The sequence below is a fragment of the Tachypleus tridentatus genome, chromosome 13 (assembly GCF_004210375.1).
Source record: "Tachypleus tridentatus isolate NWPU-2018 chromosome 13, ASM421037v1, whole genome shotgun sequence".
Taxonomy (NCBI): domain Eukaryota; kingdom Metazoa; phylum Arthropoda; class Merostomata; order Xiphosura; family Limulidae; genus Tachypleus; species Tachypleus tridentatus.
In genome coordinates this window covers 190,891,399-191,150,109 of record NC_134837.1, presented here as the reverse complement: position 1 = coordinate 191,150,109, position 258,711 = coordinate 190,891,399, and the positions used below count along the sequence as shown (strand labels likewise).

Genomic DNA, 258,711 nt, shown 5'->3' with positions numbered 1-258,711 from the left:
GGCGAAGTCTACAGTCTGCACCATACTGAAAAATAGAGGTCATCAAAGGTGCTGATGTTGCAAAAGGAGTGACAGAGCTTACGAAACAAAGATCACAAACAATGGAAGAGATAGAAAAATTGTTGTTGATTTGGGTAAACAAAATACAGTTAGCTGGTGATAACATTTCTGAGACCATCATTTGTAAGAAAGCAAAGCAGTTGCATGCTGACCTCCTGAAAAACACCCCTAGAACAAGTGATGCATTTAAGGCTAGTAGGGGTGGTTTGAAAAAAAATTTAAGAAGAGAAGTGACATACATAGTGTAGTGAGACATGGGGAGGGTGCCAGGCAGAAACAAACCTCATTAGACAAGTTTTTAGTGAGAAATAGGTCCAGTGAGTCTCAAGCAGGTTGTAGCGGTGCAAAGAGACAGAAAAGAGAAAGAACCCCAGAAGGAGAGTTACCTGAAGTTTTTATGGAAGGTGACTCCTCTTCCAAACAATAATAACCCTCCTACTCTCCACGTTCCTCACCACCTTTCACTTACGCCATCAGCTCTCAGTACAAGTAAAGTGCAGTTAAATTTTCATTTATTGTTTTTTTTTATTGTGTTTATAGTTTTGACTATAAAACTATAAACTATAGGTGGTTGACTTTATGCAGGTATAAATAAGCAATATTTTTACTTAAAATGCTTCATAATGCGTAATTTTTGGAGGTTTGTAACGGATTAATTTAATTTACAGTATTTCTTATGGGAAAAACTGATTCGATTTTCGAACAAATCGGCTTTCGAGCAACCTTCTAGAACGGATTAAGTTCGAGAACCACCGTATATTTCATATAAAATTACTCAAGCATTAAACAAACTAAATTGTGAAACTTTTCATCTTTAGACCGGCATGCCGGGTAAGGCACTCGACTCGTAATATGAGGGTCGCGGGTTTGAATCACTGTCACACCAAACAATCTAGCCATTTCAGTCGTGGGGGCGTTATAATGTGACGATCAATCCCACTATTCGCTGGTAAAAGAGTAGCCCAAGAACAGACGGTGGGTGGTGATGACTAACTGCCTTCCCTTTAGTCTTACACTTCTAAATTAGGGACGGCTAGCACAGATAGCCCTCAAGTAGCTTTACACGAAATTAAAAAACAAACATAATACAAGTAGAAGTAGAGCGCACAATAGTGGGTAACATGTGTTCCTTCGATGGAACAGTGGTAGGACTTCGGACTTACAAAACTAAAATCAGGCGTTCGATTCCGTTTGGTGGAGACATCAAATAGCCCGAAGTGACTTTTCTATATGGGAAAACACAGATAATAAGTGCTTTCATCTATTATCTTTAAAACGAATTAAAACGTATCTTAAAAAGCACAATTAAACCCCTTCCAAATTTAATAATTCAGACAGTTATGTGCACAAATGCTCAAAGTATACGTTTTTAACCATTTGTTGTATTTTAGTCTTTTATAGCTGTTCTTTTTATGATGTTAAACCATTTCATACCTAACTCAAAATCAAATGATAAAGGAAAAACTTCAAAAGAAATACATATATTAAATGAAGAACTTATGCCATGGTACTTTTTCTTCAATCCTGCCAAACCTCAAGCAATCGTGTTCCGTAAAGAAATTTCAAAACCTTAAATTATGCTTTGATAACTTTTGTTAACCTTCACTAACTTTGTCAAATTCCTGGATCTAACAGTTACTCTCAATTTATGCTGACACAAACACTTCGATGAAATTACGAAGAAAATTAGTAGCACAATTAACTGTCTTTGGTTCACTGGAGCTATTAACAGAAGCCGTTCAACAGTTAGAGCAAAACAGAGAAGTGCTAATGAATGTAGATAATGGAGTATATTCTTCTTAAATTCTTACAGATAACAATTAAATAGAATGAATTATTTCATCAGCTGTTACTGTTGACAACATCAGGTCTTAAACCCAGTTACGAGATTCGTTCAGCTTAGAAGTTAGTCCCAAGTTCATGTACTAAACTATCAGTACAAAGTAGCCTTTCAGCCGTGTTGGCGTTATAATGTGACGGTCAATCCCACTATTCGTTGATAAAAGAGTAGCCCAAGAGTTGGCGGTGGGTGGTGATGACTAACTGCCTTTCCTTTAGTCTTACACTGCTAACTTATGGACCGCTAGCGCAGATAGCCCTCGAGTAGCTTTGCGCGAAATTAAAAAACAACAAAGTAGCCTGTAATAAAACTAAACAATAAAATAATAATAAAACTAGATAATTTACATGTTCAAACTAACGCTGTTAATATAAGTAACATGAAATAAATAATAAAGTGCTCTTATGACAAGATTCATTCATGAACCCCGAGTAAACTGTAAATTACAATACTTAACCAACTGTTTAGTTCATTATTCGGAATTAATTATAATCACTTAAGCCTGAAACTGGAAGAGTAGGCGTTCAATATAAACATGTAAAAATTATATGTCTAATAGCTTTATCAGTGTTAAAAAACAAGTATTTGTGATAAACATATCACTAATTTGAACTATAATAAATTGAGTTTTGTTTTGTTTAGTCGATAACTCAATATTTTACTTTTAATTTAGGTGTAACAATAACATGTTGAAGATATTCTATTTGACATTATGATAAAAAAAATTGTGATATTCTTGAATTATCAACTAAATTACTAAATTTCGGGATCCCCCGCTGGTACAGCAATAAGTCTACAGATTTACAACGCTCAAATCAGCGGTTCGATTCCCCTCGCAAATAGCCTACCATCGACTACTATTCGAACCATAGATTATTTTTTAGAAACTAAGTGAGCCGCCCCCCAGTGGCTCAGCGGTATGTCTGCGGACTTACAACGCTAAAATCCGGGTTTCGATACCTGTGGTGAGCAGAGCACAGATAGCCCATTGTGTAACTTTGTGCTTTATTCAAAACAACAACCAAATGAGCTTGTATTGCCATCTATGAAGCAAAATATTAACTGTAATGAAATTAGGTATCAATAATGCAAACAATTATTTTGAAACCAACTAAGTCTTTATTGTCATCTATTAACCTAAAAAATTGTTGTAATAAAGTTAGGTAGCATATATCCCACCTGCTATACAAAAATATAACTATTTTGTATGAGGTTGACTTTTTTAGTATTTCAAAATAAAATAATAGATGGCAGGCATGTGTTTCTTATTGTATTAATTGAATTAAACATTGTGCAAGTTGAAATTAAATTATCATTATTCCACGTTTTAAACTACTTAGAATTTGTAAACAGAAAGAGAGAGTAACATTCACGAGTCTTTACCTCCAGAACTGAAAATATTTAAATTCTACTCAAACCTGGCCTCTAAACGGGAGCCATTTTTACAACGCTAAGCAACGTTTTAAAATTGAAACCAGATCAAAAGGCAAGAACAGAGAAAAGAAAACTTAAAAGAATTACAGATATTTAATGAATAACTTATTCCAAGACAACATCTGTGAAGGAGTGATATCCATAGTATGTGTATGTTTTAATATACTTAAACAGATTTATAAATCTTACATAATGAGAACTATAATATACTGAAATAAGTTTAACTCGCTGAGAAACAATAAACCGGTTAACAGATTGACCTCCCTGTTAATTCAGAGATAGTTGGACAGCTTATCTAGCTAAATAATACACAAGATTGAATTATTATATATATTATCATGTACGCGTATATTTTCTATATACATAATAGCTCAGTGTAGTAGCAAAACACACCGCTGATATAATGTACACTCCAACAGTATATGAAGTCTTCTCTTAACATTTACAAAACGTTGTCAAAATTTACTACTTATAAGTGGAATTATCTGAAATTGGTATAATGTGATAATAAGTGGTAAAACAGAAAATGTATTAGACATAACATCTTGTATAATTGTTATGTCTGCTTATAACATGCTGTTATTTACGACAATAGGGATGATGTAAAGTTAATCGCACTATTCCTTCAGTAGCCTCGAGACTCAGCGATAGTTTGATGGCCAGTTACTAACATGAGCTTTTCACTTCTATCTGTAGTGCGTATGAATGATAGAACTTATATTTTTGTATTAAAATTATTCTGAACAATGTGTATGATCATCTACAAACTTACACCGTCTTTACTTATAAAGATTTCATTGTTATTACAGAGTATATTTTCATGATCCTTTATCGCCAATATTGAAAATTCTTAAATTTTCCAATATTCTAACCTGTAAACATCGGTTCTTTTTACAGCGCTAAAACATTTTAAAACTAACTCAAAATCAATTGATAAAAGTGGTAAAACGAAGTTTATTTTCGTAGAAATATTTAAACTTCAGTACAGTGTGCGACACAGTAGTTTATTAAACAATTGGGGCCCAACATGGCCAGGTGGATTAAAGCGTTCGACTCGTAATCTGAAAGTCGCGGGTTCGAATCCCTTTCAGCCGTGGGAGTGTTATAACGTGACGGTCATTCCCACTATTCGTTGGTAAAAGAATAGCCCAAGAGTTGGCGGTGGGTGGTGATGACTAGCTGCCTTCCCTCTAGTCTTAAATTGCTAAATGAGGGACGGCTAGCGCAGATAGCCCTCGGGTAGCTTTGCGCGAAATTCAAAAAACAAAACAATTAGGCAACTGGAGGCAGCTAATTTGCAGCTAACTGATCTATTTAGTTGTAGAAAAATTAATTCATTTCTTGGGCAATTAAAATAAATATTCACAGGAGCCTATAATCTCTCAAAATTTAAATCAGATGACCTTGGAACAGAAAAACTGCGTATATTTGATGCTTTAAATTCGTTCACCCTATACAGATGGAATGTTAATGAAATGGTAATTCTAATACCCATTTATGGTGGAGTTCTATTTCTGAAATCAACCCAAAAGATTTCCGTATTTTCAGTTTGACAGTAGAATGTCTAAGATGTACAGTGCATTATAATTTTATCTGTTCACATAAACAAATAATAATTAGGAGTTTTTTTTTTATGTTAGTAGGCAGAAAGTGTTATTTCCCAATTGCTTATGCCTAAAGTAAATGGAAAAGATCTATTTTTCTCTTCAAACTTTGCTTTTGTGACCTGGGAACGTATAATGAGACATGATGGGAGACTATATTTGAGGGTTGATACGTGACAGTGATTTACATTACAGTTGCAAATCTCGAAAAACTATTCACTTCTAAACATTTTTGTATAACATTAGTATAAATACATGTAAATATTGATTCATATTTTGTTTTATTCAGACCTTATGTAAATGAAAATGTGCAAATTTGTTCGTTTTTACATAGAAAATAGGTTAATTTCTAAATTTCATTATCCAGGTCACAAAAGCAAAGTTTGAAGGGAATAATGGCTATTTTCTGTACTTTTACAACACAAGCAATTAAAAATAATACTATCCAGGAACAAAATTTGTGTCACATAGTTTACTGTTTGTGTGTGTGAAAAGCTTTATAGCAAAGCCACATAGGCTATCTGTTGTGTCCACCGAGCCCTTGATTTTAGCGTTGTAAATCCCATAGACTTACATCTGTTTCAGTGGGAGACAATGTAAATAAAACATCTACTCTTACTTTGAATGATTAGCTGTCTTCATAATCATCAGCAGTGATTCGTTTATTTAATACGCACATCTTAAACAAAATGATCATTAGTATCAGATAAGCACTGTGCCACAACGAATTATTATGCTTTATAAAACGGATATTGGATACTCCTAAACTTGTTGGTATAAAGTATACTCAAACTGAGCGTCATTCAATACAACGTATGATGTGTATTTTATTTATAGAAATGTTTTATAGGCAAATAAATACCAGAATTTTAATGTTACTGGTTTTATTATTCATATTAGTAAACTAAAATAAACTACCTACAAATATTTATATCACATGGAAACAAAATCTAATATAACAAGAAGTTACACATTTACATTGTAAATATGGTCATAAATATAAAAAAGAAATCCACAAAAATTGCTAAAATAATTGTATCGTTCGTTGTAACAGCATTTATTAACAGTATAATACCTATAAACATGATATAGCTGTAAACAATGTTATGTCTATAATCAGTAATATACCTATAAATAACTACTCATAGGTTACATACTGTCTCATTTTAAATTGTTCAAATGTATAATTATAATAAAATAAGTAATGATTCCAACAACACAGCCAATCAGTGAAGACTAAGACATGATTCCTACTTGAACTATAATATCATGTTAGATTAAACCACAGTTTTCAAGTAACCTCTGCCCTAGGAATTTGATATTAGATAATGTCAAAATAACATGTCTCCTTGTTTTGTTCGAGTTTAATTCGAATGAAGCTCCTATAAAATCTCAAACATGATAACAATTTATAGAAAAGGTCAACTTTATATAATTACGTGCACATGTGAGAATGTGAACAAAAATATCCTGTATCACGTGGATTACCTCAATAAACAGTGATATTAATATGATAAGAGAGACCAGTGAAATACAGTTATATCATCTCAAAATTTGGATATTTTATGTGGGTTGCTAAAGTGTCCTTTGGTGAAAAGGTCACATGATGTATATTAGAAAGATTTCTCACACTAAAAACTACAATAAAATACACGAAATTATTTTAAAGTAAATCAGGACAAAATTGTTCATTGTGTTTCAATACTTATATTATACAAAACCTGTGACTTCACATGATAAACTACAGTTAGTGCTCTAGTTTTCCTGCGCACCATTCGATTTAAAGTATCAATATTACAGCTGTCATTTATTGAGAGTCATTAATGTTTCTTTGTTTTGAATTTCGCGCAAAGCTACACGAGAGCTACCTGCTCTAGCCGTCCATAATTTAACAGCGTAAGACTAGCGGGAAAGTAGCTAGTCATCGCCACCCACAGCCAACTCTTGGGCTACTCTTTTACCAACGAAAAATGGAATTGACCGTCACTTTATAACTCATTCACGACTGAAAAGACGAGCACGTTTGATGTGACGGAGATTCGAGCCCGTGACCCTCAGCTTGCGAGCAGAGCACCTTAACCATCTGCCCGACAGACACGTTTATATCCCTTCCTATAAATTATGTCAGCTTATGCTTTATTATCTTCACATTTTCAAGGTAAATATGTAGCTATACAAAATTTAATTTTGTTATAATATTCATTATTTGTTATACTACTTGAAACATTCGTAGATACTCACAATTTCTGAAATTTTGTTTGCATATATGTTGTTTTGAATTTAGCACAAAGCTACATACAGGACTATCAGTGCTCTGCCCATCACGGGTATCGAAACCCTGTTTATAGCGTTGTAAGTCCGCAGACATACCGCTGAGGTACTGGGGGGCGTTTCCATGGAATGACAAGGGTAAATAATTAAGTTTTCAGTGCCATACCTCTTAGAAATAGTAATTGAAAGAATGTTTTTCAAAGAGCATATATTAGCTTTATAAATATATTACTCTGATATTATCCTGTTTTTTCTATCACATGTACTTTTGTTGGGAAATAATGTAAAGGAAACTATTACTTGACAGTGGGTTCAGTTCAAATACATATGATTTCCGTATTTTCGAGTAGGTCTATTTACGTTCGTTAGATGGCAGCAAAAATGATCGTATTTAACAATGTTTTTGGAGTACTTTGCACTAACCTGATATCTCACAAAACTATTTCGCTAAAAATAAAGAAATAATTATATAAATTAATACGAAGAATATTAAGTAGTTGAAGCCTTTACGTTACTGATAGATATGCATAGATGGTATTAATATATGAATTTTTAACACCAGTTTCTAAATTATTATTCATACATTATATAGAGTTCTTATTTATTTCAAATCAAAGTTCGAGAGGAATCTGGACTGACCAGCTATTTGGATTTTTTTACTGCGTGTTTAATTATTCGTTGTGATGAGTTACTTTGGACGTTATTATTGATTATACTGTTTTTATTGATGTGTATTATTGTATTTGTCAAGTCAGTCTCCTCAGTGTGTTCATTTCAAGAAGTATTTCCGTCCGGCGGAAGATCATCCATGGAAATCTGCGTCGACCTCAGATAGTTCGTCTCCCTATGCTCCACCTCTCACTCCTTCTCCTCCTCAACTGATACATGCGACTATTACTTCATTATTGATTTCTGGTTCTTCTACTACTACTGTGATCCCCTCGCCTTCTGTCTCTGCACCTGCTAGTATTCAACCAGCCATTTCTGAAGATCCGCCTAGTCCTATTGCTGTAGTTTTTCCACTTGAGCTGCTACTCCCTTCTGGAATTTACCCTCAGTTCCTTTTTACCAGAACCTTCTTCATCGAACTCTCTTAATACTCTATCCTCTGACATTCAACAAATAATACCTGCAAGTAATGGCTTGATTATAAAGACTACTAACTCCAATTTATATGATGCTCTACGAACCAAGATGTATCTCCATATTCTCGGTAAATTCATCACTATTACAGTGCTTCACTCTCCCACTCTCAAGCAGCAATCCCTCCTCGTTGTATGCAATTTTTTCATGTTTGATCCGTGATGTTGATCCTGCCATCACTTCACGATTTTCCACTTCTGAATATTTTAATGGATGTTGGATCATAAGACTGAAATGAAATGTTTCTGGAGACCACTCATAAGATGTGTTTGTTGGGCTATACTCTTCATCACTGTTACCATCCTTTGGGTCTGGTCAGGGAATGTGTAGTGTTAACACTCATAGCTGTTTTCCTGTATATTTACATTCTCTCTCCCAAAGCATCTGATAGTCATCATGTACTTTCCTTCAGCATCATTACTTTTTCAATGATCTACGTTTGTCTTGGTGTCTCTTTGTCTATGTACCTTTTCTTCTTTCTGGATAGGTCTTCTCACAGCTTTGTTCTTGTTTTTGATGTTATTTACCACAGTAGGACCATTACCAAACTTGCTCATTTCCAATCTTCCTTATGCTCCCTGTCCAATTCTCTTTTACCTCTTCCTGCCCCTAGTTATCCAGATTCTAAATCGAAGCCAAATTTCATCTCTGCCTCTGCTAACCAGAGTTTTCTCATGTCTCTTCACATGCGTCCTATTGGTATCAGTCATCTTCCCATTGAAATTTGTGTCAGCTGGCTGTCCTCGACTGTTGCACCTTCCTGACGGATTCATTTCAGTTTTTAATTTACCGACTGGGGTTCCTATGCTTGTCACATTACACAGTGAATCTGCCTCTTACTCCTTTTGTAAATGTTAACTCGTTCACCATTTTCCCCACCGCTCTCATCTCCTATGTCAGTACCTTAGGTATACCAGATTCTTCATCTACCCACAAGCTAGCCTTACCCTGGAGAGAGCCATGGAACTGTTAATCACTTTTCCTTCTTATTACATGATTACCATGGTTCTCTATTACTGATGCAGTCCTCTGGTCTCAACGTACTACCATAACTTTGTTTTGACAGTCAAATTTCGTCGTTGGTGTTGGGTTTGTACCAATTTTAGTCATTCATTCTTTTTCTTTAAATTCTGAAATCGCTTTGAGCTACTCACAGGACAAAAGTTTTCTCTTTCCTGTTTTATTCTTATTGATGGTGTTGCGCATTTTACATCTTTAGACAAGGCCGGTCATTTGGAACCTTCCATGAACTGAACTTTCAAGAACCTGAATGTCATCCACTTGATTACAGTGACACTACTGACATTATAAATTCAACTACTGTTTCCATCCTTGAACCCTACTTGACTTATGCGCACATCATCTGGATCTTTGCTTTCTTTGTCTTCTACTCTCGCCCTCAGGTTTTCGAACACCATGCTATCTGGCTTGTTTTCTGCATTAAACTCCCTAGTCACACCCGAGACTCGTATTTCCTTACATAGTGTTACATCTTTGACAGCTACAAACTCGTTATGTTATATGCTTTCATGACCAAAATGTGATTTTTGTCCTATGTTCTCTCCATGACCATTCATGCCCCCATGAGCCTCTATGTTATGCATTTCCCGCCTGACAACATGCCTGAGCATGTTGAGGTAACAATTTCCACTTTTCCTCTTTTTTTCTATTCTGAGACCTAATGCTTTCAGTCTCCACTACCGATTTCCTGAACATACCACATTCCCTGATTTAGTCTGAACTGTGCCAGCCTAAATGTTTCCCAATAGTTTGCACTACCAATCCATTTTGCAATACGTCAGTTACCTATTTTGCGATACGTCAATCACGTATTTCCACCTTCTTTAATGATTTTGCTCTTTTACCTATCTTTTCTTTCTTTTTCTATTTTGTTTTTAATATTTCATTCACTAGGCCGACGAGAAAGTATAACACTCTACTGGCCTGGCAGTCCCTTCAGGGATTAAAATGAAGTTACATGTGTTGTTGTTATCCTATAAATCTTCAACGAGGCCAATCTGGAGCTGTATGTGTGGTATCATGCTTCCTGGCCTGGGATCTATAAGACGTCCTCCCTATTAATTGATCTAACCCTGGCATGTGGTCATCAATTGTATGCATTTACAGTAACCTGGGGTGAAGTTGGTTCTGAAAATGTTCCCTTAACGTTGGTTTAGTGCTCCACGAGAAACCATTCTATCTTCACTGGCCTACCCCCTTAATCTAAAAATAGAATTAAAATATTAGTTTTGATTATTAAAAGTATTTGTTGCATGCACAAAAACCTTAAGATAAGTTTCATTAACTTCATATATTAAGGATTTCTTTTTCTGTTAATATTTGGTGCACCCTTCACAAAGCGTCTGTTATTTTATCTAAATTAAAGTGCATATATGGTTTTATTTTTCCAAAGCCGTTATTATTACGAGCACCTCTTCAGTGCGCTGACAATATATGATAAATATATCGAATAAAGTCCCTTTGAATTGTCAGTCAAAACTTATGCGATGCCAATTTATTGTTTTGGTTATTAATTGATATTGAATCAAGTTTTGTTAATTTCATATTCTATAATTCATTATAACAAATACAACAATTAAAGGAATTGTAAAACACACATCCACGATTAGGTATGAGTAACTTTCTTACTTCAATTTTATATTACGTTTTTTATATTATTTTTCGTTAATTCAATAGAAATAAAATAATAATTTCATTTAGATAAGATGATGTACTCCACGTTTGTTTGTTTTTCTATTTTAATATTATTTTACTGCTGCAATTATAGCTGCATGGAATACTTACCCTATCACGTAATCTTTTCTACGTACTCACAGTGATTAAGTTACACATACTGTTCAAAATCTTTCTATGTTACTACGTACTTACAGTGATTAAGTTACACATACTGTTCAAAATCTTTCTATGTTACTACGTACTTACAGTGATTAAGTTACACATACTGTTCAAAATCTTTCTATGTTACTACGTACTTACAGTGATTAAGTTACACATACTGTTCAAAATCTTTCTATGTTACTACGTACTTACAGTGATTAAGTTACACATACTGTTCAAAATCTTTCTATGTTACTACGTACTTACAGTGATTAAGTTACACATACTGTTCAAAATCTTTCTATGTTATTTCATAATAAAAGGATTCTTTGTTTTAAAAAAATGCACCCCAGCGGTATGTCTGCGGACTTACGACGCTAGAAACCGGGTTCGATACCTGTAGTGGGCAGAGCACAGATAGCCCATTGTTTAGCTTTGTGATTAATTCAAAACAACAACAACCACTTTAAAAAATATAAATTAACACGAAATTAAATTTCTTTTCAGACCCAAATTATATAAATAAAATTTCCTATGATTGTAATGATTTTATGTTTGCCTAAAAAAATGTTTAATATGAAAACTCGTTCTCATGGTTAAAGTACAAACAGATTCAGAAAGCAATTTCTATGAACATTTTTAATATAATTTTTGTCTTCAAGTATCAGTGACGAACTATTTTTACTAACTTTTCAGCATTACCATCCAACAAACAATCAATCTTATGTATGTCTGTTACGTGCTTCAAAATATAAATATTCCTTTAAAATTAAATATTAGCTATACAAAATAACACTTGTTCATCTTTTATTATGAATAGTCACTTTTAACATATTTATATGATTGAGTTTTAAAGAAAACATGTAAAGAACATCGCTTTAACTTGCTCAAGTAACAGTCTCGCTTAATTATTAATAATACACGTTTTCATTAAAATAGGAGAGTCCTAACACAGAATGTTGTACGTACAAATACATTTGTTTATTAATTAATGTCTGCATCTTACGGGGGCTGTTCAAAAAATACTCAGACTGTTTGAATTGCGCGGCTCCAGTTGGTTCTAGGGGAATCCGCTTGGTGTCGCTAGGTTCGCACAGATCAGCTGATTACGACGCCATTTCCCGATTGCAGATATCTTCATTTGTGTATTAGCTACGAGGTTTTAAGTGAAGTGCGATTTTTCGTTTGGCGGATTTCAAAATGAATGACCTGAAGGAGCAACGACTTGCTGTGAAATTTTGTGTTAAACTTGGAAAATCTGCGACTGAATCTTTTGCTATGCTTAACACGGCTTACGGTGATGTTGCTATGAATCGTTCGGCATGTTTCAAGTGGCATGAACGTTTTAAGGATGGTCGACAGTCCATTGAAGATGATGAGCGTCCTGGACGTCCTTCCACGTCAACTGACGACCCACACGTCGACAAAATCAACACCCTGGTGCGGGAAAATCGACGTCTGACTGTCAGGGAGCTTGCTGAAGAGTGTGGGATATCAGTTGGAACTTGTTACGAGATTTTGACCGAAAAATTGAAGATGCACCGCGTTGCTGCGAAATTTGTGCCTTAGAACTCGTGAGTTTTTGGCCAAACACTCGATCACTGTTCTTCCCCACCCCTACTCACCTGACCTTGCTCCTTGCAATTTTTTCTTGTTCCCCAAACTCAAAAGACCCTTGAAAGGAAGAAGATTTGAGACGATTCCCGCGATTAAGGCAAATGCGACGAAGGAGCTGGAGGACATTACAAAAGAAGCGTACCAGGACTGTTTCAACAAGTGGAAACACCGTTGGAATACGTGTGTGCGTTGGGGAGGAGAGTACTTTGAAGGGGTCTCAGACCTGTAACTTCTAAATAAAGTACATTTTGTTTTATGACGTCAGTCCGCGTATTTTTTTAACACACCTCGTATATTTCTTTGCTGTATTAATAATAATGGAAACTTTAAAAAGGGAATGATTGTGCAGCGATTTATAACAATAAACGAATCTATAGATCCAATCGAAAGTTCTGAAACAAGAAGTTTAGAATATTCTCTCGTTAAATAGTCCTAAAACTATGAAACCAAAAGAGTACTTAAGTTACCCTCTAGCAAAAGAGTCTATTTATTATCTTTGCTGCCTCCAAAAAAACCAGTTACCTTGTCCTCAGAGGATACAAAGATCAACAACTACCTAGATGGTCCTTGCATTTCTAAATAAAGTAATCCTCAAAATTATTGGAAGATTTACAGAAAAAAATGAGCTACCTTATCTCTATAAGTTGCCCCCAGTGGCTCAGCGGTATGCCTCCGGACTTACAATGCTAAAAACCGGGTTTCGATACCCGTGGCGGGCAAAACACAGGTAGCCCATTGTGTAGCTTTGTGCTTAATACAATACAACAACATCTCTATAAGTCAAACACTTTCTAAGTATTCCTATTGGGTGTTAGTCTCTCAGTAGGAGAGCGGCGTGTCTCCTAACTTACAACGATGAAATTCGGGTTTCGATACCCATGATGGGCAGAACTTTGTGCTTAACTTCAAACTATATATATATATGTATCAACATGCCTCTTTTCAAGAATACATTACAATAAAATTATTGATTTTTTGCAATTCCTAAAATTTCATATCGATATTAATATTGATTGATTCATCAATCATTTTTATGTGCTGAACGGTCAAACTGAGAAAAAACTGACACTTATTAAGAATAGAAAATATGATTTTGTAAAGGAATTTCAAGAATAAAACAGTCAGTGGAAACTCCCTACGACTACTTCGTGAATAACACATAGAATGATAAAATATGGTAGACGATAATATTGCGGATACAATAGGATGCAATACGGTTGTCTGTAAATATTTCATTTATTTATCACCCGTTTTCGGAAATTTACTGTTTATGTCTTTCAACACTCATCAGCTTGTAAATAAATAACAGTCAATGGCATCATGACACCGGCGACTAGTCTTAACACGAACAGTATCGCCCTCTTCCGAGCCTCAATCACAACAAAGCTTAGCATGCAGAATAAAAAACATAGTACCCTTGTAATCACTCTTCATTATTGTTAAAATATAACATACAACATTCTTGAATCTCTAGTTTTTGCAAGATACATCGATCAAAACCATAGTACCCTTATAAACACTCTTTATTATTGTTAAGATATAATACATAACACTGTAAGTCTTCGTATTTACAACGCTAAAATCAGGGGCTCGATTCCTCTCGGTGGACACAGCAGATAGCCCGCACACACCCAAGAATCTTAATCATAGCCTTTTTAAACTGATTATGACTCTTTGATTAGATAATAATTAATATTCTTTGGAAATATAAGTTACTTTTTATTTTATTATAATTTTTCGGCTATGACACAAAGTCAGAAAATATCTTAAGGTTTTGGTGTTGTACTTTTCGTATAATGTTGTAACAGTTCGAACGTTCTTATAACTTACATTACCTGAAGACGTTAGAATTTACAGGTTAAACTTTAATTTATTTGTGTGGAAAGTTGTTATATGAACGTTTACAGTTGAAAATGCAAAGTAGTTATCAATAGGCTATGTACGCTATGCCCACTATAGTGACCTGAACCATGACCTGAAGCTGAACAAGCCGAGAGGCTTGATTCGAGAGAACGGTGACATACATATGTCTAGATTGTAAATAAATATATTTTGTCTGTTTCAAGACTAGTTAATATTTGTCCATCATGTACCTCGTGTGTTTCTGAATCATTTTTTTCACCTTTCGCAATAATTTTAAAACAGAATTTACTCTTTAAAATTTGTATGCTATCTACAGATAAGAAAATAGTGAGAGATCTATTTACTATTTCAAGTTAATGACAGTGGAAACTCCAAATATTTTGGGCCTTGCATGAAATGGTAGTTAGGGCGCTCTACTTTCAATGTTCTAGTCACGGGTTCGAATCTTCGTCACAGAACGTGCTCGCCCTTTCATCTGTGGGTTTTTTAAAATGTAATGGTTAATCTTAGTAAAAGAATAAGCCAAGAGTTGGCGGTGAGTGAGGTTAAACAGCTACCTCACCTTTAGTTTATCACTGATAAATTAGGGATAGCTAGTGAAGATAGCTCTTTGCACGAAGTTCAAAACAAACTTGTAAAAAATCCTTTTCTTCTGACTCACGCATTAAGCCTACAGAGGATACAGACACTCCACATTGCGAAAATCTTACTATGCATTACGTTAACGAAGTGAATACACATATTGATTCACAATGTAATACCTACAAAGATCCTGGTGAACTGCAGTGTAAGTTTCATTATTATTAAAGCTACTTCTAACTAAGAGGTTACAAGTTCAACATCTCATATTAATACGCTAACTAATAAACAGATCGTTTGCCAGGTGACTATATAATTTTAATTCTAATAATTATAATTCCAATATAATAACTGATATTTTGAGCCATTTTCTCATATTATTAAGGTTTGCTACTTAATGCTTTATGATTGCCGTTAGCATATACTATTTTAACATTTTTTTCTTCTACTGTCAGATTTCTGTTATTTTAACAATATTTTTGATCTCTTGTTAGATTATATAATTTTACCAAGGTCCTATCTTTACTTTCATTTTCCTTTTGTCCCCCTTTTGACACAACGGTTTGTATGCGAACTCACAGCGCTAAAAACCGGGTTTCAATACCCGTGGTGAGCAGAGCATAGATAACCCATTGTACAGCTTTGTGCATAATTGCAAAAAAACAAAGTGATGTATATAATAATTAACAAGTGTTTCAGTTTAGTGGCTCTCTGATGGTGTAGAGAATATGTGATCGTTTCGTCCATTAACAACATACTAAACGTGTTTTACTTTACATTGCTCTTCTATTTATTGTTATACTGTGAAATTGTACATGCATTCACTTTGCCCATGACATGTACATTATATTACACATGATATAGCATTCAGTTCATCGAAATGTAAGTTACAATTTTTTTCGGTTCTGAAAGTATTAACCTAATATGTAGCTCATAAATTAATAAAGGTACTCACACGCGACGTCCATATGATATGTTTGAAGTGAATACTCATCTTCTAGTGATACATGTTAAACAACAACGACTCAAAATTCATATTCTTCTAAATTTAACATTTATATTTTCTTCTTCAAATTTTATAGGCCAGATTATTTGCAATAGATGTCTGTGACTAGTTGGCGATAAATTTTACAATAAAGAAACAGCACACAGTACACTTGTTTTAAAATAATGAATATATATATAAACAAATCTAAGAATGTGGAAATGTTGTAACACTATTCTTAGCTATACAAGACCGTTTAGTTTAAGAGTTATTACCAAGTGATTTAGTATATAATAATAATTACTTTTCATAAGAATAGCGTTAAAAGTTAATTATTGTAAAAGCTATAGTTATGACAAATTTCATTAAGTAATTACGTAGAAATCACACGTTGTGTATGCAGTGTAATTGTTGTACTAGGTTTTTGTCATATTGTTAACGTCATGTTAATGGAATCTTATACATTTTTCTCGTTATGTTTAATATTCTTATTAGAAGAGGTCTAGACATTTCTAGATTTTTCTGTATACGTATTATAAATACGTGCAGATACTGAGAGCAAGAAGTACGTTAATGAAAGTAAAAGTGATGTTTGACTGTGTGGTTGTCAGTTTAGCTATAATGGGCGATTTCTAAGACAAACTTATCACAGCTTGTATTGTAGTAACAGAGAAAAGATTAATGTTTTGTCTTGTCAAAGGGTTTTCTAATGTAGTTAAAGCTGTTTGTATGGACTTTTAAGGAAAAGGAGAATTATTTAAAATTCTAGATTCAACTGAGATAAAAAAATAATGTAACGATTTTGTATACGTACATTTATTTGACTTGTTTTGAATATAATATTATTTTAAAACGAATAGATTGTGTGCTGTCCGTCCATTTTTGAAATCTATCACCAACAAGAAGCCTAATGTAGAGAAGCCGGCCCCTATAAAAAGATTACATTGGTGAACCAACCAAGATTATATAGTAGTAAGTGGTAGTAGAAAAACACGTGAACGATAGTGAAATTAGGTCTATATACGCACTACTGTGGTAATGGTAAGAAATAGTGTAGAGATTATTATTATGCTATATAACTATGTTGGCATGTTTGTTTTATTTGTATGGTTTGAACTTTGCGTAAAGCGACACGAGGACTATCTAATTTAGACTGGAGGGAAGTAACTAGTCATCACCATCCACTGCCAATTCTTGAGCTATTCTTCTACCAACGAGTAGTGGGATTTACTGTACATTATAACACCCCCACGCCTGAAAAGTAGAGCATATTTGGTAAGACAAGAATTCGAGCCCTCGACCCTCAGGTTACAGTGCCTTAACCACCTGGCCATACCAGGCTCCAGGTTGTCTGGTTTTGATAAATGGGTAAAGATGAACAGCTTGAGCTAAAAGAAAGAGATCTACTAGACTTTGTAAAACAATAATAAGAATTAGAGAGCGAAGAGAGGAAAAAATGACTGGAAGAAGAAAAGGAGAGACTGGAAATAGCGAGAATAAAAATACAAATTGAGAGAGAAGAAAAATAAAAGGATAGAGAGGAGGTCTAGAGATAGAGAGAATAAGAACACACAAAAATTAGATTGCTAAACTCACCAAAGAGAAAGAGGAAGGATTTAAAATGATGATGGGTTTAGGGTCAGCTGATCCAAGTTGCCCAAATATGATAAACAAAAAGACGACTTGGATGTTTTCCTGGAGAAATATGAAAAATTCCTTCAAAGTCGGAACTGGGACAAAGGCGAATGGACAGTCTGTCTCACCCAACTTCTCATAGATAAAGGCTTACAAGTGTATCTGGCATGACGTCAGAAGATACCATGAACTATAACAAGTTAAAATTGGCCTTATTTGGTAGTTATGAAATTACTAAAGAAATTCAAAAAAGTCAAACCTGATACTGGAGAAACTATATTTCAGTTTGTTGCACATCTTAAGTGATATTCCACAAGATGGACTGACATGGCCAAGTGTGAAAATAATTGTAAGCAATTCACGATCATGTTCTCAACGGATATGTTACTGTTTCTAAAGGAGAAAACACCACAAGACGTGGATGAGATAATTAAGCAGGCAGAACAATATATGGAAGCCCATGGAGGGAATATACTTGTCAAGTTCAAGTATAACCAGTTAAAGTTGAAACCACGGTTTTGCTGACTAGAAGCAGGATGTCGCCAGAGGTAACAAGAAGCCAACAAGTAGAAGGAAGAAGAGATGATAAAATATCGAACGTTGTAAATGAATGCAGCTCTGTCACTAGCAAGCAACAGCAGAAATACTGGAGTTACCTACAAAGATGGTGACTGTAAGAAACAAGAAAAGAGTAAGATATCATCATGAATGCTATAGCCAGAAGAAACAGTATAGATACAACTCATCAGATTCACCACAAGAAGAAACTGCTATATCCATGATTAAACAATGCACGACTGATGGTCAGGTCAAGTTAATAAGTGGATCAATAATGCCAATAGTGATTGAAACATGTAACAAAGATCGAGAGGTGGCAACAGATTACAACATTCCAGTAGGTGAAGGTTATGCCGCAGACAAGAAGTAATCACAAGAGAAGGACCCGGCAGTGCCCAAAAGAAAGTGGAGCACAAGACCAAACGTAAGAATAACTACATAGTAGAGGATTGAAAACAGAGTGCTGTACCAAATCTATAAGAAGAAGGCCAAGGATCAATATTTCGAGATTGGACTGGGGTTTCTTTCTGCTACCCATAGTCAATAACAACTCACCCTACAATGGAAAGGACCTTTTGAGGTACAGGAAGTAGTAAAGAGAATGGATTATAAGGTGAAGTGGATGGGAAGACAAAATCTGCCACAATGACATGTTAAAGGAGTACTTTAATAGGAAAGAAGACCTAATAGTTGCAGCTACTGAAGTACAGATAGGTATGATTGGTGTGGCTGTCATAGATGCACAATCAGAATAGTGACTGTTATAGGAGGTGAAGATCTACTAGGCCTAAAGCCACTGGGTGGGGCTGAGATGTACAAGAACATCAACATAAATAAAGAACTGAATGGAAAGCTAAAGAAAGAACTACAGGAGCAACTGTGCCAGTTCACAGATGTCTTCACACATGGACGAGGCAAAACATACCTTATACAACACAAGATCAAGACGATGACCAGAGATCCGCTCAGTGTGAAACTTTATATGGTGAGATATAAACAAGTAAACTGCAAATATTTGTGCAGACTATGTCAGGAGACTGTGTGTATGAAATGAAAAGTCTTTTTTATACAGTATAAAAATATTGAAAATATTTTTATTGAAGAGGAGCTTATTGTTGGATATTTAAGACTGTTAAGTTTAAGAGTTGTTATTTAGTGGTTTAATTTTTAATGAGTATTTAGTTTCATAACAAGAATGATATAAGTTAATTACTTTAATTTCCTTACGTACCCTAATATGAGTCGTAAATTGCAGATGCAGTGTAATTGTTGTACTAGGCTTCTAAATTTTCCTCGTTATGTTTAATATTGTTGCTACAGGACGACTAAATATTTCTATATTTTCCATGCTGTAAATACACATTGCTGGAGAAAATTTTAAGTAGGTTAGTGAAAGTAAAAGTGGAAAAATGAAGTTAGACTGTGCGAATATCAGTTTATTCATAATGGGCAGTTCAAAAGTGAAAATGTCATAGATTGTATTGTAACAACAGGATATAGAAGAAGAATATGCCTTGTCAAAGGGTGTTCTAAAGCAGTTGTTTCTACATTTGTGGAATTTAATGAAAATGAGGTAATTATTTAAAACTCTGAACAGAGCTGTGATAATCAACAATCACAGTGGTTATTTTAAAGTGAGTTTCAAAGCTTATATTGTAACAACAGAGTTGGGGAAGGATAATTTATCATGTCATCTGGCTTATAACGCAATTGAACCAGCTTATGTGGACTTTTGATGTAAAAGAGAATTATTTAAAACTCTGGATGCAACTATGATAACTCATTGGGTAGTGTAAATGAATTTATCACTAATTGCATTGTAACAACAAAGGAGAGAATGAATAATTAGTCTCATTATTTAGGTTCAAAAGTAATTGAACTAGTTTGTGTGGAGTTTTGACGAAAAGGAGAGTTGTGCCAAGTCACAATTGAACTACACAACGTACGATTCGCACAGTTTCGTAAACAAAGATGCGATAAGCCATCGCCTCTAAAAATAACTAAAGTTAACACTCACGCTACACTTAAGTTAAAAAGTTTTTCTTACAAATGTACAGGAATTAGCATTTGATGGTGATGTACTTGACAAACCAAGATATGACATTCACCATTCGACCTTTTGTAATCCTGTACTCTGATTGAAATGTGCGTTTCAATGACATCTTAGGTGCACTCATTTTACACCCATTTACCTATCTAAGTTATAGAGTATGGTTTCACTTATTTCTGAAATAGAACCTCGATCATGCAAGTTATTCAAAAACAAAAGAATGACAATTTCGCATGAGATTCTTTATACTGTTTATAGAATTACCAAACTACACCGAAACTAGTTGCGTTATCCATCTCTGATTCTGAAGTGACGAATAGTTTGTCAACAACACTGACTAACAACTAATGATTTACTTTCCTGAGACAGAATAGTAGAATTTAACTGTCACTCGTATAACGCAATTACTGTCTCAAACTGCAGAGCGCGACCTTGTTTTATTTTTTCTTCTGATACTAACGGGACGTGAACAATGAAATCTCAATTCCACGGTCCGGCACAGTTCTAAAATTTCCTTGATATAAAAGTGTATTTATTATCTGGCCATCCGCTGACTGGCTTATTAAACCTCGTACAAAGTTTTATCTTTTATATCGAGTTTGAGTTCCGTGTACCATGAAAAACAGTGTAGTGTGTGATATATATTCCACATTAAACTTGTCTGTACGGTGTTCTGTAATAATAGCAGTGTAGTATTCACTATATTAAGCATTAAATACTTAACGTATCATTTTTTTTTTCACTTAGTTAACTGAAGTATTTTATTATTTGTTTTATTTACCCATTTCCAATGCCAATGAACATCAAAAAAGGCGGTTCTGAGTTTATTTTTAGCTGCGGCTAAGTGGCTTATAAAATGGTTCTGAGTTTGTTTTCATTTTTATTAAATACAAATATATAGTTCATAGCTCCATCATCTCTTGATCTATTTGAGGTTTAATTGTAATTTTGGACTCAGGAGGTCAAACCCTTTTAATTGATATATTTAGTCACACCCAAGGTTATCTGCACTAGCCGTCCCTAATTTAGTAGTGTAAGACTAGAGGGAAGGCAACTAGTCATCACCACACACCGCCAACTCTTGGGCTACACTTTTACCAACGAACTGTGAGATTAATCGTCACGTTATAATGCCCCCGCAGCTGAAAAGACGAGCAGGTTTGGTATGACGGGGATTCAAACTCGCGACCCTTGGATTACGAGTCGAGTGCCTTAACCACCTGGCCATGCCGGGCCAGGCTTTGTGGATTAATGTATTCTAATCTCGCCTAAAATAGTTTCCATTTGAAGGTAAACAAGTAGAATCAGGTGTGCTCGCGCCACACGCTAGTCATTACAGGCGCACAAGGTAACAAAGATTAATTTACATGTAATACATTTCTTCACATTAGTAATGTTGCTCGACATCTTTTTTTTTTACTTTGTTTTTTTAACAAAACTATCTCACTAATCAAAATAACACGATTTTCAGAGCCTGTCTCCCTCTCACTGGTACAGCGATAAGCCTACGGATTTGCAACACTAAGATTAAGGGTTCGACTCCCCTCAGTGGACACAGCGGATAGTCCGATGTGGCTGTGCTATAAGAAAAACACACGCGCGCACATGCTTTTCAGAACCAAATGCTGTGTATGTAAAGCTCGAACAAACAATGTATTCTACTTCATATTACTCAAGTTTCCTCATGCAGATATTGAAATAAACACATAGCGTGCAAACACAAAACTTGATATATTTATTTAGGTGTGGAAACCGGGTTGTTGAAACAGTGGTTTCATTCTTCAGAGGCTCTAACGAACTTCTCGTTTTCGATGTTGGTTGAGGGTGATATATATAAAAATATGTATTATACACAAGCCTAGACAAGCCATACACAGATATAAGTATTAAATAATGTTATCAGAGACTTGATTGGTCGACAAATATACATACATGGTACGTTTGTTACCCTGAAAAAAAAAAACGGGAAAGACAACTTACAGATGGACTACGACATTAATTACCAGATGTTTTTAAAGGATTTAATTAAAATGTTTAATGACTTATTTAATATAAATATATATTTATATCAGTGCGCAATTAAAGGTGATAACAAATGTTTAAAATGTGGCATTTTCACTTGTAGGCGTCCTGATTAGAAATGATAAAAAATAGCAGTGTGTGCACAAAACTTATAAAACGTATTTTTAAAGAGTGACCCGTATTTCAACATTAACACAACTAATGTTGGGTAAGTGTGAATGGATGGCATGTTTTATACAGAAATTTCACACACTAATTGCAACTATCACTTTATCATACACGGCAGACTAACCAGTGAGAAATTTAATGGCATTTAAGTGTCACCAGACAAGTTTTACGGTAAGGTTACAAGAACGAGTTTTCACTGTGTAAGGATACATGTAGACTAACTTAAACGAGATGATTATTTTTAAAATGAAAAAAAAATCCAAACCTCTTGCAATTACCATGGTTTATATTTTGTTATTTTCTTTTTATGATTGCTGGTGCCACATGCCACGTGCATCTAGTACATAAAACTTTCATTGTAAAAACTGCAGTCATTGAATTCCATATAAAACTTTAGGTAATGATGTTTGTTTTTGTATTTCGCGCAAAGCTATCTGAGAGTTGCAGGTTCGCAACACCTTCGCGCCTAACTTGCTCGGCCTTTTAGCCGTGGGGGTGTTATAATGTTTCAATCAATCCCACTATTCGTTGATAAAAAAGTAGCCCAAGAGTTGGCGGTGGGTGGTGATGACTAGCTGCCTTCCCTCTAGTCTTACACTGCTAAATTAGGGACGACTAGCACAGATAGCCCTCGAGTAGCTTTGTGCGAAATTCAAAAAACAAACAAACAATCAAGTTATAAAGATTCAAAGTGGGGCAGTTCAAAATTTGTAGATTTGGGAATCCACCCGTGGGTCAGCTTTGTTTATTTTTGTACAGTTACAAGTGTTTAAAAATGTGTGTAGATTCAGTGATATCCAACTTCATAAAATAAACTTTAGCTCTGTATAGTTTGGTTCTGACATGCGGTGTTTTGTGATCGAAGAATGAAAATAATGTTGCCAAGTTCTAACGTGTGGGACATAGAATCTTGTCGGTCAACAAAAACGTTGGCATATTATAAAATATAGAGAAAGTTGCCATCTGCTTATAGCTTGCGACACTTGGATGGAAGAAGCTCATATAACATCAATAACTTCGTGAAGAGTTCATATAAAAATAATGATGACTCAATAATCCAAACTGAACGCTGCAGAAAACGATTGTACTTACACTTTTTTTGAAATGGACAGGTTTTTTTGTTTCTTTTTAGTTAAGCACATAAAGCTGCACTATGGACTACCTGCGATCTGCCCACTGTAGGTATCGAAACTAGGTTTCTAGCGTTATAAGCCCGCAAACATACCACTGTGGCAGTGTAGATGTTTGACGGATTAAAAACATGAGTATTTCATGCAGCTGTGATACTGTTAAAATTATTTTACACTAAAAACTAACTTAATATCATGACAGTCTCAATCATCAGAATGTATCGTTAGCTAGTTATTGAAACATCAGTGTGGTGGCTCTATTTAAGACCTAATATATCTTTATATATTAAATAATCTACTGTTACGATAATGATGGATTGTATTGTTAAAAACAAGCAAGTTCTCTTAACATCAGATCCCAAGTCTGAATTTCCCGTTCTAATATTTGGAGATAATCAAACCTAAAACTTAAAATTCGCAGCATCACCAACTGTGCTGTTAAGAACAAACGAGTGTATTTAACACCAGATTCCAAGACCGTTCGTCAGACTAAAACGCTTCGAAATAATCTAAACTAAAACCTAGCATTGTCATTAATGTTAGATTGCGCTGTTGAAAACAAACGAATGTATTTTACATCAGATTCAAATTATATTTACCATACTCAAAAATTTTGTAATAATCGAAACTAAAACCTAACAGTTTCAGCCCTGTCTTCTACATCCAATGCTAAACTATCGTGAAAAAAACAAAGAAATAAGTGAGCTTGAATGAGTGAGACAATTATGTGAAGCAGTTCTTCAGGAGTACGTTTGGCTACATTTTTGCATTATAAAACACAATAGAAGAAGGAAAAATTTGTGGTGTCCAAAGCTTTCAGCAACCTTAAACAATCTGTCTAAACATCAAATTGTTGAAGATTTCAAGTGTGGATTACGGCATTACAGTCGCTACTGTCTGAGACCAGGAAGTCTTAAACTACATCTAGAACTAAAGTTTCTTCTTCATTTTGTAATTGAATTGTGGAAACATTTTAAAATGTTTATGAGACTGTGAAATAATTATATATTTTATTAATTTCTTCATTAACTAATCACAAATAACAAAAAAGATGTAGAGATTTAATAAATTATGTTTATGAAAAACAAACTGGTCACACTTCAAAACTTTTATTCAAACCCAATGTTTCGGCTAACGCCTTTCTCGGGAATTACATCACACACAAAATTACAAACAGATATTCTGTACGTTGGTTTCGCACTGGTTAGTCTAGTGGACCCAATAAATCTATGGTTTCTTCAATTTACTGAAAAAAAATAACTAAAAGAGAACCCTCGTCTTCATTATGTCATAACTTTAATTGTAGCTGTCAGTTTCGACAAGACGAGAAGAGTTCATGTACTTGGAGGTGCACGAAGCTTGTTCAGAGTTCAGACTCAAAACTCAGAATGTGCACAAGCTGATATTCTGAGGCTGAACGTATGGATGTTGAGAAGCAATGTTTTGCTTTATAAGATTTTGTTTGTTTTGGAATTTCGTGCAAAGCTACACGAGGGCTATCTGCACTAGCCGTCCCTAATTTAACAGTGTAAGACTAGAGGGAAAGCAGTTAGTCATCGCAACCCATAGCCAACGCTTGGGCTACTCTTTTACCAACGAATAGCGAGATTGGCCCTGACTGTATAACACTCCCACGACTGAAAGGGCGAGCATCTTTTGGTGTGATGGGGATTCAAACCCGCGACCCTCGGTTTATGAGTCGAGTGCCCTAACCACCTGACCACGCCGGGCGTTGACTAAATGACTTTATACTTATAAATAGTGGAAGCGTGTGTCTGTTTTTGAGAACAAAACTACATCGGATTATCTGCTATGCTTGTCGAGGGGAATCGAGCCTTAAAGTATAGTGTTGTAAAACAGTGAAATTCGTTGCTGAACCACAGAGGAATATAAATATTGGATTGCGTCTTTTGTTCTTCAAATGTTGTATGTGCAGTGAAATGGAGTATGCATGTGTTAAAGAAACACGTCATTCAAAAACATCATAACAAACCTGCCCCTCTCCCAGTAGTTTAGGGATAAGTCTGGGGGCTTATAACGTTAAAATTCGGGTATTGATACCTGCGCAGACCATAGATATCTGTAGCTTTTGGCTTAATAAAAACTAAATAAATACTAGAAAATACAATTTCGACACATAGCGGTTAGTATAAGAAGTAATTATAACAGGACTGCATAAGCCATACATGGGCCCGGCATGGCCAAGCGTGTTAAGGCATTCGACTCGTAATCCGAGGGTCGCGGGTTCGAATCCCGGTCCCAACAAACCCTTTCAGCCGTGAGGGCGTTATAATGTGACGATCAACTATTCGTTGGTAAAAGAGTAGCCGAAGAGTTGGCGGTGGGTGGTGATGACTAGTTGCCTTCCCTCTAGTCTTACACTGCTAAATTAGGGACGGCTAGCGCAGATGGCTTTGCGCGAAATACAAAAACAAAACAAACTTTAGGTATACGTACATATACTTAAAAATGGGATACATTGTTCATACATATTTATATTGTTAATTATATATATATCTTAAAAATATTAGTTAAAACTTGGAAACTTTTAACTTAGAATTCCATACATTTATTCGTGTGAACTCTGATAGTATTCCATAACGTTTAGCAATAAATAAGGTACCAACAGCTAAAAGTTGATTGGCGCCAATGATTGTTGACTGTTTTTAACGGTTAGTTAATATTTCATTTTCGGCAGTTTCATACTTATTAATTTGTTTTGGTTACTACTGCAAATATGTGGCATGTCTAAACCTAACTTTCAGTGACTGATAGTTATTTCTTGGTTTACTCGGTATTGATTTCAGTAAAATTAAATATTATTTTTTACCTCTTTCAAATACTATTATTACACACTAACTTAAACTGGACAAGGAGCAATTAACATTAGCATGAACATTACCAGAAGAGATATTAATAAACGTGTGGAAGTTACCGCTTGCATGACGCAACATTATTTGCAAGTAGGCTTCACTTCACAAAATCTGTAATTATTGGAGTGGAATGAATACTATGTTATTTGTCCAAATCTAGGATCAACTCGATTGTATTTCATTAAGACTCGAGGCCACAAATAAACTAGAATATTTTACCAAACATTTGGTCGAAAAAAAAATGAAACATATAATCGATAAAGTGCAATTGTAATTATTAATAAACAGTTTAACCACATTAGTTGAGAAGTGAACAGTTTAACTATATTGGTTGAGCTGATTTCAACAGAACTTTCAGATTTTCAATCTAATATCAGGAAGCTTAAAAACAGTAATAACTGACGGAGTAGGAGATAAACACTGAGAATGAAGGAAAGGAACACGCCATGTTTGTCATCGTTGTGATCTATTACCCTTACCTATTGTGACTACAACATGGTAACTACATGTCACATGTGCCATGTTTGTCCTCTTTTTGATCTATTATCCTTACGTATTATACCTACGATGCATGTTAACTATAACAGAAGGCACAAAAGTACCCATAGTGGCACAGCGGAATGTCTGAGAACTTATAACGCTAGAATTCGGATTTCGATACCCGTGGTGTGCAGAGCGCAGATAAGCCATTGTGTAGCTTTGTGCTTAACTTCAAAGCAACAACTATGCAAAAGTCGTCATTTGTGAAATCAGTAATAAAACACGTGGACATATCAGGGCCGAGTTTTTGCGGCGTCGAGTCTTAAACTATATGGTAACCATCATCAACAATATGGAAATAACCCACACAGGTCACCAGTTTTCCAAAATACATACACCACGTATTATACTAAAATGTCTATTCTGGGAAGTATGTACTTCGGTATCTTGAAAAGTGATTTCAGGCTAACTTCATTGTTACTTCAGGTTTTTTAACTTTAGCTATAAGTGAAAGTATTGTCAAAACTAAATTATTTATTACACTAAAGCAATGATAGATGTCACTACAACAAAGAAAACGGGAAGAAAGGAACTGCAATTAGGGGTTAATTGAGCTACTGAACAGCAATAGCTTTGTCCCGAAGGCACTGTAAAAAAAAGTTTTTGTTTTACGTTAATCAAATCCTAATGATTTACTTTTTCTAACACTAATGATATCAGTTACTGATTTGAAATAAAGACACTGTAAGTACCAGGAATAAATGATTACTACTTGAAGAGAAGTTCATTAAGAAACATCTTAAGTCAACTAAGCTCAGAAAAAAAAAGGATATTTTTTACGATAAGAAAGCCCGATTTATAAGCCAGCTCTATCGCCTGTCAACTTTATTTTAATTTTAGCAAGTACGTGGCGAGAAATGTATTTATTGCTGTTGTTAAACACGAAGCTACATAATGAGCTCTTCCGATTACGTGTACCAAAACCCTATTTTTAGTGTTTTTAGTCCTCAACCTTGAATGCAGTGGACGAATTTCGCGCAAAGCTACACAAGGGATATCTGCGCTGCCCGCCCTTATTTTAGCAGTGTAAAACTAGATGGAAGGAAGCTAGTCATCACCACCGCCAACTCTTGGACCACTCTTTTATCAAAGAATAGCCAGTTCAAATAAAGTGGCTCATTATATATAAATATATATTTATCGACAATATTAGCAAAAATTGTTAATTTAATAAGAGAAAACAGGGATCGTCAAAAAATACAAGAACGAGTTGAAAATCCACTCATTAATTCAGCTAAGTATAAGAAACGATAGAAAGAACCATCACCATCGTTGGAGTATGGGAATCTACTACGGTATCCATCCACTATTAAAAAAAAAACTTCCTGAAATACACTCTCGAAAATCCACGTTGATACAGCAAACTCGTGTAACAATATCTAACAGCAAGATCTTAAACCTTTCACGTGGCACTTGTAAGTTAACGTGCTAGAAAATGTAATAGTTGCAGTTTACAACTTGTTAGTTTCTCAGTTTTCTTAAAATTAACGTGCAAAACATCTCACACTACAGTAAGTATCATTTGAAATGATTTTATAATAGAATCATAATAAGAATTTGTAGCTTAAAGAAAATTCTCATCAATAGATCTCTAGCCTCGTATGCTTACTTTTTTGCGATCTTTATTCGTAGATTTTAAATTCTCAATTCTTATTTATCTTCTATGATAGTTTTGTTAATGTAGAGAAAGTAGTAAATATATGCATAGAGTAAGACACAACCCTCATTTAGCGTCTATAAAATTTTACCAGCAGAAAGACAGCCTTTTTAAATAAAACAAATATGTCTAAAACGTGGACTTAAATAAAGCTTCGTATTTTTTAACATAATTATGCACTGAGTCAAATAACTGTTTACCCGAAGCTTCGCGTAAACACGCGTTTAACAAGCGTCAAGTACAAAAGCAGTGGCTTATTATAACCATCAAACCAACTTTCGATGACAAAATCAACTTGTAAGTAGGTCATGGACATTCGCAGCGCTTCGTATTGCATATCTGTCTGCCTTTGTTACAAAATACTCAGACGATTTTCATGTAAGGTGGTGAAAGAACAAATAGGCGAATTTTAATTTTGTCTCTAATCTTGAAATCACTTGTTTTACTTACTATCAACGTTTGAATGGTTTTAATTATTGAATAGGAAGGTTTTGAGTTCTGTTTTTTAAAATGATTTTTTGCTCGAATGTTCTATTAGAAGTTTGAGCAAATTCCAATGCGATCCTTATTATGAACAACTATCGTAGTTCATGAGGTACTGGTGTTTGGAAGCTTTCCTTTTTAATGTACGGTTTTATCTTTTCTGGCAGTCCTTTTCAGTTTAGTGTGCCAGTACGACGGCTTTTAGGTGTAAAACAAAATCAAACAAAACAATGACATACAGAACACATGAGAACGTACAATAAAAGAGTTTTATTCCCAGTAAGATACGGTATGAGCTGGGAAAGAGAAAACGTTTGGAGCCACTGAATAAAAGCCTCGCTGTAGTCTCGACTGTCACGTGACACATTAGGATCAATATCCACATTAGGGACAACAAAATGCATATAAATTATAGTCAAACTGTTACTAAGTTGGATGGGTAATTATAACAACTATCAAATTAAGTTTTTCCTTACTAGTCTGTGTAACTGCCCCAAGGGAATCCACAGACCACTGAAGATGTACACAATCGTGTACTCTCTGCTAATTATCAGAAGAGATCACTTGAGTTTTACATTTGATGACGAAACATTCCTTCGCTAAACCGGTTGATTGAAAAAAAAATACCCCACTCATTCTCTCTCGTTTATCTTCGATTTGATTTCTATCTCTTGGTTTTCCATGAAACAGTTTTAATCGTCAGGTTATAAAAATAATCATTCTGATATTTTTTATCCGAGTTATTAAAATAAAATGAAAAATTTGGACTATTTTTTTACACCGAAATCATAGAATTATTGAGCATTAAGCCAGACAACAGTCATTAGCACCCAGCAAACAGAAAGATGTCGTGTTAAATAAAACGTGTTTATGTACTTTCACAACAGCTCGGAGAAACTCAAACCATAGTGCCAACCACTTGAGTACGGAAAAGCATTATGGTAATATAATAACAGGTAAGCAAACCACGATTTATAAACATAAAATTCTTCCTTATGCTTAGAAATATTGTTTGCTTACTTATTATTAATGTCAACTAATTAAGTCTTATAGTATAAGCACTTTCACAAGAGCACTGAAAGACTTAAACCACTTACAGTATCAACTGATTAAGGCTGATAAACTTCTCAGGGAGCCTAAAATGTTATAATAATAATAACAAAAACAAAGTATGAGAAACCAGTATGGTTACAATGTTTAAATTTACCACATTGAGTTAATATAAAAAGAATTTAATCTTGTTTAGAGGTAGAGAAGATGAACGAATAAAAAGTATAGCAGATATTTCTCTAATTTGTGAAAAAATTTGACCATATACATATTCAGGTATACATATACAATAATTATAAAATTTCACAATAATTTCTTGCAATGTATCTTAACTTTTAAAATTCACAGACAAACACATGTTTATAACAGTGGCAGTGCACCTTTATATAGATACTTTATTTCATTCAGGTTCTACTAAAGTATTTGTGAAATTTGTGTATTTGAAATCCATCGGGTGCACAACCTCACAACAATAACAACAATAATAGAAAATTGTCAACAATAACATTGTAGGGAATTAACAATCAATATGGTAGAATTGTTAGCATTCTTAGTAAAAAGTGTTTTACAAAGAGATAAAAAAGAAAAAGATATACCTTTTATTATGGTTCACAACAAAACTTTGAAGACGTGATGGTTTACCTTATCCAATTGAATAATGAACAGACTGTATTAGCAACGAACCAATTTATAAAAACGTAACTTAAGAAGTACAGCATAAAAATAAAAAAAATTTCCACACTCTCGCTTCTTTTGTAGTCCTAATCTAAAGTTGACGCCACTACATCAGTAATTTTGTACGCTAATCCTTTGAGAAACAAAAACCTGTTACTCCTAATCACCTTTATTTCCATTTAAAAATTCCAAGAAAGTTAAACAAACAGTAATCGATGGTCAAAACACAGTCCAGTTTTATAATTGTAGCTGAGCAATTCCCATGCCAGTTTTGAAATTACCTGAAATTGCAAAATGTACAAGCCTACAATGTAATGTACAGTACAATACACAATATGCGTCAAAAATGGCTCTAAACAACTCTTACTACAAATTTATTTTGATAAAATAGAGTACATCAAAACTTGCACTAACTTGTACCCATAGAAAACTTGCGTTGCTAGAGTTTTTTTTTCCACTCTTTGGTGTGATTATAACACCTTTTCCAAATTTCTCAAGTATTCTCTGCTTCTACAATGATCAGGAATAAGCTGGTACGGTGACAACCATGTATAACGGAGTGTAAGTAAATAACATTTTAGATAAATCTTGATTATATTTGTAACTAGAAGCAGCTGCTAGTCGTCAAGGGAATGAATTATGTTTGAGAAGTAGTTTTAGATATTTACACTGTACAGGTTTGTGTTCCTGTAATACTTTGACAGCTTCCTGGATAGGAAACCATCTCCTCTTCCGTCCTATGGTGAAAACATAAAAATAAACATATTGTTATAAAAAAAATCTAACCGTTCAGAATACAATATAAATTTCAAAAAACACGCATAAAATATTCAAGTTTCATATCCTTTTTTCAAGTCAACAGAGTTCTCGTCAAAATCACTTATGGTGGGTCCTTTCTAACAGAATATACGATCTTCTGATTTATATAAATGACTGTTTTATACTTTAAAAAAAAAACTTCGGTTTCATAAAATGAAATTAGAGCATGAATAAAATAGCTGAGTATTTCTCTTTTATTATAACCCATTAAAATGGGTAAATACACGCTATTGTTATTTTTTTAAATAAAACCTTTTAAAACAGCTCAAAGACACGTTTAAACCATAACAAAACTACACAGAGTCTTAGGTCAAATAGTACAAGTAAATAGTTACAAAGAATAATACTTAAAAAGAGCAAAGTAATTAGTGCTTTATTAGATGGTTTTAATAACATATATTTTAAATTTTAACACACTGAATGCAAACACTTGTCTCACAATCCATTTCCTTGAATTGGTTTGTGCTGTATAATGATGCCCATAATTGCGTGGTAGTGTAAAGAAAAATAAATTCTGGAATCTCTGTATCTAAATATGAAATTTATCTGATGGTAACGTACTTCTGTCGACATTTTTTCTTTATATTCTTACTTATATGACCTTTCTTGATTGTCTAATGTTGAAGACATTGTTATTGACCTTCTGATATGGTACAAGGCCACTGCTGGTATCTCTACTTTATTTAAATATTCTCCAGTATAGTTGGATTTGCCTCAACAGGGGCTGTCAAAAAGTATATCGTAATCACATCCGCGGCGGTTGCACAGGTTTAATGTCTAACATCTTAGCCTTGCATGTGCAGTTAATCGAAGAAATGATAGTGACTGGTGAAAACATACCAAAAGGTATAAGTTTCATAAACATCGAACAAATCCCGGAAGTTTTGACATAACATAATGTTTAGGGATAACAAGAGACCTGTTGGCCCATCTCGGCTGTCCCAACATCTAAACCAAAGTAAAACTATTAAATAAATAAATAACTTTGGAAAAATTTAAAGCCAGCCTTTATCACTCATATACCTATCCAGCTTTAGTTTAAAAAAATCACTCAGATTTACAGCTTTCACAACATTGGAAGACAATCCATTCAATAGGCCAATCACCCCATCAGAAAAAATAAAACGATTACCTTCTCCGATTCCTGCCGCTGTTGGGCCTGTGGTTAAAGTATAGACCCTGTGTTAGTTTATTTTTCATTATTCGTTTGAATATAGTTAATCTTACAAATGTTAATTTGTTTTTAAAACTTTCTATTTTTGTTTTTGTGAAAACGAGAAAAACTCTGATTGTTTGTTTTTTAAATTTCATTAGAAACATAAGCTTCAAGTCCTGGTAAACGAGGGGCACTCCAAATGGTTTTTATATTCTGCAATAATTTAATTTCGCTTGCACCTGTGGGTTTAACTGGCAAGTTTAAACTGTTCAGTGCCGTAAACGAGATAACTCGTCCAAACCGATCGGTAACACAGTGCCACGGACCTGTTAATTCCTTGTCAATAATACCTAACTTCAAGGGTAGATGTCAGCACCATACATGAATTTGACCTACTAACAAGTTGTTTCACTTTCGATCCAAAATGGCGTCACGAAAAATTTACAAAATGAAGAAGCATTAAAAGGAGCTGCTGTAGCAGCTGATATACTTGGCAGTCAACAGATTAATGGTCGTCAGTCAACATGGGAATGATGTAAGAGATCAGTTGATGGTAAAATAGGAAAAGTGACAAATTGATCATTTTTGAAGTATGGAAATAAATAGAGATTTGTTTGTGCTGTGCTTTATGTCACTTTGTTATTATGTAATCAAAGTAACATATGAGGTTAGAAGCTATACATACGTTATCCAAATGATCATACATTATAAAATATCCAAGTTCCCATGGAAACTCCGAGTGCTTTTTTAATATGCATTGTCGTTTTAGGGATCTTGTAGCATACAGAATTGTTACGTCATTCACATTTTCAACCCGTACTTGGACCTACATTGCTTTTAAGTCACTTCTACCACTAATTGATTGGCCCAGCATAGCCAGGTGGTTAAGACACTCGACTCGTAAACTGAGGGTCGTGGGTTCGAATCCCCAGTCGCACCAAACATACACGTCCTTTCAGCCGTGGGGGCGTTATAATGTTACAGTCAATCTCACTATTCGTTGGTAAAAGAGTAGCCCAAGAGTTGGCGGTGAGTGGTGATGACAAGCTACCTTCCCTCTAGGCTTACACTGCTAAATTAGGGAGGGCTAGCGCAGATAGCCCTACCGTAGCTTTGCGCGAAATTCAAAACAAACCAAATCACTGATTAGTTTTCTCTCAGACACATTCCACTGAGTGTATATTTTGAACAGTCCTGGTTGTCATCACAATGTAGTCCTGATCAGAGGTTACATCAGTTCCTGTACACTAGTGGGAGAAAACTTACCCCTACTTTGGGATTCCTCCCACACTTCAAGTTCTTCAGTCACAAGTAAAACATACACTGAGGTCCGATGTTTTCTCTCCGAGTTCTACAACAAGAAAAGGTATAGTTAAAAATCAGATGATTTCACTGAAATTATTATTAACACAAAGCTATCGACGTCAAAATGTAAAGTCAGCTAGCGTTGAAATAAAAATATCGTTGCAAGAATTTGTGGCAATTAAAATATAGGAACGATTTATTTGTGGATAATGTACTGAACGAATGAGGAATTAAAAACACTACATACTTTCATACTGCTAAATAAGTACGACCGTAAAATTTTAAAGGTTTTATTGGATTTTGGGTACTGAACCTTAAGAAAGACGTAGCAAGTTTCAATATAATAAAGAAAAATATTTACATTACATGAAACGGGCCCGGCATGGACAAGCGTGTTAAGGCGTTCGACTCGTAATCCGAGAGGCGCGGGTTCGAATCCTGCTCGCATCAAACATGCTTGCCCTTTCAGCCGTGGGGGCGTTATAATGTTATGGTCAATCCCACTATTCGTTGTTTAAAAAAAGTAGCCCAAAACAAACAATGCATAAAATTACCAGAGAAGAGCTGACCATCGACAATTTGAAAAACGTATTTTCTTCAGAGTGATGTGACCCAGTGCCAATGTATATTATCTGTGTATTTGTATATGTTTTATACACACGTATTATGCACGTAGAGACATAGATTAAAGCCAAGAACTTAATCGAAGTGACAAATATAGATTGAACTTACTGACGCCTATCTATACAACAAGTTTATTAAAACAAAAAGAAAAACTCCAGTGGTTTCATTAGACATACTAGGTTATCTTCAGTATGAAATGGGTTTCTCTTCCAAAAGAGTTAAGTTAACGGATTTTGTGACTGGATGTGTAGTTCGTTATTCATCCTCTTTTTAAATCCAAAGTGTTTTCTAAATTTCATAAATAGATCTACAAAATTCTTATCTTAAATACTAGTATGACAAATGACATCAACATCAATGAAAGTGTTAATACCCAAATGACATCACTTGTAGCCGATCCAGACAAGGATCTGTTACTCTTAGTAGCATATAAATACACTAGAGATATTAAAAAGAACAAAAAAGATATGGATTTACTTTAATGCCAATTCTAACAACAATATATGCATTACTTGAAAGCCACAGTGCGTTAATAAAATGTGGTAAAAAAAAAAAACTCCCATTGTATTCAATTAACAGAACCACAGATTACCAAACTATTCAGAAAAAGCTGCTTTTGTTTTATTAACTCTACACTTATTGGCAATTTAGCTATTTCTGCTCTGCATAACATTCTAGTCTCAATACCATTTCAGAAAACGTAACTCCATTGTCTCAACCAGTAACTCAAAATTCATTAATCAACAAATAAAGACCACGAAATATAAACTGTGGTCTGTAACTCGTATAGTGTGACAATCGTGCAATTAAAACGAAACGACTTTTTTTCTTCCCTTGAATGTAGTTTTGGCATAATAATTCCAACCGTTTGACAACATAAACATACAAAATAACATATATTATAGCTTTTTCACACCAGAAGGTATTTCTCCATTTCTTATCTTACTATCTTTTCTGCAGTGTTAATATAGAACGAATTGGAAAGAAAAGAAACAAATTCGACAAGATGCAAATTACGACACAAATAACATTACAAGGTACGATCCCCGTTTCTTTGTTTGAAGTTAAGCACAAAGATACACAATGGAATATCTGTGCTCTTCTTTCCATGGGTATCGAAAGACGGTTTATAGCGTTCTAAGTGAGCAGACATACTCCTGAGCCACTGAGGGATTCGATCGTCTTAAACTTTTGTCATTTTATGCCAGTATGACGTACACAGTAATACTTACAGCATTCATGACTGACATGCTATATCGTAAAACGAGTAGAGTAGTATAACATTGGTTTTCGCTAATTAACTTAAAGAAACTTACATGACAGAGGATTTAAAAATAATTTTATAATATTATGCATAATTTAGCTTTTTTCTCCAACACGTGGAACATGAATGTCGGCTCACGTGCAAAATGATTGATGATTAGATCCTGTTTGAACAATGGAGTATTTATATTCTAAGGTCAAAGAGTATAAAACAACTCATGTGTGACGTCACAAAAACTGGCCCTGGCATACCTGCGCTAAACATGCGAATTAACCGCTCAGTTTTCGTACATTATTGAGCATTAATACTAATGTAACTTTACATAAAATCTAAAATTAAATGGAGCTTGTTTTAAAATGTTATTACAAAACAAGTGTTTAATGGTATAAATGTTTGTACAACCTGGAACGACTGATGTAAATGGTAAGAACTGTGTTTCTGCGTCCTCAATAACTTTTACAGTAAAACCACTTATCAGGCGCTTCTAGTAGAGAGAATTGTACAAATTAAGACCTCAAACATGTGATTTTATATCCTGTATTGATTTTTGTTAGACTAGTTTCTGTACGTGACCAAACAGAATGTCTGTTTCAGTGGTGCGTGATCTCTTTTAAAGGCAATCCCCCTTTCTAAACATGCGTTTTTTGCCCTCTACCCCATAGTTACTTTGTATAGCCTAATTGTGTTGTTCTATAGTGTTAATTATTTTAAATATAATTTGCTTAATAGTAGTAACATTTTACGGTAGTTTTCAAAACTTCTTTAATTTTGTATTTGTACTTTCAGATATAATTTATGTGTTATTAGAGTTAGGAGGGTGGAATGCACACCGCACTTTGCGCATCACGGGTTTCTCTGATACACATTGCAAGCGTGTCTAAGCTAACATATCACGAGATATCATTTCGCATTAACACGTTTTACGTACAAGCATCCGTCGCAAAAAGCCTGATCCATCCATTTTGTTATCTACGAATTCACTCACGTCTCCCATGGCGTCAATAATTAGAGCTTTCAATTACTCTTTATAGATATTTTGTACGACCAGTTATTTACAACTATCCAGATTGGAAAATTAATGGTCATATTTAGACAATTCTGTCTTGTTGAAAGGAACGACATGGCCAGGTGGTTAAGGCACTCGACTTGTAATTTGAGGGTCGCGGGTTCGAATCCCCGTCACACCAAACATCCTCGCCCTTTCAGCCGTGGGAACGTTATAATGTGATGGTCAATCCCACTGTTCGTTGATAAAAGAGTAGTCCAAGAGTTGGCGGTGGATGGTGATGACTAGCTGCCTTCCCTCAAGTCTTACACTGCTAAATTAGGGACGTCTAGCACAGATAGCCCTCGTGTCGCTTTGCGTGAAATTCAAAACAAACGAAACTCTTCTTACCAAGCTATCATTCCTCACACTAAACATAGTAACCTAGCACCAACCTATCAGGAATAATGAAAATTATTCTAATAACCACAATTATGACTCAAGTTATGATGTAAAATTCACGATATATGACAAAACAAATTTGTAATACGTTGGAAACCAATATCTTATACATATTGTTTATACGACATCTTATACTGATACCTCCCACGCTGCAATGGTTGAGAAAAGTGTAACATTTTCTTATCGTGCGTTTTCCACAGAAATATTCACCATTATCATTTACTAAAATAATTAACAATATGATAAAAATTATTATTAATTATTAATCATGAAAATGTGTTTCTCGTGTAAAACTAGCAACCGTATAATTTATCAACTTAACGATTTTCAAGAAACTATTCCCAAACAGAAATCAGCTAAACATGAGTGAATATTATTATTTTTAATAGAAGAAATTGTAAATTCATGTGGTTGATTTCAACAGACTTATAATGGTAATCATTTGAGAAAAACACGTAAAAAGGCCTAGATCTTGCTATTCTCTTTTAATGTTTTTGTTATAAAATTCTTGAAAAAGTAAAATTTAATTTAAACTTTTCAAAAAAAATGTCAGTTTTTCCTCGGGAAGTTAAACAACTAGTAGAACCAAACGTATAAATAAAAACTAGTTTGTAAGTTATAGGAAACTGTGCTTCTCTTTTTCTTTATCAACATAATAAACATTAAAAAGTACAATGAAAATTCACAAAAAGTACCAATATTGAAAATAAATAATTCTATAATATAAAATGTAGACGGGGTTCCAAGCCCCCTCATGACCATCCTCCTTTCATCCTGTATCACTGTGTAAAATTTGGTGCTAGTTAATCAGGAAACGGAAAGGTTTGTTTGTTTCTGAATTTTATGGAAAGCTACACGAGGGCTATCTGCGCTAGCCATCCCTAATTTAGCAGTGTAAGACTTGAGGGAAGGCAGCTAGTCATCACCATCCACCGCCAACTCTTGAGCTACTCTTTTACCAGCGAATAATGGGATTGACCGTCACATTATAACGCCCCACGGCTGAAAGGGCAAGCATGTTTGGTGCGACAGGGATTCGAACTCGCGACCCTCAGATTACGAGTCGAACGCCTTAACCCATCTGGCCATGCTGGGCCTGGAAACGGAAAGGTATAAGAAACAAATACACACACATATTGACGTTTATTTATATAGAAGATGGGGGTCCACCCCATACCCTTCATGATCTTTCCCATGTCATCCGATATCGTTATGTCAAGTTTGGTGCTGATTGAAAGAATGGAAATGAAATGACAGACATGCAACCGCATATCTTTTTTCTCGAAAAAACACACTTTGATTTATGTGGTAGATTCTTAGTTAGCTCTCCAGGTAAGTCACTGTAGTGACCTAGTCCTCACTAAGTCGTCGCATTAAGTATGGGTTAATAAATATGTTGCAGTAACAAAACTTTTTCTACTTTTCTAAACCTATTTAGCATCGAAAAAATAAATATGTTTTAGTACGAACTATAGAACCAGTTATCTGCACTCCGTCCACCACGAGGAATCGAAACACGTATTTTAGCATTTTAAACTGTAAATTTACCACTGATCTATCCAGGGACTGTATAAATAAAGAAAAAAAAACTTGTATCGTTTCTGTAAAAGTGTTTCGTTTTTATGTTGCAGTCTAATTAATATCACTGTATCTCAGAACGGCTGGTAAGGGTGTTAACACTTATCGATAAGCAGAGAACAATATTTCAACCTTCCTAGGCCATCTTTTGGTTAACAAAGACAGTTTGCAACTGATCATTGCTGGACACGTCTTAAGGACGAGAGTATAAAGGGGTACGGGATTGTAGAGGGCGTTGCAGTTGGATGTTAGGTTATTAATTAGTATAGGCATAAAGGTGTTCCTTTACATTGGTTTAATTTTGGTTTTAGTTGCATGTCATCAAGAATCAATATCACTGCTCTATTCGGCAAATTGCTTGTATAGTTGTTTACACGTATAACATATTTTTTGTCAGATTTTGACTTACCACATCTAGACATTAGAGAACTTTGATTTCTTCATAAATAACGATGTAAAAAATACGCAAAATAAAATGGAGAAACTTTTTTTCAAGGTTGATTCTTCTAGCCCAGGCCTGGCATGGCCTGGTGGTGATGACTAGCTGCCTTCGATCTAGTCTTATACTACTAAATTAGGGACGGCTAGCATAGCTAGCCCTCGTATAGCTTTGGGTGAAATTCAAAACAAACCAGACCAAACTTTTTCTTCCGTTGATTTTGTGTATAATTGCTGGATTTGCTTTGTGAACACGAAGACTAGCTTGTTGGTTCGCCAGAACGATAGTAAAGTAATTTCAGATAATAATAATATAACAAATATCTAGTGTTGAAAATATAATAAATAAGGGTGCTATTAATACTTAACCTAAAATCTGACTTGTAAGTGACATAAATACAAAAAAGTTAAATAACTACATTCACTTAATCTAGTTCACACCAGAACGATTGCTGTTCACGAAAATTGATGTTATAAATAGAGTTAAACCACAACTATATGTGTGATATCCCAGCCGTCGTGATGGTATTGGCTGAAAGACCTAGTCGCTACTGAACACAGCAGATGTAGTGTAGTTGATACACCGTAACAATTTTTTCTTTGCTTCCACACGCAAGCTCTTAAAATGTATATTCAGGGTGATATAAGGGTTACATACCAAACCAATATTTCAACGTTTCGTTGCTAATCTGTAATTAATGAGTGATTTTTATGTCTGTCTAACTCTTTCTCTCTTATTGATTTTACAGTATTTCCTTTTAGAATGTAAAAGAACGTGTAGAAGTGATTCTAAAGCTACAATTTGTCGTGAAATCAACCGTGCACATTTTGAGTGGTTATACCACGACTTTACCCTCAAACTATTTATGAAATTTCTCAAACTCATACATACCCAAAAAAGAGGAAATATATGGCGAACTTATCAAAAATCAACTCCAACTTGCGAGTTTTAAGCTTTGTTTTTTTTAAACATATTTTGGGACTACCTTTGAAAATGTCTTTCAACAAAGAAAAATGGTCTTTACGTGAAGAAAAGAAAAATCTATAATTAGTTAGTTTTGCTAATAGCGTTCAGTGATTTAATTAAGTAGCTTGCACGTTTAGAAAGGACCCGGCACGGCCAGGTGGTTAAGGCGTTCGACTCGTAATCTGACGGTCGCGGGTTCGAATGACCGTCACACCAAACATGCTCGCCCTTTCAGCCGTGGGGGCGTTATAATGTGACGGTCAATCCCACTCTTCGTTGGTAAAAGAGTAGTCCTAGAGTTGGCGGTGGGTGGTAATGACTAGTTGTCTTCCCTCTAGTCTTACACTGCTAAATTAGGGACGGCTAGCGCAGATAGCCCTCGAATAGCTTTGCGCGAAATTGTCATACTTGATCCACATCTTGCAAAGTGGAAACAAACAGTTCGGTCTATTTCTCAAAGGGTTACTTAATATATATATATTACCATTTTCAGATTAGGGATTCGAGGTTATATATATTCGCGCTACTTTGAAAGCTTTGATGAGTTAGAATAATGTTAATCAGATAGCACTATTCGAGATGGCTAGCGCTAATATTCGAAAGTGTATATATATATATAGTTAGATTCATTTATATTTTTGATCATCAATCTCAGGTAACCCTTTGCTCCTTCAGTACTGACACAACCATGCGCACATAGCTACAAAAAATCTGGGACTTAAATGTTATCAAATACATTAAACATTTGCGTATTAAGTAACGATTTACGTTGACATATGATTGGAAAAAAAAAGTTTTTTAATTTGCCATTGCAAAGATGTGTATCATCAGCATGTTCTTTTGTAAGCAAATCTTTCATTTATCGATATAACCTTACGTACCAAAGCCAGATAATTACTGGTTTGTTATACATTTTCAAATTTTAGTGAATGTTTAATATAATAGAGGGCACTCAAGTGTAAATCAATGAACCTTTAACAACGAAAGCGTGATCAATAAAAAAAATTCAACTTCTGACGCACTTTAAGTGTAGCAAATTGTGTATATCTCAAACAGGAGCTTTGATCAAACAAGATAAAGATTCATGGAAGTGAAATTTTATCTATAGCCTGTTCGTTTATTACTTTTAAGAGTCTAGACTTGGATAAAAAGGAATCAAAGCATGACCAGTGACTGATAAGACTCAAAATATGTATAATGTACGAACACTGTTGAGCCTTTTCTGCAAGTCTGATATACTTTCCTGATCACTTCAACAAAGTAGTCAATGTTACATCAACAAGAGATATGTACAAATAACCATAAATAATCGTTATTAAGCCAACCGCAGCACTGCAAATTGAAAATTATATATATACATATATCTCACAAATTCTTTAAATAAAATGTATGTAAATGTCTAATTTTTTGTGCTATTAATTCAAAGAACGTCTTAAAACTTTAGTAAGGGATTCTCTAAAGTATCGAAAACCACTACCTCTCCATCAAAGGGACCCAGGGTCGAATCCATGGCACTAACTTTACAAAAACATTCCTCCTCGGACTTCCCTATATATAACAACACATTTGGAGCAGAAACTATATATATATATATTAGTAATTGTTTGATAATTCGACTTAGGCACAAACTATTAATTGTGACCAGGAATAGCATCCGAACATGAACACCTTACCGTAATTACTGAAGGCAACCGTACTGTTTTACATAATAAAAATTGGCTTTTCTTGTCTTCACAAATGTTAGAACATTTGTTAAAAGCGTTTAATCGTTCTTCTGAACATCAGTATTAAAATAAACCTAATCCGAAGAAAGAGATTGTAAAAGCCTATAGAAAATTCACCAAATAGTCTGGTTTCTCTATATCTCTTTCTTCTATGTGTAACAAACAAATATCTATTATGTTTGTTCTCTAATGTTGTCATTGTTGTTTCTCTATCAAAGAAAACATTTTAGGCACATACGTTATCATATTATGTGTTAACTCTGTGAACGCAAAGCGTCAAGAAGCATGTTTTAAAAGGTCAGAGTGCTTGCTCTTTAACGAACACCGTAGTTAACTTAGAACGATGCGAGTTTTTGTTAAAAGTTTCTACAATATGTTCCTCTGATCATTTCATCTTTTTATATGATAATAAGTGGGCCTTGAAAATCGAAAGCGCGCCAACAAAGAGAAACAATATTACTTTGTGGTGTGCTATTTGTACCTTGCTCCAAATAGATTTCTTCGAGAATAACTCAACGGTTCAGTTGTGTCCCAGTTAAAAATAAACTTTACACAGACACTTATTCAAACTTCCTCCTATGCAGTAGTAAAAAACACTTTACCATCTCTTGTGAACAAGAGGTCTATGCAACATATCAAATAGTTTGTGACGTCAATATGATATTAAGCGTTATTATCCGTAGAGGGTTGAAAATTTAACACAAAGCAAAGCACAAAACTTTTAGCGATATAAACACTGCCAAATATTTGGCTTAATATAAAGAGGCTTGTTTATTCGTTGTTAAGGTAAAAACCGTACAATAGGCTATGTATACTCTATATCCACTACAGGTGTCAAAACAAGAATTTTGGTGTTTGTTTGTTTGTTTTGAGTTTCTGCGCTAGCCGTCCCTAATTTAGCAGTGTAAGACTAGAGGGAAGGCAGCTAGTCATCACCACCCACCGCCAACTCTTGGGCTTCTCTTTTATCAACGAATAGTGGGATTGACCGTAACATTATAATGCCCCCACGGCTAATAGGGCGAGCATTTTTCATGTGACCGGGATTCGAATCCACGACCGCCGGATTACGAGTCCAACGCCTTAACACGCTTGGCCATAGGGGGCCAAAATTTTAGTGTTATAGGCCTTTATTAGCAAGACTTTTGCTTTGTATAAAAAGGCAATCATTATTTTAGTAATAATAAAACAAGTAAGAAATACGTTATATTTTGAAATAACAAGATATTTTTACAGCAGAGCCACATCGAGCCATCTGCTGAGTCCACCGAGTAGAATCAAACCCTTGATTTTAGCGTAGTAAAGCCGCAGACTTACCACTGTACCAGAGGGCACAGATATTTAATAAAACGTGAGCGATATTATTCACTGATATACTATTATCAAGGCTATACAAGTGTAGAATGTTTCAGATTATTGGCTCGAAATGGACAGGTGGTTAGGGCGATCGATTCGCAAGCCGAGGGTCCCCGTCCCACCAAACATGCTCACACTTTCAGCGTGGAAGCATTATGATGTGACAGTCAATTTCACTATTCGTTGGTAAAAAGTAGCCTATGAGTTGGCGTCGGTGGCGATTGTTAGCTGCCTTCAACCTAGTATTGCCTTGCTAAATTAGGGACGATTAGCGAAGATATCCCTCGTATAGCTTTGCGCGAAATTCAAAGCAAATATATAATTTATATTTCTTTATTTATACTGGATGAATATATTCATTACAAAATGGATTCCTTTACCTGCATTGGATGTGTAGGTTCATTTAACCTTGAACCTCTTCATGACCTTTCAATCTAGATTAGTTTGTTTGTTTTTTTACTCCCAGTAGGTTTATAGGGTCATTGTATATTTGTATATTCTGAAATCTTTGTCTCAAGTTTAGATGCCATTAAACTGAGACAAAATAGTTTGACCTTCGCTTAAGCACATAAAAGCACTTCCTAGAGTAATGAAACTATATTTTCTAGTGCGATGAAATATTTCTTTGTAAATCAATCTTTTGAACTCTTTTATTATTAATATTATTTAAGTAGCAAAAATAGTTATTTTTGTGTAGAGCGATTACATCAGTCTTAAAGATACATAGACTTGTACTTATTTGATACTGTTTTCAATATATACAATGAACTAATTGTCTGTTGTTGTTTTATACGGGCCTGGCATGGCCAAGCGCGTAAGGCGTGTGACTCGTAATCCGAGGGTCGCGGGTTCGCGCCCGCGTCGCGCTAAACATGCTCACCCTTTCAGCCTATATGTGACAGTCAATCCCACTATTAAAAAGTAGCCCAAGAGTTGGCGGTGGGTGGTGATGACTAGCTACCTTCCCTCTAGTCTTACACTGCTAAATTAGGGACGGCTAGCACAGATAGCCCTCGAGTAGCTTTGTGCGAAATTCCAAAACAAATGTTTTATACGACGACGTTGAACACAAAAATTGTTACAACTTCCTTTCTGGCGAACGTGTAAGCAAACAGGGCCTGTGACATCATGGTCTACTGGTCATTTTGTGAGTGGCCAAATCTTATCTTACTTTTAAAAGGATGTAGAAAACAATAAAAAAAGGTAACAACTACCTTTTTGGTGAATGTGCAACCGACCAGGACTTGTGACATCATGATCTATTGGTCATTTTGTGAGTAATCAAACACTATCTTAGTTTTAAAGGGATATATAACACACCAGAAGATGTAACATCTTCCTTTCTGATGAATGTCTAACCGACCAGGGCCCGTGACATCAAAATCTACTGGTCACTGTGCGTGGTTGGATATAAGACTTACTATAAAAAACATAATACAGTAAAACTTGTCTGAGGCGGAATCGCATGGGACCGAGTAAAATTTCCGGCTTAAGCAGGTTTTCTGGTTTAGACATAGTGAACATGCCCTTCCTTAATTATATATATAATTTTTTGAGCGGAACATTATACTTGCTTGACTCAAAGGAAGTAAGACATTTGTGAATAAACTTATTATACTGTTTATGCTATATTTATTAGAATAAGAACAAAAATAGACATTCAAAATATATGTAAGTACATAAAATCGTAATCAAATTTATTTGAAGAAAGTATTCAATTTCAACTGTTTCGTTTTTTTTAATGGGCTTTCTCATGCGGTTAAAAGGAAACGCCAATTCCACGGCCTTTTCCTGAAGTTAATTTTCCTTCATTTTTGCATACAAGTTGGTAGTGTAAATATAACTTAACACTTGCGATGAAGTAGAATTTTCTATTTCCTCACTGTCTTTTCCATTTTGTTTATCTTCTGAATCTCTCACACTGTTACCATCTTGTGATTCTATTATATATTTTAATCAATTTCATCAGTTTCTGTTAAAACATTCTTGTTAACGTTCACAAAACTTTCCGCGTTCACAGAATTATCTGCATCAATCTTCTCAGTCAGAGTTTGGATTTCACTAGAATCGTCATAACAAACAACTGTTTAAAAAATGAGGGTAATTAGTAGCTCTTTTTTTAAATGAGGGTATTAAGTAAATTTTACCTAAATTTTAAAAATAGGGAAAATAGGAATTTATTTTTGTCGTGAGGATTATTTAAAGAGTAGAATTTTGCACATAAAAGACACATGTTTCCACAAATCATGAATCTAATGTAACTGTTAGAATAATGAGGGCAGAAAAAAAGAACAGAATATATTTAACCAATACCTACTGTAACAAAATGTCCGAAAATTTATTAATATTTAAACAAATTATTAATTAAATAAAAAATTAATATTCAATCAAAAACATTTTTTTCTGCCTTATTCAGGTTCTAATCCTACTTGTTGATAGATGAGGTAGGTGAAAGTTTTCCGTCCGCGTTACGCGGGTTCCTACATATAGAGGGTCTTTTATAAGAAAAATCTTAAAATAATGATACTTCCGGCTTGTACAGGTTTCACTACATCTTGTTTCAGATGTAGAAGTCGTAACGTCATATCATACTGCTCTATATCTTCAGCAGTTGTATATTAATATGATACTGGTCGAAAAGTAAACTGGTATATTCATTAATAAGGAAAACTTCATTAAAATGTCCACCAATTACTTACTTTTAACAGAATTTTCTATACTTTTTTCTGAAGTATTCTAGTACTTCTTTAACAAGATGGAGGCTTAAGTATTCCGATCACTTGATCAGACGTGAATATAATCTCTTGATTTAACTTAGTCAAACTTTACCTTTCGTGGTTATGTTCCTTTCTCACATAACCATCTGTAAATTAACCACACATTGGTGTATTTATTGTAACTTTTGTAGTTTTATGGTTCACACAGTTTCATAAATATTACACTGAAGGTAAGTTTACCCCTTAATTCTAAAAGGACAGTCTTTTGATATATCAAACAACATGTAAGAATTCAAAAAAAGAGTACGTTGGTTTGTAACTAAAGATTATCAAATGGTTGGAAAATTACGACACATTTTTATCTCTTGCATAATTACCTTAACAACATTAACGACCTCTCGTGTCATCTGTGTTTCCTCCTATTTTCTAATCACACTTTTCTGTACAAATTTAAAAATTACTTGCATCTTAAGCCTCTTTTAAGTACAAAATAAACAAGTTTCACTGAAATAAATGTTGAATTAAAATGTGCTTATTTTTTCTATCTTCTATAGTATAAGTAGGCATAATGTTGAAAAACGATGAAGCTAATGTGGTCTTTACCTAATAAACAAAAAGGAAATAAACGAGTCTTATATGTGTTTTAATAAACTCTTTTTCTTAAATGGCGCCTCTTAGTAAAGTGTATTACATTGCAGTGAAGAAAAACTGGATGAAACGAACTTGCAACAAACAGAATACCGTCAAATAATCATTGAGCTCAGTGTGAACCCAGACAAGTACTCTACAGAATAGTTTAAAATAAACGAAGAACGTAATGAACGTGGTTTATAGGTTTGAAGAGAGCCTAACGAGGGGTATAAACCAGCGTACAGAATCCGCACGCGACTATCATCACCGCCTACTAATATTTAGATATCATTTTTCGTTCCATCTATCTTATTTGTTATTGGAAATGTTCAGAAAATGAATTTGTTGAGAAACCTGCAATAAGCTTCAGAAAGGTCACCTCAACTACATTCTTGAAGTGCACTGTGCAGAACGGAACGCAATGTTCTACTTCAAAAGAAATGATTCAATCGGTGGTGTTATTTGTTGTCAAGTGCACAGTTTACACAATGTTCTGTCTATCTCGGGCATAGAAATCCGAAGTTTAAAGTTGGAAGCCCTGAAACTTCCTGTAGAGCCTAGAGGCTCAAGGGACCGGTATGGCCAGATGGGTTAAGGAGTGCGACTAGTAATCTGAGGGTCGCGGGTTCGCATCCCCATCGCGCCAACAATGCTCGCCCTTTTAGCCGTGGGGACGTTATAATGTAACGATAAATCCCACTATTCGTTGGTAAAAGAGTAGCCCAAGAGTTGGCGGTGGGTGGTGATGACTAGCTGCCTTCCCTCTAGTCTTACACTGCTAAATTAGGGACAGCTAGCGCAGATAGCCCTCGAGTAGCTTTGCGCGAAATTCAAAAACAAACAAAACAAAAACAAACTAGAGGCTCAAACAGTGATAAAATAAAACAAGATACGAAATAGTCCTTTCAATGAATGAAAAAAAAATACTTGATTTAATAATATATATGTGTATAAAACAAGGCATAAAAGGTATCCATATTTCTAAAGAAAATTAACTGTCATAATATCCATGATACTTTGCAATGATCGTCACGTTTCTGGTCCGTCAACTTCCCAGTCAAATTTTAACTGTTCACAGTTCTCGTTATCCTTAAACTAGTACAACATTATGTTACCACGAAAATGTGCCCGAGGTAGCTGAAATAGGTAATTGGTTTATTCTTATTTTCTAAGTTATTATCATACTGATTTTATATGTACTTTAACCCTATTCTATCGACAAATACTGAGTTCCAATGTGACTTTCCAATACATATCAGTAGCAACTTGGAGCGTATCTATGTGTAAGTTTATCATTATTGAAATAGTTTACAAGTGACTCTGCGCTATACCGTAGATTTAAGCCTGGTACATTTGCTTACAGAGGTGGTGAGAGAGAAGGTTGCTTATACACGCATGCTTTTCAACGATAACATTCAACATACGTGCGTTCCAGATCAAAGTCTTGCTCATACTCGCGGAACCAGGAGCGCTGCATTTGGAAAATATCTTAAAATATGTTGGGTAAAAATCGTGACAAATTATTTCACTGAAAGTATCGCTTTATGTTTCTTTCTATTTTTTGTCTAACCTTAATCTGAACAAAACTACAAGAAAATGGAAAGTTACATCCTGATACATTTTAGAGTAAGTTGTTTCCTTTTTCCGTATTGTAACAGGCTTACTGTTATACTTTTATTTTAACATCTACATTAGTTTCAGTTTAATGCATGTGACAATTATTGTTTGATGTATATTGCTCAAGTCCAGCCTGCTCTCTAAATACGTAGAAGATTCTCGAGCATGAAAATCAACAATGAATGTGAAATATTAGTGAATACCAGAATTGTTGCCAACTGAAATTTCGAGAACCTTGCCTTAAAGTTTATAAGTCGCAACACACGGAGAGACAGTGATATATTGTTGGTTAGCTGCAGTTAGTATACCATAAACCTAGGAAGCTACAATTGTCATAAACGCTTATTAATGGGAGAACTGTAGAAACTTGACCAGGAATGTTTATAGATTTTGAACATTACAAATCGTTTAACTTGAGAGAATTAACTTCGGACGTTGCTATTTCTACGAGAGAATTAGATATTTTCGTAGGTAAGAAACTTACATATGTTCAGTGAAGCAGCTGGCTAACTTCCCCATCAAATGTAATTGTATCTGTGTATCAACATAGAATTAATTCGTTCCTCGTGAACCGTCGATAAAATATTCAGTTCCATTCCAGATAAAAGACTCAGTATTGTTTGTAAGTTTGTAAAACTTATATATGTAACTCATTATTTGCAATAATAGTTATTATAAATTGTATTGTTTTTTGTATGTTAAAATATATTTGTGTTAAGAAAGAAAATTGTGTGGATCAGTCTTGTTGGCAAATGTAATAATTTTGATACATATTAACATTTAATTAACTTCTGAGTTACAATTAAAATTTACGGCTATTTGAAATCGTGATGCGTAACGTACGTAACATAATAATCGTTCAATATAAGTTATACCTTACAAAATAGACTGAAGGCTCGTGTCAAAATTCGAAATAAATTCAAATTAAATTTATATTTATTAGCGCCAACAAGACTTGATCATGTCTGATAATCAAGGTTTTCTTGATTCACCCTCCATTGGACAACTAGAAAAATATAACAAAAGTGAATTGTTTGAAATTGTCAAAATTTTAGAATTAGAGGTTTAAAAAATCAGTGGGAAGAAATTAAGTATATGATAATTTGTTGTATAAGGAAACACTAGGGAATATTTTAGTGTTTCCAACAACCTACCAAAGAAAGATGAGAAAGATAAGTTAGAAATCTAATTAAAACTCAAACAAATCGAGCTTAAACAAGTCCACGTCGAAGCTAAGAAAAAACAAGCCCGTATTGAAGCTCAAAGAGAACCTAAACGTCTTGAAATCGAACAAGCTCGTATCAAAGTGGAAAGACAAAGTGAACGTCTCGAGATCGAAGCAGCCCGTATCAAAGCCGAGAAAGAAATTATGCTGAAAAAAATTAGACTCAACTCTGATTGACTTAGGCAAAGTGACAACTTTGAACTCAATTTATATATTAAAGTAATGTAATGTAATGTAATGAAGTTAAAAAAATACTTCCAATATTTTGAAAAGTTACCCAAACCGTGGAATGGTCCACCAAAAAAAAAATGGTCATTATTATTAGAGAATTCTGTACTCTCTCTAGAAGACTGTACCAATTGTGATAAGGTTAAGGCAACTATTTTCAAACCATACTAATTAGTTATCGCCAAAAATTTCGATGTTATCGCAAGCAAGACAGTCAAACTTTGATAAAGTTTGACCACGAAAGAGGTTTATATTGACCAATGGTGTAATTTTATGCATATTGGCAACAGTTTTGACAAACTAGGACAATTATGTCTAATTAAGGAATTTAAACGCTGGAAAGTTACAACCTCAAACTTTGCTGGGATAAAAAGAAAACTGAAACACTAAAGGGAGCATCTTCTCTTTTCGATGATTATATTTTAACAGGTAAAACAACTATTCAAAAAAGAAATTCCTGTCATCTCAGCAAACACCTGTACCTGTTTAATCCAGCTCCTCTAGTTTAAAATCTTCTGACAGTCAAGATAAAACTTCATCACAATCATCAAGACCTGTCTGCCATTTTTGTAAAACACCTGGTCATGCTATGTCCAACTGCTAGAAAGGTAGGCAAATCCCAATGCGTTAGTGTCCAGATATTAGACGTAGTTTCGTTAGATCGCCCAATGTTGTTGATTTGGCCACTGATAAAAAGGCTGATGTGGTTAGGGAAGAATTTAGATCTTTTGTATCTGTTGGTTCTTTGTCTTTGACAAATGGCATTGATAATCTCATACCTATACGTATTTTACGTAAAACTTGGGCGACTCAATCATTGCTGTTAGAAGATATATTAGAAGATTCGAGTTCTGTCACTGGTGAGTTTGGTGTTGCTTAGGATATTGAGGGTGGATTTGTTAATGTTCCTTTTCATAACATTTATTTAACATCAGACCTAGTTTATATATCTATGTTCCTTTTCATAACATTTATTTAACATCAGACCTAGTTTATATATCGGAGCAATTGTGATTGGTGTCAGACCTATTATGCCAATTAAGGGTGTATCATTATCGTTATAAAACGATATGTCGGAAGGAAAAATTTTTTGCTGAATCCAAAATATTTAGCAAGCCGATAAGTTTCATCTCAGGATGATATTGTTGTTAAAGAGAATTCATAAGTGTTTTTCTTGTGTGCTGTGACTTAAGCTCAGGTGAAGAAATAAAGCCAAAACCAAATGATAGAGACATTTATATAATATCGAGACAAATATATAATATCGTCCTCTGAAGTTTTTGGACCCGATGGATATCTTGTGAATAACTATCTTACTGTTATAATGAACGCGAGGGATCTGATTCAGCTGGAGAAGTTCTGTTTGCTGGAAATAAACTGATTGATAAGCAAGAAAAAACCACAGATCTCCTCACTGTTTCAATATGCACTTTCAAAAGATGAACTGGAGCAAGTTCCAAGTGGTTAATTTTTCAAAAATGGTGTGCTCATAAGAAAATGGAGACCACCAAAATTGCCAGATTTAGAAGACTATGCTGCAGTTTATCAAATCATTGTTCCAAAAGCATATCATTCTGAAGTATTGAAAGTTGCCATAAACTTCCCATGGGAAGTCACCTAAGAGCCAACAGGACATGAGAAAATTATGAGAAATTTCTTTTTGGGAAAAATTAGGCAAGATATTTCTCAGGTTCGTAAAACTTGTCAACTGGTTGGAAAAAAATAACCAACAAATTCCTGTTACTCCTTTGAAACCTATTCCAGGTTTCGAAGAACACCTCAGCCATGTAATTATTGACTGTGTTGACCAAAAAAAAGAATAATCATGTGATTATTGATTATGTTAACCAAAAAACAACAACATATACTCTTCAAAAAAAAGAAACGCAAAAGGGATATTGTTTTTATTTTATATGATATATATGTAATAATGTTACAAGCTCAGAGTATGTGATGTTACACGTGTTAAGACACTGATTGTCAGACCAAAATGACAATAAAAGTTGTGCACTTTGAAAACGGAGGAAAACAACAGATTTTTCGCCAAAACGCATTCGTGTCCAATAAATTTGTTTGAGAGATCTGCATGTTCTGCAAGTGCAACATGTGCAAAATCCCTATAAAAGTGAAGGATTCTCGGTTTCCGTAGCTCAGTGTTAAGCCACCGACACTCAATACAGTTACGCCAAGACTGACTGAAGCACAACGCACCATGCCATTGGTCGCTTGGAAGCAGGCGAATCTCGATCAGATGTTGCCAGAGCTGTAAATGTCCACCCAAGCACCATCACAAGGCTATGGAATCGTCACCAACAACATGGATCAACTTGTGACTGTCCACGATCTGGCAGACCTCGTGTGACCACGCCCGCACAAGATCGAGCATCCGGTTACGTTACCTTCGGGATAAGACCACAACTGCGACGTCTACTGCCTCAACCATACCAGGGCTGCGTAGGATTTCCGATCAGACTGTACGCAACCGTCGACGAGATTCTTAGGCCCCATGTGCAACCCATCATGGTGAACGTCAACGACGTTTTTCAACATGACAACGCCCGTCCTCACACAGCCCGACTCACCACTGTCTTTTTGAGACACCACAACATCAACGTTCTTCCCTGGCCCTCCAGATCACCAGATTTAAACCCCATCGAACATCTTTGGGACGAGTTGGACCGACGTCTGCGAAGGCGACAACCTCAACCGCAGACTCTACCTCAGCTTGCAGCAGCTTTGCAGGCTGAGTGGACAGCCATTCCACAGGATGTGATTCGTCATCTCATCGCTTCCATGGGCAGGAGATGCCAAGCAGTTATTGATGCTCACGGGGGGCATACTCGTTATTGACGTTGAGTGACGTTAAACTTCAACTAGTGAGCGTGGACTTCGCCTTTGCAGACTTTGGATGTTCAGCAGTGAATGTGCAAAGTTTCACACATGTCATAGAGAACTACCCGGAATAAACTTGTTAACAATTTGTCTCAAATTTTGCCTTTTGCGTTTCTTTTTTTGAAGAGTATATTTGTTTAAGCATTTTCACGTCCTAAGTAACTTTACGAGCATTAGGATATTTATTTTGACTGGGTTACGTACTGTCATGATCTTTGAAACTGTATAATTCTTTGACAATGATATATATGTATTATTTTAGTTACAAATTGTCTAACGCCAATTTTTACTTCTGTAAGGAGAGAGGTCTAACACATTTACTATTATATATTTATTTTAATATCAACGTTTGACTCAGTTTGATGCATGTAATGCACATTGTTGGATGTATATTGCGTAAGGCCCGCCTGTTCTCTAAATTTGTGGAAAATTGTCAAGGGTAAGAATCAATAACATATGTTTTACGAAAATACAAGTCTATCTTCAAATATTGTTGAACTTTCGAGAAACTCGGCTAATAAATATGTATAAGCTAGCTATCGCAAGATGCCGAGACAGTAATAGAATATTGTTGGTCAACTACAGTCAGTAAACTATGAGATTAACGCTTATTAATTGGAAAACTAGATATTTCACCAGGAACGTTTATAGATTTTGAACATTTCGAATCACTCAACTTCAAATAATTAACTTCAGACGTTAGTATTTCTTCGAAGCCATCGCATAACTTTAGCAGAAAAAACTCACGCGTGAAGAATAAAGTTAGCTAGCATTCCCGTCAAGTAAAGTGTATCTGTGTGTCCCCATAAAAGTAACTTGCACCGCGTAGACCTGGACCGTTGATAAAATATCCAGTTCCAGACCAGATTGAATATTGTTTGCGAATTTGTATATAAATAATTATTTGTAATAACCGTTATTATAAATTATATTATTGTGGTTTTTGTATATTAAAATACATTTGTGTTAAGAAATACAATTCTGTGTATGTTGGCAAATCAGTCTTGTTGGCAAATATCATTAATTTGATACATGTTAACATTTAATTAACTTCTAAATTAAAATTTAAATTTCGGCTGTTTGAAATCGTAATACGTAACATACGGAACATAATAATTTGAAGACTCGTTTGAGATAAATTATGATACGTAATAGTATTTTGTTGAATGCAATCAATAAATATTTAAATCACCACAGTATTTTGTATTTATGGTTAATTTAATAAGGCTATCTGTTGCCTTCCTCAATTTTTAACAACTGAACAGAGGAGAGGCAACAGGTCAACAGAACCCATACCATCCACACTAAGAGACTGACTGCCACATATAATGCGCCCACAGTTTAACATGCGGAAATATCTTGTGTTATCAAACGAAATTGAATCAAACTCGTCAACTGGGAAATCAGAAACTCTTACACAAGATCAACTCTGCTAATAAATTTATTATAATTACGTAATGAAATCTATATTTATTTTTTGAAATATTGATACATTTTAATACGTTTGTTGAGAGTGGTTCGGCCCGGCATGACCAGGTGTTTTAGGTGGTCGACTCGTGGGTCGAATCCCTGTCACACCAAATATGCTCGCCCTTTCAGCCGTGTAATCGTTATTATGTTACGGTCAATCCCACTATTCGTTGGTAAAAGAGTAGCCCAAGAGTTGGCGGTGGGTGGTGATGACTAGTCGCTTTCCTTCTAGTCTTACACTTCTAAATTAGAGACGCCTAGCGCAGATAGCCCTTAAGTAGCTTTGTGCGAAATTCAAAAATAAACAAACAAATTAGAGTAATCCAAGAATTGGCGGTGAACGGTTTTTACTAGCCACCTTCTCTCTAATCCATCACTGTTAAATTATGAATGGATACTGCACATAACCCTCGTATAGTTTTGCATGAAATACAAAACAAACCACCTTTAACGTCTTCTAATGCATTTGTAGTTCTGTAAAATTACAGAACTTCGCATTTTCATTGTTTTCTACCGAACCATCAGACTACAAGGAAATTGTCACCAAAGCAAACTTCACATTATAATGAATTATTTGTGAGCAAAAATTAGTATGTATATTTTTACCAGAAAATACGGTTAAAAGCAGAATTTAGAATCTAAGGAAATATTTTTGTTCGTATTCCCTGATATTACAATGTAAAAATAAATATATCACAGCTACGATAGACGTGTACATTATTCAAATAAAATTTAATACGGAAGTGAAAAATGTTGATCCTTTTTCTAAATATTAGAATTCTATCTGAAAGAATTCTCGTGGAAAGTTTGTTGACTGTGAGAAACATCACATAACGGAAGACATGAAAAGTTCACGATGATAAAAACACCTTGGTAGAAAAACATGAACAAATTAAATGCATTGTGGATTTAGAAATATCCGTCAGAAAATATTGCAGATGTTTCTTATTTTGTGTATGTTATTACAAGGTTTGAGTGAAAGCTTTACGTGGTATTAGCTTCGAGTTAATTATTGGTACTGACTTCCGCCACAAAAAGACTAGTATTGAAACCACTCGTGTAGGGTTGGCAGAAAATTGCAAGAGAGTAATATATTAAAAATGTGAAATTGATTTAAATTTTTTTAATAAAATGGTCATTAAAACAAATCAAATTAAATGTAATATTTTATAGGAGATACAAAACAAGTTTTATTATAAATAATATATGATCAATGTTTTTAGATTTTTCATTATTTTTTCAATTATTATTATCATTCAACTCAAATGATTTGTTTCGGATTCAGGATAATTTTGCTAACTAATTTTATTTTTAGATGATTGCAAAATATCCATACCAACAATACAGCCAGATTTATTTTCTAATTGTAGATATCTTTTGTTATACCGTCTCTCTACATACACACACACAGAGATATGTGTGTAGTGTGTATAAAAGTATTAAAAATTCCATTTTACTATATTGTCGTTTTCTTTGAGAAATAATGCCGTTTAACGCTGACGTCACCAAACTAATTGGAGTATTTCTTCAGAAGAGAAATACATGTAAGATGACAGTACTATTAATAATACACCAGGAGAAAAATATATAAGTAAAAAATAAAATAAGATTTCAAATCACCACCTCAAACGTTCCTAGAAACCTTCCCAGAGTTCCCCGTACACCCGCTTCTTCCATGACTTCCCTTATGGCTGCAATACTTGGCTCCTCATCCGGCTCTAGTCCGCCACCTGGGACTATCCACTGGCCAGGCACTCGACTACTGGTCACTAGCAATACCTAGAATAAAGAGAGAGTTTGTTCATTTCTTTAAGCGTAAAGCTACATAATTTTTGAGCTCAAATTACCACAGGGAATCAAATCTCGGATTTTAGAGTTTTAACGCCGAAAAGAAGAGAAAGTCTCAACAAATGTATTAATTTGAAGACTAATACAAAAGACTCAAAATGATTATCGTAAATGGCCGAGTGTGGCCATGTGGTTACCGTACCGGGCACCTAAACAGCGAATCCAAGGTTTGAGCCGCAACATATAGCTTAACGCGCTATAGAGGTGTTATAACTGAAACAACCAATCCGGATAAGAGTAACAATTTGAGAGGCACGTATTGCTGACTAGTTGATCTCCCTACTGTCACCATTTAACAATTAAGGATTATTCTGGTGACCTTTGGAACTTGTATCTTGGCCGTGTAGCCCACGTATCGCCCAAGGTACTTTTAAGGTTGAAAATTCCAGATACAATGACACAATTAAATATATATCACTTCGTAAAGTACCAACTGACTCACCTTAAGCTGTCTTAAATACACGCGAACGATTATGTGTGATTCTTCAAAACACGTTGCCCACATGTCGATTACAGAGATTAAACCTATTTTATAGATAGTACAGCAAATAAACACTTTACACTTGTCATGATCCAGAGTTAAGCTAACGGATTATTTCAGCGACTTAGATTCTTTAAACAGAACTTTATTAGTTACTCCAGACAATATCTATCAAATTTAAAAGGCCTGACATGGCCAGGTGGTTTTGGCGCTCGAGTCGTAATCTGAGGGTCGCGGGTTCGAATCCCCATCGCACCAAACATGTTCGCTCTTTCCGCCGTGGGAGCGTTGTAATGTGACGGTCAATCCCACTTTTCGTTGGTAAAAGAGTAGCCCAAGAGTTGGTGGTGGGTAGTAATGACTAGCTGCCGGTCTTACACTGATAAATTAGGGACGACTAGCGCAGATAGCTTTGTGCAACATTAAAACAACAAGAATCAAATTAATATTTTAGCATTTTCTGTTTGATTTTAGACACCGTAACTGTATCATACCATATAGTAACAGACAAGCCTTTCAGGCTCGTCAGGTGAAGGATGATCAGGCTACAATTTTTCTTTAGTACACAAGGTTAACATGCATTCAGTAGACTCATTTAAAAGCAGAGGAATATCTTAGTTGTAAAAATACTAAACATATAAGCTGTTTTACAAGTCGTCGAAACTTATTTTTTTTTATGGATTCACTTTATTTTGTGTCAGTTTACGAAATTTAAATGCGAACAGATTAGAGGGCAATTGATAGATTTTACAAAATATGCCACAAATTAAAGACATAAATATGGAAAGACATTTTATTTTTAGATATATATGTCATCTTTCTGGTGATATCCAATACAGTGGCTTATTTTATTAAATTCGAATTTCTATTCAACAAATGTCCACAAACGCGTGTTGTAGCTGGTGTGTAAGTGTGTGTGTGTGTGTGTGTGTGTGTGTGTGTGTGTGTGTGTGTGTGTGTGTGTGTGCTTTCGAATTGCAAAAGCCACATCGAGGAGCCCACCGAGGAAAATCGAACCCCTGGTTTTAGTGTTGTAAATCCGTAGACTCACCGCTGTACTAGCGGGGGGCAGGTGTGTAAGTAAAAAAAAAACAAAACAATAACGTGTCAACTATTAGGAAATTAAGTTAATAGCAGAAAATAATTCATAGCGCATTCTAATGCCAGACAGATTACTTTGACTTATTTGTTTAAAAGGATGAAAATATAGTCTATTTAATAACAACGATAACGTTTTATTTGTTATACTACACATTTTACAAATTGTATAATTTACAAATAAGAGTAGCTACAAACAAAGGAATTCCTAGCAATTTCATCTTAACGGACTTGTGTCGTTATACCAATAAAAAATGCTCCTTGGAGTCATGTGCTTAATTATAACAGTTTTGGCAATAATTGTATTATGTGCCTTGGCAAAAACAAAGCAGTTCAAAACCAGTATTCAATTCCTATTTGTCTGTTGTCTCACGTGCCACAGCTACCTCCTCCTATGCTTGGTTACTTTTATCTCTGTCTGCTTTTTTTGCTATTATTTTTTGTGATTAAAAGAATTGCCTTTTAAGGTGCTCAAGCTTCAACGAGAGTTGCTTCATGTTTCAAAGATAATGGATTCTGTCAAACGTAGCTTAGTCTTTGAAGAAGGCAATATGAGATGCAAACTTCAAGCAATGTTTTATCGTTTTCAACTTAAACTATTTCTTCTGAGTTGAGGTTGCAAGTTACTACATGCGATGTAAGTCTGTTGCAAAAGTTTCGAAAACTGGGATTCCTTGTCTCATCTTTGGTGACCGTAACAATAGATCTAATTGTCTCGCATGCACAATACTTCTTTCATCTACAACATTTTGTTGAAATTTAACCTCAATGTTCACAATAACAGATAAACCGATTAACACCTAACTGGTTAATTCAGGAATCAATTCAACAAATAACATATTAAATATACAGTCTTGTCTAACTTGCCTTTTATATTCAAATAACTTCCTATAGTTAATAAAGTTCCAGTCATTAAGACAAACAAGAACTCGTCACATGACATCAACACTCCATTGAACGAAACAAAATAAAAACACTACCCACTACAATACAACTTGTCTAGTCAAATTACTTTTAGAGCTATCTTTGTTTTAAAAATCATTTATAAAATGCATGTATACATTCAATCCTAAGACAGTTCACGTACACCTGATCAAAACCGTTGTCGTATCTCCTGGTCTTCGATTTTAACATTTGAATCCAGTCATTTTGTAGTACGTATATATCGTTTCAATCGAACCGACTCGGATTATATGCATCTGTACGACATTCATCAAAGAGGCTACAAGTTTCTACGTATGGATTTGTGAAATGCAAATCTACGATTCTGATATCATTCAACGCATGTCGCTGCTCAAAACGCGATTCTTAGCTTTCAATCAGGAAAGCATATAGAGAAAGCAAATATAATCAATATCAAGGTTCCTTTTACAAGATCACACCATGATGTGAAGTGAAAGTTAAATTAGATTTATAATTTAGAAGAATAGTAGTTATATGTACTTCTATATCCGAATACAACACATGTCATTTACCGAGATACCTCACTTGTGACGTCACCTTCCTAAATACTCTTGTGCAGAAAATTTGTTAGTTATGAAAATGATATGATTTGACGTCAGAACTCTGAATAATTAAGTAGGAAAATAACGAATTTCTTATTTATTAGTTTCAGAATTACACAATATACGTTCGTACACACTCGTTCCCAATAACAAACGGATAAAGTGGAAGAAATGCAGCTAATTAACAATATCTACTGTCAAGTCATGGGATACTCTTATCTGATGGAATCACGGGATTTAGTTGGCCTGATGAGTTCTGGTATAAACGAAAGGCTGCGTCAGCTCTGGTTGTAGCAGATGTAGTACAGTTGTAACACTATAGCATATTATTTCTTACTTTCAACTACATTATATAAAGGCAGAAAAAATATTTAATTGGGTATAGTAAGACATATCACCGTGTTCTGAAACTAAGCCAGTTTAACGTAAGCTCATCACTACACTTCCAAAGGCTGGGGGCCTGGCATGGCCTAGCGCGTTAAGGCGTGCGCTTCGTAATCTGAGGGTCGCGGGTTCGCGCCCGAGTCGCGCCAAAACATCCTCGCCCTCCCAGCCGTGGGGGCGTTATAATGTGACGGTCAATCCCACTATTCGTTGGTAAAAGAGTAGCCCAAGAGTTGGCGGTGGGTGGTGATGACTAGCTGCCTTCCCTCTAGTCTTACACTGCTAAATTAGGGACAGCTAGCACAGATAGCCCTCGAGTAGCTTTGTGCGAAATTCAAAATCAAACAAACAAACAATCCAAAGGCTGTTTTATGATGCAACACGAAGCTTATTAGTGAAAAATCCCTTTGTCTAGAGAAATTAAGTTCTATTATGGAGACGCTATACGTATCTGGAGAAGATCATAATGTGTTGATTAAATTATTTATGTTAATGTGCAAATCCATTAACATAAAATAGATAACTGATATATAGTCACAAACGTATAAATTAATAAGAACTTGTAGAATGACATTATCTTGTGTAAAGTACCATTAGAGTTACATTTCCAATCGAAACTACTCGTGTTAAAATAATTTTCTGTTAACTTTAAGGATTTAATCACTGAGACAGCACAAGGTTTGTGGCACGATACGCTTTTTGTAATTTCTCCTGTTTGTGTTTTTTTTAATTTAAAATAAGAGTTATCAATAATCACGAAACAGTTACCCTAGAAACACCACCAACAAACTGCACATGTTTATACGAGTTTCCCTACTAATAAGGTAAAGGACAGTTTCCTGTTAACAAAGACGTTCTTGTTATTTTAAAGAAAAGCTACACAATGGATTATACTTTATCCACTGCGGAGAATCGAATCCCGAGTCTACTGATTCACTGGGGACTAATAACAAGGCGGCAAGCCTTAATAATAAGAATATTATTATTGCGTTTATTGCGTCACCTATGACACTAAGAAACTTGTTTCGTCTGCGCCAAAATTTCAACGTAAACTTAAAGCTACATGAAAGAATATACATATTAATGCTCTTCGATGCTGGCGCCAGAAGACGTGGAACTCCTCGAAAACAAAAATAACCAGTTGAGTGTCTTACAATTAACAAGTTTTAAAACACGCACAGTTATCAAGTACGATAGTATTTCTGTAGTTGTGGTTAGAGAACTGGGAACTGTTAAATGCATTAAAAACATAACTTTTCAGATACTTTTCAGAAATGCACATAAATTGCACTGATACCAGTTTGAACAATTACTAAAATACCTTTATAAGCACAATGTTTACTATCACTTGAAAAAAAAGACATTACATGTCAGAATCGTTCAATAGTCAATCTTACAGAAACTATTGGAATAAACTTAACTGAACATAACAACAGTTAACGTTTATTATATTTTACATTACTTTGTTTTAAAATGTTGCGGAAAGTTACATACAGGACAACTAGGCAATAACTCGAGTTAACAGAACACAGAGAAGTCTGCAAGAGAACAACTCGAGTTAACAGAACACAGAAAAGGTAGCTAGAAAAAATCGCCTATCGCCAACTCTTGAGTTTTTTTATTTTATTGGATAATAGGATTTTACAGTTACATTTAGTCTTATAGTGCACTGACTAACTCACAGTGTGGAGCGCGTTTTTGAAACAACGGAAGGTAAACGATGAACCTTCGGATTCATGCTCCAAATTTCATAAATATATAATTTTAAAAATGTGTATTAAAATAAGTTATTACACGTGTTTTACGTACTTTTATTTCACATTAAGTATAGATGAAATTGAAAGTGCGAGACTAAAAAAGATAGATATAATCCAACAGAAGTTATCGAAAGTACTTTTATTCATTGCTTTTCTGTGTGTTCTTTTAAGGTCGATAACCGCTACCTAGACAAGCGTATGGCGTAGGAGGCTCAATGAGTCACTTGGCATGAAAGTCTGGGCTCGAAGGTTAAAAAACTTATCATGACTATTCTGTATTCTAGCCTTAAACAAGTTCTGAGTTGTTATAAAGTCATACCATTGGAGGAAACGTTAAAACGTAAGATTATCGAATAATCAAAACACAGTTTGCCTTTCTGCAAGGCCTCGACTCCTTGACCAAAGGCTTGTGCAGGTATATTTTATATAACAATTATTATGTGTGATAAATGAAAGAGGCTTAGTAGTTGTGTGTACAATACTATAATATAGAACAGTCTTTCCAAATTCAAGCTTATGTGTTCACTGTATTATTCCACTGGACAGACTTTCAAAAAAGCATTCGCAAATAACTATTTAAAGAGTGTTGCCGGAACAACTATACATGTAGGTATTGGTTTAGTTTGTTTTGAATTTCTCGCAAAGTTACTCGAGGGCTATCTGCGCTAGCCGTCTCTAATTTAGCAGTGTAAGACTAAAGGGAAGGCAACTATTCATCACCACCCATCGCCAACTCTTGGGCTACTCTTTTACTGACGAATGTTGGTATTGATTGTAATATTATAACGCCCCCACAGTTGAAAGGGCGAGCATGTTTGGCTATACTGGGCCAGATATGTATTAGAGAAGAAATATGTATAGGCGTAGGAATACGTCTTGTTAATATATTTCTGATAAAGGTTTGCTATAGCGACCTAAAATGCACATAAATTAAATAATTTCGTAACACCTGTTCAACGTTACGGCACATTATTAGCTTCTCCGTGCGTAAGCTATAAATAAACAAAATACCTATATTTACCTTTCATGTTTCTGCTCTAATTCTGGTTAGCGAACAGAGCTTTGATATCATAATATAATTTGTTGTAAACTTTTTTTTTTTAGTCTTATGACACAGTAAGTAAATTAATCCTTTGATAAGACTTGAGCTTTTCATATTTCTAGGAAATAATTAAATCACACAACATTTAACCATTTTCAAGGAATTCTAAAACATTCTTAAAATACAAGGTGTCGAGGGATTTTCGTTTGTTCGATGTTAAGCAAAAAGTTACAGAATGGGCTATCTATGCTCTTCCCTCAGCGGGTATCAAAACACGATTTTTACTATTATAAGCCCTCAATCTTATCATTGACCAACTAAGAGGCATATTTCCGGTTGCATTTTTGGGAGGCAGAAGCAAAACAATAAACTATTAACGGGAATCGAGCCCTAGATTTTAGTGTTGTAAGTCTGTAATCTAATTACTAACCCACTAGGGGACAACAATGAGAAGCTCTATCTGTTTATTTATTTTTTTTATTGTTAAGTGCAAAGCTACACAATGTGTAAACCACAGATATCGAAATCCGATTTTTAGCATTATGACCCCTTAAACCTATCGCTAAGTTACTGAGTGGAGTATAGCAGAAAATAAATGTTGACCACAATGGCGCTAAGCGACCTTTATTATGATGTAATATCGGGTGATAAAGACATTGGAACATATTTGTTTTTTCTCCTAAAGCTTTTAATTTCTAGAATTGCACATTTAATCATGTTTCTATTACACATATTTCAAAACTATGTGTCTTTCAATTGTTAAAAGACCACTGTAATAATGGTTGGTGTCCTGTGTCTGTTCAGCGGTTAGCTTGAGAGACCATAATGCAAAAATTAGTGGTTCAATTTCTGCAATAAAAACAGCATAGCCAGCTCATTTTGCGGCTTTGCATTAACAAAAAGACTACTAAACGTAAAAAAGAAAGTAAAAATAAAATAATATTTACAAACCATAAGTATAAAAACTACGAGTTTTTTGCCTTTCAAACTAATTTGTACCTGCAGCTTCGGTTTAGCCACATTATAAAATTAGTGAACATCGTTAATCTTCAGAAATGCCCGGAATGGCCAGGTGGTTAAGTCACTCAACTCGTAATCCGAGGGTTGCGGGTTCGAATCCCTGTCGCACCAAACATGCTCGCTCTTTCAACTGTGGAGGCGTTATATATGACGGTCAAGCCCACTATTCGTAGTTAAAAGAATAGCCCAAGAGTTGGCGGTGGGTCGTGATGACTAGCTCCCTTCCATCTAGTCTTACACTGCTAAATTAGGGACGGCTAGCGCAGATAGCGCTAGTGTAGCTTTGCGCGAAATTCAAAAACAAAACAAACAATTCTTCAGAAACAGAATAACTACTTGAATTAACTACGACCTAATAAGTTTAATTTCTTTCATGTAGAAAGTTTCCTCTCGTAAAAATGGAAGCATTGATGCAAAAACTAACAGGACTGAATGAGAGGTAATTCCCTACAATAAAATATTTGTATATTTTTATCTTAACCTATACATAGAACTGTTACACTAACGTTTACTATTTATTCGTTGATAATTTTAGTTAAAATGAGCTCTGTCGATAACAGTATGTTTAATAAACACTTATAAAAAATTGTTACTATACAAGAATTCAATGGCAAGGCAACTTTTTAATCGCTTTTAACTGGTTTGTTCTGAATTTCGCGCAATGGTATTATAACCACCCACAGCCAATTCTTGGGCTACTCTTTCACTAACGAATAGTTGGATTGACCGTAACATTATAACGCCCCCACGGCTAAAAGGACGAGCATGTTTGGTGCAACGGGGATTCGAACTCGCGACCCTCACGTTACGAGTCGAGCACCGTAACCACCTGGCCATGCTGGGCCTGCTTTTAACTGAAAATGATAATTAGCTTTATAATATGGTATTAACTGTCCCCCTACACATAGAAAACACACCGATTATGCAATTTGCTTAAAGTTTCAAGGAAAGTTCTTTAGTTATTGTAATATAAAAGTATATAATTTATTTCCAAAGGAAAGACTTTTTATAAAATGTAATTTGTGTTCTCAGAAGTCGCGGATGTAAATATATTAATATGGATATAAGTGTATGTTAAAATGACAGATGTATGATAAATTTATTAAGTAAGTTTCCTAGGCTTTTCTTTGTATAATTTGAAGGTCAATTCATAACTTCGAGTGTCCTTTGGGATATAGGCGTAGAGCTTTACTTGTTTAATTTGGTACAATCTATGCAAATTATAGTCCAATTGTGAAGTTCCACGCTGTATTACGACACAAAAGAAATGAAAAACAAAAATAAACAAAGACAGCTGATAACTCTTTTCAGTGCTTCAAAGTTCTCTGGGTTCAGTGAAAACAAACTCCTAATTAAGTATAAGTCATAACACAATAGGTTTTTGCTTGTTTAGGAAGTGTATACTAGTATATATCCGTGTAAGGTGTGTATTTGTTATGGTTATATCACTTTGAGTATTGAACAACTAGTGTACTCATCCAGGGGGACGTTATAATGTCACGCTCAATCCCATCACTATTCGTTGATAAAAGAGTACCCCAAGTGTTGACGGTTGGTGGTGATGACCATCTGTCTTCTCTCTGGTGTTACGCTACTAAGTTAGGAGCGGTTAGCGCAGATAGCTCTCGAGTAGGTTTGCGCAAAATTCAAAACAAACAGGTACTTGGGAAAGCAAGTTCCATGTCTAGCGATGTTCTTGTATAGTCACCTTTTTCAGAACCTCACGCTTCCTTCTAGAAAGTGTACATCATTCCACGTACTTCTAATGTTGAAGAAGTATCTGAAGACGCGGGATTTTTAAAGTACGTCTAATGATGACCAAAATGTTCATGTCACAGACTTTTTGAACCAATTATTTGATATACTTTTCTGCTGAGGGTTTTTTTTAAGGCAGTTATATAATGATGGTAAATCTCGTGCTTCAGACTTCTTATGATGGTGATAACAAATTTCATGTCGTAGTATTTCTACAGCACTTGTGAGGGTTGGGGTGGGAGGGGAGCTGGGACGTGTCTAGTTAGCGCAAAACATTATATATCACCTCGCACTTTAAGGCTGTAAGTGCTTATAAGATGAATGATGCACTTTATGACACGAACGGACTTTTGCAGGTTTATCGTATTAGTTTTTCTTAATATTTGTTGTTTATAACGACTTCTATTTAAGAGTTGGAAGTATGTGGTCACTTTCACTGTTTCATAGATCTACTTAACTTACTCATACACGCTAACTCGATCTGTTAACAACGAAAGCAGATTTTTTTTTTAAAACTGGTGGTCAGTTGCACATTATGATATAATATTTGAAAATATGCAACTACAAAGTAGCTATATTTCATATGTGACTGTAGTATGTCGCTAATATTGAAGTCGGCGTATCTTTATTATATCATATACATATTATATATAACACACGAAGTTCTTATATGGTCTACGAATATTGGTTTTTGTTTTTCTATGGAAAATAGTTGCTGGTGGACAACCATTAAAATTGCAAATTATTCGTCCTCCTGCTAAAAAACAACAAAAGTGTATAAATCCTTCCTTGTCTTTTGTATTACTATTGTAGTTCCTGATAATTTCCGAGTTGATTCGTGCCGCTTTATCTGTTATTACCTCTTGGTCAATGGAGCATATTGGTGAGGAAATGGGACCAAGAAAACATTCTAACTGAGAACTAAAAAACGTATATTAAGTTTGGAGGTTATCTCATACAACTGTTATATAAAAATGTCAAATAAACTTAAACATACAGGAATGCGTTTATACATATTATAGAAGAAAACTACTGTAGGAAGACTGGCTGAACCCACTAAACATTTCCGATAAAGGGCTTATTGAGAGATGATTACCTTCTCGCAGTTGTTTTGTTTTATTTATTCTCGTATTATTTTCTATACATATATATACGCGCGGGTGTGTATATATACACACACATATATTTCTTTACACATGGAAGCGTTTTTTGTTTGTTGTTACTTGGGCAGAAATCACCAGTTTCTTTTTCTGAAATGTTCAATAGATTCTTGTTTGTTTCTTTTATTTCTACGAGAATTCTTTCCTATTTTGTAAGTTTTCGAAATGTATCTATTTATCTATATGTATTTATATATACATACATGTAAGTAAGAAGAAATGTTGACTTCGAGTTAGTTTTAATCTTTCAAAAATTATGGCTTAGTCGAAACATTTTTATTCTCCAAATATATCTGTTCTTTTAGATTTAACAACTACGCCACCTAAATGCGGCTTAATTCGCATAAGAAAGTATATTACTGTATAAAACAAACAAACAAACCATTCTTCTCGGTGCAGTTAGGAGCGTCGAAATAGTTCCTTGGACTTGCGTGATGAAAACAAGATGCTTCATTTACTATTTATTTTCATTACATAAAAGTAGAAATTGTTAGTTGGAGCAAGCAAACGCATACACATGTTTGGATAATAACGTTGATCAAAAGTGAGAATTCGCGTCCGTGTTTACTGAGATTTTAAAACATACGACCTCATGACTAAATCACGTATGTTGAATACGTACAGACCATATTCATAAATTTCACTCAGCTTTAAGGAAATAATTTATAAATATAATAATAAAACTGATTCTGTACTAAGATTAAAAAATGTGGTGTACTTTAAATATAATCCGTTCCACAGAGTCGTTCTGATGTAGTCTGGGATTTTAAAATTATCCTTACATTTTGAATCCCAGTGGCATAAAAGTGCCAATTTGAACAGATGAGATAGTCACACTATGTAACTTGAACTAATAAGTATCCCTGATCAGATTAGAAGTTTAAGAATCAGACAGTATCAGAGCAGTATGAAGAAATTTCATTTTTTATACACTTAGAGCCAATAAACAGACATTTTTAAGGGTAAAAAGGTATTTTCTTTAAATTAATAACATATACCCTTACCCCTTTCTCATACAGCTCTTCTGCCCTTAATCAACTCTTTGATCTCCTTTTACCGAAACGCAAGACTAGAAATTCCGCGAAACTTTCCTGCACCTGCTCAACAATTCTTGTAATTCTATTTAACTAGAAATGCCAAGGAATGAATTCATTAGTTTTGTATAATCATTGATTGGGGCTTTTAAATATAGTCACAAAAATCGTTAATAGAAACGTTGTATGCGTATATAACGTTGATGAACATCTGCTCACATTTCTGTTATGTATCCACTAGAAATTTAATGTAGAAATACTACGCGGTTCTTTCAAGCTTTTTGCTTTTCAACAAAACAATTGCTGAACGCTCCAAGCAGTGCAATATTCATAACGCAGACGAATGTATCTAGATAAAATACCACTACGTACAAGTATTCAAGGTTAATAAATGTCGATAAATACGTTTGTGTTTGTTGAATTTCTCGCAAAACTACTCGAGGGCTATCTTTCTAGTATTCATCAGGAGTGAAGTAACAGACTGGAGAAAAGGTGGCTAGTAAATACCGCCCACCGCCAACTCTTTGGCTACTATTTTGTAACCAATAGTGAGATTGATTACGACATTATACGCCTCCACTGCTGAAAGGGCGAACAAATTTAGCGACAGGTTTCAATCTCGCGTCTTGCATATTGCAAGTCAATCGCCCTGACCATTAGGCCATATCAGCCCGTATTTGATAAACCTTAAAAATAAGGACTGATTGCGGTGTATTCATAAACACTATATTAGTAGCTGCAAAATAACAATAATTAGCTTATGCCTGTTGAAATATTTCAACATAATTATCCTGAAAATAGTGACGAATAAAATCTCCAGGCAATCTAATCCCTTGTATTAGAAAGTATGTGAAATAACCTTGTGTTTCTAAACAATGAAATTGACTGCAATGCATTGTTGTCAAAAATGTTTGAGTTTCAATGCAAGAAATGCATTGAGCCAAGTAGAACATTTAGGTTAAACGCAAGGAATTATTCCGTAGGATGCCGCTGTTCCTTGTCATTTCACTGAGTACAAGAAACAACCGCTACCGAAGTAGCCATTTTTTGACAGTCGTAAGTTTTATAAAAAATGCCAAAGGGAAGATATTCAATTGTATTCAATATATTCGGCGTGAAGAAATAAACCGAACTACAACAAATAGATACTGAAATATATTCCTCTCTTTATGTGTTTTTCCCATTCGTGCTCGGGCTATCAAATTAATTCTTTTGATCAGTCGATAGAGAAAGTGCCTTTTTTCTGTGAAATCTTCTCACAGAAGGACACTTGTTTGTTGTTAATAAGCGTTTTCTCATATTGACCGTTCAGCACATACTAAGACTGAAAGACCGATACGAAATTGTAGGAATTGTAAAAACTGAATAATTTTCCTTTAATGTATTGTTTAAAATAAACATTTAGGTGTATGTTGTTGTTTCCCAACGATTAACTTTCAGACAAACGTTTTTGCCATTACATACAGATAAATTATAATAACTTATATGATCATACCTTTTAATACTGGTCAAAATACTACTGGGTTATATCTAATATATTTGAGAATTTGAGCAAATAAAATGCTTTTATTTAAGTAATCACAACGATTTACTGTCTGAAACAATGTGGGCTGAGATTGAAAAATAGTGAAAAAATTCTCCAAAAACTCAGATCGAAACAAGAGACCTAAACCTTTTCTCTGTTCAAATAACTACTGGCATTGAATTCTAGTTGTATTTCTTTCAAGCAGATAATGAAAATTAAACCTTTACAGTTTGCTTTTTTACATCTGACTGTAGCATCAAAGTAGATAAAATGGTCTCTTCACGATAACGTTTATTGTTTTATACGTACAATTCCAGTGGAAAGACAGTTTATACACGGTTTCCGCTGGTAATTTCTTTCTTTTTTTCTTTTGGAATCGGTCGCTAATTATTTTTTCTAACAAGATATACTTAGCTGCACAGCGATTAGACACTGTGGTTGCGTAACAAAGAAAATGTTCCTAAACTGAAACGTAGTAAAAAAAATCTTGGATTTAAGCCGAGTCCTAATCCAATACAGAGAGAAAATGTTAAGCTTCTTAAGTGTTATTGAATTTTACAGCAAGTTTAAAAACAATATTTTTTTTTACAAACGAATAAACAAAATGTGCAACAAACACACTTACTTTATCAATAAGTATGTGAAATCCCTTCAATCTGATTACAATTCCATAGCCATAAATGAGAAAGACATGGTAAAAAGAGGTAGAAAAAAAAATCATGTGTAACGAATGTCCGACATGCCATCCTCCTGCATAATGAGATTTAATTTAACTTAATACAACATTTTTAATCAGTTGCATCAAGCAAGTTGGCCTGCAACCATCAGAAAATTACAAGTTCTCGTTTTCTATCGTGCTTATGAAGAATTCGTTGGAAATGAAATTGTTAATATTTCAGTAGGAAAAGGAAGAATCGTAACGTGTTCGTTATGAATGAAAAACACGTTTTAGTTATGAAGAACTTTAATATATACAGCATTCCATATTGAGTTTCTGAGTTTGAAACACCCTAAAAATCCCCATTTCTTAATTTTAATAAAAGCTTTTACACTTAGTCTACACATCTAGACGTTAATCTGAATTTACAGAACAAAACTGTTTTCGCACAGTTAACATGTCACATATATATATGCACACACACGTACACACATACATATATGTCGTTTGTTTTTGAGTACAGCTACATTGAAATGTATGCTATGATCACCACGGGGATTCGAAATATTGTAAATATGTATATACACATAGCCCCCTAGTGGCACAGCGGTGTGTCTGTGGATTTAGTGTTAGAAACCGGGTTTTGATACCCGTTATGGACAGAGCACAGACAGCCCAGTGCGTAGCTTTAGGTTTCGCTACAAACAAAGATATATATATATATATATATATATATATACACACACACACACACACACACATACGTACGTAGTATACACAAACACACACATATAAATATAATAATGACACTCACTCGTAGTTAATATAGTGAAGTAACGTCGCCTGGCGTAAGAAAATAAAATCCATTAACTCAAGATGTGGACAGGCTTATTTCATTTCTTCTAACCGACAAAACTACTAAACCTTTTCGTGAATTCAAACTTTCTAGCTTTCTAATTTGACTCACAAATGTAATATATACATTAGATGTAATCTCCGTGATCATAGGGTTGGAAATAACCAAAGAATGCTTCAATCTAATATCTAATCATTAACTTGGAATTTGGTTTTCACTGAATATTTGGTACACACTCGCACACACAAACAAAAAATCACTGATTTCGTGTTCGGTAAAAGAAAAGTATCGTTTGGTGCATTCACCATATTCACATGCACAAAGTCCTATCGTATCCCACCAATCAAAATCAATCCGCTAGGTGTTATCTTAAAATACATAATTTTCAACTTTATTCAATCCAAGCACAGGGCCCGGCGTGCGACTCGTAATCTGAGGGTGGCGGGTTCGCATCCCCCTCGCACCAAACATGGTCGCCTTTTCAGCCGTGGGGGCGTTATAATGTTACGACCAATCCCACTATTCGTTGGTGAAATAGTAGCCCAACAGTTGACGATGGGTGGTGATGACTAGCTGCCTTCCCTCTAGTCTTACACAGCTAAATTAGGGACGACTAGCGCAGGTAGCCCTCGAGTAGCTTTGCGCGAAATTCAAAAAACAAACAAGCTTTGCACAGTGGCTGTTACTGGGTTGATACGTCCACTAGAATTAAGGCACAATTAGTTTTTACTGCACAAGTACCTAAAAATGAATCTAAGGCGTTATTAATCTGCTTTATAAACACTTAATTCGTCGTATATTTTGTCTTTGTTTCCATTTTTTTTTATAAGGATAACTAAAGGATAAAAGTATAGATTACAAGAGTTAGGACTCATAGTGGTTACTTGTCTACTTATATATCTCAAATATTTATTGAACAAAAAATCCGGAATTTTACTCTGTTCTTTGAGAACACACATTTTTTGTTTCTATATTACTTCTGATTTATTATGCGGGTTTATTTTCTGATTAAAATGAGGTACGACAAGACAAGCACTGGCCACTAGTTATAATTAACTAGTTCTGTAATCGATATCTATATTGTACTCTACCTTTCTTCAACAGAAAACGGACAAGAAACCAACGCCACTGTCATCTTTAAGTTGGCGTAACAAACAGAGCGTAGCCTTAGTTGTAAAACTGTTTTAACTTGAACATTTCTTCTTCATTGTAAATGCCATTTTTTTAACCAATCCCTTCAAATTAGTTATTCTAAAGAGGGAATAAATATAGGCACAGAGTGTCTGGATAACAAACTCATACGTGTCCACGATGAAATCAAGTCGTTTTTGTTTGTCTAGTTTTTGCTTTTTTTTTTCAATAGTCAAGAACTGAGAACTGGGTAAAGTCACTTAATGTACGTCGGCAAATTTGGTGTGACAACACTGAGGCCACAAGTATTATTGAATATCAGGTCATTAATATGAGGATAATCAGGTTCAGGTTCCGCACGTCAGGGTCGTGGGTGCGTTATAAGAGTAACGGTCAAGTCCCACTATCTCATTAGGACAGGCCAAATATTGACGGCGGGCGCTGTTCAATAGCTGCCTTCTTTGAGTCTATAAGTTAAAAAATTAACGATGGTCAGCACAGATAGCTCTTGTGTAGTTTTGCGCAAAAAACAAGAAATAAAAACCCTCTAAAACAACAACTTTTAGACATAAATATGATATTGAAATAGATATACGTAAAGCAGGCGAGGTGGAATCATGAAAAAAAAAATAATAGAGACGAAAGAAGTGAAAACATTCCAGAAAAATTCCGTTCTAATAATGATGAAACACTATTGTATAAAAACAAAGTTTAGACAAGCAATATCATGTTCTTTAACACAGACCTGGTAGAACAAACAAATATGTCTTGTGTGTATTTTCATATAGCAAAACCACATCGGGCTATCTTCTGAGTCCATCTAAAAGTTATAATATTAGCACATTGAAATATTCAGGATCTAATAAAGTCAAACAGGATATTGTGGATGTATTCGTTACTACATACACACACACACATATTAATAAATAATGAATTATATTAACTTTACATGTTTATAATACTACATTCTGTATAAACAAATCTGGAGAGATAATAAACTGAATAAAATCTAAAGTTTTTTTTATTTTTCTGATATTATTATATTACTTATCATGGATGTATTCCTATATTATTACACAATTAATTATAGTCAAGTCCAATGTGTGTCGTTTCTCGTTAAAAACCTTCTGTCAGGTCCACGTGACTGCCTCCTCTTAAAACAAGTTAGAACGTGAAACGTTTCCATAAGTATTAACTATCAGAAGTAATTACAGATACAGTGTAATATATTTTATTAAATGCTAGGGAATTATATACTAAGTAACTAAATCAGATACATGGCGGGTTTACACGGCTATGCGTTTGACTTCAAATAATAGTCTTCGAATTAAAATAAAATAACGCTTCAATTAATGCATGCCCACTAACGCTATTACTCAGTGTGGACGGACTATTCAACTTGCACTGTGGAATAAACAAGTACTGGAATGAGAGGTGGAAGGTCAGGAAAGATTTTGGCGAAAGCAGCTCACGTGAGAGATAAAGAAAATAAGTAGTGTGGTTTTTGCACCAGAAATTTTGCGAATAAATAAATAAAACTCTCACTCTGTATTTAGCGTAAACATGTTTCTGGACATCGAAACTTGAACCTTATCCTGAAACGATGAAATTTTTGTAAGGGAAAAACATTTCGTCTGAATAACTACAGATTTCAAAGAACCCTTATGTGTGATTTTTTGTTTCGTTTACAAGCAGCTTTTTATATTGCGTTGGTTTTCATACAGATTTCTTATTATCTTCAGTATAATTTTTTTTTACACTTGAACATATCAAAATACTCCTAATCAAGTATCGTACATGCGAGAAAAAACATTCCTTTTTTCAATTAAAATATTGGTTTTACATAAAGGCCTAAAACATCCAATTTGAACGAACTATTTTTATCATTCAATCATCTATTTATTATATACGTATTTTTCGAAACCAAAATAATGTAACCGTTATCTTGTAAGAATTCGCGGCCACGACGACCAGTTATGATCATTATTCTGTATAGTTTGTTTTGAATTTCGTGCAAAGTTACACGAGGGCTATCTTCGCTAGTCGTCCCTAATTTAGCAGTGTTTTTTCTTATAGCAAAGCCACATCGGGTTATCTGCTGTGTCCACCGAAGGAAATCGAACCCCTTATTTTAGCGTTGTAAATCTAATGACTTACCGTTGTCCCAGCGGGTTACAATTTAGCAGTGTGAGACTACAGAAGAAAGGCAGCTAATTATCACCACCCACTGCCAACTCCTTGGTTACTTTTTTAAAAATGAATAGTGGGATTGACTGTAACTTTATAACGCCCTGCTAGTAAAAGGGTCGAGTATATTTGGTGTATTCTGCACAGTAGTATGACTTGTTTAAGCGTTTCTTTGTTTGGAAGCACAAAAGATACAATATAGGCTATATATGTGCTGCCAATCATAGGTATCGAAACCCATATTTATTTGTTGTAAGCCCATAGACTACTCGCTGAGCCAACGGGAAGCCTGTTAGAGTTTGTTATTATGAAACAGATATAAGCCAACGAAAATTCAATTTGCTTTATGTTATTATTACTATTAACTGGCTAATTTGTGAAAGACAGAACGGTAAATATAATTAGTTCCAAAAGAAAGTAGGACTACTAATTAATATATGTCACATACAAGAAAAATACAATAATGTTTCAAATATTTGATAAACAGAATAGAAATACGAGTTAAGATTTTCGCATTAACACGTCATAAAGAGATAGTTGTTGTTGTTTTGGAACTTTGCACAAAGCTACTCGAGGGCTATCTGTGATAGCCATCCCTAATTTTGCAGTGTAAGACTAGAGGGAAGGCAGCTAGTCATCACCACCCACCGCCAACTCTTGGGCTACTCTTTTACCAACGAATAGTGGGATTGACCGTCACATTATACACCTCCACGGCTGGGAGGGCGAGCATGTTTGGCGCGACGGGGATGCGAACCCGCGACCCTCGGATTACGGGTCGCACGCCTTACGCGCTTGGCCATGCCAGGCCCATAAAGAGATAGCGAAGCAAACTTATTTCAACTGAAAGCGTCCCCTGCTGGTACAGCGGTAAGTCTACGGATTTACAACTCTAGAATCAGGGGTTTGATTCCCCTCAGTGGACACAGCAGACAGCCCTATGTGGCTTTGCTATTAGAAAAAATATACACACCCAACTGAAATACTTTAAATTCTGTGCAAATTTGTTAGTACTTGTTGAAATGTATTTCGTAGCGTCGCAAGTATTTCTTGGTTGTGGATAGTGATAATATAACATATATATCCGGTTAGTTGAGTTAAAGTTTGATTATATTATTAAGAATAGAAAACACAAAAATCGACGTTTTTTGTCGCAATGAAAGGTAAAATCTTTATTATTAGTTTTAACTGATTTCTTTTGGTAACATAGTCACCATCATCAGAGCTAGTTGTTAAAATCTGAATATACGTTAAGCTGACACTAGATTCTAGCCAAAATGATGGTTACTGTAACTAGTCGTCTGTAACTAATATTAAAAGACTCGTTTTTCATTGTGGGAAAATCCGTCGATTTTATGTTTGTTACTCTTCGTATATTATCACAATGTGCCTGGGAAAAATATATATTTTCACCAGTAAAGTAGCTTCAGGACTGTCTGATATTTACGGAGACTGCATTGATTACGTTCAAAACGAAAACCAATTTCGTCCGTTAAATGGACAACAAATGTCCGGATGCGTATCCAATAAATTGAAACAGGGGTCACATACCATATCAGCAGGTAACAGTACAAGGTTTTATCATGTTCTATACAGGTTTCATACGGTAGAACTGTTTCAGTAACACCACAATCTGTCATATAAATTATTTTCGTACCCTTAGTTCACTTTCATTCTGTGAAGAATTTTTGGTCTAAAAATTGTGTCGGGCTTGCCATTAAACTCAACCAAGGTTGTTTTATTCAAGCTCAAGCTAACGACTTATTTACATACCGTCCACTATCATTAGAGTTAATATACGGCATCATATTAAATAATTTTACGTTTCCTATAAATAAGTCATTAAAAGTATTGGTAAAATCATCAGTTTTCTATAAAATACAGTAATTACTAGGATTAATTACACTATGGCGCGGTAATTTTTGTTTGTATTTTTGTATGACTAATTTATAATAAGGGATCCTGTAACCCATAAAAATTTACAGAAACGTGTTTAAAAAAATCTGATAATTCTAACATAACCGACAACATAATAAATACATAGGCTTTTCAAGCTATTTTCCTTTAGTATTTCAGCGGTAAGTCTGAGTAGTTATAATGTTAAAATTGAGTTTGACACCCGCGTTAGGCAGATGCCCGTTGTACAAAGTTAAAGTGGGTCTAAACGGTCTGAAGTGGCGTTTCGCCTCTTAAGGATTCAAACCATTAGTGCTCGTGATTTTCTGAAAGGAATACCACAGAGGACATAAAAAAGGAAGGGGGAAATCCATTGCTTTCGAAATTTCAACTTAACTACTGTCATATTGTGTTTTTTGTACTAACAACAAACAAACACCCTTGGCCTAAAAGTACGAAGTGCGTTTTTGAGCAACAAGTCGCGAAACAGAAACTATTGGACTCGCAATCCAAATAAATAGACCATTAGACCATGCCCAGCACAATATGAAAACAACAAAATAAAGAATTGGTTACAAGAGAAAAATTCATTTCGACATAATGGTTCCTGAAAAAGACAAATGGTAATCACGTTCCTCATTCAAATTCTTTGAAGCAGTATTTTATTTACATGCTTAGAGTGATTCCTAAACTGTCATATTTTTGAGTATTTAGAGAAACATTAAAATGTTTTCTGTAATTACCTGATGACTAGTAAGTCAAAATTAGATTCTTGATAACGTTTTTCAGAGTCCTTGAACATTTCTATAGTATGTAAATACATAATATTGCCTGAAGAAATTTAAAATATTTAGCACAGCAAAAAACATTTATATGTATACAAGTCACCTGGAGGGAAATTGTTAAATCTACGAGTTTACAACGATGAAAATTAGGGGTTCGATTCCCCTTAGTGGGGTTCAGATGGTTAAGGCACTCGACTCATAAACTGAGGGTCGCGGGTTCGAATCCCTTTCACACCAAACATGCTCACCCTTTCAGCCGTGGAGTTGTTATAATATGATAGTCAATCCCACTATTCGTTGGTAAAAGAGAACCCCAAGAGTTAGCGGTGGGTGGCGATGACTAGCTGCCTTCCCTCTAGTTTTACACTGCTAAATTAGGGACAGCTAGCGCAGATAGCCCTCGAGTAGCTTTGCGCGAAATTCAAAATAAATAAACAAACGATCCCTTCAGTGGATACAACAGGTAGCGAGGTGTAGCTCTACTATAAAAAAAAAACAAAAAAAAACAACACGCGCACACAGATTACTCTTTTAACATTTATTTTTCACGTATAGTCCACGGTCCAAACCTATAAATTTGATAACTGTTGTACACTTAGAATGATACACACATTTTAATATAAGTTAAACACAGAAACAAAGAGTGTATTCAAGCCCACCATTCAAAGACTTCATACAAGGTCAACATCGAAATTAAATATCTGGATCTCGCGTAGTTATCCCACAGGGTGGGGAATTTTAGTCATTGTGAAGGGCATTAGAATTTATCCGTCTCTGTCAAGTTTCCTGGTTCGGAGGAGATTCGAAATGTATTTCTTGTCACGATCTTCAAGGCCAGATTAGATAGTAGATAAGTTTTAAGCTGGACACCAGCAAAGGACATGGGAATATTCGAACTGACTTGATAGTTGGTAAGAGTTTCTGTCATAGGATCAGTTTATTTTATTTTCTTTGTTTATATTACGGTAGTACGAAAACCGACCTAAAACAAACACTGATAGAACAAAATGACAAGTTATCGGGACCTTCAGTTGTACATTATTGCACAAATGAATTTTCTCAGTGCCATCATTTCACGAAAATCACCGAGGGAGGGAGGGATACTGACCGACCTTATGTGGGCTCACTACTGTATTTTTCGGAAAGTAAATTACACTAACTTGAGCCGTTCTGCTGTATACTGGATTCCTGAGGGGTCGTAATGTCTTTGAGTGTGTGCATTTTGTATTGATCTTAATAAATCTTGAAGTGCTATAACTCAAACTAGAATACAATCATGATTACCTTGAAGAGAAAAAATATTGTTTTATGTGCTAATCTGGCTAAATGAAAAGCATGTATAATCTACACATGATAGTGACACTGTAACGATCCAGTAATGTTGAGTATACTGGGAAAAGTGACTGTTACCTTTGAAGTTCACGCAAAACTACACAAGGGCTATTTGAGCTAGCCGTCCCTAATTTAGCAGTGTACTATAGGGAAGGCAGCTAGTCATCACCACCCACCGCCAATTCTTGGGCTACATTTTTCCCAACGAATAGTCGGATTGATAGTCACATCATAACGCCCCCATGGTTGTTGCGAGTAGAACGCCCTAACAACCTGGCCATGCTGAACCTTTGGAAAAGGATTGAAGCAATATACCCAATAAACCTGGGAAAAATTATACAACAGAAATATGTATACATAAAAATTTGGAGCCAAACTTTTAAACAAGCAACGAGAATAAAAATAAATAACGACAGAATGAATAATCAATCTACCGCTGTATTCAACCAATCTACCGCTGTATTCGCAAGTGATTAAACTAGTTATGCAGTGGGAAGAAATACCACTTCAAACCGTAGGAAGAGAAATGCAAGTACTAAAGTCTGAGAAAGTTAGCAGGGTCGGTATCACTTTGAAGTTAAGCTCAAATCTACACAATGGGCTACCTGCATCGAAACCCGGTTTCTAGAGATATAAGTCAGCAGACATGCCGCCGTACTACTCATGTTTTCAGTTAAGAAGCTTGACAGTAACCTACGAAGGCTGATCGCAGTCCTGTTGTTAGTGCATCGTACTGTATAACTGGGATTCCATGGTTCGCACTCCAGTAACAGAAAAATTAAAAATTATAAGATCTGAAGTTTGTCTCCTTAGCTGCGTTACAAGAGTGACAATCAAATTTCACAATTCCGTTTAACGAAAGTTCAAATGCTATAATAAAGTATCACTGACTTTCCTTTAGTCTACCACTTATTATTTAGGGGAACCAGCGCAGATAGCCCTTGTGTAACTTTGTGCTGAATCCAACAACCAAACGAAAACTACACAGATGGAGCCGTAGCAGGTGGTCTTTATGAGATTAAATTAGTCTAGCGAATAGTCGTTGAATAATTATAATTCATTACCTACAAGTGTTAGAAAATATGCATGTACCTGCGGCTGCAGTTGGTATACGTATAGATGGGTGAGAGAGGTACTTATGTTAACATTTTGTGTTTAATCAAATCAGTTTGTTTGTTTGTTTGTTTCGAACAAAGCCATATTGAGCTATTTGCTGTGTCTACCGCGAAGAATCGAACCCCGGATATTAATAGACTTACCGCTCTTTAAAGGGGGGACATCAAATAAGTTGTTACTGTCTAATGTATAAAGCTATACAATGAGATATCTGTACGCTGTCTACCGCATAAATCAAACCTCGAATTTATTGTTGGAAGCCCGTAAACTTACCGCTGATACACAGAGAGATAATCAAATAAAAAATATATCTTTATACTAATGGTGCGCAGGTTCGAATCCCCGTCGCACTGAACATGCTCGCCCTTTCAGCCGTGAAGGCGTTATAATGTGACGATCAATCCCATTATTCGTTGGTAAAAGAGTAGCCCAAGAGTTGGCGGTGGGTGGTGATAACTAGCTGCCTTCCCTCTAGTCTTACAATGCTAAATTAGGGACGGCTAGCGCGGATAACCCTTGAGTAGCACGAAATTCAAAAACCAAACAAAATAAATTATATATGACTATTCTTTTACCAACGAATAGTGGGATTGACCGTCACATTTTAACGCTCCCACAGCTGAAAGGGCGAGCATGTTTGGTGGAACAGGGATTCGAACCCGTGACCGTCAGATTAAGAGTCTTAACCACCTGGCCATAATTTATTAAAATAACAAAAAATTATACACACTATAATATAAAAAGGTAAAATAGCCCTCTTAATTTTGTCGTTTTGAAATAAATGTGTATGTGTGTGTGTGTTTATACTGTAAGATGTGTTACAACACGGTATCGCAGCTGAATTTTAATTTTTATTTTTTGTGTGTTGAAAATTATAAAAAAAAATTGTAAAATAATGGTAAAACCCTAAACGTGGTTTTAGTGATCAATCAGAAGGGTTTACAATGTCTTAAACATAAAAAAAAATTCAGTTTCGTAAAATAAAAATAATTCAAGTTCATTTCTTAAACTCCAAATAACTGCCTATATAAAACATTTGCCTCCCGCTAATACAACGGTATGTCTACGGATTTACAACGCTAAAATTAGGGGTTCAATTCCCCTCGGTGGGCTTAGAAGATAGCCCGATGTGGCTTTGCTAGAAGAAAACAAACACAAATAAAACACTTATACTGAACCATTAAGATGAGTTACAATGGCGTTTATATGAACAATGTGCTATCTTATTACGTTCAGTGACGAAACGATGTATGGCACAATTTATTCAGAGCTTCAAGGGGTTTCTCAAAATAGGCATTTGACATTTTTAATTTTGAACCTGAGAGAAAAATACTCTGAAACACGGGAAAAGTTTTAATGAAGAAGGTTGGCCCAAAATTGGTATTTGAAATTTTTAATATTGGAATTGAAAGCAAAATATAAAACAGAAAAAGTTGAAATGGAGGACAGTAAACATAAAAATTACCTCGGGACCCACTGACAACTAGTTGTGCCAATTGAGAAAGTTACACAATTACTTGTGTGTGAAATACGAACTGTTAAAAGTAAGTTACAATTACATTGCATGGAACACGGAATATTAAGTTACGATTACTTTGAACAAAATATAGGTTATTATTTTCATTATTCCAGTGTTTAACCAACTACAATTAATATAAAATCCTGATGAACTGTTTATAACATAATAAAAATAACCGCAAAACGTCTTGTACTAAGTACTCTTTAAAATGGTCTGGAATCAACGCTACGAATTTAATCACAATTAAATGGGTTAAACATTTAAATAAATTGCAGATATGCCTAGCTCCAACAAGTTTAAACGTTAAGAATACCACAACGTACTTGCAAAATGTCCAACTAACTATAATTGGAAGCTTCCTTCTTTCGTTTTCGTGTACAAACTACGTGCAAAAACGAGAGAAGACTGCCATATTGCAACCTTGAGCTCTATTTCCACACTAAACTCTTAACCTCTATACAATTTGTTCATTAGTATTGAACCAATAATTTTAAATGTAGTGCCACACGTACATGCACGCTTTACATACACAGGAGAGAGTCACCATTTCTTGAGGGTTAACTGACCTACATAGTTTGACCTCCGTTTTAAAAGCTAAGCTAAGAAAGTGCAAGTCTTTTTATTGTCATTGACGTGATACTAATTCGAACATATAATCTAAAATTGTGTGTGATAGAGTGTTCACGATTCGTATTCGAGAACTTGCACAAAACTTTTGCTCTTATTTTCTAACTTTCTTAAGTCAGAATCGTCACTATTGAAGAATTGCAAGTTTTATTACTGTTGTCTTCTCTAAAGTGCAGGACTGTAAAGTAAGGTCCTCAGTCAGGAAATCAGTGTGAATATAAAAATAATATTTATAAATTCACACTATATGCATGTATGGTTTTTCGAACTCACATTCAATCATGATGCATTTCAACTTTATTGAGTTGTAAAAAGTGGGCCCGACATGGTCAGGTGGTTAAGGCACTCGACTCATAATTCGAGGGTCGCGGGTTCGTATCACCATCACACCAAACATGTCCGCCCTTTCAGCCGTGGGGCGTTATAACGTGACGGTCAATCCCACTATTCGTTGGCAAAAGAGTAGCCCAAGAGTTGGCGGTGGGTGATGATGACTAGCTGCCTTCCCTCTAGTCTTACACTGATAAATTAGGGACGGCTAGCGCAGATAGCCATCGAGTAGCTTTGCGCGAAATTCAAAACAAACAATAACAAACAAACTATTAAAGAGACTTTTGCAACAAGTCACGCATATTAGGCACGTTCCATAAACCGCCTTAACATTTCATGCTTAATTTAAAACAATGAAGCGAAATGTCTCATTATTTAAACAATAACATCTCTTACCTAATATATATATATATAAAAAAAAAAAGCCTGGATATAGCCGGCTCATTCAGTCCACACGGCTTCTTATAGTCTGTATTTACTTCTAACACAAATACTGTTTTGTGATAGTGGTGACCATAAAATATTTCCAGAGCATTCTTTACTTTTATAGAAATTATGCTATTTGTATAAAATGACAAATATGTGCTTAAGTTTTCCGTGATGACGAGAAAAACCCACTTGTAGAGAAAATTATATATGTAAAAACGGCTGATATGGACAGAGAAAGCACTATGTAGAGGAGCGAACAACGTTTCGACCTTCTTCGGTCAGGGAAAATTAAAAATTTATATTTTCCAGAAACACCTAAAAACAACATATTAAACAATTTTTTTAAATAATTTTCTCACAAAACCATCAACATTATTTCACAAAATAAAAAGCTAAAAAACAATCTTACAAAAAGAGACATTAATTCCATTAAAAACCTAAAACAAGACAAAAATATAAAAATTTCAAAAGCAGATAAAGGTAACGCTATAGTCGTAATGAACACGAATGAATACATCCAAAAAATGAATAACATCCTATCAGACACGAACAAATTTAAACCAATACACACAAATCTAACAAAGACACACGAAACGCAACTGAAGAAAATACTTCTAAAAATGAAAAAAGCCAACAATTTCACAAAAACTTTGTTCCAATCTGCGTGAAACCGACTCACGCACACCACAAATATACGGCATCCCCAAACCTCATAAACCAGATTGTCCACTACGACCAATAATGCCCATATATGAATCGTTTAATTACAATCTTGGTAAATACATAGTATGGGTATTCTCCAAATATGTAACAACAGCCAGCTCATTCACCAAAGACTCCTTTAATTTCAAATCTAACCTTAATCAACTTAATCATAAAGCTTTAATGGCCAGTTTCGATGTCACATCCCTCTTTATAGAAGTCTCTACTACTGAAGCCTGCAAGACAGCCTTAGAACTCTATATCCGAGACCCTAACCCATCTATAGACATTCTCAGCAACCGATTAGCAATATACGGCATCCCCAAACCTCATAAACCAGATTGTCCACTACGACCAATAATGCCCATATATGAATCGTTTAACTACAATCTTGGTAAATACATAGTATGGGTATTCTCCAAATATGTAACAACAGCCAGCTCATTCACCTAAGACTCCTTTAATTTCAAATCTAACCTTAATCAACTTAATCATAAAGCTTTAATGGCCAGTTTCGATGTCACATCCCTCTTTATAGAAGTCTCAACTACTGAAGCCTGCAAGACAGCCTTAGAACTCTATATCCGAGACCCTAACCCATCTATAGACATTCTCAGCAACCGATTAGCAACCCTCATAGAATTCACCACGATGAAGACAAACTTCATGTTCAACAACCACAACTATATACAAACAAATGGCCTAAGCATGGGCAGCCCAGTATCACCAGTTCTAGCTAGTATTTTTATGACACAAGTTGAAACACAAGTAATTAACACAGCATTACATCCACCACTATACTGATACAGATATGCAGACGACACGATTGCAGGATTAAAACCTACAGAACACACACTTAATTTTTTCAATCGCATTAACCCTATACATCCCAACATTAACTTCACATGTGAACAGGAAGAAAGCAATCAAATATCATTTGTTAACCTCAAAATTACAAGAACCGATACACAATTTAAAACAGAAATCCACCGAAAAATCACCTATACTGGACTATACGTTCCTTGGGACTTAGCATATGAAACAAAACAAAAACTCAACATACTAAGAAACCAAATAAACACAGCCACAAAACTATGCTCACCAGATAAAATTAACGACGAATTAGACAAAATGAAACAATACTTCATAAACATCAATAAGTTTCCTCCACAAACCGTAGAAAACATTATACACACACCTAGACAGAAAGCAAAATCAATCAACAAAAGTAAATATATCTCACGAATTAAAAAATCACGAAACCATATACTGCTGTATACCATATATTCCTGACATCAACAAACAAATAACCAACATTTGGCAAAAACTAGTAACAAAATATGACATCCCAGTTAATACCAATTTTATTCACAAACTAGGCACAAAACTGAGGTCTATACTATGTAAAATCTACACTGACAAACACCACACCAACTTTATATACAAAATATAATGTGATAACTGCCACGACTTCTATACTGGAGAAACATGCAGAAAAATGGAAACCAGATTCAAAGAACACAAAATGTCACCTTCACATGTTTTCAAACACTGCAAATCAAATAAACACAACATAACCATAGAAAACATTCAAATACTAAATAAAGAAACAAACATAAACAAACACAAAATTAAAGAAGCCTTACTTATACAACAACTTAAGCCCAATACAAAGGAACACCTTTATAACTATATTAATAAATATATCCAACATCTAAGCACGCCCTCTACATTCCTACACTCAGTGACACAACCGCTTTCAAACATGTGGTCAGCTATCAGTCAGTTACCTCTTTCTTTCTTTGGGAATCTGACGATGACCGAAGAAGGTCGAAACGTTGTTCGCTTCTCTACATAGTGCTCTCTCTCCATACCAGCTATTTTTACATATATAATGCTTAAAATTTATTTGCGTTCAAAACAACACGTTCGATAAAACTACATGCAACTGTCATTGATGAACTGAAAATAATTTTCATAGTACTCTCTAGGTGGCTTCTTTCCATATACATTTATATTCAAAACTAATTAGTTTAGCTACGTTATTTTGTTTTCTTGGTTGTTGTAAAATCCATCGAAGACAGGGTGGTCAAGGCACTCGACTCGTAATTCGAGGGTCACGAGTTCGATTCCCCGTCATATCAAACATGCTCGCCCTTTCAGCCGTAGGGACATTATGATGTTACAATCAATCCCTCTGTTCGTTGGTGAAAAAGTAGCCCAACAGTTGACAATGGGTGGTGATAACTAGCTGCCTTCCCTCTAGTCTTACACTGCTAAATTAGGGACGGCTAGCGCAGATAGCCTTCGAGTAGTTTTGCGCGAAATTCAAACCAAACCGAACTACCACGTTTTTAAGACATTGATTTTAAACAGTATATTAAGATTATTGTTCAGTTATTAACTATTTTGTTCACTTTGCCCGAAAGTAACATACTACATATCTAAAAAAACTGAGAGTATTTTTAGGAGTACTATAAAATAAAATGAAGATTTATTTAAAACAAACATATATTTATAACACCAAGCTGTGATTGGCCATTTATGTTAAAAAAAAGTACCATATTTATCTGTTATTTTATTCTAACCAATAACTACACAGAAATATTTCACCAACAAATAAACACAAAGATGGTTTGTTAAGCAGTATAACATCGCTAAATCATTCTAAGTTTATAATGTTTATAGAATATACGTTGGGTAACTCGTTTATTTGAATTCTAACTAAGTGGGTAGTGTCAGTGCCCGTTATTAATCCAAATATCCACGTACATATTCAAAATTCACTGTTTGCACAATTATCAAAACGACTGAAACATTACACCACTAATATATCAAAATAACTCATTCTTTACTCCCGGTAGTTTTGCAGATTATGGTGTGAATACGGAAGTATAAACGTCTTTATAAATTGTACCATTATCCATTTATTTTGAGTTCGGAGAATTTAAAACATTAACACAGTTAACGTATCAAACTGTAACAGATCTACTGAGAATATTAAAATTCTGAACTTAAAGCAACGCAATTTCTAGTGCGATTAGAAATATTCAAGGTTTACTCCGTTTTAACAGTAATATATTACAGTATACCACTGTTACAGTTAACAGCTGGAGCAGTTTTGGCTCTAAACCATGAAATATGTAATGGTGATTGAGGCTGAGAAATGTAATAAAAAAAATATCGAACACTCCAGTCAGGAGTGAAAAAAAACCAACTAAACATAAAGACATAATGTCTTAGATAAAATAAAAGACCGTAAGTACTAGAAGTAACATTATGGAAACTATTTATTTAATTTAAACGTGTTTTTTCTTTAAGATAATTAATTGACTAGATCTTATCAGTTAGATAAGAATTATTCATATTTGCACTTATCTATTGTGTTTCTACTAGAACACTTTATTTGAATATAACGCTGAAGTGATACTTCAGACAGTGTTGGTTCTTCTAGCCCAAACACGAACGGAGCAATTCTATAATACCCTTGAACATACATACACAGCTAGGTATCTTACATACCATGCTACGTTCACACCTACCTCCTTTTCATCTTCGTTTTTCACGCAGAGGCAAGCCGCTCTTCTAATAAACCCATCCTCATCATATGTCCGTATTGAATTTGGTTTCTCTTTTTCCATGAATGATCAGACAAGTCTGCTTGCTACTCGTACTTCTAATGCTCTACCATATATACTGTGACAAAACCACTAGTACGCTGCATCCATTTTGTGGCAGCCAATATAATCTCGATCTTGTAGGTCCTAGAGCATTTTCTGTTTCTTTTTTTCTCCTACATGTGACAAAAATAAAAGGTAAGTTTAAAAGTTTTTAAGAAACTAGAAATGTACATTTCAAAATAATAGCTTTTATTAGACGTTATTTTTATATTTGTTCTAATAACAATACATTCGTGTTGTGAATGCTTGGATGGCCCTCAGAACGAGAGTATGTCTGGAATTTTATCATATGTGTACGAAATCAGCTGTTTTTCGAGTATCATTTGAAATGTTACGAAGGAGATAAGGCTTACGACAAGTTCAAGGTAATAATTGTTTATAATTTTGATGATTATGCGAGGCGTAATTTTATTTGTAGACTTATATATTAACCGCATATAATTTCCGCTTAGATAGTTGTAAGTAATTAGTTATAAGTGATTTTGAAATTTTTGACATGATTAAGTTCATAAGCCTGTAAGTACGATTACTGGTGGGGTCCACACCGGCTTTTTTATTTTCATAAATGTTAAACAAAGTTTTATGAACTGTGAATGCATCAAATTGTTTGTTAGTTTATGGGTTGCAAGATCAATAACCATATGAGCCATACAAAATTTAAACAAAAATACCAACGTTCCACATCAAACGGTAATTGTAATTAATCTGTTATAAAGTACTGCTGGGACTACCGTGTATTTTATTTAGAAAATAAGTACTTTTATTTTCGCCCTATGTGTTTGGTTTATTGTGATTAGTGTGACGGATAAAAAACAACAACACAGAATTACTCGATATAATGCTATGTGTCGATTCTATCCCACAGTTACTTGTGTACAGTGTAAAAAAAGTTGGTAGTGTAATGATTAATAAAAACGTGTGCAGTGCAAGTATGTAGTGTTAAATGTACCATTTTGTATTTTACTTTTAAAAGTATACATCACCATATATTGTTGGTAGTTAAACAAGGTTCAGTTTGTCAAACTTATGTTTTTTTCTTTCTTATTATGTTGCAATCTCCAATCAATTCATCATAGTGACAGCAAGAAAACATCAAAGAATGAAAATTCCTGTCTATCTTGGCTATAGTATTTTCATATTCAAATCCTCAAAAACAAAAAAGAATAAATATGTATTTATATTATGTTTAGTATGTTTTTTGTTATGCATTTAGACAGAAAATAACTGAAACATTTTTTATTATGATATCCAATTTTAATGTAATTTGTTTTTGTTGCAGCACTGATTGAAAAGATAGCAGTGAACAAACTATGTCATGCAGGCATTGAAGTAGGTATTGACTGGCAGTAAGTATATTTTAATTTGTATATGTTAATTAGTTGTAGTTTACAAATACAAAATTTTACCTGTGTTTTTCTAGTATTGAACTGATTATTTTTTTTTATTAGTACCCAAATGTTTGCTGTTATATTTTTGAGGAAAACACATTATCAACTGTTACAATTTTACTTATAATTTGGCACATTTTATTATTCTGTTGAAGGTATAGGGCCTAATATAGTGCTCAGCAGAGGCACTGTGGGAAGACTGACATTCCTTTACAGTTTCACATACAGTTTTGATATTACTGTATATTATTCAGGTAAGCTTAGATATAGCAGATTTTACTATTAAGATATTTCTTAAATTGTTGACTAGCTAAACTTGTGCTTGTAATATATTTAAGGGGTGGAAAAAAGTATGCATTGTTCAATTCTTTAACACTCATTTTGTAATATTTTACAAGATTGTGCATTGTGGAAATGCCAAAACTAACGTAAAATAGTTATGGACATTGTGTGGTGTAAGCTGATTCATATTTCAGTCACAAAAACACGTATATGCATCTTTATTATGAAAATAAACCATGAAAAATAAATTACAACAAATGAGTAACAAATGCGTTGCAAATATGAATATGTTCTCTGAATAAGAAAACCTATATTTTAAGATAACACCACTAATGTAATTCACAAAATGTGGTCACAGAATCTACTTCTTGATTAAATGTTTGTTTATGCTTCTTCTGTTCTTGATAATTGCTTGACATTGCTGTATCATAAAGTGCATGAGGAATTAAATGTAGACACGGGTGAGTACGTGATGCCACTTGCACGGGTGAGTTCATGATGCCACTTGCAGATTAGGGCTTCCTGCAGTTCCAAGGTGCTTTTCAGTTTCTTTTCTAACACTGTGTTACCTATTACCTTCAAGCACTTTTCATTAAGGTTGAGGTCTCAGCTGTTGCTTTGCTGATGTAGTGTTTTGATCTTCTCCCTTCAAAAAATTGTCCTTTACCTGAAGCAATGAAATAAAAGCCAAGATATCCTAGCAGTGCACATAGAGTAAAAGCTTTTGCCTATTTTGCATTTACCTTGTAGATTGCATTATAAATATTACCAATCTTTTCAGAACTTTGGCATCAAGCAGAGTCATTCTTAAATGTGTACTGGTCAGCTCCACCAAAAGTTATCCTGAAGTGTTGGCTTTAACTAGGACTTGATGATTTCAATCTACTGGTCAGTGTTCAAAGTGCTTTTTACAAAATGCATGCTTTCAACACCCTGGCCAGAAATGCATCCCCATATCTTTTGACCCTGCAGATGCTTCATAGTTGCATTCAAACATTCTAAATAACACTTTTCTCCACATCAGTGTCATATAACATGCTTCCCATCAGACATTTATTGATTGAACTTTGTTTTGTCTGAAAAGGTCACTTTTCTCCACATTATTTCAGTCTGGTTATCATGCTCTTTGACCTAGTTGTGCCTCATTTTTGTCATCTTGTTGGTAAAGAAGGGTTTCTCTCTTGGCCTTCTTGCTGAGAGATTAGCCTAACATAGACAAGATAGGATTGTTCATACAATACCCTCCCCTCAGAAGTTTTCTGCTATGAATTTTTGAGATCATTGGATGACAATTGACAATTCTGTGTGTTCCTGCATTTCAGAACATGATCGTCATTTTGCTATGGAAAATCTCTCGCTATCCTATCCTAGACGTGTCACTAGGTGCTTAAAAGATTTGGGATTCAAGTTCATAGGTGTGGAAATGTTCAGTGTTTTAGTATGATATTGATCATGGCTTTATATTTTGGTTTTTCAAGACATCAACTGGGTATTTGGGACACTGTCAAATTCAATCATGGTGTGGGCCCTTTGTACCAGAGCCTAGTAATGACTCTATCTCTACTCTTCCTTCATTCCACCTGTCTTTCTATATCTCTGCATCCTGTGGCTCACAGGATTTAATTCTTTTAATAATCTGCATTGTTCAAAATCCTTCTTTGCTCAAGAAAACAGTAACTGTTGTTTTTCATGAAATTAACTCACAACTCTTGACCATGATAGCATTACACACACACATTCTAGCAGATAGGCTTTTAAACTGACTATCAGTAAAAAACTGTATTTACTGTCAAAAACATCTGATGTAATACAACGATAGACTATAAAGGTTGTTAATGTAATAGTATTAAATCATCCATGAAACATATTTGCACCAACATGCATTATGGCCTCAAAATAGAAGATGATTCCAAAGAAATGTGTGATAAAGCTGGGTGATGCAATAAAACATTTTAATCGCTGTACTTACTAGCTAGCATACTTGCATTTTGTATTAATTTATACAATATCTACAATGATTAAATGATTATGACATTAATCATAGACATTTACCATGATATATTTTCATGATACTGACAAATATTTTTGATAAAATAAAATAATAATTTGAAGATTTGCAAAACAAAGATAAATATCTAGTTTTTTACAGTTACATTAACATCCGTGAAATATAGTAGTGAATGGGTCATTCTTTGAAAAAGCTTCCCTGTAATTTACACAAAACACAATATATAGAATTGAGCTAGACAAAATAATGAAAAAAATAATCACTATAATTGAGTCAATTAATTTAAAGCTCATACAGAGATCAAAATTTGGTTGATAGATGATATTATAACTTTTAATGAGTTTTTTATTCAAAACATAATATGTGCTAGAAACTTATATTTGGTGTCTTTTTTTTTGAAGAGGAATTATAAAGATATCTTGTTAAATTATTTTGGAAAGCATAAGATAGTATTACTTATTAAAATGAACTTTATCATATAAAATATAAATATCTTGTGAAATTACTTTGGAAAGCATTAGATGGTTTTACTTCCTAAAATAAACCTCATAATTTTTTATTATTAGGTGAAACTTCCAAAATTAAAATCTGAATTACAAAGTTATCAGAAGGTAATGTTCTTCACTAGCTGTGAAAGAAACCAAACCCAAGTAACCACTTACATCACAAAGAATTCTGCTGTTTAGGTGGTATGGTTTGTAAGTAACTGAAGTGTATGCTTTATTGAATAAGGTAACGTTACTAAAAAATTACCACTACAACAGTGGTTAATTTCTAATTTTCTTTTGAGTAAAAATCATCCGAATCAGTGACATTTTTTTCTGATATCACAAATCTTGATTGTGGAGTTTATATTTTCCTGTGGAAGGTAAACTGAAGTTTGAACATTTGTATAGCATGTCTTAATGGGTATTTAGTTTTTGTTTTCCTTTTCTGGCCAGAGGTACTATAATGATTTTCCATCTTGTTGTACAAATTTGATGTAAAATCTTCCAGATTCATCATATTGATTTACAGGTATTCCAGTTGAACTGGGCAATTAGTGGAATTTGCTAATTGATTAACCACCAGATTTATTATTCAGTTTCATTTACCTAATTGATATTCTCATAAGATGGCAAAAACTTAATTTATTATTCTCACATGAGATGATTTAAAAATACAAATAGAATTCTAAAGTTAAAATGAAGATATTAAGAACAAACAGCCCATTTTTTTAGCTTTGTGTTGAACAATTGATGTATATAATGGCAATATTTCTATTAATTGGAAAATTGGAGTAATCAAAAATGTTATTAGTCAGAAACCTTTATTGCAGTTAATTGATTATTTGCATGAGTTGTAGCACTAAATGATTAATGTGAACACTAAGCAGGCCCCACCATGTCAGGTGTTCTTGGAATGAGGGCTGAAAACAATTCAAAATACTGTGATACTTGACTGATGATCTAAAGCAGAATAGTCATAGAGGTTTTTTTCCTCTTTCTTTTCACCCATAATTAAGTCTAATTATTATTAATTATACTTTTTATTGAAAATGTTTAGCAACTCTTCTAATAGAAACTATTGCATAATAGGCATTATGTGCTGCCCTTCATAGTCAGTGCTCACAAACTATGCTCTTATCTTTGTAGAAGCTTTGCTACTCTCTTGCTCTAAAATGAAGGTAAGGGTTAAGCTAAGGAAGACAGTTTTGTAGAATTAAAACATATCTTTTCAGGCTAAAGTCTCCTCCTCACTTAGAAACTTCAAGTTCATTTGTAATCCTTCACTTGTCTTTTTCCTAGCTTGTGAAGTTACACAGAAAGTTCCATTCGTGATTGATTTGATAATTGACAGTTAACTGAGTTCAGAGTGAAAACTAACTGAGGAAAGTGTACTGAAGTACTTTATCTTCTTCAAATGGGATAGGTTTTTCATCAGTTACTGATGACAGAAAAGATTGCAGAAACATAACTTTAGACAATAAGGGACCATGTAGGTTGTCTTTGCACTCCCAGCTTTGAACAAAATAAAATTTAAACCCACTCTTTATTCTTTAGCAATTAACTTATTCCTCTCTTAAGTTCTTTTAAAATATCAGCCTCTATATTCTCAACAGAAACACATTCCTTAATGTAGAAAAAAATAAAACTGTGTTGTAAAAGACTTCAAGAGCACCAGCTGAAAGAAGCTTTTCAAAACTTCTATTGTGAAATTATGATGTTGTAAAAGAAAGCCAATATGGATTTGCCAAAGGGAAATCTTAATGTTTTTTATTCAGGGTGTTATTTGGGTGATAAAATTGGTAAAAATTTGGTGTGTATGCATGTTTAAAAAGCTTTTGATAAGGTTCTATAAGACAGATTAGTAAAGAAAATGACATTGTTATGGGTTAGTGAAAGATTGGTAGTTAACTAGACAAATGGGTTAGTAAGTGAGAAAAAGTGTAGAGTTGTTAATGGAATTCAGTCGATCTGAATCTTTGTTGGTTGAGACGTACCTTGGGTCTTTGGTCTATATTGTTTTTACACAAATGACATTGATAGCAATATTTTTCCATTATACCCCTGCAGTTTTAATAATTTTTAAATATATATATAAATATGCATTTTATTCATATAGTGATTATCCATAATAAATTTCTCAGAATACATTGATAAGCATTGTATTCATATGGTTGAAAACTTACCACTTGTGGGGGTTAATGGGAAAGCACCAGGTATTTAAATACTTAAAATTGGATCAGTTGATAAGTTGGAATAGTTTTAGTTAATTGTCTATAAGTGTGTAATTCAGTAATTTAGTAATGTATTTGGGTTATCATGGTTTGGATCGCATATTTAACATAAAAAGGAAAGTTTTTCTGAAGGAAGCGATCTTGTCATAGTGATAGATAAGTCTTTTAAAAATAGTGTTCTGTACAATTTTAGTCTCTTTATGTAAGAAAGGATGTTGACTTGTTGGAAAGGGTCCACAGGAGGATAATAAAACTAATCTGTGGATGGAAGAATTATGTGGAAAAAAAAAAGTGGTAAAGAGTTGGTTATATTGAGTTTATAGGATTATATGAGAGATGAATGTGATAATAAAAAATATGTTTGTGCATTTTTTTCAAAGACAAACAGATTAAGGAAAACAACTTCAAGGATCCATAGATGGTTTTATTTTTCTAACATGGTGATTGCTCTTTGTTATTAGTGGTGGGTAACATGTTATAAGCGGAATCAATGATTTCCTGAAATGAAAAGTAAGGGTGGATTTCATTTCCACTATTTCTTGAGGTGTGTGTGAGTGAGCACGGACAGAGAGTTGGAACAAATCATATGTTAAATATTAGAAGGGATATTTATGTCACTTTGTATTAGTAGGGATATTTGTCACTTTGTATTGAATCTTGATATGCAGTATAAGAAATTGCAAGTATTTTAGTATTCAATTGTAAGTAAGTTTGCATAACTTTACTTTTTTTTATTATAAAATATGTAATGATTATTAGCTACTATAAAACACTTTAAATAAATGCTTGGTATTTTTACATTATTGAAATGTTTAGCTAAAATTCAAAAAATTTAAGTTGTGTCCATCTAACAGAAAAGTGTTAATCAATTATGTTATTCCTGTGGAACACAATTTTTATTTTTGTTTTGTAGTTTCATGAAACTTAGTGAATAGAATAACAATATGTCCACATGGGTTGCAGATGTTCTCAAATGTAACTTATTTAAAAATAGGTTGAGAAAAATTCATATACTAATAAATTGTATCCAATATTTTTGTAAACAGTTTATGTATCTGTTCTAAGCCTACATACATGTACTGTAGTAATACTTCGACTGAGTTGAATAGCTTTTATGAAATTGTACCTCACTACACTAAAATGCTTCCTATTGTAAATTCTTATAAAATTGTAATATGATAGTTTTCTTCCTAATTTCAGTTACATGAAGAAATAGAGTTGAATTTCTGAAGCTTTAGATTCAGAAGTGTAAAGACTAATTATGTAATGATTGTAACACTAGGGGCATCAAAAGTTGCATTATGTATTAGTCAGTATTAGTAATTCATGTGGGGTTGAGAATTAATATCTGTGAAACATAGACTGAATAATAAATGTTATGAAAACACATTTTTCTCTAAGTAAAGGGGTATATCTCACTTCTTTTAAAGTAAGTAAATTGGTACAGAAAATTCAACACCTGGTTATCGTGATTAAGTGCAAAAAAAGTAATGTAATATTTTACGTAACTGGTTACCTAATAATACAAATAGTAGACATATCAAAATAAAAATCGTTGTTTGAATCAAAATTCATGTAAGATGTAAGTGTACACAAGTTGTTCTGAAGTTTATCACAGGGATGCTCAAACTTTTAAGCCTAATTGACTATTTACATTTTTAGGCTGAAGCTACTAAGCCCAAAAACTTCACTAACTTACTGGTACCTAATATACAGGGGACACTTGACTTACTTTTTGCACAGGAATCCAGGGGGCAGGATAATTAAAATATAGGAACTCAAAAACAATTTAAGTATCTCAAAATCAAACGCACTATTTTACAAAAGCACAGCTTTTATAACTAATTTGTATCATACCTATCTATGGTTCAACTCAAGTATGATTTCGGCCAAGTATATAATTCAAACATACCTATTATTTTTCTGATGCAGCAAGTTAACATTTGTGTGCATGTGTTTCACTTTGCAATGTAATGAACTTATTGAAAGCTTTGGATCTTAAGATGGATATTGTAATGCTTTTATTTGGAATGAATTGCTAAGACACACACATATACTTTTAGTACTTTGATGAAAATTACTGCCTCTGTGTTGAACTAAACCCATATTGATTTTAAGGTTTCTGGTTATCCTTACTCTCTTGATCTGTCTTTTTTGTATCATCTGTCAATGATTTAATGCAAACAAAAAGCACCTAAAAATAAACAGCATCAGGTAACTGTTACCACAAAATATCTCCTTGACACTTATGGTATATAACATCCAAGCTTCCATTTATTTGAACTTTTTAATTTAAAAAAATATAGCACAAATGTAAAGTTTGTAATGGGTTAATCAAAACACTGATATGACCAGGGTCAGATAAAAACAGTTTATTAAATATAGCATCAGAAATCTAAAGAAAAAAACAACTAGCACGCAAGTTTTATCACTTACAAAAAAACAAAGGAAAATCCATGCCAGAGCATTAATAAATCATTAATAAATCATTAATAAATGATACAGCACAAATCTCAGTGTTTTGACAGAAGATGAGCTAGTGCTTTAATGTAAACAAAATTTATAGTTGAACCAAATGTCAGAATGAATAATAAATAAACATTGTAGAAAATTGTAGCAAACTAAAAGTAGAATTTATTATTTCACAAGTTTTACCAGTTTCTATTTCATGATAAGAAAAAGAATGAAAACCAAAGATTTACATCTCAATACACAACATTTTAAAGTATTAAACCCTAGCTTTATAACCTGGAACATGGGTTCAAACTTGGTTTTGTCTCAGTTTCAGGTAACAAAATTAAATTCTTTAGAGTAGTGTATTGAGTTCATGTAGTTCAGGTAGAACTGTATGTTTAGTCTTTCAGTCATTTTATGTAGTTTTTTGTTGTACCTATACAATAAAGGAAAATAAGAAGATAAATGTAGTGATTTATGAGGAAATGGAAATTATTTTCATGAATATTTAAATTATAGCATTTGATGACTAAAGTTTTTAAACCAAACTTTTCCAGAGTGTTTGGTTGGTATGGGAGGACTTATAAAATGGCCTGTTCATTTGCCCAATATAACCCTATTTAGATGTTCATCTCTGGAGCTGTTTGAAAACAGAAGTCTACCATAACAAACCAAAAGACTTGAAAGACTGAAACATCAGATTCATGATACTATCTTAACCATCCATACTGCTGTATTGAAAAATGTTTTCTTAAGACTTGAATGCAGAATTAGAAAAATTATAGCAAATGATGGAAGACATGTAGAAGTCCATTAATTATTAAAACTTACAAGCCTACTACTTCAGTTTTTGATCTCTCCAATAACAAAGTTTTTCAACTTTAATATTGATTTATTCATTTTCAGGCACCCTGTGCAATAATTATTTTACTTCATGTACCAGTAGATTTTATACAAACAATAAAATATGTGTATGGATTTTTCTAATGCACAGTACAAAACTACTGGCACAAGTCTACTCAAGTGATTAATACAGTTTAAAAATGGTCTCAAGCACCTTACACTTATCCAACAATTAATTACCCCCAGAAATATTCATTAAACTGCAAGAAATTATCTCTAGTCATATTCAGTAATGTCTCAAATAAGCAATTTTTTAATTATCATTTCACCAATTCCATTTAATGTAGCTAGTTTATAGGTGGCAGAGCAGTTCTGAGGGGCCTGAGGTATAAAGGCTACAAATAAATATGCTGATGATCTATATATCTAGCATTGGTATTGGGAAGAAGGAGTAAAAGAGCTATTGTGCTTCATGTTAACAGAGTTTTATAGGTATGCTTCCTAGCCTTCCATCTTGCTGTTATTTGAGTCTGACATACATAGCAATGTTGTAGCAGATATGATCTTATTTGTAAACACATACATCACACTAAATATTTACATAATTACCTTGCCACATCACTTAGCTAATTGAAATTCTACCTGTTACTGTGTTTCTTACTTAATCTTTATCCCAAATTTCAGTGTATGCCTAAAGATTAGGGTGGTGGCTTTAACTCTATACCCTTAATCCTTCTGTCTCCCCTACCTGTGTGGGTTACAATTAAAAGTGATAACTAATAAGAAAATACTTGTAATTTGATTCTTTTTCAACTTAGTATTTTTTCATATCATTTTTCATAATTAAAAGTTGCTTTGGAAGGGCTAAGTGTTTTTATGAACTGCTTTTGCATTTATTCCTGGAATGAACAAAGTTTCTTTGGTATTTAATTTGGTGATGTAAAACTGTCAAGGTGATGATATTGATGTGTGTGTGTTTGTTTTTGGCCCATTACTGACTGTTGAGATCTTAGGGCTCTACCAGATCTGTCATCAACATACTGGAAGCAAATGAAGTCTAGGCCATGGTACCAAAGTACTTTCACAGTTATTACATTATTTTGAAATAAGTGTTGAATGACAGTGCTAAAAGTGATGCCATCTTTCACATTCTGAAACCATCTATCTATAAATATGTCACTCGCAGCCTTTATATGTATTATATATATATATATATATATTCGTAATTTATTTGTCTCTAATATTGGAAATCAGCTAAGTTGCCCAGATTTCTGGGTGAATGTAATGTTCAATATTGATCATTTGATATATTGAAAGCAGAGAAGGCTGAATACTGAACATACATGTAATTTTGGGAGTTGCTAATAGCTGTATATAGATCTATACTGTAAATATGAAAATAAAGAAATACTAATTGCAGTTTGTTTTCTTTTATAGAAAATCAAAATAATAGTTATTTTATGACAAAACTTTGATTTTATTTTTAAAAGGTTTACTCAAACCAGATGTTTTCAAAGATATATGAACTTGTTAGGACTGATCTGAGTTGAAAATTCTGAGTAAGTGATTTAGGCACTGCCGAGGGTTTCTAAGTGGTTGTGTAATTATGGTGTATAAATATATTGCCACAGAATCAAAATATTTGCAACTATTTAGATTCAAATATCACACACAGCTTCAGGTTACTGATAAAACAATTCTGTTTTGGAGGGAGAGGAAAAGGCCTCCTCATTGAGGGGCTCCTAAATCTATTCTTGCCTAACAGAATGAATGTACATAGTTATGTGTATGGATGTGTGTGTGCATGTCTAATATATATATATAATGTTGTTGTTTTTTTGAGGAATGAAGATGAAACATAAAAACATTTATATAAAAGAAAGAGAATGTAGGAAAAAGTAACACTCACCACAGCTTCTGTTTGTATACTGTATAAACCAGGGAATGAACTCACCACAGCTTCTGTTTGTATACTGTATAAACTAGGGAATGAACTCACCACAGCTTTGTTTGTATACTGTATAAACCAGGGAATGAACTCACCACAGCTTTGTTTGTATACTGTATAAACCAGGGAATGAACTCACCACAGCTTCTGTTTGTATACTGTATAAACCAGGGAATGAACTCACCACAGCTTTGTTTGTATACTGTATAAACCAGGGAATGAACTCACCACAGCTTCTGTTTGTATACTGTATAAACCAGGGAATGAACTCACCACAGCTTCTGTTTGTATACTGTATAAACCAGGGAATGAACTCACCACAGCTTTGTTTGTATACTGTATAAACCAGGGAATGAACTCACCACAGCTTCTGTTTGTATACTGTATAAACCAGGGAATGAACTCACCACAGCTTCTGTTTGTATACTGTATAAACCAGGGAATGAACTCACCACAGCTTTGTTTGTATACTGTATAAACCAGGGAATGAACTCACCACAGCTTCTGTTTGTATACTGTATAAACCAGGGAATGAACTTAATTTCCATCACATGTTTAGAGGTTTTTATATCAGCAGTACACTTGAGTTGTATGTTTTGTTGTTAACTTTACAACAGATTGTTAGAAGAGGGTAAGTATATGGGTAATTATCTGAACACTAAACACATTAGGTATATATATATGTGTGTGTGTGTGTGTGTATGCATGCAGTTATGTTAAGTAAAAAACCAAAGAACATAACACCAGAAGCATTGATCAGCAATTATAAACCCATATATAATTAATTTGTAAATACTTTTGGAAAAATGTATTAGACTAAAATAAGATATATTCTAAAGCTTATTTTCCATAAAAGGTGACTGTCATGAATATTGTTTTTTACTGCTTTATAGATCCAAACTGCCATGAATATTGTTCTTTTGTACTGCTTTATAGATCCAAACTGCCATGAATATTGTTCTTTTGTACTGCTTTATGGATCCAAACTGCCATGAATATTGTTTTTTTGTATTGCTTTATAGATCCAAACTGACATGAATATTTTATTTTGCTTCTTTGTAGATCCAAACTGCCATGATACTTGTGACAACACAAACTAGACATCTTTGTCTTCTGTATATGAATACCTCTAGTAAAAATTGCCTTGCCCTTGGACCATATTTTGACATGGAGGAAACATAAAAGAAGAATACATGTAAGATAAGCCACAGTAAGATAAACAATATCACTATCAATATTTGCTTTTGTAAATGTAAGATAAGCCACAGTAAGATTAACAATATCACTATCAATATTTGCTTTTGTAAATGTAAGATAAGCCACAGTAAGATAAACAATATCACTATCAATATTTGCTTTTGTAAGCTTCGGTTTATACTTTTATCAAGGGTTACAACTGCTAGTGAGACTAAATTTTAACTGAATGAAGATGTAGGAGATAGAATAAGATATATTTAAATGGTAAAATATTACAGTTAATCAAGTGTGTGTATTATGGAAGATGCAAAGTTTCAAACTGTAGTTTCAGGTATATATGGTTCAAAGATCCATATTGTAGGTTGTTGCCTGTTACTGTGGTGTTCATTGTAAGCACATAAAACATGTCCATCATTGGTCTTTTATTAGTGTTTAGGCTGACCTTTTGAACTTTTTGAACTTTTAATAGATTAACATTTTATTCTAGATTTTCTACTAAATTTTTGTCAATGTTGAGGTGATTCATGCATTTGATAAAAATCCAAGTTTCTCATTTTTCACATAAACCTCTTGCAAGGCATTGGTGGTCACACCTATAACACAATTACAGAGGTTAGTTAACAGTTATGTAAGTTACTGGACCACACACTACCTTTTAAAATATGTCACAAGAAACTATTTACAGAATTTTAATGATACATCAATTCTTAATTGTAAATGCTTATTTAACCTTTCAGCATTATAAAAAGTTTAAAAATGTGTAAAATATAGTAAATACAGGCTTGTATATCCATGTTTACTTGGTTGGTTACCAGATGTATATCCATGTTTTGATTTTTAGGGTTTTGTATAGTTTACCCTGTGTCAAAAAAAAAAACAAAGTAAGTTAACAACCTAATTGGCCTGACATGGTGAGGAGGTTAGAGTGCTTGATTCATAACATGTTGGTTTTAGGTTTGAATTCCTGTCCCACTGACCATACTCACCCTTCCAGCCATAGGAGTGTTATAATGTTGTGTTATTGATAGGTAAAAGGGTAGTTCAAGAGTTGGCCTTCACTCTAGTCTTTCACTACTAAATTAGGGATGGTATGGTGTGCATAAAAATATGCACAGATATTTTTTGTGTAGCTCAACACAATATTCTGAAGTAATAACAGCCTAATAAAAAAAACATTAAATGTTTAACTTATAAATAAATGATCTTGTTTTCTGTGATTTTTTTCTTTGTCTTTTTGGTATGCTTATTGTTATTTATCTATCATTTTTAACAGCGATAAGAATGTGTGATACAACATGTCTGTGTCACTGATAAAATACATTTCAACATCCACATTGAAAATAAGAAGCAGTAACATAGACGAGACAGGCAAATAAACCAAGGAACATACTACAAAGTAAAAATGGTGAAAGCCTTTTCTGATAGAAATGGCATCTTGAGATTCAGAAGATAAGAAAAAATGGTAATACAGATTGTGCTCATGCAGAACTTAGCTATGAATATTAAATAGTTTTTTTATTGATTTGAACATTAAAAATAAGTTTTAATATATTCAGCTGAAATTATTTTACACCATTGAGTGGTTCTTAAGTTTCCATTTCTCAGAGAGCTAGAAAATAGTGTGATAGCCTACAATATTAGATGTGAAAGAAATAACTTCTGCAGAAAAAATTACTCACTTGTACTTTAATCCCAGAATTGAAAACATAATAAAGCAAGTTGCTTAAATAAACTGTAAATGATGGATCTTAGGTGACTAAATTGTATCACATGAATAATTATATATATTTCTAAAACCTGTTGTAACTCTTTAGTCATTTTGCTTAACTAAGTTTCTCCTACACATTACCATTTCTGGAATAAACAAATTACTGACAACCATTATGACTGTGTGAATGCAATTTTTATCAACTGTTTGAAAGATTACATAGATTCAAACTGTATGAGTTATAGAATAACAGCACAATTTTTTCTGTTAGTTTCTGTATCTAGTTAAGTAATTAGTTAAAGTTTTGAACTCATTTATTTTCTTTCTTTGTGCTGACCATTTAGTACATTAGTTAAATACCATCTGTGATTTATTGCAAAAATCTGATTAATAATTAATCAAAAATAATATAGACATAATTTCTCAGTGATGAAGGTAAAACCCACTTGTAGAGAAATATATATGTAAAAACAGCTGGTTTGGGATAAGAATTTTTTTTATGTATAGGAGCGAACAATGTTTCGATCTTCTTTGTTCCTCTACATAAAAAAAAAATTCTCAACCCAAACCAGCCATTTTTACATGTATAGATATAATTTCTACTGTTCAAATTTATGTTAAGCATTTATGTAAAGTTGAAACCAAACTTACTTCAGTTTAACATAAAGATAGCTTAAGTACTGTTTAAATGGATCATGTATAAATACTTGCAACAACACTTGTAGAATATTTGTTTTTGAGGGTATCAGAACAGATGTAGGTTTTAATATGATAAAACTGTCTACTGTTGAATGTTCTGAGATGTTAAATGATTAAATCTAATTCTACACACAACTGTAAAACCAGATAGCTAATATATTTCAAAACATTAATGCTAACAACACAAATGATGTATTTTAATGTGGTAAAACATGTTTTGTTTTACATACATGGATTTTGATAATTCACCAAATGTAATGAGAGAAAATAGCAGTAAGGTTTGGTTTGAACTTTGCACAAAGCTTCATGAGGGGTATCTGTGCTAGCCGTCCCTAATTTAGCAGTGTAAGACTAGAGGGAAGCCAGCTAGTCATCACCACCCACTGCCAACTCTTGGGGTACTCTTTTGCCATTAAATAGTGAGATTGCTTGTCACATTATAATGCCCCCACGGCTGAAAGGGCGAGCATGTTTAGTAGGACAGGGATTCAAACCCAAGACCCTCAGATTATGAGTCGAGTGCCATAACCACCTGGCTATGCTTGGCCAGCAGTAAGGAAAGTGATAGTAGGTAGTTGTTTAAGAAAGTGTTACAGTTTCTACTGAACAATATTTCTAACATCTCTCAAGTAACAGCCATGGCCACATAATAATGTGAACATGCTCTGTAGTTACAGTTGTATTATATAGATAAAATCTCCAGCTTGTATTGCTAAGAGTGGTTGTGTTGTTGTTTTGCAGTAATTAATAGCATAAACCTTTACTTCTAACTTTCAAAAAGCATAGAATGTATAATTCTTCATAGAAGAGTTCTTGATAAGTGGATACCTTTCCAGCTTCTTACTGTCAGAACTTGATTTCAGCTGTTCAGGAGTTCCAAAAATTACATTTGTAAAATAAGTTCTGTCATTACACTTTTACTTTTTTATAGAGTTAAAACATTTTTTAGGCATGTGACCACCTTTATTGTAACTCCAGCTGTCACATAATTAACCTAAATCATAGGTATTGGAATCAGTTGCCTCATTCCCCAGTTGGATAGCAGTAAGTGGTGAAGTCCAGTGTTCTATTCTCTGTAATGGATATGGCAGATAGCCCAATGTGGCTTTTCTATAAAACAAACAAACAACATGGAATCTGTTTAGCTTATTGAAATACATCTACAAAGAAGTACATGTAATGCATTTGGTTTGTCAGTCATGAACATTTTTGTTTACCTGTTTACACACTAGAGGACTTTAGCACCATTCAAATCACAGGCTCTAATTGTGAAGTCCAACCTAACCATGTTTATGAGTGCACTTTCTTTAAGTGTTAATCACTGACATTTGCACAATTAATATTGAATAATTTTCAACTGTATTACATAAAACTTAAAATTTTATAAATATTACAAAAAAAATTCAGTCAACAAATATTTGTTTTTGTTTGTGATATGCAGGCCTATCATATTTTTTCTATCTGCTTTATTGGAAAAAAAATGGTAACATTTTTCTGTTATCTTGGTTACATGCAGCTATAGTTGAAACACATGGTTTGGAAAACCATTGAAATTGTCCTTTTTGTTTTTTATTTGTTCTCTATAGTAGATAATTCCTATTCTGCTTTAGTGGATATCGCAGTAATGTAGCATCCATATTAAAAGAACTAGGAACTATAATACCCAACATCTGACCAGTGATGTAAGAGAACAAAGGTCATAAGTTAATGCTATCGTCTGGACGTAGAAACCGAATCTTATTTTGTTTTAATTGTTACTATTTCAGAAGAGATTCATCTCAAGAGATGAAAAGCTGCTGAGCTATTTACTGATCTAAAAGAAGTCATTATACACTTGTATATACCAGTAAGTTTCTTCTCATTATGTCTAGATAAAGGGTATTTTCACTTTCCTTTAAACAGGTCTAATTTGTTTGTTTCTCATGCACCACAAAACTCAGTCAAGGTATTAAAACCCAAATTATTCTCTTTATTTCTTGATTGAGGCTGATTTTGTTAGTGGGTCTAATTGTCTGATACTTGAAGATAAACTTTCCTCATAATAGTCTCTGAATTGATTTCATGTCACAATGAAAAGCAGATTAATGTAGTATAAATGTTTTACAGGACACAACCTTCCAGATGTCTTTAACTGGAATGTAAATGTTATATATTACCAGAAGATTTCTAACTTCTCAGTTTTTGACAACATCATCATAGGAACTGATGAGATAAGCAAGGTGAGTTAAACCTTGATTAACTTGGTTTTTATTTACCAAATACAACACTCCTTTATTAGAAATCATATGAACATTGGTGATTGTAACCCTCAATTTAGAGAAATGTTTTTAACAACTTACTATCATTATTTTGTTTGTTTGTTTGTTTAGAATTAAGCACAAAGCTACACAATGGACTATATATGCTCACCATGGGTATTGAAACCCTGTTTCTTGCAGTATGAGTTTGCAGACACACCACTATGTCACTAGGGGGCTGCTACTATTAAGGTCTGCATATTGTATCATATACGAAGTACTTTTATGGTTTTTGTGTGTTTCAAAACTCATGGTTATGGTGCTTGACCTGTAACCTAATGGTGACAGGTTCGATTTCCTGTCACACCAAACATGCTTGCCATTTCAACCATACGGACGTTGTAATGTAAAAGTCAATCCCACTATTCGTTGGTAAAACAGTTGACAGTGGGTGTTGATGAGTAGCTGCCTTACATTGCTAAATTAGGAGCAGCCAGCTTTGGATGAAAAATCAAAACAAACGAACCAAAACCCATTGTAATAAAACTGTTTAAGAAAGGAAGAGTGAAAACTTATTTTCTATGTAAAATATGTATGGAACCCAAGCGGTAACTATTGGAACATGTTACACTATTAATTAAATTTTTGTTTACATTTTATTGCATAACATATATATCAATAAAGACCATGTAATCAACAAAATTATAACAATTTTGTGCATGAAAAATTGAGAAAAATATATTTGAAAAGCCAGTGAGGTTAATACCAATTAGTTATTCGAGGGATAGCGAACCAGCTGTTCGTAACTGATATAAAATTTAATGTGGTGTTTGTTTTTCACAGATTCATATATCTTTCCACTAAGCCTTTATGTTTAGATGTTTGTTAATAAGGCCTTAGGAATTGTATTAATGGATTTACTAAGCTATTTTACCGGAAGTGTACATATTTAATAATAACTTTAAATAAATAAAGTAACTATGTACTACGTAAACGACTAATAATTATTGCTCAGGTGTACATTTTATGTAATATACTTTGGTTCTTGTAATACCAAATGACCCGTTTTATTTTAGTAATTATCTTTATTTCCGATAGATGTCACTTTAATATATTACCTCATTTTCAAAACGCTTTAGAATAAATAATTCAAATGAGGTTGAAAAACAGTATTTACATAATTCTGCTAAGGTTTTTTCTCACTTTTTGACATATTATACTCGACAAAAACCATTTTGCTTTTAAAAACAAAACTTTATAACATTACAGTACAAGTACAAAATCCCATGCTCTACGCTATGTTGTTGTTTTCTTTGTGCAAAGCCTCATAATGGGCTGTCTGACCTCTGTACACCGCGGGAAATCAAACCCTGGATTTAGCATTGTAAGTTCGTAAACTCACCCTCAACAAACGTCGTCCAATGTGGAAACAGGCAAGAGGAGTCTATTAAAGTCATATCTCTTCTCATAATGCTTTACTTTGGTATTACTGTGAGTATCATTATGAATGTTTACTCTCACAGCTCAGGAGAGCCCGGCATGGCCTGGTGGTTAAGGCATTCGACGCGTAATCTGAGGGTCGCGGGTTCGAATCCCCATCACACCGAACGTGCTCGCTCCTTCAGCCGTGGGGTCGTTATAAAATTACGACCAATTCCACTATTCGTTGGTGAAAGAGTACCCCAAGAGTTGACGGTGGGTGGTGATGGTTAGTTGCCTTCCCTCTACTCTTACACTGCTAAATTAGGGACGGCTAGCGCAGATAGCCCTCGTGTAGCTTTGCGCAAAATTCAAACTAAACCAAACCACATTGTACAGTACAAAGATTTTGCCATTAAAATGAAATAGTTTTATTTTAAAAAAACTTTAAAATTTTGTTCAATCTGTTGGGTAATTTAATCTCACGTTCATGCCACTTTTATTCGGGAAATATTCCTATAATTCCACATTTAATAACTTCATAATAACTATTGTCTTTACTGCCTAACAATGTAACTTGCTTATAGTAATTTTAAATACCAATTTAATTAATTTATATATTTCGTTTTATACCAAGGTATTAGTTACGAATAGCTGACCGGAGGGAAGGTCAAGTTTGGGCCGCGATGTGATACTTTAGACGCTCCACACATATCAGCTGTGACAATCATTTCAGTTGTGTATGGTCAAGTGGTTACCCTCTCTTTGATCTGCAGTTTTAAATTAAAGATATATTTAAGCCATTAAATTATGTCTCTTCTCTTCTATCAGATTATATAATTGTTTTGTGAAACTGTTTATTTGGAAAATATCTGTAAACAACAGAAAAAAATGTTATTTATGTAATCAATTGGAGATTGAATATTTTGTAGTGACATATGATAGTTCCTCCTGCAGTGACATATGACAGTTCTTCCTGCAGTGACATATGACAGTTCTTCCTGCAGGGACATATGACAGTTCTTCCTTACGATTCGTAATAATTCACTAATAAAGCGTTTATTCACTTTTTAGCTCTTTTTATCCAACGTTCCCGGTTATTACCTAAAGAAATGGCCTTTTTTATGCAGAAATGATAAGAACTTCGCTTTTTATCCAACAATATGTCTAATGGTCATACTTGCTGTAAGATAAATGACTTAAGAACGTAAATAGTAAAGAAAATAAATGAAATCATGAACGTATTGTGTAGTTCACCCCTCTTAAAAGTCTGCGTTGGTACTTGGTCGTTACAGACCTGTGAGGGTCAGGTGCATTTGACATAGTTTTTCCTCCTGCGCAAGTCGTTTATTTCTGAGTTGTTATTTTATTTACTATATGAGGATTAGAGCTAATTAGATGCACTTTCTCTAATCATGACAAGGCTATGTTCATGTAGGTAAGTAAGGTAATATTAGATGCCTCACTTGGTTGGTCTATTTTTTGCTTGTGTTGCGGACATACCACTGTGCCACTGGGGGATAGTTGGTATAAAGTTCTATAATTCACAAACAGTTCAGTGGTATTATACTATTTTACATATATTTAAAATTAGGTTGAGATCATTTATATAAATGTTCTACAATGTTTTTAAAATAACTTAAAATTATGTTAGATTTACATGTCTAGTAATTACGTAAGCTGCATTTATTTCTTGTGTGTGTATATATATATTCACGGAAGAGAGGTGCTTAGTTCGCACAATAAATTATTTTTTTCACCAATTTTTCGCAAAGTAATTTCGTATACTATCTAGGAGTCTGCGTGTTACTGTTTCTATGTTTGAATATTTGTGCATTAAATCGGAGGAAGTTGTCTTTGGAACTTTATAATCGGTTCTAAGTAATGAGTTTTGTACTGTGCTTAGTTTGCGATGTACTAATTTTGGTGTTACGTTTACCCATGCTGGGGCTGTAGAGTGTGTGTGTGTATGTTTTCATATATCAAAGCCACATCAGGCTATCTGCTGAGTCCGCCGAGGGGAATCGATGAGTTGCAGAGTCGGTTACTGGTCGTATACATGTTTTGTATATTTTTAGTATGTTGTGTCGGCTATTACTCCAATGTTTTTACCAGTTAGACTCCTGCCATAGTTTGTTCTTTTTCAGATTTTGGCTGTAATATTAAAGTGGTTTATCCATGTGAGTTTCGAGTCATAAGTCAGTCATAAGAATTGGGCGGCGGTAGCAGTTTGAAGGGATGTTACGTTCTTGTATAGTTTTGATTATTCTTTTTTTTATATTAGGTTAATTTTGTGAAAATCACTAGTTGGTTGTTTTGGTATTTTAATTCTCTATGTTTCACATTATTTACTTATTCTGTTTAATTGGGGCTGTAGTTTTGTAGCTGCTATAGATGGTATGGGTGCACTTTTTCAGATTGCAATGTCCTCATGGAACTGTGAGGAATATCCGTGATTTTGGTCTTTCAGAGGCATATTGTTAACCTATGTGACGAACAGAATAAGATTAAGTAACCCTCCCTGTCTTTGGAGTAAATAATTTGGACAATGTTCCCTCAACATTTATTCTACATTTTCAGTTTTCCAAAGAGATTGAGAGCCAGAGAATAATTCTACGTGGTAGCTCCATATCTGTCATTCGGAATCTGCGACCGTCGCGCAATTTAGTGTCGAATGCCTTCTCTATATCGAAACGTGCAACAATGAATTTTTTTTTATTATTATTGAAATGTCTAACTAAGTGACCAGTTGTTTTTCAGAATTTACTGAACTCATTTTGTACTTTGGTTAATTTTGATGTTATCTCCATGAACGTGGAGGGTCTATTACTAATTATATATTTAAATAATTTTGCCTATACAGCTGGTCAGGCTGATTGGACAGTAACTATTCGGTTTATTGACTGGCTTTCCAACTTTATGAAGTATAAATACATTTAGCTTACAAGAAATTCTGAAATGTATATCATTCCCAATCCCCCTTCTGAAATGTACATCATACCCAATCCCACTTATGAAATAAAGTGAATAAAAACCAATCAATTTGTATAATGTTTTACAGGTTTAACTACTTGTCTGTTCTATAACAAAGTGAATCTTGTTTGTCGGTAGATACGACAACAATTGATGAATGTTTATTGTGACACCACAACGGCAGCATACTTCTTTATGAAATGCACAAACATTTTACTTATGTCGTTTCCACTTAAGTTAAAAGTCCGTTCCGTCTTCTGTCGGGGAAAAACAAACAAACCCTAAATTACAAAGTTTTCATTGACACTGAAAACGTAACTTTACAAGATCACTGAACCTGAGTGCGTTGATTCCGTATCGTTTTAGGCCTACTATCATAGGGACTTGAAGGTGCGAAGAAACAAGACACAAACATTAGCTTTATATGTTAGATTATTTAAGCTCTAGTAAATCATCAAGTTTGTGTTAACAAAGTAGCTAATTAATTAATGTTTCTAAATACGTTAATAAATAATCATGAATATATGTTTTTTCTTCATATATCAGCCGTTGTACTTAACTGTTGTAATTTACATTGTCTTCATTCAACCAGTTTTGTTTTGAAAGAGTCGTTTATAATGTTGTTAATATATGATGTCTTTGATTGTGAAGGTTTTTTATTCACAGTATAAAATGTCTAAACTGGTATTACAAGTATTAAATTTTCTGCACGCTTTGTTAATCTGCTCTGAAACACATTGTCTATACCCTTATGTCACGTTTCCATTAGCAGGACCACTGATCAAATGGACACCAAATATAAGTGTGCGAGCTTCTATTTTTCAATTGACTGTTTCCTCATTACCCTCGCCACAACTAGAAAGTTATCTATCCTAAATAATTAAAATAAATAAATAAAACTATTCTTTTCTGCTCATGTTTGGCGTCTGTATTTAATGTAATATGAAGTGTTAGGTTTTAACTTTCGTTACGTTCTATTTAAAGCTTCTACTAACAACCGAAGCTACACATCAGGCCTCGCCATCTTCAACCAGTTTCTTTTTTGTGAACGTTAAAGGTACAGTGACGATCATATCAGTTTGAGCGTGAAAACATGGAACAAAGAAGCAAATTGTGACAATAAACCATCATAATGAAGTTCATACTATTGCTATAAAGCGTTGAACAATTTTTTTCTGGTTATTGAAATTAGTGCCAAATTATGTTTGAGGACTATCTGCTCTAGCCGTACCTAATTTTGAAATGAAAGACTAGAGAGAGAAAAAAAACCAGTTACTGAGCACCACCCACAACCAAATTTTGAGCTACTCTAATTTAATAATGTCATTTGACGGTAACTCTTTTGAAGAATAAGATTGAAATGTGAACTGAAAGGCAAACGCTCGATGTGTAAAAAAAAAAAAAAACAACAGAAAAAAACATTCGTTCACATTGTACATGAATCCTTTTGTCTCTTTGAACATCATTACAGTCCGTGGAAGAAAATATCGTTTAGGATCTGATTGAGTTATTCTAGCTCTAATTTCTAACTTCACATAAAATGAATCAAAGTTTTAGTGATATTGACAACTAAATTAAGAGTCTGTGTTCATTAACGACTTCCAAGGATTTTAGATTTGGAAACAGGTGTGAGAGTTCCACATATAGCTCATGTTCATGCTCTTCTTTAGGTAAAGATGAGCTGATCCAGAAACGTGTGTCTCTCGGTGGGACAGCAGTAAGTCTATATCGAATTGCAACACTAAGTCCTCTGGTGAGACAGCGGTAAATCTTCAGATTTACAACGTCAAAATCAGGGGTTCGATTCCCCTCAGTGGACACGGCAGATAGCCCAGTGTGGCTTTGCTCTAAGAAAACACACACATGCAACACTAAAATACGGGGTTGTGGCCTGATGTACCTTTTCTCTGACATCAACGATGAAGACTAAATCTTATCTTTCTGTGGTATTACTTACAATTCTTTCAGTAGCTCCCACACCCAGCAGCAGAGCGGTATGTCTGCGGACTTATAATGCTAGAAATCGGGTTTCGATACTCGTGGTGGGCACAGCACAGATAGTCCTTAACGTAGCTTTGCACTTAATGACAATAACCAATAGCGTGAAATGTCTAATCTTCATTTACACAAAGAAGAGATATGACTGCTTGATTCACAGTGTGACCACAAATAACCGTTAGATATTCTTCGTACAATCTTTTAACACATTAGAATATAGGGACACTAGTTAATATTTTTTTATATTCTTTGTCAGATTTGAGACTAATTTCAGCATAAAAAGTTGGATAGTGGAGACTAATTTAACAATTTATGTTTGACTAATATATATATATATATTATAACTTTAGTTAATGCACGGCCGAAGACTTTTGACGGCTGAAGCAAAACGAAAGAAATCCGTTTTATCTCGCGTTTATTATTATTTATTGATTCCCAGCGACTTGGAAACTTGTTTGGGATAATACTGTATGAGGTCATGACGAGAAGTAATAGAAACAAGCCATATGGAAGTAGCTAATATTTGATAACAGTTACTAACAGTAGGAGTGTTATCTGTGTGATAAACGCTAGGAACAAACTCGTGGATAAGAATAAGAACACGTGCTTATGGGTGAGTCAGACGCACGTGCATCACAACAGCTGTTATCGTCAGGATCATTTCCTTTGGATGGACGTTGTACAATTAATTAATTATACTTAAAGTGATATCATAAAAGAATAACAATAAATTCACCAAGCGGGTGTGTATGTGTGCATGCGAATATGTTTTTAGTTTTTAACTTGCTCTTTGTAGTTGTCATACGTTTTTCTCTTATTTGTTTCAACTCATATATTTTGTGGTTGTGTAATTAAATGTTGCTATTGCGAATTTATTCTGCCCAAATATACTTTCACTGTTATTATCAGTGCTTTGAAAATAGCTTTTAAGCTGAATATATATATTTAGCCTTGAATATTACCTTTGTTTCTGAAAAACGAAAATAATTACTATATTATTGTATTTACTTTAACACAAGGTAAATAGTTACTTCGTATTTCACAAAAGTAACAATAGATGGCGAAAGTTTAGCATTTCTGGTTTAAATTAAACGAATCGGACGTAATAAATTTCAGAACTTGTTAAATGCTCAAAAAAAGAAATAATACTCTTAAAACTAAATAAACAATATTGTAAGTATGCTACACATTTGATTTTTCTACAGCTAATATAGTTTGGCACAGATATTTAATAATAACGAATAACAGTTAAACTGTATTGCGACAACACACACACACACACACACACATATATATATAGCACTATGCATAAGCAGTTTAGAAAACTTTTCTTATGCACTCAGTAAAAGGAAATAAAACAGAAAAATTATATTATCTATCAAATTATACAAGTTTAATAAAACCAGGAGAGCTGTATTTTTCAAGATATTAAAAACAGTTTAAAGCTGAACTTAATAGTATCTAGTTATGCAAATAATTTGTTACTACTGAAACCTGGCGTAGTTTGATGGTTAGGGCGCTGGTCTTTCTACCTGTGGGATCAAAACCCGTCGCCGAACATCCTTGCTCTTTCGCACGTGGAACTGTTATAATGTTACGATTAATTCAAATATTTGATTAGTAAAATAGACCAAGAGTTGGCAGTGGGTGATGTTGAATTGTTTTCCTTCTGTCTACTCAAAATTGGGATCAGTTACCTCTCGTATAGCTTTTCGTGAAACAAACAACTTTATTTACAAACATTATAAGGAGATTTTGTCACATTGCTACAAGTAAGTATTCAGATTAAAAATGGTCGGTCGCATTACTACCGGTATGGAAATACTCGAATCTCTACTGCTTTGTTTAAATTTTCAGATTTAACTTTTGCACGGATATTGTATTTATATTTTATGATGTTTAACTACTAAATTGGTGAAGCGTGATGCTATTTAGTAATAAGTTCTAAACAGTGTACCACATTAGCCCTTACTAACCCTTTATAGATTTCCAGTGAAAAGATGGTGTTTCAACTACACATCATTCACACGATTAAATGAATAACAAAATAAAGTAAAATCGGACATTTTTACTCTTCAAACAGTGAACACAGAAACCAAATTTATTCGTAACGTTTCGGTCATAGGAATAAATCAAAATTATTTTCTTCCTTGTACCCCTCTACGATGAAACTTTTTCTGTAATGTCGGCCCGGCATGGCCAAGCGCGTTAAGGCGTGCGACTCGTAATCTGAGAGTCGCGGGTTCGCATCCGCGTCGCGCCAAACATGCTCGCCCTCCCAGCCGTGGGGGCGTTATAATGTAACGGTCAATCCCACTATTCGTTGGTAAAAGAGTAGCCCAAGAGTTGGCGGTGGGTGGTGATGACTAGCTGCCTTCCCTCTAGTCTTACACTGCTAAATAGGGACGGCTAGCACAGATAGCTCTCGAGTAGCTTTGTGCGAAATTCCAAAAACAAACAAACCTGTAATGTCAAGTCAATGTGGTTACAACACATAGTATGGTTGAATATCTATTTATGTTGGACTCGGCATGGCCAGGTGGTTAAGGCGCTCGACTCGTAATCTAAGGGTCGGGCGTTCGAATCCCCGTCACATCAAACATGCTTGCCTTTTCAGCTGTAAGGGCGTTAAAATGTGATGGTCAATCCCACTGTTCGTTGATAAAAGAGTAGCCCAAAAGTTGGCGGTGGGTGGTGATGACTAGCCGCTTTCCCTCTTGTCTTACACTGCTAAATTAGAATAGATAGCTCTCGAGTAGCTATGCGCGAAATTCAAAAACGAACAAGCCAAAGACATTTGTAACTGCGTCAGCGTACGTGAGAATTATTACGCCATCGTTGAAAGGTAGACTGATCTTTGCAGCGTTACAAATCTATGTTTGGAAACGTGCAATTGATTGTTTTAACATTTTGTGGCTGTTAGAAGTGGATCAATGAAACACAATGAAACAAGACACAATGTTTTTATTAAAACCATGTATTTGAAAAAAAAGGTCCCATAAAACTAGTATTGTGTGCATTCCCATGACTTTTAAACACGCTAGCCACAGAAATACCAGTACTGTCTGTACTTTTGTAATATTCAGGTACACTGACATCTGTAAAACGCAGACTCAGGAAATATAATAAATATTCAAATAAACAAAACTTGTACAGGAAATACAAATAAACATGTGTACAAGTGAATAAAACCTTTATTAATGTAAAAGTATATGGAAGTTTTTCATTAACTGAATTTCTCTTCTTTCAAAGTAAGACAATAACTGGGCTGAAGATAATTCTTTCTCATCCACACATGATTAAAATAAGTTTCATTCAGTGAAACGATGTCAGAGTTTTGTTGCGGTATCCTACACTTCTTACATTACATAAGTGAATAACAATTCTAAATAAACATATATAAGGAAGAAAAATCGCAATACACAGTAACTAGTACAGGTCTCTGTATCGTCCATTTAATTGAACTAAATCTACTCTATGGGCAACTACCAACATAGGTTCAAGCCGTTACATACGAGTTTCTGTGGAACAGTCAGTATTATGTGTAACCTATATCTAATTAAAAGAATTGTATGTATTTATGATTTTCTACATCTGTTGTAACAGGTATATGTGATCTACATGCAGGACCTACACGAACATTTGGAAAAAAAAAAAAAGTATCAAAATTAATATATATTTTATATTAGATACTCGTATTTCCCTGATTAAAAAAAATCCTCCTTAGAAATGACGTACTGTCTGTATCCCCCTGAACTGAAAAGTCTTACCTACTCCTGGATTCACTTGAGTTAAACCCTAAAGATTAATGGTGCCTATACGTTTGGACTTTTCGTTAGTCATTTGTTTTCGTTGTTCATAAATACGTTTTCATGTTATTATTATTTCTTATATACTAGTTATTGCATGTATATTATGTACTGAAACCTGATCATAGTTTGTACAGTACGTTTTTGCTTGAAGAAGTGAGAAAGTCGAAAGAAAAGATAAAATGTTATATTTTCTATGTTTTGCTTCGCTCACAGTGAGAGTGATAAAATGTTATTTTCACAGTCTCACTAATTATTAAAAACAACGAATAATAATTCATGTTATTTTGAGATAAGGAATTTATTTTAGAAATATTAGTACGTGTTTATATGAGATAATGCAACAAAAACTATTTGTCAGGGTATGTTTGTGCTTTAGTAACTATGAGCAATATAATCATAAATAGATGGCGCCGTAGTCGTTTGGTCTTAGTCGCATAAAAACATTCGACGTTCCGAAAGTTGACATCTAAAAATAACATTTAATTGTTATGGAGACAGTATAAAAAATAATAATTAAACTTTATTTCTATAAGTTTTGGTATGCATTCGACATTTTTAACTATAACTAGGTGATTAAAATTAAAATATCTCCCACTATTACGTTAGACTAAGTTCATTGACATACATTAACATAAATGTATCTGTATCAATTCACAGTACTAGATTTAAAGAAACATGTTTCCTTACGCATCCCTATAACTTTCCTTATGTGCCCCCCCTCCATTGACACAGCGGCATGTCTGCGGACTTATACTGCTAGAAACCGGGTTTCGATACACGTTTTGAGCAGAGCTCAGATAAATATTTGTGTAGTTTTGTGCAAACAAACAAATAAAACATGCCTCACTTTAGGAGTCGTTTATTATACAGCAGCTGGGTCACAATACGTAGCACTATATATATCAAAAACATTATTTTTATCTAAAAACACGTGTTTTCGATTTTTATCTTTTCAGTCTGTTTAGCATTTTCTCTCGCGATATGATACGTTAATGGGATGAGACAGCATAGGGTAGGATAAATATTATAACCTTCCAAATTTTTGGCAAATCACTGTGAAAAATGTGCCGCATGTGTCTGCCAGTCTTACGTACTCGTGTGTTTAGATTTAGTATGAAACGTCAATTTCATAAAGCGCCGCAAATTACTAGTTAGCTGTAGCTCGCGTGCACGGTCTAGTCAAAGAAAATGAACAGTTTAGAGTATCATTTCTGTTAAAGGAAACTCTTTGTTTCGTTACAATAAAACGACATATGCACCTGGTCTTCATGTTTGTCAGCTGCACTTCTAGTTCTGGCGTTTCTCCACTGGCATTCCTCTTGTACAAGAATAATCACGGGTTGGGGAGAATTTCTATTCAAGCCTTGTCAAATAAAATTTATATATATATATATATGTGTGTGTGTGTGTGTGTGTGTGTGTGTGTGTGGATGGAAGTTAGTCAATTTTACATTATTCTGTTTTACGTGAATTTGTAAATTTCAAGCAAACGTTATTTTAAAACTAAATGTGTAGTAATTTCCCCATGAAGTTTCGTGTGCCTCTGTTCTTGGCTTCTCACTTGAATACTTCTGAGATGATTAAGAGAGATTGTAGCTTGAATGTGTGTGTTTTAGTTTCGTTGGGAGTTCTTCCACAGCATGTTTGATTCTCAAAGTTAAAAGAAGGAAACAAAACAATGTCCGTCTATATGTAAAATCTAAATCATTTTTCATTTAAAAAGTCGTAGCCCAATAATTTAACAAACATATATATTTGCGACTTAAAGCGCCCGTTAGCTTAGCGCAGTCTGTAGGCTTACCAAGCCTAAAATCGAGTTTCGATACTTACAATTGGCACAGCCCAGATAACCCATTATGTAGCTTTAAGCTTAACAGCAAACAAATAAAACCGCTTTATGCGTTAGCTATCATAGACGTAATGTTTAGCCCGTCAGGACATTATAATATTACAGTCAATCTCACTATTCGTTCGAAAAGAGTAGCCTAAGAGTTGGCGGTGGGTGGTGATGACTAGCTCTCTTCCCTCTAGTCTTCCACTGCTAAATTAGGGACGGCTAGTACAGATAGCCCTTGAGCAGCTTTGCGCGAAAATTCAAAACAAGCAAATAAACGTAGTGTTTCCGTTAAACACAAATGAAAATAAATAAAGATTTACACTGCTGGCCAAAATCTTAAGGCCAATGAACGTAAAAAAAAATATATGCATTTTGCGTTGTTAGACTCAACCGCTTTTTTGAGTAGAGCTTCGAAAGATGAAGATAAGAAAAGGGAAAATAAAAATTCTGCCACGTTCAAACTCTGTCAATTTTTTAGCCTTTGCCATATTTTTACTCAATGTATCACAGGAGATATCAGTGGGAGATGTTGACAACGCTAATGCTTGAACACAAATGACTAAATTTCGTTAGGTGTTTATCGATTAACGCTTCGTTTCAGTAAGGTCTTAAAGTTTTGACCAGCTTGTATTTAGGCTAATTTCATAGTGTTCACATTTTCTCTGTTAAATGCTAAAAAAGTTTTTATTTTTATTTTCCCTTTTCGTATTTTTATCTTTCAAAGCTCTACTCAAATAAGTGGATGAGTCTAACAACGCAAAATGCACATTTTCGCTTTATGTTCATTGACCTTAAGATTTTGGCCAGCAGTGTGTCTACCTGTAAGGCAGATCTATATAGTGCTGCACTTACGCTCATTAACAGCAAATCGTTTGACAACTTTATCATCAGTACTTAAGATATTAGGCCCGAGATTTTTATCTCTTACGATATAAGCGTGTTTACCTACTTACAAGTCTAGCAGGGCTGCCAAAAGTAAATATTGATGTTACATACATTCTTCAGTTTCCTCTAATGTTGGCGCAGATAGCCACGTTGCTTTGCGCCAAAAAACGTCAAACAGCTAATCGTGCAATGTTAAAATAAAACATTTACCTGATTTCTCTCTCAATGGTCGTATGTTACTTGGTAAAAATGCATAGACAGGTTAACTGTAAGACAACTATACAAGAGTTTCAAAGGATAAAAATTGTATAACTCCAATTATTCTATCAAGATAACTTCGGAAATAGAAGTTTGCAGCTATTGTATTATTTTCTTTGATCATTACTCTTTTACCGATTGAAATTCGAAGTTTCGGATTTAATTTGTTTTGCCTGATGGATGGAAAAAAATACACTTCGCCAACTGGATTAGTTCACACCGTAACAGTTGTTGTCAAGCGACTCATGATACATCTAGCATCTTAACTGTGTCAATCGTATCCTAGTAGACCTGAAGAGCCCTGGTATTTTACTAAAGGCACTGGATACAGCGATTATAAAGACGTCGTATGATTTTTCTCTATTTCCTGTGTCGGTTGCAGTATCCAGCGTTATGTCATTGAGGTGCCGTTTACGTAGTATTTAGATAAAACTACCAATATTACACATTTACTTGTAACTGGCTCTTTTGTGGCATGAAAATATTTAGTATTTCGTTGACTTTGGCGAAAAACGATTTTCAGTCATTTTCGTCCATTACCGGCTATTTAGCTTTTTTTTTTGACATACTGCAATCTTGTGTAGCCTGAAGGGTAAGAAAGACACTCTAATCCCATTACTGAGCGTGGTCGCCTCTTTAGTCGTGAGAGGCATTATAGTGTGACGGTCAGTTACACTACTTTTCGATAAAGAGTCGCCCAATACTTGTTTATTAATTTTATCTTAGGAACAACTGGCGCAGATAACTCTCAAATATCTTTGCCCAAAATTCAACAAACATACGAACGACAGAGTTGACATACTAATTATTCGCTTTTGATTTTACTGAGTTTGAAATAGGTATTTTTTATTTCGAGAAAAGCAACACGAGGGCTATCTGCTCTAACCGCTCCTAAATTATGAGTGTAAGATTAGAGAGAAGGCAGCGAGTCATCACCACAGCGTGAAAAGAAAGTATAAAAGGTATACTAATCTTTTGAAACTTACAGCAGTGTGTTATTAACAAGTTTTTAACTTAACAATTGAATAACTATGGATAACTCATGCATAAACCATTAAACTACCGAAGCAGCAAAAATCTGTTTGAAAAATAAATATAGTGACGTATCTATGAATATCTCATGTTAACGTGATGATATTAGTGATGTTTATGTGAAGGATCCACATTAATGTAAGTAAACTAATGACTTTTATGTGAAGTTGCTACATTAGTGGAGGTAAACTAATGACTTTTATGTGAAGTTGCTACATTAGTGGAGGTAAACTAATGACTTTTATGTGAAGGTTACACATTAATGTTGGTAAACTAATGACTTTCATGTGAAGATGCTACATTTATGTGGGTACACTAATGGCTTTTATGTGAATGTTCCACATTAATGTAGATAAACTAATGACTTTTATGTGAAGGTGCAACATTACTGTAGGTACACTTATGACTTTTATGTGAAGGTGCAACATTACTGTAGGTACACTTATGACTTTTATGTGAAGGTGCAACATTACTGTAGGTACACTTATGACTTTTATGTGAAGGTGCAACATTACTGTAGGTAAACTAGTTACTTTTATGTGAAGGTTCCACATTAATGTAGGTAAACTAGTGACTTTTATGTGAAGGTTACACATTAATGTAGGGACACTAATGACTTTTATGTGGAAGTTCCACATTAATGTAGGTAAATTAATGACTTTTATGTGGAAGTTCCACATTAATGTAGGTAAATTAATGACTTTTATGTGAAGGTTCCACATGAATGTAGGTAAACTAATGACTTTTATCTCAAGGTTCCACATTAATGTCAGTAAACTTATGACTTTTATATGAAGGTGCTACATTAATGTAGGTAAACTAATGACTTTTATGAGAAGGTTCCACATTAATGTAGGTAAATTTGTGACTTTTATATGAAGGTGGTACATTAGTGTAGGTAAACTAATGACTTTTATATGAAGGTGCACATAAATGTAGGTAAACTAATGACTTTTATATGAAGGTTTTGTATTAATGTTGGTAAACTAGTGACTTTTATGTGAAGGTTCCACATTAATGTAGATAAACTAATGGCTTTTGTATGAACATGCTGCATTAATGTGGGTAAACTAATGGCTTTTATAAAAAGTGCTAAATTTATTTAGGTAAAGCAATGGCTTTTCTATGAAGGTGCTATATTAATGTACGTAACTTAATTACTTTTATGTGAAGATTCTATATTAGTGGAGATAAACTAATGACTTCTATGTGAAGGTTCCACATTAATGTATGTAAACTAATGACTTTTATATTCAGGTGCTACATTAATGTAGGTAAGCTAATGACTTTTATGTGGATGTGCTAAATTAATTTAGGTAAAGTAATGGCTTTTATATGAAGGTGCTATATCAATGTAAGTAAATTAATGGTTTTTATGGGAAGGTGCTACATTAATTTAAGTAAAGCAATGGCTTTCATATGAAGGTGCTACATTAATGTATGTAAACTAATGGCTTTTATATGAAGGTGTTACATTAATGTAGGTAAACTAATGAATTTTATGTGAAGATGCTACATTAATGTAGGTAGTGTTATGGCTTTAATGTGAAGGTTCCACATTAATGTAGATAAACTAATGGCTTTTATATGAAGATGCTGCATTAATGGAGGTAAACTAATGGCTTTTATATGAATGTGCTACATTAATTTAGGTAAAGCAATGGCTTTCATATGAAGATGGTACATTAATGTAGGTAAACTAATGGTTTTCATATGAAGATGCTATATTAATGTAGGTAAACTAATGATTTTTTTGGGAAGGTGCTACATTAATGTAGGTAAATTAATGGCATTTATATGAAAATGCTTCATTAATGTAGGTGCACTAATGGTATTTATATGAAGATGCTATATTGATGTAGATAAACTAATGGTTTTTATATGAAGATGCTTTGTTAATGTAGGTAAATTAATCGTTTTTATGGGAAGGTGCTACATTAATTTAGGTAAAGCAATGGCTTTCATATGAAGATGGTACATTAATGTAGGTAAACTAATGGTTTTCATATTAAGATGCTAAATTAATGTAGGTAAACTAATGTTTTTTTTGGGAAGGTGCTACATTAATGTAGGTAAATTAATGGCTTTTATATGAAAATGCTTCATTAATGTAGGTAAACTAATGGTATTTATATGAAGATGCTATATTAATTTAGGTAAGCTAATGGCTTTTATATGAAGGTGCTACATTAATGTAGGTAAACTAATGATTTTTATGTCAAGATGATACATCAATGTTGGTATTCTAATGGCTTTTATGTGAAGGTTCCACATTAATGTAGATAAACTAATGCTTTTATTAGAAGATGCTGCATTAATGTAGGTAAACTAATGGCTTTTATATGAATGTGATAAATTAATTTATGAAAAAGAATGGCTTTTATATGAAGCTGCTATATTAATGTAGGTAAACTAATGGTTTCTACGGGAAGGTGCTACATTATTGTAGGTAAACTAATGACATTTATGTGAAGGTTACACATAAATGTAGGTACACTAATGACTTTTATGTGAAGGTTCCACATTAATGTAGGTAAACTAATGACCTTTATGTGAAGGTGGTACATTAATGTAGGTAATCTAATGGCTTTTATGTAATGGTTCCACATTATTGTACATAAACTAATGGCTTTTATATGAAGATGCTGCATTAATGGAGGTAAACTAATGGCTTTTATATGAATGTGCTAAATTAATTTAGGTAACGTAATGGCTTTTATGTGAAAATGCTGCATTAATGTAGGTAAACTAATGGTATTTATAAGAAGATGCTATATTAATGTAGGAAAACTAATAGTTTTTATGGGAAGGTGTTACATTAATGTAGGTAATTTAATGACTTTTATTTGAACATGCTACATTAATGTACATAAACTAATGGCTTTTATATGAATATGCTTTATTAATGTTGGTAAATTAATGACTTTTATGTGTAGGTGCTACATTAGTGTAGGTAAACTTATGTCTTTTATATGAAGGTGCTACATTAATGTATGTAAACTAATGGCTTTTATATGAAGGTGTTACATTAATGTAGGTAAACTAATGAATTTTATGTGAAGATGCTACATTAATGTAGGTAGTGTTATGGCTTTAATGTGAAGGTTCCACATTAATGTAGATAAACTAATGGCTTTTATATGAAGATGCTGCATTAATGGAGGTAAACTAATGGCTTTTATATGAATGTGCTAAATTAATTTAGGTAAATCAATGGCTTTTATATGAAAGTGCTATATTAATGTAGGTAACCTAATGGCTTTTATGGGATGTTGCTATATTAATGTCAGTAATTTAATGGCTTTTATATGAAAGTGTTGGATTAATGTAGGTAAACTAATGGTATTTATATGAAGGTGCTATATTACTGAAGGTAAACTAATGGTTTTTATGGGAAAATGCTATATTAATTTAGGTAAAGCAATGGCTTTTATATGAAGATGATATATTAATGTAGATAAACTAATGACGTTTATATGAAGGTGTTACATTAATGTAGGTAAACCAATGAATTTTATGTGAAGATGCTACATTAATGTAGGTACTCTAATGGCTTTTATTATAAAGGTGCTACATTAATGTAGGTATACTGATGGCTTTTATGTTAAGGTTCCACATCAATGTAGATAAATTAATGGCTTTTATGGGATGTTGCTATATTTATTTAGGTAACTTAATGGCTTTTATATGAAAGTGTTGCATTAATGTAGGTAAAGTAATGGTTTTATGTGAAGGTGCTACATTAATGTAGGTAACGTAATGGCTTTTATATGAAAATGCTGCATTAATGTAGGTAAACTAATGGTATTTAAAAGAAGATGCTATATTAATGTAGGAAAACTAATAGTTTTTATGGGAAGGTGTTACATTAATGTAGGTAATTTAATGACTTTTATTTGAACATGCTACATTAATGTACATAAAGTAATGGCTTTTATATAAATATGCTTTATTAGTGTTGGTAAATTAATGACTTTTATGTGTAGGTGCTACATTAGTGTAGGTAAACTTATGTCTTTTATATGAAGGTGCTACATTAATGTATGTAAACTAATGGCTTTTATATGAAGGTGTTACATTAATGTAGGTAAACTAATGAATTTTATGTGAAGATGCTACATTAATGTAGGTAGTGTTATGGCTTTAATGTGAAGGTTCCACATTAATGTAGATAAAGTAATAGCTCTTATATGAAGATGCTGCATTAATGTAGGTAAACTAATGGCTTTTATATGAATGTGCTAAGTTAATTTAGGTAAAGGAATGACTTTTATATGAATGTGCTACAATAATGTAGGTAAATTAATGGCCTTTATATGAAGGTGCTATATTAATTTATATATATTAATGGCTTTTATATGAAGGTGAAGCATTAATGTAGGTAAACTAATGGCTTTTATGTGAAGATGCTAGATTAATGTGGGTAAACTGATGGCTTTTATATGAAGATGCTGCATTAATGTGGGTAAACTAATGGCTTTTATATGAAAGTGCTAAATTAATTTAGGTAAAGCAATGGCTTTGATATGAAGATGTTATATTAATGTAGGTAAACAAATGGTTTTTATAGAAAGGTGTTTCATTAATGCAGGTAAACTAATGACTTTTATTTGAAGATACCACATTAATGTACGTAAATTAATGGTTTTATGTGAAGTTTCTGCATTAATGTAGATAAACTAATGGCTTTTATTTGAATGTGCTATATGAATGTAGGTAAACTAATGGCTTTTATATGAAAGTGCTAAATTGATTTAGGTAAACTAATAACTTTTATGTGATGGTGCCGCGTTAAAATGATGAAATGCTGTGAGGTATAGGTGAAGGTGCAGAGAAACTAGTGAACTTTACGCATGGACGCGGTAACTGAGATGGTTTACACCCTAAAATGTGAGCGGAAAGAGGTGTCACACCTTCAATGTATGAAAGTGATTAACAGTGTGTGTTATTTGAGCAATGATTTTATATGGAGAACTACTCACTGATTCCCTTATTTCTGTACAACTCTGAGTCCATTCCAAGGACGCGGGAAGTTGGATGCGGAAGGTACTTTTCATCCGATATAGTTGAGTGTATAATACATTCAATGAACAAAACCTTCGAGCTTTTCCAGTTTATCAACCTCTTCCCTCCTCTCTTCAAAATCGTTCACGCGCTTACGTGAAGATGTCACGTAACATTCATGTGAAATTGCCATGTTAGAACAGTGAAACTAGTGACATTTATGTTAAAGTGTTAACCTCTGTACTTTTTTATTTAGTTTCGTGCAAAGCTACAAGAGGACCATGTGCGCTAGCTGTCCTTAATTTAGTAGTGTAAGAGTAGAAGGAAGGCGGCTAGTCACCAGCAACCCAACTCTTGTATTACTCTTTTACTAATGAATTAACTGTGACATTATAATGCCCCACTGCGGAAAGGATGAACATGCTTTGTGTGACGGGGATTCGAACCCGCGACCCTCAAATTACGAGTTGAACGCGCTCACCATCTGGCTTTTTTTTGTACCATTTCCGCCAAGCTACTCATACCGAATAACAAATACTGAATTCAAAAATGATTGTTTTTGGTCGTGGAAGACCTATTAAAGACAACAACCTATAATGATCCTAGTTTTAACAGTCTCTGAGTTAACGGGTAAATAAATGTATTACCAGTTATCAATCATGCTGAGCACATAGAAACCTCACTCGAATTTTATTTAATTGAAATGTTCGTTCTCCAAATAATTTTTGTAATATTTAAAAGTTACGTTTTATAAAAACCAGGTTATTTTTAATAGAAATAACAACTGTAAATCAGCTCCACAGTTTACGACAAAAACTATTAAGTGTTGTTTTTTTTCTCGTACATTTTGTTCTTGACAGGTCGTTTACGGTTTTATTACAGTAAAACAAGTTTATATTGGCCATTGACAAGTCATTATGATGAAACAGTTGCACATCTGCCCTTTGCAAATTGTTTGCAAGTTGGGCCCGGCATGGCCAAGCGTGTTAAGGCGTACGACTCGTAATCTGAGGGTCGCGGGTTTGCATCCCCGTCGCGCCAAACATGCTCGCCCTTTCAGCCGTGGGAACGTTATTATGTGACGGTCAATCCCACTATTCGTTGGTAAAAGAGTAGCCCAAAGTTGGCGGTGGGTGGTGATGACTAGCTGCCTTCCCTCTAGTCTTACACTGCTAAATTAGGGACGGCTAGCACAGATAGCCCTCGAGTAGCTTTGTGCGAAATTCAATAACAAACAAATATTGTTTGCAAGTTTATTTACAGTAGAACGGATGCATATCGCATGTTGACAGGTCGTTGTTTACAGGTTCGTTGCAGTAAAACAGGTGTATATCTAACATTTATCGGTCGTTTACGGGTTTACTACAGTAAAACTGGTGTATTGTGGCCGTTGACAGGTGGTTACGGTGAAGCAGGTGTATATTGGTCGTTGACCAATAATAGGTTTATTACTGTAAAAGAGATTTACGAAATAATGATTCCACGACTGAAAGGGCGAGCATGTTTGGTGCGACGGGGATTCGAAACTGTAACCAACAGATTGAGACTCGAACGCCTTAACTACTTAACCATGCTGGGCCGTGATCCATTCTTAGTGTACCTTTCTGGACCTGACATGGCCTGGGGGTCATGGCACTCAACTCACACTGATGATCACAGGATCGAAGACCGTTCCAGAACATGCTCATCCTTTCACCCATGGTGGAGTTATAATTCCACAGTCAATCCCACTTTTTAGAACTGACAGTAGATGACGTTGACTAACAAGCTTCATTTTAGTCACCACTTTAAAATCAGGTGTAGCGCTCGAATAGTTTTGTGTAAAACTCAATGAACAAACTTATTTTACTCATAAGTTTGTGTGTATAATGTTGGGATTACCACAACCCCTAATAACTATCGTTAATTCTCTTTAAAAGTTTATACACTTCCACTGACATTTCACTAACTCACTAACTTTGTCTTTCAGCATTATTAAAATAATTTCCGAATCTAAAATTCAAACTACTTGATGCACAAACACTCACAATGTGCGAAACGAAAGAGCAACAATTACTTTGTTTCTGATATTATCGATTGTACAGTATAATTAATGACAATATTTTCCACCTTATAAACAAAAACTTATTTGAAAATTATATTCTCATAAACGATTATTATATTCGTGTTGGCCAAGTGGTTAAGGCACTCGACTCGTAATTTGAGGGTCGCGGTTTCGAATCCCCGTCGCACCCACCATGCTCGCCCTTTCAGCCGTAGGAGCATTATAATGTGACGGTTAATCCCACTATTTGTTGGTAAAAGAGTACCCAAGAGTTGGCGGTGGGTGGTGATGACTAGCTGCTTTCCGTCTAGTCTTACACTGCAAAATTAAGAACGGCTAGTGCAGATAGTCCTCGTGTAGCTTTGCGCGAAATTCAAAAATCAAGAATAGGTTATTAATAATCATCAGTTTATTGTTAAAAAGAATGTTGCTGATATCATGTTTAATCATTACCATATATTAAAATAACTCAATTGCAATGTATTGAAATATCTCACATTAGATAAATTCAGCTTCATTGGATACAATGAGAACTATATAAGATAAGTAGCTGTGGTTTGAGATGCTAACACCTCCGGTTTGATTATAGTCAGTGGTACATTGGTGGATCAAAAGACCTTCAGGCTATAATTAACCCCCAACCACAATCTTCGAAGTACTAGTCGTAATTTTAATTGGTTATCCAACACATTCTTCTATGCAATGTCATTCAGTCACCCATACATCTGTTTATCGGTGTGGATCCTGTTCTGTTCTATTAAAGTGATTGGATAGTTTGTGGACACTGCATGACCGACTGTTAAACCTGGCAAGTATTTATAAAATATTTCAAACATTTAGGAACAGAATTTTCCAAAACAAGTTCCATAGCGCTTGTATTAATTCTTGAAGCAAGATGAGTTTAAGGGAGAAATTAATACGATTACATTTTTGGATAAAGTGTGGTGCTCAGTAAAGTTGTATTACTAATACAACTTTCGTTTATGAAGCAGCTTAGATCCTGTTTATAACAGAACTGGGCGTCATACTGTAGTGATCCAGATACGATGAAAATATTTCATCTGGACGTATTGTTGCGTTGGTAATTTATGTATTATGTAAGTGTATACTCTAAACTATGTTGTACTTTTATAATCTGAATACTGCGTTGTATTATTTAAAAATTATATACCATGGAATTGTGTACTCTGAACATATATTATTGTATCATTAATTATACACCATGGAAGTGCATGTTTTCTGCACGTATATTATTGTATTATTAATTATACACCATGGAAGTGCATGTGCTCCGCACGTATATTATTGTGTTATTAATTATACACCATTGAAATGCATGTGCTCCGCACGTATAATTGTGTTATTAATTATACACCATTGAAATGCATGTTTTCTGCACGTATATTATTGTATTATTAATTATACACCATTGAAGTGCATGTGTTCTGCACGTATATTATGTATTATTAATGATACACCATGGAATTGCATGTGCTCTGAACGTATAATATTGTATTATTAATTATACAGCGTGTTCTGAACATATATTATTGTATTATTGATTACGTACCATAGAAGTGCACGTGTTTTTAATGTATATTATTGTATTATTAATTACGTACCATGGAAGTATGAACTTTGAATTAAGTGTTGGCCAGATGATCTCCAATTGCAGAGAACTGTATGTTTTTAAACTGATATGTTATGGAACTGTGTATGTTATGAACTACAAGTTATTTGCATTATTTTTATATCTCTTTTTGTTCTTTTGAATTCTTTTAAATTTGAATTTAAGAATTATCGCTCTATAAACGTCGTCTTTTACAAAAATCGTTTTTGTCAACGAACTGGTTGTCTCACCAACGTAATCCAACACAGCTGTTTCCGAACGTGTATTCCGCCATTCAGTGAAACTTTTTTTTCTCTCTTCTGTTGCCTAAGACCTCATGCCAGTACGAAGATATCGAATCTACACAGAGGTTATAATTCAAACCATCCATGACACGTAACAAAATTGTTCTCACCGCACGCACGAAACACACGTGCAAGGGGGCACGTCCATGTTACCCTTATAACTTAACCTAATATCATGAGTTTAGCTTGACCTGTAACATATTGCCACGTCTCACCTGAGTATTGTAGAACGTCATTCTTGCTAATACCAGCTGCACTGTCAACACTATCCACTGATTTACTTTCTTCTTTGTTGCAAGATTTGAGCAAAAGTTTCGTCATAAAACTAGTTCATCACATTAAACGCCATATTTTTGCAGAAAACTTTTCGAAACACATGGCATGTAAAGTTGCATATATAGTTTATAAGTGGCATGTAATTGTAAAGTGGTTTTGTGATTCATTTAAGTATAAACAACAACAATATGTTAAAACTGAATATACATAGCTGTTTCCACCTTAACGTTTCGTTACGCAAAATAAATTTCGTTGTTGCACATGCTGAGCAAGGTTGCACATATTTATGTTTTGTTTATTCAGTTTCAAAGTGTTATTTAATTACCGAAAGCAGGAAACTATTTCGTCAAAACTGGTGAATTAATAATAAATACATCCTGTGCGTTATAAACTGTTGAAAAAAGAACGCGAACCCTGAAACCCTTTGAATTTACCCAGATGTGATGTAACATAACTGCGCGAGGTTATGCACTAGTTCTGTCGTACTGTGTGTAATTTTATTTTATTTTATACACTACAGTTTTTATTCATTAACTTTTCTGTGAAGTCATGTGACTTAAGGCATACCACACTATAGCAATTCATTCACAAGAATGGGACAATTCCCACGCTCAACAAGAGCCGATGGACAACTTCGTGAATGTGGATGTCATGAGAGGAAGGAAAAGGTTAGATTGAGTTTATTACACACCATTATATGCGATCGATGTACAACGAAGACTTACCCCTGTATGCTAACTTATTTGAATAGCATGTAAGCATCCTTTTCCGGACTTAACCAATTACCAATTGTGGTCAGTATAATCAAAAAAGGAAAAGAAATTTGACAGCGTTCAGTCGTTCGAGAGGGGATGTGACGTAGAACATTAGAAAGGCTAGGAATTTCAGAGCAGACACTGCCCCAGCGTGAGAACTAGTAACTTTGTTTTTGTTGTGTATGTGAGTCGTGTTTCCGGCCTTATTCACTTTTTTATCAACTGTCATCGAAAATTATTACCGATCATTTACAACTCGTTGCTTACGTTCGTAAATGAACGTAAAACAAAGTGTTATATAAGTCAATTATGGCTCTTCCTGTAAACTGCAATACCTAGAATACATTTTAATTATAGGAACATAGATCAGCGGACAATTACCTTGCATTACCTACTACTCTAAACTGAAACACAGTGTCGCAAACAGTAATATCCAATAAATGCACAAAACATATATTTTTATTTTAATATTTCATTATTGTGTGTGATTAAGTAACTCCTAAATACTAGTCTATGTGGTTAAGGAACTCCAGTCATTATTTTACTTGGTTAAGGATCTCTAGATATTATTTTACCTGGTTAAGTAACTCAATACTAATCTACCTGATTAAGTAACTCCTAAATACTAGTCTATGTGGTTAAGGAACTCCAGTCATTATTTTACTTGGTTAAGGATTTCTAGATATTATTTTACCTGGTTAAGTAACTCAATACTAATCTACCTGATTAAGTAACTCCAAATACTAATCTACCTGGTTAAGTAACTCCAAATACCAATCAACCTGGTTAAAGAATTCCAGATGTTATTATAATTTGGTCAAGGAACTCCAGTTATTAGTCTACCTGGTTAAGGACTTATCCAATATTGACTTTTGTTTTAAAACGTTCTCTACAATTACACGTTCCTTTTTCCTTCCAATTTTAAATACTTCCAACACATACATTAAACCGATTCCTTAACTTCAAGTTCCATTTGGTTGGATTTCAATAACATGAGATGTACATTTTAAAACATTGCATAAAATTCAATATGTTTGCCGAGAGAAAGGCTTTAATCATTATTATTATTTTAAAGCAACAACTGTATCTTGATTCATTAGACAAGAGCTATCAGACCATCATAGTATTATTAAACAACTGTATCTTGATTCATTAGACTAGAGCTGTCAGACCATCATAGTATTATTAAACAACTGTATCTTGATTCATTAGACTAGAGCTGTCAGACCATCATAGTATTATTAAACAACTGTATCTTGATTCATTAGACTAGAGCTGTCAGACCATCATAGTATTATTAAACAACTGTATCTTGATTCATTAGACTAGAGCTGTCAGACCATCATAGTATTATTAAACAACTGTATCTTGATTCATTAGACTAGAGCTGTCAGACCATCATAGTATTATTAAACAACTGTATCTTGATTCATTAGACTAGAGTCAGACCATCATAGTATTATTAAACAACTGTATCTTGATTCATTAGACTAGAGCTGTCAGACCATCATAGTATTATTAAACAACTGTATCTTGATTCATTAGACTAGAGCTGTCAGACCATCATAGTATTATTAAACAACTGTATCTTGATTCATTAGACTAGAGTTGTCAGACCATCATAGTATTATTAAACAACTGTATCTTGATTCATTAGACTAGAGCTGTCAGACCATCATATTAAACGTCTGTTGATTGTAAATTCTCCTTATCATCATCAACCACCTGTTTCTATATAAGCGCCCCCCCAGTAGATTCTATATAAGCTCCCCCCCCCCAGTAGAATGTCTGCGGGCTTCTCATGCTAGAAACCATGATGGTTATTTGTAGAGCTTTGTACTTAACTATAAACCAATAAACAGTCTTTGCTGTTTATTCTCAAGTGAACTGAAAATACTTTTGAGAACTGTATCGGATAAGTTTGCTGAGAGGGAATTTCTACAAGCTACGGTTATCAATGCAGAGTTAATACTGACTGAGTTCAAGCTTAGTTATAATTAATACGCTGAACACAGTGTGTACTGCACTACACAAAGCTTAAATCAGAGTCAGAATTGTAAAGGTATCGAGATAATCAGAACCATCCTTAAGCTGACTAAATAATGCGAGATTTTATTCCCGTTAGAAAACCACGATTTCAGTGTGACTGCGCGAGGATGCAACTGGACACAATTCTCACCACTTATCTCTAAGATTTGCCTGCTTAGCCTAGAGAGAGCATTGCTTTCAGAACCTGAACCAGGTCAGCAATAACTTTTCAAACTATAGGAGATGACACAGAAACCGAGGTAACTTGAAACCAGATCGCTATAGTGGTATCCTTGACACAAATATGTGAACAAAAACCGGCACATAGTTATAACTAAGAATTAATTTAGAATAAATAATGATGGCATAGAAATAAAAAAAAAACAACATGGTATATCCAAATACCACATTGTTTACTTGAGATACGATAGGCATCCAACGTTCATTTTTATGATTGTTGGAGGTAAGCTAATGTAATGAGCTAACAAGGTTCCTTCAGAACGATGTCACAGATTAAGACATAACGTACTGGTTAAAAAGTTAGTGATAACTCAGAGATGAAGCTTTAACTTTAGCTATGAATCCACGACATTGTTTAACAATAAAAAATAAATAAATAACAGCAAAGAAACTGGATTATCTCAAATTCAGTTCATAACAGTTCATTTCTGTTGGGTTTGCAACAAATTCAGTTTATTTTCCGTTTCTTTATTTCCACACAAAAAATCAATATAATCTCATAGCATCGAGTTTTAACCCCTGTCGTCGTAGCAGTTTATTCGTGATGACGAGAAACCCACTTAAAGTAAAACTGTATTTTAAAGACTGCCAGTTTGGATATTAGCACTTTAATTACAATAAGGTACAGGATAATGTTTCGATTTTCTTAGGCCATCTTCAGGTTAACAAAGAGGGAGTTTGTAACTCTAAGAAGGTCGAAATGTTGTTCTGTAATTTATTTAAATAAAAGTGATAATATCCATACCAGCCATCTTGAGAATACGTTTTTAGTTCATGGCAGGTTAATCCATTCTAAAGCATTAAAACAATAAAATAAATATAATAGTTTTGAATTTTCAGGAACAACCGGCATAATACTGAAGAAAACATCAACATGGTATTATTTTTGCAAAACGGTAAAATGTAAAACTTTATAGAAATACATTTATTACTTAAATCATTACGCGAATTTCACATTGACATCCGTAGAAAATAAACTAAACATAGTGAAATAAATCCTGCTAGTGAAATTGCAGTATTACTGTGCTCGCATTTTTTATGTCCATATATAAGTATTTTTAGTAAACCGAGTTTGTTCAACGAATAAAGGTACTATTAATAGCGTACCAGCAATGCTAGAGGGGGTATCTCTGAAGAATCTTATTAGCGATAAAAATACAACTGTGAACAAAACTTGTTTATACAGTGGCACTATCAATAGGCTTGTGAAAAACGCCAGTTGAAGGAGACCTAAGCTGGCTCACGTGCCTATCTCAATGTGACGATGGCATGCTCAGCTCCTTTCCTTTATCGACTTCCCAGGTTTCCCATATGTCACTTTGCCGAGATATGTATTCATAACGGAAACATAAATACATGCCTGCTGGCTTACTGTCTGTGGGGGTATCGTGGGGAGTGGGCAGCGCTGCATAAGACCAGGAAGAAACAGATGCGGAAGTTAGCTTTGCTGACTTGGAGGCTCTAAAACCACTGCCCTAATCCCGGTCCCACAAATACCATACACGTATGAGAATCCTTTTTTTTTTTTTTTTCAACCAATATCTCTTTGAATAAAATCCCACAATGCATTATAATAACAGAAGGTCCAGCTGGTAACCACTGATTAGCTTCCACCAACGAATGTATGTGAACCAAAACTGTAACCTATCTTTTAACTTGTTTCAGCTTGCGGTCAAAAATGAATGTGGGTGGTAGTACTTTATTACGTACAACGCTAGGGGTGCAAAGCGACAGATGGTTGTATATCGTCACGAATTATGATTGTATAAATCAACTAAAACTAGTGCTACTACGCTAAAAGAAACTGAGTTTCATTTATTGCAGAATTCTGTTTTTTATATACATTACTTAGTAATAAAAACTTTGTGGCTTAAGTTGTAAATCCTGAGTTATAATTTTATTAGTATGAAGTTATTTTGTGAACAAAACTATATATTCGTACAATAATGTTCCCTGCTGGTACAGCGATAAGTTTACGGACTTACAACGCTAGAATCAGGGATTCGATTCTCATCGGGGGCTTCAGCAAATAGCCTGATGTGGCTATTTGCTGTAAGAAAACACACACACTTGTACAATGATAAACAGCTAGTCGATCTTAAGCTCACAGTGGTATGTAGCTGGGATGATTGTAACACTTTTTCCTGAGGAGGAGATATATTGGAGTCTTAGGATGTGTTAATGTTTTAAATATTGCATGAATCTTCTCATTTAATGAAATTAATCAGGAGACGTAGGCGTGAATATATAGCTGTATTTTTCATTACTGAGTAATGGATAACTGGCAGTCAGTCCTCTGCTAAAGCTGTTTTTATCTTTTATTTTATGTAACTTTTCTGAAGCAGCCCCTATTGTCATTATCATGGACGCGGACTCCAATCGACTGGTGAAATTCTATCACTGATTATCATTATATAATGAAACTCTTAGCTTCTGAATCAAAACAGTTAAGCTGCAGTATTGAAACTTTCAACAGTTAGATCTGTTTCAATGGTCAGAGAGCTCGACTCGTTATGTAGGGGTCGCGTGTTCGAATTCCCGTCACGTCAAACATTTTCGCCCTTTCAGCCGTGGGAGTGTTCTTTATTCTAATGTTACGATCAATCCCACTATTCGTTGGGAAAAAAGTCGCCTAAGAGTTGGTTGTGATTGGTGACGAATAGCTGCCTTTACACTAATGGTAAATTATCCCTCGTGTAGCTTTTCGAGAAATTCAAAACAAACAATCTGATGTAAGTCTTAAATAACTTATCGGCCTTGTCTGATTCTTTGAGCGTTCAATTCACAATCTAAAGGTCGCGAACTCGAATCTTGTCCCTAACCATGCCCTTTCAGCTGTGTGGTCGTTATAATGGTACAATCTCTCACATCTATTCAGTGGTAAAAGAGTGAGTAGCCCGGAGTTGACGATGGATGATGTTGCCTAGCTGTGCTCCTTGTTATCTGCAAACTTACACCACCAGAAACCTGGTTTTTATACCGTGGTGGGCAGAGCACAGGATAGCCCATTGTGTTGCTTTGTCCTTAACTTGAAACAAACTAACAAAGTTTATAGTAGCTTTGCGCGAAAGTTAAGTTCAAACAAGTAATTATTAATAAAAATATTTAGTCCTTATCGCTCATTCGTGGCCCGGCATGGCCAAGCGTGTTAGGTCATACGACTCGTTATCTGAGGGTCGCGGGTTCGCATGCACGTCGCGCCAAACATGCTCGCCCTTTCAACCGTGGGAGCGTTATAATATTACGGTAAATCCAACTATTCGTTGGTAAAAGAGTAGCCCAAGCATTGGCGGTGGGTGGTGATGACTAGCTGCCTTCCCTCTAGTCTTACACTCTTAAATTAGGGACGGCTAGCACAGATAGCTTTCGAGTAGCTTTGTGCGAAATTCCAAACAAACAAACAAACGCTCATTCGTTTATTTTTCCAAACTGTTGGTGAAACGTACTCTGAAACAACAAGCAAACACCAACGTGACTAACGTAATGCAGTTAACCACGTTCTTCAAACCAACAACTCAGTGTATGTTACAGACTAAATTGAAACAAGAGATTTACTCAAGGAGAAACCGCACAACTCACTTCGTTACTTTATAATATGTTGTACCTATAACATTTTATTAACTAATATTGATATGTTTTGTATTGGTGGAACGTGTAATGTAACTGACACGGTACAGAATAGTTCGTATCAGTTCTTCGTTGGTAAAAACTATCAATTATAAGGAATCCAGTTTAAAGATACTACTGTAGTTGATACTGAAATGAGAGACATTATAATAGCTCTTAAAGTAATAGGATTTCTTGCCACCTAAATGAAAAAGTCCTTCTTTCGGAATTGATACAAATTATTCTGGATTTTAAAATAGCATTCTAATCGTCAAATTTAAATGTAAATGATCTACAATTAGAGTGACGGTGATATCCTAATGTATTCATTGATTACTGGAATTGAACCAGTTCATAAGTAACTAATAAAACAATTTAATATTAAAATGCCATCTTTGATCTTACATTGGATTCCCAGTTAGCTGAACAATGTTATATTTGTTCGTTGTTTGGTCACCTAGGAGGATTAGGAAAACCTTTCTCCTTCACTATTGATTTGGTTTTTGAAACTGCAGTTGACTGATTTATCTGTCTTGGTTTGAATTTCGCAAAAAGCTACACCAAGACTGTCTGCGCTATTCGTCCCTAATTTAACAGCGATAGATTAGAGGGTTTGTTTTGGAATTAAGCACAAGGGGCTATCTGTGCTCTACCCACCACTGGTATCGAAACCCGGATTCTAGCGGTGTGAGACTAGAGGGAAGGCAGCTAGTGAACACTGCCCACCGTCAGCTTTTGGGGTACTTTAACCAGTGAATAGTGGGATTTACCGTCACATTAGAACATTCGTATGGATGAAATGGTGAGCATGTTTAGAGGAAAGAGGAATGCGTCCTAACCTCGTGGTTATCTCAGGCCACTTGCTTATCTCTCTTTATTAAAAGCTGTAGATCAACGGATAAAACTCAATTACGGATCCTTAATGCATTTATTTATACATAAAATAGCTTGCTCCAATGGCTCAGAAGTATTTCTGAGTGTCGATACATGTAGTGGGCAGAGTACAGATAGCCCCTGGTGTAATTTTGTGCTTAATAGCAACCAAACTAAAATATCGAAATAAAATTCAAATGATATAATCAATATAGTATAAATACTAACCTAGGGATATCAATAAATATGTTTAACTTCATATAACGTACGAGTGAGGAGTTTATTAAATATTATAGTGAAAACGAACTGTTAATTAGTACTTGTTGTTGTTGATTTTTGTTTAAGTCCAAACTACTAAGGCTACTTGTCGTTGTACCTGATTTTGAACTGTCCACAAGAGCTACCATTGGCCACTCTTACGATACTTTTTTATTAACAAAGAGTGAGATTGACCATTACTTTATAGCGCCACCACTGTTGTCGATCCCGCAACCAGTTGATTGCGAGTCCAGCTCGCACTTCACCAAATTATACTCTTGTAATAACTAACCAACATGCAACATGATATTCATTTATCTTGACACGAATTATAATCAAATTAAAAATCAGAGAAACCGTTAACAGTTTTATACAAATAATTATCTATACTACTACATTTGAGAAAGGAACACCAAACCCATTATATTAATTTTTCATTTATTTCTTTTATTATTATTGAAGGATTGCATTTTATTTTATATGTAAAATAGACAAAACACTGCATCCAACTGTCTAGTAATTTCTGTTATGTTATAATTGAAACACAGAGAACAGTGTTTAGTAACTTCGTTCAAAGACATTTTGAAACAAATAGAACTCTGCTGTTTGAGAAAGCTAATGCGTATATACACAACACCAAGTGTGTTGCAAGAAAATAAATCCTGACCCGATATGAAATCGAAGGATTCTACACTCCGACATATTCTTAATTTTCCTAATGTTATGAAGCACATTAGAAATGTGTCACATGATAATTTATAAACATCATTTGCAATTCGGAAGGAAGCAAAATAAGAAACCTAGTATTTTCAATAGATGGCAGCACTTGAAATAAACTGGAAGTTGCAGAAATAAACTATTATACCTTGTTTGTTGTTTGTTATAAGCTACACAAAAGGCTATCTGTGCTTTTCCCACTGCGGTATCGAAACCCGGTTTCTATCAGTATAAGTCTGCAGAGTTATGCCACAGGGGAGAATTATGCCTTTTGATTTATATGTTATATTGAAAATTCTATGACATTCGATAATAACGCTAAAGGATTTTATAGTTTTAATTAGTTTATTGATAAAGTTACGATTATCATTTTGAAAAGTCACTAAGTATGTTTGTTCTTTTTGGGGGCATTATAATATTTTGGTCAATTTCACTATTCGATTACAGCAGTTCAAGAGTTGGGGATGCTGACTAGCTGCCTTTTCTTCAGTCTATTTTCCAAATTCAGAACGATTAGAGTAGTTAGGTTTCGAGTATCTTTGTGCAAAACTCAAGAAATTTTAAATTTCGTAGATTCTAAATGCAGATGGTCCGGCATGGCCTGGTGGTTAAGGCACTCAACTCGCAATCCGAGGATCGCGGGTTCAAATCCCCGTCACACCAAACATGCTCGCCCTTTCAGACGTGGGGGCGTTATAATGTGTAGTCAATCCCACTATTCGTTGATAAAACAAGTAGCCCAAGAGTTGGCGGTGGGTGGTGATGACTAGCTGCCTTCCCTCTTGTCTTACACTGCTAAATTAGGGACGGCTAGCGTAGACAGCCATCGTGTAGCTTTGCGCGAAATTCAAAATCTAACCAACCAATTGCAGGTGTGACAAAAGAACGATGAAATAAAAATATTTTTTTTTATTTTAAAAAACTTGTATTCTATTAAAAAAAAAAGATTTGTTGCTTGTTACGTGTAGGGTTGTACTGCATGCGATTAAGTGTCTCTCACTTCAAAGTTCTCTCTTTATATTTGTGTTTTATTAAATAAAAATAAATTCATCTTAATACCTGTTAATGTTATCTTTCACTTTCGCATATTTGATTACGGGAACTTATTGATTAATGGGTAAACAGGCTTTCGAGTTTATGTGTAAACATATGTTACGTTAAGTCGTAAGATGTTGAAACTAGAAGGGCAAAACTATATTATTGTTTTTGTACTGCTTGATACTAAACTTGATTGATAATGTTATAAAATGCTCACGTACCGCGATGTGGACTTCTTTTTTTAATAGAATTAATATGTAAAACATATCTGAGAACATAGGTGAGTAGTTAGGCTTCGAACTCAACTAGATAAGTGCTCGTCTCAAAGTGTTTCATAAATCATATGTGATATTTTAGATCAATTAGGGCATAAACGGATAATTGAGAGGACGTGCTCCTCTTTTTCTTTGACATACTAAAAATCATACTATTTACGGTTTAATGTAGAAATTGCATAACTATGAATATTTTCAGTTTACATAGGAAGTGAGAGTATCAGTGTAAGACTAGAAGGAAAGCAGCTAGTTAGTCATCATTATCCACCGCCAACTCTTGGGCTACTTTTTCATTAATGAATAGTAGGATTGACTGTCACATTATGATGTCCCCACTGCTGAAAGGGCGAGTATGTTTGGAGAAACGGGGATTCGAACCCGCAACCCTCAAATTACGAGTCGAGTACCTTAACCACCTAGCCAGTTTTAGATATCACAAGTTTAACCTAAAAAGGACACTTCGTTTCGATTTTTTAATAATTTATTATAAACTGCAGGGTTAACTGAGGAAACCTTTTTCTTGCATTACATGGTGCACTTTGGTACTCTCCAGTTTGGGCAACCCTATTACTATTTTATATCTATAGCAGATCAGTCTGTTGGATAAACAGAACTGATATAAACAGTTTCATTATTTATTACACATTATTTTTCAACACCCTAAAACATCTAGACAGAGTTAATCATAATTAGAAAATTTTTCAGACTGTTGTCAAGAAAATAACTAATGTTTTATTTTACTACATATCTGTTAGTACGATTGACAGAAAGAATTAATATTTTTAAGATAGTTATTCAGCGGTTATTTTAATAGAAACAAAGATAAACACAAGATATTTCCATAACTTTTGTAATTTGCTTTAATACGTTATTTTTCTTTCTTCAACTATGTACAAATATCACAACATATACATGTTTTATTGGTGCTCCAATCCCAAGAAACAATAACTGTATCTGTACACGAACTACATTAGTGCACAATAGAATTTGTTTTAAGATATACAAGAGCTTCGAATACAGAATTTACAAACTCTAATATACAATATTTCTACATCAAAATGCAAATCTTAAAAGGGTGTGAATAAACAGGGTTGTAGTACAGTTATTAACTGCACTGCTGACAAGTAATGTATAAATACCAATTTTGTATTTCCATACATATATTCTGAAGGTTTAAGTTTTTCACATCTGACCGATGAATTGTTTTATAATTATAACATTACACCTTTGACGTAAAAAAGAAAATGCCTTTCAATCAATAGAACGCATTTTAGAGAAACTCTCCAACTATATCGGAGTAGGATTTCTGTTAGTGCTTAACTCGGGGAATGATTAATATAACGCCATGAGGACGGTATAATGCAATTTTTCACTGTGAATATGACATTCCACGTGCCTGCGTGCTGTCAAACTGGATGGATGGATGAGTTGTGAAGGTAGAACCGATTATGGTCACGGTGAATCGGGCACCCCGTCTTCTCAACGTAAAGTTCTGGACTAGCACAAAGGTACCTTGAAAGCCCTAGAGTGAACACACCTAACTTATATGTTTCATCCTAGCAAGATGCCGTCCAATTGGTAGCGGCAAGCAATGGTCCAGAATTCTGGAGCTACTCTTCTGGTTCTAGCAGGAGATGGGTCTCGTTGGTAAAATCTGAAGTTCTGGTAGTTGACTGGAAGCGACCTCTGTTGGCATCGCCTATAAAAACAAATAAAAATATACAACCGTTAGTTCTTATACGTACTAGTAGCGCTGCTATTACATAAACCTCACTAATCTTCCATTATTAACTAAATCGGAGTTTTCCCGTCAAATCGAAAACTGTCGTTTTAACACTTGATCTATTTTCGTAATATTTCCAGTTAAGAACTATCAATATCGTATTCACAGAAACAAATTTGCCATATTATATCTATTACATAGTAATAACCCAAGTTATATTTTGGCAGTTTAATATATAAAGAATAAAATTCCTCTTTTGTAACCCTACAAAGACTTGTCTATTTTTACGACCTGACCCCTTCCAAATCCTATAAAGAAAAAAAAAACGCCGTTCGTTTTTGACAATGTTACAAAGCAAATAAGTATTTCATTACTGACAAATAAAAAATATTCAAAAGCGAAAATTATTTGAAAAGGTGACAAAAGAAACAGAAGTATGAAACATCTACCTCTTGAGAAGCACACGTGTTGTTGGTAGCCGGGGATAGCACACCTAGGGGTTGGCGGACAGAGCTAAATGTACTCCCGCAGGATGGAGAATCCCCGCCGCGAGAAACTGAGTCACTTTCCAAAGCTATCTGTAGGTCGAATATATAGTCTATAACGTTCTGGATAATCTCCAATTTACTGAGTTTTTTGTTCTTAGGCATATTAGGCACCAGCTCTTTAAGCTTTCCTAGCAACTGCTGCATTTCTTCTTGGCTAACATCTCGCTCTCTCCTAGCGGACTTACAGATCTTATTTTCCGTACTTCTAACACCAGGTCGGCTAAGAACAGCAATTTCAGCGGAAGCCTTCATCATGTATCCAAAAACGCAGCACTCGGAAAACAAGCAGGTAAACGATATATCCAACACAGGACACGCAGCTAACACACACACACACACACAAACACACGCGTTTGTTTTATCGATAGTTCTACGCACCAACTATCTTCCCGTCTCGGAAAATATGTAACAATGTTGGTTTCGGGAGCTTTTATATACATATCTCGCCAAAGAGGCGGAGCTCAGTTCTACTTGCATCCTGGGTGACCCTTATTCACAGCAGGCGGAAATTTCTGGTTGGTTATTTTTCTGAGGAAAGGCGGGGTTACATTGAAAAACACACCACGTGTAATTGTCAATTAAATGATATCCCGTGAGAATTCTCCTGACACAAACTCCTTGTAAATATATTTTGAATGAAACACAGGCACACCACTACTCACGTTGTGTTTCTCTTGTTAACTGGGGCCGTTATTTACGTGTGATTGCTAGCGAACAACTTCCCTTAATAGTACCAGTAGATTTGGATAACTTTTGAATCAACTATATGAGAGCGAAAAAAATTACGATATTGAGTTGAATTAAGTGTAAAGTTCGCACCTACTCTGCCCTCATTTTAATATTCTGTTTGAAACTTTATGTTTTATTGTACTTTACTTCATTGCTGTGATTTTAAGAACTAAAAAAAATCTGAAATCCAAGACGTGATTGGTATGGGTCAGCTTTTACGTATCTTTAGAATTTTCTAATAAAAAGTTTTTCTGAGAGAAGTTATAATATCTTTCTATCAGATTGAGCTATGTACTTAGAACTAAACTAAAAATAGTTAATTCTAGACAAACAAACAAACTAAAAATATACCTGGTCATTACAGCTTTTGTTACGTATCAACTATTACACAGGGTGGCCCGTAAGTTCCTACCCATCCATATGTTATTATGTTATATTCAATTACGCATGTATTATAAATTTGTTTGTTTGTTTTTTCTGAGAAATATGGCCGATGTAAGCCCATGTTGAGGAAAATGTTTCAGAGAACATGGCGTCGTCGCATAATATTGGGTTGAGGAATAATTCGTGAGCGTTTTTTCAAGTTAATAAAATATATTCATAAATGAAACGCTTTCGCAAAATATTTCATGTCATTTGGTAGATATTTTTTTGCTCTAATAGATGGTGTGTTTGGTTTTCATATGTCTTTAATTTTTGCTTTCATTTTCAGCTCATTAAATGGAATGTCAAGTGGACAAAATCGAGCATTTTCGACACCATCTGCTTTTCGCATTTAATTTCTTGCAATTTCGTTTAAAACAATGCATACTATATACCTAGGTATTACATGAAATAAAGTATCATAATAAATGTTTTGGGTGTAATGTGTTCATGCATTGAAGTATTGTATAGTCTTGCATGTAATGCTTGAATGAAATTATTTAAAAACCTCGCGAATTATTCCTCAACCTAATATTATGCAGCGAGAATGAGGGACAGCACACAGATACATTGGATACATAAGATATATGGATGGGTAGGGACTTACGGGCCGCCCTGTAGTTTAGAACACATTGCTTCACCAGTTGAGCACCTTCACTGTCAACGACATTCACCGCTATAAATACGTTTAAAAGATTGTCCTCTAAATGTTAACAAAGTCAGAATTTCTTCTTAGGTGTTGGACTTCACAAGACAGCGTCACCTCAGTTGACTCCAGTTACGGTTACATGTTTCAACCTGTTTTTTTTTAATATGTTTTTACTGGGTGGATACTAGTAGAACAAGTAATCTTACCCAGACAGATTGTATAGGCTTTGAACGACGCTTTTAATATTTGTTGTTGTTGAGGCGTATCATTTTAAATAGGGTTTACTGTTTAGAAGAAAGCCATGACTCCTACCTTACAAAGAAACTTGACATCTGCAACAGTCTCTATGGCATCAGTTCTGATAGGTCAACAGAAGACGCATAATCAGATATTACTTACTCTACAACACTAGTCATTCAGAGAAATGACGATCCTGGCGCCAGCCAGACGGTGCCTGTGTGTTGGAAGCTGTCACTCAACCCTAGCAACCAAAGTTCCGATAGCTGGTGGCTGAGAAATACCATTACAAGTCTTTACCTCCCGTTGGGTTATGCCTACTCATAGCTGAACACCTGTGTGAACAACACTTGTTAACTTTAGAGCCTTACGCCTTGGGCTTTCATGGCGCCAACTGACTGTGGGAAAGGGGGGCTAGTCAGGAATAGAGAAAAAGAATTGGTCATTGAAACCACGAGGGATTACCTACTCGAGACTGTTCTAAGAAAGAAGCAGTTAAATGCACGTGTTTTACAAAATTGATAGTATATGTGGTATGATTACCATATTAAATCCACTCACAGGATATGCGTCACAGTATCCATAGCAGTCATCAGCACTGGCATATTGTAGTTAATACTCGTGTATATGTTAAAAAAAACCACTCATTCGTACTTTCTTTTTTTTTTCTATGTAAAAACAGAGTAGTTCAGTTTCGACATCCACAGCCCTGAAACTTACTCGTTCAAGTTCATGCATGCATGAAAAGTGTAATATAACTGTTAAATACATGTTACGAAATAATGTTTTAAATTATCAAAAATATTTAAACAAATTGTTACAATGGCTAACTTGTATTATAAACATAACAATTATATATAGATAGATATTGGTAAAACATCAAGAATAGAAAAATTTTTGAACGAAATCAGATTGGCCCGGCATGGTCAGGTCGGTTAAGGCGTTCGACTTGTAATCTGAGGACCGCAGGTTGGAATCCCAGTCACACCAAACATTCTCGCCATTTCAGCCATGGGGGCGTTATAAAGCAACGGTCAATCCCACTATTCGCTGGTAAAAGAGTAGTTCAAGAATTGGCAGTGGGTGATGATGACTGGCGGCCTTCCCTCCAGTCTTCCACTGCTAAATTAGGGACAGCTAGCGCAGATAGCTCTCGTGTAGCTTTGCGCGAAATTCAAAAACAAAACAAATCCTCTCTCTGATAAAATACATTAAATATTATTTTTAAAAAAATGGCCTTTCTTTCAACGTTAGACAAAAATCTCTAAATATTTAAAACGAGGATGAATCTTCAAAACAAACAGTTTCACTTGTTATGACGTGTTGAAATAACCAGTCTATGTGGTTAAAACAAGCAAGACTGGCATGAAAGTATACACTTTATAGTGATAAAACAAAAGTATGCTCGTATATTTAGTCCTTTTCTCAATCACGTTGTTATGTAGAATATATTAAGTCATGCGGTTAAAACAAGCAAGACTGGCATGCCGGAAAGTATACACTTTATAGTGATAAAACAAAAATATGTTCGTGTATTTAGTCCTTTTCTCAATCACGTTGTTATGTAGAATATATTAAGTTTCACGAGGTTATTCTGACTGGTGTCACCATGAATTTCAACATCTGCTAACTTAGGAACAGCTAGCGTAGATAGCCCTTGTGTAGCTTTGCACGAAATTCAAACCAAACGGATCATATTTTTTTAACATCAACTTTAGGTTAATTAAAAAAGACGTTAAAAGACGTAGCATATGGAATGTAAATATGTTAATCAATGTTAATGTTAATGCCCTTGTTGCTGTTAAATAATGTAGAAGTCTTTAGATGTTATTTTATTTTAAGACCAGAGTAATGAATAAAACAGATAATGGTTGGAAAACATGTAACCAATCTGTATGATTTTTTAAAAGGTTTTTTTCATGTTAATGACACAGCTAGGACTGTCTCTAGGACATATTAATACCAAGTATAAACATGATACTAAATAATTTGTAGCACTTTGTATCTTATCTTTACATTTGTTTTCTCGTGATGTAGTTATTGTATAATGCTGTATTTCATTTAATAACAATTATTTGTATTACACGTGAATGTGCGAGCTAAATTCAGAACGCTAGTATAGCATCACAAAGTTGTAATTGTTTTTAAAAGCCTAAATCTTTAACTTAGTTGAGAACAAAGCTAGCAATGTTTGAGGAATATATGGCGTTGACCTTCGATTGTGCCTTGTGCATATATGAATGATGCCAGAGAAAGTGCAAAACGCACGTGATAATATCTAGATACGTGTAAATATATTGCTTTTTTAAACGTGCGTCTTACCACATCTTGTTCATCTACCGAACAGGCATGAAACTAATAACAATGAATAAACACTTGAGCGATAACAATATTTGGTTTTCAATATGGCTAAATACAATCACGTTGCTCTCTAACTTGAAAATCACAACAACAGCAACAACAAACAACCGAGGACAATGTGCAATCGTAGTGACGTTATCACTGTATAATTTAAGCGTCTTTCTGTAGTTTTACTTTCTGTGGAAACAGTTGAGATGTTTTTACAGTTTGGAGTAATACGTTCAGAGAATGGTGAGTGTGCATTTTCAGAGCCAACATATGTGTGTGTAAACATTAACGTTAACTTGAATACTCTTGTTGTGTTATGGTCAGTTCTGGTTTCGCATTTAGCAGTAATGAGGAAACGAGTAAAAACACACACAATAATAGTTAATAATATTAAATATTACCTTCGTTATATTAATCGTGTTAATATAATATAAATTCTATATTGTTTTATTTTATAAGTTTTGTATGCTGATAATACCATTAAAAGGGATTCATTTATAGAATGTCATAAACAAGATGGGAACTGGCATGGCTTGGTAGTTATAGAGCTCAACATGCAATTTGCGGGTTCCAGGATCGAACCTCTTCACCGAAGATGCTCGCCTTTTCAGCTGTAGGAGTGTTATTATGTTACGGTTAATCCTGCTATTTGTTGATGATAAGTAGCCCAAGAGGTGGCAGTAAATAGTGTTTACAAGCTGCCCTCCTTCTAGTCTATCACGTCTTAGAAAGGTTAGCGCAGACAGCTCCCAGTAAGTTTTCGCGAAACTCGACAAACACACAAAAAATTCCAAATGTTCCTTACAACTTACTGTGTGTAAATGAAACAAAAATATTTATTCTTCCAACATTTTAATATAATTTAAAATGTGTAAGGTTCGACAAACAACGAATATGACAGTTGTCAGGAAACTTTTTATGGAAACGGATGTGACAAAGTGTTAAACTGTGTATGTGTGCATGTAACGTCTAAACGATTGTGACAAACTGTTAACCTATGTGCACGAAACGTTTGAACATAAAATGCTTGTGACAAACTGTTAAACTATGTGCACAAAACGTCTGAACTGTAAATGAATGTGACAAACTATTAAACTGTATGCACGAAACAACTGAACTTTAAATGAATGTGACAGAGTGTTAAACTATGTGCACAAAACTTCTGAAATGTAAATGAATGTGACAAACTGTGAAACTGGGTTCATGTAGCATCTATGGAAAGTGACTGGTTGTTAGTCAACGTACACGTTAAATATGACAGATTTTAATATACACGAAACGTCTAAACGAGTGTGACTGTTAAAATTGAGAATTATTATAAAGAGCTAATTAAACCTTGTTCGTCTTCATATCCTGAGAAAAATGGCAAAAAATACGCATTAAGAGGAAAAAATATCAGATAATAAATTCTGAAGTTGAGAAAATCCTGATACTGTAATAAATGATCGTGACATAATTACATCTGGCTGTTTGTAGCTATAACACGTGCGAGTTTTTATGTTGCAATTCGCTAACTCATTAATTTTAATCTCTAATATCTCATAATAATAAATGAATTTGATAATTGTAGTAATGTATTACTTTAGATGATAACAGATATGTATTATGTTATTTTCGGAATGAATTATTTATAGCCTGAGTTAGATAACGCACTTTTCTATGGTGGGTAGAAAAGTTTAATGCGGACCAGGCCTGATATTTTAGGCGGGTGGGTTTTCATTGCTTCACATTACTTCAGTTGGAGATTGTGAAAAATATTTCTTCTTTCACGTTCAAGTATATCATCTGAATCATAGGAAGAATGACTTTGAAATTTTTTTAACTCATAACGATTTTGTTTGTTTGTAGTTAAGCGTAAAGCTACACAATGGGCTATCTATGCTCTGCCAACCATGGTTATCGAAACCAGGTTTCTAGCATTGTAAGTCCACAGAAATACTGCTGTGCTGCTGAGGAGGTATTTATAACGAAGGAATGTTGAAAATTATTTTTGAAATGAATTAAGATTTTGCACTGAGTGTTAGAAAATTCGGATAACGACACTTTAATGCATAACTTTGGGTTGAACAACCAAAATTAAGTTTTTCAGTGTTTAACAGTGAAGATTCACATTTTCGCGATATGCATTACGTTACTGCCTTTCGAATTATATTAGTATTATCTAGATATTCAAGTACTCTGTGACAAATATGAATTATGTAGCTAGTAGAATTGACCGTAATCTTATAACGCTCCCATGGCTGGAAAGGCGAGTATTCTAACCTGCGACCCCAGATTACGAGGGCCAGGTGGTTAAGGGCGCTTGACTCGTAATCTGAGAGTCGAAGGTTCGAATCCCCTTCGCACTAAATATGCTCGTCCTTTCAGCTGTGGGGGCGTTATAAGTGATGGTTAATCTTACTATTCGTTGGTAAAAGGATAATTCAAGAGTTGGCGGTGGGTGGTGATGACTAGTTGCCTTCCCTCTAGTCTTACGCTGCCTAATTAGGTACGACTACCGCAGATAGTCTTCTTGTAGCCTTACGCAAAATAAAAAAAAAACATACAGATTTAGTTAGTAATTAACAGTTTTGGTGTAATAAAAAGAAAACTAATCACATGCCAGGATTCATGTCAACTATATATTAGCTAAACCTGATATATGAAAGATAAAGCAATGTAAACTGTTGATGATTTATGATAAAGAACAAAATCGTGGCTTGCTAGAGCATTCAGAGTATTGACATAGGCAAGTAGTCAATAGATGATGTACTTGGCAATTAACTAGTCTAGCTGAAGAGAGATTCTCCCCAGAGCATGGAGCTTATTAAATTACAGGACAGATGTTGAAATTGATGGTGACACCAGTCAGAATAACCTCGTGAAACTTAATATATTCTACATAACAACGTGATTGAGAAAAGGACTAAATACACGAACATATTTTTGTTGTCTCACTACACACTGTAGACTTTCCGTATGCCAGTCTTGCTTGTCTTAACCGCATAGACTGGTTGTTTCAACACGTTATAACAAGTGAAACTGTTTGTTTTGAAGATTCATCCGGGTTTTAAATATTTAGAAATTTCTGTCTGACGTTGAAAGAAAGGCCATTTTTTAAAAATAATATTTAATGTATTTTATCAGATAGAGGATTTGTTTTGTTTTTGAATTTCGCCCAAAGCTACGCTAGGGCTATCTGTAATAGCCGTCCCTAATTTAGCAGTGTAAGACTAGAGGGAAGGCAACTAGTCATCACCACCCACCGCCAATTCTTGAGCTACTCTTTTACCAACGAATAGTGGGATGGACCATCATATTATAAAGCCCCCATGGCTGAAAGAGCGAGCATGTTTGGTACGACTGGGATTCGAACCCGCGACAGAGAGAGAAAGTCAGCATCCATTACCGAAGTTTGGTCACGTTGTTACCTTACGTGTACGTATTTTCACGTACACAAACGTGGTCTCACACCGCGTGTATATCTAATAAAGTAAATAAATCTGTACTGAAACGTACCGCAAAATACATGTTAAGCTCAGACGTCTTCAGAAACCTAGAAATAACGGGCTGCGCACGTAATTGTAAGTCATGCGGAGCTCGGTATCGAATAAATATGTCATTTATGTAAATAACAAAAATATATACCTATACAAATTTAGTGTATATTCGTCCATTTGCACTTCATAATATAAACAGAAATTATTAGAACTCTAAAGGCAGCTTGTATAAAATGAAACAAACATTTAATATAACACACTTTTGATAAGGTGGGCTCGTATTGATTCTATCATAGACGTACAGTTCACTAAAGGTTTTTACGATGGTAATGCATCCAATGTTTATTTTATTATTTTACTGCTACGAGGTGGTGCTATTATAAGTTATTTATAAAACGGACTATTAATTCAATAAATAAATTGGTTTATTACAGATAACTTCAGAAGCAAATTTATCATTGTGGTTTACTTCATGTTAGTAGAAACATTTTAATACATACATCATCGTAAAAAAAAAAAACTTATTTCAACAAATACGTTAATATTATATATTTTATTTGTATTTAATCATTTTATTAGAAAAAATCGAGTTTATTTGTTTTACAGAGTAATAGTCGGGTTTGATTTCTATCCCAATATCTTAATGTTTTAAAATTAATATTTAAAATTATTAATAGCTTCTTTGGCAATGATTGTTTGAAGTTTTGAAGACTATTTTAATGTGGTTTTCGATTTAAAACTCGGAAGTACTTGTATATCACAATAATTTTTCTATATCCATTTTATAAGTGCTTAGAAAACTTTGAAGTACTTGTGTATTACAAAATTCCTTTTGTATCCATGTTCGTTAATGCTAAGAATATTACATTTAAGGGCGAATAGTTCTTGAAAAATGTTGTTGTTTTTTTTTAATTAGAGCCAAGTGTGATACACTCAAACACTTTCTTATCACCAACTTTCATGTTGCCAGGAAGGAAGTGTGAGGGAAATACGGACTGGCTGATAACTTGTTCATTGTAAAAATGAAAATGTTGTTCGTCAAAAACGAGTGGAACATGGTATGGAAGATTCTTTTACACATTGGAGTTATTATTGGTTAAAAAAGTAGACAAATGATGATAGTTTATGATATTATTATTTATTAAAGAAAATGAAACAAAATGGTGGGTTTCTTTATCACCAAGTGGTATTATTCATCTAACAATAGCAGACACGAGATGGCAGGATTTTTAAAAAAATATTGTTCTGTCAAAACGTTGGGACACAGAGAGCAAGCTTCATTTCAATAGCGTGGCATTATTTACTAACTAATGGGACACATAGTATAGAAGGTTATAGTTATTATCCGCTAACTACTAGAACACAGAACATCGCAGGCTATATTTATTATTATGACTTTCACTAAAGATTGTTTGTTTGTTTTTTATTTCGCGCAAAAGATACACAAGGGTTATCTGCCTTAGTCGTCCATAATTTAGCAGTGTAAAACTAAAGGGAAGGCAGCTAGTCATCACCACCCACCGCCAACTCTTGGGCTACTCTTTTAACGACGAATAGTGAGATTGACCGTTACGTTATTACGTCCCCGTGGTTGAAAGGGCGAACATATTTCGTATGACGGAGAGTCAAATCCGCGACCCTCAAATTATGAATCGAACGCCCTTACCAACTGGCCATGCTGGGCCTTCACTAAAGAGCAGGGGACACTAAATGTCATGTTCCACTATCATTCCGTTATTGGAAAAAAAAACATTTATTACTCTGTTACTTATTTATAAACAGGACACCAGGTATTGGAGAATTAAATGTTCTGTTATTCATTTTACTCTAACTCATCATACGTCTCTACCAATGTATACTTTCGATATTATAGCTGGTTGAACTTAAAGTGTAAGCTTCGTGTTAAACAATAACCATGTCTGTATTGAGTTTTTCATTAATAGTTTATGGAAAAAAAAAGAGTCGAAGTTGAAATCGTTACAATGACACAGAACGTGTGACTAAAGACATAACATTCCATAGAAAGATGGTAAGCGTACGTATAATAAGTGAACTAGTTACTGTAATACAGTAAACAACTGCTAGTGGTTAGAGGACATTTGTGTTTATGAACCCCTGCAAGTCTGATAGTTTTTTGCTGATTTCATTATATAAATTTGACCATATGCAGTGGAACATATATGATTTTATTTTGGGTATCTTACTTTGTAGGTTAACTGTGACTGTTGAATTCAAAACTGAGACGGTGACTTTCCATGATAGTTACATACAAGTCTCTATGTTCCATTGAAAGGGAGCACTTCTCTAGTGCTTATGACATTCAGTTCTTTTATCATACTTGTCCTTAACACGTGACGTGCTGCTGGAGAAGGAGATGTTCTGTTATTCGAATAACAAAACTAAAGTTGTCAATCTATTGGTTTATCGGTCTGTTAAACCAACCTTGTGTAAGAATCACATTAAATCATTGTTTAGTGAAGACTAAATAACACCACTGACTGGAACGAAAATCTCGAAGATTCCTCCTACTGTTGAAAAACTAACATTTAGTGAATTATGCAGTTTGTTTTACAGTCTTGTTTTATATTATATTAGGAAATTAACAATTAACTGAACAAGCAAATAAAAATAATTATAAATCTAAAATGTGCATGATTGAGATGTCTTACTGTGGGTTTATCTTAAAGAGTTGAATAAGATATCATGTTTGTTATAGTATAGACGTTAGCTGAATAAGATATTATGTTCTTTATAGTGTAGACATCAGCTGAACAAGATATTATGTTCTTTATAGTATAGACTTCAGATGAACAATATGTTATTTATAGTATTAATCTCAGTTAAATAAGATAATTGTTCTCTATCAAGTAGATCTTTATTTATAATTACATAAGACAGTGTGGTTTTTATAGTGTATGGTCCTCAGTTGAACAACGTATTATGGTTTTTATAATATGAATCTCAGTTAAACAAAATGGTATATTGTGCTTCATAATATAGACCTAAGTTGAACAACGTATTGTGAGAAGTTATATGTAATGAAAACTTTCAGAATTTGAGAAGTATCTGTATAAGTGTACGGAAAATACAGTACATAGAATTTTTGGAGTCACTTCTCACGTTTCCAAAGGTGTAAAATCGTGTGTTACAACGTGCACGATTAAAGTTTATTATTAAGTATACCATTTTAAAAAAAGATTAATCAGAGTAAAATGGGTATTCGTGATATGATTTAACTTGTTTTCATCTGAACGTGACCAACAGCCAAGTTGAACAGCACCTGTACAACTTGGAACAAAGATATTACACCACGTGTATCCAGAGCAGATGTAGTATTAGAACCGCATGTCCACTACTAATCTCAGACAGATGGCTGGCTGGCCAGCGTTCAATATGCACGTGCGCTGATGATTTCTAGTTCCCCTACAGCTTGTATTAATTAATAATAAGCAACTTTAGCACGTGTGGTTCAAGCTAATGGATTTAATTTAAGAAGTCACACGTACACCATTTTGCTTACAGAATAATATGTAATCTAAGTCTTAAAGAAACAACAACAAACAAAAGAGGATAGATACACGAATACTTCTCATACTTATCGAATATCTCGCGTTTACCCAAATGGTAGGACGTAATGCTCAAAGTACACACGTTTTACTTTGGATCAATAAGTTTACAGTCGCAATCGAATTTTGTGGTCTTTGTGTATTTTGTAATTTTCAAGTCAGCTCAAACGTGAATTTGAATGGCTTATAGGAATGTACTTTTTATAAATTACGATGAATTACCTATAGTGACTTATAAATTATGATTAATTATCTGTACCAACGTGTATCTATTACTACACAAAAGAAAATAAATACATTCAGAATGTTGTCGGTTCAGGAGAACCGTCTCTCCATGAGTTTGATCTCTTTCACAGGTCTCTAAACTGGAGTTTGACTTTTTGGCGGGCCCGGCATGGCTAGGTTGTTAAGGCACTCGATTCGTAATCCGAGGTTCCCGGGTTCGAATCCCCGTCACAAACCTACTCGCCCTTTCAGCCGTGGGGACGTTATAATGTGACAGTCAATTACACTATTCGATAAAAGAGTAGCCCAAGAGTTGGGGGTGGGTGGTGATGACTAGCTGCTTTCTCTCTAGTCTTAAACTGCTAAGTTAGGGACGGCTAGCGCAGATGGTCTTCGTGTAGGTTAGCGCGAAATAAAAACAAAGAAACTTTTTGACAGAGGTAACAAGTTTTAGATTTAGTTTAGTTGTTCATCTGCTCTTAGTTTGACAGTTACTCCTTTATAGTGATTTCTGTAGATTCATCGTTGTATTCCAAAGAATTTTCAACGTAAAAACTGTCTAAACGTTTAAACTAATTTCTAGGAATTAACATGTTCATTAGTATTTTTGTTTGTTAAATTGAAAGATTAATGGAAAAAAAAGTATTTATTCCACTGTTAAACTGCTACAGGTTTTTAACGCATTCCTTTGTCTTGGATGGATGAGCGTTGACTAGTTATTGGCATGCCGGGCTGTGGATTCTAGGTTCGCATCCCGTTATTACCCCAATAAAATCGTGCTCTGCATTTTATGGCTGTGGATGCGCTATAACAGTGACAGCCAAATTCCACTATTCCATCTGACAAAAGTCGCTTCAGAGTTGGCGGTGGTTAGCGTTGATTACCTTTCTTTTCTCAGCAAAGTTAGTGACGGTTAATGTAGCTAACCCTTGTATAGCTTTGGATAAACTTCAATAAACAAACCAACCGTCAGTAAGAGAGGATAGAAATATCTGCCTGAAGAGAAACAAAACATTATAATTGTGGAATGTGTAACTAAATCAGTGCGAATTTCCGCTTTAATTTTGTTATCGTTGTATTTCGCTGGGATGTTTGTTAAAACAGCAGAGACAGCAGTGTAGTTAACCGACAAAAACAGAAATAAAATTTGACCAAAGATGTTACACATGTATTATTCATATAATCAGGTTGTTCCGCTAAACATGATTGAAAACAACTGTCGAAATCATGATTATAGCAGTGACGTAAACGTAAAAATACGACCAAACATCGCGCTCCGAAGTTTTTATTACTCTTATATGTGACGTCGATATTATAGAATAATATATGAGAGATTTAGTAAGCAGGTGACTTGTATCCATAAAGAATTTTTTATTAGATCTAGTTCATCTTCAGGACTGATTCGCACCTGTTTGTCATGCACGCTACGCCGCATAAGATGCAATGAAAATTATCACAAGAAATCTTTTCCCACGATTCGATTGGGTCAATGACTGAAATAGTGGTTATCGAGCACCTGCCGCATGTCTTAGGGGTTGTCTGTTTAGTTATTCCATGAGGAAATCGTTAAAGCATGACTAGATATTACTGAGTTATATTTTCTTTCTTTTTTATCAATGTTAATGATCAAAGAGAAGCATTTGTAGCTGTCTATTTTTGAATGATAAACTTAGATTATTTCACGTAATCAAAAGTGTATTTGAACGTTTTAAATAATCAATTGTTTTATATATATATATATATAAAGATAGTTAAATTACGTTTATTTATATGCACACACTCACGGAAAGAATTCAAAACTCAGTCATGTATATGAACATACAATCAGACGTTTTCCATAACTAGAGAGCCCGGCATGGCCAAGTGGTTAAGGCACTCGACTCGTAATCTAAGGGTAACGGGTTCTAATCCCCGTCACACCAAACATGTTTTCCTTTTCAGCCGTGAGGGCGTTATAATGTGACGGTCAGTCCCACTCTTCGTTGGTAAAAGAGTAGTCCAAGAGCTGGCGGTGGGTGGTGATGACTAGCTGCCTTCCATCTAATCTGACACTGATAAATTAGGGACGACTAGCGCTAATAGCCCTCGAGTAGCTTTGCGCGAAATTAGAAACAAGATGAAAAATAGAAGAATATTTTAAATTAATGACGATATAAATTTATGTTGACATATGTTATACAGAAAAGTCGATATTTGAAACTACGTTAGATACGTTATACCTAACATAGAAGGACAATATAATTGGAAATAAAAAATGAAACTATAGCTGCTCAAGTTGATAATTAAACACCATTGATCTGACTGATCGATAAACACCGTTGATGTTTATAACAGTACGTATCCTAACACTTCGATATTAAGTGCAGGATGAGTGTCTAAAGTTGACTATAGATACTAATCAACATTAATTACAGTATGGATATTCGGTATGAAGTATAGACTGGATTATCGGTCATAAGTATAGGGTGGATATAGCTTTGTCCTTTAATATTTGGCGTTAACTAGCTCAGTTTCAGATGAAAAACATTTACAGATTTTTAGTTAAGCAGCTGATGTAATGTGTAATGCCTTAGACGTTGCAAATTTACATTAAACAGTACGGTAAGATGAACACAGATCTAAATACGTATATTTTACAAGTGAAATATAACTCATTAAAAGACAATTCTTTTTTATGTTTTTAAACTTTCGATACGTAATTTTATCTTAATTTTCAGGTTTGTGTATGTCTTTTCCAACAATGAAATCCGGTAGTGCGTAATGTTATGCACTAAATATGGTGTGAAACTTATTCTTTTAGTTATTGTTTTATGTCATTAGTAGTAATAGGTTCACACTCATTTTAACAACCATCAAAAAATTACCGTTTTATAATTATCTTGTTGTATGTAAAATGACAATATTTTGTTCTTTAATTCACTAATGACACTTTTTCCAATAATTATTTCGAGATTAGGCCAGATAAAAAGAAATTCCCAGTTTCTAGTTAGATATTTTCAGAAATCTAAAATAGGAAATTATTTTATTTAAGAATTTGGCTGATAAGTTGTTTAATCACCTATTTAATACGCACAGTATATGTGTGTATATATATATATACATTTTTCGAAGTCACTTTCAATGTCTATCTCGTCTCTGGATCAGCGGTTCTTAAACTTTAATAACTCGAGGATCCCTTTTGATTTAAATGTTTTCTGCGGACATCAAGCCTATCATTTTTTTAACGATTTCGCTAGCACCTTGGAGTACACTCGTGGACCATTGGAGGTCCGCTGGATTAAGCTTGAGAAAAGCTGCTCCAGGCAACAACAAAAGAAAATTATTGTCAAGTCTTGGTATAGGTAGCTCTTCAATCGTCAAGTCTTGGTATAGGTAGCTCTTCAATCGTCAAGTCTCGGTATAGGTAGCTCTTCAATCGTCAAGTCTCGGTATAGGTAGCTCTTCAATCGTCAAGTCTCGGTATAGGTAGCTCTTCAATCGTCAAGTCTCGGTATAGGTAGCTCTTCAATCGTCAAGTCTCGGTATAGGTAGCTCTTCAATCGTCAAGTCTTGGTATAGGTAGCTCTTCAATCGTCAAGTCTTGGTATAGGTAGCTCTTCAATCGTCAAGTCTTGGTATAGGTAGCTCTTCAATCCTCAGTCAAGACTTGGTATAGGTAGCTCTTCAATCGTCAAGTCTTGGTATAGGTAGCTCTTCAATCGCTCTTCAATCCTCAGTCTTGGTATAGGTAGCTCTTCAATCGTCAAGTCTTGGTATAGGTAGCTCTTCAATCGTCAAGTCTTGGTATAGGTAGCTCTTCAATCGTCAAGTCTTGGTATAGGTAGCTCTTCAATCGTCAAGTCTTGGTATAGGTAGCTCTTCAATCGTCAAGTCTTGGTATAGGTAGCTCTTCAATCGTCAAGTCTTGGTATAGGTAGCTCTTCAATCGTCAAGACTTGGTATAGGTAGCTCTTCAATCGTCAAGTCTTGGTATAGGTAGCTCTTCAATCGTCAAGTCTTGGTATAGGTAGCTCTTCAATCGAACTTGAAAACTGACCATTTTTATATCTCTTACCCTGTGTTCTCATACATAACATACAAAATATTGAAACAATATGCAGATATTAATACATCATTTCAGTTACTGGAACCCATGTGACCTACAGAAAATGCTAAGTTGCTCTATGTTTGCCTATTATAACAATTTCTTTAAACATCCTTGTTGAGGAAAGTTACTTTCCTTTCAACACTAAATTCCTATCCCGAAATTTTCGGCTTTTTCGTGTGTGTGTTATTTTAATTTGCCTATTAATATTATGCCCCCAACCAATTCCATATTACTTGTTCGATTAATTATTTATTACACTATCATTCGTACATAGCAGAATACATTTATATCAGAACAGAATAACAACACGTGTAATAAATCTTAGAGCATTTTTCAAGGTGAACTAGGAAAACGTAATTTGTATTGTGTGTGTGTTTTCTTATTGCAAAGCCACATCGGGCAATCTGCTGAGCCCACTGAGGGTAATCGAACCCCTGATTTTATCGATGTAACTCCGTAGACTTACCGCTGTACAAGCGAGGGGCTAATTTGTATTGTGATAAGTAGGATGAATAATAGATTAGTGAGTCATAAAATAGTTATTGAGCACGTTAGTAACAGTTATTATCAATAATAGTATATTTAATTGTGGTATGTAATATGGTCTAACTGTTGGTATGAGGCTGCGGATAGAAAACTACCAAATTCGAGCCCGCAAAAATGATATGTACATTTAATGGTGTGGGATGCTACTGACTAGGCCTGGCATGGCCAGGTAAGTTAAGGCGTTTGACTCGTAATCTGAAGGTCGAGGGTTCGAATCCCCGTCGCACCGAACATGCTCGCCCTTTCAGCCGTGGGGGCATTATAATGTGACATCAGTCCCACTATTCGTTGGTAAAAGAGTAGCCCAAGCGTTGGCGGTGGGTAATAATGACTAGCTGCCTTCCCTCTGGTCTTACACTGCTAAATTAGGGACGGCTAGCGCAGATAGGCCTTGAGTAACTTTGTGCGAAATTCAAAACAAACGAACAAAGCTACTGACTAGCTACCTCCCTTACATTTGGTTAGCAGTTCTAAGTTAAGAATGGCTGTCCCTGAACCTCTTTATGTCTCTGATTTGACATTCGGAAAATATTAAATTTTAATATACGAGAAATAGGTTGTAATGTCGTTGATGTAATTCACAAACGAAACATTAATATTCTCGGTGTAGTATACACTAAACCAAATAGAGACAAGACTTAATATCATGATGAAAGAGAAGGTTTTGACCTATTGAGAGTAAAATTGGTGAAGCATCACAGTGTTAAATATACTCAGTTTTTATAACTTGTTATCATTAGATTTAAGCGTATATATTAGTTTGCAGCCTTAGTTTAGAGTATGGATTTAGGGTAAAACGAAATTCTCCAAAATGGTCAAAGGAACAGTGGGTTTACGACCGAAAATATCGAAGTTACACAACTGATGAAAAACATTGTATTCCAACGCAATGGCGTAAAGAAAAAAAAACTATGTTTAATTCGTTATATTTATTACTAACTTTAGTTTTAGTTAGGTACATAAGGTAGTTTCTTGTGGTCTGAAGTTAATATTGATTAGCAGACTCAGGGATACTGATCAGTTTTAATCACAGGATGGTAAAGCCATAGGTTAACTTTTTTAAGATGGAATGAACATCAAGTGAAGTTATAATTTAAACATAAGAACAAAATTTACTTCTATTGAATTGTTGTTAGCTACATGCTTATATCTTTGAATGACCTTACGGTCTTGACATGGCATGGTAGTTAGAATGTTCGACTCGCAGTCGGAAGGTCGGGGGTTCGAATTCCTATAATCAAACATGCTCGTCCTTTCACCTGCGTGTGCGTTATAAAGTCACGATCAATCCCACTGTTTATTGGGCCTTTTCTCTAGTTTACCACTGTTAAATTTAGGATGGCTGCTCTTATTGTAGCTTAGCGCAAAATTCTAAACCAAACAAGTCATTTTATTAGCTAGTACCTGATGATGAACTTTCGAACATAAATGTACACGACCCTGATAGGGGTTTTGAATTCACGTCGACGAACATTTGTAAAAGCAGTATCCTGTTTTATGTTGCGTCCACCATCTAACAGTTGCTCCAAACATAAAATATTACTAATAACACCACAAATGCGGGAAGAAGAGGTCAAGATTGTACCTAACTCTCCCAGGTCCATCCAAAGGACCTAAATGCCAATGCCAAACAAGTACTCTTCCAAGTATAACGCTTCGTTGGGCAAGATATATGAGCAAACAACAACAACAATGTAATACTGATGGTATTAAACAAGTGATAAACATAAAAAGCTAAAAGTGTTGAAAAGTGTTCTGGTTTACATGTGCGAATCCGTTCGTTTTTTGTTCATTTTATGAAATAGAACACCTGTATGAACTTAAGTATAATGACTTTGGTCTTTAATCACTGAAGTTGTGAAACTTGATGAAAAAATGTTTTCCTACCACGACGTGAAGGTTATAAAAACATAAATCATTTACAGTGAATTGCGATATTCCTTGAAATCAGTGAACCCAAAGAATTGAAGGCAAAAATAGAAAATAAACTAAACTATTCAGCTTGTTTTTCTTACAGTAAAGAAACTAAAATAATCTAACGATGCGAAAAGATTATACATGTATCCTATCGTTCAAAACGATTTATTGAAAATATTAGACATATCTCCTATTGTTCAAAACGTTTTATTAAAAAGAGTATACATGTTTCCATCGTTCAAAACGTTTCATTGTAAATATTAGACATGTATCCTATTGTTTAAAACGTTTTATTAAAAAGAGTATACATGTTTCCATCGTTCTAAACGTTTCATTGTAAATATTAGACATGTATCCTATTGTTTAAAACGTTTTATTAAAAATATTGTACATGTATCATATCGTCCAAAACGTTTTAGTGAAAAGAGTATGCATGTATCTTATCGTTCAAAACATTTCATTGAAAAAATTATACATGTTCCCTATCGTCCAAAACATTTTATTGAATAGATTATACTCTCAGATTACGACTCGAGCTCCCTAACCACCTGACTATGCTGGGCCTCAGTATTAAGAAATGTTTTTGTCAATATTTTTTGTGTGTGTGTGTGTATGCATATATATATATATATATATATATATATATATATACAAAACTGTAAAATGTACTATATCATAGTATGGAAATTTCTAAAGCCAATAACACGGATGAAAAGGCGAGCATGTTTGGTGTGACGGGGATTCGAACCCACAACCCTCGGAGTACGAGTCGAGCACCTTAAAAACCTGGCACTGCCGGACCCGCTATATGGTAGTTTCATAAATGTGTTGTATTAGCGCAAACCTTCTTTAGTACCATCGCGGACTTCCAGGGGGACGCTGACCTACGTTTGGGAACCTCTTCGTTAAGGGGTATGAATTTTGTGTCAAGAGTCGAACTCTATATACATTTTTGATTCGTTGTTTTATTGTTTGTCTTCTGCTTCATTGCAGTAAGATACGTAGACTTATGAGAGGTTTAGTTCCATGTTGAGAAACTATTTTTGTCGAAATGTTAAAAAAATATAACAAAATATCTCTTAGAAGAGTGGTTAACTTTATAGCAAGGTTTTGAAAATTATGGGTTTGGTGTTATATTCTCAGATTTTAGAGATGACAAAATTAAACACTGTAATAAATTATTTTTGAAAGTTTGTATATAGATACACATGATATTTGGAGTTGTATCTTATGACAGTAAACATACGATGAGAAGAAAATACAATGTTGATGTTACTCATTTATTTTTCTGAATTATTCAGTGAACAGGCTGTTTTAAAATACTAACAATAAATGTGATACCCAATTTATCATCTAATTTACCACATTCCACTGATTTATACCAATTTAAGGATACAACTCAGTGACAAATTCGCCACTTGTCACTGATGTATACAGATTTAAGGATACAACTCGATGACAAATGGTAAACCGAATGGAAGATTGGGTTTCGCGTTTACTTTCAGTATCTTTAAAAGTATTTTATGAAAGATCTAAAAGGTTAAGAGGAAACCGTCAAGATATTTTGTTAAAAAAACACTGAAGTTTGTTCTGGTGTAATGTTTATTTGAAGTTAAGCAAAGAGGTACATGATGGGCTATTGTTGAGTCCGCTGACATACCGCGGGGGAATGATGGGCTATTGTTGAGTCCGCTGACATACCGCGGGGGATGATGGGCTATTGTTGAGTCCGCTGACATACCGCGGGGGGATGATGGGCTATTGTTGAGTCCGCTGACATACCGCGGGGGAATGATGGGCTATTGTTGAGTCCGCTGACATACCGCGGGGGAATGATGGGCTATTGTTGAGTTCGCTGACATACCGCGGGGGAATGATGGGCTATTGTTGAGTCCGCTGACATACCGCGGGGGAATGATGGGCTATTGTTGAGTCCGCTGACATACCGCGGGGGAATGATGGGCTATTGTTGAGTCCGCTGACATACCGCGGGGGGATGATGGGCTATTGTTGAGTCCGCTGACATACCGCGGGGGATGATGGGCTATTGTTGAGTCCGCTGACATACCGCGGGGGAATGATGGGCTATTGTTGAGTCCGCTGACATACCGCGGGGAATGATGGGCTATTGTTGAGTCCGCTGACATACCGCGGGGGGATGATGGGCTATTGTTGAGTCCGCTGACATACCGCGGGGGAATGATGGGCTATTGTTGAGTCCGCTGACATACCGCGGGGGGAGCAGAGCTTTAAGTAAAGTTCTTAAAGGTCCACGAGAACTCGGCGTAATATCCCTCCTGAGATTACTTGTTTCACGTAATGTCTCGCTGTTCAACCTTGTAGATCACAGTGCACGTGGTTAGTAATTATGCAATACAATGAAGGAAAGTGTTTTACAATAATTACGTTTTCTTTTTCACACCATGTTATATTTTGTCTCATGTCTCCTGAGAGTACATTGGTAGAATACAAATCCCTAAAGCCACTTGGAAGAACAGAAGAATTATTATTGTGAGAATTGGGTAGCGAGGATCAATGTGATAAACGTTCCATGTACGGTATAGCTTCAGCCCTTTATTATTGTGAGAATTGGGTAGCGAGGATCAATGTGATGAACGTTCCATGTACGGTATAGCTTCAGCCCTTTATTATTGTGAGAATTGGGTAGCGAGGATCAATGTGATGAACGTTCCATGTACGGTATAGCTTCAGCCCTTTATTATTGTGAGGATTGGGTAGCGAGGATCAATGTGATGAACGTTCCATGTACGGTATAGCTTCAGCCCTTTATTATTGTGAGAATTGGGTAGCGAGGATCAATGTGATGAACGTTCCATGTACGGTATAGCTTCAGCCCTTTATTATTGTGAGAATTGGGTAGCGAGGATCAATGTGATGAACGTTCCATGTACGGTATAGCTTCAGCCCTTTATTATTGTGAGAATTGGGTAGCGAGGATCAATGTGATGAACGTTCCATGTACGGTATAGCTTCAGCCCTTTATTATTGTGAGAATTGGGTAGCGAGGATCAATGTGATGAACGTTCCATGTACGGTATAGCTTCAGCCCTTTATTATTGTGAGAATTGGGTAGCGAGGATCAATGTGATGAACGTTCCATATACGGTATAGCTTCAGCCCTTTATGGGCTTACTTCGTATATGAGCTGACTGTTTAACTGATTAAAAACTCTGGTTGACTAAGAACTGTTTTCCCCATGTAAAGTAAAAGGCTAAGTACTAGACCTATAACACTGAAAGTGTCTCACCCACCCCCCTTTTCTACCAAATCTTAAGACAAACGAAAGAAGAGTTGCCAAGTTGAACTTCTGACCATTTTAACCACTCTTTCTTTTTTATAGAAACTTACACCATCAAACGAGTAGATAGGCAGACAAACAGCTAACATTTTCTAAGCAGGTGTACAGTTTGTTGTATCCAAGTTTTTGTTATATGTGTAAGATTCGATTACTAAAACCTAGACAAACAGATGTTCACACAGCTAAGCCTAGATACTGGATGTTCAAGCAATGGTTTCTGAATTTGCCTAATACTGTACTACATGTCAAACCATTTCTTTCTTTAAATTCTTCTAAACCTCATGTCAAGTGGATCGCTCCTCTATGATAACCCAAAACCAGCAGAGATCTGGTCTCTTGCCAGGAAATAACTTTAGTTTCTCAGTAGCTCCACTTGATGCTCGCAGTTAGGTTGTGATGATGGTATATTACTTTCAAGTGTCATACATTTTGTAAGTATTTTACTTTGATTTTTTTATTAATTTCCTGGTAGAAATTCGGAATCTTTGTGAGGGTATGACGTGTATTTGCGTGTGTGCTTCTTCCAGTAGGTCATGAAACCTTTTGAAGACAATCAGTTGTAGAATCACCTTAGGTTGTGAAAAACTATATTTGACAACATAGTCAATAAGTAACACTACGCTATTAACCCAAACTTTTTTTTGAGGGGGCGAAACAATGCAACTCCTCCTCTGAACCTTCCCTTGTGGCTATATCTCTAACTAATTTGCCTTATAATTCGGGTGGCTCTACACTACGTGACTCGAACGACCCTAAAAAAGTGTTTCCTTACTAGAGACATTCGTAATGCTGATTTCTCATGAATATTTATTAATAAATTTCACGATATTTTCTTTTTAGCAGATCTTTTTTTTATAAACCATTCTTCTGATGTAAAACGATTGTTAAAGAATACGAAACGTTCTTTAATTATATCCTTTTCAGCCGTTTCAGTTTACTTAGTTATGGCACAGTAAACTGATATAAAACATTTTCTTACCCTTTTTTTTTTTTTGTAGTAAAGCCCTTTCAATCCACGAGAACAGCACGTGATTAATAGTGTTGTCATTGTTCACTGCTTGTGTGTAAGTAAGAAGTTTTTTATATTTTTGAAGGCTGCACATTGTCTTAAATTAGAAAGACTCTTTTAGTTTCTGTAAGTCGTAGCTTTTAACGCTGAGCCTAACCGACAACAAAATGGCGCATAATTATTTTCAAACTTGGCACTGACTTTATACTGAATTTGATCCTTAGAACTTAGACGTGTTGCATTAGTGTAGAAAGAACAACCGATGGCTTTTAAGTCAACAGTTAAACAGTCTTATGATTTTATTTGGTATCGGAATTTACTGTTTTAAACACACTTGTTGGAGTTTGGAGTCTTTAGTTTTCAATTCACATCACAATTTATTGTTGGAATGTTTATCGTTGACCTGTAAAAACAAAACAAAAATAAATAAATAAATATAAATATGTTTTGTTTTCTACGCAGATTATTTATTTTTTCTACGATTATAAAATAAATTTGCTTCTCACTAAATAAAAGTTTGTGGTAAGTTTGCAGACTAATAACACTAAATCCTAGGATTCGATTCCTTACCATGGGCAGAGTGTAGATGGCCCATTGTGTACCTCAGCGTTATAAAGGCAACAACACTTAGTGGAATTACGAGTTTCAGACATGTTTTTACAATCTTCATCAGCGCCATCTCTAGTTATTTTCCTTTTCAGCAGATCTCGACAGTTTTGACAAACTCACCAGCTCTCTGCAATGGATTCCAACGTTAAGCTTACGGACATACAATGATAACATTCGGGATTCGATTCCTCGTGGCGGACAGAGTGCAGATAGCCAATTGAGTAGCTTTGTGCTAAAACATAAAACTAACCAACCATTTTGGTTCACCTGATTAGATATATTTTAGGAACACACTATTCTGTTCTAAACTCAGCCATAGGTTTATTATATTATGTCAGTTAATTTCGTTATTCGTTCGTAAAGAGTTGGCGGTGGGTGGTGGCTAGCTGCTTTCCCGATAGTCTATCACTTCAAATTGGGAACAGCCAGCGCAAATTGTCCTCATGTAACTTTGTGTGAAATTCCTCAAAATAGTTTTTGTTTTAATATTAATTTATTCTTTGACTTTTGTGACAATATTTATATTTTGATATTATAGCCATAATTACATTTTAAAATCGATATACCTAACAGTTTTGTAAACTAAGTGAAGTGAGAATTTTTTTTATTTAAATACACTGGGGGACGTTTACATTTTAGTTTTCCAAGTGTTAACTTATTTGTTTTCTTGATTTTTTTCTATCTTGACACATTCCTTATAAGTACTGAGGGGTCGTTAAGACAGGTTTCATTGAGTTAATTTCAATTAAATACTAAAAAGCCAGTTATAACATATAAAAAGTAAAAATAAAACAGTTGCCCCTTCAGAGAACCATCAGCTCCACGACACGTGTCAGACACGACGTTAGGGACCAGCATTCGAGCGGCGTTCCCACCGCAGAGCTCACGAAAAGGACAGGTGATCGTCGGCTCAAGTCGGACCATCTGCTGGTAACCCTGCAGGGAAGGGACAAACACGGTTGTCTTACCTTGTGAACGCAGCTGTCGCGACTTTCCCACACTTTCTATCAAGATCCCACAAACATCCTCGCCATCTCTCGTTTGATAGGCCTTCTTAATTATCTAACGCGACTGACGAGGACTGAATATCATATGCTCTTTTTTTTTAGATCCCATTTTGGCTTCGCAAAATCTTTACATATGCAGTGTTTCCATAAGGTAGTAATGTGTTTGTCGCGTGTCGTTGGTAGTCTAGAGTCTCTAGACTGTTAGCACGTGCCTTACACGATGAATTGTCGACAGGAGGATTCGGCGCCCTCTGTGTTTGTCTCTGAAACATTGTTTAGGGCCATATGTCACGTGCTAAATACGAGAAAAGACTACTGGCATAACGATAAATCAATGAGTCATCAGATTTGTCACTAACCTGGCAGCACCATGTTCATTAAATACCTATTTTGTAAACTATCAGTAATTTTTGATAAACCCGTGTGTAATATGTAATGAAGTGAATCGAACACCGCTGAAAGGCAAGATTTACTAAAGCACGTGAAGTAAATAAGTAATGCACTTCTCAAAAACGCAATTATTAATTCGAAATTTTCAGAAACTAAATACAAATAGGAAAACTTGATTTTTTATTACCGTTTTCTACCGTAAGTAAGGTCAATAGATTTTTTATTACCGTTTTCTACCGTAAGTAAGGTCAATATATCCACAAAAGTCGAAACAAGTATTTATATTCTAGAAGAAAGTACCCACACAATTCAAAATTTAACTGTAGTTCTGCTATCTCGTTTCAGAAAAGCTATCCACTGCGGGGAATCGAACCCTGGGTTTTATCATTGGAAATCCACAAATTTACCACTGACTCATCGGCGGATGATAGAAATAAAGAATATAAAATTGTGAACCAAAGACAGGGATTTGATTTTAAACAAACACAACTTATTTACTAAATACAGACAAAATCTTTTAAAATTAACATCTACTATATATTTTCATAAAGATTAAAAAATTATAGGTAATTTTTCTGCTAGAAGTAAAGTTTTATATGGCTCGGCGATAAGTCTGGTGAGATTGAATGTTAAGAAACCGTAGAGGGCGCAGCACAGATAGACTATCATGTGGTGTTTAATAGCAGGTAAACAAGTAAAAACAAACTGCCCTTTCAAACGGTCTGTCGGTTTATTTAGGCCAATGAATACTATACAGTAAAGACAATGTGTATATAAAGCTTGTTTGTTTGTTTTCTAATTTCGCGCAAAGCTACGTGAGGGCCAACTGCGCTAGCCGTCCCTAATTTAGCAGTGTGAGACTAGAGGGAAGGCAGCTAGTCATCACCACCCACCGCCAACTCTTGGGCTACTCTTTTACTAACGAATAGTGGGATTGACGGTAACATTATAACACCCCCACGGCTGAAAGGGCGAGTATGTTTGGTGTGACGGGTATTCGAACCCGTGACCCTCGGATTACGAGTCGAATACCTTAACCAGCTGGTCATGATGAGCCCTGGATATAAAGCTAACACAGGATAGTATCGTGGCTTCTGTCTGTATTTTTATATCATTCACACATTCTTAATACGGTTACGTTGAACTTAAAATAGTGTTATGTAAGTCCTTTGTTTTAACAAAGATTAAACGGTGTTGAAAGGCGAGGTTCTAAGTATGAAATAGCTGGATTAAATCAGGCGTAAAGAAAAGTGAATTCCATAGTTTTTGGTTTTAATTTTTATTCGGCTTAAAAAAAATAGTGTCGTGACATAAACACGTGCACATAAAAACAGAATACTTCTGTAGTGTATAAGATGGATTATTAATCAACCCTCAAAACTACGCTGAATGATGGCGGCGTTATCAAAAATTTGCATTAAATTACAGGGTGCTATTGTACCTAAGTTGTATCGTTAATCAAGCAAAAAAGTTCCACCTACGTAAACAATAGTCGTAACTCGTTCACTATCCCATCTACTCTGAAACCTCGTGGTAAACAGGATTTTAAAACGACCGTTAGGGGAAACATTACGATAGACTGTACCAAAGATCCCTCCTTTAGTTGACCCCCGCGAGTACAGCGGTAAGTCTACAGATTTACAACGCTAAAATCAGGGGTTTTATTCCCCGTGGTGAGCTCAGCAGATAGCCCGATGAGGCCTTGCAATAAGAAAAACAAACAGACAATCCTTTACGTTTATGACTTATCTAATTACCTTGCACATTAAAGTGTAAATTTTAAAGGGAGTGTATGTGAACCTTTCTTATAGTTACAGATGGAGCGTCATAAAGTTATTGCATGTTTCGTGTGACATGCTGATTTAAATTCACGAAATGTTGACTGGGTTTAACGTTTTACGATATGTAATGAGATAAGTACATTTTTTTTCTCATTATATATTTTACTTGTTTCTGTAATTGCAGCAAGACGCAGTTGTCAGTTTAATTTAAGTGACATATTGACAGTTTCCACTGACTGTTGTTTGTGGTGATAAAACTGGTGAAAGAAATTTTCAGAAATGTTACCAGGTAACCATGTTTATATTTGACCTGTTTTGATGTTTCAAGTTTGTACCCAAACATATTGATCCAACTAAGCTATGAACCTATTTGAATCTCATGGAATTCTTCGCTAAAACGATTATACGTCGCTAAAATCAGGTGTTCGATTCTCCTCTGTGGGCTCAGCACATAGCTCGATGTGGCTGTAAGTAAACACATACACACTCTTCACTAAAACAATACTTAGATGTGGCGAGGTTTGTAAGAACTGGGTTTACTCGTATAGTCTCGGGCAATAAAGTAACCCATTCAGCTTGTAAAGCTACGTCAATATGGGAAGATGACGCACTTCGCTGCTTCTTCAAGCTCACCTGGTTTCTTCTTTACAAAATCTGTTGAGCAGCAACAGGAAGAATAAACCGTTCCCACGCGCTTGTCGTCTGCTGCTTACCAGAAAGGAATGCGCAGGTGAGATACTCCAGCGCTAAGAACTGAATGGGCCCAAGATGAATCGGTAGAAATAAAGCAGGTGTAATACGCAAGAAGGTGATCGGATCTGGCCCTCGACAGCTGGTCGTTGAGTGGGAAAGAACTGTTGTAGGATGACCAGTAAAAATCACGCTTCAGCAGTTTCTAGGATCGTAACTTCAAGAGCCTAAGCCTAATGCTGAAATCACAGCGTGAAGTAAGCTTGTTTAGCTTCGCTAACTCACTTAAATAGGCAATGAATCATTCGAGAGAAAATTATGTGTGTAGTTGTCAAAATTTTTGTGTGTAACTAAAAGTTCAGCGAAAAAAAAATACAAACATCGGTAAAGATGAAGGACATTAGCGAAAGAGTGCGCTGTATGTTTAGTGATAAAAAATTGAACTAAACATTATTCTAACATAGAAATGAAGTTGTAATTCCTGGTTTGCTTTGCTTGTTTGTTGAATCGCACGCAAAGCTACACGAGGGCTATCTGCGTCAGACGTCTTTACCTTTGAAGTGATAGACTAGAGGAAAGGAATCTAATCAGCATCACCCACCGCCAAGCCTTAAGCTACTTTTATGAAGCCTAATCATATAGCTTAACTGTCACTCTTGTAACACATTCATGTTTCTAAAATGCAGTACAGTTGTTGTTGTTTTTTTATAGTTACGGGACACGAACCAGGGGTCCGCATTCGGCCTGATTGTTTATTGAATACTAGCAGAAACGCCGTCCTACGGGCTGCTGTTCGCTCAGGGTCTTGGCAAACTGAACGGTGTACTCCTCTGTCACGAACTTGCTCCTAAACTACATTTTTGGGAGCAATTTAAACTGTATTCGTATTTCGGTTTTATTGCTGGTTTCTTCCCGTTGTATCTTACTTCATAAGTTGGTGAGTAAACATTTCTCTCGCGCGCTATTTCTTTCTCTAACTTATATTTCTACGTTTCGTTTTTTTTTGTTTTTTTTCTCAAAGTTGCAGACTTTTCTCTGTGATAAGTTACTTTTTCTTTTAACAGTTTTTGATGTCATTAGTTTCACTTTTTCGATATAATAATTCTGAAGATAACTTAGAGATAAAGTTGCTACATAATTCCTGCAAATTTGTATCAACGAACCCCTACGAAGGACTTGCGATTCCTTCGGGCACAAAAATATTCAATTCATATCGTACGCTTGGATTCTGCAGGAGACAAAATCGTTTTTCATCTGAAATATACAACATTAAACTTACTTTACTACAATTTTAGAAGTCTTATTTGAAAAATTATAATTTCGTTGAAAATAATAAATGTGTAAAATTAATATAGATATTAAAAAGGAAATAATTTACATTTCTACACCCAGGAAGTGATTCAGGGAAAATTGGAAATAAATAAGATCCCTTTTTTATTTTAGAAAGGATTAAAAATTTTCATATCGGTATGATATATGGCTGTTATTGACTTATTTCTTTAAAATTACAGACCATCTACTAAATAAAGCTTATTTATAAGAGACCCAACTGCAATGAAATTTTGTTGGTAACTTTCCCTTATAATGTTGAAAAATCATGCAAAATTTCTCGTCCAAATTAGACTTAAATTGTGGAAGAAACTTTGCGGACAGACGGTCATTAACCTCTTATATGTGTATGTGTGTGTGTATATATATGTATAATGTTAGAAGAATTTGTTTAACTTTGGTCATTTTGTAGTTTTGGAGCGTGAATATTTTTTAATATCGTAGGGTCCTTTTTATATTGTAGTTTTCCCTATTTTAATATAAAGTTTCTTAAACTTTGAAAGTTAGGCTGCACGTGACATTGTAAGTTAGATATATTTAAGAAATTAAACTATAAAGTTTAACGGAACTCTTTACATGAACTTCAGAACGTCGATACTGTTGTGTACACAGTTTCATTGGCACTAATCATTTAAATATGATAAGTCTGAAAGTTCTCCACTGATATGGCAATCATCTGCTACTGTGTATGATTTTTATCTCGTTTGTTTTAAAATCTCTGAATGTTGTTTACGAAGTTGATACACAGATGAGCTGGTCATCCAAACTATTCGGTAATTTTCTTTAAGTTAATGAAATGTTCTAGTAAAGAAAGGTAACATCATTATAGTTTTTAATATACCTCCAAATGTTATCGGCTTATGTAACTAATATACTATTAGAAATTTAACACTGTTTGTAGGATATAAAAACCTAAATAAACATTAGTCTTACATGCGTAGTTGCTTTCACGATCCATTTTTGAAATATCGACCGTAACTATCGTTATCAACCTAAAACCAAATAAGTCTTAACAGTGTAACAATTCGTTATCATTACCAGAGCAGTCAGATGACGCCATATTAGTAATCATGAACCACGATAATAACCTATCCTGATTCATAATAAGGATTGCAAGGAATTGTACACAAATTAATATAACGTTCGGGCAAAAAACACCTTAAACTATAAAGATTCGGATCAAACAAAACTTTAAAATATTTCATACTGACTGCTAAGGCTCTAACAATATTAAAATGCGCAGAAAAGACATTCATGTTTGACTTAAAAAGAAAATCTGTTCAAAAATTCTTGTTTGTTGTTGTTCTTATTTCTCTGTGTGTTTTCTTATAGCAAAGCCACATCGGGCTATCAGCTGTGTCCACCGAGAGGAATCGAATCCCTGATTTTAGCGTTGTAAATCTGTAGACTTACCCCTGTCCTAGCGGGTGACTAATTTCTTTCTTACAACAAAACACGGCATGGTATGTTGCACTCAAACCTCTTGTATAATACTAAATTAGATACTGAGAAGGTCGTAAGAGTTTATTTGTTTCTTCTATATTTTTTTACAAAAACTAAAAAAGGTTATAATTCTAGTGTAAACGATAATATCATTGCCCCTTGAAGTTAGCTTTCTCACAAATATCTGGTGTCCCTTTAAAAACGTACGTACAGGGTGAAACAGGAATTAGCAACTGATAGTATCACAGATGAGCATTAGATGACAATAACAGTACTTTGTACACTATACAATAGATATCTTTAGCCAACCCTTATATTATGTATGAAGTAAAGGAGTAAATAGAAATCAGTACATATAATATTAAAATTTATTACACACATTCATAGAATATTTACTTTAAGATACAATAAAGTTTATTTAAAACAATGGTTTAGGTGTACATATATGTTTTATTTGAAAGGGTTGCTTTTATACTGGTAAAATTTTGTATGCACATAGGGGGTGTTGTGTCTTAACCTATATTAGGGGGTGTTGTGTCTTAACCTATATTTGCTCATTGCTACTCAATATATATAGATAACTTAGTTACATAGAAACTATAAATGTTCATTGTATTTTCAAACAATTTCCTGTTGCAGTTTAACATTGTTACATCTCACACTAATATGATCAAATAGTCAACAGATATAGCAAATCATCATGAACCGTATCAGCCAGCTAATAGCTATGTTTATTATTATAACGCGTAAGGTTAAATATCGTATAAAGTAATTTTTTAGCTGTATTTGAACATAAAAGAAGCCAGCAAACAATACAGATAAAATAAGGAATTTAAAAACTGCGAACAATAAGCAAACTGGAAATACTGTAGACGTTTTTACTCAAACTACAAAATCTCTGTTTTGAATACCAAATTTAATTCTAGGTAACAGCATGGAGCCAAAATAAGGTTTTGTAGATTTGAATAAATAATGTTTATCGATTTTCAGGTTTCTTAAAAACCTTTGTTTTTATTTATTTATCTTGTATTACGCTTTTTAACTTAGATTGTTACAAACCGAGCAGAATATATATTTTTTAGAAATAAGTAACTTCTGATTATTAAGGGAATAGACTTTTGAACTTAATTAATCCAAGTAAAATCGCCAATATGTTTTTTAAGGGCATTATTTAAAAAATTCTACTTGCAATATAACTTTCCGTTTTTGTGTGTATGTTTTATACCAAAGCTACATAATAGCTGTGTTCGCTAAGTCTGCTGCAGGAATCGAAACCTCGAACTTTAGGGTTATAAGCCTTCGAGTTTATATTTGAAAATGGGTCTGGTATAGGCTACGTAATTCGAGGGTCGTAGATTCAAATTCCCATGGGGACGTTACAATGTGACGGTCATTCTCACTATTTGTTGGTGAAGGAGTAACCAAAGAGTTGGCGGTGGGTGGTGATGAGTAGCTGCCTTCCTTCTAATCTTACACTGCTAACTTAGGGACAGGTAACGCAGATATCTCTCTTGTAGCTTTGCGCGAAATTAAAAAGCAAACAAACAATCCTTTGACAAAAATTATTATATTAGTTGTTTTAAACTAAGAGACTGTATTACAGTTACTTCTCTTTATTCAGTTCAGCAGAAATGTATTCGTGATTATTTTGTTTAAATCTTGAAATATTTTGCAGAACTTTGGAACTATGAAGTAAACGATTGTTTCACAAATATTTCGATGTTACCTTTGACAGGTGTTTGTTAAATGTTAGAAATATACAGTATTATCTCTTTCGCCAAGACAAACCAATCTGTAACGTAATAAATGAACTTATTTAAATGTCCACATTTGTTTGCAAATTTTCAGCAAATTCGAGAGTCTAAAATATGTTACGAAAGAAACACAAAACAAAACAGGAAAGATGGGCATAACAAAAAGTAAACTGTAAATGTTGTTTTTCAAGTATTCGAATTGTACTCCTTTTATGTTTCGGTTTCGGTCAGTAGCTTTCGAAACCTTTTAATGAAATTATATTCATGGCAATAACAAATAGTCTGTGTCTATTTGAAGGAAGAGTTATTCAAATAAAAAAGACCATAGCTCCAGATAAGTCAAAACGGAATGTGATTCCAAGTTGATGGGAATCCTTCTCACAAATAATTAACATTCACAAAACTAATGATTGTTTATTAATTAAGAAAATTATTAGAGACACATAAACATGAAAAAAATTCTGTAATAAATATCTTTCATGCTTGACTGAAACAAACTTTATCAAGGGAGGCTGCAAAATAAGCAATTACGCAGTAAATTGCGCAAATATAATCCATCTGGACTGTTGCCTAACATTTTCTCAGAGCATCTGGAAACATCTGTGTTGGAACATGGCAGATTCTTCGTTGGAAGGAACTACAGAAAGTATTTTCGGGCGCCTTCCTGCCAAAACTGCAAGACAAATTAAGTAACGGCAAAACAACAGGTGTGGAAACAGTTTATGGATTAATGTGCGCCGTGTGTGAGCACGTGAGTCAGGAAATAAGGTCATCTGCCTGTCGTCCACCTGCCCCTTTAAGGCATGCAAGTATAACGGTTAAGATTACGGGATAAGATTCGAGTATTCTAAATTTACTGATGGTGTATGTACCCAACGCTGAACAAGGACCTCGACTAGCAAAAAACATCACTATCATTATATATATGATGTCTTGATGCTATTAGCTTACACAATGAAGCCAACCTTGGTTCCTTAGGTGGTCAAATAAAATCGACTTGACCTTAAATGTTTCCTATCGTAAATAGTTGTACCAGTTTGCGCATAAGAATTTCGTTGAGCAATTCAAACAATAAGATAAATTATTTTGTTGAGTTTATTTCACAAACCTTGCCCGAAGTAATTGTCTTTAAGCTATAGCAATGCTTATAAAGTATGATATCAATATGGCATAGCACTAAATAGCTAGATCAGTCAGTGTTTGTGATATGTAGAGCTTATATCTTCTTGTTCAAGTGATATGTTTTAAGAGACAATTAGGCTTAGCTGTCCCGTTTTGGAGAAGTAAAATAATACATATATTACTAGTAGGATACAGTGCTGTCCCAGCTTGTTGTAGGATACTTAATATACATTGTAGATTTATGAGCTTTCGTAGGCCTTCTTGTACCGTCATTATCTAATACCTTCAACATGAAATCTGTTTATATGTTTTCACGTAGGCGACTTTTTTGAGATGTCATAATTCCTAGTGAACCGGTTTAGTACGATATCAGTCTGGTTGAACCTACAGTGTGTGGTAGAGACACACCAACCGCTACTTGCGACACATAACCTTATATATAATCCACGTAGACAATCATATTGAGACGCCATGGCCTCTGGTGAACCAGTTTTCTACTTTGCTTTATAAGATATATATTTTAAGGTGAAACTCTGAGGGCATATACTGCTTAGAAAACTGTTTGTTTTGTTGTGTTTTTCATTTACAGTAACAAACAAAAATGATCAATTTCAGTTATTTTGCGATGGTTGTTTCTATTTTTCCAATGAAAGATTCCAGCAGGGGGTTGACAGGAATGCAGATGTATCTCTACTGTGTTGAATACGGTCGGATGCTTATTATTATTGCGACAGTCACAACTCCTTATATATTCTCTCATATGATGTCAAATATTTAACCTTTTTTCTGTAAGCCGTTTTACTTTCAGTGTACGCGTGCTATATTTTACGTTCATAATCTAATTAAATGCTTTGCTCCTTTTTTAATTTTGCTCAAATTTACACGAAAGCTATCTGCGCTAGCCATCCCTAATTAGCAGTGTTAGAAGAGGGAGGACAACTAGTAATCACCACCCACCGCTAACTTTTGGGATACTCTTTTACAAACGAACAGTGGAATTCTCAAGACTGCCGGTATGGGTATTAAAACTTTTAATTAAAATAAAGTACAGAACAACGTTTTGACCTTCGTAGGCCGTCTTCAGGTTAACAAAGCAACCATGTTGAGAATACATTTTTACTTCAAGTGGATTTCTCGTCATCACAAATAGTAGGATTGACCGTAACGTAATAACGCACCGACAGCTCAAGGGCGAGCATGTTTGGTGTGACAGAGATCCGAACCCGCGATCCTCTGATTACGAGTCGAGTGCGGGCTTGTTTCTTTGTAATTTAGCACAAAGCTACACAGTTGGCCGTCTATATTCTGTCCACAACTGATCCGATTTCTAGCGTTGGTACTACGCGAACACACCCCTGTGTCACTGAGGAGCTTTAATTAAATGCATTTTACGAAGTTTTGAGCTGCACGTTTAAGTGACCATATTAAAATGTATTGTAAGTGTTTTTTCTTCGTTTTCCTCCTGAGTCTGTAAACCTGAGGATCTGTAGTTTGCTTCCCATTATCGCCAAATCGTGCGCTATAAGGTGCGTTATAAGAACTACTATGATATACTACAATTCGAACAGACAAGAGTTGTCGGGTGCTGTTGACTAGCTGTCTTCACTCTAGTCTGTGAGTTCAAACTTAGGGATGTCTATAAACAGATGACCTTTTGTGCGAAAATTCTGAAACAAAGAAATAATTTTCTTCGTACAACCCGATAGCAAACCGTAATAATGAGATGGTTGTTTTGATGAGTCACGACGTAACGAAGACGTTGCTCAGCAACAGAAGCAGTTTGTGTATTACGACTAACAAGCTTAACCATAGGCTATTACAGCAATCTGAGGCTATCCTAGTGCAATCGCATTTATTAGAGTTAAAAAAAAATTAGGGTAATTCCGTGTTTACACGTTTTGTGTCAGTTATAGCAGGATTGCCAGCCCATGTGGTCAAAGTGCCCAATATATCACAAACTTCAAACATGTGGTGTTTATGGATGTGTTTGCAAGTGCACGTGTTGAATGTGAAAACAAAAAATAATAAATATACAACACACTTGAATTTTATGAACACTAACTATCAGGTTTCGTTACTTCTGTTGTTATTTAGGCAAGAAATGAGAAATGACGGTTTGTGAGATTTGTGGAAGAAACTCATTAAAAGAAGTTAGACAAACCTTCGAATAATTTCACTGGCAAATAAAGACCTAGATAGAAATCCGATAAAGTATGTAAATAGTTTAGTATTAATAAGTAACAATACACATAGGTCCACCAGTAAGTTAGCTAATTTACAACGCTAAAATTCCAGGTTTGATTCCCCGCTATGGTTTGAATTCGGATAGTTCATTGTTTAGTTTTTGCGCTGAAACAACAACCATGTTAAACATATACATTTAACTCTAAGACAGCTAGCGAGTAAGTTTTTTTTTCTATACTGTCCTTAGTATTTCATTAATTTCTGCATTTTCAGTAGTCAAACTACATATTCACTTATTTTTAGAAAAATAAAAATTGACGATTTTACAGATGTTTTATGGTCTCGTGTATCAAATTACAACTCTTCGAATGTTCTACTTCAGCAGATATATGAATTTTCTGTTCAGCTGTGAATGACATTTCATTAAAAGGTTTCTTAAATTTGCTATAATACTTATTGGTACTCACTAAAAGTACACCACGTGAAGCAGTTTAGATCCATGTTTAATCCTTAACTAATCTTTCTTAAAACGTGACGAAGAAAGCGTTATGTAAAAACTGTTTTTGTGATACAAGTAGAATGAAATGTAGTAATTAATGATAATGACGTGCTGTGTTACCATTAAATATCTGTTTTAAAAAATAATCGTACAATTTATTTATGTAATTACGTGTTTAATTATCTGAGAGAGGCTGTGTTACCATTAAATATCTGTTTTAAAAAATAGTCGTACAATTTATTTATGTAATTACGTGTTTAATTATCTGAGAGAGGCCTCTGTATAAAAAAAAAAGTGTTTTCGCAGGTTATATTTGATTTCAAAACTCTTGTTAAATCTTCATCCCTGTGAAAGAAAAACAGAAGGATAGTGTAGGATATTGTCCCTCCTTTGCCTCTAACGACAGGAAAAACTCATCCAAAAACTAAATTATATTAGACTGTAGTAATATATATATTGTTCCTCTTCGAACTGAAATGACTGTGCCTCATCCCGTGACGTCTGTTGCTAGAATCAGTTCATACATCTTGCTTGTGTCAGCAAAGCTGTCACATCCTCAATGCAAGGATGAAAGCCAAGTACAGCTGCAGGGCAGAATGTAGGCCGTGTGGTTAGAAATACTCAAAGCCAATAATGGTAACATATGGTACGAGGTAGGCAAAAAAAACAAACAAACTAACTTCACATTCAAACAGTGTCGCAAAGTAGAAATACTGGATGAATAAAAAGGAATATTTACATGCTCACACTTACTGTTATTCACTGAGGTAAGTTTAGGGTAGTATAATCTTGACGAGATTTACCAATTAAATTATTAAAAGTAAAAATAAATCAGGAGACTTTTGAGTAAATCCAATAATGCCAAACCACTCCTTTTCTTATTTAAAATGAAGTTTAAGAAAAGGTCCCAAGTTAGACATTATGTTTTGTGTGTTTGAAATTAAGCACAAAGTCACGCAATGAGTTATCTGTGCCCTGTTTAGTACGAATATCGAAACTCGATATCTAGCGTGTAAGTACGCAGACATGTCACTAGGGAGTCATGCTTCCAGGCGCTGTATTATGTAATATATATATACATAATATAATGACTATATATATAACCCAATAGTTCTAGTACTATTAAATACATTAATTGCAAACGGTCAAATCTGCACTATACAACAATATTATATGTATGTATACATATACATATATATATAGAAAGAGAGAGAAAACAAACTATAGAAAATTCGAACGGGTAAAACTGTACGCGAGATCTTTTATAGACTCCTACTATAACTACTAAGCACAAAGCAGTAACTAGCACACACTTAAGCAGGATAAAGTTATTAAATGTGATAATTGTCTTCTGAAACCATTATAATTCCTGCTTAAGCATTTAAGTTTGTCAGCATTAATTATTTAGTAGAAACTGTAAAGTTAAGATTACATTTTAATTGACACATTTTGCTCATGGACTTCGTAAATCGACAAACAAAGAGCATTAAACAGTTACTATATACAGTTTTTATCAAGTGATACTTCTTTATGTAAAACTTATATTTGCAGCAGAAGCTAAGTGTTATTACTTCTAAATAACGCACTGAATTAGTATACGAGTTACTAGGAAAGAAACACTTTAATTATTACTGTTTTTAAAAGTTTAAAACAGGTTTTAAACTGGGCGTTAAACTTTCTTTGTCTCATTTTGTGTTTACAGTCGAGCTCAACTAATAAAAAAAACCCAAAAAACGTCTGATTTCACTAGCGCCATTTCTTTCCTTTCAGGTGAAACACAAGGCATGGGGTTACCGTCCGAATAACTGAGGTTGTTATTTTTTACTACATAAAATTATATATAATTATCAGCTGGTCGTGATGCAATATTGATATGTAATCAGATCTTATCTGCAGAGGAAGGTTTTTAATTCACGAGGAGAAACCCCACTTGATGTCAAAATGTATTGTAAAGACGGCTGGTATGTATTGTACGTGTGTGTTTTCTTATAGCAAAGCCATATCGGGCTATCTGCTGAGCCCACCGAAGAGAATCGAACCCCTGATTTTGGTGTTGTAAATCCGAAGACATGCCGCTGTACTAGCGGGAGGACTGTTATATGTATTAAAAACTTCAATTAAAGTAAAGCATAAAACAACGTTTCGACCTTCTTAGGTCATTTTTAGGTTAGCAAAGAGAATTTGTAACCTAACAAGGTCTAGACGTTGTTCTGTACTTTACTTTAATTGAAGTTTTCAATATTCATACTACCAGCCACCTTGAAAATATAACATTTTAATTATGCTCTTCAATCATTCCAATATCATAAACCGGCCCACAGGGATTTTCTATAGGGTATGTTTCTTTTTGAATCCAAATATTATTTAAATGAGCCATAATGACATTTATTTATTTTATTCATTCTCAGCTAAAGCTTCTATTGGACTCTAGCTACACACTTGTAAGCACAAATATCAGCAGTGTGTTAATACAGAGCGAATAAGTATTGAAAAAGACGTATTATGATGTTTCAGTTTTCTTATCCAATACTCAGACACTTTGATGTTATAATCATAGATGACGAGAAAACGCACTTGTAGAGAAAAAATATATGTGTAAAAACGACTGGTTTGGGTTGAGAAACTTTTTATGTAGAGTTCTTGTTTGTCATGAAAATACACGTGTATCTACTGCCCGGCATGGCAGGGTGGTTAAGACACTCGATTTGTAATCCGCGGGTCGCAGGTTCGAATCCCCGTTGCACCAAACATGCCCGCCTTTTCGGCCGTGGGAGCATTATAATGGAACGGTAGGTCTCACTATTCGTTGGTAAAAGAGTAGCCCAAGAGTTGGCGGTAGGTGGTGATAACTATATGTATTCTCTCTAATATTACACTACTAAATTGGGGACGGTTAGCGCAGATAGCCTTCGTGTAGTTTTGCGCGAAATTCAAACCAAATACATGCTCCTTATCATCTGAATATTCATGAGCGTGCACCTCATATCAACGGATGTGAATAAACTTTAATAGACATCTTGAATAACAACGCATTCAAAGCTTCTCAATGTTTTTAAATAGATTTAACGTTAGGTCGTAGAATAACGCTAAAAATTAATTCACTCACGGTATTAAGTACAGTTAAACTTAGCCCTGACTAAACCAAAGCAAAAAAACTAACATAAGTTACCGTGTTAATATCTTTATCAAACATTGCCCTGACTTAACAAAGGCTTCACTAATGTCAGGCGTAAAACAAGTTGACTTATAAATTTCGGTGTCTGCGATTAGAAATTTTATTTTTCTATAAATCTTGTTTCTCAGTAAAGATATTAATTCGACTGCAAATGTTTTGCATGTCTCTGTTACCTTCTTACGCGCAGTAAACGTGTCGAATATTCTAAAGTACAGTGCCTTGCAAAAGTATTCACTACCTACCAATAAGTTCACAGTTTGATGATATTGAAAGAAAATGTATTTTTTTCAGGAACTTCTTTTTTTCCAAAATGATAATGATCATGCGTAACGCCGTTACACATGAAGGAAATTGAATATCAGCAAATCATGCAAAGAAAATAATATAAACTGAATTGTTAAATTGATTGTATAAGTATTCAACCCCTCAAGTCAGTGCTTGGTGGAATCACGTGTGGTAGCAATTACTGCTGTGTCGTTTTGAATTTGTCTTTACCAGTTTTGTACAATGGAATGGTGTTATTCCCCCCGCCATTTTGCCAGGACATTGACATTCTTCTTTTAAAACCACTCCAGTGTGACTTCGGGTCATTGTCCTGCTAAAATGATAATTTTCAACCCAGTTGTAAATTCTTGACTGGCTCAAGCAGGTTTTCCTCGTGGATTATCTTCACTTTGCACCATCTATCTTCCCCTCACATCTGGCAAGCTTTTCAATTTCTCCTGATGAGAAGCATCATCATAACACCATGATGCCGTAACCATATTTTACAATTGGGATGGTGCTAGCTGGGTCATGTGCTGTGTTGGATTTGCACCAGATATAACACTTTAAATTCAGACCCGAAAGCTCAATATTTCTCTCTGAATCGCAAAATATTCTGCCACATGTCTGTAGTATCATTTATAACCTTTGTCACAAACACTATATGAGATTTAAGATTATTCTTTTTCAGTATTGGCTTATTTCTTGCCACTTTATCACATAGGCCAATTTTGTGCAGGGGCCAGGATATGTCGATGTATGAACATAGACTCTCAAGTCAGACATGGAGCTTTGCAAATCTTTCAGAGTTACTGTTGGCTTCTGTTCACCCGGCAGTTACGTTTGGAAGGGCAATCTGATCTGGTTAGTGACTGGGTGGTATGAATCACATTTCACTTTTTAATGATGGACTTCACCACAGTCAAGAGGATAATCAGAGACTTTGTAACCTTCTCCTGATCTGGACTTCTCTACCACTTTATTCCTAACTTGTTTGGAAAACTCTTTGGTCTACATGTCATATCACTATATGACTTGGGCATGAACAGATGCATTTATTCTGAACTCAGGTTAAACTACTTTGATTATACATATACAGAGGCCATTACACTGCTTTTGTGACCTCTCAAACTAATCTTTTGCACCTGAACTGATTTATAGTTGCCATAGCAAAGGGGTTGAATACTTATACAATTGAAAATATAGCTTACTTACATAATATCAGCATTTTAAAAAAATTCAGTTTGGAGTATATCGTATATATTCTAAATATAATGTCCCGTTTGAAAGTTTCCTAATTACAAGCCCAGAGAGCATCAAACTGTGGAATATCGTAACATCATTTTATATGTATTATTACGAACAATAAACGTATGAAATATTCCAATCTGTATGTCAAAGAATAGGACCAGTTTTTTGTCATTATGGACAGCAACATAATAACGTGTGTAAGTTAAAGAATATCATTTTTTTGCAGAACAAAAGGATGTGTGGAATTCAAGTACCAAGATGTTCAAAAAGAAGAAAAAAAATCGGTTAGCTGTAGTATAGCAAATTCCAGATATGTATACATATCATAGAATATAAAAAACAAAGAAAAAACAAGCAAATACAAAATTAAGAACAAAATAAGACAAGAACCAGAATAATGATAATATTACAGTGTTAGATTATATCAGAGTCACAGTGCAGTATCTCATACAGTCCTTATGTTACTTTTTTGTGTATCATGACTTCTTGGATTGAGACATGCTCATTCTAAAGGGTGATACAGGTACTTGTACAAATTAGTATATGTTTAGAGTTTGTCTCTTTTGAATATTTATCATGGAAATTATCACTGAGGTGAGTAATCTAAGAACTGTAATATATTGTATTAGAGCCTTGTTCCGAATTAACAGTACAGTATTTAGCTCTGGTCTTTGTCCAATATAAGCCAAGATACGTAATATGTGGAAGAGTATAGCTTACTCTTCGTTATATGAATAATCACTTTGTTCACTTCATTGTTTATTTCATTACAAAGATACCTACTGACATCGAGAAAAGTAATATCTTTAACGAAAGACAGTATCTAGACTATCAGGAATTATTTAGAGTCTACCTAACATTTATGAAGAAGGACATCTATTGTGACCTGTAGTTTCTGACATTGAAACGTATAATCATGGTTTTTAGTTGAATTTATGAAGAGATTTACCAGCAATGAATACACTTTAAAAGACACATTGTTACAATTGAAGTTTAATAGTAATATGCATGATTCCAGTTTTGATGAAGAACCATGGTATAAAAATAGAACCTTTAGAATAGATCGTATAGCCAAGTGTTGACCTTATTTACGATCATATTTTCATTTCTAAATCACTTTTTTAAATGAACTTTATTAAAGAATCTTACTTTTTTTTCTAAATGGAAAGCTCAGAATCAGATCAGATTGATCGTGTTGCTACAGGTTCAAGACTGGCGCCATCTTTGGCCAACGTCTTTTTGCGTTTTTATGAAAAAAACAATGGTTAGAAAATTGCCCACTACAGTTTAACCCTTCTACTATTAAAGGTATGTTGATGGCATTTTTATTAGATTTGAGAATTCTGATTAAACTTCTCAATTACTTCAATACTTGAAAAGTAGAAGTAACAGTATAAAGATTAATGTGGAAAACCATAAACTTTTATTTTTGGATAATTAGTATTACTAATGGTTACTTCAAATGTGAAATGAACTAGAAAAACATTTAAAGCTTGTACTGTAATTTTTCAAGTTTTATTCCGTTTAAAGAAAATGTAGTAAAAATACTATTTAATTTTGTTTATGAAGTGTCTAACACTTATAAGGTTTTACATAAAAAATATATAATTTTAAGTAATTTTAATATAAAATTACTCCCCTATTCTTGTCATTAATAAACTACTCCGTACTTATGTAAATAAGCAAAGCATTACGTACATTTAAGGTTTTTAAACACCCTGTTGTTATCAGACTCCCATACATGGGCTAATTATTATTTATTTATTAAAAATCAGTAGCTCAGGGGTAAGTATGAAGGTTTATTATCACCTTGCAAAATCGTGATAAGCCCAACACACATGGTCCATTATGTGACTTTGTGGTTAAAATAACTAAACAACTAGTAAAAATCAGTTTAAAATGTCTTCAGAAAGGTGTATCCGCAAGTATAGTTGAAATGCATGTTTAAACTTAACTGTTGTTGTATACGGTTTTCTTTTAACTTTAAGGACCAATTCCTTTTTTTAAGTCAATATTTGTAGCTTATAATGTACTTGTCCTTGCTGTCAGCAAGGCTATGCCGGTTATACTAAAAGAAAATTGTTAACGCGAGTAAAAGAACATGCTAACCTAAGATCTCTTATTAAATCAAATGTAATTAAAATATGCCCTAGGAGAATGTGACGTTGTTATCCATTCTAAATGAACTTAGCAAGGACAAGTGATGAACAAAGCCTTCGAATAAAGAGATCTTAATCATTCATAGCAGAAGCCTGAGATTATTATTGTAAGAACAGCTCGTAAATTGCTTATGTTATTATAAAAACGTAGTCATTTATTGAGGACAGTTAGCATACAATGTGATTGAGCAACGGTTAATTGTTCTATGTCTCCTAATGATTAGTTGAGAAATTTAGTTACCATCGAATTTAATACTTGGCTTTCTGGCCAGTTCAGTTGTACTGTAGTCTCTACATGAATTTGAGCATCATCAAATAGGTAAAGTTTTCATACACGAAAATAGATCTTACGACAAAAGAGTAATGAAACAAATGCTAAATTATTGTAATTGAGTTTGGCTTTAGTTCCTGCCCATAGCACATACGCAATTCCATTCCACTTGGACTGGTCCACAACTAATAGTTCAGTAAGGTAATTTGAGTTAAAGTAATTTCACGATGCATTTAGACACGCTTAATCTGTTGACAAGCTTAACCTACACTTCACTGACAAGTCTCTTGAGGACTGATTACTCCATAAATAAGAGATCGAAGAGCACGTTAGCTTTGATAAGAACACAGTTTCGTTTGATCTTTTCTAAGATGTTGAGAAAGAGACACTAGCACTACATAACTGACTCTTTGTGTGGAGCTGGATAAGTTAACGTCAATAGAGGATTTGTGAGGAGTTGGATAAGTCAACGTCAGTAGAGAGTTTGTGAAAAGTTGAAAAAGTCAACGTCAATAGAGAATTTGTGAGGAGTTGGATAGGTCAACGTCAATAGAGGATTTGTGAGGTGTTGGATTAGTCAACGTCAGTAGAGAATTTGTGAAAAGTTGAAAAAGTCAACGTCAGTAGATGATTTTTGAGGAGTTGGATAAGTCAACGTCAGTAGAGGATTTGTGAGGAGTTGGATAAGTCAACGTCAGTATAGGATTTGTGAGGAGTTGGATAAGTCAACGTCAGTGGAGAATTTGTGAAAAGTTGAAAAAAGTCAACGTCAATAGAGGAGTTGGATAAGTCAACGTCAGTAGAGGATTTGTGAGGAGTTGGATAAGTCAACGTCAGTAGAGGATTTGTGAGGAGTTGGATAAGTCAACGTCAGTAGAGGATTTGTGAGGAGTTGGATAAGTCAACGTCAGTAGAGAATTTGTGAGAAGTTGAAAAAGTCAACGTCAGTTGAGGATTTGTGAGGAGTTGGATAAGTCAACGTCAATAGAGGATTTGTGAGTAGTTGGATAAGTCAACGTCAGTAGAGGATTTGTGAGGAGTTGGATAAGTCAACGTCAGTAGAGGATTTGTGAGGAGTTTGATAAGTCAACGTCAGTAGATGATTTGTGAGGAATTGGATAAGTCAACGTCAATAGAGGATTTGTAGTCTACCTACTCTATCATTGTCGGAAATACAAGCCTTTAAATCGTTATAGCTGGGAATAGCTGACTGATAAGCTGTTAAGACAGTCAGTCGATTTATAAATCAATCACTGAAAGGAAGTTGGATTTCTTGCTTTCTGGGATCTTAAGTGCGGTTTATAAAAAGATCTTCAGGGTGTCATGTGATAATCACTCAATTATTGTAAAATTAAGACTATTAGTTACTTCAAAAATTAAAAGCTGAAAGAAAATACGTGACTCTCACTAAACTATTTTTATTGTTCTTGGTATGATGTCTTTCTTAACTATTGTTTCTTCTTTTTCGTGTGATGTCTTTCTTAACTATTGTTTATTCTTTTTCGTGTGATGTCTTTCTTAACTGTTTTTATTGCTGTTCGTATATCTTTCTGAACTATTTTTATTGTTGCTAGTATGATGTCTTTTTCAACTACTTTTCATTGTTAGTATAATATCTATCTGAGCTATTTCTTATTGTTGTTGGTATAACATCTTTTTTAACTTTTTTTACTGTTGTTGGTATGATGTTTCTCTCAACTATTTTTAGTGTAATTGCTATAATGTCTTTCTGAACTTTTTATTGCTGTTGGTACGATGTCTTTCTGAGCTATTTTTTATTGTTGTTGGTATATCGTCTTTCTGAACTATTTGTGAAAACAGCATCGAAAATTTAGCTTCAATGTTTATGGTTTAAAATGTAGGTTTATTTATCTTCATAGTTAGAGAGTTTAGAGGGTTTTTTATTATGGCGTATTTTAAAAAGTAAAGTATCTAAAACTATGAGAACTAATATAGGTATTTTCAGTTTTCACTTAAAGGTTCGAACCTTTAACTGTAACTAAAAAAGCCTGTTATCTAATCACACCGATTTGACTTGGCACTGTGTCTCTTGGTGTGCTAACAATGGTAAGAGACATGTACTAACTGACTGATAAGGTCGTTGCCAGGGTCTGGCTATCTTAATGCTGTGTGCGTTGTTCCGTAGAGTATACAATACTGCAGTAGATGGATGAGTGTGTTCACCATTTATAGTGTAGGTTAAATCACATTAGCTACATCCAGGCAGATCTTTTTATCAGTTGGTGTTGTGGTCTATTTGGTTATCACGTTGTAACTTTCACCGTTCTTAAAGTTCTGACGCATCACATGTTGAGTTAATTCAGAATTTTCAATCGTGGTTTATGCTACAAAAAGTCATAATTCTTCGATATCGAGCCCTGCATGGCCAGGTGGTTAGGGCGCTCGACTCGTAATCTGAGGGCCGCGGGTTCGATATCCCATCAAATCAAACAGGCTCGCTCTTTCAGCCGTCAGGACATTATAATGTTTCAATCAATTCCACTATTCGTTCGTAAAAGAGTAGCCTAAGAGTTGGCGGTGGGTGGTGGTGACTAACTGCCTACCATCTAGTCTTACACTGCTAAATTAGGGACAGCTAGCGCAGATATTCCTCGTGTAGTTTTTCGCGAAATTCAAATACCAAACAAATCTTCAATATTAGCTTTCTTAGTTCTGTTCCTTTGAATAAATTATTTAAGCCAAATCATGTCACTAAACGCAAAAATGTGGGTCCAACGCTAGTGCTAGCGTTGCCATATATAATCAGTGTAATAGATGGAGGTTTGGATCCTGATTTATTTAAGAAGACAGGCTTTACCCACACAGTAAATAGCTAAAGGGAACTTAAATAATGTGATAGATTATAGGTCATCATGAACAGGAAAAGAATGGAATATGTAAATTAAGGAACAGGATCGGTTGAAGATAATTACAGACAGCAAACGAATGAAAAATATAAGTTAAAGTATAGGGTCGGTTGAGGATAATTACAGGCAGTAAAATAATACAATATGTAACTTAAAGAATAGATAGATCGGCTGTAGGTCATTATGGATAGCAAAAGTAATGAAATATGTAAATTACAGAATAAGACTGTCTAGCTTTTCATTGCTTCACTGATACTTACAACCTTGAAATTATTCTCAAACCTAAACCTTATGACACTTACATTGGTTTAGTAAGACTGGAATAATCTTGTTCACCGTCAATCCACTGTGAATCTCACATGGGAATGATGTGTACAGAGTAGCATCATCAATCTAATGTGAATTTCACATGGTCATGATGTGTACAGAGTGGCAGTATCAATCTACTGTGTGAATTTCACATGGTCATGATGTGTACAGAGTAGCATCATCAATCAACTGTGAATCTCACATGGTCATAATGTGTAAAGAGTAGCACCATCAATCAACTGTAAATCTCATATGGTCATGATGTGTACAGAGTAGCATCATCAATCCATTGTGAATCTCACATGGTCATGTGTGCACCATCAATCAACTGTAAATCTCACATGGTCATGATGTGTACAGAGTAGCAGTATCAATCTACTGTGAATCTCACATGGTCATGATGTGTACAGAGTAGCAGTATCAATCTACTGTGTGAATCTCACATGATCATGGTGTGTACAGAGTAGCAGTATCAATCTACTGTGTGAATTTCACATGGTCATGATGTGTACAGAGTAGCAGTATCAATCTACTGTGTGAATTTCACATGGTCATGATGTGTACAGAGTAGCAGTATCAATCTACTGTGTGAATTTCACATGGTCATGATATGAAAGAAGTAGCATGTGAGTCCTATTGCCCCTTAAAACGCTCCCCGCACTTTGGATCTTTGGGACTGCTATAAGACGACATTAACACAAGATTTGGCGGTGGGTTGTGTTGACTAGTTGTGTTCTATCTACTCTACGAGTTTAAAGATAGTGACGACTGAGCACAGATTACCCCTAGTGTAGCCTTGCGTAAACATTTTAAAACAAGAAACATATTAATATGCGTGTAGTAGATTATCACCGTTACTGAAAAACGTGACAACGACATTTAATGCAACAAGTCACGTGTTTGTTTGTTTTGGATTTTGCGCGAAGCTACATGAGGGCTATCTGCGCTAGCCAACCCGAATTCAGCAGTGTAAGACTAGACGGAAGGCAGCTAGTCATCACTCCCCACAGCCAACTCTTGGGCTTTTTCTTTTATAAACGAATAGTGGGATTGAACGCCTCCACAACTAAAAGGGCAAGTATGTTTAGTGTGACGGGGATTCGAACCCGCGACCCTCAGATTAGGAGTCGAATGCCTTAACCATCTGGCCATATGGGCCATAAGTCACGTGCTATCAATATAGAAGATATTAAGTAGATAAAGTCTACTCAGTAGGTAGTAAGGCTGGTACTTGTGTAATGTTTGTAAAGTTCTCTGTGTTGTAGTTTTGTTAGACTATAACTATCTATCTGTTTACCTCTGCTTTTCTACATCTGGTATTACATATGTTATGTTTCAAGTGTCTATTTAAGACTATCTTAAATTTATAAATACCTATTCAAACTTATATTTCAGTTAAATATGGTTGTAATTTTTGTCAAAAAGGTTTTGAAACATCTAGAAAATTCTATGTGGCACTTATTTGACTCAATATAGTTTAACGTTCACTCCCTCTAATGACGAGTGGTTAAAGACCGTTTTGACGACTTGCCACTTGTTGCATTGTTCACAATGACCTGGGAAGCTTCATCGAGCCCACTGCAGACTAAAGTTGGCATGCGATCAATGAGCCGGCGTCGCCAGTCTGTCTGTAACGCACCTGGGTTCGAACCTTGCGCTGCACGTGCTCAGTTCTGCGAGGTCTCGATTACGTTGCATCACAAAACGGAGGCATAACAAGAAAACTTGGAACTTGTTCTTTATAGGCATCCAGAAGTGTTACTAGTGTCTATAAACCATTCGAGATAATTGTAAATGATGGGAGAACTTGTTGAGTATTATTTATCGAGACCATTAGTTTTAGATAAAGACGAGTCATAAAACTATTTCCCAGCTTCCTTTACTCTTAGTACAGTAAAACTATAATAAATGTTTTATCATCCTTACTAATTCTTCCCCTGTCAAATAAAACATTCATTCCATTGCACGAGTTACACTTTCCCAAAACTCTTTTGTTCTCCCACGAAAAGTAGACTCTAGACCCATTCTATGAACCACAGAAATGAAAGACAAAAATAAAAGACGTTGCTATTTGTTATTAAGCACAAGGCAACACAAAGAGTTACCTCTTATTTGCTTACCAGGGTATCGAAACCCGGTTCCTAGCAGTATTAGTCCGTAGACTTGCCGCTGTGCCACTGGGAGGCAATACACAAATATAAAAACGGCTAAAGATTTATTGCTATATATATATATGTGTGTGTGTGTGTGTGTGTGTGTGTGTGTTTACACAGTCACATACGTAAGAATACAACTTGTGCAGTTCGTGACACTATATAACACAATTGGTATTGAAAAGTGAAAAACATTACAGTAATTACATTGGTTGTTTACCATTAACTGCGCCGTTTCTACGACGTTTCTTATGTTTTACTGCTGGAGATGTTGAATCTGAATACAAACTCTGGTTTGAGGCTAGAGCTACTGTCATATAAAACTCATACTTCCTTCTTAACTTTCATATCCTAGTTAGTAACAGTGTTACACAGTGGCCTCGAGTGAGTTGCAGAACTAAGTCTCAGTTTCGTTACAGTTAAGTGTAAAGCTACATATAATGCTATCTGTGTTCTGCCGCCTTCCACCCATCCAAGAGTAGGAAACCCGAATTTTAGTGTTGTAGAAAGCCTTCAGACTTTCCGCTGAGCCAATGGAAGCGCTCCGTTGTGTAACACCCTCTATCAACAGTTTATCTAGACCAGTGGAATCTATTTGTACATGTGTTTTTATGGGACTTTCAATTAACAAAACCATGAACCCATAAGTATTCTGGTATATAAACAGTCTTTAAAAATTCTTTAAAATGTCTATGTGGCATTTGGACAACATCGATATTATCGGTCACTTATGGAAAAAAAATGTAGAAATATTAAATTAACTTTTACTTAGTGTCATACTCTTAGACTTTTAAATTCGTTTTTAGGTTCGGAATTGCAAAGTCACTCAAAATGAAAATAATATGTAGATAATATCCTATCATTTTACATAGTACCCATAAAACCATTTGTTTTTTTTCTTTTTTTGCATTACCTTACCACATTATTCGAGGCGTGACGATCAAACATAAAATATACGCACGTGCATCTCAGCACAGGTGTCTATTTCGCAGTAAACAACATGCCATTTTCGTGGTGCTTTATCAGCATGAGGTGGTCTCGCATCTTTTGTCCTCAACGATGCATGTTTTTTCACACAGGCACGTTCTGTAGTAACGCTTAGGGCATCAGGTTACAGAGTGTTATACAAATTTCGAGGAGCAAACGCAGGTAATCAATTTCCGCGGCATTTGTAGTCATTCATTTCCGTACATCGAGTTTTTAGTTTGAAGTTGAAATCCAATCCATGTCATATTTGTTCTGTTAAACGTACTTTCACTTCACATGCCCAATGTATGGTGGGGTCAAACCAGTTCGGAACAATCTTAATTTAATGCGTTTACTCTTTGTGTTTTGTGGTGCAACTGGTAATTTAATATTTAGTATTATGGGATGTTTTACGTCAATGCCCTAGTAAACAGAACGTAATTATTTTCTGTAACTAAGAATTATAATTACTAGTTATAATAAGTGTTTTGAAAGATTGGTTGGTTGGTTTGGCCTTTTATGACGCAAAGCAACTAGGCTATTTGCGTTGTTTGTTTGTTTGTTTTTTTAAAACAGAAGAACCATAACTTAGTGTGGGTTGATTTTTGGAAAGGGATCTCTTTTATTCCCACAATAATTGATCATATGAAGAGCATATTAAAAAACAATCCATGTATAGTCAACCATAATTGAGAAATCCATTTTTACTAATAAATATATATATATAATAGATTTATATGAGAAAATTATAAATATTATTTCTTGCAAATCATCCTTTTAGGCTTAAACTTTATTGTGCAACATCGATTTTCGTTTCGCTGATTTAAAATGTGTAAAAACGCACTTTTATTTATGCATTCCAGTCAGTGGAAACTAAACATCAACCTCACTCTCAGTACAGCTTATTAAATATACATTTGTTACCTTTTTACTTATAAAGATTAGAGTTAATTATTTCACCATTTGAGTACCTTTGCTGTTAAGAATCTATTCGGCCATAATTCCAAAAGAATCTCACAAAGTTCGTTTGGTTGGCTTAAGAGATTTATGTTTGTTCTAAATACAAATTATAAACTAACATTTATTGATTATTTGGAATTAAGCACAAAGCTATACATTGAACTATCTGTGTTCTTCCCATCACGGGTATCGAAACCTGGTTTTAGGAGTATGAGTCCGCAGACATAGCAGTATTGGGTAACTAAGCTAACACTGCAAGAAAAATCCGTATATAAAGAGTATAATAATAAATTATAAATTAAAATAAAAAAGTAATTACATAGATCGAACATGTTTTTTTTTCTCTGTTTTCTAGAGGTCCATGTTCTCCAACGTGGTGTTTATAACTTTAAATAAAAACAATGCTATTAATGTGTTTTTAATGGGCGTCTAAACTGTTAATAGGCGCGTTGTTCTGGTCATTAGTTTATATATTTAAATGGCCTCGCATGGCCAGGTGGGTTAAGGCGTTCGACTCGTAATCCGAGGGTCGCGGGTTCGAATCCCCGTCTCACCAAACATGCTCACCCTTTCAGCTGTGGGGGCGTTATAATGTGACATTGGTAAAAGAGTAGCTCAAGAGTTGGCGGTGGGTGGTGATGACTAGCTGCCTTCCCTCTAGTCTTACACTGCTAAATTAGGGACGGCTAGCACAGATAGCCCTCGAGTAGCTTTGTGCGAAATTCCAAAAACAAACAAAAAAACAATATTTACATCACCGTTCTGTTCGCACCTGTTAAGATGAAGTGCATGCGCATTCAGATAATGAGGTGTGCACTCATTTTCAAGGTAGACAAAATAGAGTTAAGCATAATAGAGTCGGTAGACTCTATATATAGGGATAGCCAACTACTCGAGAGGCGCAATGCAGATATGTACGCTAAAACTTCAACAGTGACAGATAGTTATACTTTAAAGAGTTGATTGCCACTCACTTTAATATGTTTCTCTACCCGACCAGCTAAAAAACAAGACAAGAAACCTTCGCTAGGATACCAGACCAGAAAGTGCCCAAAGCGCCAAATTGTTAATCTTTCTTCTTGTAAACTACAACTGCTTTGTCACTAACGTCAGTTTAAACCTAAATCCACTGTTTTGTATAGTGCACGATGTCATCGCTTATTCGCAATAACTAGTATAATTTTTTAAAAAAATTGTGTAAACGATGTTATCATTACCCCTTGAAGTTAGAATTCTTACATGAATGTAGCGTTTCTTTAAAAGGCTTAGTATACAGGATAAAACAGGAATTGCCAGTCAACAATAGATGAAAAGTAGATGATTGTAACATGAAGAATATTCAGTGCCTTGTACACTATACAACTGATGTCTCTAGGAAGCCTATATTATGTTTAAAAGAAGGAGTTTTAAAAAAAATCAATGCACGTACAATTAAATTTTATTATACACATTCATAAAATACGCCCACTTTCAGTTAAGGAAGAAAACATTGCAGACAAGTAATAAAAAAATTGTTAGCGTGAAATGATGACAGTGCCAACAAAAATGCAAGCATAAATATAGAGATGATATGGCTATGCACACATCATTCATACATGCCTTTCAATATTAAAATTTAATGTTATACTGTAAAATGCATACTCAATTTTAATATTATTGCAGTTGGAAATTATGTACCCCCTGCCTTTTCTATGTAATTTGTTTATCATAATACGATGCTCATGTCAATGTAGTGTAACTAAAATTCTAAAACTTATGTACAAAGGAAACCAACTTGTCTTGATTATTACAGACTCTTGCTACGAGGTCGGTCAAATTAACCTTGAGACTATGATTGACTGTTAAATCCCATTATTAAGTTTGAAAAGCGTTGTGCAAGTGTTGACGGTGGCTGATATCAAATAGTGATTTCTTACTATTCACTTCGAAATTAGGAATAGCTAACGCAGATAACCCTCAAGTGGCTTTGTGCGAATGCCAACAAAAACAAAACAAAACTTTTAACACAAATCTTATGAAACCTCTGACTAACATATGAGAACAATGTCATTTTTTGAAGATTAAATTGAAAAATAGGTATTTTAACTAACATGTTCGGAATTTATATCCAATAAATAAATTTATACCAGGAATGCAACAGTTATTAACATAGTCCAAGCATATTCACTCGTACATATATAAGCAAAACAAGACTTTACAATATCTATATTCAGTAACATGGATCATAACAAAGTAATATGCACCAGCAAAATAATGTCAATCCAGTCATTAAGATATTGTAATATCCTGTGAAAACAATAGGTATTTTATCTGCTATGAGGTATGATGTTACAGGACAATAAGAATGATAATGTATTCAATCAAACCTTTCTTTACTTGTCCAGTGCTGGTTTCCCGTGCTTTGTATTCAAAATGTTTACACTTACTCTTTCGTGAAGCGTGTTCGTGCAGTCAAATGTTGGCTGTAACAAGATAAACAACTAACCTAATGAGAATCAACTTCAATCAAGTGCATTGTAGTGCCATAGCCAGACCTTCTGGCTGGTGAGGGAGAGTAATTGATAAATAGATGAGGTTTCGCTTGCTCGTTGAGGCGTGGAGTGTGAACTGGGATAATTTGTCAATTAGATTCCTGAAGGTTCCAGATGTGTCCACTTTAGTTAAAACTGACTGAAGTTGTTTTAATAAATACATCCCTTTCTCACTTCCAAAAACATAAAATGTGTGTTGAAGGCTAAAGGAAGGCTCCACATCCTTCAAACTTCCATGCATAATTTTCTGTCTGGTTGTTATTCATTTACGCGCTGCGTAGAAAATTTTAATTTTCGCGATGTATTTGTCTTTCTTATGTATATATTTGTAAGTGCAATGCTTACGTGTTACATATCCTTGGTGAAGATATCTGATTTATATATATATATTTGTAACGTGTTACATATCCTTGGTGAAGATATCTGATTTATATATATATATTTGTAAGTGCAATGCTTACGTGTTACATATCCTTGGTGAAGATATCTGATTTATATATATATATTTGTAAGTGCAATGCTTACGTGTTACATATCCTTGGTGAAGATATCTGATTTATATATATATATTTGTAAGTGCAATGCTTACGTGTTACATATCCTTGGTGAAGATATCTGATTTATATATATATATTTGTAAGTGCAATGCTTACGTGTTACATATCCTTGGTGAAGATATCTGATTTATATATATATATTTGTAAGTGCAATGCTTACGTGTTACATATCCTTGGTGAAGATATCTGATTTCGGTCATCATCTTTTTACGGGTATTATGAGGAAAAATTGCGAATAAATCTTCAGAAACGAATAGTTACGTACCTACATGTTTGTTTGTTTTTCTTTTTAAATTTCGCGCAAAGCTACTAGAGGGAAGGCACCTAGTCATCGCCACCCACCGCTAACTATTGGGCTACTCTTTTACCAACGAATAGTGGGATCCGTCACCTCATTTAAATTCTAGGTCTGTTTTCATTAAACTTTCATGAGTTTACGATAGACTCAGTTTTCCTTCCTCTGTTATCACATACAGAAGGAAGTGAAACCTTCGAACGTTTCGGTGACAATTGAATATGTTTAATTTTGTCTTCTAACGAAGTGCAACGCTTGGTTTTGTCAGAATTGACACTGCGCAACTACATAAAAAGCGATATCTTACTCATTTAGCAACGAATAGTGGGACTAATTAACCGTCACATTATAACGCTCCCTTGGCTGAGAGGGCGAGCATGTTGGTGTGACGGGGATTCGAACCCGCGACTCTAAGATTACGAGTCGAACGCTTTAACCTACCTGGCCATGCCGGGCCAGGTATTGGTAAAATACGGTTAAACAATGTCTGAAACATATGTATTGCAAAAAAAATACAGCAACCGAAACGATGACATAAAATAAACATTCGTATTTAGCAAAGACGTACCTTCGCACACCACCACTACACTAATAATTAAGTGTATTAACGATTTATAGCACCCCGGGGCAGTAGGTAAAACGCTGACAAGTTAAATTGACTGTATTGTTGTAATGGAAAAGGTTACACCTCTATATGGTTGTTCTATAGTCTAACTAGCAGGTGTCCTTATTGTTATTCGTTGAAGGCGTGGGGGAAAATGTTTTTGGTTGATTGAAGTGTTTACGTGACACATGAATTAATTACAAATAAGAAGGTTATATTAACTTCGGGAAAAAATAAGTTAAATACACTTTCACTAGCTGTTCTGTATAATAAATAATAAATAAATATACATATTAGGTTTTATTCGGAAACTGAGAGGGGTGTGTTTTTCTTATAGCAAAGCCACATCGGGCTATCTGCTGAGCCCACCGAGGGGAATCGAACCCCTGATTTTAGCGTTGTAAATCCGTAGACTTACCGTTGTACTAGCGGGGGTCAAACTGAAGACCTTAAAGCTCGACTCCAGCTATTCTCCACAGGTGGGTTAATAAGATATATAATCAAGTCAAAACAGCTCTACTAAATCTAAAACAAAGCTACGTGCATGCCAGAGAGTGATGACTTAGCAAATGACATTTCAGGGGACCAGGCCCCCTGACTAAGCAGGCGCCCAGAGGAATGTTTGGGATTCATTTGGTATAGTAAGTGAGGCTATTGAATATAAGCTTCGTATTTAGAAGATATCAAAAGACTTGACATGTCACAACTGATGAATCCTGATACCTCGAGTTACTGACTTTTTAACTACTATGGTATTTCACATCAATAAGTTAACTCATCTACTGACAATAATAAAAGAAAGTTTAGCCTGTTTTGTGTTTTCTGTTGATGTTTTTTAAATGTAACTGTTGTGAATAATTATATACGTGTTTGTGTGCAAAATAGTTTACTTCAGCAGAATAACTGAACATGCACGTGTATTGAGAAATGGGATATACATGTGTAAAGATAAGAAGGGGCAGCTAAGTCACTGCGAGAATGATACAGCTATATATCAATACAATAATTATATAGCTATGACCGTACAGCTGTGGTATAAAAAAGACAGAGTATTTAGCATATTAGCTCTCGAACGATATAATTGTTTACATGACAGTGTTATAGCTGCGTCAGCACAGGCATTATACAGTTATGACAATGTGCAAATATTATAGCCAAGTTACTAAAGGTATAACATAGCTATGTTAGCATGAGAAATATACAGGTGTGTCTAGGCCAACTGAGATAGAGGGGTAATCGAGACATTTTCATGGCGGCCTTCGCTATTTCATTACAAAAAAATGATAAAACTATGTCAGTACAAGAGGGATATTTGGATATTGCTTGTACGTCATAGCTCGGCATGGCCAAATGGTCAAGGCGCTCGACTCGCAATCTCAGAGTCGCGGGTTCGAATCCCCGTCACAACCAATTATGGTCGCTTTTTCAGCCGTGAGGATGTTATAATGTTATAACGGTCAATCTCCCTATTCCTTTGTAAAAGAGTAGCTTAAGATTTGGCGGTGGGTGGCGATGACTAGCTGCTTTCCCTCTATTCTAACGCTACTAATTGGAACGGCTAGCGCAAATAGCCATCGTGTAGCTTTGCGCGAAATCCAAAACAAAGAAACATCGTACTTACTTTACATGGTTTCTTATATGCTTTAGTCAGGTGACCGATATAAATGGTCCACCACAAGTACAGCAGTAAATCTACGGTTTACAACGCTAAAATCAGGGGTTCGATTCCCCTCGGTGATGTGGCTTTTCTATAAGAAAACACAAATAAATTTTAAGTTCTTATTCTAATATATTCATTTTACATATAGTAGGAAATTATGCGTAGTGTTTATTAAAAGAGATAAAAGAAAAAAGTTGTGGGTCAAACAATATACATACTATTGTAGATACAATGTTTCAAACAATGCTTTCTATTTTAGAATGTATTCGTTTACGGATTTATTGTTCTATTAATATATTAAAATTTATCTCTCTCTCTAATTAACTACTTAGTGGTTTGACCTGCAACTATTTTTTTTACTACGATCAGTAGTATGCAGCTATGATCAGTGGTTTACAGTCTGATGTCGTCATATGGTAGATACAATTATATGTAAAATCATCAGTTCTTAAACTGTTGCCTACTTTTGTAAATGCAGATACGAATAATTTCTTCAGTTCTCAGTCTCGAATGTTCGCCTGGTTTCTAACCAGTTAGCTAGTTATAAATTTGACCAACTTAGGTTCGATTCCTACTATATTTAGTGTCAAATTTTGAGATAAGCCCATTTTATCAAAGTTATTATGTGCGTGTTAAATATTATCGAAGGTGCAGATACACCTGTTTGAGAGCCGAGAGCATTCTCTACAAGTGGGATAATAAAATAATTTATTCATCATATTAACGATGGATTATCGGGCTCCCGTCTGTCTCGGTCGCACCTGCAACGCACCAGGTCATAACACCGAGCAGGGACAGCGTATCGGAATGATCCGGCTCTGTTTACATATATGTATCGGTACGAAAACTGACGACGCCACGATGTCTGTCACGCACCTGGATGGTCGCGTTCGTGCATGTGTGAGTGAGTTTGTACAGAAAGAGGCGTGGCATAACCGTCTTGAGAAAGAGAAGCCGCGGGTTGCCTTGGTAACGAGTGGGAAATATTCTTGCCCCGATATATAATAATATATATAGTGCAAGGGAATACGAAAATAAGAAGTTAATATTTACAGTTGTAGGCCACGTGCAGACCATGTTGTCGCCCGACTGTCTGTGTTGCACCTGCAAGGCGCTGTTGGGGTGGAGGGGGCTTAGTTTCTCACAATATCTTGTCTCTCGCTTAGAGAAAATTAGAGCTCACTCTGGTGTGCACCTAGCCTTGTTTCCATTACAAAATCAAAGCTAGTCAAACGTTCAACTGGTCTTTGGGGTAGAGACGTAAACAAGGTTATCTGTTACCGAACCGATTATGGTACTTGTAGCACAGTTAGTTTCTTGTATCAACCTAACCTTGCTACCCTTTATCTACAACCTTTTATCCCCTTCCACTCGTATGTTGGTTCCATAAACTGATTTGCCTTGTAAGGCTATCGTTTTCTGGTTAATGTAACGGGTTATTTGTGCTCTCTTCGTGTCGCGTCGGCGATTGTACGATGGCCATATTAGTAGTCGCGCGTCAGACGATAAGTAATAATAAAAACTCTGTATTAAAAAAAAAAAAGACTGGAAAATAATGGTTCTATTCACTTGTACGGCACAACTGTCTTTACACCGAACAAAAAGTGCTTTATTTTAGCCTAGATAAGATACTGTGAAATGTAAGTACCCAAATCTCACTTTCAACAATATCTTTAAACACTTTGATAATTGTTTGAAAATACAAACTGTATCTAACATGACATATAATCCGGTTTTTATAAACTCAGTTATTATTAGGAAATTATGATGCTAAGAAAACTGTATATGTATCCTATTTCTGTATTAGAAGGTGGCATACCTAAAATGGACACATTGAAGTAGGCAAGATTAATTTTGGTTACTTGTTTGTTTGTTTTGAATTTCGCACAAAGCTACTCAAGGGCTATCTGCACTAGCCGTCCCTAATTTAGCAGTGTAAGACTAGAGGGAAGGCAGCTAGTTTTCACCACCCATCGCTAACCTTTGGGCTACTCTTTTACCAACGAATAGTGGGATTGACCGTCACATTATAACGCCCCAACGGCTGAAAGGGCGAGTATGTTTGGTGCGAGCGGGATTCGAACCCCCGACCCTCAGATTACAAGTCGAACGCCTTAACCCACCTGGCCATGCCGGGTCATATTTTGGTTACTATTGCAGGGGAGAATCTATTTCACCAGTCGTTAAAAGTGATAAACCCCGTTTTAAATAATGGAATTTCTATCTCAAATAAATAATAAAGTAAAAAATTATAACAATGAAATTATATTTCATTAAATTCGAATATACTATTATGTAAAACGTTATTATAGGTTTTGTACCCAGGTTAACCCTTTGAGTCAGACAACTCAATAATCAACATTCTTATAAAGACATTTAGGTTTAAACTTCTGTGTGGAAATAACAAGTCATCCAAACTGAGCACTTGGTTACTAACTCAGACAATAATTTGTAAATATTTTTTTATCCCAGTACTTATACATCTATAGTTAAATGATTTTGACACTGCTGAACTTAGCTACCGTATTAATTATACGTATCATTAATTTTCACCAGAGTACGTTAGCCCTAAGACTCCCGTAAATAAAAATAATTTCTATTACTATCCACCATTTTTTTTAATAAGCTAAAATATTCCAAAACAACGTGACCGTGCAAAAAACGCACCGAATACCAAAGAGTCCTTTCACCTACCACCAGGGGGGTATGTATTCGTACCAGTGTATCTTATTAAAATATGTAAATAAACGGTAAACCGCAACTTAATAAAGACAAATGTAACATCGTCAGTACGAGCTAGTTGTGTATTACAGAACATTTCTTTTTTCATAGCTTCAAGGAATAGATACACTAACTTTTATTTATAGACTAGTCATTCCTATTTACCTTTTTCGAATTTATTTTTAAAAGCACGCATCATTTTATCATACAAATTACCTAGAAATTACACATGTTTATCCTTTTCTTTAAATAAAGTTGTTTAAAAAATTAAATTTAAATATACAATGATTGGAATATATTTAGAGAAGGTTGATATAAATATACTCTTTATATATATATAAACAAACACTAATATGTATGTGAAAACATTCAGAGAACTAGATAATCCCCGGCTGGTACAACGATAAATCTAGGGATCTAAAATCAGGGGTTCGATTCCCTTCGGTGGACTCAGCAGATAGCCTGATGTGGCTTTGCTCCAAGAAAACACACACACTCTGAGAACTAGACAGCTGCTTAAAAAATTACGTATTTAAACCTCTATTAACGCTATATTAAATGGAACCTGAAGATAAAAACATGAGTGCTACTAATTCCGTTCAATGTGATATGACGTGAAAGGTAATACAGATATTCATGTTGTGAAGATGAAGATATGCAGGGTACACTACCATGCTAAACAACTTCTATAATGAGTGTAATATTTTATTTTTTTACTGTTAGAAGAAATACTTGTTTGTTGAATATCGTACAAAGCTCGCCGTTCCAAATCTATTAAAGGCAATTTGTCGATACCACCCGTCACCAACTCTTTTGTGTTTTCTATTGGAATGGTACAATTGCCCGTAAAATTATTGTCTCCACGGCTGGAAGGTGACATGTTCGGTGAGACCATTCGAACCCATGACCCCCAAATGTCAAAGCGAGGAACTGGTCACAAGGACATTTCAGTCAAAATTGCTAGCAATAAAAGAAGGGCACCTTGTAAGAGAAAGGACAGCAGACTCCCTAATTAAATCTATGCCCTCAATAAATATCCCGCGGATGAACATTAGCTTCTCGAATTGTGTTCGTAAACATTTGCTAACCGATAAAAATCAAATTGAAAGCAAGCCTGTCATCAGGTAGCTTTTTGTGGGTGTATTTGAGCATTAATGGCTAGCCAACTAGAAAAAAAAATATGGCCCGGGGGGGCTCTATTTATACCAATATTATCATTAAGCGAAAGCAAATAGGGATTCGACCTAAAGAGGGGCCCCGGTCAACTTCAGCTGACCGTTAAATCCGCTCCTGAAACTTTTACACATTTATGTCTCATAATTTATTTCTTAAAACATTTTACTTTGGAAAAAAATTATTGTTTCAGTTTCATCTCACGTGTCTGAAACTTTCTGAATACAGTTGTGAATAATAGCTTCACCCACATAAAGAACATTTATTTGTAAACGTTATGAATTATGCGAGCTAATTATTTTCATGTTATCTGAACATATTAACAGTTTACACATCCTAAAGAAAAAGAGTGAAAAAAGTGAAAAAGAGAACATTCGTACTAAATGTTTACTGAAACTTGAATCGGATGAAGGCAAGTGAACTAGATTACGAACTCACGTGGTGGCCGTGATGAAAACCACATACAAGTAGCGTAATCAAAAATGTACATACTGTAATCTACTAATGAACTGGGAATGTTAAGTTTCCTTAAAAGGACATGAATACTTATTGGCACGTTTATTTATATATTATAGTTGACAAAATGTGAGAACTAGTATCGAAATAATTAATATTGATTTATGTATATATATATACATATATATCGTATGGAAAGTTACGTTTTTGCTTGATTTAATAGTTAGGGTTAGTTAGTTATCACCATTAGATTCCATCAAGGAACATAGGGCCGCAATCCCTTGCGGATTCTTCAACAGGTATTTAAGTGAGTAGGTTGTTAGTCCACTGCACCGGGCCGTCCCTAATTTAGTAGTGTAAGACTAGAGGGAAGGCAGCTAGTCAACGCCACCCACCACCAGCTCTTGGGCTACTCTTTTACCAACGAATAGTGGGATTGATCGTACCATTATAACGCCCCCACAGCTGGGAGGGCGAGCATGTTTGGCGCGACGCGGGCGCAAACCCGCAACCCTCGGATTACGAGTCGCACGCCTTACGCGCTGGGCCATGCCAGGCCTAATAGTTAGGGTAGATTTAATTAATCAAAACAGCTTTTGTTATTTGATATTTTATCATCCCATTTCAGAGTGTTTGTTGTTTTTTGTGTATATAAATTATTAGAAACTTTAATGGTATAGTGTTTAGCGTGTCGGGCTGCGTATCGACAACTTCAAGTTTCAAGCCATGAAATGCTGTTGAGCATGCTCTGAAGTTTCAACTATGGACAAAGTGACAGTTAGTTCTGCTATTCGGTTAGTTAGAAGTTGTCTTATAGGTTGTAGCTGCTACTGACTGTCTACTCCCCTTCTGGTAAGCAGTTCTAAACTAGGGATTGCTACCCCTGAGTCTCAATGTCTTTGAGTTGTCCGTTTATTCTGTGTGTCGCTTAAGGTACTTTTGAGGTTAAAACTAATTCAAATACCTAGAAACTTTTGTCCTCTAATAATGATTCTCCATAAATTATCTGGAAACATTGATTCACATGTTGAATATTCGCTTCGAATACACAAAAACATGAGTGTGTGTTTTTCTTATAGCAAAGCCACATCGGGCTATCTGCTCAGCCCACCGAGGGGAATCGAACCCCTGATTGTAGCGTTGTAAATCCGGAGACATACCGCTGTACTAGCGGGGGGCCTATAAACATGAGCTTACTTATGTAGATATCAACAACTTATAATAATAATTGAGTACAATCAGTAATGAAACAACTCTAAAGCTTTTGCATTTATTCGTTGAAATGGAAATAAAGCATTATTTGTTTAGTTATGTAAATATAAATTGTTATTGTAACATTCTTGTTAACTCTAATTAACTTCAGTCTATTAACGTGAACTGGAATATCGAAATGCCACATAACTTGTAAGATTTGTAGACAGTATACATACTTAATGGTTAGAAAACGGTCAGATAATTTGGAAGCGGATTGTTTACGTCACTGGATATTGCACTAGGGTCTTATTACTTGATTTTAGAACTAGTTTAACCCATCAGCTAATGAAAATATCAGGTCATCCCACAAGTAATGCCCGAAAATTTAATACAGAAAGTGCATCATCATTTCTGACTTTGTAGAAGGCTTTAATGACTAAAATATGTAGTAGGACATGTATAAAAATGTTCAGATAAATAAAAGAAACTAACCCTACTCCATTTTTTCAGATTACCAATCAAATAAACCCTAATGAAGATGGATGTGTCTGAGGAGCACATTAGGTATATAATGCTTCATGAGTTTAAAAAAGGCAACAGTGCAGCAGAAACTACATGAAACATTCAAGATGTTTGTGGGCCGGAGTCTGCCAATGAAAGAAAATGTCAAATGTGATTTCAGAGGCTCAGATCAGGTGACTACAGCTTAAGTGATGCGTCACATTCAGGTCGTTCTGTTGAGTTTATTGGTGACTTACTGCTGGCTGCATTTGATGAAGATTGCGCTGTGACAGTTGAAGAATTAGCACAGAAGTTTAATTCAACCCATTCAACAGTTCACCGTCATGTGCAAAAACGTGGAAAATAGGTCCCCCACGATTTGACAGAATCCAACCTTGGAGCAAGAGTGGACATTTGCACTTCTCTGTACTCTCGTGAACGTAACTCATCTTTTTTGGACAAGTTAGTGACTGGAGAAGAAAAATGGATATTTTATAAAAATGTTAAGCGCGTAAACAATGGCTCAGTGCAAGCAAGTTGGCTAAAGCACAGCCCAAAATGGACTTCTACCCTAGGAAAGTCTTGTTAAGCGTTTGGTGGGATATTGTTGGTATGGTTCACTTTAAGTTGCTAACACTCAATCCAATGATTACATCAAACTTGTATTGTCAACAGTTAGCTTACATGTTGCACTGAAAGAAAAGGGGCCTGCTTTGATCAATTGTAAAGGTGTTGTGTTACACCAGGATAATGAACGGCCCCGTACAGCAAGGATCATGTCTGCAAAGATTGAAGAGTTAGACTGGGAAAAACTTCCCCATCCTCCTGATTCTCCAGACCTTGTACCATCTGATTATCATCTATTCCAAAGTTAGCAGAACTATCTTGATTGAAAAGAGCTTGGAACACATGAAGATGTCAAAACTACCCTCTCTACGTTCTTTTCCTCCAAACTCCAAGAATTTTATAGGAGTGACATTCAGAAGCTTGTGAATTGTTGGCAGGAAGTGACTGATAATAATGGAACTTACATTGTTGATTAAATAACATTAAAAGCGCTTGAAATCCTTTCTCTTTATCTGAACCTAAAATAGGACATTACTTAAGGGATAACCTGATATATTCAGTTTAAAATATATAACGTTAAAAACGAAAAAAAAAACGTATGTTGAATGAGGCGAGAACATTTAATATTGTGTCTCACCAAAAGGAAATGACGTTCGTAATAATGTTGACTTTGAACTGACCAGAATATATTAACTGTTATTTTAACTTATGCTACTTATATGAAAGAGTTCAATTCGTTATCTTGAATTATATGATCTTGAGAAAAAAAAACTTGCACAAGTCTCTCCATAAGTTTCGGACAAGCGACATGAGCTACGCCCAGGGATCTTCAGTTGTCAGAGCCTACAAATGGTTTTAAGTTTGGTTGTTATTCGTAATTTTTAAGAATTGTTATTTCATTTTATTTGATTTAACCCTTTCACCACCAGTGACATAGCGGTATGTCTGTGAACATATATTGCTAGAAACTGAGTTTCGACACCAAAGTTTCATATGGTGGGCAAAGCAGAGGTAGCCCTTCATGTAATTTTGTGTTTAATAAGAAACAACAACTTCATTTGACAACAAATAGTATTTTTGAGCTGAAACGTTTCCCGATGGGAAATAACTCTACGTACTTACTAAAACCCAGGGTTCGAGTCTCCGGGGGAGGGAAGACACAGAAGACAGATCAATATGGTTTAACTCTAGAACAAACAAACAGCAAAATTAATCATTAAAAGTAATAAATCTGTTAATATTGATTCCTCAGTATAAAGTCACACAATGGGTTATTTGCACTCTGCGAATTCCGTAGAATCGAACCCCGGATTTTATTATTGTAATATCGTAAGGTTGCCCTAAATTTACGTGGGGGAAATATAAATATATACGTATAATATTCACAAGTTGGAATTTTCTGTTTCTGGTCATTTCGCTTGACTATAGGTGTTGTTAAGCACAAAGATACACAAAGGGCGATATGTGCTCTGCCCACAAAGAGTTTCGAAACTCGATTTTTACCAGTATAAGTCCGCAGACCTACCGCTCTACCACTGGAGGGGGGCGCTTCAATATGAGAAACTGACAAAGTATACCCTGTGCTATAAAATTTTTTCTCTCTCTCTGTGTGTGTACGTAGAAAGAACAAAGACAGTTTCTGTGTTGTATTATGTAACTTTGTGATTATCAATAAAGAAACAAACAAAACGTATAATTACTGTTTACTAGAGTAACAATAAAAATAACATAATTTCTCATTCTTCCATTACCATTTCTATGAGCTAGATCGAATAATTAATACTTTTTGCTTTCCAAATTGCAGCTTCTATAGATAACAAAATAAAGAATAGAGTTTCAGTGGATAATTGTTCTCCTGTAACAAAATTACTCTTATTTTCATTTAAGTATATAAAAAAATGGTTGCAATTTTTTTAATTGCCAGAGAACTATAAGCTTATAGAAATTACCAAAAATTAATAAAGTTTGTCACAGACACATCAACAGAATTCGTATTAAAAGACTATGAAAATTAAAGAAGCACAGAAACATGGACCAGCTCATTTTAATGTTGAATAATCCGAACCAGTCTAGTTAAATAAAAAAGAAACAAAAACACTTAGCATAAAATACACGATATGGTGGAGAATTTTAGGAAAACGGATTCTGCCATAAGAGCACTTAGGAAAATAGGTGCTGTAACAGGTGAACTGTAGAACACAGGTCAGTGCTGTAACAGGTCACTTAGGAGAACGTGAACTGTTCCAGGTCACTTAGGGGAACGTGTTTTTATAGAGCACTTAGGAGAACAGATGCTCTTACAGAATACTTAGAAGAATAGGTACTGTGACAGGTCACTTACGAGAATATGTATTCATAGAGCACTTAGAAGAATGGATGCTGTAACAGGTCACTTTGGAGAACATGTCATAGAGCACTTAGGAAAATAGGTGTTGTAACAGGTCACTTAGGAGAACGTGTTTTCATAGAGCGCTTAGTAGAACAAGAGTTGTTGCAGAACACTTAGAAAGTGGTAAAGTTGGAGAATTAATTATATCGATTGACAAATATATTCTGTAGATTTATATTGTTTGGGCATAACAGGACGCATATCTGTGGAAACAGTAGAGAAAGATTTGGTTAAAATGTATGTTGAGAGGGAAGTGTTTGAAGGGCCTTTAAAATCACAGTGAGTTGAGTGTGGAAAAACTAGAGATAATAATGTTAAATAATTAATAAAACCTAGAACGGATATGACAAGAACTACAGATTATAATAATATTGTAGGTGTTTACTGTGATTGTAATAACATTGTAGGGGTTTAATGTGATTGTAATAATATCCTGTAGATTGTGATACTAAAGATGTAACAGAAACTAATGAATGTAACAGTAAGGACGTAACATCACCTGTAGATTGTGATACTAAAGATGTAACAGAAACTAATGAACGTAACAGTAAGGACGTAACATCATCTGTAGATTGATACTAAAGATGTAACAGAAACTAATGACGTAATAGCAAGGACGTAACATCACCTGTAGATTGATACTAAAGATGTAACAGAAGCTAATGAACGTAATAGTAAGGACGTAACATCATCTGTAGATTGTGATACTAATGATGTAACAGTAGCTAATGAACGTAACAGTAAGGACGTAACATCACCTGTAGATTGTGATACTAAAGATATAACAGAAACTAATGAACGTAACAGTAAGGACGTAACATCACCTGTAGATTGATACTAAAGATGTAACAGAAGCTAATGAACGTAATAGTAATGACGTAATATCACCTGTAGATTCTGATACTAAAGATGTAACAGAAGCTAATGAATGTAACAGTAAGGACGTAACTTCACCTGAAGATTGTGATACTAAAGATGTAACAGAAACTAATGAACGTAACAGTAAGGACGTAACATCATCTGTAGATTGATACTAAAGATGTAACAGAAGCTAATGAACGTAATAGTAAGGACGTAACATCACCTGTAGGTTGTGATACTAATGATGTAACAGAAGCTAATGAACGTAATAGTAATGACGTAATATCACCTGTAGATTGTGATACTAAAGATGTAACAGAAGCTAATGAATGTAACAGTAAGGATGTAACTTCACCTGAAGATTGTGATACTAAAGATGTAACAGAAGCTAATGAATGTAACAGTAAGGATGTAACTTCACCTGAAGATTGTGATACTAAAGATGTAACAGAAATTAATGAACGTAACAGTAAGGACGTGACATCACCTGTAGATTGTGATACTAAAGATTTAACAGAAACTAAGGAACGTAATAGTAAGGACGTAACATCGCCTATAATTTGTAATACTGTAAATGTAACATAACCTACGGAATATAGTAATAAGGAATTAACCTTACCTATACATTATATTACCTATACATTATATAATAGTCAACAGTAATAAGACAATATTGAGAATGCATAAATATTTACCCATTCCAGAGGCACAGTCGTTAGAAGACGTATCAAACACATATGCGGAGACACAATAAAATCTATATAGTTATATTGACAAGGACATAATGAGAGTTATAGAATCATTAATGGTAAAGAACTACAGAACTCTTGTTATACTGGAAGTGTTACAATAAGATCTGGCAAATTACATTGGGAAACATGTTATAAAAGCTTAGAATTATATTGTTGAGGACTTAATAATTCTGGAATTATGCGAGTGACTACGTAACCATATTTAAACAATTATATTGGTGAGGACCTAAAATAGCTTGTGGTGTTATAGCAGTGAAGACCTATGGAAGTGTAATTTGAAAACGTAACCTTATTTATATAATTATTTTGGTGAGGACCTAGAGAACCTATGGAAGAGTGCTTGTGAAAACACGACCTTATTTATGTAATTACTTTGCTGAAGACCTAATAAGGTTTGTGATGCTATAGCAATGAGGACCTGAAGAAGTGTACTTGTGGAGACTCAACAAAATTTGTGGAACTAAGTTACGAAGAAGAGAAAAAGGGTTTTCAGATTATAGTAGCAAGGAGGTGACAAGAGGTTTAATGCTAAGTAGATGGATTTAATTTAAATGTTATGAGGCACTAGCCCGTAATAACTCACGGTATAAGTAAGATGTTCGCCATTGGTTGCTCGGGTAATCAGGTAACAATACTTCCTGCCCTTGATCAGTTCCTTCTAATTGTTTTATTAGCGTCACGTTTTTGGTCTTAAATCACAGACTAGGATTTTTTCGCTTGTTAGTGTTCTAAAGTTTGCAGATACACAGCATAAGGTAAGCGACCAACTTCACAGAATCTGATAAACATGAAAGTGTGGTGGAAATAGACCAGTCCGTGCACGTGATAGGATACAGGTGTTTTATAGGGATGGTTTTAATTATTATGCAGTTCTCCACTAATTAAGCTTGAATTTTAATAATTGTGTCACAGCATGAAATTTGTAGGAACATTATTATAATACTCGCAGATGGCGCCACTTCCGTGTTGTTAGTCTTTGTTTTTGGGGTAAACGTCACAGGTGAACGCAGTAATCTCCATCGTTCTGTAAACTTCCCTATTGTTATTATAATAAGATAACTTTATTCTAAGGAAACCAGCTTGACTTGCTAGTTATAACGAGTCGTTTATTTTTAATTAGTAGGTAATTCTTACATCCTGTCGTGTTTTTTGTTTGTGTTGTTTTTCTTCGGTGAACTAATACAGTACCGTATAACGTTTTGCATTGAATCATTAACAAAAAACCTACCTCGATGTAACATAAGTATCAATAAAACGGAAACTGAATTAACATGTAGCAACATAGGAAAGTGTAGTGTTTTTCTATTGTTAAGACATCCTGGAGTCCATTTCAATGTAAATCCATTATTAAAACAAACTTTGTGAACATTCTATTTCCATTCACTATACGAAATACTTTTCCACGCACATACTCACCTGTAATCCAAGTTGTTACGTTTTGGACTTTACGAGAACTGTATTACCAGGTGACAAAGTTTTACAGTAATAAGTAGCCCTTTAAGCTTAACTAATGTTACTTGCCAATAATACATAGAGTTGTTGTAATCGATTAGGTGATGAGGGTGGGTGTATGTAACCCTCTGTAAACAGGGTAGACTGGAATACAACAGATGGGACATGTTTCCTTTACAGTAACCCTTAAATAATAGCATATATATGCTAGGAAATGATAAACAGTAATATTGGCTACAACAACTGTATCTTTCAGTTTTTATAAACTGAATCAGCCAGAAGTTCAAGGCTCAAACCTCGATCCTGTTAAAAAAGAGCTTTTTCTAAAACAAACATTTTTGTTAAAGAAAAAGCCCTTTTATTAGTTCCAGTCACGGCAGTAGTAAGATAAATGTAACTGTACGATTTACTTTGTATAATTTCGCTGGGTGGTGATAAAAGTCACCACCTGATCTCAACGTTATGACACAGAACGGTGAATCAGCAATTGTAAATAAAATCGTGTTCTTAACGAACATGTTACTAGAGTCCTGATTAATGAGGTACGTAGTTACAGTCTTTTCTGAACATAGTTAATACAGATACGTAGTTACAGTCTACTCTGAACATAACATAGTTAATACAGATACGTAGTTACACTCCACTCTGAACATAGTTAATACAGATACGTAGTTACAGTCTACTCTGAACATAACATAGTTAATACAGATACGTAGTTACACTCCACTCTGAACGTAGTTAATACAGATACGTAGTTACAGTCTACTCTGAACACAGTTAATACAGATACGTAGTTACAGTCTACTCTGAACATAGTTAATACAGATACGTAGTTACAGTCTACTCTGAACATATTTAATACAGATACGTAGTTACAGTCTACTCTGAACATAGTTAATACAGATACGTAGTTGCAGTCTACTCTGAACATATTTAATACAGATAGGTAGTTACAGTCTACTCTGAACATAGTTAATACAGATACGTAGTTACAGTCTACTCTGAACATAGTTAATACAGATACGTAGTTACAGTCTACTCTGAACATATTTAATACAGATACGTAGTTACAGTCTACTCTGAACATATTTAATACAGATACGTAGTTACAGTCTACTCTGAACATATTTAATACAGATACGTAGTTACAGTCTACTCTGAACATAGTTAATACAGATACGTAGTTACAGTCTACTCTGAACATATTTAATACAGATACGTAGTTACAGTCTACTCTGAACATATTTAATACAGATACGTAGTTGCAGTCTACTCTGAACATATTTAATACAGATAGGTAGTTACAGTCTACTCTGAACATAGTTAATATAGCCAAAGAGCTTTTCTTCTTAATATTAGGATTCCCGTGATAAACGAAGTTCAATCCTGCAGCTAGCCACTCCGTCTCCAAACATAGTTATGTGAAATTAGTATTTGTAACTTTTTCAGTATGTGTATGTGTTTTATCTTATAGGAAAGCCACATCATAATTTTTTCATGTTGCTCTCCATTACAATCCTTGGTTATTAATTGCTCAGTATCACATGATTCGGTGGTCGCGTCATTAGTTATGTATATTAACTATTTATACTATGAAATATGAACAATATGTTTTGTCCCCTGGAGATGGCTGATGACATCATCATAGAATTCCTGTTTATAGCAAGTGAGTCTCTGTACCCCACATTTCTCCCTCTCTCTCTGTATATATAATATATATATTTTCCATAAAAATATTTTTGTCCACTTTCATTGGTTGTTTTCAGTTCTCCTGATGTCCAAACGTCATGGGCCAAACTTTATCCCTAACCCTAGTCTTACAGTCTTGAAACAGTGTACACTCACCTACTACATGTAATAATTTGCAGAATAAGTCGTTGCAACATACTATTTTACCAAAAGAAGGAGGCAATTAGATTATGTATGAAATAAATCTGTGACATCCAACGAAGTTTTATGTTCGTCCCTGAAATATCACTGTCCTTAATGCTGTTATGTATCGTAGTTTAAAATAAAGAAGGTAGAGGGACAACAAAACCGTATGAACATCTACAGAATAATTTACATACTATAAACCTCTGTTACAACAAACCACACTGAGACAAAACTGATCACGTGACATATATTAACTTTAAATAAACTATCTTTATTTAATAAACAACCATTTTCCACCATTGTTTTTTATAAAACTGATTTCCTATGGCTCAGTTTATTTAACCATTTGGTTGGCCTAATTGTACACCGGTTGGCCAGAGGTAAATTTAAAGACTTAAAACGCTAAAATTCCAGATTCGATTTCCCATGATGAACAAAGTGCCAGTTAGTGTATTGCGTAGCTTGCGCTAAGAGGGCCCGGCATGGCCAGGTTGGTTAAGGCGTGCGACTCGTAATCCGAAAGTCACGGGTTCACATCCCCGTCACGCCAAACAGGCTTGCCCTTTTAGCCGTGGAAACGTTATAATGTGACAGTCAATCCCACTATTCGTTGGTAAAAGAGTAGCCCAAGAGTTGGCGGTGGGTGATGATGACTAGCTGCCTTCCCTCTAGTCTTACACTGCTAAATTAGGGACGGCTAGCGCAGATAGCCCTCGAATAGCTTTGCGCGAAATTCAAAACAAACAAACAAACAAGCTTGCGCTAAGAAAACAAGTCAGCTTAATTTTGGTGAATTAATGAGAAGAGAAGCGTTCTCATCAGATCTAGTATGAAACGTTTTGTTAAAATACTCGAAGGTCAATCACGTCGTCAGTTGGCTGAGGAAGTTCAGATACGTGTGTACATTTCTCACAAACACTAAAGAAAACCGGAAGACCAACATTCGATTGTTGATATTCACCAGTTTTGCTCTCGTGGGAGCAGCCATAGATCTTTAGAAAACTTAGTAGGATTTGGTGACGAATGTCAAAAAATCGAGAAATGTCACGATCTGTAAAACAGGTGTTGTAATATGTCTTTGTGAGTAGGTTCGAAAAAAGGATGTTTATTTAGCGCTCTCTTTGATAAGTGGCATTAATCCATCCATTGGTGACTCCACTTTGTGTAGCTTGGAATGCTTCTCCAAAAAAATAAACAAAAGAAACAAATAAACTTGTGGTTTCGTTAAAAGAGTTTTAACCTATTGAAATCTAACACTCTGGTTGACGCGAGAAAATCATTTTATGAAAGGCACGTGCACGCCTCAGACAACATAACATCTTCTACTCAGGTGCTGTTAACAGTTCCGCATAATCTTCCACCTGGTGCAAAAAATATGATATATGAAAAAGGAAGTAACGTAGTTTCACGAGATCAACCAGCAGTCAATGGTTCCTTTTTTTTTTTTTGCTGTTTTTCCATCTGTAATTTAAACACCTGACAAGTTTGTAAGTTATGACGATGACTTTTGTCCTAAAACATGACGAGGAAAGTGTATGCATAAGTAAGTCGGGAACGCTGACTGCTCGAATAATTATTTGTTGACACGAGATCTGCTTCCTCTTAAGTGATCACGTTCCTGTAATAAGTCATTCTTTCGAAGCCTTGAGCTATCAAAAAGAGTCGTGAAAAACACGAAACTATTGATCAAAACAGTTTCAGCTATTTCAAACAGTTTTATTATCTACATTTTTATCAAGTTTGTTACAACAAAGCATTGTTTATTTTAAAGGATAATAGAGCTGTTTTATTGCTGTCCATAAAGGAACTAAAATTATCGACATTGATGTACTTGATGTCTTCTAGTTTCTTTGTTTTAATTCCAATTTTATTGAGGGGGAATTTTTGCAATGTTCAGACAGTGTTTTCTATTATTATGCAACCTGACGTCTTGTTCTAAGTCACTGAAAGAAAGTCTGAGATTTATGATATCAGTTCATGCGTATCAGTGGAATTAGAAAATTTTTTATGACGGGCCGTCTCTCGCTGAGATTACGATATGTTTACATATGTACAACGCTAAAATCCTGAGTTCGATTCCCCGCTATTGAAACTGCATATAGTCCGACGTGGCTTTGCTCTAATGTAAATAAATACATTATACTGAACCGAAACAAGAAAATGTACATACTGAAGAATAGATGTAAAGAAAATAGGGCAGTTTTGTTTTTTTGTTGCTAAGCGCAAAGCTATGGAATGGGCTGTTTATGTTGTTCCCACACGGGTATCGCAACCAAGTGTTTAGAGTTATAAGCCTTGAGACTTACCGATGAGGCACTAAGTGCCTCCGAAAAGACCGAGTTCACGTTGTACACCACAAATGAAATGTAATGATGTAAAATAGTTAATTAATAATTATGAAATAAAAAAAACAAAATTGTCATCTTGAAAGAGAGCTGGTCACGTTGTTAACCTAATTCATTCTCAAGGCTAGCCGTTGAGTTTGTGGTGAAACAAACCATCCATCACGATTACCTCATTCATATACCGTTATCTCTCACTACAAGGTAAACCTAAACTTGCATGAATGAAAACAACTTGCAGAAAACTGTCCCAGTTCTAATTTTTTTTAACTTTACGATTAAAAGTGCAATGCAACAGGTTTGAATAACTGTTATTAGTAAACGCTTTAAAAATTCATAATTCTGGTTATTATGCTCTGAATACGAATAAGAGTGCTCAAGGTTTGGGTCCCATTGCCGTAAAACCGCGCTTCACATCTTGAGGGCAGTGAGTATTAAAATGAAGACCAAATCCCACTATTCGGTCATATATGAGTAGCCCAAATGGTGGCGGTGGGTTCTATTGACTAGCTGCCTTCGCTGTAGCCTGTGAGTTCATACTTAGGAACGGGCATGCGCAGATACCATTTTATATAGCTTTGCGTGACAGTTTTTTAAACAAATTAAATACAGAAAATACTTTGTTAATGCCCAACATTACAGTGTCTATTGGTCATTAGGCTTAACGTTAGTAAGAATACTAGTTACCTCCCAATGTTCCCCTGATCTTCATTTACCTTTTGTTGTTTTTTCTAATATTATAAGTAAATCACGTGACCTTCCTTGCTGTGTTCATTGGTTTAGTGCTAATTTTATAATGCCAAGAATCTTGCCGAAAACTGTCAGATGTGTGACGTCACCGCCAGTGTGAAAATTTTGTGTTCAAAACATAATTTATATTTTTGTTAGTTCATTTCAAATAAAGAAATTATATGTAGCGTTAAGTACTTGAGATTACTTACATTAGTACCATACTGAAAATGCATATATATATTGTTTGTTTTTGTTTTTTGAATTAAGCACAAAGCTACACAATGGGCTATCTGTGCTCTGCCCACCACGGGTATCGAAAGCCGGTTTTTAGCGTTGTAAGTCTGCAGACGTACCGCTGAGCCACTGAGGGAGGTATATATATATATATATATATATTACCGAGAGAAAATATGCAACTCAACGTATTTATATTAAATAACAAATAAAACAAAATAAAATAGAACAAATAGGTATCATATAAAAATAATTAAAAATAATAAAAGTTTTAAAACCGAATATCTTATTAATTTACTATTTTTCTGAGGTCACTACAGAATTAACAGTTTTGACTTTTGTAATGCATCTGATGCCTTACCAACACGAATAACTAAAACAAAAATTATATATTATGTAATCAATAAACTTTTTAAAATGCGTGTTTGTTGGTTGTTTTGGAATTTCGCGCAAAGCTACACGAGGGCTATCTGCGGTAGCCGACCCTACTTAGCAGCGTAAGACTAGAGGGAAAGCAGCTAATCATCACCGCTCACTGCCAACTCTTGGGCTACTTGTTAACCAACGAATAGTGGGATTGACTTCACATTATAACGCCCCCACAGCTGAGAGGACGAGCACGTTTTGTATAACGGGGATTGGAATATGCGACCCTCAGATAACGAGTCGAGTGTTTTGAACGCAAAGTACATATATGTAAAAAAATGTATTTTAGCTGTTTTAGTACCGTTTAAATGTCTCAATAATCACGTGAAATATAGTAACAAACGTTTCACCATTTTAACATTCTGACATCTGCTTTTGAATCAGGTAGGTCGCGCGATGCCTGAAACCAGCTCCTGAGGGAGAGTGACAGAATGAGTGCTAGACGGTTTGTTTTCTGAGACTTTGAGATTTTGGTAATTTCGGGTGTAAACTGAATAACTTATTATTCTTATACTTATAATTTCTCAACTCCATCAACGCTACAACCGTGGCTGTATTCCACTAGAAATATTCGTATTTGTCATTTGAAAACTAGTATCAAACATTGTAAGGCCCAAAACTGACAGTTTATAATTTTTAAATTCACGTTAAATATATTTTGCTTTCGTTCAATTCCAAATGCAAATACAGTTATAGTCACTGTAATTCTGACCCAGTACTTGATCTACGTGAGGGCAGCTGGAGTTAAGCCAGTTGGTCATCTCCACTTTTATTGGTCTGGCGATACAATTGGAGATTGCAGAAAGGCTATATTAAGTAGGAATTCTGAGAACTTACAAAGTAAAAGCAAAGAAGGATATGTTCGAACATGTCAAGCATATTACTTACTCCATAAAGAAGGATATGTTAGAACATGTCAAGCATATTACTTACTCCATAAAGAAGGATATGTTAGAACATGTCAAGCATATTACTTACTCCATAAAGAAGGATATGTTAGAACATGTCAAGCATATTACTTACTCCATATTTGCCACTGATGAGGTTGTTGCCCAATACCATATTTTATCACGCTGGGAAAGTTGTGAAAATAAATTATTAAAACTAAACATGCACCGACCATTAAAGTAGATTCATGTCAGTTTCTTAAAATTAAATATTAATTTTGATATCGTCTTTAATTTCTCTTCCTGTTTAATTTGACCAACGTTTTTACTTTCATTAATATCATTTTTTGACCCAGAAAATAGATAAGTTTCCTTATATAGAGGCCCAGCATGGCCTTTAAGGCTTTGGATTAAGGCTTTCGACTCGTAATCTGAGGGTCGCGGGTTCGAATCTCGGTCGCACCAAACATGCTCGCTCTTTCAGCCGCAGGAGCGTTATAATGTTATGGTCAATTTCACTATTCGTTTGTAAAAGAGTAACCCAAGAGTTGGCGGTGGATGGTGATGACTAGCTGCCTTCCCTCTAGTTTTACACTGCAAAATTAGGGACGGCTAGCGCAGATAGCCCTCGTGTAGCTTTGCGCGAAATTCCAAAACAAACAAACAAAATAATCCTTATATATAACTTCTGTACAACTTATTCCAAGACGGGACACTACGCAAACTAATTTAATGCTTTTTTATGTTCTGTAAGAATGGTACATGTCTGGAGATTGTGTCTCAAAAGGATGGTGTGTGGACGTTGTTATAAAGGATCTTAAGTGACAGGAAAATGTTTAAATCGGCGAGCCTTCTTTTGTTTATCGCATATATTTCTACTTAATTTTAGTTTAAAATAAATAAACAATAGCTTAGTTTGATCAACAGATGGCAGCGCAAACACTGAACAGATGTGTCTGGCCGTAAAAGGTTGATAAAAACTTCGAAATTTTTATAAAACTACTTATAATTAGTGATATCTTAAAACTGAGAGACTAAAATTTTAATAAGAAGGTGAAAGCATATAAAAATGTCAAATAATTAGTTCTTATAGATATGAGAATTTATTTCACATAATTGTCGACTTGTTACCACTGTCACAGACACCGAATACAAACATGTGTGAACTACGTGACGAATATTTAGTTCAGAAGACAGGACGCTGAGAGACCGTGTACTGTGATGGTTCCGAAACTTGTAGAAACTTTATTTGGTAACCATGTTTCTACATTCATAAATCTTCTATTTAAAAAAAAAACGTAATATTGTATCTTCTATGAACCTTTGCTGCAAGAACGATTCTCCGGAGCAGGTGACGGGGAGTTAGTTTGACTTTTCCATTGCTGAATATTTTAAGAAAATCAGTTGACCCTTCATTTTTTTGAGAAGTGTGACATCCCACTCGCCAATTTTGCACGTGTACTGTTTTCGTTGTTGTTTTTGTCGCTCTGTTTTGTGCCCATTTGGAACGAGTATTTAATAGTAAATGACGTGGGAGTCAGGAGCCAGCCTGTCTGCACCCCAGCTGGAAATATGACCTTTGGCTTACGACTTCTTATAACTGACCATCTTTGACTTTAAGTCCTAATGCGGTGTTGATAATTAGTGGATTTCTCTTTAAATACTGTATTATTAAATAAAAGTCAGAAATGATAACAAATCGCTTACGTAAGCACACTCGTAGACAGGAATTTAAACTTGAATTTCAAACGATATATAAACTTCCATCATAAATATTAACCTTTATTCTAGAAGGACAAACATCTTTCAGAAACATTTCTTCTGTTAAGTAAATTCATCTCTAGAATTCAAAACAATCTTATGTTGTCTGAGACATCTTTTAAAACGTTTTAAAGACACATAATAAGACATATCAACAGATGAGTCCGACAGTTTAGAACAAAAGACAACGTTTGCTAAAACAATGTGACTTAAAAGTCTTATAAGAAATTTATTGATTAATAACTTCCTTAATTAATAATTTTTAGGCTCTAATATTTGTGGGAAGGTGAAGTGAAAAGCCAAGAAAAGTTAAGTCAATTTAAAAGATTTGTAAACAACTGTAAACAGTGAATGGCACCCAATTTAAAAGATTTGTAAACAACTGTAAAGAGTGAATGGCACCCAATTTAAAAGATTTGTAAACAACTGTAAACAGTGAATGGCACCCATGTTATAAACTTTGTATTTTTGAATAGCGAGCATTCTCGAATGCGTGAAAAGAACGTGTTAACATAACACACATGTAGAGTTTATTTCTGCAGTAACTGTTTACGTTTTTTAAAAAAATGAACATCCTATGAGATTTATTTCATGGTTTAACTCTTTTTAAATTAAACTTGGAGAAAGCCACTTTTGTACATTCAGTTTTATAGTGGTTAAAAATTACATATTCATTGTATAAGCTGTTAACAACTGTAATCTTGCCTTATATTAATATGTAGACCACATAAATTCACTAACAAAGCAAATATTCGTATAGATTCTTAGACTCGGAAATTCAAGAACATCTTTGATTAACATTTAATTCAGGATACATCATATGTGTTCACAAATGTTCCTTGGTGAGTAGCGTTTCTATTCTGTTCGTACTCCGGGTTCGCATCCCCGTCGCGCCAAACATGGTCACCCTTTCAGCCTTAGGGGCTTTATAATTTTACGGTCAATCCCATTTTTCGTTGGTAAAAGAGTAGCCCAAGAGTTGGCGGTGGGTGGTGATGACTAGCTGCCTTCCCTGTAGTCTTACACTGCTAAATTAGAGACGGCTAGCACAGATAGCCCTCGAGTAGCTTTGCACGAAATTCAAAAACAAACAAACAAACTGTTCGCACTCCTCATGAAGTGACATTTTGTACCATCAAGTAATGCCAGAGTTATTTGGGTTTTTTTTTCAACATGAACTTGGTGTTTATAATTGAAATTGAGTGAGCCTGTTGATTATCTGTATGTTTCAGTTACAATATAGTAAAGTTATGGACACTTAACGTACTAGATATATAAAACGTTTGTTGTTTTTTTGGATAATGCACAATATTTGGTACCATCCATTTATATCTGTTTCTAAACATTTTATTCAAATTCAGTTCTGTTATTGTATTCCCATATTACAATATTGTTTTTATAACCAATCGTTCGTTTTTCTTGTACATGTATCTATTTGTTGAAAAATTACAATTTCATGTACGATAACAAACTTGGATTTTTTCTTTAAATTTGTAATGTAAAGTTTCATCGTAATATAACCAATAAAACAAAACGAATTGAAGCTTTATATGATGTGGTGGTGTTCGGTTGTTAAGAACAAAGTTACACAATGGGCTGTCTGCGCTTTTCCCGTCACGGATATCAAAACTCGGTTTTTAGTGCTATAAGTCTACAGACCAAGTTGTTGTTGTTTTGAATTAAGCACAACGTTATAAACCGGGTTTCGATACCCGTGGTGGGCAGAGCACAGATAGCCCATTGAGTAGCTTTGTGCTTAATTCAGTCAGTGTGCTCAAGGTTAATTATTTTAAAAGAGCCACCCGTTTTAGTGAAACGTTTAACCTTAGATCAAAGTAATGTAGGAAACTATAGGTTTGTGGTAAATATGATCTACGTCTTTAATGGGTTATTGTTTTAGAACCCAATTTTGGAATTAATATTAATTTCTTAATTGCTGTGTGCCCAGGGGTTAAAATATTTATAACAAGTATAACAGATGCTCACGATATCTAACATAGTATACATAAACAAGAATCTAAGGTTATAGGAAACGAGAAAGGGAGGCTCCGCGGTAAGCTACACAATTTATATGCTAAAAAAATACAGGTGATATACATGTGGTAGGCGCAACGAAGATAGCCCGTTTGAAAAAAAAGAGAAAATGGAAACGACAATACTTGATGGTGCTGCCACCTCTAGGTAACTATGTACAATTGTTATTTTACAAGTATTTTTGTTTACACATTTTAGAGAATAAATACTTCAACCATCGATTTTACTACTTAACAGTTTTGGTTGTCTTCACAAAGAATTAATAAACAGTTCATAAGTTAGGCTAAGGTATTCCGGAAAGAAATCACTGTCATTCGAGGATTTTACTATTTAGAGTGATACGTAGCATAACGCTCTTAAAAGACACATCTTCGTTAAAAGTTTAATGTAAAGTCACGAGTGTGTGTATTTCTTCTCTCTTTCGTTCATTTATTTTTCTGAAAACAAAGCACAAATCGTAGTTCACAATAAACATTTACGTGTACTTTATCTATCATCAATGATGATGCTGAATGTGTTGTTTATCTTCATGGCCCGGCATAGCCAGGTGGGTTAAGGCGTTCGACTCGTAATCTGAGGGTCTTGGGTTTGAATCCCCGTTCCACCCAACATAGTTGCCCATTCAGCCGTGGGAGCGTTATAATGTGACGGTCAATCCCACTATTCATTGGTAAAAGAGTAGCCCAAGAGTGGGCGGTGGATGGTGATGAATGACTAGCTGCCTTACCTCTAGTCTTACACTGCAAAATTAGGGATGGCTAGCGTAGATAGCTCTTGTGTAGTTTTACGCGAAATAAAAAATACAAAAAATTAACTTCACGAAACGTTTTAGTCAACATAAGAATGTTTTTTAAAATTTCACATTTTATATTTTCTTTTATATTGATATAAAAATCAACTCGCTTGAATATGAGGGTGAAGTGTGGCTTACTGGATCGGACTGTATATCTACAGGTCCATCAGTCGCATTTATTTAGTGAAAAAACAAAATATAAAACCGTATGTATCTCAGAACGGCTGGTATGAGTATTAATACTTTTATTGACAAGCAGAGAACAACGTTTCGACCTTCCTTGGTCATCTTCAGGTTAAGCTAAATCATTTAATGGCTAATTAGTTGTCTTCCTTTTAGTCTATGACTTTTAAATAAGGTTCGTCTGGTTGAGATAGCTCTTGAGTAGCTTAGTGCAAATATCTGAAAATAAACTGAAGTGTGAATTTCACTACGTGCACTAGGGCTTTGATAAATGTTCAAATTGATGGCGCCAGCTTAATAAATTGAATTATTAAAATCTCAATAATGTATTATTGTATTCTTCCATTACTGGGTAAAGTGTGTTGTTTATATATTTACTTTGTATTCTTCAATTATGGGATTAAATATAGCTCGGTAGTTAGAAGCTGGATTGTGAAGGCTTAGGTTTTTGCGCTGTCATCTGGTCAACGTCAAACAAAGTCATTTTCCGCAATTAGGAGCAAGGAGAAGCGAAAAAAGAAAGACAGTCAAATCCCACTGTTGGTCAAAAGTTGGCGGTGGATGTTGTTGAATAGCTTTTGCTCTTTAGCCTATTTCTACAAAATTATGGACGGCTAGCACACATAGAGACCTCTTGTGGCATTACGTGAAATTCATCAAAGAGAACAAAAATAATTTTATTCCGAAAGAGTAAATGAAATTTTGTTTGAGGGAAAGCTAAACGAAAATCAGGCCAACTGTATTTTTATATCAAATCCTTTATCTGAAACTTTGTAAGAAAAAACAACTGAAGTTGATTGATTGTTTTGGGATTAAGTACAAAGCTACACACAGAGCTATTTATGCTCTACCCACCACAGGTATCGAAACCCGATATTTAACGTAGGAGTGAGTCCACAGGCATGTTTTGATTCAAATTGTTTAAAGATACAATATGTGTTATAGAATATTGCATTTAAACAGTGTTTTACATCTTTGATTATCAGATATATTAATAAGTGTTTATCGTAAGATTATATATCTAACCTTGGAAAACATATCCCAAGAATAAGGGAAATCTTAGTACGTTATGAGGTGTGTTTGACTGAAACTGTTCATTGTGACTTAATTTGCTTGTATCATGTTGTACACTCTTGTGCAAATTAATTGAAACAAGACGGAAAATTACGATTTTTTCAATTTTTTTGCGTTTTATCTCTGAGAATCCAAAAATTACTCACAAATTAATACATGATATGATCGCCTTTATTTTTCAGAAGATAATTAATCCGCTTTGGCATCGAGTCCACGAGTTGACTGGAATTTTTACTAATCTTTGGATCGCTGTACCACACCTCAATTATGGCCTCAATTATCTTATCTTTCGTAGTACAGTTTTTTCTCCAAAGTTTTTCTTTACAAATCGCCCAAATATTTTCAATAGGATTTAAGTCCAGAGAGTTTCCAGGCCAGTCCAGCACCTTTATTCGCGCTGTAGTCATAAAATTCTTCACAAGTTTCGATGTGTGGCACGGAGCCAGATCTTGCTGAAAAATGCCAGATCCATCTGGAAATCTCTTTTTCAATTCTGGAACGACTTTACTCTACAAAACTTCGATGTACTGTGGTCCTCGCATCATACCTTCTACGATATGTAAGCCTCTGACGCCATTGTAGCTGAAAAAGCCCTAAAACATTTTCTTTAAGGGATGTTTTACGAACTGATTGATGTGAGATTCTCGAAGTTTCTCATCTGGATATCTGCGAACATGCAGCCTTCTTTGACCCTGTACGAAGAAATGAATCTCGTCACTCAATAACACCTTCTTCCATTGTTCTTGCGTTCAGTTCTTGTATTTCAGACCCCACTGATACCGTATTTTCTTTATTGAGTTGGTAAGAAGTTGTTTTTTGACTGGTCTTCTTGCCCTTCCAACGCAATTTCGAATGACGTATTATTCCTCAAAATTTCGTAATATATCTCAAAAATAGATCGACCGTACTGCAAAACACAGCTAATGACGCCGTCTGTGTGAAAAAATGACTATTAAAGGAAATCAGCGAGTCCAGCGAGCCTACACCGGCCGCCATGCTGAAAATATTGTAAAATGACCATTTGTTTCAATTAATTTTCATAAGGGTGTAAGTTTGTAGAATAGCAAAGCGATGAACGCGTGTTCTTGTTGTCAGTTTCAAAGCTAGTTTTCATGGTGACCTCGTGCTTGAAGTAGAAAGTGTTTCCGCTACTACTGTGACTAACGTTTATTAAATAAAATATGTAATTACTGAATATTGTGTGATTTGCAGCCTTACTTAAGTTTTTGTTAAATAATTTAATGACATTCGAGTTCTACTTGTTACAATAAACGTGAACTTGCAATGAAAAAACCGAGACGCAAAAATTAAGTAACTTTATTCGTCTGGATCACGTGTTGAGTGTGGCTTCTATTTCCAGCCGAGATAATTTCCGGAAAAAAATGATTAATCTCTAATCTCAAACTGTACTTATGTCTGTAGAAATCTGGTAACTGTCTTACAATCTATAGTGGAGCACACCTCACCAGAATCATAAGAGTTGGTTGTGATGATTTCACGTTCGTAGACTTTCGTATTATTCTGTTCGCCAGACTCCACGAGATTATTCACGAAATTCACGTTCGTAGACTTTCGTATCATTCCGTTCGCCAGTCTCCACAGTTTACTACAGTTACATGTTTTGTGCTTTTAAATTATCCGTACGTTAAAATGTGGTTGGTAATCAGTGATCTGTAATTGTGAAGCACAGGAAATTAGGGAACAATATAAGTATCCAATTTCTTTTAACCGCCTGCAACCGTATTAAACCGATTGAGGACAAAAGAAATCCCTCCAACGAAACCAATCGTACATGAAAAAGCACATTAAGTGGGATACTTGGAAAACAAAGAAACAGAAAAGTTAAACATTTCAGCAAAATCCTTATATATCAAAAGTGAAATATAAGAAATGCAACTGTATAAAACATCATATAAGAAAAAGAAATGTTAAGTTGTTAAATACACGATTTAGACAACAAATGTAATTTGAATTCGACAGTCAGGCTAATATTAAGGTGTAGCGTCGGCCTAGGTATATATTCTTTTGCTGTCCCTACTTCCTCGTGATCGCTCCAGAAATGAAGTCTGTATTAATTATGTAATTATCCGCGTGACCCGTCACGTGATCGCTCAGCACTCTTGATTGGTATGTCGATCTGGAGCTAGCGGATTGTGGCGCCACCGCACTACAAAATTTAACAAAACACAATTCATCAACCTTATGTTGCAGCTTTAGTTAAATATTTCTTAGTTTTGTCGCCCAAAGCAGCCACCTACTCTATCTATACGTTAATACAATCCTGCTGACAATTCTACTAAAATACAAAGTGTATAAATTTGCCTTAACAACGACTGTGTGTGTGTTTTCTTATTAAAAAAACCTCATCAGGCTATCTGCTGTGTCCACGAAGTGGAATCGAACCCCTTAATTTAGCGTTGTAAATCCGTAGACTTACCGCTGTCCTAGCGAGGAACCTTTAACAACGATGCTAAAATATGAAACAGTCAGTTAACACAGCAGCCAACTCCATAATTATACCAAACACACAAAAGGAACAAGTTTTAGTGTTTGTTTGTTTTGTTTTTTGAATTTCGCGCAAAGCTACACGAGGGCTACCTGCGCTAGCTGTCCTTAATTTTGCAGTGTAAGATTAAAGGGAAGGCAGTTAGTCATCACCACCCACCGCCAACTCTTGGGCTACTCTTTTACCAACGAATAGTGGAACTGACCGTCACATTATAACGCCCCCACCGCTGAAAGGGCGAGCATGTTTGGTGCGACGGAGATTCGAACCCGCGACCCTCAGATTACGAGTCTAACGCTTTAACCCAACGGGCCATGCCGAACCTTAGTGTTTGCTAAAGGCAAATATAATTCTTAACAGATTGTTTTCAGATTCCTAGTAATAAATATCACCCCAAAGGAAACCTTTTTAACAGATCTACCAATCCGAAACCAAAGTCCATAGGCAGGTTGATTAACAAGGCATTAAAAGTGAGATACTTAATAATATTAACTGGTTTTTATTAACATTTCTGGCGTGTGCGATAGTTCTAAACAAAACCTGCTAAATGTGCTACATCATGCGATAATTTGTTAATTACCAGTGTCATGAGTTGACCACAACTGTTTAGATAAAAGAATTAAAAAAATTAACAGTAATAAGTTTCGTAGCTGAATAAAGTTTTTTTGAAATTCTTACATTGAATTGAAATATGGAAACGAATAATTAAAACGGTGGTTCACCGATTTTATTATTTCAAATCTACAAACGTACAGGAAAATAACCGATATCAGTCACTGAAAGAATAAAACTTCCTAGATTTATTAAGATACATACAACGCTTTTGAAAAAACAAAATAAAAATCATACGATTATTTTACACGAATGAAATGACGAAAATACTTTAATATATTCATCATAAAACACTTTATAATTTAAGGCTTCCAAAAAACTTGTAAAACTGGATTTCGTATTTCAGGGTAAAAGGTTTTTGTTTTGTTTTTATGTCAAGATCGAGAAGTTAGAATATTCGTTGTTTCAGATAGACAACGCCATTCGACTGATTTAAACCGGGTTTTCCCACATCTGTGCGAAATAGCAGAAACAGTAGTTAAATTACAGCCAAAAATACGTTTATAATTATAAAAGTTTTGTTTATCCTGGTGGAGAACATAGGAATTAAAAATATTGTATTTTATTTACGTCCCGTGGAAGTTCATATAAAGGTCTAACAGGTTTGGTAAAGACTTAACGTCACAAAGTTGGACACACTAAATGTATAACTTATTTATTTAATATCACTCGATGAATCATCGGTACGTTTGAAGGCTTAAAACGATAAAAACTAGGGTTAGATTCCTCTAGGTGTGCAAAGCTCAGATAACCCATGATGTCGTCTTGCACAAAATCCATAACACGTTACATAAGTAAAATTAACTCGACTCACACTCTCAGGATTACTTTTTGAAGGTCAGTGGGCGAGGGGTAGATTGAAGAGACGGTTCAGGTAATTTTGGAGGATTATTATCTTTTGGAGGTTTCGTAGGTTTAGAGCCCGAATCTGGTAGTGGTTTCCTGTCTTTCCTGTTAATTGGAGCTACTGTCCTGGTTGGGTCGACTTTCATGTCAAATGGTTGTTTGGAAGACATGTTTTCTATCGACACACCTTGTTCTATAAATCAAATAAATTTAGTAGTTTAAGGTGTGTTTTTTCAATGTACATTTGTAAATAATCTTCAGAAGTAATATTTTATAGTAACTGCGTAAATGTAAGTTGTTAGGATGTTTTATTTTTAGACATATTCATAGATGGCGTCACGTTATTTTTATATTAACTCGGCATCGTATATTTAATTAGCTTGACATATTTAAAATAAAAAGTATGAACTAAATCAGAACATAAAAAGGCTTTGAGTTTGATGAATAAACTGTTGTGAAACCAAAGATTGTTAGACTTCTATAATAAAACTTATTCATAGCAATTTTGAATATTGAATAGTCTTAGAATATTTATAGGACAGTTTTCTGTATTTGATTTTTTTTAAGGAAACAAAAATATGTTTATCGTCATTGAAAAACAGTTCCGTGTTGTATAAGAAAGCAAATATTAAATTATTTGTAGTAAACTGTACAATGTGCAAGTTACGAGAGGCAAGGAACTTAGTAATTAAGTCAACGTATTATTGTGTAAAAATAGAACGGTAAATTTGTGATCAATTATTGTTGTATTGTATGTTTGAATAAAACATGTTGAGTATGGATGTATAGATAATGTTTTTCTTATATCTCAGTCAGAAAGTTGCTATATAACGCTAAAAACTGCGGAAGATAAATATTTAAAAGTTGTTTTTTTTTCTTTTGTGTGGATGTAAAGAAGTTTTTGAGTTTCAAATACCCGCTTGGCACAATGTTATGTTTGAGGGTTTATACTGCCACAAACCTGGCACAATGTTATGTTTGAGGGTTTATACTGCCACAAACCTGGCACAATGTTATGTTTGAGGGTTTATACTGCCGCAAACCTGGCACAATGTTATGTTTGAGGGTTTATACTGCCACAAACCTGGCACAATGTTATGTTTGAGGGTTTATACTGCCACAAACCTGGCAAAATACAAATGTCCCTCCCTGTAGTTTTGGGCTCAATAACAAACAAGAATGTATTTTTAAACAATCAAATTCCTTGCCACTAACCATCGTAATATAGTATTCTAAGATTCACCGATTTGTATTTAAGGTTGAAGGCACAAGCAATAGGAGGTATATATCACGGAGTTAAAACAAACAAACAAACAAAAAGAGACCGAATACAAACAAAGTAACTATTGATTAGAAATTTATAAAATAAAACATTAAGTGAAACTACAAATGAACAAAACGCTGGACTGCCCGTCTAAGTTGATGGAATTAAACCAAACCATTATATTGTTGACTAACGTTGAGTTGTTGAGGTCTAACATATTAAGACACTAATAAGTGAAGATAGCATAGCTGAATGTGCACCATCTGTTCAAATTAAGTTAATAAAATGCCTATACACTACATTTATAATAGTATTAATGTATTTAAAGTGTTGGTCTGCATGCCATACTGTATCATGTTGAATTCCTGTAATTGTTACTTCTCTCTCTCAATAGATGGCAGTTTCGACTAGCAGTTTGTTTTTGAATTTCGCACAAAGCTACCCGAGGGTTATCTGTGCTAGCCGTCCCTAATTTAGCAGTGTAATACTAGAGGGAAGGCAGCTAGTCATCACCACCCACCGCCAACTCTTGGGCTACTCTTTTACCAACGAATAGTGGGATTGACCGTCACATTATAACGCCCCCACGGCTGAAAGGGCGAGCATGTTTGGCGCGACGGGGATGCGAACCCGCGACCCTCAGATTACGAATTGCACGCCTTAACACGCTTAGCCATGCCGGGCCTTCGACCAGCAATTGGCGATAGTTTAAAAAAATCATAATAAGATGTTTACATTTGATAAATATAGTAACGTAACATGAAATAAAAATTATAGGTTTAACTATATTATGCACTTTTAACAAGAAGATTTATATAAGATGAATACCAGCCCGTTATCTCTCGTTTTGAGACAACCGCGAGTGGATCAGTGGTGAGAGTCTGTACCAGCTAAGCGTATCCTGTCGTATAGCTAACTGTGCTTAGAAATTAAGCTTTGGAAATACTGAAATAAATACATTTTGTATACTTGGAGCATAAAATACTAATACTTTAAAAAAATTGTACACTTGGAGCATAAAATACTAATACTTTAAAAAAATTGCAAATATATTAACTTTTAAAAGTAGAGTACAAATACTTCTTTTTTAATTTGTTCACGTTAGAGAAATGTCAAGACCTGACGGTTGTTGGTTCGAATCCCCGTCGCACTAAACATTCTTACTCTTTCAGCCGCGGGGGCGTTATAATGTGACTATCAATTCCACCATTCGTTGGTAAAAGAGTGGCCCAAGAGTCGGTAGTGGGTGGTGATAACTAGCTGCCTTCCTTCTAGTCTTACACTGCTAAATTGGGGACAGCTAGCGCAGATAGCCCTCCTGTAGCTTTGCGTGAAATTCAAGACAAACGAAAAGGTTAAAAGAAGATAAAAAAACTGGGGATTAAAACCCTGCTATGTGTTTCGGTTTAATCTATAATTTTCCTCAGTAGTTACTGTGTATTGGGAATAATTATGACAGCTAATTAAATACGTTTACGGTAGTAGCACGTGATATTTCTGTAATACAATTGTATTGGTAGCTATTATAAAACTGAGTTTTTTCACCTATGATACCCTGACTCCTGAGAAATGTTTTGTGATTTGTTATTGGGTTTATTTATAACTCTGCTATTTTTGTTCAACCTGGATTGTGATTTTATGTAAGAATAGTATGTGCTAATGTGGTACGTTATGCGTTTTCTTATAGCAAAGCTACATCGGGCTATCTACTGAGCCCATCGAGGGAAATCGAACCCTTGATTTTAGCGTTGTAAATCCGTAGACACACCGCTGTATTAGCGGGGAGCATTATGTGCTAAATCTGAGAAGTCGCTGTGATAGGATTTCATTTTTATGTCCTTTAATGCATCTATGTATTGTTCAATGCGTTTCATTAAATATTTCACAGAGAATTATATATACATTATTAATTCAGTTTTGAGATTGGATGGAATTTATTAGATGGACTAAAATATGGCTTTAAGTGATTAAAATATTAATTATTTTTTGAGATTGAATGGGATTTATTAGATGGACTAAAATATGGCTTTAAGTGATTATAATATTAATTCTTTTAAGTGTTTGTTTAATGTCAGATTATTCATTAATATAGTTCTAGTAGATTTTAAAATGCAATATCTTATATATTTTTCATCATTGAAGACGTTTGTGACACACTAATGTTCTTTGGCACAATCAAATTAATTTAGACAAATATTATGAGGTCTTTCCATTAGCATTATAAAAACCATATCTTTTTGTGAAGCAGAATGGTAGTGATTAAAATCAAGGTATCTGTCAGCTGTTTGAGACTTTCAATAAACAGAAGTAGTCGAAGTTCCTTTTTCTTGTTGTTAGAATAAAAGAAACAGCTTGTGCTGGTGAAGCCCACCACTGATGTCTCTCGTCCTTTGAGTCTCTGTCACGAGTGGTTCCCGATGTTTAACCTCAAGGAGAATTGATAGGATGCGTGCAGTTGGCCTTAATTTCTCAATATCCTGAACTGATGGCTGCGAAAAGATGGTTTCTAGAGAACTTTCCAACAAAGGCAAAAGTCTTAAGTAAAGAGAATGTTTAATCCTGTTTAACTGTTTCCTGCCTCAGTTTGAAGCATTTCTCTACTCAGGTCACACGCCAATTTACAGGTAAGGAATACAATGTTAGATCTGCTAAATCCTGGAACTGAGTTATACAGAAAGAGATAAGACACAGGTTTACATAAAGTATAAGTGTTTACTGACAAGTTTATAGTTTAAAATACAAACAACAGTGCATTACAACGCAGTAAGTGGCTATGCAGTTCACAGCAAAGTAAATACACTTGTGTTTGTGTGTAAATAAAGGTTGCAGGACTAGAAAAATTTCTGACGAGTTTTAACAGTCAAGTGACTTTTTGTTACTACGGGCCTTCCTTCTCTTAACATAGAATATAAAGAGAAATACTGACCGAAGATGTCCCCAGTTTAAAATTTGAAACCTTAAACCTTTAACCTCTGTTAAATCCCGTTTTCTATTTTCACTATAATAATTTCTACTTTAAACATAAACCATTTTTTGACCAACATATTCAAGGTTCGCTCAAAATGACGCAAACAACTTACACCGGCGAACACCTAAGTAGTGCATCGCACATAATAAAAGGCAAATTATCTTAAGTGGCGCGAGAGAAGTTGAAATATACACTAATTTGTTAACAGAAATCAAAAGTGTAAAAGTTATGGAAACTACAACAATACTGTTTAAGTCTTATGTCAAAAACTCTTGTTATTATAAGCAAATATTATGTGGAATATTTTAAAATTTTTGTAATCTTATGGAAAGTTCAACTACATCCTATGTCCAAATCTTCTAAGTTATTAATTTGAAAAATCTATGTAAATCTTGTCCTCCCAAGGTACAGTGATGTCTTAAAATATTTCAATAGTTTCTCAAGTTTCTGAAAAAGAAAACAGTGATTAACAGCTGTGAGATCAGTTTGCCAACAGGCAATTGGGTGAGCTCACTTCGCAAGTGTTATCTGATTCGTCGAGAATAATAACTCAGGTTACTAATTAAAGACAATATTGTTATCCTTCTTGCTATTACAACCCCTTCCCGCTAGTACAGCGATAAGTTCACGGACTTATAACGCTACAATCAGCAGTTCGATCCCTGTTCGTGGGCGCAGCAGATAGCCCGATGTGACTTTACTATATGAAACCACACACACAGTTCTTAATATTGTTTGTTTTTTAAATACAAATAAAAATGTTTAGATTCAATTAATTTTATTATGCTAAACATACAAACATACAATAAAATGGCTTATATAAGTTTTTCAAAGAACAACAACTTTTAGATTTATTAAGATATATACATTGAGTGAGATAAAAAAACACGTAGATATTACAAAGATGAGAAAAATGAAGAAGTTAAATGGAGTACAAAACGTATATTTCTTCATCGAATACTTTTAGTAAATACAAAATAAACAGTGTAAAATTCGATACAAAAATATATATAAAAACTACGTTTAATGTTTTGCAATGGGAACTTTCTTATGCTGAATTCGAGCACTTAGAGGAAGTAGTCTAGTTGTTGTCTCATCTACACGAGGTTTCTCTGCTGGATTCTTTCCGATTTAAACTATTTGTTCCATGCCTATGTGAGTTAATACAAATTAAATCTCAGTATTATATTTTTTTTTACCCTGGCAAAAATCATGTAAACTTATAACGAGGCTAAAAACTGATACGAAATAATGTGAGAATTAATAAAAATTAAGTTTCAATAATATAAGTTTTCTTTTATCCTGGTGGAGAACACCGTAATTAGAATGATATATTTTATAAACGTCACACCAAAACTCGTATATAGTCTTATTTTTGGTTCTGGTGTAACGGGACGACGATTTATGTTATATTAATTGTTGTATTATGTAACTCATGCTACATTAAAAAAAATATATATATATATACTTACATTATTTTAACTTATTTATTCAGAGCTGGTGGGCGAGGGGTAGATTGAGGAGCTGGTTTGGATGATTTGGGAGAACTATTTATTTTTGGAGTTTGTTTAGAGTTAGAACTCTGTAAAGGTATCCTGTTGTTTCTATTAACAGGAGCTGCACGCTTGCTTGAAGAGTTTTCAAGGATCTTAAATAATTGATTAGATGACATGGTTTCTATCAGCACACCGTATTCTACACAAAAATGATAAAATATTGAAAATAATATTAATTTAAGGTTTTTACGCACACTGATAATATCAAATGAATGGTCTAATAACTCCGTAAATGTTACTTGTCAGTCTATTATATTTCTAAATATATCCATAGAGGGCGTCAAGGGTATTACTTAATCTGTCTGGAACATACATAATGTCATAAATTTTTATTTCTCGAAAAGTGCATCAAAAGCTTTTAATTAAATAGCTACATTTCGCTAAAATAACCAAATAATTATTAAACTTCTATCTCAAAATATTAGTAGTTTTTTATGATAATTACGAACAATCATAAAATATTGAGAGGACAGCAAGTTTCGTTTATTTTTATTTTGAGAAACAGAACATTCTTAATTTAAAAAGTTTTATGCCGAATACTAAATCAGATGTTACATTGCATGTAGTTAACAATATGAAGTTTACAAAACAAGCGTTGGAAAACTTGCCAGTTTCTATTGTATGTACGAATTATTTTGATATGTTGGTCAATCTAGTACTTTGAACACTGTATTTTTTTATCATTGTTTCCACTATGTTTCGGAACCTTTCGAGAACATACTAATCACTCAGGGTTTTTGGCAAAGAGCCAAACTACATAGTTGACATCAGCTACAACAGACTGATATGAATTTCGCGCAAAGCTACACGAGGGTTATCTGCGCTAGTCAGCCCTAAGACTAGAGGGAAGGCAGCCAGTCATCACCACCCATTGCCACCCTTAGGGCTATTCTTTTACCAACGAATAGTAGGATTGACTGTAACATCATAATGCCCTCACAGCTGAAAGAGCGAGCATGTTTGGTGTGACGGGGATTAGAACCAACGGGTTACTAATCGAGTGCCTTAACCACCTGGCCCGTAGCGAAGTGTTTTTAAAGTTTTTTTGTTTTGTTTTCACGATATAAACAAACTTTTGAAGTCCAAATAACCAGTTTCTTTCCGGTTACTATAACAGTATACTATCTTTAGGACTTACTTTTAAGATTATAAGTACAACCAATAGGAACGACGCTTCGGATACATGCCATGGAGTTTAAATTGAGCTTGAGAAAAGAGTTACTGAGTACATCGTTAAATATAGTAATAACATAAATGGGAAACATCTAAAAATAACAAACAAACAAATTATTAGCGCCCCCAATAACAACGCTGCGAAAGGCAGGTTTCCTGAATCCGCTTGTGCGTGAACGCTCTGAAAGCGCGTATATTTGAAGCAAAAACACAAAACAACAACAATAAAAAAAACACACCAAAATATAAATAGTTTACCTTATTAACGTAAGAGGGTGAGAAGTGTGATATTATTGAAACACGACATTAATCTATACCCTAAATAACAAAGTCAGTAAACTTACTCTAAATTGTAGATGAATTCCAAGATGTGAATCACACAAGACAACTGTCGTTGCAAGAAACGAGGCGAAACCTTGTAAACTAATACAGGCTAGCGGTATAATAAATATAGTTGCCCACAGTGGAAGTAGTGGTTGAAACAGGATATCCGGACGGTACGTCCAATCCCAGCCACGATTTATGTCCTTGTTTATAGAAGAAACGATTATTATAATTCACATTGTGTTGTTATGATACGTCCTATCTGGACTTCAGTCGTGACGCAGTCATAGTGTGACTCATACTTTTTTATGACATTTCCTACACAGAACAGAAATTCTAGTAGTATTATGAAATTCTGATACAATAGTATTATCAATGAACCACTTTTGTTCAAATTTAATAATTTCTGAAGTCAGAAGCTGGCACGAGATATATTTCATGATGTTTTCATACTGTTGCAAATTTATTTTATGATAAACGTATGTACATTCTTGGACGAATATTTTCTGTTATAATAGTGATCGATATGGTTAGTTGAGAACTAACGTACTGTAATATAAATAAATGAACGTGTCATAGGAAAATGTGCGCAATAATGTAAATTGTAAGTGATTTGGTTGTTTTAGGGCAACCAAAAACACAGTTAAAACACCAGCACAGGTATCGAACCATGGTTTCTAGCGATGTCAGTCCGCAGACATATCGCTGCGCTACTGGGGAGACTTGAAGTAATGAGTTAGTATGTGTTACAAGATGTTTATTAATACCAAGCTTTTCAAAGGGTTATCTCCACTGGATAATCGAACCCCCGATTTTAGTGTTTTAAGTTGAGGGTGTCTAATTTACTAGCAACATATAATATTTTATAACACAAATGACCACAAATCTTACCACAAGGCCAAGCTTTAGTGCCAATTTAATCTGATTAAATTAGTTTTTACACCAAATAATGTTAAATTTATTACTTAACAGTACACGAACCTTTTATTAATTTTCAATGTTTCGGTTTCGTCTTGTTTCAGAATTTTGCTAAAATTGTTCTTGTGTGATTGAACAGTGAGAAAACTATCTATAACTTTTATAGTGAGGTATGAGAAATCAGAAATCCTAGAGTTCAAAGTACGAGCACCTTCTGCACATTTTGGTGTGCAGTTAATTGCCAACTGTTAGGCTAAACTTAAAAATTCTTCCATATTCTATACGTTTGTTATAACAATTTCTAGAACAAAAAAGGAATAGCGGATATTGAATTCGGTTTTGTTACACAGGTAAATTCCGGGATGACTCGTGAAGAAACATCCTCTTTCCACATATACCTTATTGCATTTGTCACAAAAAGTCTTTTAACAAACTCTCTTTTTGGAGCTAGATCATAAAAAAACGATACAAGGAAGTGATATAGGTTTAACACGAGTCCTTTTGGATTTTAATAAGTGGAAAATATCAGGAAAACAAAACAAAAACCAAAAATATTTGGAAAATAACGAGCCAATACTATTTTTAAAATTCAAATGTTGCTTTTTGTATAGGGCGCCGTGGCTTAGTTGGTTAAAGCACCTGTCTAGTAAACAGGAGATCGTGAGTTCGATTCTCGCCGGTGCCTGTAAACGGTTTAACAAAAAAACTTCATTTATAAAAGATATTTTTCGAAGAACGACAAGAAATCTGTTTTTCGACCCGGCATGGCCAAACGTGTTGAGGCGTGCGTCTCGTAATCTGCGGGTTCGCATCCCCGTCGCGTCAAACATGCTCGCTTTTTCAGCCGTGGGGGCATTATAATGTGACGGTTAATCCCACTATTCGTTGGTAAAATAGTAGCCCAAGAGTCGGCGGTGGGTGGTGATGACTAGCTGCCTTCCCTCTAGTCTTACACTGCTAAATTAGGGACGGCTAGCACAGATAGCCCTCGAGTAGCTTTGTGCGAAATTCCAAAAACATACATCCCTCTCGTGCTGTACGTTTCTGCCTTATTTTTAATAAATGTTTTTTGAACCGAGAGAAGGTTTGTTTTTAATTTAATCACTTAAGTTTTTACTATTATAGTTTTATGTTAGTTTTCTTTTCGTTCATTTATCTGTTGTTCTTTTTTCAGTTCTAGTTTTACTATGTAAATAATACGTTTTTAATTAACAATACTACTTTCTCGGCGTGGTATGGCCAGCTGGTTAGGGCCCTCGACAAGTAATCTGAGGGCCGCTGGTTTGAATTCCCGTTACAACAAATATGCTCGTCCTTTCGGCTGTGAGGACGTTATAATGTTACGTTCTATCTAACTATTCGTTGGCAAAAGAGTAGCCCAAGAGTTGACGATGATGACTAGCTGCTTTCTCTCTTGTTTTACACTGCTAAATTAGGAGGACTAGCGCAGATAGCCCTCGTATAGCTCTGTGTGAAATTCAATAACTAAACAAACAGTTATTACTGCAGGTAACTACTTTCTTATACATTTTATTTTTGAGACACACACACTTCAAGTATGAAAAAACTTTGAAATGTGGGACAATTCCCATGATTATCTAACTTATTAAGATTTTTTTGGGGTGGTTAACTGTGCCAATGATGCTGCGGAGTTACAGGAAAATTTAGATCATATGATGCATTGGGCCAATACATGGCAGATGTTGGTTAACTGTCCAGTACATGGCAGATGATGGTTAACTGTCCAACACATAGCAGATGATGGTTAACTGTCCAAAATGTAAGGTTCTGCATGTAGGTTTTCACAAGTCAAATTATTATTACAGTTTAAATGTGAATACATGAAATACTGACTGAATAAAATGATCTTGATACATATATATGTGTATCACTTCTAAGGACTTATTCAGAGTACTGTTTACAAGAAGAACATTTAATTCTTGGAGAATGTTCACAGTAATTGAGATGATACCTTGGATGATGGATTGTCCTATGAGGAGAGAAATAAAATCTGTGAACATGTTTTTCCTAGAGAGGATCAGGGTTAGAGGGGATCTGATTGAGGTGTTTAAGGTTATTGATAATATAGATCAATCAAACTTTTTGTGTTTAGCAGTGAAAACAATAGGACAAGGGACCATAAGTTCAACTTTTGGTAGCGTAGGAGTCGTTTGCAATCTAGGCAGTATTACCTTTCAAATAGGGTGGTTGGCTTTTGGAATGAGGTGCCTTCAAGGGTGGTGGAGGCACAAAATTTAAATAAGTTCAAGAAAAGATTGGATGAACGTATGAATAGCAAAGGATGGTTATAGTTGGGAGCTGGAAAAGACATCCTTCATAGGCTAATAAACTATTTGTTTGTCTCTTTAACTTTCGTGAATTATGAATTTTAGCAAAAGGAAAACTTTTGTTCTGAGAACCGAAAACTTCAAGACTGATTGTTATTAATAATTTTTCCTTAAATTAAAGTTTTATCTTTTAAAATTGTAGAAATATACATATATATATGTGTGTGTGCTTTATTATAGAGCCATTTTTTTACTCTAGTTTTACACCAACATTTATATTTGTTGAAAAACATCGAGTTTACAGTTTGTTTTGCAACAAGACACAATGAACTATTTATGGGTCAATCGCAAGGAATCGAATCTCGCATTTTAGTGTTGTAAGTTCGTAAACTTGCGGCTATCCCGTCAGGAGATGGTCGATCTGTTTGCGTAACCTTATCATTATATAATTAAGATGGAACTTGAGTCATTGTAATTCATTCAATTACAGATTAATTCGGTGTCACCGTAACCTAGAGATGTATACATAAATATTTGATTTATCCGCTGAAGAAAATAAATAATGGTAAACATGTCTTGTTTTGTAATTAGTAATAAATTAGTTGTGATTATAATTTTGGAGATTTTTTATTCGCGTTTTTAATACATAGATTACATAATAAACATAGTATCTAGTGGACAGTTTCTTTCTAGGGAATGGTTTGTTTTGTTTTGAATTTCGCGCAAAGCTACACGAGGGTTAACTGCGGCAGCCGTTTCTAATTTTGCAGTGTGAGACTAGAGGGAAGGCAGCCAGTTATTACCGCCCACTGCCAACTCTTGGGCTACTCTTTTACCAACGAACAGTGGGATTAACTGTCACATTATAACGCCCCCACGGCTGAACGGGCGAGTATGTTTGGTGTGACGAGGATTCGAACCAGCGACCCTCAGATTATGAGTCGCATGCCTTAACTACCTGGCCATGCCTAGGGAATGGGTTGACTCTGTGTTAAAGCTGTACTTCTATCTTTATAGGGTTCTTTTTTGCCCTGTGGTGAAGCTCTGCTTTTGAAGTTGGCCAGTTTACCAGTCATGATTAATCCTTACCACAGCTAGATGCTATATCTTTGTAACCTATTAACTCTTGTTATGTATGTATTCGAAATATTTACTTTAAAGCAAAAGAAAAAAAACAAGTGAAGATTATTTTATTCGTGAATTTCTTTGGATGAAACTGTGTTTCACCTTTTATCAAATTATAATTTGTATAAATGATAAATATATAAAGAAAAGTTGTAAGAAAACTATGCCTTTTGGTACATGTATAGGTGTTTTGTTTTTGATGGAAATGTTTTGAGTAAATTGGAAAAAAACACAATAGTAAGAGTTTTGACAAAACAGGAAATGACATACTTTCAACGAAACTAGTTTTTATTACTTGTTTTAAAAAATGCTTTTACATGATTAGTTACAGGACCTGATGGCCAAAGAAAACTCATCTATTGCTATCACCCCTTGTGTGTTGTCAGTGCTTGTTGACGCTTCCACGAAGAACTGAAAAAAAAAAAGGTTTACACCACAGATGTTTGAAGTTAGAAAAATGAAATAGTCCAACTATTAAAAAAAAGCTCCTACAACGTCGTAGATATCTCTAATAGTTAATTTCGTTATATAATGTTTTACTTAAATTCAAGGTGGTTTGATAGTTTTTATTGGGCTACTCTTATCAGACCGAACAGTAGGATGCACCCAAGGCTCCAAAGTGCAGGGTTTTTATTTTGTATTAGAGGAACTTAAACCCCGGACACTAACGGTTTTTATTTTGTATTAGCAGGATTTAAACCCCGGACACTAACGGTTTTTATTTTGTATTAGCGGGACTTAAACCCCGGGCACTAACCTTTAGAGGAGACACCCTAACTCCATTTTATTCATCTGACTTAGTTGAGCATTTCTTTAGCACCAATATTGAAATTACTCTGAAAGTATTTAAACAATACTTTATATTTACATATAGTCAGTTTGTTCTTTAAAGACTTAGTCTTTACTTCGACTGGATGCCCTCATACACTGTAACTTTGCCTACAACATAACCACTAGACTTCGGTTAACGGGCGTGGTATTGTGGTTATTGTATTCTGTCATACAAGAGTATCCCAATAATTGGCTGCGGATGCTGTCGAATGCCTGCCTTAATTGCTTGTAATATTTCTTTTCAAAATCAGAGACAATTCTTGATGGCGAGAAGCCCACTTGAAATAAAAATATAACTTAAAACGGCTGATATGGGTTTTAACACTTTTATTGATAAGTAGAGAGCTACGTTTCGACCTTCCTAGGTCATCTTTAGGTTAATACAAAGAGGTTAACGACTTTGTTATGATATTTCCTAGAGTTTAGTTTAACTAGAGTACAACAAGTAAGCTAAGGAAATTACTAACTATTATTTTTTAGAGTATAGTTAGAAGACTTCTCCTACCGTGACTTTGATTTGGATGTAAATATTAGTCACAATTGTTTTATCACAAAATATTTTAATTTATTATGCAAAAGACAGAATTGTAGAGTCAGTGAACCTTTATACATAGCAATTTTGAAAAAAAGCTCACATTTTTAAAGTAAAAATCCGGCATAAAAAAGTTCACGTTTTTAAAGCAAAATCCGCTACAAAAGTATCACATGTTTAAAGTAAAATTCGGTATTTTAGAAATATTAAGATGTTAATTGATTACACTAAAAGATGAATATCGATAACCAAATTGAGAAACGTAGGTACGCTTCTCTTAAAGAAAGCATGTGTTCATGCTTTTGGTCATAATGATATCTGAGTATCGAACTACCAGACAGTATTCTTTCTTACACATTAGCCAGTGCCACTAAATATGTTTACCTACCCGTGTGTCTCCATTAAGATTAAGGTTCAAAACTGTTTCCTTCCATCTACCATCAGAGACATTAGTTTTCCAGATTTCCAAAGTGCTTTGACCTTGTTGTGTGACTATCAAGTATCTTGCTGCAGAACCCTCCAAATAATACCTAAACCTAAGACAGCCTTTTTCTCGTCCGTAAACTTTGACGAAAGGTGTGATGAGTCTAGCAAATCCATTACCCCCTTGTGAAGCTCTCACTTCCATGTAGTATCCTAAATTAATAATATTATATATCATATAATAAAAATAGATCTTCATGAAACATGTTAAAACAGTTTATGTTACTGTGAATCACAATAGAATAAACCTGTGTTTAATAACGGGTTAACTATAAATCAAATGAGTGGCATACCAAACATTATTATTAGTGTTACCAAGCGTACGATGAGTAGTTACGTCACGCGGGAGCTCAGTGACAGGACCGCGTCCCACTTATTATTATTCGGTACGTAATAGATAGACTTTGAATAAATTAACAACCTACACGTTGTTTTTTGTTAAGGTGCACAGAAAAGTCTTTACCTTTGCCATATGATCCTAAAATTATATATTTAAAAGAAAACCTAATAAAGTAGCAATATATATATTTTTTGTTTTCATTTATAGGTAACTAATTTGATTGTTCCCTAAATTAAATGAGACAAACTTCAATGACAAGGAGGCCAGCAGCAATATTTCTAGAGTACAATATTTTTGAGGCCATTTGCAAAGAATGTTGTATTTCTAGCAAAACGTAATTGTAAAGCTAACAGCTAGATAGCCAAGCTACTTTGCATCATAAAACGCCAAACCAACCAATTAAAGTTTAACAGTTAAACCTAGTAACCTTCAACCAAACACTGAAGTGTTGTCACAGGCGTGACTGACACGCGAGAAATCTTTTTTTCAACTTATGAGTTCTCTAAAACTAAGATATATATTTCTTATGCCGAAAATATTTTCAAGATGAAATTGAAAGAGTGATTTTTCCGGAAATCCTGAAATTCTAAACTTAATCTAGAAGTTATTGCATAAAACACAATATGTAAAATAAAAAACAAAAACTTCACAGAAATTAATATACAAGTAACAAATAATTGTACAATCGTTAATACTTACCAGATAATTCATATTCATGCAATAGTATATTTAAACCCACTGCATAATTTATATTCGTACAATAGTATATGCATAAATCATATTCATTTATTTGTTTACAAACCGTCAAAGAAACTGTTCCCACACTAGTGATTGTATGAACCAAGTGACCAATGTTAATACCTCAGTTTACACATGCCCACGCCCTCCAGTGGCACAGTGGCATGTCTATGAACTTATAACTGTAGAACCCAGGTTTCGATATCCGTGGTGGACAGAGCATAGATTGCCCAATGTCTAGCTTTGTGCTTAATTACAAACAGACATATACCCACCAAGTAATTTACGTTAGTACACTAGTGTATATATTAACCAAATAGCTAATATATCTTTATATATCATATATATTTATTTTTCTAATCCATATTGAAATTTTAGTTGGTGCCAAGAACCATCCCGATCCAATGACCTTCTTAAAGCCACCACTGTCAACATTTCCAGTTGTCTTCCTATCTCGTTACTGCACCTTGTGTTTGGTCTTCCTGGTTCTCTGTTTTTCTCAACTCTTCCTTCCGTAATATTTATTTCATGGAATGTCCTGTTTCCCAGTATACGGAAGTTCCTTCTTAATAACATATTATACATAGCTTTTGAACATTCAACTTATTCCACCTTCCATTTCTTCGTTTTTCTCTCGATATCGTTAGCGACCCCTGTAGCACCACTTTCATTTTTTCAAACAAACAAAAACTAACTTCCAAATTAATATTTAGTTCTTGATAAAATAACAGATCTAAAGAAACGAACCTTCAATGATAGTGATGACCTGTGGTGTATCCATACGGTCATCATGTTGATCACATTGTTTATCATTGTTATCAGAAACATCATCTTGTTATAGTTGATATTCTCATAACCCATGTTCACACTCTAGTGTGTATACCAAGTAACCCATGTTGACACTTTAGTGTGTATACCAATCAAGTAACCCATGTTCACACTCTAGTGTGTATACCAAGTAACCCATGTTGACACTTTAGTGTATATACCAATCAAGTAACCCATGTTGACACTCTAGTGTGAATACCAATCAAGTAACCCATGTTGACACTCTAGTGTGAATACCAATCAAGTAACCCATGTTCACACTCTAGTGTGTATACCAAATCAAGTAACCCATGTTTACACTTTAGTGTGTATACCAATCAAGTAACCCATGTTGACACTCTAGTGTGAATACCAATCAAGTAACCCATGTTGACACTCTAGTGTGAATACCAATCAAGTAACCCATGTTGACACTCTAGTGTGTATACCAATCAAGTAACCCATGTTGACACTCTAGTGTGTATACCAATCAAGTAACCCATGTTGACACTCTAGTGTGTATACCAATCAAGTAACCCATGTTCACACTCTAGTGTGAATACCAATCAAGTAACCCATGTTGACACTCTAGTGTGAATACCAATCAAGTAACCCATGTTCACACTCTAGTGTGTATACCAAATCAAGTAACCCATGTTTACACTTTAGTGTGTATACCAATCAAGTAACCCATGTTGACACTCTAGTGTGAATACCAATCAAGTAACCCATGTTGACACTCTAGTGTGAATACCAATCAAGTAACCCATGTTGACACTCTAGTGTGTATACCAATCAAGTAACCCATGTTCACACTCTAGTGTGTATACCAATCAAGTAACCCATGTTGACACTCTAGTGTGTATACCAATCAAGTAACCCATGTTCACACTCTAGTGTGTATACCAATCAAGTAACCCATGTTCATACACTATTGTGAATACAAACCAAGTAACCTATGTTCACACACTAGTGTGAACACAAACCAAATAATTCATGTTCAAACACAAGTGTGTATAACAATCAAGTGATCCTTGTTTATAAATTAGTGTGTACATCAACCAGTTAATCCGTATTCATACATTAATGTGTATATTAAACAAGTAACCCATGTTCGTACATTATTGTGTACACCAACCAACTAACCCTTATTCACACAATAGTGTGTATACTAAACAAGTAACCCATATTCATACACTAGTGTGTGTATGTATACAGTGGAGCGCCATTAAGCCTCGGACCAGTAAACCGCGAAATCGCTTAAGCCGCTGTAGCAAGTCTTGTCCTAAACTTTTGATGTATTAAATCTACTACCTGGCTTTTTAAAGTTTCTCACACTTTCCTTGTCTTTATAACTTCAAGGGGATATTTAAAAAGGATTTGTTTTAATTTGGGAAATAAATAAAATATATTACAATAGAAATCGACCATTAATCTACCTTATCGCTCTCTATGTCAGCTTTATGGAGGCCGCCATTGTTACCGAATCACACCTCTCCATACATTAAAGTTAATCCGCGGTAAATCCGTGAAAAAAGTGATCAATAATTAAAGTATTATTTTTAATTCGATAATCCGATATTTTTATGGAATTGTATAAATATTGGCCACAAACCCAATAGAAATCACTTCAGTTTCTGAATTAATAGTGAGCATATCATATTGACATGGCGGCCCGCATGTAACACGGGAACACGAAATTTTACAGGGAAAAGCGAACCATCGCAATGCATTGGTCGTTTGTGTTAAAACGGCACTTGTCAATTGTATCTGAATAGTCTATACATTAATATTATAATGATCACGCAATGGCCCGGATGAGGCTCCTCGGCGGAGCTGTTGGCGACTTCGGCTTTTCAGTCACAAAGGTTTAAGCCGCGGTTAAGCAGGTTGACCCCCCAAATACCGCGGCTTAAGGGCGCTCCACTGTAGTAAGTAACCTGTGTTTAAAGTTTAGTGTCTATACTAACAAAATAATACACATTTCTCTTCTACCATGGTATTCATACTAAACTTTTATACCCACTAGGTCAGTTACGTTAATAACTTAGGGAGTATCCACATATTTGCATTAGGGCTTACTCTCACCTGGAAATCTATGTTTCTGTCAGGGGTTTACATTCACTGGGTATAGGAAGTTTTACCCACCATTCAACTTCTAAGTGTGCATAATATCAAATTAGTTTCATAGCATAATGAAATATAACACACTGGAAGTTTCAAGTACACATACTAGCATCTCTCACGGTATCAAAATATAAGTTGAATTTTATCTGGTTAAACACAATAGTAGATTTAGATAAATAGGTAACGAAATTTTGTTCATAGCAATCTATAAGAATAACTTGGTTTGTGATTAGTTTCATTTTTAATTTAATGTTTTGCTAAAGTTTTTTAAAGCGCTCACAATGTCCAGTTTGCGAGCTTAAATACATTAACGACAGTTTGAAAAATTTAACTAAGTCTTTCGTCAACTGTTGTCAATGGTGTGTTGAATTTACGAGTAAACGTTGGTGAATAAAATCTAATAAGAACATCTCGTCAGTTAATCATATGCGGCTGAAGGCTTGGCTTGAGTTTTATGTACAAAAATCTAATGTTGAGACAGTTATAACATTTTGAATGGTTTATGATTTGTACAATTTTGACTTTATTGATAAATAAAACTCGTATCGAAGTTGAGATAAATTAATTTTAATTAATAATATTTATATCGAATGTAAGATGCCATTTGGCTCTAGTCACTTAAATTTTCTAAGAATAATTTTTGGTAAATAAAACTATTTTATGTTTTAATATTTTATGGACGCACATTTTAATAACTGTAAGTTCTATTTCGATAGGTATTACAAATTTATCCGTGGTAATTTAAAGATCAGTGAAATTTGGCGGAGGACAAAGCGTTACGTTAGATTTCTTTCCGCAGCATAATGGCCCATAGAATAACTCTGTTTTTCAAGTAAAACTTTTAGCGAAGAGTTACGTCATTTATTGACCGATTTGAGTTTTTTTTCGATTGATGTATTTGACCACGCCTGATTTACTCTAATCCAGCCTTAAATAATTTCGTATTGAGGGTATGCTGGTAGAGATCCTGATGAGTAATGAAATATATTTGGATTTACATGAGTCCCGCGCTAGGTATTCCTCGCGCACAAAATATAGCTAATGAAAAGGAAACAAAGTGAGAATCCTTAATAGCCGAACGGTCCATCCTGGCCAGGTGTTTAAGGCACTCGACTCCTAATCTGAGGGTCGCGGGTTCGAATCCTCGTCGCGCTAAACATGCTCGCCCTCCCAGCCGTGGGGGTGTATAATGTGACGGTCAATCCCACTATTCGTTGGTAAAAGAGTAGCCCAAGAGTTTGCGGTGGGTGGTGATGACTAGCTGCCTTCCCTCTAGTCTTACACTGGTAAATTAGGGACGGCTAGCACGGATAGCCCTCGTGTAGCTTTGCGCGAAATTCAAACAACCGAGTTGTAAATGGTTCATAAATCGGTTAGGAGATGGAGCCATGAGTTAAAAATTTGTACTTGGAAAAAAACAACAAGTTCGAGTCATTCTAAGAGACCCTATATTGCGGCTAAGAAAGGTCTCAAAGGTTAATTTAATCTAGTCCTGCCCACAATAATTTCAGTTCCAGGATAGACCGGTAGCGATACTCATGAATAATAAAATCGAGTTGGATGTACGCGCGCCCCACGCATGGTATCGCTGGCGCGCAAAAATGTAGCTAATAAAAAGTTCAAATATTAATTTACTCTAATACTTCAAAAATATTCAAATGTTGAAGATTCACTATTGTTACATATAAAAAAACACGAAAACTGTCATGAAATGATTTGATTACCAACTCACAAACTCACTTCAGATTTAACACATCGTTTTATACGCAGTTAATATAAATCAATATATGATATTTTAGTACCCACAAAAGCGCCTATAATATATATAATATATATGTGTACAAGAGTTATTTAGGGACGATTAATGATAAGAATTTATGATTTATATTGTTTTACGTCATTGTAGTGGAAAAATATACAATGTTAAAAACGCATGTAACATCGTAAATTATGGTTCGTTTTGAATTTTGTGCTACACGAGTGCTATCTGCGCTAGACGTCCCTAATTTAGCAGTCTAAAACTAGAGGGAAGGCAACTAGTCATCACTACCCATCGCCAACTCTTGGGCTACTCTTTTACCAACGAATAGTTGGATTGACTGTAAAATTATAACGCCCTCACGGCTGAAAGGGCGAGGATTTTGATGTGACGGTGATTCGGACCCGCGACCTTCGGATTACGGGATATTAGATCTGTACCAGAATAATAACATGTTTTCTATCTTACATTCACCGCGACTACATTCTTGTCTGGTATTGGATCAGTACCAGAATAATAACATGTTTTCTACCTTACATTCACCGCGACTACATTCTTGTCTGGTATTGGATCAGTACCAGAACAATAACATGCTTTTTACCTTACACTCACCTCTACTACTTTCTAGTCTGTTATTGGACCTGTACCAGAACAATAACATGTTTTCTACCTTACACTCACCTCTACTACTTTCTAGTCTGTTATTGGATCTGTACCAGAACAATAACATGTTTTCTACCTTACACTCACCTCTACTACTTTCTAGTCTGGTATTGGATCTGTACCAGAACAATAACATGTTTTTTACCTTACACTCACCTCTACTACTTTCTTGTCTGTTATTGGACCTGTACCAGAACAATAACATGTTTTCTACCTTACACTCACCTCTACTACTTTCTAGTCTGTTATTGGATCTGTACCAGAACAATAACATGTTTTCTACCTTACACTCACCTCTACTACTTTCTAGTCTGTTATTGGATCTGTACCAGAACAATAACATGTTTTCTACCTTACACTCACCTCTACTACTTTCTAGTCTGTTATTGGATCTGTACCAAAACAATAACATGTTTTCTACCTTACACTCACCTCTACTACTTTCTAGTCTGTTATTGGATCTGTACCAGAACAATAACATGTTTTTTACCTTACATTCACCGCGACTACATTCTTGTCTGGTATTGGATCAGTACCAGAACAATAACATGCTTTTTACCTTACACTCACCTCTACTACTTTCTAGTCTGTTATTGGACCTGTACCAGAACAATAACATGTTTTCTACCTTACACTCACCTCTACTACTTTCTAGTCTGGTATTGGATCTGTACCAGAACAATGACATGTTTTCTACCTTACACTCACCTCTACTACTTTCTAGTCTGTTATTGGATCTGTACCAAAACAATAACATGTTTTCTACCTTACACTCACCTCTACTACTTTCTAGTCTGTTATTGGATCTGTACCAGAACAATAACATGTTTTTTACCTTACATTCACCGCGACTACATTCTTGTCTGGTATTGGATCAGTACCAGAACAATAACATGCTTTTTACCTTACACTCACCTCTACTACTTTCTAGTCTGTTATTGGACCTGTACCAGAACAATAACATGTTTTCTACCTTACACTCACCTCTACTACTTTCTAGTCTGTTATTGGATCTGTACCAGAACAATAACATGTTTTCTACCTTACACTCACTTCTACTACTTTCTAGTCTGTTATTGGATCTGTACCAGAACAATAACATGTTTTCTACCTTACACTCACCTCTACTACTTTCTAGTCTGGTATTGGATCTGTACCAGAACAATAACATGTTTTCTACCTTACACTCACCTCTACTACTTTCTAGTCTGTTATTGGATCTGTACCAGAACAATAACATGTTTTCTACCTTACACTCACCTCTACTACTTTCTAGTCTGGTATTGGATCTGTACCAGAACAATAACATGTTTTCTTGATTCACGATCCCACAGCTGTCTTTTTCAAAATCACAATAAAATCCCGGTGGTTCAGGTCTGGGAGGACGAACTTCTCCTGAAAAGGTAATTAAACAATCATATTATTTTTCTAAAAATAATAACAATAAATAAGTGTTCGTGGCACTTCTTTAAAAAACTAGAGCTTATATATTTTAAACAACTGTATAAACAACTGTACATTCTACCAAAACATTCGTAAAGTCTGTTGATCTTAATGACATCAGTTGTAGAAAATCCACTCTTGGTGTACACGGGGACCAACTTCACACCCGCCTTCTTTGGTCTAATAGTAATGGACTTGTAATCCTTGGAAAAAGCTGTTTCTCCGTATAGCATAATGGATTCGTAGTCGAACTCTACACCTAGTAGGTTGTTTTCGTAGTAATCCAACTTGTCAAAGTTAAACTCCATCCCTGTATACCAAATAATAAAGTTTGAATAGTTTAATCTGACGGAGTTTATTTTAAACAACACGAAATCATTTAAGTAGTTTCTAAATATAAATCTTACATTATTTTAAGATGTATTTTTTAGGTTATTTGTCATCCTTTTTTATTCTTCATGCTTTCATGAATTTATTGAACTTAACCATTCAAGCAACTTCTCTATAAATATTTTAAAATCCAGAATACTCACAACCTTTACTTATAACGGACTTTTTAATCCTAAGTCAAAAGCCTAGAACTCGGGTTGTTCTTGCCTTAAGGTTTAAAAACGTAATAATTACGTAGTAACGGAAGTATTATAGTCAGAAGGTAAAAACATATATTCAAAACGGTAACAGTGGTATTAAAGTGTGAATGTCTGTTATTTTAATTTATACTAAACGATTTAAGAAACTTGAACTATTTTAGTCTTCTAATGAACAGGTATTTTTTCACAAGCTAGGTTGGACAGTCTTCATAACTTCCTGTGTAATTTCAAGACCAACTGATTGAAAATGGAATCAACATTCCTAATCGTGAAAGTAGTCAAAACTGAATTCCAAACTGTATTCACCTCATCGGTCTATACAAATGATATACATGCCAAAACGGAATTCCAAACTCGATTCACTTCATCAGTCTACACAAATGATATACATGCCAAAACTGAATTCTAAACTGGATTCACTTCATCAGTCTATACAAATCATATACATACCAAAACTGAATTCCAAACTGGATTCACCTCATCATTCTATACAAATGATATACATGCCAAAACTGAATTTCAAACTGGATTCACCTCATCATTCTATACAAATGACATACATACTCAAGGATATTTAGGTTTCAAGTAAAACGACACGATTGTGGTCAAAATAGACATCACGAAACGCTGACCAATAGAATAACTGATATCTTCAAAAGGAAACGCTGACCAATAGAACTAAAGAATCTTCAAGAAAAGCACACGCAGAATAATTTTACAAGAAGTTAACCAAGGACATTGTGAAATATCAGTAATATTACACCGCCTTTCAAAATTAGAAATAAGAATGAATTTAATGTAAGCATGAAATATTGAGGAAATAATTGAAACGTCTCTCTAAAAAATGTATTAGACTATCTTCATATTCTTAAAATAATTTTTCCCTTGGTCACAAAAATCAAAAACTAGATTTTTTGGTATTAGATATGAGGACGTAAAGCATTATATTGGAGAAACCGAAAGACTTACTCATATCCAAATATCAAAGAGATGCCATAAATCATTATACTAATACATCAGTAGTGACCAAACGTACTAGGGAAAACAATAACATTCGTAACTCTAAGTCCTAAACAGGGATTGTAACACGTAGAGAAGAAAAATTAAAGAGGCCATTACTGTGCTTGTTACCCCCTGATGGTAGAAATCAAGATAAAAGCCAATCACTGGTCTTACATCATTCAAAGTAACAATGAAATGCTCAAAAGATAATTCACATATATCTTAACAAAAACACGAATAATAATAAGAGTATCTCAACTCTTTAAATTTGGCAAATTCTACTGTTCGAAAAGTATTTAATGTTCTATTTTATATAATATGAATATGGCCCGGCATGGCCAGGTGGGTTAAGGCGTTCGACTCTTAATCCGAGGGTCATAGGTTCGAAACCCGGTCGCACCAAACATGCTCTCCCTTTCAGCCGTGGGGTGTTATAATGTGACGGTCAATCCCACTATTCGTTGGTTAAAGAGTAGCCTAAGAGTTGGCGGTGTGTGGTGATGACTAGCTGCCTTCCCTCTAGTCTTACACTACTAAATTACGGACGGCTAGCGCAGATAGCGGTCGAGTAGCTTTGCGCGAAATTCACAAACAAATAATGTGAATAATTTTTAAAAAATCAAAGATTATAATGGAAATTTTTATTCGACTACATTGCACCTGTTGACATATTTTTAAGTTATTCCTAGCTGGCAAGTTAGTTAAGCCTACGCTAACTAAACTGTTTGGTAATGACTCCAGTACCGGAGTTAACAGCTTCCACCAATAAAAGCATCGTCTGTCCGTTTTATGTTATTCGAGAAACTTCTATTTTGTGCTCTTCTCTCCCAGAATTTGTGATCAGTTTTCTCGTATTGTAAGAAAATGGAGACGTAGTGCGTTACCTTCCATTATATTCTCCCAGATGATCTCCAGATAGTCATCTCTGTCAGATCGGCTCTGCTCGTGCCAAAAACCGATGGCGTGCATCAGTTCGTGTATACTTGTTGGTTTTGAATTACAACCTTGACCCAAAGACACCTTCTGTAGTCCACCCTGGATTCCAACGAATGACCAACACCTAAAAATAAGTTCAATTAAATATTGTAGTTCTAGTATGTATGTATATTAATCTGTTGACCTATCACGTGTCAATGAATTTAGGTTACAGTTGTACGACCTCGGAGAGTCATGTTCATTCTACACCTCTAACACCCTCTTTTACTATTGGTATATCAAATTAACGACGATTATCGCACGAAAATTATTTTATGTATTTATGAACATTCGTTGGTAAAAGAGTAGCCCAAGAGTTGGCGATGTTACATGGATGGTGCTCTACAAATACAAAAAAAGTGATAAACGGGTTTAAAATATTCGTCCGTCAGTATATTATGTCTTAAATAATAAAGAGAAACTTGGAGCTTTTGTTCCATTATATTACTGTTAAAACAAACAAAAAACAATAAAAAATAATCCGTTTATTTTTTACTGTTAATCCTAAATAAAAATTGAAAATTTTCATAAAAAGAACAGACATTAAAAAGTCAAGGGTCCTAAATCGGTATCAAAGAACCCACGTTATAGTACCTCCCCCCGACCAGAACCTTGAAAAAGAACAACATTAATAACTTACCCAGGCTCATCAACGATTCGAATATAATTTACTACATTGGATGTTCTAGGAACAAATCGAATACAAGTTTTAGCATGGTATTCTTCCATGGCTGCCATTATGTTATTCCTCATGAAATCTGTAAAAAAAAATCATTTATGTTTAGAGATACAGCTAGAAGTATTATTTCTGTAATGTTTTACGTCTTTTGTTACAACCACCCCCACACACACTCCACGTGGCTCAGCAGTAAATCATAAACAGGTTTTTCTACCAGGGCAGAGAATAGATAACCCATTGTGTAGCTTTGTGATGAAGAACAAATAAACAAAATATATTTTATGAACTTCTGCTAAAAAATAAAAAATACCACTATGCGCTCACCCGTCCCCCATTTTGAACCGCCAGACTAGACGGAAGACAGATTATCAAGAGAAGCTATCGATAAGTCTTGTGCTGTGTTTGTCTGGAAGAATAGTGGCTGATGTCTGCACTCTTATAGTGCAACCAGAACGTAAAAATGAGGAGCGTGTTTTTCCGACAACGACTCGCGACCCTTGAATTCTAGGATTCACAATCCAGACATGCTAACCACTAGGCTACGCACTATCACCTAATGAAACACTCTCAAACTAGTATTTTTAAGTATAACCTGCAGTAATAATTGTTTATTTGTTTTTTGCTGAATTTCACGTAAAGCTACACGAGGGCTATCTGCGCTAGCTCTCCCTAATTTAGCAGTGTAAGACTAAAGGGAAGGCATCTAGTTATCACCACCCACTACCGACTCTTGGGCTATTCTTTTACCAACGAATAGTGAGATTGACTGTAACATTATAATGTTTTTACAGCTGAAAGGGTGAGCATGTTTGGTGTGACAGGGATTCGAACCCGAAACCCTCAGATTACGAGTCGTTTACCCTAACCACCTGTTAACTGTTACTCTTGATTTGTCATCTAATGCTCAATCCCACTATACGTTCGTTAAAGAGTAACCCAAGAGGTGGCGGTGGGTAGCGTTGAGTCTTCCCTCTAGTCTTGCACTGCCAAATTAGGTATGGCAAACGAAGATAGTCTTCGTCTAGCTTTGCGCAAAGTTCAAAACAATCCAAACCAGTTCTTGATATGCGTTTTCACGTTAAGTCTGGATGCAATTTTTCATCTCACCAATGAAATTATTGTTTGTGCACAGTGAATGTTGAATTCATTTTTCGATGAGGAAATAAAATATCGTGTAGAAATGATCTTGAAAACTATAATACGTTTATTGATTAGAATTACATAATTAATTATTCCATTCTTTAAACTATAGATCAGACAGTTTTATGAACTAAACATGGCATCCTCCATTGACGTCATTAGAGGATAATTCCAAACCTTTAACACTTACATTCTCCAATTCATGCCTCGAGGCGTCTGCTTAGTCCAAATGTATTTACCGACTTTTGTTAGTCTGTTTTTAGCGACAAAATTAGCTATCTGTGCTTTGCGGTATTGAAATCTGATTTTCAGCGTTATAAGCTTTCAGATTTAAGAAGACAAAGAGCAAAAAATGAATTGTTGTTTTTAACGCTAAGCTTGACACTGGAAAACCTGCGATCTGTCCACCACAGGTAATAATTTTAGTGTTTAAGTTTGTAAACTTGCAGCTGACCTACTATGGACAACTTTCAGTGTAGAACCAGTTACTGTTTTCACATACGTACAATCATCTGTTTCCCGTATAAAATGTTCAGTTTATGCATCATGGCGTTAGAAAATAAAGTGAGTTTGAAAAGAGAACTTTTCTATATTGTTCTTAATTTTTCATTGAGTAAACGTACTATGAAACTTACCATTGTTGTCCTGAACATTCGCAACATTTCTGATTTGATTTAATTATTTTTACTCCAAGAAACTAAAAGAAATTATTCAAAGCAATCCAGAGTACCAAACTTTGTTGTACATTTCCTATCCATCATAATATTATCTGTATCGAATTCTGGTAAACAAGTAAGCAGTTAAAAATTTTGAACTTCGTGAAGGATGCTAGTATGACGTTCTCTTCCATACTGTACGCAGCTGTTTGTTGGTTTGGTGGTAGCCGTTGAAGTATAAGCCTATTTTCTTATATTTAATTGATAGCGCTTATTGTTTTACACGATCATATGAAACTAAACAAAAATCATTAACAAATCAACTACTGTTTAATCCTTGTTCACAACATCTTGGTGTTCATTCACAATATTTTCTTTAAAAAAGCATCTTACCAACAGCTGGATCTATTTCATAATGTACAACACCGCCAGGCCACAGTTTTTTGTGCTCTACAATGGCATTCCTGTCCTACATTTTTGTGATATAACAAAATATTTATTAGATTATTTTTGCTCATTAGACACAATTATGACATAATAACTCATGGATGAATGAAACACCAACTTCGTAAAATGATTTTAAATAACTTCATGTCAACCAAATAGAAATTCACGTTACAACCCATTTAAGTTGTTGTTGTCTTTATGTGTAGGCTTACTAAATTTTTACGTTTGTAAGCTCTGGTATTAAACTTAAGTACGTAGATAAAATTATACATGTACAATTACCTATACATGTACAATTTTATCTATATACTTAAGTTTATGACCGGAATGCGTATTATGTTGGGTTTTCAGGTATAATATTTACCTGTTAAGCTATAATACATTCTAGGATAGTTGGAATGAAACATTAAAATTAATCACATACTTAGGCCTACAGTGATAGAAGCTAAGCCTAAATAATAATTAATGCCAAATAAACAGTTGGAGCTGTTCGAACTAGTTTGCCCTCCTGTGGCACAGCGGGATGTCTGCAGACTTCTATCGCTAAAAATCAGACTTCATTACGCGTGGTGGGCAGAGAGTAGATAGCCCATTGTGAAGTGTTGTGCTTAACTACAAACAAACATCAAACTAGGTTGTCACAACAACCAGGAACATCTTTATTGAGTACGTCATGTTTGTTTTTGAATTTCGCGCAAAGTTTCACGAGAACTGTCTGCACTAGTCATCCCTAATTTAGCAGTGTAAGACTACAGGGCTGGCAGCTTTTCATCACCGCCAATTCTTAGGCTACTTTTTTTACCAACGAATAGTGGGATTCGAACCCGCGACTCGCATATTATGAATCGAGCTAGCTGGCTATGATGGGTCAAGCATGTCATGACGTATATTTAAGTAATACAAGTTGAGAATGTATCGAATTAAGTTGGTCAAAAGTTATTTTTAATTTTTTGTTTATTAATTTTTCTTTTATGATTATGAATAATATATTTAACAAAACAACCTAATGAGCACATTTGTGACAAAACTACATAAAAATAGTGAATTACTATCTCTAAACATAAAAATCGAATAACTTCTTAATGTGAAACAATATGAAAAACGAAGAGCAAATAAATGAAGTAAAACAGACTTACAACAAGTGCAATAATAAAGTAGTCATTCAGTGTAGCCTTTGTATGATAAATGTAGATATTTTTTGTTTGTGGTTAAGCGCAAAGCTACACAATGGGCTGTCTGTGTTGTGTTCACCACGGGTATGGAAAAACCGGTTTTTAGACTTTTAGCGTTACAAGTCTTCAGGCTTACCGCTGTACCATTGGTTGGTATTAAGTTAGAAAAAAATGCTTAAAAAGTCTTATGGGAGACTGTAATTTTTGGTAAACATAACTAATCATTAAACTACCTATTTTATGGAAATACAATTGCCTATTAACAGTTTAACTAAATCATATGGTAGTCTTTCAAATCCTACCTGTGTCATGTCAATTCCAGCGATATCCCCTTGGTAGAAACCTGTTAGAGGAGCAAACACGTTTTCTGTCATATTGTATAAACCCAATTACAAATTTCCATTAAAGAAAGTGCAGGCTTTTGATACTGATTCGAATCCTTCAATAAACTGTCGTTTTAGTATGGAGCACGTACTTATAAAAGACAGGAGTTTGGAAAAATGTAATGACACCACCGTGCTTTATATTTAAAGTGTGTAAATTAATTAAGATTTATTGATTGGGAGTTGCTGTTTTCTCTTTAAATGTGTATACGAATACAGAATTAAAGATAGTTATTTGAAAGATCATTTAAATAACAGAACGATATTCTACAAAGAAAGAACATCTCAAAAAAGAATCGAAGAAATAAAACCAATGAAAATATATTAGTTGGTGCAATTCAGAATGCAAAAAACGAGAGGCCTATTTAATGATAAAAAGGGTGTCTTTAGAATTTTAATCATCAAATGTAAATTAAACTCCAAGAAAAATGTTTTCACTTGACTTTTGACGTTTTTTTTACTAAAAGCATAATTGATTTTATTTTGAAAAATAAGTGAATAGAAGACACACAAGTAATTCTTGTTCTTACCAGGATTGTATAGTCCCGAATCTCCATCATAATCTGAAAAGAAGGAAAAAAACACACAATACAATAATTACAATGTATAACATGAACTTTGTTTATCAATTAAAATCGTTACAAAGTTTTTGTGTGTACAAGATTACTTTTAGCTGTTATTTAGGCATCGAATAGATTCACTTTTTATCTTTTGAGTATTTGAATGACCTAATTAGTAATGTCGTATTAAAAGTAATAACTAGGGTTAATTTAAGATTGTTTATTCAGTCCTTTATTTGCTTTCTTTTTACCCTAAAATAAAATATAAACGTGTCCTAGTTTATATTTCTTATAATTATTTTTCAGTTTTGCTACTTGTTAGTACACGTTTCTACTTTTGTTTGTACAAAGGTAAAATTGGTGTATGTATGTATGCATTAAGATTCAAACAAACACATAACGTAAAATATCCTTAAAGTATGAGTTTTTAATTATGGCTTACTTTTCATAAGTTCAGAAATACGTGTTTATTGTCTTCTGTTTCTCCCCACAGAGTGAGTCATAGCGAACGTCTAAATGAATGTGCCATGAACTTATTAAGTGCGTTGTATATACGACTTTGTATAAGGGCTATTATATCACACGTGCTGATGGATACTTTAATCATTTCTAATGTTAGATTCATTCACTAATTATGTAAATATAGCTTGTAGGTTCATTGACCTTTATTGGTTGAAGGGGAAAGTTTCGGTGGCTTACATAGTATGTACAAATAAAGTAAGTTGAATATAAAACTACAATCAGTTATTTTTTTGCAAATGAAATAATTGCATGCAAAGAACAGGACACCTGTTTGTAAATATAATATTACGTGTATTCTAAGAAATTTTCTCATTGCTTAGAAAACAAGAAGTTCAGAGATTAAAATTAGGATTACAATGTTTTATTATTTAATTGTTTCATTACCGTAGTGCCTTCAATTTGGGCCCCCAGAGAGGAACTTACCGTCTAGAAATAAATCTTAAAATCAAGAGGAAGCATCCCCAGACATGAAACGTACAATGTAGAGGAATCCCCAAAGATGAAACTTACCATCGAGAGGAGCCCCTAGTCCACACCACGGTAGAAGTACGCTAAACAGGAAAAGCAGCATTTTTCCCCCAGTAATTTGAAGCTGTATGTAATATCAATAGAACTTACTTGTATTTATATAAAATATGTCTTATCTTTCTAACCTTCAGTGGACGCTAGATCTGTTCGTTTTCCCATGGGTAATATTTATCACCTGATGTGCCTGTTAGCTTAATGTCCTACCAGCAGAGGTGAGATCCAGTAATACGTCAGTCATACTTCATAGACTTCATAATGATACTTTTTTACACTTTTCACACTGTATATAAACAAAGACTATCACTGTTACCGTATTCTGTTCTTGTTATATATTTTATAGCATCCTTTCATTAGGACTAACTTGTTGAGTCACTTCCTAATCATATATACAATGCATTGTCATCAAACAAGTGAAAAAAATATAAAGGGACGAACTTCAGAAGCTGTGTATCTCTTTCGAGACAAATCGTCGACTTTTTTTGGTTTGGTTTGTATTTCGCGCAAAGCTACACGAGGGCTATCCGCCCATAATTTAGCAGTGTAAAACTAGAGGGAAGGCAGCTAGTCATCACCACCGACCGCCAACTCTTGGGCTACTCTTTTACGAACGAATAATGGAATTGACCGTTACATTATAGCACCCCCACGGCTGAAAGTGCGAGCATGTTTGATGTGACGGGAATTCGAACCCACGACCCTCAGATTACGAGTCGAGTGCGGACTTGTTTTTTTTAATTAAGCACAAAGCTACACAATGGGCTATTTATACTGTGCCCATCACCGGTGCTTAAATTCGATTTTTAACTTCATAAGTCCGCATACTTATTACTGTGTCATTGTGTGACCTACTTATTCACAGTTTTTGCTTACATTGTATTAAGCAAACAACACTTTTCTTAATGTTGTGAAAAAGAAATCACATAACCAAACAAACCGTATGTTTGCAGAAAGGTTAACTTAATCAGTTTTGAAAGTTTATTTCCTTAATTTCACTAAGACAGGTTAGCCTACACCAAATATACTAATCTTGAATTGATGTTCAGGGACAGTTCGAAGGAAAAAAAATTTAAGCGTCACAGTAGATAAGTTCTCTACTATGTGGCGCTAGTGCAGGAAATTCTAATATATATATATACTCAAATATATTTTACAGTTTTATTATGAATGCATAACATTACATCAACCTACGAACGATAACTAATTAAAATTAGCGATAATTACAATTCATTATTAACTCATTCGTCTGAAATAAGAAAATAATGTGCATAGTAAAATATATTAACAGTTTCCATTTGCTGTACATATATATATATATATATACACACACACAGATCCATACAGCAGATTGTCATGCCGAACTAATGTTTGTATTTGACTAGTTTCAAAAAGCAATTTCCACTGACATAGGTTGGGCCCTCACGTTTTACATAGCATCTGAATGTTTCTCTTCTTACAACTTAACCCTAAACCCTAGTTTTGATGTGTTATGCCTCCACAGGTAACAATGTTCTCTCTCTCTCGTTAGTTTTAGTTCATACTGTAGGTTTGTATATATTTTTTTTGTTATGCATAAACCTACACAACGGGTTATCTGTGCTGTGCCCACCATAGGTATCGATACCTGTGATGGGCAGGGCACAGTTAGCCCATTGTATCGCTTTGTGCTCAACTTAAACGAAAAACATTTCAGAAAACGAATATTAATATTTCAAATGAAAAAAAAACACACGATATTTTATAAACAGAGAGTGATAAAAAAACGTCTCACTCGTCTATATTTCTTTCTCTGCTGCTATTGGTCCTTTGACTCTCTGCTTCCTCTTCCTTACTTTGTAGGGTTAATCAAAACTCATTCAATTAGAAGAACTATAACATTATAATAAGGTCATAGTGAATAATTTAATTAGAAAAACAGAGACCAGTTGTAAAACAATTCTGTGTTTCTGTATTTTTACGTCACCATCTTTTATTTATTCAATTCAAAATTATTATGTTGAGAAGTAGATAACCAACTAAAAAAAATCAGTTCCTTAATAATTTACTTCAACATGAGGTTGTCAAGATACAAGATTTAAACTGTAGTTACATTAATAAAAAGGTTCATAATGCTCATCTACTGATGCTATTATCTTATCTCTCTTAAATTTTGAAATTAGAAAACGAATATGAAACGTTATCACAAGTGAAGTTAATATAATTAGGATCTCGTAACTTCTCTTAGCAATGTTTAAACATTTAAAAATATACTATACAAAAGCTATATCACATATTAAAATGAATTTAACTCTTGACCACGTTGTTACAGTTCATGTCGTAACGTTCAACAATACTCCATCCAATGATCGTGTGACAGTAAGCCTTGCACTGTAGTTTTCATTGCAAAAGTATTTGTCGCAATGTTGTCGTGTTCAAAACACATTCCTCCTTCTTGTGTTCTTTCCGTTATCCATCTAGTGTACGAATACGACATTGTATTATTGGTTCTTTGAATAGTTTGGTCATGCAGAAATTCACAGACTTGAGAAATATGTTTTCACATGCAATACTCTTTTCACTATACAGCTTTTTGAGGTATGCAACTGTTGAACTGATGTGTTATGGAAGCACTTTGTGTTCACGTGATATATTGCTTTTCCAGACAAAATTTTTTCTTTACGTTGGGCACTCTTGCCTGAGGTATGTGAACAACTTTTGCCACTGGACTCTCACCTGTTACAAAACGCTGAGCTTTGCTTACAATGTTGCAGGGTTTTTTGTTTTTTTTACTGGATAACCTGGTATTTCAAGTGAATCCAAATTCCTTTGTTTTACAGTCCCATTAAGTACAAAGATGTTCTTCTCTTGTAAATTTTAAATTCCCAGTATGAACACATGGTCGTGATCTAAGTGTATGAATATTTTGAGTTATCAGCGGTCACTTTCTGGCGTTATTACACTACATACAAAACGTTAAAAACCTCATGTTCCTCTGACACACACCGTTCCATCCTGACCTCATTACGGGCTGTGGTTTCTGTGTGACTCGTTAATTTGCATATTAAAGCAACTAAATATAATCAGATTGTGGAATGTCGCCTACGGGGATAGCGATAAGTCATCGGATTAGCGATGCTAAAAGCAAAGTGGACACAGTAGGTAGCTCGATGTGGCTTTGCTATAAGAAAAACAAATAAACACACGAGGGATCAGAATAACCTAATTGAATGTTTTAATAACCCGGTTATCTGGATATGTCGAAACAAGATTTTTAACATTAACTTTTCACAATTGAGAATCATTCAGTAGATTTACATATATTAAAATCCACACTTCTGTACAAATGTAGTTTTCAATTTATTTGCTCAAATATTTTGCTATTAAACTAGTAGTTGATGAAAGGAAATCAGTTGAAAAAGTCGCGAACAACCTGAATAAAAATGTCGAATTTCCTAGATTGTAATAAACAAAATCTCTAAAGGTGATATTCACGATAAAAATAAAACTAATTAGTATTCAGTGCCTCGTTTACGTTTTACAGTTAAACACTTATATATTAACTTGACAAACAATGGTTTCCAAGTAAAGAAATAGTCTAGCAAAAGTAAAAACAAAACCAGTCTTAAAATTCTGAAAGTTTGGTAAGAGCATGTGCATGTATTCTGACTAAACAAACACATGGTAGCTTCACACGTGACTAGATATTTTGAAGTCCCTTTCTTATATCATATCTCTCTAGATATTTGAAAACGAATATTTATCAACATTACCTTCATTTGTTATTTAGTTCTCACTAGAATTTATCTCAGTAAATAGACACAAGATAACGTGACCTTCACACACACTTGTCTTTTATTTTCGGAATATGTGGTAATCGAACAGTAAAATATATTCCCTAGAAAATTAGTAATTGTTTATACAGCATCACCATTGACATAAATATTCAAATTGTATAGAACTCAAAGTCCATATTAAACAAAGGTTCTTATGTTTTGGTGACTGGTATAAAATAAAATGTATTTCATATAATATGGACACCACTGAAATCACGAGGGAATAATAACACAATGAAGGTCTGACATCGTCCATTATTTTCTTGATACACAACAGCCAACAAGAATAAAGCACATTTATAATTTTCAATAGTTTTATTCGATTTCATGTAAATGTTGTGTCATTCTGTTGTAGTGCTTTCATTGTGTATCAAAGATGTCTTATTAACGGGTGATCAGTTTGCATCCAATATTTCTTCTTTCACTCACTTTGGTGTTGGTTTTCTAATTGTGCAAGAGTTATTAATTGCTTGTGAGGAAAAACCATGAGGGAACTGAAAGAAAAAACAAACTATTTTTTTCACGGCAAGTTAGGCTAAAGCAGGTCATAAAAACATGGTAAAGGTGAACTTTCGAACATTTAAGATGGGCAGTCTATCTGGATCTTACGACAGGTGAAATGCTTATAAAGAACATAAAATGTATCTTTCTCACTTCAATTTAATGATATTTTTTTTAAAAAGACATCAAGTCGCTTAAATAATTTTGAACTGTCCCAACCATTTTGTTCTGTTTGTAACACGGAGTGTTAGAAACATCGCCAGTTACCACAATATGTCTGAGATATCGTCTCTACTACGATCTTGTCATGATTGCATTTCGTTAATTGTCTGGTTTTTATTTTTGTTACAATAGTTGTTTGAGATGTCACTGGCCTTGCAAGGTCCAGTGAAAGTCATTGGTTCAGATCCTGGATGGGAGATTTCTTTAAATCACATATAATATGATAGTCTAATAGACTTTATTAAGACTGGTTTTGTAGTAGATCGTAAGCATAGTGAAAAGGGCTGTGGATATGATGAATGAGGCCCTTTCGTATGCCAATTCTTTTACAGATATTAAGGATATTTTTATGCCTAGTACTAAATCAAATTAAACTAGTCTCATGTTATACCAGAAAATGTTTTGGTTGTTAGACAGAGTTATAGGATCTAAGTTTTTTATTCTTGAGTAAAAATGAAGACATTACGAATTTTTAATTTAATTTATTGCGAATATTTTTACTAAACATTTTACTTCTGATTCAATTTCAACTCTATAAACCAGCTTTAGATCCTAAAGAGTTAAGAAAGCAATTGATGAGAAAAAAATGAAATTACACTATTTATATAAATTTATAACTGCATAAAAGACATTATTTTGTGGAAAAGCTAGTGTTTACTCTCACTTGATTTGATGTACAGCTTGATGCCAGTGGACATGTTCACAGAAGAAAGAACACATGCTTGGAAGCAAAGTAATAATAACACCCACTGTACACATATCTCGTGGTTTTTAATAAGGCCACCTTCACTAGTCTATTGCCTGGTTGAATCGTGTGGAGAATTCTTATATTTCTAGTCATTGCTCGGGCTTCGGTCACTCCAATGGGGAGTAAGTATAATGAAGGAATGGTTCTAGAGTTAAGCTTAAGATATGTGTTGATATCTGGATCTTATTTCCTGTATTGAATATTAAGAAAACCATTATATACATGAAACACAGTACATTTGTAGTGTTTTAACATGAAACACAGTACATTTGTAGTGTTTTATCATGGAACACAGTACATTTGTAGTGTTTTAAAGA

The 258,711-nt window shown here is 34.6% G+C and overlaps 3 protein-coding genes, 4 long non-coding RNA genes and 1 other non-coding gene across 20 annotated transcripts; 3 read left to right on the top strand and 5 right to left on the bottom strand.

The window, feature by feature from the left end:
- Positions 1–29,603: 29,603 nt before the first annotated feature.
- Positions 29,604–86,436, bottom strand: LOC143237206 (diphosphoinositol polyphosphate phosphohydrolase 1-like). 2 transcript variants are annotated; one of them, XM_076476202.1, is made up of 4 exons: positions 86,252–86,436; positions 56,156–56,311; positions 34,317–34,401; positions 29,604–31,812 (listed from the first exon to the last, which is right to left on the bottom strand). In XM_076476202.1, exons 1-4 carry the CDS (start codon positions 86,348–86,350, stop codon positions 31,700–31,702), a joined length of 453 nt encoding a protein of 150 aa, XP_076332317.1. In that variant the 5' UTR covers positions 86,351–86,436; the 3' UTR covers positions 29,604–31,699. The 2 variants fall into 2 exon arrangements, with proteins under 2 accessions (XP_076332317.1, XP_076332318.1); XM_076476203.1 differs by lacking the exon at positions 86,252–86,436 and adding an exon at positions 66,965–67,113.
- Positions 86,207–203,051, top strand: LOC143237208 (uncharacterized). 11 transcript variants are annotated; one of them, XR_013019923.1, is made up of 12 exons: positions 86,207–86,524; positions 87,669–87,735; positions 87,933–88,031; positions 99,094–99,226; positions 100,502–100,690; positions 103,402–103,481; positions 103,742–103,854; positions 148,168–148,309; positions 167,109–167,334; positions 169,059–169,189; positions 180,623–180,726; positions 200,805–203,051. It is a non-coding gene; the product is annotated as an uncharacterized LOC143237208 (long non-coding RNA). The 11 variants fall into 11 exon arrangements; XR_013019928.1 differs by lacking the exon at positions 86,207–86,524 and adding an exon at positions 86,551–86,754; XR_013019919.1 differs by lacking the exon at positions 87,933–88,031.
- LOC143237207 (uncharacterized) lies at positions 137,957–139,807 on the bottom strand. Its single transcript, XM_076476204.1, has 2 exons — positions 139,287–139,807; positions 137,957–138,813 (listed from the first exon to the last, which is right to left on the bottom strand). The coding sequence occupies exons 1-2, from the start codon at positions 139,638–139,640 to the stop codon at positions 138,739–138,741; spliced, it is 429 nt and encodes a 142-aa protein (XP_076332319.1). The 5' UTR covers positions 139,641–139,807; the 3' UTR covers positions 137,957–138,738.
- LOC143237209 (uncharacterized) lies at positions 162,197–164,166 on the bottom strand. The gene is made up of 2 exons (XR_013019932.1): positions 162,491–164,166; positions 162,197–162,323 (listed from the first exon to the last, which is right to left on the bottom strand). It is a non-coding gene; the product is annotated as an uncharacterized LOC143237209 (long non-coding RNA).
- A 19,314-nt stretch (positions 203,052–222,365) lies between the features above and the next one.
- Positions 222,366–230,558, bottom strand: LOC143240165 (uncharacterized). 2 transcript variants are annotated; one of them, XR_013021608.1, is made up of 4 exons: positions 230,427–230,558; positions 228,826–229,048; positions 224,247–228,504; positions 222,366–224,123 (listed from the first exon to the last, which is right to left on the bottom strand). It is a non-coding gene; the product is annotated as an uncharacterized LOC143240165 (long non-coding RNA). The 2 variants fall into 2 exon arrangements; XR_013021609.1 differs by having other exon boundaries at positions 224,068–224,082.
- Positions 226,877–234,790, top strand: LOC143240166 (uncharacterized). The gene is made up of 2 exons (XR_013021610.1): positions 226,877–227,009; positions 234,630–234,790. It is a non-coding gene; the product is annotated as an uncharacterized LOC143240166 (long non-coding RNA).
- TRNAT-AGU (transfer RNA threonine (anticodon AGU)) lies at positions 231,936–232,009 on the top strand. The gene has a single exon. It is a non-coding gene; the product is annotated as a tRNA-Thr (tRNA).
- A 214-nt stretch (positions 234,791–235,004) lies between the features above and the next one.
- On the bottom strand, positions 235,005–253,216 carry LOC143240164 (astacin-like). Its single transcript, XM_076482150.1, has 10 exons — positions 253,097–253,216; positions 252,035–252,067; positions 251,424–251,464; positions 249,896–249,971; positions 247,668–247,785; positions 246,937–247,112; positions 244,543–244,770; positions 244,278–244,412; positions 236,489–236,736; positions 235,005–235,148 (listed from the first exon to the last, which is right to left on the bottom strand). The coding sequence occupies exons 1-10, from the start codon at positions 253,155–253,157 to the stop codon at positions 235,059–235,061; spliced, it is 1,206 nt and encodes a 401-aa protein (XP_076338265.1). The 5' UTR covers positions 253,158–253,216; the 3' UTR covers positions 235,005–235,058.
- Positions 253,217–258,711: the final 5,495 nt, after the last annotated feature.

Excerpts from the sequence above, each read along its gene's own strand:
- LOC143237206 (XM_076476202.1), bottom strand. The coding sequence starts at position 86,350 with ATGGAAAAAGAGAAACCAAATTCAATACGGACATATGATGAGGATGGG. Across the intron at positions 56,312-86,251 it reads AAAACGAAGATGAAAAGGAG|GTATTGCTAGTGACCAGTAG; the intron begins GTAGGTGTGAAC and ends TCTTTATTCTAG. Across the intron at positions 31,813-34,316 it reads GGAGGAATCCCAAAGTAGGG|GACGGAAGAGGAGATGGTTT; the intron begins GTAAGTTTTCTC and ends TTTTCACCATAG.
- LOC143237207 (XM_076476204.1), bottom strand. The coding sequence starts at position 139,640 with ATGATGAAGGCTTCCGCTGAAATTGCTGTTCTTAGCCGACCTGGTGTT. Across the intron at positions 138,814-139,286 it reads ACACGTGTGCTTCTCAAGAG|GCGATGCCAACAGAGGTCGC; the intron begins GTAGATGTTTCA and ends TTGTTTTTATAG.
- LOC143240164 (XM_076482150.1), bottom strand. The coding sequence starts at position 253,157 with ATGCTGCTTTTCCTGTTTAGCGTACTTCTACCGTGGTGTGGACTAGGG. Across the intron at positions 249,972-251,423 it reads CTGGAATTGACATGACACAG|GACAGGAATGCCATTGTAGA; the intron begins GTAGGATTTGAA and ends ACAAAAATGTAG. Across the intron at positions 244,413-244,542 it reads CAGACTTTACGAATGTTTTG|GAGAAGTTCGTCCTCCCAGA; the intron begins GTAGAATGTACA and ends TTACCTTTTCAG.